Below are 255573 nucleotides of genomic sequence, written 5' to 3' on the forward strand. Positions count from 1 at the left end.
GTCCCTCCCTCGCTGTGTGTGTGTGTGTGTCCCTCCCTCGCTGTGTGTCCCTCCCTCGCCGTGTGTGTGTCCCTCCCTTGCCGTGTGTGTGTCCCTCCCTCGCTGTGTGTGTGTCCCTCCCTCGCTGTGTGTGTGTGTCCCTCCCTCGCTGTGTGTGTGTGTCCCTCCCTCGCTGTGTGTGTGTGTCCCTCCCTCGCTGTGTGTGTGTGTGTTCCTCCCTCGCTGTGTGTGTGTGTGTGTGTCCCTCCCTCGTTGTGTGTTTCCCTCCCTCGCCGTGTGTGTGTGTCCCTCCCTCGCTGTGTGTGTGTGTGTGTCCCTCCCTCGCTGTGTGTGTGTGTGTCCCTCCCTCGCTGTGTGTGTGTGTGTCCCTCCCTCGTTGTGTTTGTGTCGCTCCCTCGCTGTGTGTGTGTCTGTCCCTCCCTCGTTGTGTTTGTGTGTGTCCCTCACTCGCTGTGTGTGTGTGTGTCCCTCCCTCGCTGTGTGTGTGTGTGTCCCTCCCTCGTTGTGTGTGTGTCCCTCCCTCGCTATGTTTGTGTGTGTCCCTCCCTCGCTGTGTTTGTGTGTGTCCCTCCCTCGCTGTGTGTGTGTGTGTGTCCCTCCCTCGTTGTGTGTGTGTCCTTCCCTCGCTGTGTTTGTGTGTGTGTCCCTCCCTCGCTGTGTGTGTGTGTGTCCCTCCCTCGTTGTGTGTGTGTGAGTGCCTCCCTCGCTGTGTGTGTGTGTGTCCCTCCCTCGTTGTGTGTGTGTGAGTGCCTCCCTCGCTGTGTGTGTGTCGTCCCTCCCTCGCTGTGTGTGTGTGTGTCCCTCCCTCGTTGTGTGTGTGTGAGTGCCTCCCTCGCTGTGTGTGTGTCCCTCCCTCGCTGTGTGTGTGTGTGTCCCTCCCTCGTTTTGTGTGTGTGTCCCTCCCTCGCTGTGTGTGTGTGTGTCCCTCCCTCGTTGTGTGTGTGTGTGTGTGTCCCTCCCTCGCTGTGTGTGTGTGTGTGTGTGTGTCCCTCCCTCGCTGTGTGTGTGTGTGTGTGTCCCTCCCTCGCTGTGTGTGTGTGTGTGTGTCCCTCCCTCGCTGTGTGTGTGTGTTTCCCTCCCTCGCTGTGTGTGTGTGTCCCTCCCTCGCTGTGTGTGTGTGTCCCTCCCTCGCCGTGTGTGTGTGTCCCTCCCTCGCTGTGTGTGTGTGTGTGTCCCTCCCTCGCTGTGTGTGTGTGTGTGTGTGTCCCTCCCTCGCTGTGTGTGTGTGTGTGTGTGTCCCTCCCTCGCCGTGTGTGTGTCCCTCCCTCGCCGTGTGTGTGTCCCTCCCTCGCTGTGTGTGTGTCCCTCCCTCGCTGTGTGTGTGTGTCCCTCCCTCGCTGTGTGTGTGTCCCTCCCTCGCTGTGTGTGTGTCCCTCCCTCGCTGTGTGTGTGTGTGTGTCCCTCCCTCGCTGTGTGTGTGTGTGTGTGTCCCTCCCTCGTTGTGTGTGTCCCTCCCCCGCCGTGTGTGTGTGTCCCTCCCTCGCTTAGTGTGTGTGTGTGTGTCCCTCCCTCGCTGTGTGTGTGTGTGTCCCTCCCTCGCTGTGTGTGTGTGTGTGTGTCCCTCCCTCGTTGTGTTTGTGTCGCTCCCTCGCTGTGTGTGTGTCTGTCCCTCTCTCGTTGTGTTTGTGTGTGTCCCTCCCTCGCTGTGTGTGTGTGTGTCCCTCCCTCGCTGTGTGTGTGTGTGTCCCTCCCTCGTTGTGTGTGTGTCCCTCCCTCGCTGTGTTTGTGTGTGTCCCTCCCTCGCTGTGTTTGTGTGTGTCCCTCCCTCGCTGTGTGTGTGTGTGTGTCCCTCCCTCGCTGTGTGTGTGTGTGTCCCTCCCTCGCTGTGTGTGTGTGTCCCTCCTTCGCTGTGTGCGTGTGTCCCTCCCTCGCTGTGTGTGTGTGTGTGTGTCCCTCCCTCGCTGTGTGTGTGTGTTTCCCTCCCTCGCTGTGTGCGTGTGTCCCTCCCTCGCTGTGTGTGTGTGTCCCTCCCTCGCCGTGTGTGTGTGTCCCTCCCTCGCTGTGTGTGTGTGTGTGTCCCTCCCTCGCTGTGTGTGTGTGTGTGTGTGTCCCTCCCTCGCTGTGTGTGTGTGTGTGTCCCTCCCTCGCCGTGTGTGTGTCCCTCCCTCGCCGTGTGTGTGTCCCTCCCTCGCTGTGTGTGTGTCCCTCCCTCGCTGTGTGTGTGTGTCCCTCCCTCGCTGTGTGTGTGTGTCCCTCCCTCGCTGTGTGTGTGTCCCTCCCTCGCTGTGTGTGTGTGTGTGTCCCTCCCTCGCTGTGTGTGTGTGTGTGTCCCTCCCTCGTTGTGTGTGTCCCTCCCTCGCCGTGTGTGTGTGTCCCTCCCTCGCTGTGTGTGTGTGTGTGTGTCCCTCCCTCGCTGTGTGTGTGTGTGTCCCTCCCTCGCTGTGTGTCCCTCCCTCGTTGTGTTTGTGTCGCTCCCTCGCTGTGTGTGTGTCTGTCCCTCTCTCGTTGTGTTTGTGTGTGTCCCTCCCTCGCTGTGTGTGTGTGTCCCTCCCTCGCTGTGTGTGTGTGTGTCCCTCCCTCGTTGTGTGTGTGTCCCTCCCTCGCTGTGTTTGTGTGTGTCCCTCCCTCGCTGTGTTTGTGTGTGTCCCTCCCTCGCTGTGTGTGTGTGTGTGTGTCCCTCCCTCGTTGTGTGTGTGTCCCTCCCTCGCTGTGTGAGTGTCCCTCCCTCGCTGTGTGTGTGTGTCCCTCCCTCGCGGTGTGTGTGTGTGTCCCTCCCTCGCTGTGTGTGTGTGTCCCTCCCTCGCTGTGTGTGCGTGTCCCGCCCTGTGTGTGTGCGTGTCCCTCCCTCGTGTGTGTGTGTGTGTGTCCCTCCCTCGTTGTGTGTGTGTCCCTCGCTCGCTGTGTGTGCGTGTTCCTCCCTCGCTGTGTGTGTGTGTCCCTCCCTCGCTGTGTGTGTGTGTCCCTCCCTCGCTGTGTGTGTGTGTCCCTCCCTCGCTGTGTGTGTGTGTGTCCCTCCCTCGCTGTGTGTGTGTGTCCCTCCCTCGCTGTGTGTGTGTTTGTGTGTCCCTCCCTCGCTGTGTGTGCGTGTCCCCCCCTCGCTGTGAGTGTGCGTGTCCCTCCCTCGCTGTGTGTGCGTGTCCCTCCCTCGCTGTGTGTGTGTGTCCCTCCCTCGCTGTGTGTGCGTGTCCCTCCCTCGCTGTGTGTGCATGTCCCTCCCTCGCTGTGTGTGTGCGTGTCCCTCCCTCATTGTGTGTGTGTCCCTCCCTCGCTGTGTGTGTGTGTCCCTCCCTCGCTGTGTGTGTGTGTGCGTCCCTCCCTCGCTGTGTGTGTGTGTCCCTCCCTCGTTGTGTGTGTCCCTCCCTCGCTCTGTGTGTGCGTGTTCCTCCCTCGCTGTGTGTGTGTGTCCCTCCCTCGTTGTGTGTGTGTGTCCCTCCCTCGCTGTGTGTGTGTGTGTCCCTCCCTCGCTGTGTGTGTGTGTGTCCCTCCCTCGCTGTGTGTGTGTGTCCCTCCCTCGCTGTGTGTGTGTCCCTCCCTCGCTGTGTGTGTGTGTCCCTCCCTCGCTGTGTGTGTGTGTCCCTCCCTCGTTGTGTGTGTGTCCCTCCCTCGCTGTGTGTGTGTGTGTGTCCCTCCCTCGCTGTGTGTGTGTGTGTGTGTCCCTCCCTCGTTGTGTGTGTCCCTCCTTCGCCGTGTGTGTGTGTCCCTCCCTCGCTGTGTGTGTGTGTGTGTCCCTCCCTCGCTGTGTGTGTGTGTGTCCCTCCCTCGCTGTGTGTGTGTGTCCCTCCCTCGCTGTGTGTGTGTCCCTCCCTCGCTGTGTTTGTGTGTGTCCCTCCCTCGCTGTGTGTGTGTGTGTGTCCCTCCCTCGTTGTGTTTGTGTCCCTCCCTCGCTGTGTGTGTGTGTGTCCCTCCCTCGCTGTGTGTGTGTGTGTGTCCCTCCCTCGTTGTGTGTGTGTGTGTGTGTCCCTCCCTCGCTGTGTGTGTGTGTGTGTCCCTCCCTCGTTGTGTGTGTGTCCCTACCTCGCTGTGTTTGTGTGTGTCCCTCCCTCGCTGTGTTTGTGTGTGTCCCTCCCTCGCTGTGTGTGTGTGTGTGTGTGTCCCTCCCTCGTTGTGTGTGTGTCCCTCCCTAGCTGTGTTTGTGTGTGTCCCTCCCTCGCTGTGTTTGTGTGTGTGTCCCTCCCTCGCTGTGTGTGTGTGTGTCCCTCCCTCGTTGTGTGTGTGTGAGTGCCTCCCTCGCTGTGTGTGTGTGTGTCCCTCCCTCGTTGTGTGTGTGTGAGTGCCTCCCTCGCTGTGTGTGTGTGTGTCCCTCCCTCGCTGTGTGTGTGTGTGTGTCCCTCCCTCGTTGTGTGTGTGTGAGTGCCTCCCTCGCTGTGTGTGTGTGTCCCTCCCTCGCTGTGTGTGTGTGTGTCCCTCCCTCGTTTTGTGTGTGTGTGTCCCTCCCTCGCTGTGTGTGTGTGTCCCTCCCTCTTTGTGTGTGTGTCCCTCCCTCGCTGTGTGTGTGTGTGTGTCCCTCCCTCGCTGTGTGTGTGTGTGTCCCTCCCTCGCTGTGTGTGTGTGTGTGTGTCCCTCCCTCGCTGTGTGTGTGTGTCCCTCCCTCGTTGTGTGTGTGTGTGTTCCTCCCTCGCTGTGTGTGCATGCCCCTCCCTCGCTGTGTATGTGTGTGTGTGTGTCCTTCCTTCGCTGTGTGTGTGTGTCCCTCCCTCGTTGTGTGTGTGTGTGTCCCTCCCTCGCTGTGTGTGTGTGTGTGTGTCCCTCCCTCGCCGTGTGTGTGTCTCTCCCTCGCCGTGTGTGTGTCCCTCCCTCATTGTGTGTGTGTGTGTCCCTCCCTCGCTGTGTGTGTGTGTGTGTCCCTCCCTCGTTGTGTGTGTGTGTGTGTCCCTCCCTCGCTGTGTGTGTGTGTCCCTCCCTCGCTGTCTATGTGTGTCCCTCCTTCGCTGTGTGTGTGTCCCTCCCTCGCTGTGTGCGTGTGTTTGTCCCTCCCTCGCTGTGTGTGTGTGTGTCCCTCCCTCGCTGTGTGTGTGTGTCCCTCCATCGCTGTGTGTGTGTGTCCCTCCCTCGCTGTGTGTGTGTGTGTGTGTCCCTCCCTCGTTGTGTGTGTGTGTGTGTCCCTCCCTCGCTGTGTGTGTGTGTCCCTCCCTCGCTGTCTATGTGTGTCCCTCCTTCGCTGTGTGTGTGTCCCTCCCTCGCTGTGTGCGTGTGTTTGTCCCTCCCTCGCTGTGTGTGTGTGTGTCCCTCCCTCGCTGTGTGTGTGTGTCCCTCCATCGCTGTGTGTGTGTGTCCCTCCCTCGCTGTGTGTGTGTGTGTGTTTCCCTCCCTCGCTGTGTGTGTGTGTCCCTCCCTCGCTGTGTGTTTGTGTCCCTCCCTCGCCGTGTGTGTGTGTCCCTCCCTCATGTGTGTGTGTGTGTGTCCCTCCCTCGCTGTGTGTGTGTGTGTGTCCCTCCCTCGCTGTGTGTGTGTGTGTGTGTGTCCCTCCCTCGTTGTGTGTGTGTGTGTCCCTCCCTCGTTGTGATGTGTGTGTCCCTCCTTCGCTGTGTGTGTGTGTCCCTCCCTCGCTGTGTGTGTGTGTGTGTGTCCCTCCCTCGCTGTGTGTGTGTTTCCCTCCCTCGCTGTGTGTGTGTGTCCCTCCCTCGCTGTGTGTGTGTGTCCCTCCCTCGCCGTGTGTGTGTGTCCCTCCCTCGCTATGTGTGTGTGTGTGACCCTCCCTGGCTGTGTGTGTGTGTGTGTCCCTCCCTCGTTGTGTGTGTGTGTCCCTCCCTCGCTGTGTGTGTGTGTGTGTCCCTCCCTCGCTGTGTGTGTGTGTGTGTCCCTCCCTCGTTGTGTGTGTCCCTCCCTCGCCGTGTGTGTCCCTCCCTCGCTGTGTGTGTGTGTGTGTCCCTCCCTCGCTGTGTGTGTGTGTGTCCCTCCCTCGTTGTGTGTATGTGTGTGTCCCTCCCTCGCTGTGTGTGTGTGTGTCCCTCCCTCGCAGTGTGTGTGTCCCTCCCTCGCTGTGTGTGTGTGTCCCTCCCTCGCTGTGTGTGTGTGTCCCTCCCTCGCTGTGTGTGTGTGTCCCTCCCTCGTTGTGTGTGTGTCCCTCCCTCGCTGTGTGTGTGTGTGTGTCCCTCCCTCGCTGTGTGTGTGTGTGTGTCCCTCCCTCGCTGTGTGTGTGTGTGTCCCTCCCTCGCTGTGTGTGTGTGTCCCTCCCTCGCTGTGTGTGTGTCCCTCCCTCGCTGTGTTTGTGTGTGTCCCTCCCTCGCTGTGTTTGTGTGTGTCCCTCCCTCGCTGTGTGTGTGTGTGTGTGTGTCCCTCCCTCGTTGTGTGTGTGTCCCTCCCTAGCTGTGTTTGTGTGTGTCCCTCCCTCGCTGTGTTTGTGTGTGTGTCCCTCCCTCGCTGTGTGTGTGTGTGTCCCTCCCTCGTTGTGTGTGTGTGAGTGCCTCCCTCGCTGTGTGTGTGTGTGTCCCTCCCTCGTTGTGTGTGTGTGAGTGCCTCCCTCGCTGTGTGTGTGTGTGTGCCTCCCTCGCTGTGTGTGTGTGTGTCCCTCCCTCGTTGTGTGTGTGTGAGTGCCTCCCTCGCTGTGTGTGTGTCCCTCCCTCGCTGTGTGTGTGTGTGTCCCTCCCTCGTTTTGTGTGTGTGTGTCCCTCCCTCGCTGTGTGTGTGTGTCCCTCCCTCGTTGTGTGTGTGTCCCTCCCTCGCTGTGTGTGTGTGTGTGTGTGTGTCCCTCCCTCGCTGTGTGTGTGTGTGTCCCTCCCTCGCTGTGTGTGTGTGTCCCTCCCTCGTTGTGTGTGTGTGTGTTCCTCCCTCGCTGTGTGTGCATGCCCCTCCCTCGCTGTGTATGTGTGTGTGTGTGTCCTTCCTTCGCTGTGTGTGTGTGTCCCTCCCTCGTTGTGTGTGTGTGTCCCCCTCCCTCGCTGTGTGTGTGTCCCTCCCTCGCCGTGTGTGTGTCTCTCCCTCGCCGTGTGTGTGTCCTTCCCTCGTTGTGTGTGTGTGTGTCCCTCCCTCGCTGTGTGTGTGTGTGTGTCCCTCCCTCGTTGTGTGTGTGTGTGTGTCCCTCCCTCGCTGTGTGTGTGTGTCCCTCCCTCGCTGTCTATGTGTGTCCCTCCTTCGCTGTGTGTGTGTGTCCCTCCCTCGCTGTGTGCGTGTGTGTGTCCCTCCCTCGCTGTGTGTGTGTGTGTCCCTCCCTCGCTGTGTGTGTGTGTCCCTCCTTCGCTGTGTGTGTGTGTCCCTCCCTCGCTGTGTGTGTGTGTGTGTGTCCCTCCCTCGCTGTGTGTGTGTGTTTCCCTCCCTCGCTGTGTGTGTGTGTCCCTCCCTCGCTGTGTGTGTGTGTCCCTCCCTCGCCGTGTGTGTGTGTCCCTCCCTCGCTGTGTGTGTGTGTGTGTCCCTCCCTCGCTGTGTGTGTGTGTGTGTCCCTCCCTCGTTGTGTGTGTGTGTGTCCCTCCCTCGTTGTGATGTGTGTGTCCCTCCTTCGCTGTGTGTGTGTGTCCCTCCCTCGCTGTGTGTGTGTGTGTGTGTCCCTCCCTCGCTGTGTGTGTGTGTTTCCCTCCCTCGCTGTGTGTGTGTGTCCCTCCCTCGCTGTGTGTGTGTGTCCCTCCCTCGCCGTGTGTGTGTGTCCCTCCCTCGCTATGTGTGTGTGTGTGACCCTCCCTCGCTGTGTGTGTGTGTGTGTCCCTCCCTCGTTGTGTGTGTGTGTCCCTCCCTCGCTGTGTGTGTGTGTGTGTCCCTCCCTCGCTGTGTGTGTGTGTGTGTCCCTCCCTCGCTGTGTGTGTGTGTGTGTGTCCCTCCCTCGTTGTGTGTGTCCCTCCCTCGCCGTGTGTGTCCCTCCCTCGCTGTGTGTGTGTGTGTGTCCCTCCCTCGCTGTGTGTGTGTGTGTCCCTCCCTCGCTGTGTGTATGTGTGTGTCCCTCCCTCGCTGTGTGTGTGTGTGTCCCTCCCTCGCAGTGTGTGTGTCCCTCCCTCGCTGTGTGTGTGTGTCCCTCCCTCGCTGTGTGTGTGTGTCCCTCCCTCGCTGTGTGTGTGTGTCCCTCCCTCGTCGTGTGTGTGTCCCTCCCTCGCTGTGTGTGTGTGTGTGTCCCTCCCTCGCTGTGTGTGTGTGTGTGTCCCTCCCTCGCTGTGTGTGTGTGTCCCTCCCTCGCTGTGTGTGTGTGTCCCTCCCTCGCTGTGTGTGTGTCCCTCCCTCGCTGTGTTTGTGTGTGTCCCTCCCTCGCTGTGTTTGTGTGTGTCCCTCCCTCGCTGTGTGTGTGTGTGTGTGTGTCCCTCCCTCGTTGTGTGTGTGTCCCTCCCTAGCTGTGTTTGTGTGTGTCCCTCCCTCGCTGTGTTTGTGTGTGTGTCCCTCCCTCGCTGTGTGTGTGTGTGTCCCTCCCTCGTTGTGTGTGTGTGAGTGCCTCCCTCGCTGTGTGTGTGTGTGTCCCTCCCTCGTTGTGTGTGTGTGAGTGCCTCCCTCGCTGTGTGTGTGTGTGTCCCTCCCTCGCTGTGTGTGTGTGTGTCCCTCCCTCGTTGTGTGTGTGTGAGTGCCTCCCTCGCTGTGTGTGTGTCCCTCCCTCGCTGTGTGTGTGTGTGTCCCTCCCTCGTTTTGTGTGTGTGTGTCCCTCCCTCGCTGTGTGTGTGTGTCCCTCCCTCGTTGTGTGTGTGTCCCTCCCTCGCTGTGTGTGTGTGTGTGTGTGTGTGTCCCTCCCTCGCTGTGTGTGTGTGTGTCCCTCCCTCGCTGTGTGTGTGTGTCCCTCCCTCGTTGTGTGTGTGTGTGTTCCTCCCTCGCTGTGTGTGCATGCCCCTCCCTCGCTGTGTATGTGTGTGTGTGTGTCCTTCCTTCGCTGTGTGTGTGTGTCCCTCCCTCGTTGTGTGTGTGTGTGTCCCTCCCTCGCTGTGTGTGTGTGTGTGTGTCCCTCCCTCGTTGTGTGTGTGTGTGTGTCCCTCCCTCGCTGTGTGTGTGTGTCCCTCCCTCGCTGTCTATGTGTGTCCCTCCTTCGCTGTGTGTGTGTGTCCCTCCCTCGCTGTGTGCGTGTGTGTGTGTCCCTCCCTCGCTGTGTGTGTGTGTGTCCCTCCCTCGCTGTGTGTGTGTGTCCCTCCTTCGCTGTGTGTGTGTGTCCCTCCCTCGCTGTGTGTGTGTGTGTGTGTGTCCCTCCCTCGCTGTGTGTGTGTGTTTCCCTCCCTCGCTGTGTGTGTGTGTCCCTCCCTCGCTGTGTGTGTGTGTCCCTTCCTCGCCGTGTGTGTGTGTCCCTCCCTCGCTGTGTGTGTGTGTGTGTCCCTCCCTCGCTGTGTGTGTGTGTGTGTCCCTCCCTCGCTGTGTGTGTGTGTGTGTGTGTGTCCCTCCCTCGTTGTGTGTGTGTGTGTCCCTCCCTCGCTGTGATGTGTGTGTCCCTCCTTCGCTGTGTGTGTGTGTCCCTCCCTCGCTGTGTGTGTGTGTGTGTGTCCCTCCCTCGCTGTGTGTGTGTGTTTCCCTCCCTCGCTGTGTGTGTGTGTCCCTCCCTCGCTGTGTGTGTGTGTCCCTCCCTCGCCGTGTGTGTGTGTCCCTCCCTCGCTATGTGTGTGTGTTTGTCCCTCCCTCGCTGTGTGTGTGTGTGTGTCCCTCCCTCGTTGTGTGTGTGTGTCCCTCCCTCGCTGTGTGTGTGTGTGTGTCCCTCCCTCGCTGTGTGTGTGTGTGTGTCCCTCCCTCGCTGTGTGTGTGTGTGTGTCCCTCCCTCGTTGTGTGTGTCCCTCCCTCGCCGTGTGTGTCCCTCCCTCGCTGTGTGTGTGTGTGTGTCCCTCCCTCGCTGTGTGTGTGTGTGTCCCTCCCTCGCTGTGTGTATGTGTGTGTCCCTCCCTCGCTGTGTGTGTGTGTGTCCCTCCCTCGCTGTGTGTGTGTCCCTCCCTCGCTGTGTGTGTGTGTCCCTCCCTCGCTGTGTGTGTGTGTCCCTCCCTCGTTGTGTGTGTGTCCCTCCCTCGCTGTGTGTGTGTGTGTGTCCCTCCCTCGCTGTGTGTGTGTGTGTGTCCCTCCCTCGTTGTGTGTGTCCCTCGCTCGCCGTGTGTGTGTGTCCCTCCCTCGCTGTGTGTGTGTGTGTGTCCCTCCCTCGCTGTGTGTGTGTGTGTCCCTCCCTCGCTGTGTGTGTGTGTCCCTCCCTCGCTGTGTGTGTGTCCCTCCCTCGCTGTGTTTGTGTGTGTCCCTCCGTCGCTGTGTGTGTGTGTGTGTCCCTCCCTCGTTGTGTTTGTGTCCCTCCCTCGCTGTGTGTGTGTCTGTCCCTCCCTCGTTGTGTTTGTGTGTGTCCCTCCCTCGCTGTGTGTGTGTGTGTCCCTCCCTCGCTGTGTGTGTGTGTGTGTCCCTCCCTCGTTGTGTGTGTGTCGCTCCCTCGCTGTGTTTGTGTGTGTCCCTCCCTCGCTGTGTTTGTGTGTGTCCCTCCCTCGCTGTGTGTGTGTGTGTGTGTCCCTCCCTCGTTGTGTGTGTGTCCCTCCCTCGCTGTTTTTGTGTGTGTCCCTCCCTCGCTGTGTTTGTGTGTGTGTCCCTCCCTCGCTGTGTGTGTGTGTGTCCCTCCCTCGTTGTGTGTGTGTGAGTGCCTCCCTCGCTGTGTGTGTGTGTGTCCCTCCCTCGTTGTGTGTGTGTGAGTGCCTCCCTCGCTGTGTGTGTGTGTGTCCCTCCCTCGCTGTGTGTGTGTGTGTCCCTCCCTCGTTGTGTGTGTGTGAGTGCCTCCCTCGCTGTGTGTGTGTCCCTCCCTCGCTGTGTGTGTGTGTGTCCCTCCCTCGTTTTGTGTGTGTGTGTCCCTCCCTCGCTGTGTGTGTGTGTCCCTCCCTCGTTGTGTGTGTGTCCCTCCCTCGCTGTGTGTGTGTGTGTGTGTGTGTGTCCCTCCCTCGCTGTGTGTGTGTGTGTCCCTCCCTCGCTGTGTGTGTGTGTCCCTCCCTCGTTGTGTGTGTGTGTGTTCCTCCCTCGCTGTGTGTGCATGCCCCTCCCTCGCTGTGTATGTGTGTGTGTGTGTCCTTCCTTCGCTGTGTGTGTGTGTCCCTCCCTCGTTGTGTGTGTGTGTGTCCCTCCCTCGCTGTGTGTGTGTGTGTGTGTCCCTCCCTCGTTGTGTGTGTGTGTGTGTCCCTCCCTCGCTGTGTGTGTGTGTCCCTCCCTCGCTGTCTATGTGTGTCCCTCCTTCGCTGTGTGTGTGTGTCCCTCCCTCGCTGTGTGCGTGTGTGTGTCCCTCCCTCGCTGTGTGTGTGTGTGTCCCTCCCTCGCTGTGTGTGTGTGTCCCTCCTTCGCTGTGTGTGTGTGTCCCTCCCTCGCTGTGTGTGTATGTGTGTGTCCCTCCCTCGCTGTGTGTGTGTGTTTCCCTCCCTCGCTGTGTGTGTGTGTCCCTCCCTCGCTGTGTGTGTGTGTCCCTCCCTCGCCGTGTGTGTGTGTCCCTCCCTCGCTGTGTGTGTGTGTGTGTCCCTCCCTCGCTGTGTGTGTGTGTGTGTCCCTCCCTCGCTGTGTGTGTGTGTGTGTGTGTGTCCCTCCCTCGTTGTGTGTGTGTGTGTGTCCCTCCCTCGCTGTGATGTGTGTGTCCCTCCTTCGCTGTGTGTGTGTGTCCCTCCCTCGCTGTGTGTGTGTGTGTGTGTCCCTCCCTCGCTGTGTGTGTGTGTTTCCCTCCCTCGCTGTGTGTGTGTGTCCCTCCCTCGCTGTGTGTGTGTGTCCCTCCCTCGCCGTGTGTGTGTGTCCCTCCCTCGCTATGTGTGTGTGTTTGTCCCTCCCTCGCTGTGTGTGTGTGTGTGTCCCTCCCTCGTTGTGTGTGTGTGTCCCTCCCTCGCTGTTTGTGTGTGTGTGTCCCTCCCTCGCTGTGTGTGTGTGTGTGTCCCTCCCTCGCTGTGTGTGTGTGTGTGTCCCTCCCTCGTTGTGTGTGTCCCTCCCTCGCCGTGTGTGTCCCTCCCTCGCTGTGTGTGTGTGTGTGTCCCTCCCTCGCTGTGTGTGTGTGTGTCCCTCCCTCGCTGTGTGTATGTGTGTGTCCCTCCCTCGCTGTGTGTGTGTGTGTCCCTCCCTCGCTGTGTGTGTGTCCCTCCCTCGCTGTGTGTGTGTGTTTCCCTCCCTCGCTGTGTGTGTGTGTCCCTCCCTCGCTGTGTGTGTGTGTCCCTCCCTCGCCGTGTGTGTGTGTCCCTCCCTCGCTATGTGTGTGTGTTTGTCCCTCCCTCGCTGTGTGTGTGTGTGTGTCCCTCCCTCGTTGTGTGTGTGTGTCCCTCCCTCGCTGTTTGTGTGTGTGTGTCCCTCCCTCGCTGTGTGTGTGTGTGTGTCCCTCCCTCGCTGTGTGTGTGTGTGTGTCCCTCCCTCGTTGTGTGTGTCCCTCCCTCGCCGTGTGTGTCCCTCCCTCGCTGTGTGTGTGTGTGTGTCCCTCCCTCGCTGTGTGTGTGTGTGTCCCTCCCTCGCTGTGTGTATGTGTGTGTCCCTCCCTCGCTGTGTGTGTGTGTGTCCCTCCCTCGCTGTGTGTGTGTCCCTCCCTCGCTGTGTGTGTGTGTCCCTCCCTCGCTGTGTGTGTGTGTCCCTCCCTCGTTGTGTGTGTGTCCCTCCCTCGCTGTGTGTGTGTGTGTGTCCCTCCCTCGCTGTGTGTGTGTGTGTGTCCCTCCCTCGTTGTGTGTGTCCCTCGCTCGCCGTGTGTGTGTGTCCCTCCCTCGCTGTGTGTGTGTGTGTGTCCCTCCCTCGCTGTGTGTGTGTGTGTCCCTCCCTCGCTGTGTTTGTGTGTGTCCCTCCCTCGCTGTGTGTGTGTGTGTGTCCCTCCCTCGTTGTGTTTGTGTCCCTCCCTCGCTGTGTGTGTGTCTGTCCCTCCCTCGTTGTGTTTGTGTGTGTCCCTCCCTCGCTGTGTGTGTGTGTGTCCCTCCCTCGCTGTGTGTGTGTGTGTGTCCCTCCCTCGTTGTGTGTGTGTCGCTCCCTCGCTGTGTTTGTGTGTGTCCCTCCCTCGCTGTGTTTGTGTGTGTCCCTCCCTCGCTGTGTGTGTGTGTGTGTGTCCCTCCCTCGTTGTGTGTGTGTCCCTCCCTCGCTGTTTTTGTGTGTGTCCCTCCCTCGCTGTGTTTGTGTGTGTGTCCCTCCCTCGCTGTGTGTGTGTGTGTCCCTCCCTCGTTGTGTGTGTGTGAGTGCCTCCCTCGCTGTGTGTGTGTGTGTCCCTCCCTCGTTGTGTGTGTGTGAGTGCCTCCCTCGCTGTGTGTGTGTGTGTCCCTCCCTCGCTGTGTGTGTGTGTGTCCCTCCCTCGTTGTGTGTGTGTGAGTGCCTCCCTCGCTGTGTGTGTGTCCCTCCCTCGCTGTGTGTGTGTGTGTCCCTCCCTCGTTTTGTGTGTGTGTGTCCCTCCCTCGCTGTGTGTGTGTGTCCCTCCCTCGTTGTGTGTGTGTGTGTGTCCCTCCCTCGCTGTGTGTGTGTGTGTGTGTGTGTGTCCCTCCCTCGCTGTGTGTGTGTGTGTCCCTCCCACGCTGTGTGTGTGTGTCCCTCCCTCGTTGTGTGTGTGTGTGTTCCTCCCTCGCTGTGTGTGCATGTCGCTCCCTCGCTGTGTGTGTGTGTGTGTGTGTCCCTCCTTCGCTGTGTGTGTGTGTCCCTCCCTCGTTGTGTGTGTGTGTGTCCCTCCCTCGCTGTGTGTGTGTGTGTGCGTGTCCCTCCCTCGCTGTGTGTGTGTGTGTGTCCCTCCCTCGCTGTGTGTGTGTGTCCCTCCCTCGCTGTCTATGTGTGTCCCTCCTTCGCTGTGTGTGTGTGTCCCTCCCTCGCTGTGTGCGTGTGTGTGTCCCTCCCTCGCTGTGTGTGTGTGTGTCCCTCCCTCGCTGTGTGTGTGTGTCCCTCCTTCGCTGTGTGTGTGTGTCCCTCCCTCGCTGTGTGTGTGTGTGTGTGTCCCTCCCTCGCTGTGTGTGTGTGTTTCCCTCCCTCGCTGTGTGTGTGTGTGTCCCTCCCTCGCTGTGTGTGTGTGTCCCTCCCTCGCCGTGTGTGTGTGTCCCTCCCTCGCTGTGTGTGTGTGTGTGTCCCTCCCTCGCTGTGTGTGTGTGTGTGTCCCTCCCTCGCTGTGTGTGTGTGTGTGTGTGTCCCTCCCTCGTTGTGTGTGTGTGTGTCCCTCCCTCGCCGTGTGTGTGTCCCTCCCTCGTTGTGTGTGTGTGTGTCCCTCCCTCGCTGTGTGTGTGTGTGTGTCCCTCCCTCGTTGTGTGTGTGTGTGTGTCCCTCCCTCGCTGTGTGTGTGTGTCCCTCCCTCGCTGTGTTTGTGTGTGTCCCTCCCTCGCTGTGTTTGTGTGTGTGTCCCTCCCTCGCTGTGTGTGTGTGTGTCCCTCCCTCGTTGTGTGTGTGTGAGTGCCTCCCTCGCTGTGTGTGTGTGTGTCCCTCCCTCGTTGTGTGTGTGTGAGTGCCTCCCTCGCTGTGTGTGTGTGTGTCCCTCCCTCGCTGTGTGTGTGTGTGTCCCTCCCTCGTTGTGTGTGTGTGAGTGCCTCCCTCGCTGTGTGTGTGTCCCTCCCTCGCTGTGTGTGTGTGTGTGTCCCTCCCTCGTTTTGTGTGTGTGTGTCCCTCCCTCGCTGTGTGTGTGTGTCCCTCCCTCGTTGTGTGTGTGTCCCTCCCTCGCTGTGTGTGTGTGTGTGTGTGTGTGTGTCCCTCCCTCGCTGTGTGTGTGTGTGTCCCTCCGTCGCTGTGTGTGTGTGTCCCTCCCTCGTTGTGTGTGTGTGTGTTCCTCCCTCGCTGTGTGTGCATGCCCCTCCCTCGCTGTGTATGTGTGTGTGTGTGTCCTTCCTTCGCTGTGTGTGTGTGTCCCTCCCTCGTTGTGTGTGTGTGTGTCCCTCCCTCGCTGTGTGTGTGTGTGTGTGTCCCTCCCTCGCCGTGTGTGTGTCTCTCCCTCGCCGTGTGTGTGTCCCTCCCTCGTTGTGTGTGTGTGTGTCCCTCCCTCGCTGTGCGTGTGTGTGTGTCCCTCCCTCGTTGTGTGTGTGTGTGTGTCCCTCCCTCGCGGTGTGTGTGTGTCCCTCCCTCGCTGTCTATGTGTGTCCCTCCTTCGCTGTGTGTGTGTGTCCCTCCCTCGCTGTGTGCGTGTGTGTGTCCCTCCCTCGCTGTGTGTGTGTGTGTCCCTCCCTCGCTGTGTGTGTGTGTCCCTCCTTCGCTGTGTGTGTGTGTCCCTCCCTCGCTGTGTGTGTGTGTGTGTGTCCCTCCCTCGCTGTGTGTGTGTGTTTCCCTCCCTCGCTGTGTGTTTGTGTCCCTCCCTCGCTGTGTGTGTGTGTCCCTCCCTCGCCGTGTGTGTGTGTCCCTCCCTCGCTGTGTGTGTGTGTGTGTCCCTCCCTCGCTGTGTGTGTGTGTGTGTCCCTCCCTCGCTGTGTGTGTGTGTGTGTGTGTCCCTCCCTCGTTGTGTGTGTGTGTGTCCCTCCCTCGCTGTGATGTGTGTGTCCCTCCTTCGCTGTGTGTGTGTGTTTCCCTCCCTCGCTGTGTGTGTGTGTGTGTGTCCCTCCCTCGCTGTGTGTGTGTGTTTCCCTCCCTCGCTGTGTGTGTGTGTCCCTCACTCGCTGTGTGTGTGTGTCCCTCCCTCGCCGTGTGTGTGTGTCCCTCCCTCGCTATGTGTGTGTGTGTGTCCCTCCCTCGCTGTGTGTGTGTGTGTGTCCCTCCCTCGTTGTGTGTGTGTGTCCCTCCCTCGCTGTGTGTGTGTGTGTGTCCCTCCCTCGCTGTGTGTGTGTGTGTGTCCCTCCCTCGTTGTGTGTGTCCCTCCCTCGCCGTGTGTGTCCCTCCCTCGCTGTGTGTGTGTGTGTGTCCCTCCCTCGCTGTGTGTGTGTGTGTCCCTCCCTCGCTGTGTGTATGTGTGTGTCCCTCCCTCGCTGTGTGTGTGTGTGTCCCTCCCTCGCTGTGTGTGTGTCCCTCCCTCGCTGTGTGTGTGTGTCCCTCCCTCGCTGTGTGTGTGTGTCCCTCCCTCGTTGTGTGTGTGTCCCTCCCTCGCTGTGTGTGTGTGTGTCCCTCCCTCGCTGTGTGTGTGTGTGTGTCCCTCCCTCGTTGTGTGTGTCCCTCGCTCGCCGTGTGTGTGTGTCCCTCCCTCGCTGTGTGTGTGTGTGTGTCCCTCCCTCGCTGTGTGTGTGTGTGTCCCTCCCTCGCTGTGTGTGTGTGTCCCTCCCTCGCTGTGTGTGTGTCCCTCCCTCGCTGTGTTTGTGTGTGTCCCTCCCTCGCTGTGTGTGTGTGTGTGTCCCTCCCTCGTTGTGTTTGTGTCCCTCCCTCGCTGTGTGTGTGTCTGTCCCTCCCTCGTTGTGTTTGTGTGTGTCCCTCCCTCGCTGTGTGTGTGTGTGTCCCTCCCTCGCTGTGTGTGTGTGTGTGTCCCTCCCTCGTTGTGTGTGTGTCGCTCCCTCGCTGTGTGTGTGTGTCCCTCCCTCGTTGTGTGTGTGTCCCTCCCTCGCTGTGTGTGTGTGTGTCCCTCCCTCGCTGTGTGTGTGTGTGTGTCCCTCCCTCGTTGTGTGTGTCCCTCGCTCGCCGTGTGTGTGTTTCCCTCCCTCGCTGTGTGTGTGTGTCCCTCCCTCGCTGTGTGTGTGTGTGTCCCTCCCTCGCTGTGTGTGTGTGTCCCTCCCTCGCTGTGTGTGTGTCCCTCCCTCGCTGTGTTTGTGTGTGTCCCTCCCTCGCTGTGTGTGTGTGTGTGTCCCTCCCTCGTTGTGTTTGTGTCCCTCCCTCGCTGTGTGTGTGTCTGTCCCTCCCTCGTTGTGTTTGTGTGTGTCCCTCCCTCGCTGTTTTTGTGTGTGTCCCTCCCTCGCTGTGTTTGTGTGTGTGTCCCTCCCTCGCTGTGTGTGTGTGTGTCCCTCCCTCGTTGTGTGTGTGTGAGTGCCTCCCTCGCTGTGTGTGTGTGTGTCCCTCCCTCGTTGTGTGTGTGTGAGTGCCTCCCTCGCTGTGTGTGTGTGTGTCCCTCCCTCGCTGTGTGTGTGTGTGTCCCTCCCTCGTTGTGTGTTTGTGAGTGCCTCCCTCGCTGTGTGTGTGTCCCTCCCTCGCTGTGTGTGTGTGTGTCCCTCCCTCGTTTTGTGTGTGTGTGTCCCTCCCTCGCTGTGTGTGTGTGTCCCTCCCTCGTTGTGTGTGTGTGTGTGTCCCTCCCTCGCTGTGTGTGTGTGTGTGTGTGTGTGTGTCCCTCCCTCGTTGTGTGTGTGTGTGTCCCTCCCTCGCTGTGTGTGTGTGTCCCTCCCTCGTTGTGTGTGTGTGTGTCCCTCCCTCGCTGTGTGTGTGTGTGTGCGTGTCCCTCCCTCGCTGTGTGTGTGTGTGTGTCCCTCCCTCGCTGTGTGTGTGTGTCCCTCCCTCGCTGTCTATGTGTGTCCCTCCTTCGCTGTGTGTGTGTGTCCCTCCCTCGCTGTGTGCGTGTGTGTGTCCCTCCCTCGCTGTGTGTGTGTGTGTCCCTCCCTCGCTGCCTGTGTGTGTCCCTCCTTCGCTGTGTGTGTGTGTCCCTCCCTCGCTGTGTGTGTGTGTGTGTGTCCCTCCCTCGCTGTGTGTGTGTGTTTCCCTCCCTCGCTGTGTGTGTGTGTCCTTCCCTCGCTGTGTGTGTGTGTCCCTCCCTCGCCGTGTGTGTGTGTCCCTCCCTCGCTGTGTGTGTGTGTGTCCCTCCCTCGCTGTGTGTGTGTGTGTGTCCCTCCCTCGCTGTGTGTGTGTGTGTGTGTGTCCCTCCCTCGCCGTGTGTGTGTCCCTCCCTCGCCGTGTGTGTGTCCCTCCCTCGTTGTGTGTGTGTGTGTCCCTCCCTCGCTGTGTGTGTGTGTGTGTCCCTCCCTCGTTGTGTGTGTGTGTGTGTCCCTCCCTCGCTGTGTGTGTGTGTTCCTCCCTCGCTGTGTGTGCATGTCGCTCCCTCGCTGTGCGTGTGTGTGTGTGTGTGTCCCTCCTTCGCTGTGTGTGTGTGTCCCTCCCTCGTTGTGTGTGTGTGTGTCCCTCCCTCGCTGTGTGTGTGTGTGTGCGTGTCCCTCCCTCGCTGTGTGTGTGTGTGTGTCCCTCCCTCGCTGTGTGTGTGTGTCCCTCCCTCGCTGTCTATGTGTGTCCCTCCTTCGCTGTGTGTGTGTGTCCCTCCCTCGCTGTGTGCGTGTGTGTGTCCCTCCCTCGCTGTGTGTGTGTGTGTCCCTCCCTCGCTGTCTGTGTGTGTCCCTCCTTCGCTGTGTGTGTGTGTCCCTCCCTCGCTGTGTGTGTGTGTGTGTGTCCCTCCCTCGCTGTGTGTGCGTGTTTCCCTCCCTCGCTGTGTGTGTGTGTCCCTCCCTCGCTGTGTGTGTGTGTCCCTCCCTCGCCGTGTGTGTGTGTCCCTCCCTCGCTGTGTGTGTGTGTGTGTCCCTCCCTCGCTGTGTGTGTGTGTGTGTCCCTCCCTCGCTGTGTGTGTGTGTGTGTGTGTCCCTCCCTCGCCGTGTGTGTGTCCCTCCCTCGCCGTGTGTGTGTCCCTCCCTCGTTGTGTGTGTGTGTGTCCCTCCCTCGCTGTGTGTGTGTGTGTGTCCCTCCCTCGTTGTGTGTGTGTGTGTGTCCCTCCCTCGCTGTGTGTGTCCCTCCCTCGCTGTTTATGTGTGTCCCTCCCTCGCTGTTTATGTGTGTCCCTCCTTCGCTGTGTGTGTGTGTGTCCCTCCCTCGCTGTGTGTGTGTGTGTGTCCCTCCCTCGCTGTGTGTGTGTGTGTCCCTCCCTCGCTGTGTGTGTGTGTCCCTCCCTCGCTGTGTGTGTGTGTGTCCCTCCCTCGCTGTGTGTGTGTGTCCCTCCCTCGCTGTGTGTGTGTGTGTCCCTCCCTCGCTGTGTTTGTGTCTGTGTCCCTCCCTCGTTGTGTGTGTGTGTGTGTCCCTCCCTCGCTGTGTGTGTGTGTCCCTCCCTCGCTGTGTGTGTGTGTCCCTCCCTCGCTGTTTGTGTGTGTCCCTCCTTCGCTGTGTGTGTGTGTCCCTCCCTCGCTGTGTGTGTGTGTGTGTCCCTCCCTCGCTGTGTGTATGTGTGTCCCTCCCTCGCTGTGTGTGTGTGTCTCTCCTTCGCTTTGTGTGTGTGTCCCTCCCTCGCTGTGTGTGTGTCCGTCCCTCGCTGTGTGTGTGTGTCCCTCCCTCGCTGTGTGTGTGTGTCCCTCCCTCGCTGTGTGTGTGTGTGTCCCTCCCTCGCTGTGTGTGTGTGTCCCTCCCTCGCTGTGTGTGTGTGTCCCTCCCTCGCCGTGTGTGTGTGTCCCTCCCTCGCTGTGTGTGTGTCCCTCCCTCGCTGTGTGTGTGTGTGTCCCTCCCTCGCTGTGTGTGTGTGTGTGTCCCTCCCTCGTTGAGTGTGTGTGTGTCCCTCCCTCGCTGTGTGTGTGTGTCCCTCCCTCGTTTTGTGTGTGTGTGTCCTTCCCTCGCTGTGTGTGTGTCCCACCCTCGCTGTGTGTGTGTCCCTCCCTCGCTGTGTGTGTGTGTCCCTCCCTCGTTGAGTGTGTGTGTGTCCCTCCCTCGCTGTGTGTGTGTGTCCCTCCCTCGTTGTGTGTGTGTGTGTCCCTCCCTCGCTGTGTGTGTGTGTGTCCCTTCCTCGCTGTGTGTGTGTGTCCCTCCCTCGCTGTGTGTGTGTCCCACCCTCGCTGTGTGTGTGTCCCTCCCTCGCTGTGTGTGTGTGTCCCTCCCTCGCTGTGTGTGTGTGTCCCTCCCTCGTTGTGTGTGTGTGAGTGCCTCCCTCGCTGTGTGTGTGTCCCTCCCTCGCTGTGTGTGTGTGTGTCCCTCCCTCGTTTTGTGTGTGTGTGTCCCTCCCTCGCTGTGTGTGTGTGTCCCTCCCTCGTTGTGTGTGTGTGTGTGTCCCTCCCTCGCTGTGTGTGTGTGTGTGTGTGTGTGTGTCCCTCTCTCGCTGTGTGTGTGTGTGTCCCTCCCTCGCTGTGTGTGTGTGTCTCTCCCTCGTTGTGTGTGTGTGTGTCCCTCCCTCGCTGTGTGTGCATGTCCCTCCCTCGCTGTGTGTGTGTCCCTCCTTCGCTGTGTGTGTGTGTCCCTCCCTCGTTGTGTGTGTGTGTCCCTCCCTCGCTGTGTGTGTGTGTGTGTGTCCCTCCCTCGCTGTGTGTGTGTCTCTCGCTCGCCGTGTGTGTGTCCCTCCCTCGTTGTGTGTGTGTGTGTCCCTCCCTCGCTGTGTGTGTGTGTATCCCTCCCTCGTTGTGTGTGTGTGTGTGTCCCTCCCTCGCTGTGTGTGTGTGTCCCTCCCTCGCTGTGTGTGTGTGTGTCCCTCCTTCGCTGTGTGTGTGTGTCCCTCCCTCGCTGTGTGTGTGTGTGTGTCCCTCCCTCGCCGTGTGTGTGTGTGTGTCGCTCCCTCGCTGTGTGTGTGTGTCCCTCCCTCGCTGTGTGTGTGTGTGTCCCTCCTTCGCTGTGTGTGTGTGTCCCTCCCTCGCTGTGTGTGTGTGTGTGTGTGTGTGTCCCTCCCTCGCTGTGTGTGTGTGTTTCCCTCCCTCGCTGTGTGTGTGTGTCCCTCCCTCGCTGTGTGTGTGTGTGTCCCTCCCTCGCCGTGTGTGTGTCCCTCCCTCGCCGTGTGTGTGTCCCTCCCTCGTTGTGTGTGTGTGTCCCTCCCTCGCTGTGTGTGTGTGTGTGTCCCTCCCTCGTTGTGTGTTTGTGTGTGTGTCCCTCCCTCGCTGTGTGTGTGTGTCCCTCCCTCGCTGTGTGTGTGTGTCCCTCCCTCGCTGTTTCTGTGTGTCCCTCCCTCGCTGTTTATGTGTGTCCCTCCTTCGCTGTGTGTGTGTGTCCCTCCCTCGCTGTGTGTGTGTGTGTGTCCCTCCCTCGCTGTGTGTGTGTGTGTCCCTCCCTCGCTGTGTGTGTGTGTCCCTCCCTCGCTGTGTGTGTGTGTGTGTCCCTCCCTCGCTGTGTGTGTGTGTCCCTCCCTCGCTGTGTGTGTGTGTGTGTCCCTCCCTCGTTGTGTGTGTGTGTGTCCCTCCCTCGCTGTGTTTGTGTGTGTGTCCCTCCCTCGTTGTGTGTGTGTGTGTCCCTCCCTCGCTGTGCGTGTGTGTCTCTCCTTCGCTGTATGTGTGTGTCCCTCCCTCGCTGTGTGTGTGTGTGTCCCTCCCTCGCTGTGTGTGTGTGTGTGTCCCTCCCTCGCTGTGTGTGTGTCCCTCCCTCGCTGTGTGTGTGTGTGTCCCTCCCTCGCTGTGTGTGTGTGGCCCTCCCTCGCTGTGTGTGTGTGTCCCTCCCTCGCCGTCTGTGTGTGTCCCTCCCTCGCTGTGTGTGTCCCTCCCTCGCTGTGTGTGTGTGTGTGTCCCTCCCTCGCTGTGTGTGTGTGTGTGTCTCTCCCTCGCTGTGTGTGTGTGTGTCCCTCCCTCGCTGTGTGTGTGTGTCCCTCCCTCGTTTTGTGTGTGTGTGTCCCTCCCTCGCTGTGTGTGTGTCCCACCCTCGCTGTGTGTGTGTCCCTCCCTCGCTGTGTGTGTGTCCCTCCCTCGTTGTGTGTGTGTGTGTCCCTCCCTCGCTGTGTGTGTGTGTCCCTCCCTCGTTGTGTGTGTGTGTGTCCCTCCCTCGCTGTGTGTGTGTGTGTCCCTCCCTCGCTGTGTGTGTGTCCCTCCCTCGCTGTGTGTGTGTCCCACCCTCGCTGTGTGTGTGTCCCTCCCTCGCTGTGTGTGTGTGTCCCTCCCTCGTTGTGTGTGTGTGTGTCCCCCCCTCGCTGTGTGTGTGTGTCCCTCCCTCGCTGTGTGTGTGTGTCCCTCCCTCGTTGTGTGTGTGTGTGTCCGTCCCTCGCTGTGTGTGTGTCCCTCCCTCGCTCTGTTTGTGTATATGTCCCACCCTCGCTGTGTGTGTGTCCCTCCCTCGTTTTGTGTGTGTGTGTCCCTCCCTCGCTGTGTGTGTGTGTGTGTCCCTCCCTCGCTGTGTGTGTGTCCCTCCCTCGCTGTGTGTTTGTCCCTCCCTCGCTGTGTGTGTGTGTCCCTCCCTCGCGGTGTGTGTGTGTGTCCCTCCCTCGCTGTGTGTGTGTGTCCCTCCCTCACTGTGTGTGCGTGCGTGTCCCTCCCTCACTGTGTGTGTGTGTCCCTCCCTCGCTGTGTGTGTGTGTCCCTCCCTCGCTGTGTGTGTGTGCGTGTCCCTCCCTCACTGTGTGTGTGTCCCTCCCTCGCTGTGTGTGTGTGTGCCTCCCTCGCTGTGTGTGTGTGTGTCCCTCTATCGCTGTGTGTGTGTGTCCCTCCCACGCTGTGTGTGTGTGTCGTTCCCTCGCCATGTGTGTGTGTCCCTCCCTCGTTGTGTGTGTGTCCCTCCTTCGCTGTGAGTGTGTGTGTCCCTCCCTCGCTGTTTGTGTGTGTCCCTCCCCCGCTGTGTGTGTGTCCCTCCCTCGCTGTGTGTGTGTCCCTCCCTCGCTGTGTGTGTGTCCCTCCCTCGCTGTGTGTGTGTGTGTGTCCCTCCCTCGCTGTGTGTGTGTGTCCCTCCCTCGTTGTGTGTGTGTGTGTCCCTCCCTCGCTGTGTGTGTGTGTCCCTCCCTCGCTGTGTGTGTGTGTCCCTCCCTCGTTGTGTGTGTGTGTGTGTGTGTCCCTAGCTCGCTGTGTGTGTGTGTCCCTCCCTCGCTGTGTGTGTGTGTGTCCCTCCCTCGCTGTTTCAGTGTGTCCCTCCCTCGCTGTTTATGTGTGTCCCTCCTTCGCTGTGTGTGTGTGTCCCTCCATCGCTGTGTGTGTGTGTGTGTCCCTCCCTCGCTGTGTGTGTGTGTGTCCCTCCCTCGCTGTGTGTGTGTGTCCCTCCCTCGCTGTGTGTGTGTGTGTGTGTCCCTCCCTCGCTGTGTGTGTGTGTCCCTCCCTCGCTGTGTGTGTGTGTGTGTCCCTCCCTCGTTGTGTGTGTGTGTGTCCCTCCCTCGCTGTGTTTGTGTGTGTGTCCCTCCCTCGTTGTGTGTGTGTGTGTCCCTCCCTCGCTGTGCGTGTGTGTCTCTCCTTCGCTGTGTGTGTGTGTCCCTCCCTCGCTGTGTGTGTGTGTGTCCCTCCCTCGCTGTGTGTGTGTGTGTGTCCCTCCCTCGCTGTGTGTGTGTCCATCCCTCGCTGTGTGTGTGTGTGTCCCTCCCTCGCTGTGTGTGTGTGGCCCTCCCTCGCTGTGTGTGTGTGTCCCTCCCTCGCCGTCTGTGTGTGTCCCTCCCTCGCTGTGTGTGTCCCTCCCTCGCTGTGTGTGTGTGTGTGTCCCTCCCTCGCTGTGTGTGTGTGTGTGTCTCTCCCTCGCTGTGTGTGTGTGTGTCCCTCCCTCGCTGTGTGTGTGTGTCCCTCCCTCGTTTTGTGTGTGTGTGTCCCTCCCTCGCTGTGTGTGTGTCCCACCCTCGCTGTGTGTGTGTCCCTCCCTCGCTGTGTGTGTGTGTCCCTCCCTCGTTGTGTGTGTGTGTGTTCCTCCCTCGCTGTGTGTGCATGTCGCTCCCTCGCTGTGTGTGTGTGTGTGTGTGTGTGTCCCTCCTTCGCTGTGTGTGTGTGTCCCTCCCTCGTTGTGTGTGTGTGTGTCCCTCCCTCGCTGTGTGTGTGTGTGTGCGTGTCCCTCCCTCGCTGTGTGTGTGTGTGTGTCCCTCCCTCGCTGTGTGTGTGTGTCCCTCCCTCGCTGTCTATGTGTGTCCCTCCTTCGCTGTGTGTGTGTGTCCCTCCCTCGCTGTGTGCGTGTGTGTGTCCCTCCCTCGCTGTGTGTGTGTGTGTCCCTCCCTCGCTGTCTGTGTGTGTCCCTCCTTCGCTGTGTGTGTGTGTCCCTCCCTCGCTGTGTGTGTGTGTGTGTGTCCCTCCCTCGCTGTGTGTGTGTGTTTCCCTCCCTCGCTGTGTGTGTGTGTCCCTCCCTCGCTGTGTGTGTGTGTCCCTCCCTCGCCGTGTGTGTGTGTCCCTCCCTCGCTGTGTGTGTGTGTGTGTCCCTCCCTCGCTGTGTGTGTGTGTGTGTCCCTCCCTCGCTGTGTGTGTGTGTGTGTGTGTCCCTCCCTCGCCGTGTGTGTGTCCCTCCCTCGCCGTGTGTGTGTCCCTCCCTCGTTGTGTGTGTGTGTGTCCCTCCCTCGCTGTGTGTGTGTGTGTCCCTCCCTCGTTGTGTGTGTGTGTGTGTCCCTCCCTCGCTGTGTGTGTGTGTTCCTCCCTCGCTGTGTGTGCATGTCGCTCCCTCGCTGTGTGTGTGTGTGTGTGTGTGTCCCTCCTTCGCTGTGTGTGTGTGTCCCTCCCTCGTTGTGTGTGTGCGTGTCCCTCCCTCGCTGTGTGTGTGTGTGTGTCCCTCCCTCGCTGTGTGTGTGTCCCTCCGACGCTGTCTATGTGTGTCCCTCCTTCGCTGTGTGTGTGTGTCCCTCCCTCGCTGTGTGCGTGTGTGTGTCCCTCCCTCGCTGTGTGTGTGTGTGTCCCTCCCTCGCTGTCTGTGTGTGTCCCTCCTTCGCTGTGTGTGTGTGTCCCTCCCTCGCTGTGTGTGTGTGTGTGTGTCCCTCCCTCGCTGTGTGTGTGTGTCCCTCCCTCGCTGTGTGTGTGTGTCCCTCCCTCGCTGTGTGTGTGTGTGTGTCCCTCCCTCGCTGTGTGTGTGTGTGTGTCCCTCCCTCGCTGTGTGTGTGTGTGTGTGTGTCCCTCCCTCGCCGTGTGTGTGTCCCTCCCTCGCCGTGTGTGTGTCCCTCCCTCGTTGTGTGTGTGTGTGTCCCTCCCTCGCTGTGTGTGTGTGTGTGTGTGTGTGTGTCCCTCCTTCGCTGTGTGTGTGTGTCCCTCCCTCGTTGTGTGTGTGTGTGTCCCTCCCTCGCTGTGTGTGTGTGTGTGCGTGTCCCTCCCTCGCTGTGTGTGTGTGTGTGTCCCTCCCTCGCTGTGTGTGTGTGTCCCTCCCTCGCTGTCTATGTGTGTCCCTCCTTCGCTGTGGGTGTGTGTCCCTCCCTCGCTGTGTGCGTGTGTGTGTCCCTCCCTCGCTGTGTGTGTGTGTGTCCCTCCCTCGCTGTCTGTGTGTGTCCCTCCTTCGCTGTGTGTGTGTGTCCCTCCCTCGCTGTGTGTGTGTGTGTGTGTCCCTCCCTCGCTGTGTGTGTGTGTTTCCCTCCCTCGCTGTGTGTGTGTGTCCCTCCCTCGCTGTGTGTGTGTGTCCCTCCCTCGCCGTGTGTGTGTGTCCCTCCCTCGCTGTGTGTGTGTGTGTGTCCCTCCCTCGCTGTGTGTGTGTGTGTGTCCCTCCCTCGCTGTGTGTGTGTGTGTGTGTGTGTCCCTCCCTCGCCGTGTGTGTGTCCCTCCCTCGCCGTGTGTGTGTCCCTCCCTCGTTGTGTGTGTGTGTGTCCCTCCCTCGCTGTGTGTGTGTGTGTGTCCCTCCCTCGTTGTGTGTGTGTGTGTGTCCCTCCCTCGCTGTGTGTGTGTGTTCCTCCCTCGCTGTGTGTGCATGTCGCTCCCTCGCTGTGTGTGTGTGTGTGTGTGTGTCCCTCCTTCGCTGTGTGTGTGTGTCCCTCCCTCGTTGTGTGTGTGTGTGTCCCTCCCTCGCTGTGTGTGTGTGTGTGCGTGTCCCTCCCTCGCTGTGTGTGTGTGTGTGTCCCTCCCTCGCTGTGTGTGTGTCCCTCCCTCGCTGTCTATGTGTGTCCCTCCTTCGCTGTGTGTGTGTGTCCCTCCCTCGCTGTGTGCGTGTGTGTGTCCCTCCCTCGCTGTGTGTGTGTGTGTCCCTCCCTCGCTGTCTGTGTGTGTCCCTCCTTCGCTGTGTGTGTGTGTCCCTCCCTCGCTGTGTGTGTGTGTGTGTGTGTGTCCCTCCCTCGCTGTATGTGTGTGTTTCCCTCCCTCGCTGTGTGTGTGTGTCCCTCCCTCGCTGTGTGTGTGTGTCCCTCCCTCGCTGTGTGTGTGTGTCCCTCCCTCGCTGTGTGTGTGTGTGTGTCCCTCCCTCGCTGTGTGTGTGTGTGTGTGTGTCCCTCCCTCGCCGTGTGTGTGTCCCTCCCTCGCCGTGTGTGTGTCCCTCCCTCGTTGTGTGTGTGTGTGTCCCTCCCTCGCTGTGTGTGTGTGTGTGTCCCTCCCTCGTTGTGTGTGTGTGTGTGTCCCTCCCTCGCTGTGTGTGTGTGTCCCTCCCTCGCTGTTTATGTGTGTCCCTCCCTCGCTGTTTATGTGTGTCCCTCCTTCGCTGTGTGTGTGTGTGTCCCTCCCTCGCTGTGTGTGTGTGTGTGTCCCTCCCTCGCTGTGTGTGTGTGTGTCCCTCCCTCGCTGTGTGTGTGTGTCCCTCCCTCGCTGTGTGTGTGTGTGTCCCTCCCTCGCTGTGTGTGTGTGTCTCTCCCTCGCTGTGTGTGTGTGTGTCCCTCCCTCGCTGTGTTTGTGTCTGTGTCCCTCCCTCGTTGTGTGTGTGTGTGTGTCCCTCCCTCGCTGTGTGTGTGTGTCCCTCCCTCGCTGTGTGTGTGTGTCCCTCCCTCGCTGTTTGTGTGTGTCCCTCCTTCGCTGTGTGTGTGTGTCCCTCCCTCGCTGTGTGTGTGTGTGTGTCCCTCCCTCGCTGTGTGTATGTGTGTCCCTCCCTCGCTGTGTGTGTGTGTCTCTCCTTCGCTTTGTGTGTGTGTCCCTCCCTCGCTGTGTGTGTGTCCCTCCCTCGCTGTGTGTGTGTGTCCCTCCCTCGCTGTGTGTGTGTGTCCCTCCCTCGCTGTGTGTTTGTGTGTCCCTCCCTCGCTGTGTGTGTGTGTCCCTCCCTCGCTGTGTGTGTGTGTCCCGCCCTCGCCGTGTGTGTGTGTCCCTCCCTCGCTGTGTGTGTGTCCCTCCCTCGCTGTGTGTGTGTGTGTCCCTCCCTCGCTGTGTGTGTGTGTGTGTCCCTCCCTCGCTGTGTGTGTGTGTCCCTCCCTCGCTGTGTGTGTGTGTCCCTCCCTCGTTTTGTGTGTGTGTGTCCTTCCCTCGCTGTGTGTGTGTCCCACCCTCGCTGTGTGTGTGTCCCTCCCTCGCTGTGTGTGTGTGTCCCTCCCTCGTTGAGTGTGTGTGTGTCCCTCCCTCGCTGTGTGTGTGTGTCCCTCCCTCGTTGTGTGTGTGTGTGTCCCTCCCTCGCTGTGTGTGTGTGTGTCCCTTCCTCGCTGTGTGTGTGTGTCCCTCCCTCGCTGTGTGTGTGTCCCACCCTCGCTGTGTGTGTGTCCCTCCCTCGCTGTGTGTGTGTGTCCCTCCCTCGCTGTGTGTGTGTGTGTCCCTCCCTCGCTGTGTGTGTGTGTGTGTCCCTCCCTCGTTGTGTGTGTGTGTGTGTCCCTCCCTCGCTGTGTGTGTGTGTCCCTCCCTCGCTGTTTATGTGTGTCCCTCCCTCGCTGTTTATGTGTGTCCCTCCTTCGCTGTGTGTGTGTGTGTCCCTCCCTCGCTGTGTGTGTGTGTGTGTCCCTCCCTCGCTGTGTGTGTGTGTGTCCCTCCCTCGCTGTGTGTGTGTGTCCCTCCCTCGCTGTGTGTGTGTGTGTCCCTCCCTCGCTGTGTGTGTGTGTCTCTCCCTCGCTGTGTGTGTGTGTGTCCCTCCCTCGCTGTGTTTGTGTCTGTGTCCCTCCCTCGTTGTGTGTGTGTGTGTGTCCCTCCCTCGCTGTGTGTGTGTGTCCCTCCCTCGCTGTGTGTGTGTGTCCCTCCCTCGCTGTTTGTGTGTGTCCCTCCTTCGCTGTGTGTGTGTGTCCCTCCCTCGCTGTGTGTGTGTGTGTGTCCCTCCCTCGCTGTGTGTATGTGTGTCCCTCCCTCGCTGTGTGTGTGTGTCTCTCCTTCGCTTTGTGTGTGTGTCCCTCCCTCGCTGTGTGTGTGTCCCTCCCTCGCTGTGTGTGTGTGTCCCTCCCTCGCTGTGTGTGTGTGTCCCTCCCTCGCTGTGTGTTTGTGTGTCCCTCCCTCGCTGTGTGTGTGTGTCCCTCCCTCGCTGTGTGTGTGTGTCCCGCCCTCGCCGTGTGTGTGTGTCCCTCCCTCGCTGTGTGTGTGTCCCTCCCTCGCTGTGTGTGTGTGTGTCCCTCCCTCGCTGTGTGTGTGTGTGTGTCCTTCCCTCGCTGTGTGTGTGTGTCCCTCCCTCGCTGTGTGTGTGTGTCCCTCCCTCGTTTTGTGTGTGTGTGTCCTTCCCTCGCTGTGTGTGTGTCCCACCCTCGCTGTGTGTGTGTCCCTCCCTCGCTGTGTGTGTGTGTCCCTCCCTCGTTGAGTGTGTGTGTGTCCCTCCCTCGCTGTGTGTGTGTGTCCCTCCCTCGTTGTGTGTGTGTGTGTCCCTCCCTCGCTGTGTGTGTGTGTGTCCCTTCCTCGCTGTGTGTGTGTGTCCCTCCCTCGCTGTGTGTGTGTCCCACCCTCGCTGTGTGTGTGTCCCTCCCTCGCTGTGTGTGTGTGTCCCTCCCTCGCTGTGTGTGTGTGTCCCTCCCTCGTTGTGTGTGTGTGAGTGCCTCCCTCGCTGTGTGTGTGTCCCTCCCTCGCTGTGTGTGTGTGTGTCCCTCCCTCGTTTTGTGTGTGTGTGTCCCTCCCTCGCTGTGTGTGTGTGTGTCCCTCCCTCGTTGTGTGTGTGTGTGTGTGTCCCTCCCTCGCTGTGTGTGTGTGTGTGTGTGTGTGTCCCTCCCTCGCTGTGTGTGTGTGTGTCCCTCCCTCGCTGTGTGTGTGTGTCCCTCCCTCGTTGTGTGTGTGTGTGTCCCTCCCTCGCTCTGTGTGCATGTCCCTCCCTCGCTGTGTGTGTGTCCCTCCTTCGCTGTGTGTGTGTGTCCCTCCCTCGTTGTGTGTGTGTGTGTCCCTCCCTCGCTGTGTGTGTGTGTGTGTGTCCCTCCCTCGCTGTGTGTGTGTCTCTCGCTCGCCGTGTGTGTGTCCCTCCCTCGTTGTGTGTGTGTGTGTCCCTCCCTCGCTGTGTGTGTGTGTGTGTCCCTCCCTCGTTGTGTGTGTGTGTGTGTCCCTCCCTCGCTGTGTGTGTGTGTCCCTCCCTCGCTGTGTGTGTGTGTGTCCCTCCTTCGCTGTGTGTGTGTGTCCCTCCCTCGCTGTGTGTGTGTGTGTGTCCCTCCCTCGCCGTGTGTGTGTGTGTGTCGCTCCCTCGCTGTGTGTGTGTGTCCCTCCCTCGCTGTGTGTGTGTGTGTCCCTCCTTCGCTGTGTGTGTGTGTCCCTCCCTCGCTGTGTGTGTGTGAGTGTGTGTGTGTCCCTCCCTCGCTGTGTGTGTGTGTTCCCCTCCCTCGCTGTGTGTGTGTGTCCCTCCCTCGCTGTGTGTGTGTGTGTGTCCCTCCCTCGCCGTGTGTGTGTCCCTCCCTCGCCGTGTGTGTGTCCCTCCTTCGTTGTGTGTGTGTGTGTCCCTCCCTCGCTGTGTGTGTGTGTCCCTCCCTCGTTGTGTGTGTGTGTGTGTGTCCCTCCCTCGCTGTGTGTGTGTGTCCCTCCCTCGCTGTGTGTGTGTGTCCTTCCCTCGCTGTTTCTGTGTGTCCCTCCCTCGCTGTTTATGTGTGTCCCTCCTTCGCTGTGTGTGTGTGTCCCTCCCTCGCTGTGTGTGTGTGTGTGTCCCTCCCTCGCTGTGTGTGTGTGTGTCCCTCCCTCGCTGTGTGTGTGTGTCCCTCCCTCGCTGTGTGTGTGTGTGTGTCCCTCCCTCGCTGTGTGTGTGTGTCCCTCCCTCGCTGTGTGTGTGTGTGTGTCCCTCCCTCGTTGTGTGTGTGTGTGTCCCTCCCTCGCTGTGTTTGTGTGTGTGTCCCTCCCTCGTTGTGTGTGTGTGTGTCCCTCCCTCGCTGTGCGTGTGTGTCTCTCCTTCGCTGTATGTGTGTGTCCCTCCCTCGCTGTGTGTGTGTGTGTCCCTCCCTCGCTGTGTGTGTGTGTGTGTCCCTCCCTCGCTGTGTGTGTGTCCCTCCCTCGCTGTGTGTGTGTGTGTCCCTCCCTCGCTGTGTGTGTGTGGCCCTCCCTCGCTGTGTGTGTGTGTCCCTCCCTCGCCGTCTGTGTGTGTCCCTCCCTCGCTGTGTGTGTCCCTCCCTCGCTGTGTGTGTGTGTGTGTCCCTCCCTCGCTGTGTGTGTGTGTGTGTCTCTCCCTCGCTGTGTGTGTGTGTGTCCCTCCCTCGCTGTGTGTGTGTGTCCCTCCCTCGTTTTGTGTGTGTGTGTCCCTCCCTCGCTGTGTGTGTGTCCCACCCTCGCTGTATGTGTGTCCCTCCCTCGCTGTGTGTGTGTCCCTCCCTCGTTGTGTGTGTGTGTGTCCCTCCCTCGCTGTGTGTGTGTGTCCCTCCCTCGTTGTGTGTGTGTGTGTCCCTCCCTCGCTGTGTGTGTGTGTGTCCCTCCCTCGCTGTGTGTGTGTCCCTCCCTCGCTGTGTGTGTGTCCCACCCTCGCTGTGTGTGTGTCCCTCCCTCGCTGTGTGTGTGTGTCCCTCCCTCGTTGTGTGTGTGTGTGTCCCCCCCTCGCTGTGTGTGTGTGTCCCTCCCTCGCTGTGTGTGTGTGTCCCTCCCTCGCTGTGTGTGTGTCTCTCGCTCGCCGTGTGTGTGTCCCTCCCTCGTTGTGTGTGTGTGTGTCCCTCCCTCGCTGTGTGTGTGTGTGTGTCCCTCCCTCGTTGTGTGTGTGTGTGTGTCCCTCCCTCGCTGTGTGAGTGTGTCCCTCCCTCGCTGTGTGTGTGTGTGTCCCTCCTTCGCTGTGTGTGTGTGTCCCTCCCTCGCTGTGTGTGTGTGTGTGTCCCTCCCTCGCCGTGTGTGTGTGTGTGTCGCTCCCTCGCTGTGTGTGTGTGTCCCTCCCTCGCTGTGTGTGTGTGTGTCCCTCCTTCGCTGTGTGTGTGTGTCCCTCCCTCGCTGTGTGTGTGTGAGTGTGTGTGTGTCCCTCCCTCGCTGTGTGTGTGTGTTCCCCTCCCTCGCTGTGTGTGTGTGTCCCTCCCTCGCTGTGTGTGTGTGTGTGTCCCTCCCTCGCCGTGTGTGTGTCCCTCCCTCGCCGTGTGTGTGTCCCTCCTTCGTTGTGTGTGTGTGTGTCCCTCCCTCGCTGTGTGTGTGTGTGTGTCCCTCCCTCGTTGTGTGTGTGTGTGTGTGTCCCTCCCTCGCTGTGTGTGTGTGTCCCTCCCTCGCTGTGTGTGTGTGTCCTTCCCTCGCTGTTTCTGTGTGTCCCTCCCTCGCTGTTTATGTGTGTCCCTCCTTCGCTGTGTGTGTGTGTCCCTCCCTCGCTGTGTGTGTGTGTGTGTCCCTCCCTCGCTGTGTGTGTGTGTCCCTCCCTCGCTGTGTGTGTGTGTCCCTCCCTCGCTGTGTGTGTGTGTGTGTCCCTCCCTCGCTGTGTGTGTGTGTCCCTCCCTCGCTGTGTGTGTGTGTGTGTCCCTCCCTCGTTGTGTGTGTGTGTGTCCCTCCCTCGCTGTGTTTGTGTGTGTGTCCCTCCCTCGTTGTGTGTGTGTGTGTCCCTCCCTCGCTGTGCGTGTGTGTCTCTCCTTCGCTGTATGTGTGTGTCCCTCCCTCGCTGTGTGTGTGTGTGTCCCTCCCTCGCTGTGTGTGTGTGTGTGTCCCTCCCTCGCTGTGTGTGTGTCCCTCCCTCGCTGTGTGTGTGTGTGTCCCTCCCTCGCTGTGTGTGTGTGGCCCTCCCTCGCTGTGTGTGTGTGTCCCTCCCTCGCCGTCTGTGTGTGTCCCTCCCTCGCTGTGTGTGTCCCTCCCTCGCTGTGTGTGTGTGTGTGTCCCTCCCTCGCTGTGTGTGTGTGTCTCTCCCTCGCTGTGTGTGTGTGTGTCCCTCCCTCGCTGTGTGTGTGTGTCCCTCCCTCGTTTTGTGTGTGTGTGTCCCTCCCTCGCTGTGTGTGTGTCCCACCCTCGCTGTGTGTGTGTCCCTCCCTCGCTGTGTGTGTGTCCCTCCCTCGTTGTGTGTGTGTGTGTCCCTCCCTCGCTGTGTGTGTGTGTCCCTCCCTCGTTGTGTGTGTGTGTGTCCCTCCCTCGCTGTGTGTGTGTGTGTGTTTCCCTCCCTCGCTGTGTGTGTGTCCCTCCCTCGCTGTGTGTGTGTCCCACCCTCGCTGTGTGTGTGTCCCTCCCTCGCTGTGTGTGTCTGTCCCTCCCTCGTTGTGTGTGTGTGTGTCCCCCCCTCGCTGTGTGTGTGTGTCCCTCCCTCGCTGTGTGTGTGTGTCCCTCCCTCGTTGTGTGTGTGTGTGTCCGTCCCTCGCTGTGTGTGTGTCCCTCCCTCGCTCTGTTTGTGTATATGTCCCACCCTCGCTGTGTGTGTGTCCCTCCCTCGTTTTGTGTGTGTGTGTCCCTCCCTCGCTGTGTGTGTGTGTGTGTCCCTCCCTCGCTGTGTGTGTGTCCCTCCCTCGCTGTGTGTTTGTCCCTCCCTCGCTGTGTGTGTGTGTCCCTCCCTCGCGGTGTGTGTGTGTGTCCCTCCCTCGCTGTGTGTGTGTGTCCCTCCCTCACTGTGTGTGCGTGCGTGTCCCTCCCTCACTGTGTGTGTGTGTCCCTCCCTCGCTGTGTGTGTGTGTCCCTCCCTCGCTGTGTGTGTGTGCGTGTCCCTCCCTCACTGTGTGTGTGTCCCTCCCTCGCTGTGTGTGTGTGTGCCTCCCTCGCTGTGTGTGTGTGTGTCCCTCTATCGCTGTGTGTGTGTGTCCCTCCCACGCTGTGTGTGTGTGTCGCTCCCTCGCCATGTGTGTGTGTCCCTCCCTCGTTGTGTGTGTGTCCCTCCCTCGCTGTGAGTGTGTGTGTCCCTCCCTCGCTGTTTGTGTGTGTCCCTCCCCCGCTGTGTGTGTGTCCCTCCCTCGCTGTGTGTGTGTCCCTCCCTCGCTGTGTGTGTGTGTGTGTGTCCCTCCCTCGCTGTGTGTGTGTGTCCCTCCCTCGTTGTGTGTGTGTGTGTCCCTCCCTCGCTGTGTGTGTGTGTCCCTCCCTCGCTGTGTGTGTGTGTCCCTCCCTCGTTGTGTGTGTGTGTGTGTGTGTGTCCCTCCCTCGCTGTGTGTGTGTGTCCCTCCCTCGCTGTGTGTGTGTGTCCCTCCCTCGCTGTTTCTGTGTGTCCCTCCCTCGCTGTTTATGTGTGTCCCTCCTTCGCTGTGTGTGTGTGTCCCTCCCTCGCTGTGTGTGTGTGTGTGTCCCTCCCTCGCTGTGTGTGTGTGTGTCCCTCCCTCGCTGTGTGTGTGTGTCCCTCCCTCGCTGTGTGTGTGTGTGTGTCCCTCCCTCGCTGTGTGTGTGTGTCCCTCCCTCGCTGTGTGTGTGTGTGTGTCCCTCCCTCGTTGTGTGTGTGTGTGTCCCTCCCTCGCTGTGTTTGTGTGTGTTTCCCTCCCTCGTTGTGTGTGTGTGTGTCCCTCCCTCGCTGTGCGTGTGTGTCTCTCCTTCGCTGTGTGTGTGTGTCCCTCCCTCGCTGTGTGTGTGTGTGTCCCTCCCTCGCTGTGTGTGTGTGTGTGTCCCTCCCTCGCTGTGTGTGTGTCCATCCCTCGCTGTGTGTGTGTTGTCCCTCCCTCGCTATGTGTGTGTGGCCCTCCCTCGCTGTGTGTGTGTGTCCCTCCCTCGCCGTCTGTGTGTGTCCCTCCCTCGCTGTGTGTGTCCCTCCCTCGCTGTGTGTGTGTGTGTGTCCCTCCCTCGCTGTGTGTGTGTGTGTGTCTCTCCCTCGCTGTGTGTGTGTGTGTCCCTCCCTCGCTGTGTGTGTGTGTCCCTCCCTCGTTTTGTGTGTGTGTGTCCCTCCCTCGCTGTGTGTGTGTCCCACCCTCGCTGTGTGTGTGTCCCTCCCTCGCTGTGTGTGTGTCCCTCCCTCGTTGTGTGTGTGTGTGTCCCTCCCTCGCTGTGTGTGTGTGTCCCTCCCTCGTTGTGTGTGTGTGTGTCCCTCCCTCGCTGTGTGTGTCCCTCCCTCGCTGTGTGTGTGTCCCTCCCTCGCTGTGTGTGTGTCCCACCCTCGCTGTGTGTGTGTCCCTCCCTCGCTGTGTGTGTGTGTCCCTCCCTCGTTGTGTGTGTGTGTGTCCCTCCCTCGCTGTGTGTGTGTGTCCCTCCCTCGCTGTGTGTGTGTGTCCCTCCCTCGTTGTGTGTGTGTGTGTCCGTCCCTCGCTGTGTGTGTGTCCCTCCCTCGCTCTGTTTGTGTATATGTCCCACCCTCGCTGTGTTTGTGTCCCTCCCTCGTTTTGTGTGTGTGTGTCCCTCCCTCGCTGTGTGTGTGTGTGTGTCCCTCCCTTGCTGTGTGTGTGTCCCTCCCTCGCTGTGTGTGTGTCCCTCCCTCGCTGTGTGTGTGTGTCCCTCCCTCGCGGTGTGTGTGTGTGTCCCTCCCTCGCTGTGTGTGTGTGTCCCTCCCTCACTGTGTGTGTGTGCGTGTCCCTCCCTCACTGTGTGTGTGTGTCCCTCCCTCGCTGTGTGTGTGTGTCCCTCCCTCGCTGTGTGTGTGTGCGTGTCCCTCCCTCACTGTGTGTGTGTCCCTCCCTCGCTGTGTGTGTGTGTGCCTCCCTCGCTGTGTGTGTGTGTGTCCCTCCATCGCTGTGTGTGTGTCCCTCCCACGCTGTGTGTGTGTGTCGCTCCCTCGCCATGTGTGTGTGTCCCTCCCTCGTTGTGTGTGTGTCCCTCCCTCGCTGTGAGTGTGTGTGTCCCTCCCTCGCTGTTTGTGTGTGTCCCTCCCCCGCTGTGTGTGTGTCCCTCCCTCGCTGTGTGTTTCCCTCCCTCGCTGTGTGTGTGTGTGTGTCCCTCCCTCGCTGTGTGTGTGTGTCCCTCCCTCGTTGTGTGTGTGTGTGTCCCTCCCTCGCTGTGTGTGTGTGTCCCTCCCTCGCTGTGTGTGTGTGTCCCTCCCTCGCTGTGTGTGTGTCCCTCCCTCGCTGTGTGTGTGTGTCCCTCCCTTGCTGTGTGTGTGTGTCCCTCCCTCGCTGTGTGTGTGTCCCTCCCTCGTTGTGTGTGTGTGAGTGCCTCCCTCGCTGTGTGTGTGTGTGTCCCTCCCTCGCTGTGTGTGTGTGTGTCCCTCCCTCGTTGTGTGTGTGTGAGTGCCTCCCTCGCTGTGTGTGTGTGTGTCCCTCCCTCGCTGTTTGTGTGTGTGTGTCCCTCCCTCGTTTTGTGTGTGTGTGTCCCTCCCTCGCTGTGTGTGTGTCCCTCCCTCGTTGTGTGTGTGTTTGTGTCCCTCCCTCGCTGTGTGTGTGTGTGTGTGTCCCTCCCTCGCTGTGTGTGTGTGTGTCCCTCCCTCGCTGTGTGTGTGTGTCCCTCCCTCGTTGTGTGTGTGTGTGTCCCTCCCTCGCTGTGTGTGCATGTCCCTCCATCGCTGTGTGTGTGTCCCTCCTTCGCTGTGTGTGTGTGTCCCTCCCTCGTTGTGTGTGTGTGTGTCCCTCCCTCGCTGTGTGTGTTTGTGTTTGTCCCTCCCTCGCTGTGTGTGTGTCTCTCGCTCGCCGTGTGTGTGTCCCTCCCTCGATGTGTGTGTGTGTGTCCCTCCCTCGCTGTGTGTGTGTGTGTGTCCCTCCCTCGTTGTGTGTGTGTGTGTGTGTCCCTCCCTCGCTGTGTGTGTGTGTCCCTCCCTCGCTGTTTATGTGTGTCCCTCCTTCGCTGTGTGTGTGTGTCCCTCCCTCGCTGTGTGTGTGTGTGTCCCTCCCTCGCTGTGTGTGTGTGTGTCCCTCCCTCGCTGTGTGTGTGTGTCCCTCCTTCGCTGTGTGTGTGTGTCCCTCCCTCGCTGTGTGTGTGTGTGTGTGTGTGTCCCTCCCTCGCTGTGTGTGTGTGTTTCCCTCCCTCGCTGTGTGTGTGTGTCCCTCCCTCGCTGTGTGTGTGTGTGTGTGTCCCTCCCTCGCCGTGTGTGTGTCCCTCCCTCGCCGTGTGTGTGTCCCTCCCTCGTTGTGTGTGTGTGTGTCCCTCCCTCGCTGTGTGTGTGTGTGTGTGTGTGTCCCTCCCTCGTTGTGTGTGTGTGTGTGTGTCCCTCCCTCGCTGTGTGTGTGTGTCCCTCCCTCGCTGTGTGTGTGTGTCCCTCCCTCGCTGTTTCTGTGTGTCCGTCCCTCGCTGTTTATGTGTGTCCCTCCTTCGCTGTGTGTGTGTGTCCCTCCCTCGCTGTGTGTGCGTGTGTGTCCCTCCCTCGCTGTGTGTGTGTGTCCCTCCCTCGCTGTGTGTGTGTCCCTCCCTTGTTGTGTGTGTGTGAGTGCCTCCCTCGCTGTGTGTGTGTGTGTCCCTCCCTCGCTGTGTGTGTGTGTGTCCCTCCCTCGTTGTGTGTGTGTGAGTGCCTCCCTCGCTGTGTGTGTGTGTGTCCCTCCCTCGCTGTTTGTGTGTGTGTGTCCCTCCCTCGTTTTGTGTGTGTGTGTCCCTCCCTCGCTGTTTGTGTGTGTCCCTCCCTCGTTGTGTGTGTGTTTGTGTCCCTCCCTCGCTGTGTGTGTGTGTGTGTGTGTGTCCCTCCCTCGCTGTGTGTGTGTGTGTCCCTCCCTCGCTGTGTGTGTGTGTCCCTCCCTCGTTGTGTGTGTGTGTGTCCCTCCCTCGCTGTGTGTGCATGTCCCTCCCTCGCTGTGTGTGTGTCCCTCCTTCGCTGTGTGTGTGTGTCCCTCCCTCGTTGTGTGTGTGTGTGTCCCTCCCTCGCTGTGTGTGTGTGTGTGTCCCTCCCTCGCTGTGTGTGTGTGTGTGTCCCTCCCTCGCTGTGTGTGTGTGTCCCTCCCTCGCTGTGTGTGTGTGTCCCTCCCTCGTTTTGTGTGTGTGTGTCCCTCCCTCGCTGTGTGTGTGTCCCACCCTCGCTGTGTGTGTGTCCCTCCCTCGCTGTGTGTGTGTCCCTCCCTCGTTGTGTGTGTGTGTGTCCCTCCCTCGCTGTGTGTGTGTGTCCCTCCCTCGTTGTGTGTGTGTGTCCCTCCCTCGCTGTGTGTGTGTGTGTGTCCCTCCCTCGCTGTGTGTGTGTCCCTCCCTCGCTGTGTGTGTGTCCCACCCTCGCTGTGTGTGTGTCGCTCCCTCGCTGTGTGTGTGTGTCCCTCCCTCGTTGTGTGTGTGTGTGTCCCTCCCTCGCTGTGTGTGTGTGTCCCTCCCTCGCTGTGTGTGTGTGTCCCTCCCTCGTTGTGTGTGTATGTGTCCCTCCCTCGCTGTGTGTGTGTCCCTCCCTCGCTCTGTTTGTGTATATGTCCCTCCCTCGCTGTGTGTGTGTCCCTCCCTCGTTTTGTGTGTGTGTGTCCCTCCCTCGCTGTGTGTGTGTGTGTGTCCCTCCCTCGCTGTGTGTGTGTCCCTCCCTCGCTGTGTGTGTGTCCCTCCCTCGCTGTGTGTGTGTGTCCCTCCCTCGCGGTGTGTGTGTGTGTCCCTCCCTCGCTGTGTGTGTGTGTCCCTCCCTCACTGTGTGTGTGTGCGTGTCCCTCCCTCACTGTGTGTGTGTGTCCCTCCCTCGCTGTGTGTGTGTGTGTCCCTCCCTCGCTGTGTGTGTGTGCGTGTCCCTCCCTCACTGTGTGTGTGTCCCTCCCTCGCTGTGTGCGTGTGTGCCTCCCTCGCTGTGTGTGTGTGTGTCCCTCCATCGCTGTGTGTGTGTGTCCCTCCCACGCTGTGTGTGTGTGTCCCTCCCTCGCCATGTGTGTGTGTCCCTCCCTCGTTGTGTGTGTGTCCCTCCCTCGATGTGAGTGTGTGTGTCCCTCCCTCGCTGTCTTTGTGTGTCCCTCCCTCGCTGTGTGTGTGTCCCTCCCTCGCTGTGTGTGTGTCCCTCCCTCGCTCTGTGTGTGTGTGTGTCCCTCCCTCGCTGTGTGTGTGTGTCGCTCCCTCGCCGTGTGTGTGTGTCCCTCCCTCGTTGTGTGTGTGTGTGTGTCCCTCCCTCGTTGTGTGTGTGTGTGTCCCTCCCTCGCTGTCTGTGTGTGTCCCTCCCTCGCTGTGTGTGTGTCCCTCGCTCGCTGTGTGTGTGCGTGTCCCTCCCTCGCTGTGTGTGTGTCCCTCCCTCGCTGTGTGTGTGTCCCTCCCTCGCTGTGTGTGTGTCCCTCCCTCGCTGTGTGTGTGTGTGTCCCTCCCTCGCTGTGTGTGAGTCCCTCCCTCGCTGTGTGTGTCCCTCCCTCGCTGTGTGTGTGTGTGTCCCTCCCTCGCTGTTTGTGTGTGTGTGTCCCTCCATCGCTGTGTGTGTGTGTGTCCCTCCCTCGCTGTGTGTGTGTGTGTGTCCCTCCCTCGCTGTGTGTGCGTGTCACTCCCACGCTGTGTGTGTGTGTGTGTGTGTCCCTCCCTCGCTGTGTGTGCGTGTGCGTGTCCCTCCCTCGCTGTATGTGTGTGTCCCTCCCTCTGTGTGTGCGTGTCCCTCCCTCTTTGTGTGTTTGTGCGTCCCTCCCTCGCTGTGTGTGTGTGTGTGTCCCTCCCTCGCTGTGTGAGTGTCCCTCCCTCACTGTGTGTGTGTGTCCCTCCCTCGCGGTGTGTGTGTGTGTCCTTCCCTCGCTGTGTGTGTGTGTCCCTCCCTCGCTGTGTGTGCGTGTCCCTCCCTGTGTGTGTGCGTGTCCCTCCCTCGTTGTGTGTGTGTGTGTGTGTCCCTCCCTCGTTGTGTGTGTGTGTGTGTCCCTCCCTCGCTGTGAGTGTGTGTCCCTCCCTCGCTGTGTGTGTGTGTGTGTCCCTCCCTCGCTGTGTGTGTGTGTCCCTCCCTCGCTGTGTGTGTGTATCCCTCCCTGTGTGTGTGCGTGTCCCTCCCTCGTTGTGTGTGTGTGTGTGTGTCCCTCCCTCGTTGTGTGTGTGTGTGTGTCCCTCCCTCGCTGTGTGTGTGTGTCCCTCCCTCGTTGTGTGTGTGTGTGTGTCCCTCCCTCGCTGTGTGTGTCCCTCCCTCGCTGTGTGTGTGTATCCCTCCCTCTGTGTGTGCGTGTCCCTCGCTCGTTGTGAGTGTGTGTGTCCCTCCCTCGCTGTGTGTGTGTGTGTCCCTCCCTCGCTGTGTGTGTGTGTGTCCCTCCCTCGCTGTGTTTGTGTGTGTCCCTCCCTCGTTGTGTGTGTGTGTGTCCCTCCCTCGCTGTGTGTGTGTGTGTCCCTCCCTCGCTGTGTGTGTGTGTCCCTCCCTCGCTGTGAGTGTGTGTGTGTATCCCTCCCTCGCTGTGTGTGTGTGTGTCACTCCCTCGCTGTGTGTGTGTGTGTCCGTCCCTCGCTGTGTGTGTGTGTGTCCCTCCCTCGCTGTGTGTGTGTGTGTCCCTCCCTCGCTGTGTGTGTGTGTGTCCCTCCGTCGCTGTGTGTGTGTGTCCCTCCCTCGCTGTGCGTGCGTGTCACTCCCTCGCTGTGTGTGTGTGTGTCCCTCCCTCGCTGTGTGTGTGTGTCCCTCCCTCTGTGTGTGCGTGTCCCTCGCTCGTTGTGTGTGTGTGTGTCCCTCCCTCGCTGTGTGTGTGTGTGTGTCCCTCCCTCGCTGTGTGTGTCCCTCCCTCGCTGTGTGTGTGTGTGTCCCTCCCTCGCTGTGAGTGTGTGTGTCCCTCCCTCGCTGTGAATGTGCATGTCCCCTCTCGCTGTGAATGTGCGTGACCCTCCCTCGCTGTGTGTGTGTGTGTGTCCCTCCCTCGCTGTGTGTGCGTGTCCCCCCTCGCTGTGAGTGTGCGTGTCCCTCCCTCGCTGTGTGTGTGTGTGTCCCTCCCTCGCTGTGTGTGCGTGTCCCCCCCCTCGCTGTGAGTGTGCGTGTCCCTCCCTCGCTGTGTGTGTGTGTGTGTGTCCCTCCCTCGCTGTGTGTGCGTGTCCCCCCCTCGCTGTGAGTGTGCGTGTCCCTCCCTCGCTGTGTGTGTGTGTGTGTGTCCCTCCCTCGCTGTGTGTGTGTCCCTCCCTCGCTGTGAGTGTGTGTGTCCCTCCCTCGCTGTGTGTGCGTGTCCCTCCCTCGCTGTGTGTGTGTGTGTGTCCCCCCCTCGCTGTGAGTGTGCGTGTCCCTCCCTCGCTGTGTGTGTGTGTGTGTCCCTCCCTCGCTGTGTGTGTGTGTCCCTCCCTCGCTGTGTGTGTGTGTGTCCCTCCCTCGCTGTGTGTGTGTGTGTGTCCCTCCCTCGCTGTGTGTGTGTGTGGCCCTCCCTCGCTGTGTGTGTGTGTGTCCCTCCCTCGCTGTGTGTGCGTGTCCCTCCCTCGTTGTGTGTTTGTGTCCCTCCATCGCTGTGTGTGCATGTCCCTTTCTCGCTTTGTGTGTCCTTCCCTCGCTCTGTGTGTGTGTGTCCCTCCCTCGCTGTGTGTATGTCCCTCCCTCGCTGTGTGTATGTCCCTCCCTCGCTGTGTGTGTGTCCCTCCCTCGCTGTGTGGGTGTGTGTGTGTCCCTCCCTCGCTGTGTGTGTGTGTGTGTCCCACCCTCGCTGTGTGTGTGTGTGGCCCTCCCTCGCTGTGTGTGTGTCCCTCCCTCGCTGTGTGTGTGTGTCCCTCCCTCGCTGTGTGTGTGTGTCCCTCCCTCGTTGTGTGTGTATGTCCCTCCTTCGCTGTGTGTGTGTGTCCCTCCCTCGCTGTGTGTGTGTGTCCCTCCCTCGCGGTGTGTGTGTGTGTCCCTCCCTCGCTGTGTGTGTGTGTCCCTCCCTCGCTGTGTGTGCGTGTCCCTCCCTGTGTGTGTGCGTGTCCCTCCCTCGTTGTGTGTGTGTGTGTGTCCCTCCCTCGCTGTGTGTGTGTGTGTCCCTCCCTCGCTGTGTGTGTGTGTGTCCCTCCCTCGCTGTGTGTGTGTGTCCCTCCCTCGCTGTGTGTGTGTGTGTCCCTCCCTCGCTGTGTGTGTGTCCCTCCCTCGCTGTGTGTGTGTGTCCCTCCCTCTGTGTGTGCGTGTCCCTCGCTCGTTGTGTGTGTGTGTGTCCCTCCCTCGCTGTGTGTGTGTGTGTCCCTCCCTCGCTGTGTGTGTCCCTCCCTCGCTGTGTGTGTGTGTCCCTCCCTCGCTGTGTGTGTGTTTGTCACTCCCTCGCTGTGTGTGTGTGTGTTCGTCCCTCGCTGTGTGTGTGTGTGTCCCTCCCTCGCTGTGTGTGTGTGTGTCCCTCCCTCGCTGTGTGTGTGTGTGTCCCTCCGTCGCTGTGTGTGTGTGTCCCTCCCTCGCTGTGTGTGTGTGTCCTTCCCTCGTTTTGTGTGTGTGTGTCCCTCCCTCGCTGTGTGTGTGTCCCACCCTCGCTGTGTGTGTGTCCCTCCCTCGCTGTGTGTGTGTCCCTCCCTCGTTGTGTGTGTGTGTGTCCCTCCCTCGCTGTGTGTGTGTGTCCCTCCCTCGTTGTGTGTGTGTGTCCCTCCCTCGCTGTGTGTGTGTGTGTGTCCCTCCCTCGCTGTGTGTGTGTCCCTCCCTCGCTGTGTGTGTGTCCCACCCTCGCTGTGTGTGTGTCGCTCCCTCGCTGTGTGTGTGTGTCCCTCCCTCGTTGTGTGTGTGTGTGTCCCTCCCTCGCTGTGTGTGTGTGTCCCTCCCTCGCTGTGTGTGTGTGTCCCTCCCTCGTTGTGTGTGTGTGTGTCCCTCCCTCGCTGTGTGTGTGTCCCTCCCTCGCTCTGTTTGTGTATATGTCCCACCCTCGCTGTGTGTGTGTCCCTCCCTCGTTTTGTGTGTGTGTGTCCCTCCCTCGCTGTGTGTGTGTGTGTGTCCCTCCCTCGCTGTGTGTGTGTCCCTCCCTCGCTGTGTGTGTGTCCCTCCCTCGCTGTGTGTGTGTGTCCCTCCCTCGCGGTGTGTGTGTGTGTCCCTCCCTCGCTGTGTGTGTGAGTCCCTCCCTCACTGTGTGTGTGTGCGTGTCCCTCCCTCACTGTGTGTGTGTGTCCCTCCCTCGCTGTGTGTGTGTGTGTCCCTCCCTCGCTGTGTGTGTGTGCGTGTCCCTCCCTCACTGTGTGTGTGTCCCTCCCTCGCTGTGTGTGTGTGTGCCTCCCTCGCTGTGTGTGTGTGTGTCCCTCCATCGCTGTGTGTGTGTGTCCCTCCCACGCTGTGTGTGTGTGTCGCTCCCTCGCCATGTGTGTGTGTCCCTCCCTCGTTGTGTGTGTGTCCCTCCCTCGATGTGAGTGTGTGTGTCCCTCCCTCGCTGTCTTTGTGTGTCCCTCCCTCGCTGTGTGTGTGTCCCTCCCTCGCTGTGTGTGTGTCCATCCCTCGCTGTGTGTGTGTGTGTGTCCCTCCCTCGCTGTGTGTGTGTGTCGCTCCCTCGCCGTGTGTGTGTGTCCCTCCCTCGTTGTGTGTGTGTGTGTGTCCCTCCCTCGTTGTGTGTGTGTGTGTCCCTCCCTCGCTGTCTGTGTGTGTCCCTCCCTCGCTGTGTGTGTGTCCCTCGCTCGCTGTGTGTGTGCGTGTCCCTCCCTCGCTGTGTGTGTGTCCCTCCCTCGCTGTGTGTGTGTCCCTCCCTCGCTGTGTGTGTGTCCGTCCCTCGCTGTGTGTGTGTGTGTCCCTCCCTCGCTGTGTGTGAGTCCCTCCCTCGCTGTGTGTGTCCCTCCCTCGCTGTGTGTGTGTGTGTCCCTCCCTCGCTGTTTGTGTGTGTGTGTCCCTCCATCGCTGTGTGTGTGTGTCCCTCCCTCGCTGTGTGTGTGTGTGTCCCTCCCTCGCTGTGTGTGTGTCCCTCCCTCGCTGTGTGTGTGTGTCCCTCCCTCTGTGTGTGCGTGTCCCTCGCTCGTTGTGTGTGTGTGTGTCCCTCCCTCGCTGTGTGTGTGTGTGTCCCTCCCTCGCTGTGTGTGTCCCTCCCTCGCTGTGTGTGTGTGTCCCTCCCTCGCTGTGTGTGTGTGTGTCCCTCCCTCGCTGTGTGTGTGTCCCTCCCTCGCTGTGTGTGTGTGTCCCTCCCTCGCGGTGTGTGTGTGTGTCCCTCCCTCGCTGTGTGTGTGAGTCCCTCCCTCACTGTGTGTGTGTGCGTGTCCCTCCCTCACTGTGTGTGTGTGTCCCTCCCTCGCTGTGTGTGTGTGTGTCCCTCCCTCGCTGTGTGTGTGTGCGTGTCCCTCCCTCACTGTGTGTGTGTCCCTCCCTCGCTGTGTGTGTGTGTGCCTCCCTCGCTGTGTGTGTGTGTGTCCCTCCATCGCTGTGTGTGTGTGTCCCTCCCACGCTGTGTGTGTGTGTCGCTCCCTCGCCATGTGTGTGTGTCCCTCCCTCGTTGTGTGTGTGTCCCTCCCTCGATGTGAGTGTGTGTGTCCCTCCCTCGCTGTCTTTGTGTGTCCCTCCCTCGCTGTGTGTGTGTCCCTCCCTCGCTGTGTGTGTGTCCATCCCTCGCTGTGTGTGTGTGTGTGTCCCTCCCTCGCTGTGTGTGTGTGTCGCTCCCTCGCCGTGTGTGTGTGTCCCTCCCTCGTTGTGTGTGTGTGTGTGTCCCTCCCTCGTTGTGTGTGTGTGTGTCCCTCCCTCGCTGTCTGTGTGTGTCCCTCCCTCGCTGTGTGTGTGTCCCTCGCTCGCTGTGTGTGTGCGTGTCCCTCCCTCGCTGTGTGTGTGTCCCTCCCTCGCTGTGTGTGTGTCCCTCCCTCGCTGTGTGTGTGTCCGTCCCTCGCTGTGTGTGTGTGTGTCCCTCCCTCGCTGTGTGTGAGTCCCTCCCTCGCTGTGTGTGTCCCTCCCTCGCTGTGTGTGTGTGTGTCCCTCCCTCGCTGTTTGTGTGTGTGTGTCCCTCCATCGCTGTGTGTGTGTGTCCCTCCCTCGCTGTGTGTGTGTGTGTCCCTCCCTCGCTGTGTGTGTGTCCCTCCCTCGCTGTGTGTGTGTGTCCCTCCCTCTGTGTGTGCGTGTCCCTCGCTCGTTGTGTGTGTGTGTGTCCCTCCCTCGCTGTGTGTGTGTGTGTCCCTCCCTCGCTGTGTGTGTCCCTCCCTCGCTGTGTGTGTGTGTCCCTCCCTCGCTGTGTGTGTGTTTGTCACTCCCTCGCTGTGTGTGTGTGTGTTCGTCCCTCGCTGTGTGTGTGTGTGTCCCTCCCTCGCTGTGTGTGTGTGTGTCCCTCCCTCGCTGTGTGTGTGTGTGTCCCTCCGTCGCTGTGTGTGTGTGTCCCTCCCTCGCTGTGTGTGTGTGTCCTTCCCTCGTTTTGTGTGTGTGTGTCCCTCCCTCGCTGTGTGTGTGTCCCACCCTCGCTGTGTGTGTGTCCCTCCCTCGCTGTGTGTGTGTCCCTCCCTCGTTGTGTGTGTGTGTGTCCCTCCCTCGCTGTGTGTGTGTGTCCCTCCCTCGTTGTGTGTGTGTGTCCCTCCCTCGCTGTGTGTGTGTGTGTGTCCCTCCCTCGCTGTGTGTGTGTCCCTCCCTCGCTGTGTGTGTGTCCCACCCTCGCTGTGTGTGTGTCGCTCCCTTGCTGTGTGTGTGTGTCCCTCCCTCGTTGTGTGTGTGTGTGTCCCTCCCTCGCTGTGTGTGTGTGTCCCTCCCTCGCTGTGTGTGTGTGTCCCTCCCTCGTTGTGTGTGTGTGTGTCCCTCCCTCGCTGTGTGTGTGTCCCTCCCTCGCTCTGTTTGTGTATATGTCCCACCCTCGCTGTGTGTGTGTCCCTCCCTCGTTTTGTGTGTGTGTGTCCCTCCCTCGCTGTGTGTGTGTGTGTGTCCCTCCCTCGCTGTGTGTGTGTCCCTCCCTCGCTGTGTGTGTGTCCCTCCCTCGCTGTGTGTGTGTGTCCCTCCCTCGCGGTGTGTGTGTGTGTCCCTCCCTCGCTGTGTGTGTGAGTCCCTCCCTCACTGTGTGTGTGTGCGTGTCCCTCCCTCACTGTGTGTGTGTGTCCCTCCCTCGCTGTGTGTGTGTGTGTCCCTCCCTCGCTGTGTGTGTGTGCGTGTCCCTCCCTCACTGTGTGTGTGTCCCTCCCTCGCTGTGTGTGTGTGTGCCTCCCTCGCTGTGTGTGTGTGTGTCCCTCCATCGCTGTGTGTGTGTGTCCCTCCCACGCTGTGTGTGTGTGTCGCTCCCTCGCCATGTGTGTGTGTCCCTCCCTCGTTGTGTGTGTGTCCCTCCCTCGATGTGAGTGTGTGTGTCCCTCCCTCGCTGTCTTTGTGTGTCCCTCCCTCGCTGTGTGTGTGTCCCTCCCTCGCTGTGTGTGTGTCCATCCCTCGCTGTGTGTGTGTGTGTGTCCCTCCCTCGCTGTGTGTGTGTGTCGCTCCCTCGCCGTGTGTGTGTGTCCCTCCCTCGTTGTGTGTGTGTGTGTGTCCCTCCCTCGTTGTGTGTGTGTGTGTCCCTCCCTCGCTGTCTGTGTGTGTCCCTCCCTCGCTGTGTGTGTGTCCCTCGCTCGCTGTGTGTGTGCGTGTCCCTCCCTCGCTGTGTGTGTGTCCCTCCCTCGCTGTGTGTGTGTCCCTCCCTCGCTGTGTGTGTGTCCGTCCCTCGCTGTGTGTGTGTGTGTCCCTCCCTCGCTGTGTGTGAGTCCCTCCCTCGCTGTGTGTGTCCCTCCCTCGCTGTGTGTGTGTGTGTCCCTCCCTCGCTGTTTGTGTGTGTGTGTCCCTCCATCGCTGTGTGTGTGTGTGTCCCTCCCTCGCTGTGTGTGTGTGTGTGTCCCTCCCTCGCTGTGTGTGCGTGTCACTCCCACGCTGTGTGTGTGTGTGTCCCTCCCTCGCTGTGTGTGCGTGTGCGTGTCCCTCCCTCGCTGTATGTGTGTGTCCCTCCCTCTGTGTGTGTGTGTGTGTTCCTCCCTCGCTGTGTGAGTGTCCCTCCCTCACTGTGTGAGTGTGTCCCTCACTCGCGGTGTGTGTGTGTGTCCTTCCCTCGCTGTGTGTGTGTGTCCCTCCCTCGCTGTGTGTGCGTGTCCCTCCCTGTGTGTGTGCGTGTCCCTCCCTCGTTGTGTGTGTGTGTGTGTGTCCCTCCCTCGTTGTGTGTGTGTGTGTGTCCCTCCCTCGCTGTGAGTGTGTGTCCCTCCCTCGCTGTGTGTGTGTGTGTGTCCCTCCCTCGCTGTGTGTGTGTGTCCCTCCCTCGCTGTGTGTGTGTATCCCTCCCTGTGTGTGTGCGTGTCCCTCCCTCGTTGTGTGTGTGTGTGTGTGTGTCCCTCCCTCGTTGTGTGTGTGTGTGTGTCCCTCCCTCGCTGTGTGTGTGTGTCCCTCCCTCGCTGTGTGTGTGTATCCCTCCCTCTGTGTGTGCGTGTCCCTCGCTCGTTGTGAGTGTGTGTGTCCCTCCCTCGCTGTGTGTGTGTGTGTCCCTCCCTCGCTGTGTGTGTGTGTGTCCCTCCCTCGCTGTGTTTGTGTGTGTCCCTCCCTCGTTGTGTGTGTGTGTGTCCCTCCCTCGCTGTGTGTGTGTGTGTCCCTCCCTCGCTGTGTGTGTGTGTCCCTCCCTCGCTGTGAGTGTGTGTGTGTGTCCCTCCCTCGCTGTGTGTGTGTGTGTCACTCCCTCGCTGTGTGTGTGTGTGTCCGCCCCTCGCTGTGTGTGTGTGTCCCTCCCTCGCTGTGTGTGTGTGTGTCCCTCCGTCGCTGTGTGTGTGTTTGTGTCCCTCCCTCGCTGTGTGTGCGTGTCCCCCCTCGCTGTGAGTGTGCGTGTCACTCCCTCGCTGTGTGTGTGTGTGTCCCTCCCTCGCTGTGTGTGTGTGTCCCTCCCTCTGTGTGTGCGTGTCCCTCGCTCGTTGTGTGTGTGTGTGTCCCTCCCTCGCTGTGTGTGTGTGTGTGTCCCTCCCTCGCTGTGTGTGTCCCTCCCTCGCTGTGTGTGTGTGTGTCCCTCCCTCGCTGTGAGTGTGTGTGTCCCTCCCTCGCTGTGAATGTGCGTATCCCCTCTCGCTGTGAATGTGCGTGACCCTCCCTCGCTGTGTGTGTGTGTGTGTCCCTCCCTCGCTGTGTGTGCGTGTCCCCCCTCGCTGTGAGTGTGCGTGTCCCTCCCTCGCTGTGTGTGTGTGTGTCCCTCCCTCGCTGTGTGTGCGTGTCCCCCCCTCGCTGTGAGTGTGCGTGTCCCTCCCTCGCTGTGTGTGTGTGTGTGTGTCCCTCCCTCGCTGTGTGTGCGTGTCCCCCCCTCGCTGTGAGTGTGCGTGTCCCTCCCTCGCTGTGTGTGTGTGTGTGTGTCCCTCCCTCGCTGTGTGTGTGTCCCTCCCTCGCTGTGAGTGTGTGTGTCCCTCCCTCGCTGTGTGTGCGTGTCCCCCCCTCGCTGTGAGTGTGCGTGTCCCTCCCTCGCTGTGTGTGTGTGTGTGTGTCCCTCCCTCGCTGTGTGTGTGTCCCTCCCTCGCTATGTGTGCGTGTCCCTCCCTCGCTGTGTGTGTGTGTGTGTGTCCCCCTCGCTGTGAGTGTGCGTGTCCCTCCCTCGCTGTGTGTGTGTGTGTGTCCCTCCCTCGCTGTGTGTGTGTGTGTGCCTCCCTCGCTGTGTGTGTATGTGTGTCCCTCCCTCGCTGTGTGTGTGTGTGGCCCTCCCTCGCTGTGTGTGTGTGTGTCCCTCCCTCGCTGTGTGTGCGTGTCCCTCCCTCGTTGTGTGTTTGTGTCCCTCCATCGCTGTGTGTGCATGTCCCTTTCTCGCTTTGTGTGTCCTTCCCTCGCTGTGTGTGTGTGTGTCCCTCCCTCGCTGTGTGTATGTCCCTCCCTCGCTGTGTGTGTGTCCCTCCCTCGCTGTGTGGGTGTGTGTGTGTCCCTCCCTCGCTGTGTGTGTGTGTGTGTCCCACCCTCGCTGTGTGTGTGTGTGGCCCTCCCTCGCTGTGTGTGTGTCCCTCCCTCGCTGTGTGTGTGTGTCCCTCCCTCGCTGTGTGTGTGTGTCCCTCCCTCGTTGTGTGTGTATGTCCCTCCCTCGCTGTGTGTGTGTGTCCCTCCCTCGCTGTGTGTGTGTGTCCCTCCCTCGCGGTGTGTGTGTGTGTCCCTCCCTCGCTGTGTGTGTGTGTCCCTCCCTCGCTGTGTGTGCGTGTCCCTCCCTGTGTGTGTGCGTGTCCCTCCCTCGTTGTGTGTGTGTGTGTGTCCCTCCCTCGCTGTGTGTGTGTGTGTCCCTCCCTCGCTGTGTGTGTGTGTGTCCCTCCCTCGCTGTGTGTGTGTGTCCCTCCCTCGCTGTGTGTGTGTGTGTCCCTCCCTCGCTGTGTGTGTGTCCCTCCCTCGCTGTGTGTGTGTGTCCCTCCCTCTGTGTGTGCGTGTCCCTCGCTCGTTGTGTGTGTGTGTGTCCCTCCCTCGCTGTGTGTGTGTGTGTCCCTCCCTCGCTGTGTGTGTCCCTCCCTCGCTGTGTGTGTGTGTCCCTCCCTCGCTGTGTGTGTGTGTGTCACTCCCTCGCTGTGTGTGTGTGTGTTCGTCCCTCGCTGTGTGTGTGTGTCCCTCCCTCGCTGTGTGTGTGTGTGTCCCTCCCTCGCTGTGTGTGTGTGTGTCCCTCCGTCGCTGTGTGTGTGTGTCCCTCCCTCGCTGTGCGTGCGTGTCACTCCCTCGCTGTGTGTGTGTGTGTGTCCCTCCCTCGCTGTGTGTGTGTGTCCCTCCCTCTGTGTGTGCGTGTCCCTCGCTCGTTGTGTGTGTGTGTGTCCCTCCCTCGCTGTGTGTGTGTGTGTGTCCCTCCCTCGCTGTGTGTGTCCCTCCCTCGCTGTGTGTGTGTGTCCCTCCCTCGCTGTGTGTGTGTGTGTCCCTCCCTCGCTGTGAGTGTGTGTGTCCCTCCCTCGCTGTGAATGTGCGTGTCCCCCCCTCGCTGTGAATGTGCGTGTCCCTCCCTCGCGGTGTGTGTGTGTGTGTCCCTCCCTCGCTGTGTGTGCGTGTCCCCCCCTCGCTGTGAGTGTGCGTGTCCCTCCCTCGCTGTGTGTGTGTGTGTGTCCCTCCCTCGCTGTGTGTTCGTGTCCCCCCCTCGCTGTGAGTGTGCGTGTCCCTCCCTCGCTGTGTGTGTGTGTGTGTGTCCCTCCCTCGCTGTGTGTGCGTGTCCCCCCCTCGCTGTGAGTGTGCGTGTCCCTCCCTCGCTGTGTGTGTGTGTGTGTCCCTCCCTCGCTGTGTGTGTGTCCCTCCCTCGCTGTGAGTGTGTGTGTCCCTCCCTCGCTGTGTGTGCGTGTCCCTCCCTCGCTGTGTGTGTGTGCGTGTCCCCCACTCGCTGTGAGTGTGCGTGTCCCTCCCTCGCTGTGTGTGTGTGTGTGTGTCCCTCCCTCGCTGTGTGTGTGTGTCCCTCCCTCGCTGTGTGTGTGTGTGTCCCTCCCTCGCTGTGTGTGTGTGTGTGTCCCTCCCTCGCTGTGTGTGTGTGTGGCCCTCCCTCGCTGTGTGTGTGTGTGTCCCTCCCTCGCTGTGTGTGCGTGTCCCTCCCTCGTTGTGTGTTTGTGTCCCTCCATCGCTGTGTGTGCATGTCCCTTTCTCGCTTTGTGTGTCCTTCCCTCGCTGTGTGTGTGTGTGTCCCTCCCTCGCTGTGTGTATGTCCCTCCCTCGCTGTGTGTATGTCCCTCCCTCGCTGTGTGTGTGTCCCTCCCTCGCTGTGTGTGTGTGTGTGTGTGTCCCTCCCTCGCTGTGTGTGTGTGTGTGTCCCACCCTCGCTGTGTGTGTGTGTGTCCCTCCCTCCCTGTGTGTGTGTCCCTCCCTCGCTGTGTGTGTGTGTCCCTCCCTCGCTGTGTGTGTGTGTCCCTCCCTCGTTGTGTGTGTATGTCCCTCCCTCGCTGTGTGTGTGTGTCCCTCCCTCGCTGTGTTTGTGTCCCTCCCTCGCTGTGTGTGTGTGTGTCCCTCCCTCGCGGTGTGTGTGTGTGTCCCTCCCTCGCTGTGTGTGTGTCCCTCCCTCGCTGTGTGTGCGTGTCCCTCCCTGTGTGTGTGCGTGTCCCTCCCTCGTTGTGTGTGTGTGTGTGTCCCTCCCTCGCTGTGTGTGTGTGTGTCCCTCCCTCGCTGCGTGTGTCCCTCCCTCGCTGTGTGTGTGTGTCCCTCCCTCGCTGTGTGTGTGTGTGTCCCTCCCTCGCTGTGTGTGTGTCCCTCCCTCGCTGTGTGTGTGTGTCCCTCCCTCTGTGTGTGCGTGTCCCTCGCTCGTTGTGTGTGTGTGTGTCCCTCCCTCGCTGTGTGTGTGTGTGTCCCTCCCTCGCTGTGTGTGTCCCTCCCTCGCTGTGTGTGTGTGTGTCCCTCCCTCGCTGTGAGTGTGTGTGTCCCTCCCTCGCTGTGAATGTGCGTGTCCCCGCCTCGCTGTGAATGTGCGTGTCCCTCCCTCGCTGTGTGTGTGTGTGTGTCCCTCCCTCGCTGTGTGTGCGTGTCCCCCCTCGCTGTGAGTGTGTGTGTCCCTCCCTCGCTGTGTGTGTGTGTGTGTCCCTCCCTCGCTGTGTGTGCGTGTTCCCCCCCTCGCTGTGAGTGTGCGTGTCCCTCCCTCGCTGTGTGTGTGTGTGTGTGTGTGTCCCTCCCTCGCTGTGTGTGCGCGTCCCCCCCTCGCTGTGAGTGTGCGTGTCCCTCCCTCGCTGTGTGTGTGTGTGTGTCCCTCCCTCGCTGTGTGTGTGTCCATCCCTCGCTGTGAGTGTGTGTGTCCCTCCGTCGCTGCGTGTGCGTGTCCCTCCCTCGCTGTGTGTGTGTGTGTGTGTCCCTCCCTCGCTGTGTGTGTGTGTCCCTCTCTCGCTGTGTGTGTGTGTGTGTCCCTCCCTCGCTGTGTGTGTGTGTGTCCCTCCCTCGCTGTGTTTGTGTCCCTCCCTCGCTGTGTGTGTGTGTGGCCCTCCCTCGCTGTGTGTGCGTGTCCCTCCCTCGTTGTGTGTGCGTGTCCCTCCCTCGCTGTGTGTGTGTGCGTGTCCCCCACTCGCTGTGAGTGTGCGTGTCCCTCCCTCGCTGTGTGTGTGTGTGTGTGTCCCTCCCTCGCTGTGTGTGTGTGTCCCTCCCTCGCTGTGTGTGTGTGTGTCCCTCCCTCGCTGTGTGTGTGTGTGTGTCCCTCCCTCGCTGTGTGTGTGTGTGGCCCTCCCTCGCTGTGTGTGTGTGTGTCCCTCCCTCGCTGTGTGTGCGTGTCCCTCCCTCGTTGTGTGTTTGTGTCCCTCCATCGCTGTGTGTGCATGTCCCTTTCTCGCTTTGTGTGTCCTTCCCTCGCTGTGTGTGTGTGTGTCCCTCCCTCGCTGTGTGTATGTCCCTCCCTCGCTGTGTGTATGTCCCTCCCTCGCTGTGTGTGTGTCCCTCCCTCGCTGTGTGTGTGTGTGTGTGTGTCCCTCCCTCGCTGTGTGTGTGTGTGTGTCCCACCCTCGCTGTGTGTGTGTGTGTCCCTCCCTCGCTGTGTGTGTGTCCCTCCCTCGCTGTGTGTGTGTGTCCCTCCCTCGCTGTGTGTGTGTGTCCCTCCCTCGTTGTGTGTGTATGTCCCTCCCTCGCTGTGTGTGTGTGTCCCTCCCTCGCTGTGTTTGTGTCCCTCCCTCGCTGTGTGTGTGTGTGTCCCTCCCTCGCGGTGTGTGTGTGTGTCCCTCCCTCGCTGTGTGTGTGTCCCTCCCTCGCTGTGTGTGCGTGTCCCTCCCTGTGTGTGTGCGTGTCCCTCCCTCGTTGTGTGTGTGTGTGTGTCCCTCCCTCGCTGTGTGTGTGTGTGTCCCTCCCTCGCTGCGTGTGTCCCTCCCTCGCTGTGTGTGTGTGTCCCTCCCTCGCTGTGTGTGTGTGTGTCCCTCCCTCGCTGTGTGTGTGTCCCTCCCTCGCTGTGTGTGTGTGTCCCTCCCTCTCTGTGTGCGTGTCCCTCGCTCGTTGTGTGTGTGTGTGTCCCTCCCTCGCTGTGTGTGTGTGTGTCCCTCCCTCGCTGTGTGTGTCCCTCCCTCGCTGTGTGTGTGTGTCCCTCCCTCGCTGTGTGTGTGTGTGTCCCTCCCTCGCTGTGAGTGTGTGTGTCCCTCCCTCGCTGTGAATGTGCGTGTCCCCGCCTCGCTGTGAATGTGCGTGTCCCTCCCTCGCTGTGTGTGTGTGTGTGTCCCTCCCTCGCTGTGTGTGCGTGTCCCCCCTCGCTGTGAGTGTGTGTGTCCCTCCCTCGCTGTGTGTGTGTGTGTGTCCCTCCCTCGCTGTGTGTGCGTGTTCCCCCCCTCGCTGTGAGTGTGCGTGTCCCTCCCTCGCTGTGTGTGTGTGTGTGTGTGTGTCCCTCCCTCGCTGTGTGTGCGCGTCCCCCCCTCGCTGTGAGTGTGCGTGTCCCTCCCTCGCTGTGTGTGTGTGTGTGTCCCTCCCTCGCTGTGTGTGTGTCCATCCCTCGCTGTGAGTGTGTGTGTCCCTCCGTCGCTGCGTGTGCGTGTCCCTCCCTCGCTGTGTGTGTGTGTGTGTGTCCCTCCCTCGCTGTGTGTGTGTGTCCCTCTCTCGCTGTGTGTGTGTGTGTGTCCCTCCCTCGCTGTGTGTGTGTGTGTCCCTCCCTCGCTGTGTTTGTGTCCCTCCCTCGCTGTGTGTGTGTGTGGCCCTCCCTCGCTGTGTGTGCGTGTCCCTCCCTCGTTGTGTGTGCGTGTCCCTCCCTCGTTGTGTGTGTGTGTGTCCGTCCATCGCTGTGTGTGCGTGTCCCTCCCTCGTTGTGTGTGTGTGTGTCCCTCCATCGCTGTGTGTGCGTGTCCCTTTCTCGCTTTGTGTGTCCTTCCCTCGCTGTGTGTGTGTGTCCCTCCCTCGCTGTGTGTATGTCCCTCCCTCGCTGTGTGTATGTCCCTCCCTCGCTGTGTGTGTGTCCCTCCCTCGCTCTGTGTGTGTGTGTGTGTGTCCCTCCCTCGCTGTGTGTGTGTGTGTGTCCCACCCTCGCTGTGTGTGTGTGTGTCCCTCCCTCGCTGTGTGTGTCCCTCCCTCGCTGTGTGTGTGTGTCCCTCCCTCGCTCTGTGTGTGTGTCCCTCCCTCGCTGTGTGTGTGTGTCCCTCCCTCGCTGTGTGTGTATGTCCCTCCCTCGTTGTGTGTGTATGTCCCTCCCTCGCTGTGTGTGTGTGTCCCTCCCTCGCTGTGTTTGTGTCCCTCCCTCGCTGTGTGTGTGTGTCCCTCCCTCGCGGTGTGTGTATGTGTCCCTCCCTCGCTGTGTGTGTGTGTCCCTCCCTCGCTGTGTGTGCGTGTCCCTCCCTGTGTGTGTGCGTGTCCCTCCCTCGTTGTGTGTGTGTGTGTGTCCCTCCCTCGTTGTGTGTGTGTGTGTGTCCCTCCCTCGCTGTGAGTGTGTGTCCCTCCCTCGCTGTGTGTGCGTGTTCCTCCCTCGCTGTGTGTGTGTGTGTGTGTCCCTCCCTCGCTGTGTGTGTGTGTCCCTCCCTCGCTGTGTGTATGTCCCTCCCTCGCTGTGTGTATGTCCCTCCCTCGCTGTGTGTGTGTCCCTCCCTCGCTGTGTGTGTGTGTGTCCCTCCCTCGCTGTGTGTGTGTTCCTCCCTCGCTGTGAGTGTGTGTGTCCCTCCCTCGCTGTGTGTGCGTGTCCCTCCCTCGCTGTGTGTGTGTGTCCCTCCCTCGCTGTGTGTGTGTGTGTCCCTCCCTCGCTGTGTGTGTGTGTGTGTCCCTCCCTCGCTGTGTGTGTGTGTGGCCCTCCCTCGCTGTGTGTGTGTGTGTGTCCCTCCCTCGCTGTGTGTGCGTGTCCCTCCCTCGTTGTGTGTTTGTTTGCCTCCATCGCTGTGTGTGCGTGTCCCTCCCTCGCTGTGTGTGTGTGTCCCTCCCTCGCTGTGTGTGTGTGTGTCCCACCCTCGCTGTGTGTGTGTGTGTGTCCTTCCCTCGCTTTGTGTGTGTGTGTCCCTCCCTCGCTGTGTGTATGTCCCTCCCTCGCTGTGTGTATGTCCCTCCCTCGCTGTGTGTGTGTCCCTCCCTCGCTGTGTGTGTGTGTGTGTGTGTGTGTCCCTCCCTCGCTGTGTGTGTGTGTGTGTCCCACCCTCGCTGTGTGTGTGTGTGTCCCTCCCTCGCTGTGTGTGTGTCCCTCCCTCGCTGTGTGTGTGTGTCCCTCCCTAGCTGTGTGTGTGTGTCCCTCCCTCGCTGTGTGTGTGTGTCCCTCCCTCGTTGTGTGTGTATGTCCCTCCCTCGCTGTGTGTGTGTGTCCCTCCCTCGCTGTGTTTGTGTCCCTCCCTCGCTGTGTGTGTGTGTCCCTCCCTCGCTGTGTGTGTGTCCCTCCCTCGCTGTGTGTGCGTGTCCCTCCCTGTGTGTGTGCGTGTCCCTCCCTCGTTGTGTGTGTGTGTGTGTCCCTCCCTCCCTCGCTGTGTGTGTGTGTCCCTCCCTCGCTGTGTGTGTCCCTCCCTCGCTGTGTGTGTGTGTCCCTCCCTCGCTGTGTGTGTGTGTGTCCCTCCCTCGCTGTGTGTGTGTCCCTCCCTCGCTGTGTGTGTGTGTCCCCCCCTCTGTGTGTGCGTGTCCCTCGCTCGTTGTGTGTGTGTGTGTCCCTCCCTCGCTGTGTGTGTGTGTGTCCTTCCCTCGCTGTGTGTGTCCCTCCCTCGCTGTGTGTGTGTGTGTGTGTCCCTCCCTCGCTGTGTGTGCGTGTCCCCCCCTCGCTGTGAGTGTGCGTGTCCCTCCCTCGCTGTGTGTGTGTGTGTGTCCCTCCCTCGCTGTGTGTGCGTGTCCCCCCCTCGCTGTGAGTGTGCGTGTCCCTCCCTCGCTGTGTGTGTGTGTGTGTGTGTGTCCCTCCCTCGCTGTGTGTGCGTGTCCCCCCCTCGCTGTGAGTGTGCGTGTCCCTCCCTCGCTGTGTGTGTGTGTGTCCCTCCCTCGCTGTGTGTGTGTCCCTCCCTCGCTGTGAGTGTGTGTGTCCCTCCGTCGCTGTGTGTGCGTGCCCCTCCCTCGCTGTGTGTGTGTGTGTCCCTCCCTCGCTGTGTGTGTGTCCCTCCCTCGCTGTGAGTGTGTGTGTCCCTCCCTCGCTGTGTGTGCGTGTCCCTCCCTCGCTGTGTGTGTGTGTCCCTCCCTCGCTGTGTGTGTGTGTGTGTCCCTCCCTCGCTGTGTGTGTGTGTGTGTCCCTCCCTCGCTGTGTGTGTCCCTCCCTCGCTGTGAGTGTGCGTGTCCCTCCATATTTTGTGTGCGTGTTCCTCCCTCGCTGTGTGTGTGTGTGTGTCCCTCCCTCACAGTGTGTGTGTGTGTCCCTCCCTCGCTGTGTGTGTGTGTCCCTCTCTCGCGGTGTGTGTGAGTGTGTCCCTCCCTCGCTGTGTGTGTGTGTCCCTCCCTCGCTGTGTTTGTGTCCCTCCCTCGCTGTGTGTGTGTGTGGCCCTCCCTCGCTGTGTGTGTGTGTCCCTCCCTCGCTGTGTGTGCGTGTCCCTCCCTCGTTGTGTGTGTGTGTGTCCCTCCATCGCTGTGTGTGCGTGTCCCTTTCTCGCTTTGTGTGTCCTTCCCTCGCTGTGTGTGTGTGTCCCTCCCTCGCTGTGTGTATGTCCCTCCCTCGCTGTGTGTATGTCCCTCCCTCGCTGTGTGTGTGTCCCTCCCTCGCTATGTGTGTGTGTGTGTGTCCCTCCCTCGCTGTGTGTGTGTGTGTGTCCCTTCCTCGCTGTGAGTGTGTGTGTCCCTCCCTCGCTGTGAATGTGCGTGTCCCCCCCTCGCTGTGAATGTGCGTGTCCCTCCCTCGCTGTGTGTGTGTGTGTCCCTCCCTCGCTCTGTGTGCGTGTCCGCCCCTCGCTGTGAGTGTGCGTGTCCCTCCCTCGCTGTGTGTGTGTGTGTGTGTGTGTCCCTCCCTCGCTGTGTGTGCGTGTCCCCCCCTCGCTGTGAGTGTGCGTATCCCTCCCTCGCTGTGTGTGTGTGTGTGTCCCTCCCTCGCTGTGTGTGTGTGTCCCTCCCTCGCTGTGTGCGTGTCCCTCCCTCGCTGTGTGTGTGCGTGTCCGTCCCTCGCTGAGTGTGCGTGTCCCTCCCTCGCTGTGTGTGCATGTCCCTCTCTCGCTGTGTGTGTGCGTGTCCCTCCCTCGCTGTGTGTGCATGTCCCTCCCTCGCTGTGTGTGTGCGTGTCCCTCCCTCGTTGTGTGTGGGTGTCCCTCCCTCGCTGTGTGTGTGTGTGTGTCCCTCCCTCGCTGTGAGTGTGTGTCCCTCCCTCGCTGTGTGTGTGTGTGTCCCTCCCTCGCAGTGAGTGTGCGTGTCCCTCCTTTTTTTGTGTGCGTGTTCCTCCCTCGTTGTGTGTGTGTGTGTGTCCCTCCCTCGCTGTGTGTGCGTGTCCCTCACTCGCTGTGTGTGTGTGTGACCCTCCCTCGCTGTGTGTGTGTGTGTCCCTCCCTCGCTGTGTGTGTGCGTGTCCCTCCCTCGTTGTGTGTGTGTGTCCCTCCCTCGCTGTGTGTGTGTGTGTCCCTCCCTCGCTGTGTGTGCATGTCCCTCCCTCGCTGTGTGTGCGTATCCCTTTCTCGCTGTGTGTGTCCTTCCCTCGCTGTGTGTGTGTGTCCCTCCCTCGCTGTGTGTGCGTGTCCCTTTCTCGCTGTGTGTGTCCTTCCCTCGCTGTGTCTGTGTGTCCCTCCCTCGCTGTGTGTGTGTGTGTCCCTCCCTCGCTGTGTGTATGTCCCTCCCTCGCTGTGTGTGTGTCCCTCCCTCGCTGTGTGTGTCCCACCCTCGCTGTGTGTGTGTGTGTCCCTCCCTCGCTGTGTGTGTGTGTGTGTCCCTCCCTCGTGTGTGTGTGTGTGTCCCTCCCTCGCTGTGTGTGCGTGTGTGTCCCTCCCTCGTGTGTGTGTGTGTGTCCCTCCCTCGCTGTGTGTGCGTGTCACTCCCTCGCTGTGTGTGTGTGTCCCTCCCTCGCTGTGTGTGTGTGTGTGTGTGTGTCCCTCCCTCGTTGTGTGTGTGTGCGTGTCCCTCCCTCGCTGTGTGTGTGTGTGTCCCTCCGTCGCTGTGTGTGTGTGTCCCTCCCTCGCTGTGTGTGTGTGTTTGTGTGTCCCTCCCTCGCTGTGTGTGTGTGTACCTACCTCGCTGTGTGTGTGTGTGTGTGTGTCTCTCCCTCGCTGTTTGTGTGTGCGTGTCCCTCCCTCGCTGTGTGTGCGTGTGTCCCTCCCTCGTTGTGTGTGTGCTTGTCCCTCCCTCGTTGTGTGTGCGTGTGTCCCTCCCTCGTTGTGTGTGTGTGTGTGTCCCTCCCTCGCTGTGTGTGTGTGTGCCCCTCCCTCGCTGTGTGTGTGTGTCCCTCCCTCGCTGTGTGTGTGTGTGTCCCACCCTCGCTGTGAGTGTGTGTGTCCCTCCCTCGCTGTGTGTGTGTGCGTGTCCCTCCCTCGCTGTGTGTGCGTGTCCCCCCCTCGCTGTGAGTGTGCGTGTCCTCCCTCGCTGTGTGTGTGTGTGTGTCCCTCCCTCGCTGTGTGTGCGTGTCCCCCCCTCGCTGTGAGTGTGCGTGTCCCTCCCTCGCTGTGCGTGTGTGTGTGTCCCTCCCTCGCTGTATGTGTGTGTGTCCCTCCCTCGCTGTGTGTGTGTCGCTCCCTCGCTGTGTGTGTGTTTGTGTGTCCCTCCCTCGCTGTGTGTGTGTGTCCCTCCCTCGCTGTGTGTGTGTGTGTGTCTCGCTCCCTCGCTGTGTGTGTGTTTGTGTGTCCCTCCCTCGCTCTGTGTGTGTGTGTGTGTCCCTCCCTCGCTGTGTGTGTGTTTGTGTGTCCCTCCCTCGCTGTGTGTGTGTGTGTGTGTCCCTCCCTCGCTGTGTGTGTGTGTGTGTGTGTGTCCCTCCCTCGCTGTGTGTGTGTGTGTGTGTGTCCCTCCCTCGCTGTGTGTGTGTGTCCCTCCCTCGCTGTGTGTGTGTTTGTGTGTGTCCCTCCCTCGCTGTGTGTGTGTGTGTCCCTCCCTCGCCGTGAGTGTGTGTGTCCCTCCCTCGCTGTGTGTGTGTGTGTGTGGGTGTGTCCCTCCCTCGCTGTGTGTGTGTGTGTCCCTCCCTCGCCGTGAGTGTGTGTGTCCCTCCCTCGCTGTGTGTGCGTGTTCCTCCCTCGCTGTGTGTGTGTGTGTGTCCCTCCCTCGCTGTGTGTGTGAGTGTGTCCCTCCCTCGCTGTGTGTGTGTGTGTCCCTCCCTTGCTGTGTGTGTCCCTCCCTCGCTGTGTGTGTGTGTCCCTCCCTCGCTGTGTGTGTGTGTCCCTCCCTCGCTGTGTGTGTGTCCCTCCCTCGCTGTGTGTGTGTGTCCCTCCCTCTGTGCGTGCGTGTCCCTCGCTCGTTGTGTGTGTGTGTCCCTCCCTCGCTGTGTGTGTGTGTGTCCCTCCCTCGCTGTGTGTGTCCCTCACTCGCTGTGTGTGTGTGTCCCTCCCTCGCTGTGTGTGTCCCTCCCTCGCTGTGAATGTGCGTGTCCCCCCCTCGCTGTGAATGTGCGTGTCCCTCCCTCGCTGTGTGTGTGTCTGTGTCCCTCCCTCGCTGTGTGTGCGTGTCCCCCCCTCGCTGTGAGTGTGCGTGTCCCTCCCTCGCTGTGTGTGTGTGTGTGTGTGTGTCCCTCCCTCGCTGTGTGTGCGTGTCCCCCCCTCGCTGTGAGTGTGCGTGTCCCTCCCTCGCTGTGTGTGTGTGTGTCCCTCCCTCGCTGTGTGTGTGTCCCTCCCTCGCTGTGAGTGTGTGTGTCCCTCCGTCGCTGTGTGTGCGTGTCCCTCCCTCGCTGTGTGTGTGTGTGTGTCCCTCCCTCGCTGTGTGTGTGTCCCTCCCTCGCTGTGAGTGTGTGTGTCCCTCCCTCGCTGTGTGTGCGTGTCCCTCCCTCGCTGTGTGTGTGTGTCCCTCCCTCGCTGTGTGTGTGTGTGTGTCCCTCCCTCGCTGTGTGTGTGTGTGTGTCCCTCCCTCGCTGTGTGTGTGTGTGTCCCTCCCTCGCTGTGAGTGTGCGTGTCCCTCCTTTTTTTGTGTGCGTGTTCCTCCCTCGCTGTGTGTGTGTGTGTGTCCCTCCCTCACTGTGTGTGTCCGTCCCTCCCTCGCTGTGTGTGTGTGTCCTTCTCTCGCTGTGTGTGTGTGTGTGTCCCTCCCTCGCTGTGTGTGTGTGTGTCCCTCCCTCGCTGTGTTTGTGTCCCTCTCTCGCTGTGTGTGTGTGTGGCCCTCCCTCGCTGTGTGTGTGTGTGTCCCTCCCTCGCTGTGTGTGCGTGTCCCTCCCTCGTTGTGTGTGTGTGTGTCCCTCCATCGCTGTGTGTGCGTGTCCCTTTCTCCCTTTGTGTGTCCTTCCCTCGCTGTGTGTGTGTGTCCCTCCCTCGCTTTGTGTATGTCCCTCCCTCGCTGTGTGTGTGTCCCTCCCTCGCCGTGTGTGTGTGTGTGTGTCCCTCCCTCGCTGTGTGTGTGTGTGTGTCCCACCCTCGCTGTGTGTGTGTGTGTCCTTCCCTCGCTGTGTGTGTCCCTCCCTCGCTGTGTGTGTTTGTCCCTCCCTCGCTGTGTGTGTGTGTCCCTCCCTCGCTGTATGTGTGTGTCCCTCCCTCGCTGTGTGTGTATGTCCCTCCCTCGTTGTGTGTGTGTGTCCCTCCCTCGCTGTGTGTGTGTGTCCCTCCCTCGCTGTGTTTGTGTCCCTCCCTCGCTGTGTGTGTGTGTCCCTCCCTCGCGGTGTGTGTGTGTGTCCCTCCCTCGCTGTGTGTGCGTGTCCCTCCCTGTGTGTGTGCGTGTCCCTCCCTCGTTGTGTGTGTGTGTGTGTCCCTCCCTCGTTGTGTGTGTGTGTGTGTGTCCCTCCCTCGCTGTGAGTGTGTGTCCCTCCCTCGCTGTGTGTGCGTGTCCCTCCCTGTGTGTGTGCGTGTCCCTCCCTCGCTGTGTGTGTGTGTCCCTCCCTCGCTGTGTGTGCGTGTCCCTCCCTGTGTGTGTGCGTGTCCAACCCTCGCTGTGTGTGTGTGTGTGTCCCTCCCTCGCTGTATGTGTGTGTGTCCCTCCCTCGCTGTGTGTGTGTCGCTTCCTCGCTGTGTGTGTGTTTGTGTGTCCCTCCCTCGCTGTGTGTGTGTGTCCCTCCCTCGCTGTGTGTGTGTGTGTGTGTCTCGCTCCCTCGCTGTGTGTGTGTTTGTGTGTCCCTCCCTCGCTCTGTGTGTGTGTGTGTCCCTCCCTCGCTGTGTGTGTGTTTGTGTGTCCCTCCCTCGCTGTGTGTGTGTGTGTGTGTGTCCCTCCCTCGCTGTGTGTGTGTGTGTGTGTGTCCCTCCCTCGCTGTGTGTGTGTGTGTGTGTGTCCCTCTCTCGCTGTGTGTGTGTGTCCCTCCCTCGCTGTGTGTGTGTTTGTGTGTGTCCCTCCCTCGTTGTGTGTGTGTGTGTCCCTCCCTCGCCGTGAGTGTGTGTGTCCCTCCCTCGCTGTGTGTGTGTGTGTGTGTGTCCCTCCCTCGCTGTGTGTGTGTGTGTCCCTCCCTCGCCGTGAGTGTGTGTGTCCCTCCCTCGCTGTGTGTGCGTGTTCCTCCCTCGCTGTGTGTGTGTGTGTGTGTGTCCCTCCCTCGCTGTGTGTGTGAGTGTGTCCCTCCCTCGCTGTGTGTGTGTGTGTCCCTCCCTTGCTGTGTGTGTCCCTCCCTCGCTGTGTGTGTGTGTCCCTCCCTCGCTGTGTGTGTGTGTGTGTCCCTCCCTCGCTGTGTGTGTGTCCCTCCCTCGCTGTGTGTGTGTGTCCCTCCCTCTGTGCGTGCGTGTCCCTCGCTCGTTGTGTGTGTGTGTCCCTCCCTCGCTGTGTGTGTGTGTGTCCCTCCCTCGCTGTGTGTGTCCCTCCCTCGCTGTGTGTGTGTGTCCCTCCCTCGCTGTGTGTGTGTGTGTCCCTCCCTCGCTGTGAGTGTGTGTGTCCCTCCCTCGCTGTGAATGTGCGTGTCCCCCCCTCGCTGTGAATGTGCGTGTCCCTCCCTCGCTGTGTGTGTGTTTGTGTCCCTCCCTCGCTGTGTGTGCGTATCCCCCCCTCGCTCTGAGTGTGCGTGTCCCTCCCTCGCTGTGTGTGTGTGTGTGTGTGTGTGTCCCTCCCTCGCTGTGTGTGTTTCCCTCCCTCGCTGTGAGTGTGTGTGTCCCTCCGTCGTTGTGTGTGCGTGTCCCTCCCTCGCTGTGTGTGTGGGTGTGTCCCTCCCTCGCTGTGTGTGTGTCCCTCCTTCGCTGTGAGTGTGTGTGTCCCTCCCTCGCTGTGTGTGCGTGTCCCTCCCTCGCTGTGTGTGTGTGTCCCTCCCTCGCTGTGTGTGTGTGTGTCCCTCCCTCGCTGTGTGTGTGTGTGTGTGTCCCTCCCTCGCTGTGTGTGTGTGTGTCCCTCCCTCGCTGTGAGTGTGTGTCCTTCTCTCGCTGTGTGTGTGTGTGTGTCCCTCCCTCGCTGTGTGTGTGTGTGTCCCTCCCTCGCTGTGTTTGTGTCCCTCTCTCGCTGTGTGTGTGTGTGGCCCTCCCTCGCTGTGTGTGTGTGTGTCCCTCCCTCGCTGTGTGTGCGTGTCCCTCCCTCGTTGTGTGTGTGTGTGTCCCTCCATCGCTGTGTGTGCGTGTCCCTTTCTCCCTTTGTGTGTCCTTCCCTCGCTGTGTGTGTGTGTCCCTCCCTCGCTGTGTGTATGTCCCTCCCTCGCTGTGTGTATGTCCCTCCCTCGCTGTGTGTGTGTCCCTCCCTCGCCGTGTGTGTGTGTGTGTGTGTGTCCCTCCCTCGATGTGTGTGTGTGTGTGTGTCCCACCCTCGCTGTGTGTGTGTGTGTCCTTCCCTCGCTGTGTGTGTCCCTCCCTCGCTGTGTGTGTGTGTCCCTCCCTCGCTGTGTGTGTGTGTCCCTCCCTCGCTGTATGTGTGTGTCCCTCCCTCGCTGTGTGTGTATGTCCCTCCCTCGTTGTGTGTGTGTGTCCCTCCCTCGCTGTGTGTGTGTGTCCCTCCCTCGCTGTGTTTGTGTCCCTCCCTCGCTGTGTGTGTGTGTCCCTCCCTCGCGGTGTGTGTGTGTGTCCCTCCCTCGCTGTGTGTGCGTGTCCCTCCCTGTGTGTGTGCGTGTCCCTCCCTCGTTGTGTGTGTGTGTGTGTCCCTCCCTCGTTGTGTGTGTGTGTGTGTCCCTCCCTCGCTGTGAGTGTGTGTCCCTCCCTCGCTGTGTGTGCGTGTTCCTCCCTCGCTGTGTGTGTGTGTGTGTCCCTCCCTCGCTGTGTGTGTGTGTCCCTCCCTCGCTGTGTGTGTGTGTGTCCCTCCGTCGCTGTGTGTGTGTGTCCCTCCGTCGCTGTGTGTGTGTGTCCCTCCCTCGCTGTGTGTGTGTGTCCCTCCCTCGATGTATGTGCGTGTCACTCCCTCGCTGTGTGTGTGTGTGTGTCCCTCCCTCGCTGTGTGTGTCCCTCCCTCGCTGTGTGTGTCCCTCCCTCGCTGTGTGTGTGTGTCCCTCCCTCGCTGTATGTGCGTGTCCCTCCCTCTGTCTGTGTGTGTCCCTCCCTCGCTGTGTGTGTATGTGTCCCTCCCTCGCTGTGAGTGTGTGTGTCCCTCCCTCGCTGTAAATGTGCGTGTCCCCCCCTCGCTGTGAATGTGCGTGTCCCTCCCTCGCTGTGTGTGTGTGTGTCCCTCGCTCGCTCTATGTGCGTGTCCGCCCCTCGCTGTGAGTGTGCGTGTCCCTCCCTCGCTGTGTGTGTGTGTGTGTGTGTGTCCCTCCCTCGCTCTGTGTGCGTGTCCCCCCCTCGCTGTGAGTGTGCGTATCCCTCCCTCGCTGTGTGTGTGTGTGTGTCCCTCCCTCGCTGTGTGTGTGTCCCTCCCTCGCTGTGTGTGTGTCCCTCCCTCGCTGTGTGTGTGCGTGTCCCTCCCTCGCTCTGTGTGTGTGTGTGTCCCTCCCTCGCTGTGTGTGTGTTTGTGTGTCCCTCCCTCGCTGTGTGTGTGTGTGTGTGTCCCTCCCTCGCTGTGTGTGTGTGTGTGTGTGTCCCTCCCTCGCTGTGTGTGTGTGTGTCCCTCTCTCGCTGTGTGTGTGTGTCCCTCCCTCGCTGTGTGTGTGTTTGTGTGTGTCCCTCCCTCGCTGTGTGTGTGTGTGTCCCTCCCTCGCCGTGAGTGTGTGTGTCACTTCCCTCGCTGTGTGTGTTTGTGTGTGTGTGTGTCCCTCCCTCGCTGTGTGTGTGTGTGTCCCTCCCTCGCCGTGAGTGTGTGTGTCCCTCCCTCGCTGTGTGTGCGTGTTCCTCCCTCGCTGTGTGTGTGTGTGTGTGTGTCCCTCCCTCGCTGTGTGTGTGAGTGTGTCCCTCCCTCGCTGTGTGTGTGTGTGTCCCTCCCTTGCTGTGTGTGTCCCTCCCTCGCTGTGTGTGTGTGTCCCTCCCTCGCTGTGTGTGTGTGTGTGTCCCTCCCTCGCTGTGTGTGTGTCCCTCCCTCGCTGTGTGTGTGTGTCCCTCCCTCTGTGCGTGCGTGTCCCTCGCTCGTTGTGTGTGTGTGTCCCTCCCTCGCTGTGTGTGTGTGTGTCCCTCCCTCGCTGTGTGTGTCCCTCCCTCGCTGTGTGTGTGTGTCCCTCCCTCGCTGTGTGTGTGTGTGTCCCTCCCTCGCTGTGAGTGTGTGTGTCCCTCCCTCGCTGTGAATGTGCGTGTCCCCCCCTCGCTGTGAATGTGCGTGTCCCTCCCTCGCTGTGTGTGTGTGTGTGTCCCTCCCTCGCTGTGTGTGCGTATCCCCCCCTCGCTGTGAGTGTGCGTGTCCCTCCCTCGCTGTGTGTGTGTGTGTGTGTGTGTGTGTCCCTCCCTCGCTGTGTGTGTTTCCCTCCCTCGCTGTGAGTGTGTGTGTCCCTCCGTCGTTGTGTGTGCGTGTCCCTCCCTCGCTGTGTGTGTGTGTCCCTCCCTCGCTGTGTGTGTGTCCCTCCCTCGCTGTGAGTGAGTGTGTCCCTCCCTCGCTGTGTGTGCGTGTCCCTCCCTCGCTGTGTGTGTGTGTCCCTCCCTCGCTGTGTGTGTGTGTGTCCCTCCCTCGCTGTGTGTGTGTGTGTGTCCCTCCCTCGCTGTGTGTGTGTGTGTCCCTCCCTCGCTGTGAGTGTGTGTCCTTCTCTCGCTGTGTGTGTGTGTGTGTCCCTCCCTCGCTGTGTGTGTGTGTATCCCTCCCTCGCTGTGTTTGTGTCCCTCTCTCGCTGTGTGTGTGTGTGGCCCTCCCTCGCTGTGTGTGTGTGTGTCCCTCCCTCGCTGTGTGTGCGTGTCCCTCCCTCGTTGTGTGTGTGTGTGTCCCTCCATCGCTGTGTGTGCGTGTCCCTTTCTCCCTTTGTGTGTCCTTCCCTCGCTGTGTGTGTGTGTGCCTCCCTCGCTGTGTGTATGTCCCTCCCTCGCTGTGTGTATGTCCCTCCCTCGCTGTGTGTGTGTCCCTCCCTCGCCGTGTGTGTGTGTGTGTGTCCCTCCCTCGATGTGTGTGTGTGTGTGTCCCACCCTCGCTGTGTGTGTGTGTGTCCTTCCCTCGCTGTGTGTGTCCCTCCCTCGCTGTGTGTGTGTGTCCCTCCCTCGCTGTGTGTGTGTGTCCCTCCCTCAATGTATGTGTGTGTCCCTCCCTCGCTGTGTGTGTATGTCCCTCCCTCGCTGTGTGTGTGTGTCCCTCCCTCGCTGTGTTTGTGTCCCTCCCTCGCTGTGTGTGTGTGTCCCTCCCTCGCGGTGTGTGTGTGTCCCTCCCTCGCTGTGTGTGCGTGTCCCTCCCTGTGTGTGTGCGTGTCCCTCCCTCGTTGTGTGTGTGTGTGTGTCCCTCCCTCGTTGTGTGTGTGTGTGTGTCCCTCCCTCGCTGTGAATGTGTGTCCCTCCCTCGCTGTGTGTGCGTGTTCCTCCCTGGCTGTGTGTGTGTGTGTGTCCCTCCCTCGCTGTGTGTGTGTGTCCCTCCCTCGCTGTGTGTGTGTGTGTCCCTCCGTCGCTGTGTGTGTGTGTCCCTCCCTCGCTGTGTGTGTGTGTCCCTCCCTCGATGTATGTGCGTGTCACTCCCTCGCTGTGTGTGTGTGTGTGTCCCTCCCTCGCTGTGTGTGTCCCTCCCTCGCTGTGTGTGTCCCTCCCTCGCTGTGTGTGTGTGTCCCTCCCTCGCTGTATGTGCGTGTCCCTCACTCTGTCTGTGTGTGTCCCTCCCTCGCTGTGTGTGTATGTGTCCCTCCCTCGCTGTGAGTGTGTGTGTCCCTCCCTCGCTGTAAATGTGCGTGTCCCCCCCTCGCTGTGAATGTGCGTGTCCCTCCCTCGCTGTGTGTGTGTGTGTCCCTCCCTCGCTCTATGTGCGTGTCCGCCCCTCGCTGTGAGTGTGCGTGTCCCTCCCTCGCTGTGTGTGTGTGTGTGTGTGTGTCCCTCCCTCGCTCTGTGTGCGTGTCCCCCCCTCGCTGTGAGTGTGCGTATCCCTCCCTCGCTGTGTGTGTGTGTGTGTCCCTCCCTCGCTGTGTGTGTGTGTCCCTCCCTCGCTGTGTGTGTGTCCCTCCCCCGCTGTGTGTGTGCGTGTCCCTCCCTCGCTGTGTGTGCGTGTCCCTCCCTCGCTGTGTGTGCATGTCCCTCCCTCGCTGTGTGTGTGCGTGTCCCTCCCTCGCTGTGTGTGCATGTCCCTCCCTTGCTGTGTGTGTGCGTGTCCCTCCCTCGTTGTGTGTGTGTGTCCCTCCCTCGCTGTGTGTGTGTGTGTCCCTCCCTCGCTGTGAGTGTGTGTCCCTCCCTCGCTGTGTGTGTGTGTGTCCCTCCCTCGCTGTGAGTGTGCGTGTCCCTCCTTTTTTTGTGTGCGTGTTCCTCCCGCGATGTGTGTGTGTGTGTCCCTCCCTCACTGTGTGTGTGTGTGTCCCTTCCTCGCTGTGTGTGTGTCCCTCCCTCGCTGTGTGTGCGTGTCCCTCACTCGCTGTGTGTGTGTGTGTCCCTCCCTCGCTGTGTGTGTGTGTGTCCCTCCCTCGCTGTGTGTGTGCGTGTCCCTCCCTCGCTGTGAGTGTGCGTGTCCCTCCTTTTTTTGTGTGCGTGTTCCTCCCTCGCTGAGTGTGTGTGTGTGTCCCTCCCTCACTGTGTGTATCCGTCCCTCCCTCGCTGTGTGTGTGTGTCCCTCTCTCGCTGTGTGTGTGTGTGTGTCCCTCCCTCGTTGTGTGTGTGTGTGTGTCCCTCCCTCGCTGTGAGTGTGTGTCCCTCCCTCGCTGTGTGTGCGTGTTCCTCCCTCGCTGTGTGTGTGTGTGTGTCCCTCCCTCGCTGTGTGTGTGTGTCCCTCCCTCGCTGTGTGTGTGTGTGTCCCTCCGTCGCTGTGTGTGTGTGTCCCTCCCTCGCTGTGTGTGTGTGTCCCTCCCTCGATGTATGTGCGTGTCACTCCCTCGCTGTGTGTGTGTGTGTGTCCCTCCCTCGCTGTGTGTGTCCCTCCCTCGCTGTGTGTGTCCCTCCCTCGCTGTGTGTGTGTGTCCCTCCCTCGCTGTTTGTGCGTGTCCCTCCCTCTGTCTGTGTGTGTCCCTCCCTCCATGTGTGTGTATGTGTCCCTCCCTCGCTGTGAGTGTGTGTGTCCCTCCCTCGCTGTAAATGTGCGTGTCCCCCCCTCGCTGTGAATGTGCGTGTCCCTCCCTCGCTGTGTGTGTGTGTGTCCCTCCCTCGCTCTATGTGCGTGTCCGCCCCTCGCTGTGAGTGTGCGTGTCCCTCCCTCGCTGTGTGTGTGTGTGTGTCCCTCCCTCGCTCTGTGTGCGTGTCCCCCCCTCGCTGTGTGTGTGTGTGTCCCTCCCTCGTTGTGTGTGTGTGTCCCTCCCTCGCTGTGTGTGTGTGTGTCCCTCCCTCGCTGTGAGTGTGTGTCCCTCCCTCGCTGTGTGTGTGTGTGTCCCTCCCTCGCTGTGAGTGTGCGTGTCCCTCCTTTTTTTGTGTGCGTGTTCCTCCCTCGTTGTGTGTGTGTGTGTCCCTCCCTCACTGTGTGTGTGTGTGTCCCTTCCTCGCTGTGTGTGTGTCCCTCCCTCGCTGTGTGTGCGTGTCCCTCACTCGCTGTGTGTGTGTGTGTCCCTCCCTCGCTGTGTGTGTGTGTGTCCCTCCCTCGCTGTGTGTGTGCGTGTCCCTCCCTCGCTGTGAGTGTGCGTGTCCCTCCTTTTTTTGTGTGCGTGTTCCTCCCTCGCTGAGTGTGTGTGTGTGTCCCTCCCTCACTGTGTGTATCCGTCCCTCCCTCGCTGTGTGTCCCTCTCTCGCTGTGTGTGTGTGTGTCCCTCCCTCGCTGTGTTTCTGTCCCTCCCTCGCTGTGTGTGTGTGTGGCCCTCCCTCGCTGTGTTTGTGTCCCTCCCTCGCTGTGTGTGTGTGTGGCCCTCCCTCGCTGTGTGTGTGTGTGTCCCTCCCTCGCTGTGTGTGCGTGTCCCGCCCTCGTTGTGTGTGTGTGTGTCCCTCCATCGCTGTGTGTGCGTGTCCCTTTCTCGCTTTGTGTGTCCTTCCCTCGCTGTGTGTGTGTGTCCCTCCCTCGCTGTGTGTATGTCCCTCCCTCGCTGTGTGTATGTCCCTCCCTCGCTGTGTGTGTGTCCCTCCCTCGCTGTGTGTGTCCCTCCCTCGCTGTGTGTGTGTGTCCCTCCCTCGATGTGTGTGTGTGTCCCTCCCTCGCTGTATGTGTGTGTCCCTCCCTCGCTGTGTGTGTATGTCCCTCCCTCGTTGTGTGTGTATGTCCCTCCCTCGCTGTGTGTGTGTGTCCCTCCCTCGCGGTGTGTGTGTGTGTCCCTCCCTCGCTGTGTGTGCGTGTCCCTCCCTGTGTGTGTGCGTGTCCCTCCCTCGTTGTGTGTGTGTGTGTCCCTCCCTCGTTGTGTGTGTGTGTGTGTCCCTCCCTCGCTGTGAGTGTGTGTCCCTCCCTCGCTGTGTGTGCGTGTTCCTCCCTCGCTGTGTGTGTGTGTGTGTCCCTCCCTCGCTGTGTGTGTGTGTCCCTCCCTCGCTGTGTGTGTGTGTGTCCCTCCCTCGCTGTGTGTGTGTGTCCCTCCGTCGCTGTGTGTGTGTGTCCCTCCCTCGCTGTGTGTGTGTGTCCCTCCCTCGCTGTATGTGCGTGTCACTCCCTCGCTGTGTGTGTGTGTGTGTCCCTCCCTCGCTGTGTGTGTCCCTCCCTCGCTGTGTGTGTCCCTCCCTCGCTGTGTGTGTGTCCCTCCCTCGCTGTATGTGCGTGTCCCTCCCTCTGTCTGTGTGTGTCCCTCCCTCGCTGTGTGTGTGTGTGTACCTCCCTCGCTGTGAGTGTGTGTGTCCCTCCCTCGCTGTAAATGTGCGTGTCCCCCCCTCGCTGTGAATGTGCGTCTCCCTCCCTCGGTGTATGTGTGTGTGTCCCTCCCTCGCTCTGTGTGCGTGTCCGCCCCTCGCTGTGAGTGTGCGTGTCCCTCCCTCGCTGTGTGTGTGTGTGTGTGTGTGTGTGTCCCTCCCTCGCTGTGTGTGTTTCCCTCCCTCGCTGTGAGTGTGTGTGTCCCTCCCTCGCTGTGTGTGTGTGTGTGTCCCTCCCTCGCTGTGTGTGTGTGTCCCTCCCTCGCTGTGTGTGTGTCCCTCCCTCGCTGTGTGTGTGCGTGTCCCTCCCTCGCTGTGTGTGCGTGTCCCTCCCTCGCTGTGTGTGCATGTCCCTCCCTCGCTGTGTGTGTGCGTGTCCCTCCCACGCTGTGTGTGCATGTCCCTCCCTCGCTGTGTGTGTGCGTGTCCCTCCCTCGTTGTGTGTGTGTGTCCCTCCCTCGCTGTGTGTGTGTGTGTCCCTCCCTCGCTGTGAGTGTGTGTCCCTCCCTCGCTGTGTGTGTGTGTGTCCCTCCCTCGCTGTGTGTGTGCGTGTCCCTCCCTCGTTGTGTGTGTGTGTCCCTCCCTCGCTGTGTGTGTGTGTGTCCCTCCCACGCTGTGTGTGCGTGCCCCTCCCTCGCTGTGTGTGCGTGTCCCTTTCTCGCTGTGTGTGTCCTTCCCTCGCTGTGTGTGTGTGTCCCTCCCTCGCTGTGTGTGCGTGCCCCTTTCTCGCTGTGTGTGTCCTTCCCTCGCTGTGTCTGTGTGTCCCTCCCTCGCTGTGTGTGTGTGTGTCCCTCCCTCGCTGTGTGTATGTCCCTCCCTCGCTGTGTGTGTGTCCCTCCCTCGCTGTGTGTGTCCCACCCTCGCTTTGTGTGTGTGTGTCCCTCCCTCGCTGTGTGTGTGTGTGTGTCCCACCCTCGCTGTGTGTGTGTGTCCCTCCCTCGCTGTGTGTGTGTCCCTCCCTCGCTGTGTGTGTGTGTGTTCCTCCCTCGCTGTGTGTGTGTGTGTCCCTCCCTCGCTGTGTGTGTGTGTCCCTCCCTCGCTGTGTGTGTGTGTGTCCCTCCCTCGCTGTGTGTGTGTGTGTCCCTCCCTCGCTGTGTGTGTGTGTCCCTCCCTCGCTGTGTGTGTGTGTCCCTCCCTCGCTGTGTGTGTGTGTGTCTCCCTCGTTGTGTGTGTGTGTCCCTCCCTCGTTGTGTGTGTGTCCCTTCCTCGCCGTGTGTGTGTCCCTCCCTCGCTGTGTTTGTGTCCGTCCGTCGCTGTGTGTGTGTATCCCTCCCTCGCGGTGTGTGTGTGTGTCCCTCCCTCGCTGTGTGTGTGTGTCCCTCCCTCGCTGTGTGTGTGTGTCCCTCCCTCGCTGTGTGTGCGTGTCCCTCCCTGTGTGTGTGCGTGTCCCTCCGTCGTTGTGTGTGTGTGGGTGTCCCTCCCTCGTGTGTGTGTGTGTGTCCCTCCCTCGCTGTGTGTGCGTGTCACTCCCTCGCTGTGTGTGTGTGTCCCTCCCTCGCGGTGTGTGTGTGTGTGTGTGTGTGTCCCTCCCTCGCTGTGTGTGTGTGCGTGTCCCTCCCTCGCTGTGTGTGTGTGTGTCCCTCCGTCGCTGTGTGTGTGTGTCCCTCCCTCGCTGTGTGTGCGTTTGTGTGTCCCTCCCTCGCTGTGTTTGTGTGTACCTCCCTCGCTGTGTGTGTGTGTGTGTCTCTCCCTCGCTGTTTGTGTGTGCGTGTCCCTCCCTCGCTGTGTGTGCGTGTGTCCCTCCCTCGTTGTGTGTGTGCGTGTCCCTCTCTCGTTGTGTGTGCGTGTGTCCCTCCCTCGTTGTGTGTGTGTGTGTCCCTCCGTCGCTGTGTGTGTGTGTGTGCCCCTCCCTCGCTGTGTGTGTGTGTCCCTCCCTCGCTGTGTGTGTGTGTGTCCCACCCTCGCTGTGAGTGTGTGTGTCCCTTCCTCGCTGTGTGTGTGTGCGTGGCCCTCCCTCGCTGTGTGTGCGTGTCCCCCCCTCGCTGTGACTGTGCGTGTCCCTCCCTCGCTGTGTGTGTGTGTGTGTCCCTCCCTCGCAGTGTGTGTGTGTGTCCCTCCCTCGCTGTGTGTGTGTCGCTCCCTCGCTGTGTGTGTGTTTGTGTGTCCCTCCCTCGCTGTGTGTGTGTGTCCCTCCCTCGCTGTGTGTGTGTGTGTGTGTGTGTCGCTCCCTCGCTGTGTGTGTGTTTGTGTGTCCCTCCCTCGCTCTGTGTGTGTGTGTGTGTCCCTCCCTCGCTGTGTGTGTGTTTGTGTGTCCCTCCCTCGCTGTGTGTGTGTGTGTGTGTGTGTCCCTCCCTCGCTGTGTGTGTGTGTGTGTGTCCCTCCCTCGCTGTGTGTGTGTGTGTGTGTGTGTGTCCCTCCCTCGCTGTGTGTGTGTGTCCCTCCCTCGCTGTGTGTGTGTTTGTGTGTGTCCCTCCCTCGCTGTGTGTGTGTGTGTCCCTCCCTCGCCGTGAGTGTGTGTGTCCCTCCCTCGCTGTGTGTGTGTGTGTGTGTGTCCCTCCCTCGCTGTGTGTGTGTGTGTCCCTCCCTCGCCGTGAGTGTGTGTGTCCTCCCTCGCTGTGTGTGCGTGTTCCTCGCTCGCTGTGTGTGTGTGTGTGTGTCCCTCCCTCGCTGTGTGTGTGAGTGTCCCCCCTCGCTGTGTGTGTGTGTGTCCCTCCCTCGCTGTGTGTGCGTGTCACTCCCTCGCTGTGTGTGTGCGTGTCCCTCCCTCGCTGTGTGTGCGTGTCCCTCCCTCGCTGTGTGTGTGTGTGTCCCTCCCTCGCTGTGTGTGTGTGTGTTTGTCCCTCCCTCGCTGTGTGTGTGTGTGTGTCTCTCCCTCGCTGTTTGTGTGTGTGTGTCCCTCCCTCGCTGTGTGTGTGTGTCCCTCCCTCTGTGTGTGTGTGTCCCTCCCTCGTTGTGTGTGTGTGTCCCTCACTCGCTGTGTGTGTGTGTGTGTCTCTCCCTCGCTGTGTGTGTGTGTCCCTCCCTCGCTGTATGTGCGTGTCCCTCCCTCTGTGTGTGTGTGTCCCTCCCTCGCTGTGTGTGTGTGTCCCTCCCTCGCTGTGTGTGTGTGTGTCCCTCTCTCGCTGTGAGTGTGTGTGTCCCTCCCTCGCTGTGTGTGCGTGTCCCCCCCTCGCTGTGAATGTGCGTGTCCCCCCCTCGCTGTGAATGTGCATGTCCCTCCCTCGCTGTGTGTGTGTGTGTGTGTCCCTCCCTCGCTGTGAGCGTGCGTGTCCCTCCCTCGCTGTGTGTGTGTCCCTCCCTCGCTGTGAGTGTGCGTGTCCCTCCCTCGCTGTGTGTGTGTCCCTCCCTCGCTGAGTGTGCGTGTCCCTCCCTCGCTGTGAGTGTGCGTGTCCCTCCCTCGCTGTGTGTGTGTGCGTGTCCCTCCCTCGCTGTGTGTGTGTGTGTGTCCCTCCCTCGCTGTGTGTGTGTGTCCCTCCCTCGCTGTGAGTGTGTGTGTCCCTCCCTCGCTGTGTGTGCGTGTCCCTCCCTCGCTGTGTGTGTGTGTGTGTGTCCCTCCCTCGCTGTGTGTGCGTGTCCCTCCCTCGCTGTGTGTGCGTGTCCCTCTCTCGTTGTGTGTGTGTGTGTCCCTCCCTCGCTGTGTGTGTGTGTGGCCCCCCCTCGCTGTGTGTGTGTGTGTATCCCTCCCTCGCTGTGTGTGCGTGTCCCTCCCTCGCTGTGTGTGCGTGTCCCTCCCTCGTTGTGTGTGTGTGTCCCTCCCTCGCTGTGTGTGCGTGTCCCTTTCTCGCTGTGTGTGTGTGTGTCCCTCCCTCGCTGTGTGTGCGTGTCCCCCCCTCGCTGTGAATGTGCGTGTCCCCCCCTCGCTGTGAATGTGCATGTCCCTCCCTCGCTGTGTGTGTGTGTGTGTGTCCCTCCCTCGCTGTGAGTGTGCGTGTCCCTCCCTCGCTGTGTGTGTGTCCCTCCCTCGCTGTGAGTGTGCGTGTCCCTCCCTCGCTGTGTGTGTGTCCCTCCCTCGCTGAGTGTGCGTGTCTCTCCCTCGCTGTGAGTGTGCGTGTCCCTCCCTCGCTGTGTGTGTGTGCGTGTCCCTCCCTCGCTGTGTGTGTGTGTGTGTCCCTCCCTCGCTGTGTGTGTGTGTCCCTCCCTCGCTGTGAGCGTGTGTGTCCCTCCCTCGCTGTGGGTGCGTGTCCCTCCATCGCTGTGTGTGTGTGTGTGTGTCCCTCCCTCGCTGTGTGTGCGTGTCCCTCCCTCGCTGTGTGTGCGTGTCCCTCCCTCGTTGTGTGTGTGTGTGTCCCTCCCTCGCTGTGTGTGTGTGTGGCCCTCCCTCGCTGTGTGTATGTCCCTCCCTCGCTGTGTGTATGTCCCTCCCTCGCTGTGTGTGTGTGTGTCCCTCCCTCGCTGTGTGTATGTCCCTCCCGCGCTGTGTCTGTGTGTCCCTCCCTCGCTGTGTGTGAGTCCCTCCCTCGCTGTGTGTGTGTATGTCCTTCCCTCGCTGTGTGTATGTCCCTCCCTCGCTGTGTGTATGTCCCTCCCTCGCTGTGTGTGTGTGTGTGTGTCCCTCCCTCGCTGTGTGTGTGTGTGTGTGTGTCCCTCCCTCGCTGTGTGTGTGTGTGTGTCTCTCCCTCGCTGTTTGTGTGTTTGTGTCCCTCCCTCGCTGTGTGTGTGTGTCCCTCCCTCGCTGTGTGTGTGTGTCCCTCCCTCGCTGTGTGTGTGTGTGTCCCTCCCTCGCTGTGTGTGTGTGTGTGTCCCTCCCTCGCTGTGTGTGTGTGTCCCTCCCTCGCTGTATGTGCGTGTCCCTCCCTCTGTGTGTGTGTATGACCCTCCCTCGCTGTGAGTGTGTGTGTCCCTCCCTCGCTGTGAGTGTGTGTGTCCCTCCCTCGCTGTGTGTGTGTGTGTGTGTGTCCCTCCCTCGCTGTGTGTGCGTGTCCCCCCCTCGCTGTGAGTGTGCGTGTCCCTCCCTCGCTGTGTGAGTGTGTGTCCCTCCCTCGCTGTGTGTGTGTGTGTGTCCCTCCCTCGCTGTGTGTGTCCCTCCCTCGCTGTGAGTGTGTCTCTCCCTCGCTGTGTGTGTCTGTCCCTCCCTCGCTGTGTGTGTGTGTCCCTCCCTCGCTGTGTGTGCGTGTCCCTCCCTCGCTGTGTGTGTGTGTCCCTCTCTCGCTGTGTGTGTGTGTCCCTCCCTCGTTGTGTGTGTGTCCCTTCCTCGCTGTGTTTGTGTGTCCCTCCCTCGCTGTGTGTGTGTGTGTGTGTGTCCCTCTCTCGCTGTGTGTGTGTGTGTGTCCCTCCCTCGCTGTGTGTGTGTCCTTCCCTCGCTGTGTGTGTATCCCTCCCTCACGGTGTGTGTGTGACCCTCTCTCGCTGTGTGTGTGTGTCCCTCCCTCGCTGTGTGTGTGTGTCCCTCCCTAGCTGTGTCTGTCTGTGTGTCCCTCCCTCGCTGTGTGTGTGCGTGTCCCTCCCTCGCTGTGTGTGTGCCTGTCCCTCTCTCGCTGTGTGTGTGTGTCCCTCCCTCGCTGTGTGTGTGTCCCTCCCTCGCTGTGTGTGTGTGTCCCTCCCTCGCTGTGTGTGTGTGTCCCTCCCTCGCTGTGTGTGCGTGTCCCTCTCTCGCTGTGTGTGTGTGTCCCTCTCTCGCTGTGTGTGTGTGTGTCCCTCCCTCGCTGTGTGTGTTTGTCCCTCCCTCGCTGTGTTTGTGTCCCTCCCTCGCTGTGTGTGCGTGTCCCTCCCTCGCTGTGTGTGTGTGTGTCCCTCCCTCGGTGTGTGTGTGTGTCCCGCTCTCGCTGTGTGTGTGTGTCCCTCCCTCGTTGTGTGTGCGTGTCCCTCCCTCGCTGTGTGTGTGAGTGTCCCTCCCTCGCTGTGTGTGTGTGTGTGTATGTCCCCCTCGCTGTGTGTGTGTGTGTCCCTCCCTCGCTGTGAGTGTGTGTGTCCCTCCCTCGCTGTGTGTGCGTGTCCCTCCCTCGTTGTTTGTGCGTGTCCCTCCCTCGCTGTGAGTGTGGGTGTCCCTCCCTCGTTGTGTGTGTGTGTCCCTCCCTCGCTGTGTGTGTGTGTGTCCCTCCCTCGTTGTGTGTGTGTGTCCCCCTCCCTCGCTGTGTGTGTGTGTCCCTCCCTCGCTGTGTGTGTGTGTCCCTCCCTCGCTGTGTGTGTGTGTGTGTCCCTCTCTCGCTGTGAGTGTGCGTGTCCCTCCCTCGTTGTGTGTGTGTGTCCCTCCCTCGCTGGGTGTGTGTGTGGCCCTCCCTCGCTGTGTGTGCGTGTCCCTCCCTCGTTGTGTGTGTGTGTCCCTCCCTCGCTGTGTGTGTGTGTGTACCTCCCTCGCTGTGTGTGCGTGTCCCTCCCTCGTTGTGTGTGTGTGTCCTTCCCTCGCTGTGTGTGTCCCTCCCTCGCTGTGTGTGTGTGTCCTTCCCTCGCTGTGTGTGTGTCCCTTCCTCGCCGTGTGTGTGTCCCTCCCTCGCTGTGTTTGTGTGTCCCTCCCTCGCTGTGTGTGTGTGTGTGTCCCTCCCTCGCTGTGTGTGTGTCCTTCCCTCGCTGTGTTTGTGTCCCTCCCTCACGGTGTGTGTGTGACCCTCACTAGCTGTGTGTGTGTGTCCCTCCCTCGCTGTGTGTGTGTGTCCCTCCCTCGCTGTGTGTGTGTGTCCCTCTCTCGCTGTGTGTGTGTGTCCCTCTCTCGCTGTGTGTGTGTGTCCCTCCCTCGCTGTGTGTGTTTGTCCCTCCCTCGCTGTGTGTGTGAGTGTCCCTCCCTCGCTGTGTGTGTGTGTCCCACCCTCGCTGTGTGTGTGTCCCCCTCCCTAGCTGTGTCTGTCTGTGTGTCCCTCCCTCGCTGTGTGTGTGTGTCCCTCCCTCGCTGTATGTGTGTGTCCCTCCCTCGCTGTGTGTGTGTGTCCCTCCCTCGCTGTGTGTGCGTGTCCCTCTCTCGCTGTGTGTGTGTGTCCCTCTCTCGCTGTGTGTGTGTGTCCCTCCCTCGCTGTGTGTGTTTGTCCCTCCCTCGCTCTGTTTGTGTCCCTCCCTCGCTGTGTGTGTGTCTCCCTCCCTCGCTGTGTGTGTGTGTCCCTCCCTCGCGGTGTGTGTGTGTATCCCTCCCTCGTTGTGTGTGCGTGTCCCTCCCTCGCTGTGTGTGTGAGTGTCCCTCCCTCGCTGTGTGTGTGTGTCCCTCCCTCGCTGTGTGTGCGTGTCCCTCCCTCGCTGTGTGTGTGTGTCTCCCTCCCTCGCTGTGTGTGTGTGTCCCTCCCTCGCTGTGTGTGTCTGTCCCTCCCTCTCAGTGTGTGTGTGTGTCCCTCCCTCGCTGCGTGTGCGTGTCCCTCCCTCGCTGTTTGTGCGTGTCCCTCCCTCGTGTGTGTGTGTCCCTCCCTCGCTGTGTGTGTCCCTCCCTCGTTGTGTGTGTGTGTGTGTCCCTACCTCGCTGTGTGTGTGTGTCCCTCCCTCGCTGTGCGTGTGTGTGTGTCCCTCCCTCGCTGTGTGTGTGTGTCACTCCCTCGCTGTGTGTGTGTGTCCCTCCCTCGCTGTATGTGCGTGTCCCTCCCTCTGTGTGTGTGTGTCCCTCCCTCGCTGTGTGTGTGTGTGTGTCCCCCTCGCTGTGTGTGTGTGTCCCTCGCTCGCTGTGTGTGTGTGTCCCTCCATCGCTGTGTGTGTGTGTCCCTCCCTCGCTGTGTGTATGTGACCGTCTCTCGCTGTGTGTGTGTGTCCCTCCCTCGCTGTATGTGCGTTTCCCTCCCTCTGTGTGTGTGTGTCCCTCCCTCGCTGTGTGTGTGTGTGTCCCTCCCTCGCTGTGTGTGTGTGTCCCTCCCTCTGTGTGTGTGTGTGTGTCCCACCCTCGCTGTGTGTGTGTGTGTGTGTCCCTCTCGCTGTGTGTGTGTGTCCCTCTCTCGCTGTGTGTGTGTGTCCCACCCTCGCTGTGTGTGTGTGTGTCCCTCCCTCGCTGTATGTGCGTGTCCCTCCCTCTGTGTGTGTGTGTCCCCCCTCGCTGTGTGTGTGTGTGTCCCTCCCTCGCTGTGTGTGTGTGTTTCCCTCCCTCGCTGTGTGTGTGTGTCCCTCCCTCGCTGTGTGTGTCTGTCCCTCCCTCGCTGTGAGTGTGCGTGTCCCTCCCTCGCTGTGTGTGTGTGTCCCTCCCTCTGTGTGTGTGTGTCCCTCCCTCGCTGTATGTGCGTGTCCCTCCCTCTGTGTGTGTGTGTCCCTCCCTCGCTGTGTGTGTGTGTGTCCCTACCTCGCTGTGTGTGTGTGTGTCCCTCCCTCGCTGTGTGTGTGTGTGTCCCTCCCTCGCTGTGTGTGCGTGTCCCTCCCTCGCTGTGTGTGCGTGTCCCTTTCTCGCTGTGAGTGTCCTTCCCTCGCTGTGTGTGTGTGTGTCCCTCCCTCGCTGTGTGTATGTCCCTCCCTCGCCTTATGTGTGTCCCTCCCTCGCTGTGTGTGTGTGTGTGTCCCCCCTTCGCTGTGTGTGTGTGTGTCCCTCCCTCGCTGTGTGTGAGTGTGTGTGTCCCTCCCTCGCTGTGTGTGTGTATGTGTCCCACCCTCGCTGTGTGTGTGTGTGTGTCCCTCCCTCGCTGTGTGTGTGTGTGTCCCTCCCTCGCTGTGTGTCTGTCCCTCCCTCGCTGTGTGTGTGTGTGTCCCTCCCTCGCTGTGTGTGTGTGTGTGTCCCTCCCTCGCTGTGTGTGTGTGTGTGTCCCTCCCTCGCTGTGTGTGTGTCCCTCCCTCGCTGTGTGTGTGCGTGTGTCCCTCCCTCGCTGTGTGTGTGTGTGTCACTCTCTCGCTGTGTGTGTGTCCCTCCCTCGCTGTGAGTGTGTGTGTCCCTCCCTCGCTGTGTGTGTGTCCCTCCCTCGCTGTGTGTGTGTGTGTGTGTCCCTCCCTCGCTGTGTGTGTGTGTGTCCCTCCCTCGCTGTGTGTGTGTCCCTCCCTCGCTGTGTGTGTGCGTGTGTCCCTCCCTCGCTGTGTGTGTGTGTGTCCCTCTCTCGCTGTGTGTGTGTCCCTCCCTCGCTGTGAGTGTGTGTGTCCCTCCCTCGCTGTGTGTGTGTCCCTCCCTCGCTGTGTGTGTGTGTGTGTGTCCCTCCCTCGCTGTGTGTGTGTGTGTCCCTCCCTCGCTGTGTGTGTGTGTCCCTCCCTCGCTGTGTGTGTGTGTGTCCCTCCCTCGCTGTGTGTGTGCGTGTCCCTCCCTCGCTGTGTGTGTGTCCCTCCCTCGCTGTGTGTGTGTCCCTCCCTCGCTGTGTGTGTGTGTGTGTCCCTCCCTCGCTGTGTGTGTGTGTCCCTCCCTCGCTGTGTGTGTGTGTGTCCCCCCTCGCTGTGTGTGTGTGTGTCCCTCCCTCGTTGTGTGTGTGTCCCTCCCTCGCTGTGTGTGTGTGTGTGTCCCTCCCTCGCTGTGTGCGTGTCCCTCCCTCGCTGTGTGTGTGTGTGTCCCTCCCTCGCTGTGTGCGTGTCCCTCCTTCGCTGTGTGTGTGTGTCCCTCCCTCGCTGTGAGTGTGTGTCCCTCCCTCGCTGTGTGTGTGTGTGTCCCTCCCTCGCTGTGTGTGTGTGTGTCCCTCCCTCGCTGTGTGTGTGTCCCTCCCTCGCTGTGTGTGTCCCTCCCTCGCTGTGTGTGTGTCCCTCCCTCGCTGTGTGTGTGTGTGTCCCTCCCTCGCTGTGTATGTGTGTGTCTCCCCCGCTGTGTGTGTGTGTCCCTCCCTCGCTGTGTGTGTGTGTCCCTCCCTCGCTGTGTGTTTGTGTGTCCCTCCCTCGCTGTGTGTGTGTGTGTCCCTCCCTCGCTGTGTGTGTGTGTCCCTCTCTCGCTGTGTGTATGTGTCCCTCCCTCGCTGTGTGTGTGTGTGTCCCTCTCTCGCTGTGTGTATGTGTCCCTCCCTCGGTGTGTGTGTGTGTGTCCCTCCCTCGTTGTGTGTGTGTGTGTGTCCCTCCCTCGCTGTGTGTGCGTGTCCCTCCCTCGCTGTGTGTGTGCGTGTGTCCCTCCCTCGCTGTGTGTGTGTGTGTCCCTCTCTCGCTGTGTGTGTATGTCCCTCCCTCACTGTGTGTGTGTCCCTCCCTCGCTGTGTGTGTGCGTGTGTCCCTCCCTCGCTGTGTGTGTGTGTGTGTCCCTCTCTCGCTGTGTGTGTGTGTCCCTCCCTTACTGTGTGTGTGTCCCTCCCTCGCTGTGTGTGTGTGTGTGTCCCTCCCTCGCTGTGTGTGTGTGTGTCCCACTCTCGCTGTGTGTGTGTCCCTCCCTCGCTGTGTGCGTGTCCCTCCCTCGCTGTGTGTGTGTGTGTCCCTCCCTCGCTGTGTGCGTGTCCCTCCTTCGCTGTGTGTGTGTGTCCCTCCCTCGCTGTGAGTGTGTGTCCCTCCCTCGCTGTGTGTGTGTGTGTCCCTCCCTCGCTGTGTGTGTGTGTGTCCCTCCCTCGCTGTGTGTGTGTCCCTCCCTCGCTGTGTGTGTCCCTCCCTCGCTGTGTGTGTGTCCCTCCCTCGCTGTGTGTGTGTGTGTCCCTCCCTCGCTGTGTATGTGTGTGTCTCCCCCGCTGTGTGTGTGTGTCCCTCCCTCGCTGTGTGTGTGTGTCCCTCCCTCGCTGTGTGTTTGTGTGTCCCTCCCTCGCTGTGTGTGTGTGTGTCCCTCCCTCGCTGTGTGTGTGTGTCCCTCTCTCGCTGTGTGTATGTGTCCCTCCCTCGCTGTGTGTGTGTGTGTCCCTCTCTCGCTGTGTGTATGTGTCCCTCCCTCGCTGTGTGTGTGTATGTCCCTCCCTCGTTGTGTGTGTGTGTGTCCCTCCCTCGCTGTGTGTGCGTGTCCCTCCCTCGCTGTGTGTGTGCGTGTGTCCCTCCCTCGCTGTGTGTGTGTGTGTCCCTCTCTCGCTGTGTGTGTGTGTCCCTCCCTCACTGTGTGTGTGTGTCCCTCCCTCGCTGTGTGTGTGCGTGTGTCCCTCCCTCGCTGTGTGTGTGTGTGTGTCCCTCTCTCGCTGTGTGTGTGTGTCCCTCCCTTACTGTGTGTGTGTCCCTCCCTCGCTGTGTGTGTGTGTGTGTCCCTCCCTCGCTGTGTGTGTGTGTGTCCCACTCTCGCTGTGTGTGTGTCCCTCCCTCGCTGTGTGTGTGTGTGTCCCTCCCTCGTTGTCTGTGTGTGTGTCCCTCCCTCGCTGTGTGTGCGTGTCCCTTTCTCGCTGTGTGTGTCCCTCCCTTGCTGTGTATATGTCCCTCCCTCGCAGTATGTGTGTCCCTCCCTCGCTGTGTGTGTGTGTGTGTGTGTCCCTCCCTCGCTGTGTGTGTGTGTGTGTGTGTGTGTCCCACCCTCGCTGTGTGAGTGTGTGTCCCTCCCTCGCTGTGTGTGTGTCCCTCCCTCGCTGTGTGTGTGTCCCTCCCTCGCTGTGTGTGTGTGTGTCCGTCCCTCGCTGTGTGTGTGTGTCCCTCCCTCGCTGTGTGTGTATGTCCCTCCCTCGTTGTGTGTGTGTGTCCCTCCCTCGTTGTGTGTGCTTGTCCCTCCCTCGCTGTGTGTGTGAGTGTCCCTCCCTCGCTGTGTGTGTGTGGCCCTCCCTCGCTGTGTGTGCGTGTGTGTCCCTCCCTCGCTGTGTGTGTGAGTGTCCCTCCCTCGCTGTGTGTGTGTGTGTGTGTGTGTCCCTCCCTCGCGGTGTGTGTGTCCCTCCCTCGCTGTGTGTGTGTGTCCCTCCCTCGCTGTGTGTGCGTGTCCCTCCCTGTGTGTGTGCGTGTACCTCCCTCGTTGTGTGTGTGTGTGCATCCCTCCCTCGTTGTGTGTGTGTGTGTCCCTCCCTCGCTGTGTGTGTGTGTCACTCCCTCGCTGTGTTTGCGTGTTCCTCCCTCGCTGTGTGTGTGTGTGTCCCTCCCTCGCTGTGTGTATGTCCGTCCCTCGCTGTATGTGTGTCCCTCCCTCGCTGTGTGTGTGCGTGTCCCTCCCTCGCTGTGTGTGTGTGTGTCCCTCCCTCGCTGTGTGTGTGTGTGTCCCTCCCTCGCTTTGTGTGTATGTGTCCCTCCCTCGCTATGTGTGTGTGTGTGTCCCTCCCTCGCTGTGCGTGTGTCCCTCCCTCGCTGTGTGTGTGTCCCTCCCTCGCTGTGTGTGTGTCCCTCCCTCGCTGTGTGTGTGTGTGTCCCTCCCTCGCTGTGTGTGTGTGTCCCTCCCTCGCTGTGTGTGTGTGTGTGTCCCTCCCTCGCTGTGTGTGTGTGTGTCCCTCCCTCGCTGTGTGTGTGTCCCTCCCTCGCTGTGTGTGTCCCTCCCTCGCTGTGTGTGTGTCCCTCCCTCGCTGTGTGTGTGTGTGTCCCTCCCTCGCTGTGTGTGTGTGTGTCCCTCCCTCGCTGTGTGTGTGTGTGTCCCTCCCTCGCTGTGTGTGTGTGTTTCCCTCCCTCACTGTGTGTGTGTGTCCCTCCCTCGCTGTGTGTGTGTGTGTGTCCCTCCCTCGCTGTGTGTATGTGTCCCTCCCTCGCTGTGTGTGTGTCCCTCCCTCGCTGTGTGTGTGTGTGTCCCTCCCTCGCTGTGTGTGTGTGTGTCCCTTCCTCGCTGTGTGTGTGTCCCTCCCTCGCTGTGTGTGTCCCTCCCTCGCTGTGTGTGTGTCCCTCCCTCGCTGTGTGTGTGTGTGTGTCCCTCCCTCGCTGTGTATGTGTGTGTCTCCCCCGCTGTGTGTGTGTGTCCCTCCCTCGCTGTGTGTGTGTGTCCCTCCCTCGCTGTGTGTTTGTGTGTCCCTCCCTCGCTGTGTGTGTGTGTGTCCCTCCCTCGCTGTGTGTGTGTGTCCCTCTCTCGCTGTGTGTATGTGTCCCTCCCTCGCTGTGTGTGTGTGTGTCCCTCTCTCGCTGTGTGTGTCCCTCCCTCGCTGTGTGTGTGTGTGTCCCTCCCTCGTTGTGTGTGTGTGTGTCCCTCCCTCGCTGTGTGTGCGTGTCCCTCCGTCACTGTGTGTGTGTCCCTCCCTCGCTGTGTGTGTGCTTGTGTCCCTCCCTCGCTGTGTGTGTGTGTGTCCCTCTCTCGCTGTGTGTGTGTGTCCCTCCCTCACTGTTTGTGTGTCCCTCCCTCGCTGTGTGTGTGCGTGTGTCCCTCCCTCGCTGTGTGTGTGTGAGTGTCCCTCCCTCGCTGTGTGTGTGTGTGTGTGTGTGTCCCTCCCTCGCTGTGTGTGCGTGTCCCTCCCTCGTGGTGTGTGTGTGTGTGTCCCTCCCTCGCTGTGTGTGTGTGTCCCTCCCTCGCTGTGTGTGCGTGTCCCTCCCTGTGTGTGTGCGTGTACCTCCCTCGTTGTGTGTGTGTGTGTATCCCTCCCTCGTTGTGTGTGTCTGTGTCCCTCCCTCGCTGTGTGTGTGTGTCGCTCCCTCGCTGTGTTTGCGTGTTCCTCCCTCGCTGTGTGTGTGTGTGTCGCTCCCTCGCTGTGTGTATGTCCGTCCCTCGCTGTATGTGTGTCCCTCCCTCGCTGTGTGTGTGCGTGTCCCTCCCTCGCTGTGTGTGTGTGTGTCCCTCCCTCGCTGTGTGTGTGTGTGTCCCTCCCTCGCTTTGTGTGTATGTGTCCCTCCCTCGCTGTGTGTGTGTGTGTGTCCCTCCCTCGCTGTGCGTGTGTCCCTCCCTCGCTGTGTGTGTGTCCCTCCCTCGCTGTGTGTGTGTCCCTCCCTCGCTGTGTGTGTGTGTGTCCCTCTCTCGCTGTGTGTGTGTCCCTCCCTCGCTGTGTGTGTGTGTGTGTGTCCCGCCCTCGCTGTGTGTGTGTCCCTCCCTCGCTGTGAGTGTGTGTGTCCCTCCCTCGCTGTGTGTGTCCCTCCCTCGCTGTGTGTGTGTCCCTCCCTCGCTGTGTGTGTGTGTGTCCCTCCCTCGCTGTGTGTGTGTGTGTCCCTCCCTCGCTGTGTGTGTGTGTGTCCCTCCCTCGCTGTGTGTGTGTGTTTCCCTCCCTCACTGTGTGTGTGTGTCCCTCCCTCGCTGTGTGTGTGTGTGTGTCCCTCCCTCGCTGTGTGTATGTGTCCCTCCCTCGCTGTGTGTGTGTCCCTCCCTCGCTGTGTGTGTGTGTGTCCCTCCCTCGCTGTGTGTGTGTGTGTCCCTTCCTCGCTGTGTGTGTGTCCCTCCCTCGCTGTGTGTGTCCCTCCCTCGCTGTGTGTGTGTCCCTCCCTCGCTGTGTGTGTGTGTGTGTCCCTCCCTCGCTGTGTATGTGTGTGTCTCCCCCGCTGTGTGTGTGTGTCCCTCCCTCGCTGTGTGTGTGTGTCCCTCCCTCGCTGTGTGTTTGTGTGTCCCTCCCTCGCTGTGTGTGTGTGTGTCCCTCCCTCGCTGTGTGTGTGTGTCCCTCTCTCGCTGTGTGTATGTGTCCCTCCCTCGCTGTGTGTGTGTGTGTCCCTCTCTCGCTGTGTGTGTCCCTCCCTCGCTGTGTGTGTGTGTGTCCCTCCCTCGTTGTGTGTGTGTGTGTCCCTCCCTCGCTGTGTGTGCGTGTCCCTCCGTCACTGTGTGTGTGTCCCTCCCTCGCTGTGTGTGTGCTTGTGTCCCTCCCTCGCTGTGTGTGTGTGTGTCCCTCTCTCGCTGTGTGTGTGTGTCCCTCCCTCACTGTTTGTGTGTCCCTCCCTCGCTGTGTGTGTGCGTGTGTCCCTCCCTCGCTGTGTGTGTGTGAGTGTCCCTCCCTCGCTGTGTGTGTGTGTGTGTGTGTGTCCCTCCCTCGCTGTGTGTGCGTGTCCCTCCCTCGTGGTGTGTGTGTGTGTGTCCCTCCCTCGCTGTGTGTGTGTGTCCCTCCCTCGCTGTGTGTGCGTGTCCCTCCCTGTGTGTGTGCGTGTACCTCCCTCGTTGTGTGTGTGTGTGTATCCCTCCCTCGTTGTGTGTGTCTGTGTCCCTCCCTCGCTGTGTGTGTGTGTCGCTCCCTCGCTGTGTTTGCGTGTTCCTCCCTCGCTGTGTGTGTGTGTGTCCCTCCCTCGCTGTGTGTATGTCCGTCCCTCGCTGTATGTGTGTCCCTCCCTCGCTGTGTGTGTGCGTGTCCCTCCCTCGCTGTGTGTGTGTGTGTCCCTCCCTCGCTGTGTGTGTGTGTGTCCCTCCCTCGCTTTGTGTGTATGTGTCCCTCCCTCGCTGTGTGTGTGTGTGTGTCCCTCCCTCGCTGTGCGTGTGTCCCTCCCTCGCTGTGTGTGTGTCCCTCCCTCGCTGTGTGTGTGTCCCTCCCTCGCTGTGTGTGTGTGTGTCCCTCTCTCGCTGTGTGTGTGTCCCTCCCTCGCTGTGTGTGTGTGTGTGTGTCCCGCCCTCGCTGTGTGTGTGTCCCTCCCTCGCTGTGAGTGTGTGTGTCCCTCCCTCGCTGTGTGTGTGTCCCTCCCTCGCTGTGTGTGTGTCCCTCCCTCGCTGTGTGTGTGTGTGTCCGTTCCTCGCTGTGTGTGTGTGTCCCTCCCTCGCTGTGTGTGTGTGTCCCTCCCTCGCTGTGTGTGTGTCCCTCCCTCGCTGTGTGTGTGTGTGTCCCTCCCTCGCTGTGTGTGTGTGTCCCTCCCTCGCTGTGTGTGTGTGTGTCCCTCCCTCGCTGTGTGTGTGTGTGTCCCTCCCTCGCTGTGTGTGTGTGTGTCCCTCCCTTGCTGTGTGTGTGTGTGTCCCTCGCTCGCTGTGTGTGTGTGTCCCTCCCTCGCTGTGTGTGTCCCTCCCTCACTGTGTGTGTGTGTGTGTCCCTCCCTCGCTGTGTGTGTGTCCCTCCCTCGCTGTGTGTGTGTGTCCCTCCCACGCTGTGTGTGTCTCCCTCCCTCGCTGTGTGTGTGTGTGTCCCTCCCTCGCTGTGTGTGTGTGTGTGTCCCTCCCTCGCTGTGTGTGTGTGTGTCTCCCTCGCTGTGTGTGTGTGTCCCTCCCTCGCTGTGTGTGTGTGTGTCCCTCCCTCGCTCTGTGTGTGTGTGTCCCTCCCTCGCTGTGTGTGTGTGTGTTCCTCCCTCACTGTGTGTGTGTGTCCCTCCCTCGCTGTGTGTGTGTGTGTGTCCCTCCCTCGCTGTGTGTATGTGTCCCTCCCTCGCTGTGTGTGTGTCCCTCCCTCGCTGTGTGTGTGTGTGTCCCTCCCTCGTTGTGTGTATGTGTGTCCCTCTCTCGCTGTGTGTATGTGTCCCTCCCTCGCTCTGTGTGTGTCCCTCCCTCGCTGTGTGTGTGTGTGTCCCTCTCTCGCTGTGTGTGTGTCCCTCCCTCACTGTGTGTGTGTCCCTCCCTCGCTGTGTGTGTGTGTGTCCCTCCCTCGCAGTGTGTGTGTGTGTGTCCCTTCCTCGCTGTGTGTGTGCGTGTCCCTCCCTCGCTGCGTGTGTGTGCGTCCCTCCCTCGCTGTGAGTGCATGTCTCTCACTCTTGCAGTGTGTGCGTGTCCCCCTCACTGTGGGTGTGTGTGTGTCCCTCCCTCGCTGTGTGTGTGCGTGTCCCTCCCACGCTGTGTGTGTGTCCCCCCCCCACGCTTTAAGTGCATGTCTCTCACTCTTGCAGTGTTTGCGTGTCCCCCTCACTGTGTGTGTGTGTGTGTCCCTCACTCGCTGTGCGTGTGCGTGTCCCCCACTCGCTGTGCGTGTGCATGTCCCCCACTCGCTGTGCGTGTGCGTATCCCCCACTCGCTGTGTGTGCGCGTGTGTCCCCCACTCGCTGTGTGTGCGCGCGTGTCCCCCACTCGCTGTGTGTGCGCGTGTCTCCCCCTCCCTCACTGTGTGTGTTTGTGTTTATGTTTGTCCCTCCGTCACTGTGTGTGCATGTCCCTTCCTGGCTGTGTGTTCGTGTCCCTCCCTCGCTGTGTGTGCGTGCCCCCCTCTTGCTGTGAGTATGTGTGTCCCTGTTGTAGTGTATGTGAGTGTCCTTCCCTCGCTGTGTGTGTGTGAGTATGTGTGTCCCTTCCTCGCAGTGTGTCTGCGTGTATCCCCTTAACTGTGTGTATATGTGCGTGTCCCTCCCTCGCCTTGTGTGTGTGTGTGTGTGTGTGTGTGTGTGTGTCCCTCCCTTGCTCTTTGTGTATATCCCCATCACGGTGTGAGCTCATCTCCCCTCGCTGTGTGAGTGCATGACCCCCTTGCTGTGAGTCTGTGTGTGTCCCTTCCTTGCCGTGTCTGTGCGTGTCCCCTCTCGCTGTGTGTGTTTGTGTATGTCGCTCCCTCACTGTGTGTGCATGTCCCTCCCACGCTGTGTGTGTGCATGACCTTCCCTCGCTGTGTCTGTGTGTGTCCCTCCCTCGCTCTGTGTGTGTGTATGTTGCCTCTCCTTCGCTGTGTGTGTGTGTGTGCGGTCCCACCCTCGCTGTCTGTGTCTGTACGTGTGCCTCTCTTGCTGTTAATGTGTTTGCCCCTCCCTCGCTCTGTGTGTGTGTGTGTGTGTGTGTGTCCCTCTTGCTGTGCGTGTGTGAGTGCATGTTCCCCCTTGCTGTGTGCGCGTGTCCCTCGCAAGCTGTGTGTGCGTGTCCTTCTCTCCCTTCCTCTGTGTGTGAGTGTGTGCGCGCGTGTCCCTCCCTCGCTGTGTGTGCGTGTCCCCCTCATGCTGTGAGTATGTGTCCCTCTTGATGTGTATGTGAGTGTCATTCCCTCACTGTGTGTCTGTGTGTCCCTCCGTCGCTGTGTGTCTGCGTGTATCCCCTTAACTGTGTGTATGTGTGCATGTCCCTCCCTCGCTTTGTGTGTGTGTCCCTCTTGTGTGTGCGCATGTCCCTCCCTCGCTCTGTGTGTGTGTCCCTCCCTCACTGTGTGAGTGCATAGTCCTCCTCGCCGTTTCTGTGCGTGTCCCCTCTCCCTGTGTGTGCGTGCTTCCTGTCAATTTCTGTGCACATGCCCTGCCCCTCGCCGTGTGTGTGCTTGTCCCTCCTTCCCTGTGTGCGTGTCCCTTCCATGCTATGTGTATGCATGTCCTTCCCTTCCTCGCTCTGTGTTTGTGTGTGTGTGCGTGTTCTTCCCTTGTTGTGTGTGTGTGCCTCCCTCCCTCGCTGTGTGTGTGTCCCTTGCTTGCTGTGTGTGTGTCCCTCCCTTTTTGTGTGTGTGCGTCCCTCCTTTGCTGTGCGCGTCTCCCTCCCTTGCTGAGCGTGTGCATGTCCCTCCCTTGCTGCGTGTCTCAGCAAGTCCCTCGCTCGCTGTGTGTGTCTCGCTCGCTGTGTGTGTCCCTCCCTCGCTGTGTGTGTGCGTCCCTCTGTCGCTGTGTGTGCGTATCCCTCCCTCGCTGTGCGTGTGAGTTCCATCCCTTGCTGCGTGTCTCAGCAAGTCCCTCGCTCGCTGTGTGTGTGCGTCCCTCTGTCGCTGTGTGTGCGTATCCCTCCCTCGCTGTGCGTGTGAGTTCCATCCCTTGCTGCGTGTCTCAGCAAGTCCCTCGCTCGCTGTGTGTGTGCGTCTCTTGCTTGCTGTGTGTATATGTCTCTCCCTCGCTGTATGTGTTCCTCGCTCACTCAGTGTGTTTGTGTGTGTGTGTGTGCGCGCGCTTCTCTCGCTTGCTGTGTGTGTGTTTCCCTTCCTCTCGTGTGTACGTGTCACACTCTAACATTGTGTTTGTGTGTCCCCCCTTCGCTGCGTGTTCCTCACTTGCTGTGTGTGTGCGTGTCCCTCCCTCACTCTGTGTGTGAGAGTGTGTCTCCCTCCCTTGCTGTGAGTGTGTGTCCCCCACCTCGCTGTGTGTGTGCGTGTACCCCCTCGCTGTGTGTGTGTCTCCCTCCCTCTCTGTGAGTGTGCGTGTCTCCCTTCACTGTGTGTGTGCGCGCGCGCGGGTCCCTCCCTTGCTGTGTATGTGCGTGTCCCTCCCTCGCTGTGTATGTGTGAGTTTCCCCCCCTTGTTCTCTGTGTGTGTGTGTGTCCCTCTTGCTGTGCGTGTGTGTGCGTGGCCTTCCCTCGCAGTGTGTACGTGGCCCTCCCTCACTGTGTGTGCATGGATCCCTCTCTTGTTCTGTGTGTGTGTGTCCCTCCTTCGCTGTGTGTGTCTGTGTTTGTGTGCTTCCTCATGCATGTGTTGCTCCCACGCTGTCTGTGTGTGTGTGTGTGTCCCTCCCTCGCTCTGTGTGTGTGTGTCCCTCCCTCGCTGTGTATGTGTGAGTTTCCCCTCCTTGCTCTCTGTGTGTGTCCCTCTTGCTGTGCATGTGTGTATGTGGCCCTCCCTCGCTGTGTGTGCATGTGTCGCCCCCTTGCTATGTGTATGTGTGTGTGTCTCTCCCTCGCTCTCTCTGTGTGTGTGGTCCCACCCTCACAGTCTGTGTGTGTGCGTGTCCCTCCCTTGCCGTGTATTTGTGTGTCCCTCTCTTGCTGTGTGCCTGTGTTTGTGTGCTTGCGCATGCGCGTGTCCCTCCCTCGCTGTGTGTGCGTGTCCCCCTATTGCTGTGAGTATGTGTGTCCCTCTTGCAGTGTATGTGACTGCCCCTCCCTCGCTGTGTGTGTGTGTGTGTGTGTGTGTATGCGTGTCACTCCCTCACTGTGGGTCAGTGTGTCCCTCTCACGCTGTGTGAGTGTGTGTGTGTCCCTGTCTCTCTATGTGTCTGCGTGTATCCCCTTAACTGTGTGTATGTGAGCGTGTCCCTCGCTTGCTTTGTGTGTGTGTGTGACCCTGTTGCTGTGTGTGCACGTCACTCCCTCGCTGTGTGTGTGTGTGTGTGTGAGTCCCTCCCTTGTGTGTGTGTCCCTCCCTTGTGTGTGTGCCCGTCCCTTGTGTGTGTGTCCCTCCCTTGGTCTTTGTGTATATCCCCCTAAGTGCATGTGCGCATCTCCCCTCGGTGTGTGAGTGCGTGTCCCCTCTCACTGTGAGTGCGTGCCCCCTCTCAATTTCTGTGCACACGCCCTCCCCCTCGTCGTGTGTCTGCTTGACCCTCCTTCCCTGTGTGTGTGTGTCCCTCCTTCCCTGTGTGTGTTTGTGTATGACCCTCCCTCGCTGTGTGTGTGTGTGCATGCCTTTCCCTTGCTGTGTGTGCGTGTCCCTCCCTCACTGTGTATGTGTGCATGTCCTTCCCTCCCTCGCTGTGTGTGTGTGCCCCTCCCTCACTCTGTGTGTGTGTGTACGTTTCACTCCCTCGCTGTTTGTGTGTCTCTCGCTCGCTGTGTGTTTGTGTGTCCCTCCCTTGCTGTGTGTGTGTCCCTCCCTTGCTGTGTGTGTGTTCCTCCCTCGCTGTGTGCATGTGTCTCTCTCTCGCTGTGTGTGCGTGTCCCTCCCTCACTGTGTGTGTGTCCCTCCCTTGCTGTGTGTGTGTTCCTCCCTCGCTGTGTGCATGTGTCTCTCTCTCGCTGTGTGTGCGTGTCCCTCCCTCACTGTGTGTGTGTCCCTCCCTCGCTGTGTGTGTGTGTCCCTCCCTCGCTGTGTGTGTGTTCCTCCCTCGCTGTGTGCGTGTGTCTCTCTCTCGCTGTGTGTTCGTGTTCCTCCCTCACTGTGTGTGTGTCCCTCCCTTGCTGTGTGTGTGTTCCTCCCTCGCTGTGTCCATGTGTCTCTCTCTCGCTGTGTGTGCGTGTCCCTCCCTCACTGTGTGTGTGTCCCTCCCTCGCTGTGAGTGTGTGTGTCCCTCCCTCGCTGTGTGCGCGTGTCTCTCTCTCGCTGTGTGTGCGTGTCCCTCCCTCACTGTGTGTGCGTGTCCCTTCCTCACTGTGTGTGCGTGTCCCACCCTCACTGTGTGTGCGTGTCCCTTCCTCACTGTGTGTGCGTGTCCCACCCTCACTGTGTGTGCGCCTGTCCCTCCCTTGCTGTGCGTGTATGTTCCTCCCGCTCTGCGTGTCTCAGCAAATCCCTCCCTTGCGGTGTGTGTCCCTCGCTTGCTGTGTGTATGTGTGTGTGTGTGAATGTGTCACACCATCACAGTATGTGTTCGTGTGTGTCCCCCTTCGCTGCGTGTCCCTCACTCGCTGGTTGCGTGTGTGTCACTCCCTTGCGTTGTGTGTATGTGTCTCTCTCTTGCTCTGTGTGTGCGTCTCCCTTCCTCGCTGTGAGTGTGCGTGTGTGTGTGTGTGTGTGTCTCCATCCCTCCCTCTCTGTGTGTGTGTGTGTATGTGCGCGTCCTTCCCTTGCTGTGTGTGTGTGTGTGTGTGCATGTCCCTCCCTCACTGCGTATGTGCATGTCCCTCCCGTGCTCTGTATGTGCATGTCCTTCCCTCGCTGTGTGCGCATGTCCCTCTCTCACTGTGTGTGCACGTATCATTCCCTTACTGTGTGTGTGTGTCCCTCCCTTGGTGCGTGTGTGTGTCCCTCCCTTGCTCTTTGTGTACATCCCCCTCACTGTGTGTGCGCATCTCCCCTCGGTGTGTGAGTGCATGTCCCCCCTTGATGTGTGCGCATGTGTCCCTCCCTTGCTGTGCCTGTGCGTGTCCTCTCTCGCTGTGTGTGCGTGTGCCCCTCTCAATTTCTGTGCACATGCCCTCCCCCTCGCCGTGTGTCTGCTTGTCCCTCCTTCCCTGTGTGTGTGCTTGTCCCTCCCTCGGTGTGTGTGTGTGTATGCGTGTGTGTGTCCCTTCATCGCTGTTTGTGTGTACGTGTCACATCCTCACTGTATGCATTTGTGTGTCCCTCCCTTCACTGCGTGTCCCTCACTCGCTGTTTGAGTGCGTGTCACTCCCTCGTGTTGTGTGTATGTGTCTCTCTCTCGCTGTGTGTGTGCGTATCCCTCCCTCGCTCTGTGTGTGTGTTTACGTGTGCGTCCCTCCCTCTGTGCGTGTAATTGTGTCTCCATCCAAGGCTGTGAGTGTGCAGGTCCCCCTCGTGTGTGTGTGTGCGTATCCACCTTTGCTGTATCGGTGTGTGTCCGTGTCCGTCCCTGCCTCGCTGTGTGTGTGGGCGTGGCACTCCCTCGCTGTGTGTGTGTGCATGTCCCCCCTCACTGTATCTGTGTGTGTGTCCGTCCCTCCCTCGCTGTGCGCGCGTGTGTGTGTGTGTGTGTGTGTGCCCCTCCCTCGCTCTGTGTGTGTGTGAGTTTGTGTTTCCCTCCCTCGCTCTGTGTGTGTGTGTGTGTCCCTCCCTTGCTGTATATGTATGAGTTTCCCCTACTTGCTCTGTGTGTTTGTGTGTGTGTGTCCCTCTTGCTGTGCGTATGTGTGCGTGGCCCTCCCTCGCTGCGTGTGCACGTGTCTCTACCACGCTGTGTGTCTGCGTGTATCCCTCTATTGCTCTGTGTGTGTGTTTGTGTGTGACCCTCCCTGGCTGTGTGTGCGCGTGTCCTTTTCTCGCTGTGTGTGTTTGTCTCTCTCTCGCTGTGTGTTTCTGTTTGTGTGCTTGCGCATGCGCATGTCACTCCCTTGCTCTGTGTGTGTCTGTCCCTCTTGCTGTGAGTATGTGTGTCCCTCTTGCAGTGTATGTGTGTGTCCCACCCTCGCTTTGTGTGTGTGTGTCCCTCTGGCTGTGTTTGCGCGTGTCACTCCCTCGCTCTTTGTGTGTGTGTGTGTGTCCCTCCATTGCACTTTGTGTATATCCCCCTCACTGTGTGTGCGCTTCTGCCCTCGCTGTGTGAGTGCATGTCCCCCCTCGCCGTGTCTGTGCGTGTCCCTCCCTCGCTGTGTGCCTGTGTGTATTCCCCTCAACATAAGTGTGTGTGTTTGTCCTTCCCTCGCTGTGTGTCTGCAGGTAACCCCCTTACTGTGTGTATGCGTGTGTCCCTCCATCGCTCTCTCTGTGTGTGTGTGTGTGTGTGTGTGTCCCTCTTGCTGTGCGCGTGCGTGCGTGGCCCTTCCTCACGATGTGTGCATGTGTCTCCCCCTCGCTGTGTTTGCGAGTGTCCCTCTCTTGCTCTGTGTGTGTGTGTGTTTGTGTGTGTCCGTCCTTCGCTGTGTGTGCATGTCCCTCCCTGGCTGTGTGTGCGCGTGTCCCTCTCTCGCTGTGTGTGTTGTCTCTCTCTCGCTGTTTGTGTGCTTGCGCATGCGTGTGTCCCTCCCTTGCTCTGTGTGTGTCTATCCCTCTTGCTGTGAGTATGTGTGTCCCTCTTGCAGGGTATGTGCGTGTCCCATCCTTACGTTGTGTGTGTGTCCCCCTCTGGCTGTGTGTGCGCGTGTCACTCCCTCCCTCTTTGTGTGTGTGCGTCCCATGTGTGTGTGTCCCTCCATTGCACTTTGTGTATATACCCCTCACTGTGTGTGCGCTTCTCCCCTCGCTGTGTGAGTGCATGTCCCCCCTCGTGTGTGTGTGTGTCCCTCCCTCGCCGTGTCTGTGCGTGTCCCTCCCTCGCTGTGTGTCTGTGTGTATTCCCCTCAACATAAGTGTGTGTTTGTCCCTCCCTCGCCGTGTCTGTGCGTGTTCCCTCTCGCTGTGTGTGCGTGTCCCCCTCAATTCCTGTACACATGCCCTCCCCCTCGCTGTGTGTGTGCTTGTCCCTCCTTCCCTGTGTGTGTGTGTCTGTGTGTGCGCACGTATGTGTGTCCCTCCCTTGCTGTGTATGAGTGTGTCCCTCCCTCGCTGTGTGTGTTTGTGTATGTTCCTCCCTCGATGTATGTGCATGTCCTTCCCTCGCTTTGTTTGCGTGTCGCTCCCTTGCTCTGTGTGTTTGTATGTGTGTGTGTGCACGCGTTTGTGTGTGTGTGTGTGTGCGCATTTCCCTCCCTCGCTGTGTGTGCGCGTATCTCTCCCTCACTATGCGTGTGCGTGTCCCTCCCTCGCTGTGTGTATGTCCCTCCTCGCTGTGTATGTCCCTCCCTCGCAGTGTGTATGTGCGTGTCACCCCTCGCTGTGTCTCTGTGTGTGTCCCTTCCTTCACTGTGTGTGTCCCTCCCTCGCTGTGTGTCTGCGGGTAACCCCCTCACTGTGTGTGTTTCGTGTCGATCCCTCGCTGTGTGTATCCCACGCTCGCTGTGTGTGCATGTGTCCCTCCCTTGCTCTGTTTTTGTGTATGTGTGTATCTGTGCGTGTCCCTCCCTCGCTTTGCGTGTGTGTTTCCGTCTCTTGTGTGTGTGTGCGCAAGCCTGTGCATGTCCCTCCCTTGCTGTGTGTGTGTGTGTGTGTGTGTGTGTGTGTGTGTGTCCCTCCCTCGCTTTGCATGTGTGTTTCCATCCCTTGTGTGTGTGTGTGTGTGCGCGCGCGCGCCTGTGCATGTCCCTCTCTTGTTATGTGTGTGTGTTTGTGTATGCGTACGTGTCCCTCCTTCGCTTTGCATGTGTGTCCGTCCCTTGTGTGTGTGTGCATATCCCTTCCTTGCTCTGTGTTTCTGTGTGTGTATGTATGTGTGCGTGACCCTCCCTCGCTTTGTGTGTCCGTTCCTTGTTTGTGTGAGTGTGTGTCCCCCCTTGCTGTGTGCGCGTGTCCCACCTTGCCGTGTTTGTGTGAATCCCCTCTCGCTGTGTGTGCATGCACCCTCTCAATTTCTTGTACATGCCCTCCCCCTTGACATGTGTGTGCCCCTTCCTTCGCTGTATGTTTGTGTGTGTGTCCCTCCCTCGCTCTCTGTGTGTGTGTATGTGTGTATCCCTCCCTCGCTGTGTGTCTGCGGGTAACCCTCTCACTGTGTGTGTTTGTATGTCACTCCCTTGCTGTGTGTGCACACGTCCGTCCCTTGCTCTGTGTTTATGTGTGTGTGTGTGTGTGTGTGTATCTGTGCATGTCCCTCCCTCGCTTTGCGTGTGTGTCCTTCCGTTGTGTGCATGTGTGCGTGTGTGCATGTCCCTCCCTTGTTCTGTGTGTGTGTATGTGTGTGTGTCACTCCCTCGATTTGCGTGTGTGTCCGTCCCTTGTGTGTGTGTGTGACCAGCTTGCTGTGTGTGCGTGTCCCACCCTTGCAGTGTCTGTGTGTGTCCTCTCTCACTGTGTGTGTGGGTGTGTCCCTCCCTCACTGTGTGTGTGTTTGTCCGTCCCTCGCTGTGTGCGTGTCCATCCCTCTGTGTGTGTGTGTGTGTGTGTGTCCCTCCCTTATTGTATATGTGCGTGTCCCTCCCTTGCTTTGTATGTGTAAGTTTCCCCCCTTGCTCCGTTTGTGTCTTTGTCCCTCTTGGTGTGCGTGTGTGTACTTGGCCCTCCCTCGTTGTGTGAGCATGTGTCTCCCCCCTCGCTGTGTGTGCGTGTGTCCCTCTCTTGCTCTGTGTATGTGTGTCCCTCCCTCGCTCTGTGTGTGTGTGTCCCTCTTGCTGTGCGTGTGTGTGCGTGGCCTTTCCTCACTGTGTGTGCATGTATCGCCCCCTCGCTGCGTGTGTGTGTGTCCCTCTTGCTGCGTGTGTGTGTGCGTGGTCCTCCCTCCCTCTGTGAGCATGTGTCGCTCTCTTGCTCTGTGTGTGTGTGCATGTCCCTGGCTGTGTGTGTGCGTGCCCATCTCTCACTGTGTGTGTCTGTGTTTGTGTGCTTCCTCATGCATGTGTCGCTCCCTCGCTGTCTGTGTGCGTGTCCCTCCCTCGCTCTGTGTGTGTGTCCCTCTTGCTGTGTGTGTGTGTGCGTGGCCTTTCCTCGCTGTGTGTGCATGTGTCGCCCCCTCGCTGTATGTGTGTGTGTGTGTGTGTATGTGTGTGTGTGTGTGTGTGTGTGTGTGTGTGTTCCTCTTGCTGCGTGTGTGTGTGCGTCCATCTTGCTGCGTGTGTGTGTGCGTGGCCCTCCCTCCCTCTGTGAGCATGTGTCGCTCCCTCGCTGTGTGTGTGCGCGTGTCCCTCTCTTGCTCTGTGTGTGTGTGCGTGTCCGTCTCTCACTGTGTGTGTCTATGTTTGTGTGCTTCCTCATGCGCATGTTGCTCCCTCACTGTGTGTGCGTGTCCCTCCCTTGCTGTCGGTGTGTGTGCGTGTCCCTCCCTCGCTCTGTGTGTGTGTGTCTCTCCTTCGCTGTGTGTATGTGTGTGTGTGGTCGCACCCTCGCTGTCTGTGTGTGTGCATGTCCCTTCCTTGCTGTGTGCGTGTTCTTCCCTCGCTGTGTATGTGTGAGTTACCCCCTTGCGCTGTGTGTGTGTGTGTGTGTCCCTCTTACTGTGTGTGTGTGTGTGTGTGTGGCCCTCCGTCGCTGTGTGTGCATGTGTCTCCTCCTCGCTGTGTGTGTGCGTGCCCCTCTCTCGCTGTGTGCCTGTGTGTGTGTGTGTGTGTGTGTGTGTGTGTTTGTGTGTCCCTCTTGCTGTGCGTGTGTGTGTGTGGCCCTCCCTCGCTGTGTATGCATGTATCTCCTCCTTGCTGTGTGTGCGTGTGTCCCTCTCTTGGTGTGTGTGTGTGTGTGTTTGTGTGTGTCCATGTCCCTCACTGGCTGTGTGTGCGCGTGCCCCTCTCTCGCTGTGTGTCTGTGTTTGTGTGCTTGGGCATGTGCGTGTTCTTCCCTCGCTGTGTGTACGTGTCCCCCTCTTGCTGTTAATATGTGTGTTCCTCTTGCCCTCTTGCATTGTATGTGAGTGTCCTTCCCTCACGCTGTGTGTGTGTGTGTGTGTGTGTGTATGTGTATGCATGCGTGTCCCTCCCTTACTGTTTATGTATCAGTTTCCTGCCCTGTGTGTTTGTGTGTGTGCGTGTGTATGTGTGTTACTCTTGCTGTGCGTGTATGTGCGTGGCCCTCCCTTGCTGTGTGTGCATGTTTCTCCCCTTCGCTGTTTGTGCGCGTGTCCCTCTCTTGCTGTGTGTGTGTGTTTGTGTGTGTGTGTGTGTTTGTGTGCGCGTGTGTCCATGTCCCTCCCTGGCTATGTGTGTGCGTGTCCCTCTCACGCTGTGTGTCTGTGTTTGTGTGCTTGAGCATGCGCGTTTCCATCCCTCGCTGTATGTGCGTGTCTCCTCTTGCTGTGAGTATGTGTGTCCCTTTTACAGTGTACGTGAGTGTCCTTCCCTCACTGCGTGTGTGTGTATATATGCGTGTCACTCCCACACGGTGTGTGTGCGTGTCCCTCCCTCGCTGTATGTCTGTGTGTGTGTGTCCCTCCCTTGCTGTGTGCATGTGTGTGTGCCTCTTGCTGTGTGTGCGCGTGTCACTCCCTCGCTCTGTGAGTGTGTGTCCCTCCCTTGCTCTTTGTGCATATCCCCACCATTGTGTGTCTGCATCGCCCCTCGCTTTGTGAGTGCCTATCCCGCCTTGCTGTGTGTGCGTGTGTCCCTCCCTCGCCATGTCTGTGCGTGCCCCCTCTCAATTTCTGTGCACATGCCCTCCCCCTCGCCGTGTGTCTGCTTGTCCACCCTTCCCTGTGTGTGTGCTTGTCCCTCCCTTGCTGGTTATGTGCGTGTCCCTCTCTCGCTCTTTGTGTTTGCGTATATCCCTCCCTCGCTGCGTGTGTGCATGTCCTTCCCTCGCTGTGTGTGTGCGTGTGTGTGTGTGTGTGTGTGTTCTTCCCTCGCTGTGTGTGTGCGTGTCCTCCCTCGCTGTGTGTGTGCATGTCCTTCTGTGTGTGTGTGTGCGTGTGTGTGTCCCACTCTCACTGTGTGTCTGTGTTTGTGTGATTGTGCATGCGCGTGTCCCTCCCTCGCTGTGTGTGCGTGCTGTGAGTATGCTGTGTCCCTCTTGCAGTATATGTGAGTGTCCTTCCCTCACTGTGTGTGTGTGAGTGTATGCGTGCCACTTCCTCACTGTCCCTGTGTGTCCCTCCCACGCTGTGTGAGTGTGTGTGTGTGTCCCTCCCTTGCTGTGTGTCTGCGTGTATCCCCTTACCTGTGTGTATGTGTGCATGTCCCTCCCTGTGTGAGTCCATGTCCCCCCTTGCTGTGTGTACGTGTGTCCCTCCCTCGCCGTGTCAGTGCGCGCCCCCTCTCACTTTCTGTGCACATTTCCTCCCCCTCGCCGTGTGTGTGCTTGTCCCTCCTTCCCTGTGTGTATGTGTGTGTCCCTCCCTCGCTGTGTGTGCCTGTCCCTCCCACGCTGTGTGTGTTTGTGTATGACCCTCCATCGCTGTGTGTGCGCATGTCCTTCCCTCGCTGTGTGACTGCGTGTATCCCCCTCACTGTGTGTGTGTGCATGTCCTTTCCTCGCTGTGTGTCTGCGTGTATCCCCCTCACTGTGTGTGTTTGCGTGTTGCTCCCTTGCTGTGTGTGTGTGTGTGTGTGTGTCCAAAATTTGCACCATCAGTGAATTGGCCATCATAAATTGACTGTGGTATTCAGGAATGTGTGGTTGAAGTAAGTTAACCACGAGAAATGCAGGGTTTAATGTACAGGTAGAGGGGTGGGTCTGGGTAGGATGCTCTTCAGAGGTTTGGAATGGACTGGTTGGGCCGAATGGCCTGGTTGCACACGATGGCGATTCTGTTCAGGTTATTGTCCAGCCCTGTCAACCATCCCCGTCTCCTACACCTGGCCTTATCCCCAATATTCTCCTTAACACTGTCATCTCCTCCAGACTCTAAAACACTCCTTGACGATGTAACCTTCTCCAGTCCTTACAAAGATCGATATGTCTGTCACCTCTTCCTGCTTTTAGAACCCTCCCTATAACTATTACCATTTGGTACAGCACTCCCAATCATTGTTCTCTCTTGAAACTCCCATAAACATTTGTATCTCTGAAAACTCATCTGGAATGTCTCAACTTCCCTTTGACAGTTACGTGCTGAGACCTGCTCTATTTCAGTGAAGTAATTAAGTCTTGGCAACACTCACTGTTATAACCTCCCTCCAGCCTTACGGCACTGAGGGTCTGTAGAAGCTCTTTTCAACCCGACAGCCATCTCTGTGTCTGTAATCTCCTCCACTCCCCATACTACACTGTCTGTATCAGTGTAACCTTCACCAAAAACACAACCTTCTCTATCTATGTAAATCCCTACACTGGTCCCTATCCCTCTCAGCTCCGTCTAACAATACAACCCTCCATGTCTGTGTATTCACCTTCAGTCCCTACTCACCTCCCTATCTGTGTAATCTTCTCCATGCATTTTTGCTTCAGTCTCTTCAACTGTCCCTGTCAGTGTAACCTCTTCCAAACGTGAAAACTCTCCTCTTTTTGACTTACTCAGACCACACAACCCTCACTATCTGTCAGCTACTCCTATCTGAGAAACCTCTCTCTGCAAACTGCTCCAACTCTTCAACTCTCCACAAGCTCCTGCAGTTCTTACATCCCTCCCTATCTACCAAATCTCTTCCAGTCCCTAAACACCAACAGTCTGTGGAGACCCGACCACCATCCCTATCAGTGTAAACCTCTCAGGTCTCTGCAGTATTCCTGATCTTTCGAACTCACTCCATGCCTGTGCCTCTCCCAATCCAGTCGCTACAAAACCCACTATCTATTTAACACCCTCCTGTCACTATCACTCCCTTGTCAATGTAAGCTCCTCCTGTGTCTCCACCATCTACCCATCTTCATAACCTTGTCCAGCTCTTACACCACTATCTGTTTAAACGTCACCTTCCTCTACAACTTCCTCCTGTTTATGCTATGCTCCCTTATCTGTGAAACTGTCTCTGACCAAAATTGTTATCCCAGTCTCTGAAAAGAAATCCAGATTCCACAGCCTCCATAATCCCCAAAACAGCCTTCCTATATCTATAAACATCTTCAGTCACGATGACCCTCCATATCTCTGTTTGTTCCGCCAGATGATACAAACCTCTTTATCTCTGTAATCTGCTCAGATCCCTAAAACAGTCACTGTCTCTGTAATCCAGCCCTGTCCTACAAACATCCTTATCCCTGTAAACTTCTCTATCCCTCCCAACATTCCCAACTCCATGAACCCGTCAGCCCTACAGCTCTCCACATTTCTGTAGCCTCCTGTGGTCTATGGTCCTCCCACCCTATGAAATCACCTCCAGTCCCCACATCCCTCCCACTCTGGGTCCTCTGCTCCAGATCAGACCATTGCTGTCTCTGTAAACACCTCCACTCCTGACAACTCTTCCCATTTGTGTAACATCGTTCAGACCCCATACTCTCCAGCTTCCTGAATTCTCTTCCTGCATTGCAACTAAAACCACATGTTTATGTAATATCCACCAGTGCTTACACCCTCCCCAACTCAGTAACCTCTTACAGTCCTAACAAAGCAACTAAACTGTGAAACCTCTCATTTCCCTACAATCCTCCCTCTCTCCCTCCTCAAATGTCTTCATCACCATGAAACCTCACAATTACTGAAGCCTCCTTTTGGCATTGCAACCTTCCTAATGCCTGCAAAATCCTCCTGTTCTGATATCCCTACCTATCTCTGTAACCCCCTCCTCCCTTCAGTGCCCTTCTGGGGAACATGGCAGAGGAGGGAAGATTTGTAAAGTCCGAGCCATGTTACGGAGGTAGAATTCTGGGAATTACAGATTTGGTCTAATGTCTGTCGTGTGCAGATTATTGGCAAGGACTCGAAAGACAGGATTTATGATACTTGGAAAACGATAGTTAAATTAGTGACAGTCAGCATGGGTTTGTGAGGGGCAGATCATGCCTCACAAACCTTACTGAACTCTTTGAGGATATGACAGAATACGTTGATGGCTCATTCAGAAAAGAAGGATGATTGGGATACAGGGAAATCTGTCTGTCTGGATACAGGATTGGATGGCCCAGAGAAGACAGAGGGTGGCAGCAGATGGACAGTATTGAGCCTGGAGCTGAGTGACCAGTGGTGTTCTGTAACAATCGGCTCTGGGACTCTGCTCTTTGTGATTTTTAGAAATGGCTTGGACAAGTATGTTGGAGGGTGGGTTAGTAAGTTTGCCAATCACCTGAAGGTTGGTGGAGTGGTGGGTAATGTGGAGGGCTGTTGTAGGTTGCAATGGGACATTGACAGGACGCAGAGCTGGGCAGATGGACTCCAATCTGGAAAAGTGTGAAGTGATTCATTCTGGAAGGTCGAATTTAAATACGGAATACAGGGTGAAAGGCAGAATACTTGGCAGGAACAGTGCGGAGGAACACAGAGATCATGGGGTCCGTGTCCATAGATCCCTCAAAATTGCCACGCACGTTGGTAGGGTTGTTAAAAAGACATATATTGTGTTGGCCCCCCTTAGAAGGGGATTGATTTTAAGAGCCATGAGGTTTTACTGCATCTTTATAGCGTCCTGGTGAGACAACACTTGGATTATTGTGTTCAGTTCTGGTCCCCTGTTTACAGGAAGGATGTGCAAGTTTTAGAGAGTGCACACAGGAGATGTACCAGGATGCTGCCTGGAATGGAGGGCAGTTCTTATGGAGAACGTTTGAGGGAGCTAAGGCTTTTCTCATGGGAGTGAAGAAGGGGTGGGGCGACCTGGTAGAGGTGAACAAGGTGATGAGAGGCACAGTGTGAGTGAATAGTCAGAGACTTTTCCTCCGATGTAATAAATGGCTATTACAAAGCGGCATAATTTTAAGGTGATTGGAGGATGGTTAAGAGGATAGAGAATGGTAGGTGGTTGGAATGCACTGCCAATGGTGGTAGTAAAATTAGATACTTTTGGAACATTTAATAGACTCTTGGGTAGACACATGGATAATAGTAAAATGAAGGGTATGTAGTATACTTTGATCTTACAGTTGGATAAAAGGTTGGCATGAAATCATGGCCGAAGGGCCTGAGGCTGAACTGTTCTGCGTTCTATGTTCTGTCTGATAAACTGGGTAATAAGCTCAGATCAGTGTAAAAGGATATGGCATTCAGGAGGAGCTCGTGAACAGGATACAAAATTGGCCTGATGGTAGGAGACAGAGGGTAATGGGAGACATGTTGTTTTTTTCTGACTGGAGGCTGTTACCAGCGGTGGAGTGGGTCCCCTGTTGTTTGTCATTTGGATAAATGGTGTGGATGGGAATATTGGTTTCCTGGTAAGTAAGGTTTTTTGGTGACACTGACATTGGTGGTAAAGTGGACAGTGAAGAAGGTTATCTATGATACGACTGGATGAGCAGTACTGCTGGGATAGTGGGCTGAAGAATAGCAGATGGAGTTTAATTAGATAAAGGTGAGGTGTTCCATTTTGGTGAAACAAACCAGGGTGGGACCTGTACAGTTAATGTTCGGGCCCTGGATAGTGTTGTCAGTCAGAGATCCAGTGACCCAGGTACACAGTTCTTTGAGTGTGGTGTCACAGGTAGACAAGCTGGAGAAGCAGGCGTTTGGGATGGTTACGTTCATTGGGTAGAGCATTAAGAGTAAGAGTTGGGATGTCATGTTGTGGCTGTAAAAGACATTGGTGGGGCCACCATAAAAACATTGTTGATCAGTAGGAAGAACTCATCTAGTTCACTAACCTCCTTTAGGGAAGGACATCAAATATTCTAACCTGGTCTGGCCGACATGTGACTCCAGACCCACAGCAATATGGCTGACTCTGAGCTGTCCTCTGGGTAATTAGCAGAGGGGTCAAAGAATGTTGTTCTAGGCAGTGACACCCACATCCCATGAATGAATAAATAAAAATACACATGGCGCTCCCGACCTCTGCAAACCCCTCCAGCTGCAGCAATCCGTCCTGGCTTTGTAACACCCTGACCGCTCTCTATAACACTCTCAGCACCTCCAGCACCTTCACCTCTCCCTGTTCCTATTGTGTCAATGAACCCTGACCGTCGCTCCCCTTCCCACAGCCCTCCTCCTGCGAGCAGGCCATTGCAATCCATTAACATTTACTCCTAAAACACTCTCTCACTTCAGGATTTTAAGTACTTTTTGGTGATCTTCTCAGCCTCATAATCTAGTATGATTCCTTTTGTCCTGAGTGAGGGATCAGTGGGAATTTCTTGCTGAGGTTTTTACTGTTTCAATTGAATGTCCTTTTGTTGAGTATTTTGCATTGTCCCTTCAAAGTTTTTCCACTGTTCATTGACAGGCACATATTTCAGTCTGTTTAGCCTGTTTACCTTGGTCAGTTCTCCTCTCAAACTCATGTCATTGGCTATTTTTGTTTCTAGTTGTAGCTTGTCCTTTCTGTGATTCACTTTAAAACTTTATATTTATTTAAACTGCACTTTATCACAATTTCCCGAAGGATCTCTGCAGGTGACATTACTCATTCACTAAGTTTCATTACACGGTCGCTCTGCGATAGTTATTTCCCTTAACAGTTGCACAACGTGTTTTTCAAAGAAACACTGGAAAAAAATTAACTGAACCCCTCTTCCAATATCAATGTTGACCGTGTGATTGTCCCAGATTATACAAATATTGAAGTTTTTCAAAATTATCACAATGCCTTTGTTAAATAATTCCAATGAGTTCCATTTTAATGCAGTGATGAGCAATGGAATACTGTTCGGTGGCTAAAACGGTTCTGCTGCTTGTGTCCTTGGAAAGTAGTAGACAGAATTTACATTCAGACTGACTCTACCTCATGATCCGAGGCCATATGCTTTCTTTTTAATACCTTTGTTATCCATTTTTGTTAGCGTTGCCGATTTTGCCTGAGTTTGCACTGAATATTTTTGTTCACCCTGTATCCATGTCTCCCTGGTGTCTAAATCTCTTTTATCTCTGTGTCTCAAATCCATCGACCTTATTGCAGCAACGTTGTCGATTTAAAAAAAAACATAATATACTCTCTTCCACAATTTTCTGTCACAAATCTATTTGCTGATGTACAATTTTAGTTAAACTCTGTCCCATCCTATTCCTTTCTGCTTGTCTTCAGCCACATTCCCATGCTGTTCCATTGCTTCACCTTTTCCCTTTGGATTTGGAAAGCTCCTTTCTCCTGCATCCACTCTGTGCGTTTAATGCCTTGTCCATAAACCTACCGACATGATTGGCCAGGACACTGGTCCCTGCACAGTTCCAGGGGGACCATCCTAATAGATTTTTTAAAAAATCCGGTATGGAATGTTTGAGTCTCTGGCTGACCAGCCTTTCTTGCCCAGTCCTAGAAGCCCTTGAACTGAGTAATTTGCTCGGCCATTTCAGAGGGTAATTGACAGGCAAACACTTTGCTGTGGGTATGTCGTGCAGACCATGTGAGGATGGGCAGATGTCCTTCTCTAAAGGACAAGTGTTTGGATTTGTTGTACATCAGTAATGGTTTCATACTTATTTGTAGATTGTTAATTATTACTTTTAAAATTATTGATTTCAAATGTCTCCTTTTCAGATGGCGGGATTCAATCCTGCCTCCCCTGAACATTAGCTGAGGTTTTGGATACATTCTCTAGCAATAATACCACTAGGCCATTACTTCACCTAGCTCACTGGGTACTCATCCTTGAGCACTGATACCAGGGCATCATGAAGCTAAACCCATTCTTCCCACACAATTGTGTGATCCTGACATCTTCCAGCAATCTGGGACTATTACTTAACATCGTTCCATTTTCCAAATCTTTGTGGAACTCAGTGCTATTCTTCACGTGAAACCCTCACTGCATCTGTTTAATTTCCCATTCTGTGGTGTTTCCTCCGGCATTTATAGTGGCCTGTCCCTGCCACTTCCGGTTGTCAGTTTCAGCTGTCCGCTGTAGTGGCCGGTATATTGGATCCAGGTCGATGTGTTTGTTGATGGAGTTTGTGGATGAGTGCCATGCTTCTTGGAATTCCCTGGCTGTTCTTTGTTTGGCTTGCCCTATAATGGTAGTTTTGTCCCAGTCAAATTCATGTTGCTTGTCGTCTGCGTGGTTACTAGGGATAGCTGGTCTTGTCGTTTCGTGGCTAGTTGAAGCGCTTCACAGGAGGCTCCAAAGCACTGAGGATGTCACGTAGACAGGGGACGAAACGTTTGCAACAAAAACATCCAGCTCGGCGAACAGAACCAGAGCAACGAGCACCCGAGCTACAAATCTTCTCACAAAATTTGAATACCATCACTATCCCTGTAACTTGGTTCAGTGTCTACAAAATGCCTTATCACAGTAGTCTCCTCCTCCAATAAGGTAAAAACAAGGACTGCAGATGCTGGAAACCAGAGTCTAGATTAGAGTGGTGCTGGAAAAGCATGGCAGGTCAAGCAGCATCCAAGGAGCAGGAAAATTGATGTTTCGGGCAAAAGCCCTTCATCAGGAACAGAGGCCGGGAGCCTGCCGAGTGGGGAGATAAATGAGAGGGGGGTGGGGATGGAGAGAAAGTAGCATAGAGTACCACAGGTGAATGGGGTGGGGAAGAAGGTGATAGGTCAGAGTGGAGGATGGGGGAAGGTAGCAAAGAGTACAAATGGGGGTGGGGACGGGGATGATAGGTCAGAGAGGAGGGTGGAATGGATAGGTGGGAAGGGAGATAGGCCATTAGGACAGGTCATGAGGGTGGTGCTGAGCTGGAAGGCTGGAGGTGGGGTGAGTTGGGGGAAGGGGAAATGAGGAAACTGGTGAAGTCCACATTGATGACCTGGGGTTGAAGTGTTCCGAGGCAGAAGGTGAGGCGTTCTTCCTCCAGGCGTTGGGTGGTGAGGAAGTGGCGGTTGAGGAAGCCCAGGACCTGCATGTCCTCGGCATAGTGGGAGGGGGAGTTGAAATGTTGGGTCACAGGGCGGTGGGGTTGATTGGTGCGGGTGTACAAGAAATGTTCCCTAAAGTGCTCTGTTAGGAGGTGTCCAGTCTCCCCAATGTAGAGGAGACCGCATCAGGAGCAACGGATACAATAAATGATATTGGTGGATGTGCAGGTAAAACTTTGGATGTGGAAGGCTCCTTTGGGGCCTTGGATGGTGGTGAGGGGAGAGGTGTGGGCGCAGGTTTTGCAATTCCTGCGGTGGCAGGAGAAGGTGCCAGGAAGGGAGGGTGGGTTTTGGGGGGCGTGAAGCTGACCAGGTAGTCATGGAGAGAACGGTCTTTGCGGAAGGCGGAAAGGGGTGGGAGGGAAATATATCCCTGGTGGTGGGGTCCGTTTGGAGGTGGCGGAAATGGCGGCAGTTGATTTGGTTTATGCGAAGGTTGGTAGGGTGGAAGGTGAGCACAAGGGGCGTTCTGTCCTTGTTACGGTTGGAGGGGTGTGGCCTGAGTGCGGAGGTGCAGGTTGTGGACGAGATGCGTTGGAGGGCATCTTTTACCACGTGGGAAGGGAAATTCCAATCTCTAAAGAAGGAGGCTATCTGGTCTGTTCTGTGGTGGAACTGGCCCTCCTGGGAGCAGGTCCAGCGGAGGTGGAGGAATTGGGAATAGGGGTTGGGAATTTTGCAGGCGGTAGGGTGGGAAGATATGTAATCTATTTAGCTGTGGGAGTCAGTAGCTTTGTAAAAAAATGTCGGTGTCAAGTCGGTTGTCATTAATGGGGATGGAGAAGTCCAGGAAGGGGACGGAGGTATCAGAGATGGTCCAGGTAAATTTAGGGTCAGGATGGAATGTGTTGGTGAAGTTGACGAATTGCTCAAACTCCTCGAGGGAGCACGAGGTGGCGCCAATGCAGTCATCAATGTTGCGGAGGAAGACGTGGGGAGTGGTGCCATTGTAACTACGGAAGATGGACTGTTCTATGTAGCCAACAAAGAGACAGGCATAGCTGGGGCCCATACGGGTGCCCATAGCTACCCATTTGGTCTGGAGGAAGTGGGAGGATTTGAAGGAAAACTTGTCAAGGGTGAGGACAAGTTCAGCCAAACGAATGAGAGTATCGGTGGAAGGGTACTGTTGTGGACGTCGGGAGATGAAGAAACGGAGGGCTTGGAGGTCCTGGTTATGGTGGATGGAGGTGTAGAGGGATTGGATATCCATTGTGAAGATGAGGCGTTGGGGCCCAGGGAAACGGAAGTCTTGGAGGAGTGGAGGGTGTGAGTGGTGTCTCGAACGAATGTGGGTAGTTCCTGGACTGGGGATAGGACAATGTCGAGGTCGGCAGACATGAGTTCGGTGGGGTAGCAGCATGCTGAGACAATGGGTCGGCCAGGGTGGTCAGGCTTGTGGATCCTGGGAAGGAGGTAGATCCGGGCAGTGGGGGATCCCGGACAATGAGGTTGGAAGCTGTGGGTGGGAGATCTCCTCCTGAGGTGATGAGCTTCTGTATGCTCTGGCAGATGACGGTTTGGTGATGGGAGGTGGGTCATGGTAGAGGGGGTGGTAGGAGGAGGTGTCTTTGAGTTGGCATCATGGCTTCAGTGGTGTAGAGGTCAGTGCACCAGACTACCACAGCACCCCCTTTATCTGCTGGTTTGATGGTGAGGTCGGTATTGGAGCAGAGGAAGTGGAGAGCTGCACGTTGTGAGGGTGAGAGGTTGGAGGGGGGTAGATAGGTTGAGGCGGTAAATGTCTCGGTGGAAGTTGGAAATGAAGAAATCGAAGGCAGGTAATAGGCCAGCGCGGGGTGCCCAGGTGGATGGAGTTTATTGGAGGCCGGCAAAGGGGTCCTCAGAAAATACGCGGGAGTCTTCTTTGTAAAAGTAAGCTCGGAGGCGGAGGCGGTAGAAGAAGTGTTCGATGTCACGGCGTGTATTAAATTCATTGATGTGTGGACAGAGGGGGATAAAGGTGAGGCCTTTGCTGAGGACTGATCATTCGTCCTCAGTGAGGGGGAGGTCAGGGGGAATGGTGATAACTCGGCAGGACTGGGAGCTGGGACCAGGCGTAGATGTGGAGCTGGGGGGAGGCGACGGAGCCTGTAACTGGAGTGAGTGTGGTGTTAGGGGGAATGGGGATGGGGTCATGAGCAGGGGCGGTGTTCCCCTCAGGGTTCTGGGGGCGGGGATGGTGACAGTGGGACCTGGGGTGGGGTGTCAGCAGAATGCAGGTGAGTGACGTTGGTGGGGGCGGAAGTGGTGGCAAACACGGCAGTGGGGAGGGCGTGGAAGTCACTGAGTGTGTGACATCAGCGATGATGTGACGGGCGGAAGTGATGTCACTTGTGGTGTATGAGGAATTATGAGGGGCGGAAATGGCATTTACTTTATTTTAACCAATAATTTCCTGTCAGAAATCTGTTTGACAATGTAGTATTTTAATTAAACTCAGTCCCTTACTGTTTCTTTCTTTTGGTCTTCATTCACATCTCCATGGTGTTCCAATATTTCCACCTTTCTCTTTGGACTTGGGAATTTCCATTCACCTCAGACCTGTCCCCCTCCTCATCTGTGTCCATTTATAGCACACTGCATAATCTGGTACCAGAGGAGCCTATCCCAATAAAATAGCTCAGTCCTCCCTGAGTACTGGTAGCAGTGCTCACTGGTCAGAACCACTTCTGATAATACCATTGTGTGATCCTGATACATTCCTGCACTCTGCTGATATCACTGTCTCTCTCCATGTGATATCCCTCACTGTGTGGGTCTAATTGCTGCCTCTGTCAGTGTCTCTCGCTCTTGCAGCTGCTCCAGATACTGAGCCAACAGAATTCTCCACTCCAGAGAGATGCAGTAGCACAGGCCAGGGATGGAGACTGGGCTTTTCTAGATCTCTGTGGGACTCAGTGTCATTCTCCATGTTTAACCTTCATTGCATCAATCTAATTTCCCATTCTGTCTATTTCTCTGTCTCCTGTAGGTATTCCCGATGTCCCTGACTCAGCAGAATTCCCAATTCCTGTCTCGTCCATCACCACATTGAAGACAGTTGGTCAGCCAGAGAGAGATGGAGAGTGAGATCTGGAGCCTTCAGTAAATCCTGCAGCCTGTAAGATTACTCACAGTAAACAGCACAGGGAGGGGTTAGTGGGCTTTAATTCAGAACCTGAGGACATGAGGTCAGAACAATGCTGGGCAAGGAACATGAGAAAATGCTCAGGCTTCATTATCACCATCTTGTCTGTAAATTCATCTGTTCCACAGAACCCTCCCTATGTCTGTCAGTTTCTCCATTGTCTGTTTCACAGATACCACTTCCCCAATCTCTATCAGCCCCTACAATCCTGCTTATCCCTGTAAGCTCCTCATATCAGTAAAACTCTCCAAGTTTCTGCCTTTGCCTTTAATCCCGGGTTCTGTCACATCTCTCCTTAACTGAAGAAAAACAACTCTTCAGTTCCTTAAGCCATCCCGGCCAGTGCAGCCCTTTCCAGACCTGAAAAACCTCCCTGTCTTTGTGACTTTTTTGAACTCCTACTACCTTCATGATCTCTGTAACCTTCCCCGTCACGACAACACAAAGCTCTCTACCTTAATAACCTTCCTCCAACTGTTAGACTCCTCCTTGTCTCTGTGCACAAAGCAGAGTGACTCTGCTTCTCTCATAAATTAGTTTCTGCATTTCTAATGATGACTATGAACTCTTCCTGTCTCTAAAACGCACTCAGTCTCTGTAAACTCTGCTGGTCCCGACTGATGTAATTTCCTTCGGTAACTACAAAACTTTATACCTTTAATCTCCTCCAGACGCGACCATACAGTTTATTTCTATAACCTCCATGAGTGAGAGAGTCATAGAGATGTACAGCACGGAAACAGACCCTTCGGTCCAACCCGTCCATGCCGACCAGATATCCCAATCCAATCTAGTCCCACCTGCCAGCACCCGGCCCATATTCCTCCAAACCCTTCCCATTCATATGCCCATCCAAATGCCTCTTAAATGTTGCAATTGTACCATCCTCCACCACATCCTCTGGCAGCTCGTTCCATATACGTACCACCCTCTGCGTGAAAAAGTTGCCCCTGAGGTCTCTTTTATATCTTTCCCCTCTCAAATTAAATCTATGCCCTCTAGTTCTGGACTCCCTGACCCAGGGAAAAGACTTTGTCTATTTATCCTATCCTATCCATGCCCCTCATAATTTTGTAAACCGCTGTAAGGTCACCCCTCAGCCTCCGAAGCTCCAGGGATAACCGCCCCAGCCTGTTCAGCCTCTCCCTGTAGCTCAAATCCTCCAACCCTGGCAACATCTCTTTCTGAACCCTGTCAGGTTTCACAATATCTTTCTGATATGAAGGAGACTGGAATTGTTTAAAGCATTCCAACAGTGGCCGAACCAATGTCCTGTACAGCCGCAACATGACCTCCCAACTCCTGTACTCAGTACTCTGACCAATAAAGGAAAGCATACTGAATGTTGTCTTCACTATCCTATCTACCTGCGACTCTACTTTCAAGGAGCTGTGAACTTGCACTCCAAGGTCTCTTTGGTCAGCAACACTCCCTAGGACATTACCATCACATGTATAAGTCCTGCTAAGATTTGCTTTCCCAAAATGCAGCACATCGCATTAATCTGAATTAAACTCCATCTGCCACTTAGCCCATTGGCCCATCTGGTCCAGATCCTGTTGTAACCTTCTTCGCTATCCACTACACCTCCAATTTTGGTGTCATCTGTAAACTTACTAACTATACCTCTTTTGCTCGCATCCAAATCATTTATGTAAATGACAAAAAGTAGAGGGCCCAGCACCGATCCTTGTGGCACTGCACTTGTCACAGGCCTCCAGTCCGAAAAACAACCCTCCACCACCACCTTCTGTCTTCTACCTTTGAGCCAGTTCTGTATTCAAATGGCTAATTCTCCCTGCATTCCATGAGATCCAACCTTGCTAATCAGTCTCCCATGGGGAACCTTGTCGAACGCCTTACTGAAGTCCATATAGATCACATCTACTGCTCTGTCCTCATCAACCTTCTTTGTTACTTCTTCAAAAAAACTCAATCAAGTTTGAGACATGATTTCCCATGTACAAAGCCATGTTGACTATCCCTAATCAGTCCTTGCCTTTCCAAATACATGTACATCCTGTCCATCAGGATTCCCTCCAACAACTTGCCCACCACTGAGTTCAGGCTCACTGGTCTGTCGTTCCCTGGCTTGTTTTTACCATTCTTCTTAAATAGTGGCACCACTTTTGCCAACCTCCAGTCTTCTGGCACCTCACCTGTGACTATTGATACAAATATCTTAGCAAGAGGCCCAGGAATCACTTCTCCAGCTTCCAACAGAGTTCTCGGGTACACCTGATCAGTTCCTGGGGATTTATTCACCTCTAACCGTTTCAAGACATCCAGCACTTCCTCCTCTGTAATCTGGACGTTTTGCAAGATGTCACCATCTATTTCCCTACAGTCTACATCTTCCATATGCTTTTCCACAGTAAATACTGATGCAAAATATTAATTTAGCATCTCCCCCATTTTCTGTGGCTCCAAACAAAGGCCGCCTTGCTGATCTTTGTGGGGCCCTATTCTCTCCCTTGTTACCCTGGTTTCCTTAATATATTTGTAAAAACCCTTTGCATTATCCTTAATTCTATTTGTCAGACCTATCTCAAGTCCCCGTTTTGCCCTCCTGATTTCCCTCTTAAGTATACTCCTACATCCTTTATACTCTTCTAAGGATTCACTCGATCTATCCTGTCTATACCTGACATATGCTTCCTTCTTTTTCTGAACCAAACACTCAATTTCTTTAATCATCCAGAATTCCCTATACCTACCAGCCTTCCCTTTCACCCTGAAAGGAACATACTTTCTCTGGACTCTTGATATCTTATTTCTGAAGGCTTCCCATTTTCCAGCCGTCCCTTTAGCTGCAAACATCTGGCTCCAATCAGCTTTCAAAAGTTCTTGCCTAATACCGTCAAAATTGGCCTTTCTCCAATTTAGAACATCAACTTTTAGATCTGGTCTATCCTTTTCCATCAGTATTTCAAACAAATAGGATTATGGTCGCTGGCCCCAAACTGCTCCCCCACTGACACCTCACTCACCTGCCCTGCCTTATTTCCCAAGAGTAGGTCAAGGTTTGCACCTTCTCTAGTCGGTACATCTACATACTGAATCAGAAAATTGTCTTGTACACCCTTAAGAAATTCCTCTCCATCTAAACCTTTAACACGATGGCAGTCCCAGTCAATGTTTGGAAAGTTAAAATCCCCTACCATACCTACCCTCTTATTCTTACAGATAGCTGAGATCTCCTTACAAGTTTGTTTGGCAATTTCCCTTTGACTATTGGGGGGTCTGTAATATAATCCTAATAAGGTGATCATCCCTTTCTTATTTCTCAGTTCCACCCAAATAACTTCCCTGGATGTATTTCTGGGAATATCCTCCCTCATGCACCGCTGTTATGCTATCCCTTATCAAAAATGTCACTCCCCCTCTTCTCTTGCCTCCCTTGCTATCCTTCCTGTAGCATTTGTCTCCTGGACCATTAAGCTGCCAGTCCTGCCCATCCCTGAGCCATGTTTCTGTAATTGCTATGAGATCCCAGTCCCATGTTCTTAACCATGCCCTGAGTTCATCTGCTTTCCCTGTTAGGCCCCTTGCATTGAAATAAATACAGTTTAATTTATTAGTCCTACCTTTTCCCTGCTTGCCCTGACTGTTTGACTCACTTCTGTTCTCAGCTGTACCCGTCTCAGATCGAGATCCCAAAATCCTCCCTGTCATTGTTATCACGTCCCATCCCTGCATTCCTCCAAATCCATGTAAAGTCCTTCCATTCCTAAAACCTTCCCTGCACCTGTCACCTGTTCCAGCTTCCACAACCCTCCCTATCTCTGTAAGACACCACCCCCACCTCCACCCCGTCCCAGTTACTACAGCCCCCTGTATCACTAAATGCCAGTAGTCACTATAATATCAGAGTAAGGTGTGAAAGCAGGAATACCGTACTGGGTTAAATGATCAGTTGTGATCATATTGAATGGTGCGACTGACTCTGTGGTCAAATGGCCGATACCTGCTCTTCTTTCCTGTGCTTCTCTGTAAACTTACTATCTATATAACATCCTTCAGTCCCCACAGCCCTCCCTAACTCCATAAACTGCTTTAGTCCCCACGACTCTTCCTTTCCATGTAACCCGAATCATTCCCCACAAACTTCCCTAACTCCATAACTTCCAATAGGCCCCACGACCCTCCCTATCTCCATAATCTCATCCATACCCAACAACCCTCCCGTTCAGAGTAATCTCCTTCAATCCCCATGATCCTCCTGATCTGTGCAACCTCCTTCAGGCCCAACAGCCCTGCAGATCTCTTTGGCCTCTTTCAGGCCCCACAGCACTCCCTATCTCCATAATGTCCGTCAGTCCCCACGACCCCCCCTATTTCCAACATCTCTATTACCTGCTGTCCCTGTAAGCTACCTTTTTCAGATTGATAAACAAGAACTCCCATAACCCTTTCTGCTGCCAGTCTGAAACCAGACAGTGTTAGCCTGACAGTAAGTCGGGAGCTGGAATGTGTGAGAAAGGATATGTCAATGAACAATAACTGGACCCTTAGAAACATGTTTTTGAGCCTGTTGGATTTTATTTTTATTGGTGAGGATATAAATGGCAGTATAGATACGGGTGTCGGAGTGGCTGTACCGAGGATGCGGTTTATTTGAATTTTCAGAACCTTTACAAAAGTTTCAATAAGGGCTAAAGAGTAACTTGGTAAAGAATAGGGCACCTTAACTGTCAGGAGGTGGTTGAGATATTAGACAAAATAGTGTTGTCAGAATTTACTGTGGCGAAAGACATGGAAGCTCGGGAACTTGGGGAAATAAATAGCGATGTCTTGGAAAGAATGCTCAGCAGATGAGAAAGTGCTGTAATCTTAAAACAAATAAAGGTAGATCAATCCTCAGTAGCTCATTATGTCTATCCTTGAATATTTTGGGAAGCTTGGGAAGAGATTGCGGTGTCCCTAACAGAGATATTTATATTATCAACAGACACAATGAGTTACCGGAAGACTGGAGGGCGGCTAATGCTATTCCATCACTTAAGGGCTGCAGGGAAACACCAGGAAATTACAACCCAGTGAGCCCAGTGCTGGGTAAGTTATCGGAGGAGATTCTGAGCGAAAGGAGCTGCATATATTTCGAATGGCAAGGGCTGATTAGAGATAGTCAGCATAGCTTTGTGAGTGGAAAACAGTATTTCACAATCCGGATTAACTCTTTGAGAAGTTGGCCAAGAGATAAATGAAGGCAGAGCAGTCAACGTTATCCGCATGGACTTCAGCAAAGCATTTGACAAGGTTCCAAGGGATGTACAACACCTAGTCAAGAGGAATAAGGAAGCTAACTTAACGTTGAGGAACCAAGGATCAGAAGCAAGGCTCCAGAGAGTTACATGGGGCAGCACGGTGGCTCAGTGGTTCGTACTGCTGCCTCACAGCATCTGGGACACGATTTCGATTCCAGCCGTAGGCGACTGTCTGTGTGGAGTTTGCACATCCTCGCCATGTCTGCAGGTGATCCGGTTTCCACCCACAGCCCAAAGATGAGCAGGTTAGGTGAATCAGCCATGCATTGTTCAAGAAAGGGAATAGAGATAATCCTGGGAACTACAGACCTGTCAGTCTTCTGGCTGTGCTGTGCAGATTATTGGAGAGGACTCTGAGAGTCAGGATTTATGATTCCTTGGAAAACCATAGTTTATTACAGAGAGTCAGCATGACTTTGTAAGGGACAGGTTATGCCTCACAAATCTTATTGAATCCTTTGAGAATGTGACAAAACACATTTATGGCTCATTGAGAAAGTACAGGGCATGGGATACATGGAAACCTGCCTGTCTGGATACAGAATTCCTGGCCCATACAAGATGGAGGGTGATGACAGATGGAAATCATTCAGCCTGGAGCTCGGTGACCAGTGGTGACCAGAGGACAAAAAATCTCTGCTCTTTGTGATTTTATGAATGACATGGATGTGTGAGTGGAAGAGTGGGGAAGTAAGTTTGCCAATGACACAAGTGTTGGTGGAGTGGTGAATAGTGTGGAGGACTGTTGGAGTTTGCAACGGGGCAATGACATGATGCAGAGCTGGGCTGACAAGTGGCAGATGAAAGTCCATCTGGAAAAGTGTGAAGTGATGCATTTTGGAAGGTGAGACTTGAATGCAGAATACAGGAGTAAAGACAGAATACTGAATAGTGTGGAGGAACAGATAGATCTTGGATTTCATGACCAGAGATCCGTCAAATTTGCCACCAAGCTGATAGTGTTGTTAGGAAAGAGTATGATGTATTGGCTTTCATTAGCTGGGGGATTTAGTTTTAAAGCCACGAATTTATGCTGCAGCTCTATACAACCCTGTTTAGATGCCAATTAGAATATTGTGTTCAGTTTTGGTCCCTTCATGACAGGAAGGATGTGGAAGCTTTAGAGAAGATAAAGAGGAGCTGTGTAAAACACTCAACAAAAGGACATTCCACTGAAACAGACAAATTCTCAGCAAGAAATCCCCACCGGTCCCACACTCAAGTAAAAAGGATCATATTAGATTGTCGGGCTTAGAGGATCACCAAAAAGTACTTAAAATCCTGAAGTGAGAGAATGTTTTAGGAGTAAATTTTAAAGGGATTGCAAAGGGTCTGCTCGCAGGAGAAGGTCAGATGGAAGAGGGAATAATTGTCAAGGTTTTATGTCACAAAAGGAACAGGGAGAGGTCAAGGTGCTGGAGGTGGTGAGAGTGTTACAGAGAGTGGTCAGGGCCTGAACGGTGTTACAAAGCCAGTACGGATTGCTGCAGCTGGAGGGGTTTGCAGAGGTAGGGAGGGACATATGTACTTTTATTTATTCATTCATGGGATGCGGGGGTCACTGATTGGACCAACATTCTTTGCCCCACTACCAATTACCCAGAGTATAGCACAGTGTCAGCCATATTGCTGTGGGTCTGGTGTCACGTGCAGGCCAGACCAGGTTAGAATATCAGATGTTCTTCTCTAAAGGACCTAAGTGAACCAGATGAGGACTTCCTCCTGATCAACAATGTTTTTATGGTGGCCCCACCAATGACTTTTACAGCCACAACATGACATCCCAACTCGAACTCTCAATGCTCTGCCCAATGAAGGTAACCATCCCAAACACCTGCTTCACCAGCCTGTCTACCTGTGACACCACTTTGAAAACTCTGTGTACCTACGTCCCTGGGTCTCTGATTGATAACACTACCCAGGGTCCGAACATTATCTGTACAAGTCCCACCCTGGTTTGTTTCACCAAATTGGAACACTTCACATTTATCTGATTAAACTCCATCTGCTATTCTTCAGCCCACTATCCCAGCAGTACTGTTCATTCTGTTGTATCACAGATAACCTTCTTCACTGTCCACTTTACCACCAATTTCAGTGCCACCCCAAAAAACGTACTTACCACAAAACTAATATTCCCATCCAAACCATTGATCCAAATGACAAACAACAGGGGACCCACGACACCGCTGGTCACATGTCTCTAGTCAGAAAGGCAACATGTCTCCCATCACCCTCTGTCTCCTACCATCAAGCCCAATTTTGTATCCAGTCGACTAGCTCCTCCTGAATGCCATATCCTTTTACATTGATCTGAGCCTATTACCCAGTTTACCATACAGAACGTAGAACACAGAACAGTACAGTACAAGACCCTTTGGCCATGATGCCATGCACCATCCCCCGTATGTTTCTTTATGCTCTGGGATATAAAAATCATGTAATAACGTCCTGCAGGATACACATTACCACTGCCCTGGCGTCATTTTTTTTTTGATGGGGAATGACTCTACCCATTTTGAAAACATGTCGAGAATAACTAGGACAATTTTTTATTCCTCCTTCTGAGGCATGTGGGCAAGGTCAATTAGCAGGTGGGTGAATAGACCATCAGGAACTGGCATGTAGTCACTTTTGGCCATCAGCTTCCCTGAAGTTTTCGGTAGAAAGATGAGGCACTGTGACAGCAGAGCTTGGGCAGGTGCAGCGACTCCCGCTGCATACAAAGAATGGCTGACAGCATCTTGCCTGTGTGCCCGATTCCGTGTACCACCAGGGCCATTAAGAGCAGGTGGGCTTTCAGTTAAAAGATGCAGGGGTGGGTAAGGACCTGTGAGAACAGTGATTGTACGGCACCAATGCGGGCCCATGGCGTGGCAGGCATGATTTCTATGTTTTGCCGACATGCTTCTGTGTTTTTTATGTGGTTCTGCTGTGGGTGGGCACTTCTGGCATGGCGGCTTGCTGATCTGTTGGGACTGCATCGAGAGAGTCGGGGGACTCTGGCGGTTTCACCACCCTGGGGGTCTGCAGGGCAAAAGTGGCCGGGGTAGTGCAGATTCCCGGGTCGTTGCATCAGCTGAGGCATTTGCTTGGGTGACGGGATCGGTGGAAGAGATATTGGCGTCACATTTTATAATTGCGACAGCGGCACGTAGCAGGAGTGCTTGTTGGATGTTGGCAATGAGTGCAGCATGTTGGAGTTGTCTCCCTGCTAAGCTGATGAACACCCTCTGTTTCTATATTGTGCCCAAGTCCTGAACGACTCCAAAGACACATCTGGAGTCTGTGTAGTCATTGGCTGTGCTACCCTGTGCCAGGAGGCAGGCTCTGGTGAGACCAAAGAGCTCTGCCACCTGTGTGGACACACCATCTGATAATGCAGCTGATTCGAGAGTGGTGAAGAGGGTGCAGATGGCATGTCCTGCTAATGTCTATTGGTCTGATGGCCGGAAGGAAGAGCCACTGGTTAAAAGAATCTTGTCCGGGTTTTCTCAGACCAGTCAGGACACCTGCTGAACCATGCAAAAGTGAGGACTGCAGATGCTGGAGATTAGAGTCAAGATGAGAGTAGTGCTGAAAAGCACAGCAGTTAAGACAGCATCCAAGAAGCAGGAAAATCAACGTTTCTGGCAGGACCCCTTTGTCAGGAATGCCAAACCAGGTCCAAGCAGTTGTGGTTGTCTTCAGAATCATGTTAGGTGTGAGGAATTAGGGTGGCGGGGTTCAAAGCTAGGGCGCGGTGTAGGGAAAGGTATGCCTAGATCATAAAGCGACCTCATGACCAGTTCTCTGAGTTGTATTGCTGTTGAATTAAGCAGCAGGGAGAGTAACAGTGAAACCAAAACAATACACGGGTGATCTAGTACAATGGAGGTGGCCTTATCCACTGTTACTGTGGCTGCTTCCACCGTGCACAAACATGCGGCATTCTCGTAACTAAGCATTATAAAACGCAACAGGGCGACGGAGAGCCCCATGAAGCTGTGTTAAAATGCCAGACGTGAACCCTTCTGACTTGGTTACATAAAAATAGAAGGCCTGTGAGTAATCTGGGACTCCAGAGCAGGAGTTAAGATTTGTTGTTGCTTCAGTTAGTGAATGCCCGTTGCATTTTGGGTGTCCACTTCACTCTGGCTGGCTGTGGGAGGCAGGGGAAGCTGCCTCCCACAGAGGTGCATCAATAGTACAATGGACAGGAATCCAGGGCCTGCAGTAGTTTACCAGCCCCAGAAACACTTGCAGCTGCCTGTTTGTGACAGTCAGGGGAATCTGGGTGATGACAGCTAATTGCTCCATGGATAGTGCTCTGAGGCCATAGGAAAGATTGCACCCCAGATATTAGACATTTTGCTGACACAACTACATTTTCTTGATAGACATCCTATGCACATCCTGTGCCAGACTGCAGAGCAAGGCCACCGTAAACTGCTTGCATGCAGTAGCGGAGGTGGAAGCCAATAGCAGGCCATCCGCAAATTGGAGGAAGGTGCTGTGGCCTGGTAGGTGAAGTGTGGACAGGGTGAGGAAAACTGCAGCAGCATAAACTGTGGGGCTCTCCGAATACCCTTAGGGAAAACCGGTCTATGTATTTTGGCAGCCGCCATATGTAAAAACATAAAGGTTCAGGGGGCAACTTAACGGAGAATGAGGCTGAGCAAAGGTCGATTACAAGAATATCAGCTGGAGCAGGCGGGGATACTGGTCAGGATAGCATTTGTGTCTGGGACTACTGGGAAGCAGGGAACAACAATGGCATTGACAGCCCTAAGATCTTGCACAAAGTGCCATTTTCATGGTCTTCCAAGCTTCGAGATAGGTAGGAAGGGAGCGTTACATGGGCTGGTTGTGGGCACGAAGATTCCTTGGTGAAAAGGTGATTCAATAACTGATTAGATTCCCAATACTGCTGCGGGTGATACGGGTGTTCTGTTGATGGCAGGATTGCTCCCTGTATGAGAGTAACTGTATGTGTTTGGGAGGACAATAGCTGGCCTGCATGGTTCTATTGCTGTGCCCACAGCGATTATGGGAGATCAGCTAATAACAGTTGGCTCTCGGAGGAGGAGGCAGCGCCTGTGCCTTGTTTTGTAAAAGTTGCTTGTAGTAATGCGGGGGCACAGCGCACGCAAAACTCGCCCTGTCCTATCAGTGTAAGCTCTACTAAGGGGTCTGTGTCTTGCCCAAAGCGTGTGAAATGTATTGTTTCATTACAGCGATGAAATAACAGTCTCTCTTCGGTTCCAGTGAAAACTCAACTTGTCTGGAACAAAACAGCAGCAGTAGAGATGCTTGAGCCGACGATTTATCGTGTGGGCGGCGAACATGATCATGACAACATGGACACTGATCCCTTTGAGATAGTCTGCACTCTCCCACGCCGCAGTTAATTCTTCAAGTAGCAAACCCACCAGTTCTGGGTTTTCTTTTGTTTGCTTTGAACACGGCACTTAAACACGCTGCAGCTTTGCTGCTGACCCACAGAAATGACACTGGTGGGATTGGAAGCGACGTCCCCTTCGAGATTGGAACCTCGTTCCAGCGCCTTAGACCACTCGGCCACGGTAACACCCGAAATCGTGCCATCTATTTTCATACATTTTCAATTGTGCTCCTGCAAAACAACAGAAGAAAACTCACAGGGAAAGCATTCTGTGATCCCTGTCCTGCTCGCATCGCAGCTGGGATATGCCCGACTACAACGTCAATTTTGCAACAGATAAAGTTAGCCCATCAAACCACACAAAAACCAATGGAAAGCTGAATCTATCTTCTGAGACTCTTTTCAGCTACAAATGTATATGCAAGTGTGAGAGAAAATGTTCCGTCATGATTTGATAAAATAATCATGACATTACTGGAAAGTCGATTCTTGCTTTAGTAAATTATTTCGCCCATTGGTCGAAACAGATCAACTTTCACATTTACACAGAACAAGAAACACACCGGACTACAGGGAAAATGCACAAAGCTGAGCAGGCCGTGTTCCACATCATACCGTGCAGCATAGTTTTAGTCACTGTGACTGTTTTGCAGAATAAGCGTCACAAAGAATGTTCTCTACCTGAAAAGCCGCGGTAGCAGTACAATCCGAGAAGACAGATCACAATGTCAGCATGCTCATACCTCGGTGCCGGTACGAGTTGGCACTTTCCTTGTCTGTTACATTAACCGTGCAACTTGCTGCGGAGATGTCTCCACCTGGATATGAGCTACATGGCTGCCAACTGAGTTGGAAACCTGTGTGGGAATCGATGGGAAGCGACTCAGTAAATTTATTAGAGATTCAGTTTCTGTTCACGTCAATGCAAAAGGCAGTTTCTGAACATATTTACAGAAGTCAAAAGGAGATTCCCCCCCCCCCCCACCCCATAAGATGTCAAAGAGGTGCTAACTGCCCTTGAGTGCTTTTTGTTCTCGATGTGAAGAGCTCTCACGCCTGAGTCACCTTCACGTCTCTGGTTGCTGAGTGAATCACAAAGAAGGAATTTCACCAGAGCTGCAACTGCCTCACTTCTCCACTTGCTCTCCCCGTTTACATTTTCCTGCTCGTCAGTGATTTAAAGAAAACCAAATGGATGCGATGTCATTCTGTAGCCTCTCTGTCGATTCCTCCGTTTCAGTTCCAACGTGGCTTAGATCTCGGGGCGCACCTTAATATTAGTGACGCTATGACAGCACAAGTCCAGAGGTTCCTCTGAGATTCTAAATTCAGTTATTGCTGTTGCTGACGGAATGAGCTACTAACGTGCAAAAACATGATTCAGGACTTCTGGTGCTAATTCTCGCACGTTGAATAACGGCAGACAGCTTCCAAATGAGGCCTGTCAGAGAGTACTTGGGGGTACATTTGACAGAGGGGCTACATTAGGAATCCTTGGTGTACCGTGACACCAGCACATCAGCGTTCTCCTTGGCTTTGAAATGGGCCACCTGCGCAAGGAATGCACATGTGTTACTGTTTTTTGTGGAAGGATTAGAAGACGGGAACTACAATCTTAAACAGAATGGCATATGTTCAGAAGCAGTTGGAGAAACACTTAACAACGTTTCACCAGGGCTTTTTCTGCCCAGTTTCGAACTGGGGACCTTTCGTGGGTGAGGCGTATGTGACAACCACTACACTATAGAAAGAAGCTGAACTGGAAGCAAAATGTTGGGAAATGGCACTTGTTTAATTTTGGCGATGTGGTCAGCATGGACGAGATACACAGAAGACTCTGTTGCCATGCTGTGTACTTCAATAACGTTGTGTCGCTTACACCCCCTTTAATGGATTACTGTTAGCGGGGCTTGCCATCGCTCGCTGTGGCGCAATAGTTTAGTCTATTCGACTGTTCAACGGAAAGGTAGCATTGTGTAAAACTGCAGAACTGAAAGACTTCCTTACTTTTGTCCCGATTGACCATACTTCGTGAAATATTCCTGGATCCTCAGTTGAGGATTTTTGCTGCTGGAAATTATCTCACAAACTGTGTTATCTCGTAATGTATTGAGCGGATGGCAAAACAGTCACGATTTAACACGCAACACAAACAAAAATGACAAACCAAATGCATTTTCAGACACAGCGAAGCATGAATGCAGAATTTGAGACAGTCCGAGGGCATGAGCCATAAACTAATCTCACAACGAACAGTAGGGCAATTCCAAATTATTCTTTCAAGCATCCGGGAGCCTTAGTGCACCACCAATTCCCAGAAAGTGCTGAAAAGAGAGAAAGAAAGAGCACAATAAGAATGGGCCATAGAAAGTCAATTTCATCTATCACATTCTCGATTAGATTAGCTTTCCCTTCCACCGTCTCCAGGACAGAAAAGAAGGAAATAGAAGAAATTTAGGAGCATATGACTTCGCAATTCATTGTAATAATTTTCCCTTCCGCCAGAAAATTAAATAACGACGAGTAGAGTCACCGCAGGACTTTGTTTCACAACAGCGACGAAACAACCGTCTCTCTTCGGTTCCAGTGAAAACTCAACTTGCCTGGAACGAAACAGCAGCAGGAGAGCTGCTTGAGCCCGCGATTTATCGTGTGGAAGGCGAACACGTCATGACAGCACGGACACTGACCCCTTGGAGAAAATCTGCACTCTCCCACACTGCAGTTTACTCTCCAAGAGACAGACCCGCAGTTGTCCTTTGACCACGGCACTTTAATACATTGCAGCTGATGCGACGAAATTGCAGCAGTGGAATTCCAACCTCCACCACCTGCCAAATTGGAACCTGAATCCCGCGGCTTCGGCTGCTTGGCCGCGCTACAGAGCCCTGACCTTCTCTGAGTAATGAAGGGTGCTGTGTCTGATCCGCAGGACACCCTGCAGGATTATCAGGCAGCGCCACCCTCACTCTATGTGACATGTACGTGCTGGCTAAGATTCTGTTGTGTAGATGTGTCCCGGATTTGCCAATATCACCGTTGTTTAACTCCCTACATTCTGTTGGTCTATGATTCCACTCAGAATCACAAATGTTTCACAAAACACCTTAGCTGTGCTGGTTCTCCACAGAGATAAATGTGTTTCTCTTTTGATATCATTCTCTTGTCTTCTCCCTGTAACTCTCCACACTTTTACTTACAACATAAACATCGAATTAGTTTTTAAGTAACTCGATTGAAACTGCCCCTTTGTCAATGTCAGGCACTGGTTTACAGACCCTAACGTTTCTCCTCATGTACATTTTTCTTCTTTTACTAATGACTTTAAATATCTGCCGAATCGTTCTCAATCCTTTCGGGCGTAGGCAGCACTCTCCCTTCCATATTTCCTCTGCCTATCCCACTCATGTCTTGGAAAGGTTTCACAAGGCCAGCTTTCGGCCTTCTGCTCTCCAAGGAAAACTGTCCCAACTTTCCAAATGACCTTTATTGTTGACATTCCTCAGATACCAGACCATTCCCATCAACCTGTTCAGCGCTGTTTCTAATCCTTTCCCGTCCCCACTTCCGAAAGTTCAAACCCAGAACTGTGCAAACATCCAGATGGTGGAATTATTCAGAGTGGGATTGTGTGGGTGAACATCCTGTAACACTTGTTTCACTTTCACCACATGTGGTACTGTGCCATGCCCACTACCATGACATTTATTACCCCTGAACACTACGTTATTTCAAGGAGTGCATCTTCATAGTTTACATCTTGTTTTTATCAAACAGTTGATAGGGCGACCGGGCAAAGTGAAATCCAGCAACCAAGGCTCGATGGCGACCTGAAGTAAGAAATTCTCACATGCCAATATTAACTCAAGCTACTAAGCGAAGATCATGCCCCTAGACAAGTGACATTCTTACGTTTCGGAAAGAAATTGCTGAATACCTGCAACTGAACATGTGAAGTGTAAGAAGATCTGGTGGTGTTGAAAGGTGTAGCAGCTGGTTCTCCGTGAACTACTACAGATTGTTAATGTGCTGAGCTGTTTGTTTTAGCTTTGCATTAAATGGAAGCCAGTTAGCTCAGTCCGTTGGCTAACTAGTTTATGGTACAGAGTGAGACTAACAACGTGGGATTAATTGTCGCACTGTCTCAGGTTACCATAAGGATCATCATCTCCTCCGCTCACGTGATCTGTAATATAATAGTGATTCTAGTGAGTAGGAATGGACCTGTCGATGTCAAGCATCATTATCATTGCCATCTGTTTGCCTTCAGTCTGATGCTCCAATAATTCCTGATGAACGTCAGTAAATGAAGCTTGAGATAACAATTGGCATTACAACTGCGGCGTGTTTACATGCTGTTAAGTACCAAGCGCTGATCAGTTGCTCCACTGGACCCGTCGGCAGTAAGCCGATAAAGTGCCCTAATCGTACCTCTGGGACCTTCGACCCGCCTGTTTCTACTTTTGCTGTGGTTTTGAAATTAAAGCTAAGGCATAGGAGGAGGAGGAACTGATATGGACCTGTGACTTTTCGAGCATCTAGTTCAGGAAATGGGACATAGACAAACGTTGTGCAAAATAGACTTGATTGAAAACTGGGTTTCTGTGGGTCGCCGCGTTGTTTACAGACAATGTTATATTATCGCTGTCACAGGACTTCTCATTCGGTCGGCTTCAATTTGGCACAGAATTCGATTCAACGACACTTCACTATCTTCCTTCTGCATGTTCCGAGAGACAACAAGACATATAATGCACTCATCATCAATATTCAACATGGTTACATCCAAGGACATGTTGCAAAGGTTTCATGAATACTGAAGATATAAGAATGCTATGCAAGAGTAAATTGAATTTCAGTTTAAATTGTAAAGTGATAAAAATCCAGAGTAAGATCCAGAATGTCCGAAATTCATGATTATTACCGTGGCCAGAACTCTAGCCAGGCAAAGGGGAAATCTGTTCCTGAAACCCCAATATCCACACGGCCGTTCGCTCCATGTGTCCAGTTGGAAACCTGTGTGAAGGAGCATGCAGTCTGACAGAGCGCCTGGGAGAATCCTCCACTGTCTGATCTAAAGCTACAACAGGAGCTGTGTATTCCAGCTGTGAGAGCGGTGGGATAAAGTGGAGGACCTTGGTATTCCGTGGTGTAGGTTCACAGTGTCCTTATCATGTTATTGTTTAAAACCCTCTGTCAGAAACAGCACAGACAGAGAGGAATAGGAGGGGGCCATTTCACCGGCAAGCACTATCCCGCCATTTGATATCATTATGGCTAAGCGAACACGTCAATGTCTTTTCCCAGCCCATCCACATCAACCTGTCGCCCAAAGGCGAAAAGACACTGAATAAAGCGAAAAACTCTGTGCAACCGTGGGGTTGAAATGTGTTTAGAGACAGTGGGCTTCAGAAGTTGGTTTTGTGAATGAGCAACGTATTCTGGACTGATCCAGCCAGCAGGGTTTGCAATTTTACTAACCCACCCTTATACGCCCTCATCCAGGTCGTTTATTAAAATGAAGAGCAGCAGTGTACCCAATACCGACCCTGGCGGTACACCACTGGGAACTGGTGTCCAGGATGAACAATTCCCATCACCCACCTCCCTCTGTCTTCTTTCAGCAAGCCAATTACTGATCCAAACCGCTATATCTCCCATAATCCCATTCCTCCATATTTTGTACAACAGGCTATTCTGGGGAACCTTCTCGAACGCCTTGCTGAAAACCATTTACACTATATCAACCGGTTTACTCTCAAAGAACTGAATAAGGGTTGTGAGGCACGATGTACCCTTCACAAAAGCGTGCTGACTATCCCTAATCAAGTTAACCCTATCAACTCCTGTCTCTTATAACATTTTCCAATACTTTACAAAAAACTGAAGTAAGGCTCACTGGTCTGTAATTACTCGGGTTGTCTCTACTCCCCTTCTTGAACAGGTGAACTACATTTGCTATCCTCCAGTGTTCTGACACTCTTCCTGTGGACAATGACGATTTAAAGATCAATGTCAAAGGCTAGGCAATCTCCTCTCTGGCTCCCCAGTGGATCCTCGGATAAATCCCGTCCGGCCAAGGGGACTTACTTCCTTTCACACTCTGTAGGAATTCTAATACCTCTTCCTTGTGAACTTCATTAGTCTAACCTAGTCTAGTAGCCTGTATCTCAATATTCTCCTCGACAACATGGTCGTTTTCTAGAGAAAATACTGTTGAAAGATCTGCGTTTTGTGCTTCCGATTAGTCCTCTTCTCCACACACAACTTCCTACTATTATCATTGATTGGCGCTAATCTTACTCTTGCCATTCTTTTATTCTTTACATACCTGTAGAAAGCCTTACGGTTTACGCTTACCCTATCCACCAACAACGTCTCATGTCTCCTCCTGGCTCTTCTGAGCTCACTCTTTAGGTCTTTCCTGGTTGTCTTGTAATCCTCAAGCGGCCTAACTGAGCCTTCATATCTCATCCGAACATATGCTTTTTTCTTCCTCTTGACCAGAGATTCCACTTCTTTTGTAAACTACAGCTCCCACTCTACAGCTTACTCCATGCCTGACAGGTTCATACGGATGTTTGACACCCAGGACACTTTTCCTTGATTAAGTTCCATGTTTCTAATGTGCCCAAAACCAGCAGTTTCCTTCCCCATATAATGCTTCCTAAATCTTGCCTAATCGTATCGTAATTGCCTTTTCCCCAGCTTAGATCTTCACCATTGGTATGCATCTGTCCATTTCTATCACTAAAGTAAAAATAAGAAAACTGTGATCGCTATCACCAAAGTGCTCACCTATTTCCAAGTCTAACTCCTGGCCGGGCTCATTACACAGTACCAAGTCTAATGTGGCTTCACCCCTTGTTGGCCTGTCTACATACTGTGTCAGGATGCCCTCCTGCACACATTGGACAAAGACGGATCCATCTATAGTACTCGTACTATAATGTTTCCAGTCAATATTTGGAAAGTTGAAGTCCCCATGACAACTACCTTGTCTGTCTCATTCCTTTCTTATCGAGAATCATCTTTGCTATCCTTTCCCCAATATCTCTGGAAGTATTTGGAGGCCAATAGAAAACTCCCAACAGGGTGACCTCCCCTTTACTGTTTTTCACCGCAGACTATATTACCTCATTTGACGAGTCCCCTAACATCCTTTCTGCAACTGCAATATTGTCCTTGACCAAGAATGCTTCTTTTACCATCTTCTCTGTTCTCACTGAAACATCTAAATCCTAGGACCTGCAACAACCATTCCTGTGCCTGCTCTTTTCATGTATCCGAAATGGCCACAACATCGACGTCTCAGGTACAAACCCATGCTGCAAGTTCATCCACCTTATTCCGGATGCTCCTGGAGTTGAAGTAGGCACACTTCAAACCACCATCTTGCTTGCCGGTGCCATCTTGCGACCATGATACTTGATTTCGGATCCCCATACTCTCACCCTTTTCTATACTTGAACTACAATTTTGGGTCCCATCCCCCTGCTGGATTAGTTTAAACCCACCCACAATAGCCTTTGCGAATATCCCCCCAGGATATTGGTACCCTTCTGGTTCAGACCAAGAACATCCTCCTTGTGCAGGTCCTCCCCATCCCAGAAAGAGCCCCAATTATCCAAGAATCCAAAACCCTCCCGCATGCACCATCCCTGTAGCCACGTGTTCAACTCCAATCTCTCCCTATTCCTCACCTCACTAGCACGTGGCACGGGCAACAAAACAGAGACAACAGCTCTGTTCGTCCTAGCTCTAAGCTTCCATCCTACCTCCCTGAATTTCTGCCTTAAATCCCCATCTCTCTTCCTACCTATATTGTTGGTGCTCGATGGACCATGACCTGGGGCTGCTCCCGTTCCCCCTTAAGGATCCCAAAACACGATCGGAGAATTACAATCCGTGGCACCTGGGAGGCAACACACCAACCGTGAGTCTCTTTCGTCCCCACAGAACCTGCTATCTGTCCCCTAAGTATGGAGTCCCCAATGACTATTGCTCTGTTCCTCTCCACCCTTCCCTTCTAAGCAGCAGGGACAGACACTGTGCCATAGCCCTGTGCCCCACTGCTTTCCCCTGGTAAGCCGTCCCCCAGAATAGTATCCAAAATGGTATACTTATTGTTAAGGGGAATGGCCACAAGGGATCCTTGCTGTGCCTGCCAGTTCCCCTTCCGTCCCCTGACTGTAACCCATCTGCCTTTTTCTTGCACCTGAGGAGTGACTACCACCCTGAAACTACCCTCAATAACCCTCTCTGCCTCTCGAATGATCCGAAGTTCATAGAGTTCTCGCTCCAGTTCCCTAACGCGGTTGTCGTGGAGCTGGAGTTGGGTGCACTTCCCGCAGATGTAGTCAGCAGGGACAATAGTCATGACCCTTACCTCTCACATTCGGCAGGAGTAACATTCAAATGCCCTCACCTCCATTCCCACGATTCTAAATGCCCAAAGAGACTGTTGAAAAATCAAAGAATAAAAATAAATCTCGTTATCTAACCAATCTTACAATACCTGCACCTCAACCCACCTACCACACTCCTTGCCTCCTCCTATTTGTCTCTGTACCGCCTCGGCTCACAAGCCTCATTTCAAATGAAGAGTTCTTGCCTGAAACGTCGATTCTCCTGCTTCTCGTGTGCTGCCTGCCCTGCTGTGCCTTTCCAAGTCCACACTCTCTCTCCTCAGTGGCGAGGCAGTGGATTTGTGTTGGGAACTGAAGATAGAGGCCACTCTTTTGCACGATTCAATTGTAGGAAATGTTTGCTCCAACAGGACAGGATATCAGAGAAGTCCGGAGAGTGTTTGACCTCGAGCGAACAGGGATTTGATGGTGATCGCATCCACCTGTTGACCTGCTCCTTCTCAGAAGTGGAGGCTGTGTGTCTGAAAGATTCTGGCAAATTTCCTGTCAAATTGTTTGTGCCTAAATCCCTTAACTTCAATCCTAGCTTCAGGCACAATCCAGAGTCTGTGAGAGACTCGTTCTCATTCTATTGATTTAAAAAAATATATAACATCAATTTCACAGCATATTAGAAGGGAAAGTTTTAATAAACAACCACTCCACCATGATAAGGTGAAGTCAAGCATTTTATCCGAAATAGAACTTGTTCAGAGTTTCAACTTGGAAGGAAAAGGATCCGGTTACGGTGGGAGAGAATCGTTCACTTGTGTGTGTGGACAAGGCTTCTGCTTGCATCAGAGCTCACAAACTACAATTGTAGTCATATTTAAGTGAGACTGCAGATAAGTGATGATTCATTTCTCCATCTGAGCAGAAACCCCACGAAAGCAATGATACCAGTAACAAGCTCAATGTGTGGGAAGGGATAAACTCCTTCTCTGACCTACTGCGACACCTGCTCGATCACAATGACGAGAAATCATTTCAATGTCTGGATTGCGGAAAATGCTATAAAACGTCCAGTGATTGGATTATCCAACACCATGTTCATACTAATGAGAAAACTTTCATCTGTCCAGACTTAGGAAATGCTCCTTCAAATGTTTTCCACTGTTCATTGACAGGCACATATTTCAGTCTGTTTAGCCTATTTACCTTGGTCAGTTCTCGTCTCAAACTCATGTCATTGGTTATTTTTGTTTCTAGTTGTATCTTGTCCTTTCTGTGATTCACTTTAAAATTTTATATTTCTTTAAACTGCACTTTATCACAATTTTGCAGACGATCTCTGCAGGTGACATTACTCATTCACGAAGTTTCATCACACAACGGTCGCTCTGAGATCGTTCCGTCCCGAGCCAGTTGCACAATTTATTGTTCAAAGAAACACTGAAAACTAATTCTCTGAACTCCTCTTCCAATATCACTCTTTCCAGTGTGACTGTCCCACATTATGCGAACATTGACTTTTCCCAAAATTATCACAATGTGTTTGTTGAAAATTCAAATGAGTTCCTGTGTAATGCAGTGATGAGCAATGAAATGCTGTTCGGTTGCTAAAACTGTTCTGCTGCTTGTGTCCTCGGCAAGTAGTAGCCAGAATTTACATTCGGTCTGACTCTACTTCATGATCTGAGACCAAATGCTTTCTCTGTAATGCCTTTGTTATCCATTATTGTTAGTGTTACCCATTTTGCCTGAGTTTCCGCAAGGTTGTGATCCATTGAATATTTATGTCCACCTTTTGTTCACCCTGTAACCATATCTCTCTGGTGTCTAAACCTCTTTTATCTCAGTGTCACAAATCCATCTGCCTTATTGATAAGACTTCGTCATTCAAAAAAAAAAACATGATTTACTCTTTCCCACAATTTCCTGTCACAAACCTATTCACTGATGTACAGTTTTAGTTAATCGCTGTCCCATCCTGTTCCTTTCTGATTGCGTTGTCACATCCCTATACTGTTCCGATGCTTCACCTTTTCTCTTTGGATTTGGAAAGCTCCTTTCACCTGGACCCTGTCCCTGCATCCTCTCTGTCAGTTTAAAGCCCTGTCCTTAAACCTACTGACATGATTGGCCAGGATACTGGTCCCAGCACGGTTCCAGTGTGACCATTCTATTGGATTTTTTTATAAATCAGGTAGGGGATGTGGGTGTCTCTGGCTGACCAGCCTTTACTGCCCAGCCCTAGCTGTCCATGAGCTGTATAACTTGCTTGGCCATTTCAGAGGGCAATTGCGATGCAAACACTTTGCTGTGGGTATGTCGTGCAGACCACGTGAGGATGATCAGGTCTTGTTGTCGACAGGACAAGTTGGCAGCACGGTGGCTCAGTGATTAGCCTTCCTGCCTCACAGCACCAGGGGCCCAGGTTTGATCCCAGCCGCGGGCGACTGTGTGGAGTTTGCACATTCTCCCCGTGTCTGCGTGAATTGCCTCCAGATGCTCCGGTTTCCTCCCACAGTCCAAAGACGTGCAGGTCAGGCGAATTGGTGTATTAGGTTGAGGGAGATGGGTCTGAGTGGGTTACTCTTCGGAGGGATGGCGTGGACTGGTTGGGCCGAAAGGCCGGTTTCCACACTGTATGGAATCTAACCTAAGGGATTGTGATTTTTGTACATCAGCAATGGTTTCATATTTGTTTATGGATTGTTTATTGCTATTTTTTAAATTATTGATTTTAAATTCCATCATATCTTATAATGGGATTCAAACCTGCCTCCCCTGAACATTAGCTGAGGTTTTGGATAAATGCCCTAACAATAATGTTACTAGGCCATCACTTCATCTGCTCACTGGTTGCTCATCCCTGGGCACTGATACATGAAGCTAAACCCATTCTTCCAACATGATTATGTGATCCTGAAGTCTTCCAGCACTCTGGTGATATCACTCAGTCTCTCTCCATGTGGACTCCCTCACTGTGTGAGTCTAATTGCTGTCTCTGTCAGTGTCTCTCGCTCTTGCAGCTGCTCCAGATCCTGAGCCAACAGAATTCTCCACTCCAGAGAAACGCAACAGCACAGGCCAGGGATGGAGTTTGGGATTTTCTAGATATCTGTGGGGCTCATTTCCATTCTCCTTGTGTAACCCTCACTGTATCAGTCTAATTTCCCATTCTGTCTATCTCTCTGTCTCCTGTAGGTACTCAGGAAGTTCCTGACCTAATAGACTTCTGAACTGTTGTGTGTCTCATCCATCACTCCCTTGAAGATGCTTGGTCAGCCAGAGAGACGAAGGGCAGGGGGTTCTTGAGCCTTCAATAAATCCTGCAGCAAGGTAAGATCACTCATAGTGCACAGAGCAGAGAGCAATGAGCGGGCTCCAAGCATCGGCTAACAAGACATGATATAGATACAGTGCTGGATGGGGAGCACAGTAGAGACACACCCCAGACTCAATCACCACATCTACTTTAACCGATGTTGCACTGAGACAGCATCGGGAGTTCATAGTTATCAATCCAGGCCTGCGCTGTCTTAGTGAGCATCAGGACCGTAGAGGTTAAAGCAGGCCTCCGATGAGAGGTTGAGAATGCTGCCTGGAATCTTTCTCTTCTGCGTTCTCGCTCCAACACTGTACGAAGACTCACTACTCTGCAACACTGTATCTATGGCATGGCTTGTGCACCAGTGTCTTCAGTCATCTTTAACTCCTATAACAGTAGTTGTCCCTGTAACTTGCTCCATTCCCGATTAGTCTCTCCACATATTTGAGATGTACTGCACTCCAGATTACCATCCCTATCGCTGTAAATTGCTTCAGTGTCTACAACATGCTTTATTTCGGTACTGTAATCCTCTTTAACTGGATACAGAGTGATACAGCACGGAAACAGAACCTGTGGTCCAACTCTTCAATGCTGCCCATGTTACTTAAACTGAACGAGTCTCATTTCCCTGCGTTTGGCCCTTATCTCTTCAAACCTTCTCCTCTCTATGTACCTGCCCAAATGTCTTTTCCGTGTTGTAATTGTTCTTGTTTCTCCCATGTGCCTGAGGCAGTCCGTTCTGTCTGTGCACAATCCCCTGTGTATAATGTTCCCCCTCAGCTCCCTCTTTAAATCCTTGCTCTCTCATCTCCCGTTTATACCCTCTAGTTTTGGACTCACCTACTCTTGGTTATTCACCATTCTTAGGCCCCGCATGGTTTTGTAAAGCTTTATAAGGTCACCCCGTGGCCTCCTCTGCCCAAGGGAAATATTTAGGACAATGTTACAAATATATCTAATGTATGTAACAAAGTGCTGGCCAATGTCGCCAAATGTGCCAAATGCCGCTTTCCCCACCCTGTCCACCTGGTATGCCACTTCCAAGGAACAATGTAACTGCACCTCTTGCTCACTCTCTCTGTCTCTCTCTGTTGGACAATACTGCCCAGAGCCCTTCCATTAACTGTATTAGTCCTCCATGGTTTGTCTTAACAAAATCCAACAGCTGAATTAAACTCCAGCTTTCATTCCTTGGCCCACTGGCCCAGTTGGTCACGATCCTCTTTGATAACCGTATTTACTGCCCACGACACCATTCATTTGATCATCAACAAACATTCGCACAATCACTCCTATATTTTGAACCAAATCGTTTCTGTAGATGATGCACATCCGTGGACCCAGCCCTGATCCTTTCTTCAATAATGGAATAAAACCATATTCTTGTCATAGAGCCATGCAGCATGGAAACTGACCCTTCAGTTGATATTCACCATAATCTAAAACTAAACTCTTCCCAGCTGTCTGAAGATGGCCCAAATCACTCTAACCCTTCCCTATTCACCTGTTTATCCAAATATCTTTTAAATGTTGTAATTGTACCCACATCAACCCCTTTCTCAGGAAGTTCATTCCACACTCAAACCACCCTCTGTGTAATAAATTGCCCCATATCTTTTTTTGAACATCTCTCTCCTCTAACCTTAAAAATGTGACCCCGCCTCTTGAGACTCCCCCATCCTGGGGAAAAGGCAACTGCCATGAAATCGACCTATATATCTCATTTTTTTTCATAAATCTTTATAGCATCATGTCTCAACCTCCAGGCTCCAGTGAAAAAAGACTCAGCCGATCCAGCCATTTTTCAGAACTGAAGCTTTCCATACCCAGCAATATCCTGGTAAATCTCTTCTGAACGCCCTGCAGCTTAATAATATCCTCCCTGTTAACTGGGTGACCAGAACTGGATGGAGTATTGCAGAACAGGCCTCACAAATGTCTCTTTCCTCATTCCTGAAGAAGGGCTTATGCCCAAAACGTCGATTCTCCTGTTCCCTGGATGCTACCTGACCTGCTGCGCTGTTCCAGCAACACATTTTCAGCTCTGATCTCCAGCATCTGCAGACCTCACTTTCTCCTCACAAATGTCTGTGCAATCTCAACATGACGTCCCAAATCCTATATTCAATGGACTGAGCAATAGTCAGGCATGCCAAGCACTGTCTTATCCATCCTGTGATGCAAGCTTCAAGAATTATGTAGCTGAACCCAGAGGTCCCTCCGCTCTAAAACACTAACTGAAGCCTTAACATTAATTGTATAAGCTCTACCCTTGTTTGTTTTACAAAATGCATTACCTCGTATTTATTCAGATTGAATTCCATCTCTAGTTTTTCAGCCCATTCACTCACTTCATCAAGATCCCTTTGTAATCTCAGAAAATCTCCTTCACTGTCCATGATGCCACCCTCCAGCCTGCCAGTCCATCACACATGGCTGTCAGTAGTACACATACCTTTGCTTGAGGCTCCACACTTTCTTCCCTAACATCCCACAGTGTCCTGTGATACACTTAATCAGGTTCTGGGACTTGCCATAGCTTTGTGTTTTAAAACCTCCAGCACCACCTCTTTTATAACATGCACTCTTTTCAAGTCATAGAGATATACAGCATAGAAACAGACCCTTCGGTCCCCAACTCGTCCAGGCTTCCCAGAAGATCTAAATAAATCCATTTCCTTTTCCAGCATTTGGCCCATATACGTCTACACCATTACTATTCAGATGCCCATCCAGATACCTTTTAAATGTTGTAATTGTATCAGTCTCCATTACTTTCTCTCTCAGCTCATTCCATACACACATCACCATGTATGTGAAGAAGCTGTCCCTTCAGTCCCTCTGTAAACCATTCACCTCTAACCTTAAACTTATGCCCTCTAGTTTTGGACTCCCCAACTTCTGGGAAAAGCCTTGAATGCTTACCCTATCCATACCCCTCATGTTTATATAAACTTCTGAAAGGTCATCCCTCAGTCTCCGATTCTCCAGTGACAGTAACCCCAGCTTATTCAGCAACAACCCGGGCAACATCTTGTTAATCTTTTCTGAGCCCTTTTAAGTTTCACAACATCCTTCCTGTAGCAGAGAGACTGGATTTGCAGAGTACTCCAATTGTGGTCTAATGTATTACTCTTGTTCCCTGAGTTCCCCAGTCTTTCTCCACAGTAAGTTCTGGAATGAAAAAAATGTTTGGGATCTTAGCAAATATCCTGCAGTTCCACACATCGATGGCCTCATTGATCTTTAATGGACACTATTTTGCCCCGAGTTACTTATGCACTCTTAATATACTGATACAATCACTTTTGGATTCCCCTTTCCTTCTCTGCTGAGGCTATTTCATTTAGCCTTTCTTCATTCCTGTTTTCTACTCAGTGTATTCCTACAGCCCCTGTATATCCTCAGGGATTCCCTTTATCCAGCTGGCTATACCTGACATGTGCCCCCTTTTCCTTGACCAGACCCTCAATAGACAGCCAGTGTTTCCGAATGTTGTCAGCATTGGGCTGCACACAAACAGGAACATGCTGGTGGTGATCGATCAGTTTATCTCACTTTTAAAATATTCTCACTTGCCAGACTTCCCTTTCCCTGTAAATAATTCCCTTCCCCAATCACATTTTGAAAGTTCCTGGCAAATACGATCAAGATTGGTCAGGCCCCATTTTATAACTTGAACCTATGGACCAGGCCTGTCCTTTTCCAAAGCTATTTTCAAACTACTAGAACTGTGGTCACTTTGGCAAAATGCTTTCCCACTAACACCTCAGTCCCTTTCCCTACCTTAATTACCAAGTGGAGGTCAGGTTTTGCCCCTTTCTCTTTTCAGGCCATTTATATATTGATTGGGAGTTTTCTGGAATAAAATTACCAATTTTCTCCCTTACAAACCCTGAACACTGGCTGTCCCAGTCTAGGTTTGGAAAGTTCAAAATCCGTACCATACCAGCCCTATTATTATTGTTGATATTTAAGATGTCCTGACATATTTGTTCCTCAGTCTGCCACAGATTATTCGGGGTCAGCAGTCCGATCGTATCAAAATGATGACCCATTCTTATTTCTCAGTTCCACTAACATAGCTTCACTGGGCGATCCCACAGGAATATCCTCTCTAAGTACTGCTGTGATGATTCATGCAATCAAAACCCACCACCACACGTCCTCTCTTGCCTCCCCTTCCTGTAGCATCTCTACCTTGAAACAATGAACTGCCAGTCCTGTCCCTCCATCAGCTGTGTTTCTGTAATAACTATAATATCCCAGTCCCATGTTCTAATTCATGCCTTGAGTTCATCCTCCTTAGCTGTCTGGCCCCTTGCATTGAAATAAATGCAGTTTAATCATCAGTTTTGCCCCATTCCATGCTATGTTCTTGCCTGCCTTGTCTGCTGAAATTGCTGTCTTTAACTCGTGTATCAGCCTCAATCTTCATTCTGGCCTTACGACAGTTTAAGGTCCAACACCCTGCCAGACTAGGTTATATCCTCTCAAGCAGCTCTAGCAATTCACCCCACCAGGATGTGGGTCCCTCTCCTGCTCCCAGTTGAGGTGCTTTTCCCACCCTGTCTCCCTGTGCTGACACCTTCAGGGATCTATGGATTTGTCCACCAAGGTCCCTGTGTTCCTCAGTACTCCACAAAGACCTACCGTTTATTATGTCTGTCTTTCGCTTATCGTACCTACCACAGAGTGTTACCTCACTTCAATCAGAACTAAACTCTGCTTATATTATCATCCAATCGACATCGGACTGCAGATGGAGACCATCCCCCTCACTGTGAACAACACCCTTACCTTTCATGTCATCTGCAAACCTACTCTTGATACCTTCTGCTTTCACTTCAAAGTTATTATTTGACAGAATACCCAGCAATGGTTCCTGCACAGATCCCTGTGGTACACCTGATGGTGAAAGTATGCTATCCACCAATTTTGCATCCAATTTGCCAACTTGCCTTGGAACCCAGTCCTTTTGGACCAGCCTTCCATGTTGGATCTTGTTTCAGGACTTAGTCAAGTCCGTGTAAACCACATCATCTGCACTGCCTTCATCAATATACTTAAGCATCATTTCAAAAAAACTGAACTGAATTCCTCAGACGGTATCTTTCTCTGCCAAATCCGTGATGTCTAAGCCGAGTTGATCCTTACCTTTGCAAGTGTCGATTCATCCTCACTATTGTTTCCAATAATATCCCTCCCCCCTGCTATCAGACTATCTGCTCTGTAATTACCTGGCCTATCCCTGCTGCTCTTGAACAAAGGAACCACATTAGCGATCCTCCAGTCATTCAGCACTTCACCTGTGGCCAGCAAAGTATTATATTTATCCACCAGGGCCCCAACAATCTCTGGATAATTAGCATGGGGTCAAAGAATGCTGGTTCAGGCAGTGACACCCACATCCCATGAGTGAATAAATAAAAATACATATGTCCCTCCCTACCTCTATAAACCCCTCCAGCTGCAGCAATCCGTACTGGCTTTGTAACACCGTTCAGGCCCTGACCACTCTCTATAACACTCTCACCACCTCCAGCACCTTCACCTCTCCATGTTCATATCGTGTCAATAAACCTTGACAACGATTCCTCCTCCAACTGCCCAACTCCTGCTAACAGACCCAATGCAATCCCTTTAAAACTTACTCTAAAACACTCTCTCACTTCAGGATTTTAAGTACTTTTTGCTGATCTTCTCAGCCGCATAATCTAATATGATCCATTTTGTCCTGAGTGAGGGACCGCTGGGGATTTCTTGCTGAGTTTTTGTCTGTTTCAGTGGAATGTCCTTTTGTTGAGTATTTTACACTGTTCCTTCAAATGTTTTCCACTGTTCATTTACAGGCACATATTTCAGTCTATTTAGCCTGTTTACCTTGGTCAGTTCTCCTCTCAAACCCATGTAATTGGCTATTTTTGTTTCTAGTTGTAGCTTGTCCTTTCTGTGATTCACTTTAAAACTTTATATTTCTTTAAACTGCACTTTATCACAATTTCCCAGAGGATCTCTCCAGGTGACATTACGCATTCCCTAAGTTTTATCACACAACAGTCGCTCTGAGACAGTTACATCCCTCGCCAGTTGCACAATGTGTTATTCTAAGAAACACTGAAAAGAATTCTCTGAACTCCTCTTCCAATATCACTGTTGTCAGTGTGACTGTCCCAGACTTTGCGAATATTGACGTTTCACTAAATGTTCACCATGCCTGTATTAAAAATTCCAATGAATTCCTATTTATTGCAGTGACGAGCCATGAATTCCTGTTCGGTGCATAAAACTGTTCTGCTGCTTGTGTCCTTGGCAAGTAGTAGCCAGAATTTACATTCAGACTGACTCTACTTCATGATCTGATGCCAAATGCTTTCTCTGTAATGCCTTTCTTACCCATTATTGTTAGCGTCATCCATTTTGCCTGAATTTGCACAAGGTTGTGAACCATTGAATATTTCTGTTCCACCTTTTGTTCGCTCTGTAACCACATCTCTCGGGTGTCTAAATCCCTTTTATCTCTGTGTCACAAATCCATCTACCTTGTTGCAGAGACTTTGTCCATTAATAAAAAACATAATTTCCTATCACCCACAATTTCCTGTCACAAATGGATTTGCTGATCTACAGTTTTAGTTAAACTTTGTCCCATCCTGTTCCTTTCTGTTGTCTTCGGTCACATTCCCCGTGCTGCTCTGATGCTTCACGTTTTCTCTTTGGATTTGGAAAGCTCCTTTCACCTGAAGCCTGTCCCTGCATCCTCTCTGTCAGTTTAAAGCCCTGTCCATAAATCTACCAACGTGATTGGCCAGGACATTGTTCCACTGGGACCAATCTGAATGGATTTTTTAAAAAAAAATCAGGTATGGGATGTGGGTGTCTCTGGCTGACTAGCCTTTATTGCCCATCCCTTGTTGCCCTTGAGCTAAGCAGCTAGCTCGCCCATTTCACAGGGTAATTGAGAGGCAAACACTTTGCTGTGGGTATGTCCTGCAGACCACATGAGAGTGAACTGTTGTCTTTCTCTGAAGGTCAAGTGTTTGGATTTTTATCAATACTTATTTATGGATTGTTAATTCCAATTTTTAAAACATGTATTCATTTAAAATTCCTCATGGTTAGAAGTTAGAAAGAAGAAGGGGAGTGGTCACTTTGTTGGGACTGTATTGTAGACTGTTGTAGACCCAACAGGTGCCAGAGGACCAGATGTGTAGAGAGATTGCAGATAACTACAAGGATAATAAAGGAGTGCAGGCTGAAGATTTTAATTTTCCCTGTATTGACTGGGCCACCTAGAGTATAAAAAGACCTGGACGGAGGGCAATTTTTCAAATGTGTCCAAGGAAGGTTCCTAAATTAATATGCAGAGGGCCCTACTCTGCTCAGGCAGGTGCAACACTGGATCTCCCCTCAGAAAACAAGGTCGGGCAAGTGACTGAACTGTCATTCAGAGAGCACATTGGGTCCAGTGCCCACAACTGTCTTCATTTTAACATAGTTATGGAAAAAGATCAGCAGGTCCACAGATTGAAGAGGAAAACTGGAACAGGGCCAGGTTTGGGGCCATTCTGCAGGATCTGGCCAGTGTCAATGCCGTGAATTTAAAATTGCACAATGCCCAATTATAATCCAACTCGCTTTGGAAGCGCTGGTGATCACTGAAACAGATGAAAGGCTTAAATTAAATTTGTTTGATATTACATTCCATGACACTGCCATCCTGTTGCTATAAATTCTGTACCTTAGGATTGTGCTCCACAACCACCTGATGAAGAAGCAGTGCTCTGAAAGCTAGTGCTTTCAAATAAACCGGTTGGACTGGAACCGAGTGTCGGGTGATTTTTAACTTTGTCCACCCCCAGTCCGACACCGGCACCTTCACATTATGATTCCAATCGATTGGGTGAGTCTGTTTGAAGGAAAAGGAACAACTGGCAAATGGGAGGCTTTGCAAAGTGTGATCTCAAGAATCCAGGACCCGAATGCCCCATTGGGATAAAGGGAAAAGCTGGCAGGGTTAGGGATCCTTGGCTGATGTGGGATAATAAGGCTCTGGTCTTGAAATGAAGACTGCATGCATTGGGTTTAAGATTTCCGTATCTACATAAACTCTTCTATTCTTAAAGACACGCTCAATCTGTGGAGACCCTACAATCCTCCCAGTCCCTGTGATACTCCCAGTCTGCAGAAGTCATTCCAATGCCTGTGACTCTTCCAATCCAGTTCCTACAAGACCCTCTATCTATGTGATATCTTCCCATTGCCAGCACCCACCCTGTCAATGTAAGCTCCTCCAGTGTCTCCATCCATCTATTCATTCCCATAATCTTCTCCAGCTCTTACAAGTGTAATCATCACCCTCCCCTTCAACGCTTCCCACTTTGACCAAACTGGAGGAGGTTACAAATGCTCCCTAATCTGTGAAACTGTCTCCAACCAAAATTGCTGTCTTTATCACTTGGAAAATCTGTATGAATCCACACCCTCCATATCTAAATTACCTGCAGAACCTAAGCCTTCCTGTATCTATAAACATCTTCAGTCACGACTACCCTCCATATGTCTGTTTGTTTTTCCAATCAGTACAACCCACTTTATCTCTGTACTCAGCTCCATTCACCTGAAACATTCCTGTCTGTGTAAAACACCCCATCCTACCAACATCCTTACCAAACTGATCCATCCCTCCCAACCTCCCTAACTCCATGAAACCCCTATAGGCCTTACAGATTTCCACATTTCTGTAACCTCTTGTGACTCGATGCTCCTCCCTCCCTGTGAAACCACCTCCAGTCCCCACAACCCTCTGTCTCTGTTACCTCTTACAACCTCAGCAACGCCTCCTCTTTGTGTCTCTTCATTCAGACCCCATCCTCTTCAGCTTTCCGAAACCTCTTCCTGCCTTCACAACCCTCACTATTTAGAACATAGAATAGGACAGCCCAGTACAAGCCCTTCAGCCCTCGATATTGTGTTGACCTTTTATCCTACTCTTAAGACTAAACTAACCTACATACCCTATATTTTGCTATAATCGCTGTGCCTATGGAAGAGTTGCTTAGATGTCCGTAATGTGTCTGAATCTACTACCACGGCTGGCAGTCCATTCCACGCACCCACCACACTCTGTGTAAATAACGTACCTCTGATATATAAGCTAAATCTTCCGCCAATTACCTTAAACATAATCCCCTTGTGCTAGCCATATTGCAATGGGAAGTTGTCTCTGGTTATCCACGCGATCGATGCCTCTCATTGCCTTGTACACCTCTATCATGTCACCATTCTTCCTTCTTCACTACGATCAGAAAAACCCTAGCTTCCACAACCTAACTTCAATGGGCATGCCCTCCAGTACAGACAGCATCTTGCTAAGTATCCTCTGCACTGTCTTTAAAGCTTCAACATCCTTCCTATAATGAGGCGAACGCAACTGTTCACAGTATTCCAAGTGTGGTGTAATTGGGGCTCTACAGATCTGCAGCGAAATCCTGGATCTCTTAAACTCAATCCCCCGCTAATGAAAGCCAACGCACCATATGCCTTCTTAATACCCTCTCAACGTGGGGTGGTAACTTCAGGGACACAAGAACCCTCTATTCGTGCACACTGCTAAGTATCCTGCCTTTAACCATGTAAACTTTTTTTTTCCTTCAGAATCCTCCAATGTGAAACCATCCCTATCTTTGTAACTTCCTCCAGTCCCTGCAACACTCATAAACTGTGAAACCTCCTCAAGTCTCTATATTCCTAATGCCTGCAAAATCCTCCAGTCTCAATATCCCTCCCTAATTCTGTAAATGCCCTTCTGGGGAACACTGCAGAGGAAGGAAGAGTTGTCGAGTCCGGGCCATGTTACAGAGGTAGGAAGGGCTGCAGAACCTGGAGGATGGTACAAACATTGGAAGGGACGTGGGTCCTGTAGGAGTGTAGAGGGAGCGGGATTCATAGAGCCTGCAAGATGGAACCAAGAATGGATTACAGAAACTGAAGGATGTTATGATTTGAACCACAGATCATTTTTGATTGGACCATTCAGCCCCTCTTCTAGTCAAAGAGATGTACAGCATGGAAACAGGCCCTTCTGTCCAACCCGTCCATGCCGACCAGATATTCCAACCCAATCTAGTCCCACCTACCAGCACCTGGCCCATATTCTTGCAAACCCTTCCTATTCATATACCCATCAGATGCCTTTGTTTCAGCCTCCACCACTTCCTCTGACAGCTCATTCCATACACATAGCACCCTCTGCGGGGGAAAAATGCTCCTTAAATCTTTTTTTTTTATATCTTTCCCCTCTAAACATAAACCTATGCCCTCCAGTTCTGGACTACCACACCAAAGGATAAAGACTTTGTCTCTTTACCCTCTCCATGCCCTTCATGATTTTATAAACCACAATAAGGTCACCCCTCAGTCTTTGACACTCCAGGGAAAAACAGCACCAGCGTATTCAGCCTCTCCCTCTAGCTCAACCCCTCCAATCCTGGCAACATCCCTGTAAATATATTCTGAACCCTTTCAAGTTTCACAACATCCTTCCGATAGGAAGATCACCAAAATTGCACACAATATTCCAAAAGTGACCTAACCAATGTCCTGTACAGCCACAACATGACCTCCCAACTCCTGTACTCAACACTCTGACCAATAAAAGAAAGCATACCAAATGCAATCTTCACTATCCTACCTACCTGTGACTCTGCTTTCAAGGAGCTATGAACCTGCACTCCAATTTTTACTATATTCAGCAACACTTTGTCAGACCTGACCATTACGTGTATAAGTCCAGCAAAGATTTGCTTTTGCAAAATACAGCACCTCGCATTTATCTGAATTAATCTCCATCTGCTACTTCTCAGGCCATTGGCTCATCTGGTCCAGATCCTGTTGTAATCGGAAGTAACCTTTTTCGCTGATGACTACACCTCCAATTTTGTTGCCAACTGGACACTTACAAACTATACCTCTCATGCTCACATCCAAATCATTCATGTAAACAATACAAAGTATTGGACCCAGCACCGATCCTTGTGGCATCCACTGTTCACAGGCCTCCAGTTTGAAAACCAACCCTCCACCACCACCCTCTGTCTTCTACCTTTGAGCCTGTTTTGTACTAAGTGGCTAGTTCTCCCTGTATTCCATGAGATCTAACCTTGCTAACCAGTCTCCCATGGGGAACCTTGTTGAACGCCTGACTGAAGTCCATATACATCACATCCACCGCTCTGCCCTCATCAATCCTCTATGTTACTTCTTCAAAAATCTCAATCAAGTTTGTGAGACATGATTTCCCACTCACAAAGCAATGTTGACTGTCCTTAATCAGTCCTTGTCTTTCCAAATACATGTACATCCTGTCCCTTACGATTCCCTCCAGCAACTTGCCCACCGATGTCAGGCTCAACAGCCTATAGTTTCCCGGCTTTTTTTTACTGCCTTCCTAAAATAGTAGCAACACGATAGCCAACCTCCAGTCTTCTGGCTCTGATGCCCTTTTTCTAGAGATCTTTACCGGAATTGGTGAGCACAGCTTCAAATTGCCAGGATGGGAGATGTGAATTCAGATGTGAATCTATTTGCTCATTCTGTCTGTGTGCCTGATACTGACCTGATAGAAAGCACTGTCTGTACATTATGGTAACCTCCAGATCTACATGACTGACCACAGCTCACTTAATTAAAGCCTTCATTTAGAATGTTCTTTATTTTAATATTTTTAAATGGCAGTTATGTGAAATGCAGGAATTGAGGAGTTGTGATTTTTAAAAGAATGAAACTTTTGTCATTGACCCTGACCCATGCAATGGGGATTCGTGGATTCTGTCGTTCTCTGCAGACAATCACTCAGAGGGTTGTATCACCAGGGAATCTGAGTGCAGATAGTCTTTGCTTAGTTGAGTGTCAATTTACCATTTATGTCGGCTAGGACACAGTGTTTCTGGAGAATGTATAACTGTGTAAATACCTCACTGACAGGTTCAGGGGTGAGTACACTGGGCGCTGAGCACCAGCAGCTTGGAAACCTCATGCTGTTTGTATGTTGAAATAGTGATAATTGCAGATGCTGGAGATCATAGTCTCGATTAAGTGGTGCTGGAAAAGCACATCAGGTCAGGCAGCATCTGAAAAGCGGGAAAATCGACGTTTTGCCCAATGTCAACTTTTCCTCTCCTCAGATGGTGCCTGGCCTGCTGTGCTTTTCCAGCACCACTCTAATCTTGACTCTGTGGGGCTTGGCACAGACTGGGTGAGAGCAACTCCATAAATAAATGACAGGTATGGATCTTGGGATCCTCCTGCTGTGTTTGACCTTGTGCCATATCGTCATCTCCCTCTCATGAGTGAGCGTGTCATGTTTCCCAGTCCTGACAGTGTCCACTCCCTCGAAACCCTTCCAGCCGTTGAACATCTCCCTTCTGTCTCACTGCCTCCAGTCCCTCCAACCTGGCCTTGGTCTCGTATCTCCTGCAGTCCCAAATGACCTTGCTCTTTGTTATCGCACTGCATTCCTTTGAGCTGTGTGGGAACAAACCTGAAGGAGGTTTGGGCCATTGGAAGAAAAAGACAACTCACCCTTCTCCACCTTTGTCAAACAGAGTCTGCTTGTTTGTCTCTCTCCCATAAGGGGAAGTGGGCATCCTTTCAGCATCCACCCTGTCCATTCCCTGAGGATCTGTACATTTTAATGAGGACAACTGTCCTCCTGATGACCCGCAGTAGCACAGCACCGAAGTGACAGGTATATGTTCCTATAGTTTTTACGACCACTTCCTTTTGCTCGACCACTTCATCATTCTGAAACCTCCCCCAGTCTGGACAGTGCTCCAAACCAATCATTACTGAGAATGTTCCACCCTCCCTACCTCTTTAAACTCCTCACTCTGCTACAATCCTCCTTGTCTGCGTGAACCCCTTCTACAGTCCATCCAACTTATTCCATCTCCTACAGCCCTCACCATCTCCGTATGCTTCAGTCACTACATTTCTCCATGCCTCTGTAAACCCCTCCAGCCCCTCCAAATCTACCTATCTCTTCAAGGTCCAACATTTCCAAAAAGCATCCCTCTACCTGGAACTTCCACGAGAGACCACTAGCTTCCATATCTCTCTAATCCCCTGCACTTCTCTCTATCTCTGTTCCCAGCTTCAGTCCTGACAACCCTACTTCCATGTACAATATCATCAAGTCCATGCAATCCTCCCGAACTGTGGGACCTCCAAAAGACCTTACAATTCTATCTCGGTGTCTGACTGCCTGCAGTGATTTGAAACTTCGGCAATTAGCGTCAGAGAATTATAGAGGTGTACAGCATGGAAACAAACCCTTCGGTTCAACACGTCCATGCCAGTCCAGTTGCACCAACCAGCACCCGACCCATATCCCTCCAAACACTTCCTATTCATGTACCCTTCCAGATGCCTTTTAAATGTTGAATTGTGCTAGTCTCCACCACTTCCTCTGGCAGCTCATTCCGAACATGTACCACTCTCTGCGAAAACATTGCCCCTTAGGTCTCTTTTATATCTTTCCCCTCTCACCCTAAACCTATGCCTTCTAGTTCTGGACTCCCCAAATCCAGTGAAAAGACTTTGCTTATTTATCCTATCCATGCCCCTCATAATTTTGTAAACCTCTATAAGGTCACCCCTCAGCCTCTGAAAATCCAGGGAAAACAGCCCAGCCTGTTCAGCCTCTCCCTATAGCTCAAATCCTCCAACCCTGGCAACATCCTTGTAAATCTTTTCTGAACCCTTTCAAGTTCCATAACATCCTTCCGATAGGAAGGAGACCAGAATTACACACGGCATTCCAAAGTTGGCCTAACCAATGTCTTGGACAGCCGCAACATGACCCGAAACTTCTGTGCTCAATAGTCTGAATAATAAAGGAATGCATACCAAGTGCCGCCTTTGCTATCCTATCTACCTGTGACTCTACTTTCAAGGAGCTCTGTACTTCATTTGAAAAATTGGAGAGACAGATGGAGTGGCCTGAGGTCTTGTGGGTAAAGCTAGTTCAGTCTAAACTGTTAGGCAGAGCCAGTGAGGTATTTGCAGTGCTGTTTCATGAGTGGTCAGGAGATTATGTGCATGTCAAACAGGCTATTTTAAGTGCTTGTGGATTAGTACCAGAAGTACTATTAGTGCCATTACAAAAGAGAAAATGCTAGAAAAGCTAAAAGGTCTTAAAATTGATAAATCTCCTAGCCCTGATGGGCTATATCCTAGAGTTCTGAGGGAAGTGGCTGAGGAAATAGCGGAGGCGTTGCTTGAGATCTTTCAAAAGTCACTGGAGTCAGGGAAAGTCCCAGGTGATTGCAAGATCACTGTTGTAACCCCGTTGTTCAAGAAAGGATCAAGACAAAAGATGGAAAATTATAGGCCAGTTAGCCTAACCTCGGTTGTTGGTAAAATTCTAGAATCCATCATTAAGAATGAGGTTTTTAAATTCTTGGAAGAGCAAGGTCTGATTAGAACAAGTCAACATGGATTTAGTAAGGGGAGGTCGTGCCTGACAAACCTGTTGGAGTTCTTTGAAGAGGTGACAAGTAGGTTAGACCAGGGAAACCCAGTGGATGTGGTCTATCTAGACTTCCAAAAGGCATTTGATAAGGTGCCACACGGGAGGCTGCTGAGTAAGGTGAGGGCCTATGGTGTTCGAGGTGAGCTACTGGTATGGATTGATAGGCTGTCTTACAGAAGGCAGAGAGTTGGGATAAAAAGTTCCTTTTTGGAATGACAGCCAGTGTTGGGGCCACAGCTGTTCACATTATATATTAATGATCTGGATGAAGAGACTATGGACATTCTAGCAAAGTTTGCCGATGATACAAAGTTAGGTGGACAGGCAGGTAGTACTGAGGAAGTGGGGAGGCTGCAGAAGGATCTAGACGGTTTGGAAGAGTGGTCCAGGAAATGGCTGATGGAATTCAATGTGAGCAAATACGAGGTCTTGCACTTTGGAAAAAAGAATACAAGCATGGACTACTTTCTAAACGGTGAGAAAATTCATAAAGCCAAAGTACAAAGGGATCTGGGAGTGCTAGTCGAGGATTCTCTAAAGGTAAACATGTAGGTTGAGTCCGTGATTAAGAAAGAGAATGCAATGTTGTCATTTATCTCAAGAGGGTTGGAATATAAAAGCACCGATGTGCTACTTTATAAAGCTCTGGTTAGGCCCCATTTGGAGTACTGTGTCCAGTTTTGGTCCCCACACTTCAGGAAGGACATACTGGCACTGGAGTGTGTCCAGAGGAGATCCACACGGATGATTCCTGGAATGGTAGGTCTAACATATGAGGAACGGCTGAGGATCCTGGGATTGTATTCATTGGAGTTTAGAAGATTAAGGGGAGACCTAATAGAAACTTACAAGATAATACATGGCTTGGAAAGGGTGGACGCTAGGAAATTGTTTCCGTTAGTCAAGGAGACTAGGACCCGTGGACACAGCCTTAGAATTAGAGGGGGTAAATTCAGAACAGAAACGTGGAGACATTTATTCAGCCAGGAGTGGTGGGCCTGTGGAATTCATTGCCGCAGAGTGCAGTGGAGGCTGGGACGCTAAATGTCTTCAAGGCAGAAATTGATAAATTCTTGATGTCACAAGGAATTAAGGGCTATGGGGAGAATGCGGGCAAGTGGCGTTGAAATGCCCATCAGCCATGATTGCATTCGGAGTGGACTCGATGGGCCGAATGGCCTTACTGCCACTCCTGGGTCTTATGGTCTTATGGTCTAAGCGTATCGACAGCGGTTCAAAAACATAAAGAAGGAACCAGGACAGACTTATGTAGAGTTCTAAAGCATTAAACATAGTAATCTTTCTGCAACATCTCCAGTCTCCATGCCCCTCCCTATCATGTTGAGCTGCTCCAACCCCCACAAGCTTTCCTGCCTGTGTACACGATCAAGTTGATACAACTCTTCAGATTTCTGTCGTGTCCTGCAGACCCGTTTTTTGTGAATGCTGCCGATCACTAATACCCTCCCCATCTGTGTAAATGTTTCCAGCCATTACAATTCACTTTACTGTGCAGCCCTCACCAGACCTGAAAGCCATCACTATCTGTCAAAGCTACTTCTGGTCTATATCCTTCGAATTGTTGAAACCTGCTCTCGCCATTGCACCCCCCATTATTTCCTAACGTTGTTGTCTCTAAAGCCATCCCTATCAGGTTAATCTCCTCCACTGCATACAACACTCCCAGTCTGTGTAATCTCTTCAATTCCTTCAGTTCCTATATACCTATGTATAGGTGTGACTGCTTTGTGGCCATTGTATCCTTGTTTATATCTGCAAAAGGCTCTGCTCACTGTAACACATCCTATGTTCATAAGTGAACCTGGTCTCTCACAAGCCTCTCCATGACTCTCTCCTCCAGCCTCTACAAGCTTCCCTATCCCTGTCGTATCTTGCAGCATGCACACCACTCACTCTCTCTGACACTCCTTCCAGAATATAAAATCATCTCTCCTTCTACCTTTATCCATTCTACAACTTCCTACCTCTCCCTGCAACATTCCCCTGTGTGTATCATGGTCCATGTGGTTGCAACATTCTCCAGTCCATACCAGCCTCCCTTTCCCTGTAATATTCTCCAGTCCATACCATCCTCCCTATAACTGTGATATTCTTCAGATCCCACAACTGTTGTTAAAGGTACGACATCCTGGAATCATGCGAATGTTTCTACACCCTGATCAACATAGTCCATGTAACGATCCACAACCCTACACACGTCCCTCTCTCTGAAGTCTAATCAAAGACGCTTTATCTCTCTAAAGCTTTTCTCCTGTGAACATTCTGTAGCAACTGTAACTATGTTTAACCCTGCAACATTGTCGCGCCCCCAAACATCTCTCCCACTCTGTGACCTGTACCCATCCTTCAAAGGCCCTCTCTCGGTGACACGCGCCATGCATTTGCTACAAGGCAGATGGAATGACAGCATTAACTGAAGAGAACAGATATGATCGAACTGTTATTGTGGAGGTGTGGCTGCAGAATGATCATGACAGCAATGTGATTATTGAGGGGTTGTAGGGAGTTAGGCAGGATCAGCAAAAAACCAAACAAGGTCCCGTTTTGTTGTGAAGAAAGGACGCAGTCAGTGCATTAGTGAGACAGCCAATTTAATCTGGGAATCAAAATATAGAGTCATTTTGAATGGACAACTTCCAAATAGCAAGGGGGATCTGGAAGATCAAATCACAATCCATGCTCGTTGGTAAGTTGGATACAATATTTTCTTGGCGATAGTAGACAGAGGCATGTGGAGTGGTCAATTTCTGATTGGGCGTCTGTGGCCAATGGTGTTTCACAAGGATCAGTGCTGCGATGTCTGTGTGTAATTTATATCTGTGATTCAGATGGAAAGGTCAGCAGTTTGCTTAGTATTTTGCAGACAGTTGAAAAGGCATGTAATGATTAGGGATAGTTAGGGGAATTGTGGATAGTGAGGAAGAGTGTTAAACGTTGCAGCACTATGTAGATCAGCTGGAACGCTGGGCAGAGAAATCGCAAATCGAATTTCATCGGGACAAGTGTGAAGTGATGCATTTATGAAGTCAAATGGATGGGAGAAGTACACTAATTGACTAGTTGGAAACATTGATAAACAGAGAGACATTGGAAGCAAACTAAAAATAACAACACAACAGGATGTGGTGGTAGAGGGGGAGTATGGTATGCTTACCTTTATTGGGCACAGTATAGAGTACAGACGTTTGCATGTCATGTTGTGACTGAATGAAACTTCATTCGGCCATGTTTGGAAGGTTGCGTGTCGTTCTCATCGACACACCACACGAAGGATGTGGATGTTTTGGGGAGGTTGCACCAGAGCGTTGGCAGAATATTGTCTGGATGAGAGTGTGTTTACTGTAAGGAGGTTGGACGCAGTTGGATTGTTTTGCGTGAGTTTCGGAGACTTGAGGGGTGACCTGGTACAGTTATATAGCATTAGGAGAGGCGTGAATAGTGCGGATAGCTGGAATCCTCCTTCCTATGTAGAAATATCAAATACTAGGGCGCATCGGTTTAAGATGAGAGTGAGAAGTTTTAAGTAAGAAGGATGAGGCCAGTTGTCTTTACCAAGAGGGTGGAAGCTGCCCAGGAGGTGGGAGAGGTGGCAACGAGAGCAAACATTTGAAGGGCATTTAGACAGAAACATGAACAGGCAGAGAATAGAGGGATATCGCCCATGTGCAGGCAGATGGGATTAGTTTAGAATAGCATCATGGTCAGCACAGCCATGGTGGACCGAAGGGCCTATTACGTTGCTGTACTGTTCGATTTTCTAACTTAACGATATCTAACCTGTCAAAGCCCCTCAGAATCCTGGACGTTTCATTCAATTTCTCTCCCATTCTTCAAAATCCCAATAGGTTCAAGGTCAATCTACTCCACCTCTTCTCATTGGAAAATCCCGCCATCTCCAGGATCAGCCGAGTGAACCTTCCTCTGTACACGAATATATTTCCTTCGGGCACTCATACTGTTCATTATAATCTAGGCGTGGTCTGACTTGTACCTTGCATCGTTTTAGTAAGACCTCCCTATTTTTAGACTCCGTTCCCTTTGTAATAAATGGCAACATTTGATCTGCCTTCTCTATGACCTGTTGATCCTGTAAGCTACCTGTTTCAGATTGATTCACAAGGATTCCCAAAACCCTTTGTGCAGTCAGTCTGAAACCAAACGGTGTTAGCCTGACAGTAAGTCAGGAACGTGCTGGAATGTGCTATAAAGAATATGACAATAAATGAGGGGAATATATTTAAATCTGTTGGTTTCTATATTTTGGTGTGGCCTTAAATGGCAGACTAGATAAGTGTGGGGGAAGCTAGTTGCGGTAGAGGGATATTTGAAATTTCAGAAGCATTTTGACAAGTTTCAACAAGGGCTAAAAATTAGCTCGGGAGAGAATAGGGCCCCTGAAAGGTCAATGAGGCTGTCTGTGTGGAATCACTGCTGATGGGTGAGATACTGAAAACATATTTTGTGTTCGGATTTACTACGGAGAAAGACATGGAAGCTCGGGAACTTAGGAAAATACATAGTGATGTCTTGAAAAGAATTCACATTGGAGAACAGGAGGTGCTGGATGTCTTAAAATGATAAAGGTTAGATAAAACCTTGGGACATGATCAGATGTATCCCAGCGCCTTGTGAGAAGCGAGGGAGAAAATTGCAGGGCCCCTACCAGAGATATTTGCATCATCAACAGCCACTACAGACCAGTGAGACTGATGCAGGAGTGGTAAGTTGTTGGAGGAGATTCTGAGGGAAACGATCATCATGCCTTTGGAAAGGGAAGGACAGATTAACGATCGTCAGTATGGCTTTGTGCATGGGAAATCATGCCTCAAATGTGAGTGTGGAGGTAGACAAGTGACAGATCAAAGCAGAGCAGTACACGATGTCCACATGAACTTTATCAAGGCCTTTGACAAGGTTCTGCATGGCAGACTGGATTGTAAGTTTAGATCACACATAACCAGGGAGCGCTACACCAACTGGATACAAAACAGATTGACGGTAGGTGACAGAGCATGTTCATAGAGGGTTGCCGCTCAAACTGCAGGCCTGTGACCAACGGTGTGCCGTGCGGTTCGGCGCTGGGTCACTGTTGTGCATCATTTATATAAACAGTTTGGATGATAACACAGGAGTCATGGTTAACAAGTTTGTGAGTGAGACTGAAATTGGTGATAATGTGGACAGTGAAGAGGGTTATCGAAGAGTACAATGGAATCAACTGTACTGCTAGGCCAGTGAGGTTGGGAATAGCAGGTCAACAAATGCAAGATGTTGTATTGTGGTAAAGCAGACCAGGCTGGACTTGTACAATTAATGTTCGGGCCCTGGATACTGTTGTCAATCAGTGACCCAGGGACACAGGTACACAGTTTTTTGAAAGTAGCGTCATGGGTAGACAGGCTAGTGAAGCAGGCGCTTGGGATGGTTCCCCTTCATTGGGCAGAGCATTGAGAGTAGGAGTTGGGTGTATCTGTACAGGACATTAGTGAGGCCTCTGTATAAGCATTGTTGATTATCTGGTAAAAATCAACTTGTTCACGTATGTCCATACGAGGGACAACTGGCATTCTTACATGGTCTGGCTTACATGTGACTCCAGTCCCACAGCAATATGGCTTACTCTGAGCTGCCTCTGGGCAATTAGCAGTGGGGTAATGCATGCTGGTCCATCCGGTGACATCCTCAGGCCATGAATGAATCAATGAAAATACAGATGTCCATCCCTACCTCTGCAAACAGCTCTAGCTGCAGCAATTCGTACTGGCTTTGTAACATTGTTCAGGCCTTTGTCCCTCTCTGTAACACTCTCACAACCTCCAGCAGCTTCACCTTTCCCTGTTCCGATCATCTCATTAAACACTGGCAACGTTTCCTCTTCCTACTGCACTCCTCCTGCTCGGAGACTCCCTAGCGATCTCTTTAACCAATGCGTCCGCATTTCTAAACGTTGGCTTCTTCAGAATTGATAGTTTTTTTTTCATCTCTTAATCAACTCTGGTAAGTCCTGGACCAAGATCGTCCAAACTGGGGGAGGAGCATTGGGAAGGTGTTGAGCACCTCAAGACTTTCTGTGGGGAAAATGGGAATCCAGGAGAAAACAGCACAAGGAGTACGTGACCACACCAACGCCCCACCCACCCCATTCCCATGGTCACCTTCTGCAATAGAGTGTAACAGAATCTGTGGAAGGCCACATCGGTCTGTACAGTCAACTCCAGAACCCACCCCGCCCCCCCCCCCCCCCCACCGAGAGTGGGAGAGAGTCAGCCTCGTCTGTGACCCACCGCCAAAGAGATGATGAGATAGGAAGGTTGAATCCCCTCACAATTATCCCAGTGCCTTTGTTACAAATTCAAACAATTCCCTGTTAATGCAATGTCTAATAATGTGATATCACTCAGTATCTCTCCATGTGGTATCCCTCGCTGTGTCAGTCTATTTGCTGCCTCTGTCAGCATTTCTCCCTCTTACAGATGGTCTGAGATCCTGAGTCAACAGAATTGTCCACTCCACAGAGACGCAGCAGCACGGGCAAGGGATGGAGGCTGGGATTTTCAAGATCTCTGCTGGACTCAGTGCCACTCTGCATAAGTTATCCCCATTGCATCAGTCTAATTTCCCATTCTGTCTATTTCTGTCTCATGCAGGTAATCAGGATCTTCCTAACTCCTGTCTCATCCATCGCCTCATTGAAGCTGGTTGGTCAGCCAGAGAGAGATGGAGAGGGAGATCTGGTGCCTTCAGTAAATCCTGCAGCCGGTAAGATCGCTCACAGTAAACAGCACAGGGTGGAGGTAGTTGACTTCTATATTCTGACCTGGAAGACCGGGCATAGATACAGAGCTGGGCAAGGAACAGCAACATTCTAGGCTTCATTCCCACCATCTTGTGAGGGTCCTGCTTTCACCTCTGCTGTACTGGTCCTCAATGCGACAGCACAGGGGATCGCAGGCATCAATCCTGGCCCATGCTGTGTTAGTTATCTCTGTAATATTCTCAGTCCCGATAATCCTTCCTCTGTTTGGAATCTCCTCTAGTCCACACCATTCTCTCTGTCTTTGTCCCTGACTCTGTCAGGTTCTCCAATCCCTAACACACTAATTCCAAAACTTCTCTAGTAGATACTAAATTCCTTCATCCCTGTAAACCCTGACAGTCCTGTCTATCCCTGTTAGCTCCTCCCACCAATACCACCCTCGATGTCAATGTATTTGTCTTTAACCTTTCCATCAGTCCCTACCTATGTAATCTTCTCCAGCTCCTACAACCCTTCCTTAGTTGTGAAAAGTTAGTAATCTCCTTATCCTTCTCCAATTCTTTGATCTGTATCTTGTTTAATTCGCCCTCAGTCCCGGCACTATACCCCTCCCGACCACAGGAACCTCTTTCAGTTTGTGTAACCCTCCCCTTTTGTGTAACTGTCTCCAACCCAGTAACCTGGCATTCTCCATTGTCTTTCTATCTCTGTAGTCTCCAAAACCTAGAAACCGCCTTATATCTGTAAACGTCTTCTGTCACTACAACCTTCCATATCTCTGTTAGTATAAACAATACTCTCCTAGATTAAACAGCTCTCTGTCTGTGCCTGTCAGGCTCCCTGCCTCTCCCTACATCCATCCCTATCCCTATCTCCAGAATCTAATCCAGCTCCCTCTATCTCTGTACGTTCCTCCAATCCCCAAACCCCTTTGTCCCACTGACATTCTTGACCAGATGTAACACTGTTTTACTCTTACATCCTCGAGTCCCTGTAAGTCTTGAGTCTCTGTAACCTCTACCAATCTTTTCAACCCCTCCCCCTCCACCGCCACTACTGAGGCATGACTCCCTGTATTCGCCATAAGGCAGATGGAATGACAGTGAACAGATATGATGGAACATTCTTTCTGGAGATTTAGCTGCAGAATGACCATCGCTGGGAGGTGAATACTGAAGGGTAGTTGGGATAGAGTCATAGAGTCAGAGAAATGTACAGCATGAAACCGACCCTTCTGTCCAACCATCCATGCTGAGCAGATATCCCAACCCAATCTAGTTCCAATCGGCAGACTAGGCAAAAAGCCAACACGTTGTGAAGGAAGGATGAGGTTAATGCATTAATGAGACAGTCATGTGGATTTCAATATGAAAAGTGGAGCTGAGAATAACCAAGCAGCAGCAACTGTTAACAGGAATTCTTTTATAGGCACCAAACAGTGATGGGAATGTCAATATGGTTAAAGTCAGGACACTGAATATACTTATGGCAAGGGCAGTACAGTAACTGTGTCTGACAGTGGTCTCCGTGCCAACTGATGCAGCAACGAGACTGTTGGATTTAATTTGTTGGTGTGAATATAAATGGCAGGATTGTAAGGGTGTGGGAGGGGTATAGCAGTATAGGGGATATGGTGCATTTGAATTATCAGAAGCCTTTATGCAAGTTTTAATAAGGGCTAAAGAGTAACTTGGGAGAGAATAGGGTACCTTTAAAGATCAATAAGGTCACCCATGTGTGGAATCAGAGCAGATGGGTGAGATATTAGACAAAACAGTCTTGTCAGTATTTACTGTGGCGAAAGATATGGAAGCTTGGGAACTTGGGGAAATAAATAGTGATGTCTTGGAAAGAATCCTCACCAGAGAACAGAAATTGCTGAAATCTTAAAACAAATAAAGGTAGATCAGTCTTCAGTAGCTCATTAGGTCGATCCTAGAATATTGTGGGAAGCTCGGGAAGAGATTACAGAGTCTCTAACAGAGATATTTATATTATTAACAGACACAGTGAGATGTTGGAAGACTGGAAGTTGGCTAATGCTGTTCCATCATTTCTGGACTGCAGGGAAAAGCCAGGAAATTACAGCCCCGTGAGACCAGTGATGGGGAAGTTGTTGGAGGAGATTTTGAGATAAAGGAGCTCCTTACACTTCCAAAGGCAAGAGCTGATTCGAGATGGGCAGCAGGGCTTTGTGAGTGGAAAACCATGTTTCACAAACCGGATTGACTCTTCGAGGAGGTGGCCAAAGATAGATTAAGGCAGAGCAGTCAACGTTGTCCACATGGACTTTGGCATCTAGTCAAGAGGAAGAAGGAAGCTTACTTAAGGTTGAGGAAGCAAGGATCAGACAGGTCTCCAGAGAGTTACATTGGATGGCACGGTGCCTCAGTGGTTAGCACTGCTACCTCATAGCACCACGGACTCCATTTCGATTACAGCCACAGGCGACTGTCTGTGGGGTGTTTGCGCTTTCTCCCTGTGGATTTCTTCCAGGTGCTCCGGTTTCCCCCCCACAGCTCAAAAATGTGCCAATTTGGTGGCTCAGCCATGCTAAATTACCCATAGTGTTCAGGAATGTGTAGGTTTGGCGCATTAGTCAGGGCAAATGGAGAGTAATAGGGTGGGGGAATGGGGCTGGGTTGGATACTGTTTGGAGGGTTGATATGGAGTTGTTGGGTCAAACAGCCTGTTTCCACACAGTAGGGATTCTCTGAAGGTACCATGAAGGAACCGAGAGATATAATGAGGGCAACTGGAAGGGGGCATGAAAAAGCATTGTTGGGAAGGATTAAGGAAAACCGCGAGGCATTCTCAACTTATGCGAGGAACAAGAGCAAGGCCAGAGTGAGGATAGGGCCGGTCAGGGATAGTGGAAGGAACTTGTGTCTGGAGTCACAGGAGGGAGGGGAGGTCCTTAACGAATACTATGCCTCAGTATTCACTGCTGAGAGGGACCTTGTCGTTTGTGAGGACAGCGTGAAATAGGCTGATGTACGTGAACAGGTGGATGTTAAGAAGGAGGATGTGCTGAGAATTTTGTGAAAGATAATGATAGATAAGTCGCTGAACCAGACTGGATGCGTCCAAAGTTACTACAGGAACCAAGGGAGTGGATTGCTGCGCACCTGGTGATGACCTTTGCAGTCTCACTGTCCACTGGAGTCGGACCAGATGATTGGAGGCAGGAAAATATTATTCCCTTGTGCAGGAAAGGGAATAGGGATAATCCTGGGAATTGTACACGTGTCAGTCTTATGTCTGTGGTGTGCAGATTATTGGAGAGGACTCTGGGAGACAGGATTTATTATTCCTTGGAAAACCATAGTTTGATTGGAGATAGTCAGCATGGTTTTGTAAGGGGCAGGTCATGCCTTACAAGTCTTATTGAATCTTTTGAGAATGTGACAAAACATCTTTATGGCTCATTCAGAAAGTATGGAGGCATGGGGTACAAGGAAACCTGTCTGTCTGGATACAGGATTACTGGCCCACAGAAGACAGAGGGTGATGATTGATGGAAAGCATTCATCCTGGAGCTCAGGGACCAGTGGTTTTCTGCAGGGAGAGATTACAGGACCTCTGCTCTTTGTGAGTTTATGAATGACTTGGATGTGTGATTGAAAGAGGGGTTAGTAAGTTTCCCGATGACACCAAGGTTGGTGGAGTGGTTGATAGTATGGAGGGCTGTTGTAGATTGCAACGGAACATTGACAGGATGCAGAGTTGGGCTGAGAAATGGCAGATGGAGTTCAATCTGGAAAAAGTGTGAAGTCATTCATTTTGAAGATTGAATTTGAATGCAGAATACAGAGTTAAAGGCAGGATCTTTGGCAGTCTGGAGGAACAGAGAGGGATCTTGGGTTCCAAGTCTCTAGATCCCTCAAAGTAGCCACCCAAACTGATTGACTTGTTAAAAGCAATATATTGTGTGGGATTCCATTAGTTTGGGGATTGAGTTTTAAAGCTGTGAGGTTATGCTGCAGCTCTATAGAGCCCTCGTTCGACAATACTTGGAATATTGTGTTCAGTTTTGGTCCCTTCATTGCAGGAAGGAAGTGGAAGCTTTAGAGAGGGGAAAGAGGAGATTTACCCGTGTGCTGCCTGTACTGGAGAGTATGTGTAATGATGAACGTTTGAGGGAGCTAAGGCTTTTCTCATTGGAGTGAAGAAGGGTGAGGGGTGACTTGGCAGAAGTGAACAAGGTGATGAGAGTCTTGAAAGAGTGACTAGAGAGAGATATTTTTTACCCTCATATAAATAGTTATTTCAAGGGGGTATAAGTTTCGGGTGATTAGAGGATGGTTAAGGGGAGATTTCAGAGGTAGGTTCATTACATACAGAGTGGTGGCTGACTGGAATGCATTGCCAGCGGTGGTGGTAAAATTAGATGCATTAGGGTCATTTAATATATTTCTGGATAGGCACATGGATGATAATAAAATGAAGAGTATGGAAGTTAAAGTCATAGAGAGGTACAACATGGAAACAGACACCTCAGCCCAACCTGTCCATGCCGACCAGACATCCCAACCCAATCTAGTCCCACCTTCCAGCATCCGGCCCATATCCCTCCAAACCCCTACTATTCATATACCCATCCAAATACATCTTAAATGTTGCAATTGTACCAGTCTCCACCACATCCTCTGACAGCTCATTCCATACACGTACCACCCTCTGATGAAAACGTTGCCCCTTAGGTCTCTTTGATATCTTTCTCCTTTCATCCATAACCTATGCCCTCTAGTTCTGGACTCCCCAACCCCAGGGAAAATACTTTGTCTATTTACCCTATCCATGCCCCTCATAATTTTGTAAACCTCTATAATGTCACCCCTCAGCCTCCGATGTTCCAGGGAAAACAGCCCCAGCCTGTTCGGCCTCTCCCTTTAGCTCAAATCCTTCAGCCCTGGCAACATCCTTGTAAATCTTTTCTGAACAATTTCAAGTTTCACAACATCCTTCCGATAGGATGGAAACCAAAATTGCACGCAATATTCCAACAGTGGCCTAACTAATATGTTGAACTGTCGCAACATGACCTCCCAACTCCTGTACTCAATACTCTGACCAAAAAACGAAAGCATAACAAACGCCTTCTTCATTATCCTATCTATCTGCGACTCCACTTTCAAGGTGCTATGAACCTGCACCTCAAGGTCTCTTGGTTCACAAATACTCCCTACGACCTTACCATTAAGTGGAGAAGTCCTGGGTAATAAGCTCAGATCAGTGTAAAAGGTTATGGAGTTCAGGAGGAGCTAGTCAACTGGACAGAAAATGGGGCTTGATGGTAGGAGACAGAAGGTGGTGTGGGACATGCTGTTTTTCTGACTGGAGGCATATGACCAGCGGTGTAGTGGGTCTGCTGTTGTTTGTCATTTGGATAAATGGTTTGGATGGGAATATTGGTTTCCTGGTAAGTAAGTTTTTTAAGTGACACTGAAATTGGTGGTAAACTGGACAGTGATGACGGTTGTCTGTGATACAACAGAATGAACAGTACTGCTGGGATACTGGGCTTAAGAATAGCAGATGGAGTTTAATTAGATAAATGTGAAGTGTTCCATTTTGGAGAAACAAACCAGGGTGGGACTTGTACAGTTATTGTTTGGGCACTGGGAATGTTGTCAGTCTGTGACCCAGGGATGCAGGTACACAGTTCTTTGAAAGTGGTGTCACAGGTATACAGGCTGGTGAAGCAGGTCTTTGGTATGGTTTCCTTCATTGGGCAGAGCATTGAGAGTAGGAGTTGGGACGTCATGTATCTGTACAAGACATTGGTCAGGTCACCATAAAAGCGTTGTTGATCAGCGGGAAGAACTCATCTGGTTCACTGACCTCCTTTTGTGTAGAACATCTGACATTTTAACCTGGCCTGGCTAAAAAATGATTCCAGACCCATTGCAATATGGCTAACTCTGAGCTGTCCTCTGGGGAATTAACAGTGACACCCACATCCCATGAATTTATAAATAAAAATACATATGTCCTTCCCTATCTCTGCAAACCCCTTCAGCTGCAGCAATCCGTACTGGCGTTGTAACACAGTGCAGGCCCTGACCACTCTCTATAACACTCTTACCACCTCCGGCACTTTCACCTCTCCCTGTTCCTTTTGTGACATTGAACCCTGACACTGATTCCCCTTCCCACTGCCCAACTCCTGTTAGCAGAACCTTTGCAATCCCTTTAACACTAACTGCTAACACTCTCTCACTGCAGGATTTTAAGTCCTTTTTGATGATCTTCTAATCCTCATAATCTAATATGATACATTTTGTCCTGAGTGAGGGGCCGGTGGGAATTTCTTGCTGAGGTTTTGTCTGTTTCAGTGGAATTTTCTTTTGTTGAGTGATTTACACTGTCCTTTCAAATGGTTTCCACTGTTCTTATACAGGCACATATTTCAGTTTGTTTCGCCTCTTTACCTTGGTCAGTTCTCATCACAACCCCATGTCATTGGCTGTTTTTGTTTCTAGTTGTAGCGTGTCCTTTCTGTGATTCACTTTAAAACTTTATATTTCTTTAAACTGCACTTTATCACAATTTCCCTGAGTATCTCTCCAGGTGGCATTACTCATTCACTAAGTTTGATCGCACAACGATCGCTCTGAGATAGTTATGTCCCTAGCCAGTTGCACAATTTGTTATTCAAAGAAACAATGAAAAATGTTTCTCTGACCTACTCTTCCAATATCACTGTTGTCAGTGTGAATGTCCCAAATTATGGGAATATTGAAGTTTCCCAAAATTATCACAAAGTGTTTGTTAAAAAATTCCAAAGAGTTCCTGTTTAATGCAGTAATGAGCAATGGAATGCTGTTCGGTGTCTACAACTGTTCTGCTCCTTGTGTCCTTGGCAAATAGTAGCCAGAATTTGCATTCAGACTAACTCTACTTCATGATCTGAGGTCAAATGATTTCTCTGCACTGCCTTTGTTATCCATTATTGTTAGCGTTACCCATTTTGCCTGAGTTTCCACAAAGTTGTGATCCACTGAATATTTATGTCCACCTTTTGTTCGTCCTGTAACCATGTCTCCCTGGTGTCTAAATTTATTTGATCTCCGTGTCACAAATCAATCTACCTTATTGAAGAGAGTTAAAAATCACACAACACCAGGTTATAGTCCAAAAGGTTTTATTGGAAGCACACTAGCTTTCGGAACGATGCTCCTTCATCAGGTGATAGTGGAGGGCTCGATCGTAACACGGAATTTATCGCAAGAATTTACAGTGTGATGTTACTGACATTATACATTGAAAAATTGATTGTCTGTTAAGCCTTTCATCGATTAGAATACAGTGACAGTTTCACTTCGTTCATGTGTAAATCACAAAACATTTTTTAAGTTGCATTCTCAGGTTAGCTGTCAACAATGGTGATAGCTAGACAATATGTTGAAGGTGTTAGCCCCCTGTGTTCTCTGTCTATGCCCTGATGTTTAGATTGATTCTAATCTAAAAAGTGAGATAACAGACTTTTACATAAATTCATGCAGTTTTTGAGCTCAGGATTCTACATGAATGCATGCAGTTTTTGAGCAAAGTACAATGTAACTCTGCAATTACAAATTCACCCCACAAAATATATGTGTGTCTGTGGGTCTTTGCCTGCCTGTGTGTGTCTGTCTGGGGTGGGGTTTGTGAGTGTCAGAAAGTGTGTGTGTAGTGAGTGCAGAGTGACTTAAGTCTGTGAGGGGGTGCATGTGTGAGTGTGGGGGTGTGTGTCTATAAGGGTGTCTGTGTAAGGGTGTGGGTGTCTGTGTGCGCGTTTGTCTGTACCTGTGTATGTCAGAGTGTGTGTGAGTAGGAATATCTGTGTGTGTGGAGTGCAATGGTGATCACATGTAATGTGACATGAATCCAATGTCCCGGTTGACGCCCTCCCTATGGGTACCGAACTTAGCTATCAGCCTCTGCTCAGCCACTTTTTTCCCTGCTGCCTGTCCCGAAATCCATCTTGGAGGATGATCACCTGAAGGTCCGATGCTGAATGTACTGGACCACTGAAGTGTTCTCCAACTGGGAGGGAACCCTCCTGTCTGTTGATTGTTGTGCGGTGCCCATTCATCCGTTGTCGTAGCCTTTGCTTGGTTTCCCCAATGTACCATGCCTCCGGGCATCCTTATCTGCAACGTATAAGATAGACAACGTTGGCTGAGTCACATGAGTACTTGCCATGTACAAGGTGGGAGGTTTTCCCACGCATAATAGTGGTATCTGTATCCACAATCTGACACCTCTTGCAGCGACAACCGTGACAGCGTTGTAAGGAGGGCCATCCGCTTTATCCTCGATTACAACGTCTTCACTGTCCACTTTGCCACACTCCAGCCTTTCCAGCACATCACGCATGACTATCAATGGTAAAAATATCTTTGCTAGGGGCTCCATAATGTTCTGTGATATAATTAATCAGGTCCTGGGGCTTTCCATAGTTTTGTGTTTTAAAACCTTCTATAACATGCACTCTTTTCAAGTCATAGAGATATATAGCATGGAAATAGACCCTTCGGTCCAACTCGTCGATGCTGACCAGAAGATGTAAATAAATCCATCCCATTTACCAGCATTTGGCCCATGTACTTCTAAACCCTTATTATTCATATACCCATCCAAATATCTCTTAAATGTTGTATAGTATCAGTATCTGCTACTTTCTCTCTCAGCTCATTCCATACACATACCACCGTGTGCATAAAAAAAAAACTGTCCCTTCAGTGCCGTTTAAACATTTCCCCTTTAACCTATGGCCTCTAGTTTTGGACTCTCCAACCCCTGGGAAAATATCTTTTTGTTTACCCAATCCATATACCTCATGTTTATATAAACCTCTGTCAGGTCACCCCTCAGTCTGTGATGCTCCAGAGAATATAACCCCAGCTTATTCAGCAACAACCCTGGCAACATCTTGTCAATCTTTTCCGAACACTTTCAACTTTCACAACATCCTTCATATACCGGTGATACTGGAATTGCTGAGAACTCCAAATGTATTCTAACATATTGCTCTTGTTCCCTGAGTTCCCCAATCTTTGTCCACAGTAAGTTCTGGAGTAAAAAATGTGTTTAAGGTCTTAGCCATATCCTGTGGTTCCACACACCAATAGTCTCATTGATCTTTAAGGGACACTATTTTGTCTCGAGTTATTCTTTTACTCTTAATATATATATATATATATATATATATATATATATATATATATATATATATACAATCACTTTTGGATTCTCCTTATCATTCTCTGCTGACGCTATTTCATGTACCCTTTCTGCATTCCTGATTTCTACCCAAAGTGTATTCCTAAAGTCCCTGTGATCCTCAGGGATTCCCTTGATCCAGCTGGCTATACATGACACGTGCCCCCTTTTTCTTGACCAGACCCTCAATAGACAGCCAGTGTTTCCTAATGCTGTCAGCATTGGCCTGCACACAAACAGGAACATGCTGGTGGTGATCGCTCAATTTATCTCACTTTTAAAATATTCTCACTTGCCAGACTTCCCTTTCCCTGCAAATAGTGGTATCTGTATTCCCAATCACCTTTTGAGAGTTCCTGGCTAATATTATCAAGATTAGTCTGGCCCCATTTTATAACTTGAACCTGTGGATCCGCCCTGTCCTTTTCCATCGCTATTTTTAGACTAATAGACTTGAGTCACTTTCCCACTCACACCTCAGTCCCTTTCCCTACCTTGTTTCCCAAGGGGAGGTCAGGTTTTACCCCTTTCTCTTTTCAGGCCATTTACATATTGATTGGGAGTTTTCTGGAACACAATTACCAAATTCCTCCCTTGCAAACACTGAACACTGGCAGTTCCAGTCGAGGTTTGGAAAAGTTAAAAACCCCAACCATAACAGGCCTATTATTATGATTGATATTTGAGATCTCCTGATATGTTTGTTCCTCAGTCTGCTACTGATTATTCGGGGTCAGTAGGACAATCGTGCCAGAGTAATGACCCATTCTTATTTCTCAGTTCCACTAACATAGCTTCACTGGGTGATCCTGCAGGAATATCCTCTCTAAATACTGATGTAATGATTCATGCAATCATTACCCACCAGCACGCGTCCGCTCTTGCCTTCCCTTCGATGCTTCCTGTAGCATCTCCACCTTGAAACAATGAACTGCCAGTCTGCCCCTCCCTCAGCTTTGTTTCTGTAATAATTATAATATCCCAGTCCCATGTTCCAATCCATGCCCCGAGTTCATCTTCCTTAGCTGTCAGGCCCCTTGCATTGAAATAAATGCAGTTTAATCATCAGTTCCCCCTCTCCTATTTCCTGCTATGTTCTAGCCTGCCTTGTCTGCTGAAATTGCTGTCTTTAACTTGGGCACCAACCTTAATCTTCTTTCTGGTCTTATGACTGTTTAAGGTGCAGCACCCTGCCAGATTTGATTATATCCTCTCAAGCAGCTCTAACAATTCGCCCCATCAGGATGTGGGTCCCCCTCCTGCTCCCAGTTCAGGTGCATTCCCCACCCTGTCAACCTGTGCTGACACCTTCAGACATCCAGACACTTGCCCACCTGTGCTCCTCAGTTCTCCAGGAGGACCTACCCTTCATGATGCATATCCTTCGCTTGTGAGACTTCCCATACTGCATTACCTCACAGTGATCAGAAGTAAACTCCATCTGCCATTACTCAGAGTGTGTTCAACTCTGAGTATGACTAACTTCATCCAGTCTACCCAACCGTCCCTACCTCTAATTGTCGAGAGAATGCACAACTCTCCCTATTGAGTTAACCTCCTCCAGTCCCTCTCATGGACACCATCTATGTAAGCCTCTCCTGTTCCTGACTATATTTTCCTTCTGTTCCACTAAACCCTTGTGAATTTTGTGACCTAGTCCAATCTCTGCAGTGCTCTGTATAATCAGCCTCACTGTGCCTGGAACCTGGCTTCAATTCTAGTCTTGGCCAACTGTCTGTGTGGACTTTGCATGTTCTCCCCCTGACTGTGTGGGTTTCTTCCGGGTGCTCTGGTTTCCTGCCATAGTCCAACATTTTAACGATACGTGGATTGGCCATCATAAATTGACTGTAGTATTCAGGCAAGTGTAGTTTAGGTGAGTTCACCATGAGGAATGCAGTGTTTATTAGACAGGGAGAGGGATGGATCTGGTTAGGATGCTCTTTAGAGGGTTGGTGTGGACTTGTTGAGCCGAATGGCCTGTTTCCATACTGGAGATTCTATTCAGGTTATTGTCCAGTCCTGTCAACCATTCCTGTCTCTTGAACCTTGCCTCATCCCCAATACTCTCCATATATGTATAATCTCCAACAGTTTCTAAAACTTTCCTTGGCGATGTAAGCTTCTCCAGTCTTTACAAAGATCGATATGACTGTCACATCTTCCTGCTCTTAGAACCCTCTCTACACTATTGCCATTCGTTACAGCACTCCCATCTTGAAACCCCCCAAAACATGTATATCTATGTAAACTCATCTGGACTGTCTATACTTACTTTTGGCAATCCCGTTCTGAGACTTTCTCTATATCAAAAAATTCATTAAGTGTAGATAACCCTTATAGCTGTAACCTCCCTTCAGTCTTACAGCACTGAGGACATGTAGAACCTCTTTTCAAACAGACAGCCATCTCTGTGTCTGTAATTTCCTCCACTCCCCATGATACATTCTGTCTGAGCTCCTCTGTAGTCCATTAAACACTCTTTAAAACTCTCTGTATCAGTGTAACCTTCACCAAAAACACAACCTTCTCTATCTGTGTAAATCCCTTTGCCGGTCCGTATCCCTCTAAGCTCCGTCTAACAATACAACCCTCCATGTCTGTGTATTCACCTTCAGTCCCTACTTACCTCCCTATCTGTGTAACCTTCTCCATGCATTTTTGCTACAGTCTCTTCAACTGTCCCTGTCAGTGTAATATCTTCCAGTCCCGAAAACTCCCCTCTCTTTAACTTTCTCAGGCCTCACAAACCTCACTATCTGTGACCTACTCCTGTCGGAGAACCCTCCCTGTGTAAACTGCTCCAACTCTTCAACTCTCCATAAGCTCCTTCAGCTCTTATGGCCCTCCTTATCACCAAACCTCTTCCAGTCCCTAAAACGCCATCAGTCTGTGGAGACTGTACCACCATCCCTATCTGTGTTATCCTCTCAGGTCCCTGCAACATTCCTGATCTGTAGATCCCACTCCAATGCCTGTGTCTCTCCCGATCCTGTTCTTGCAAGACTCATTAACAATGTAACATTCTCCCGTCACTATTACCCCCCCCCCCCGTCAATGTGAGCTCCTCCTGTATCTCCAAACATTTACTCTTCTCCATAACATTCTCCAGCTCTTGCTCCCATCTGTGTGAACATCACTCTCCACTCGAACCCTCCCTACCACAGGAACTTCCTTCTGTTTGTGCTATGCTCCCTTATCTGTGAAACTGTCTCCAACCACTCTCTCAAAAAACAATCCAGATTCCACAGCCTCCATGTCTAAATAACCCCCAGAACCTAAGCCTTCCTATTATCTATAAATATCTTCACTCACGATGACCCTCCATATCTCTGTGTGTTCCGCCAGATGATACAAACCTCTTTTTCTCTGTAATCTGCTCAGCTCCCTGAAACATTCCCTGTCCTACAAACATCCTTATTCCTGTAAACTTCTCTATCCCTCACAACATTCCCAACTCCATGAACCCGTCAGCCCTACAGATCTCCACATTTCTGTAACCTCCTGTTTGTCTATGGTCCTCCCTCCCTGTGAAATCACCTCCAGTCCCCACATCCCTCCCAATCTGGGTCCTCTGCTCCAGATCAGACCATTGTTGTCTCTGTGAACACCTCCGCCTCTGACAACTCTTCCCATTTGTGTAACCTCGTTCAGACCCATACTCTCCAGCTTCCTGAATCCTCTTCCTGCCTTGCAACCAAAACCATGTTTATGTAACAACCTCCAGTGCTTAAACCTCCCCGACTCAGTAACCTCTTGCAGTCCTAACAAAGCACCTAAACTGTGAAACCTCTCATTTCCCTACAATCCTCCCTCCCTCCCTCCTCAAATTCCTTCATCACCATGAAACCTCACAATTACTGAAGCCTCCTTTTGGCATTGCAACCCTCCTAATGTCTGCAAAATCCTCCAGTCCTGATATTCCTCTCTATCTCTGTAACCCCCACCACCCTCCAGTGCCCTTCTGGCGAAACTGGCAGAGCAGAGAAGATTTGTAGCATATGGACCATATTACGGAGGTAGAATTCTGGAAATTACAGATTTGGTTTAATGTTTGTGGTGTGCAGATTATTGGCGAGGACTCGAAAGAAAGGATTTATGACTACTTGGAAAACCATAGTTAAATTAGAGACAGCATGGGTTTGTGTGGGGTCAGGTCATGCCTCACAAACCTTATTGAATTCTTTGAGGATATGACAGAATATATTGATGTTCATTCATAAAAGAAGGATGATTGGGATACAGGGAAATCTGTCTGTCTGGATACAAGATCGGATGGCCCAGAGAAGACAGAGTATATCGGCATATGGACAGTATTGAGTCTGGAGCTCAGTGACCAGTGGTGTTCAGCTCTGGGACTCTGCTCTTTGCGAGTTTTGTAAATGACTTGGATGTGGATGTTGGAGAGTGGATTAGTAAGTTTGCAAATCACACCAAGGTTGGTGGAGTCGTGGGTAATGTTGTAGGTTGCTATGAGACATTGACAGGACGCAGAGCTGGGCTGGAAGTGGCAGATGGAGTTCAATCTGGAAAAGTGTGAAGTGATTCATTCTGGAAGGTCGAACCTGAATATAGAATACAGCGTTAAAAGGCAAAATACTTGGCATTGTGGAGGAACAGCGAGATCAAGGCATCCATGTCCATCAATCCCTCAAAGTTGCCACGCACGTTGATAGGGTTGCTAAAAAGTCATATTTTGTGTTGGCTTTCCTTAGCAAGGGGATTGATTTCAAGAGCCGTGAGGTTTAACTGCATCTTTATATCGTCCTGGTGAGACCACACTTGGAATATTGTGTTCAGTTCTGGTCCCCTCTTTACAGGAAGGATGTGCAAGTTTTAGAGAGCGCACAAAGGAGATTTACCAGGATGCTGCCTGGAATGGTGGGCATTTCTTATGGAGAAAGTTTGAGGGAGCTAAGGCTTTTCTCATTGGAGTGAAGAAGGAGGTGGAGAGACTTGGTAGAGGTGAACAAGGTGATGAGAGGCACAGAAAGAGTGAATAGTGAGAGACTTTTTCTCCTATGGCATAAATGGCAATTACAAGGCGGCATAATTTTAAGCTGATAGGAAGATGGATAAGAGGATAGAGAATTGTAGGTGGTTGGATGGACTGCCAATGATGGTAGTAAAATTAGACACATTTGGGACATTTAATAGACTCTTGGATAGACACATAGATAGTAGTAAAATGAAGGGTATGTAGGCTAGTTTGATCTTACAGTCGGATAAAAGGTTGGCATAGCATCATGGCCGAAGGGTCTTGGGCTGAACTGTTCTGTGTTCTACGTTCTGTCTGGTAAACTGGGTAATAAGCTCAGATCAGTGTAAAAGGATATAGCATTCAGGAGGAGCTAGTGAACTGGATACAAAATTTGCTTGATTGTAGGAGACAGAGGGTGATGGGAGACATGTTTTTTCTGACTGGAGGTATGTGACCAGTGGGTTCCCTGTTGTTTGTCATTTGGATAAATAGTTTGGATGGGAATATTGGTTTCCAGGTAAGTAAGGTTTTTGGGTGTCACTGAAATTGGTGGTAAAGTGGACAGTGAAGAAAGTTATCTATGATACAACAGGATGAACAGTACTGCTGGGATAGTGGGCTGAAGAATAGCAGATGGAGTTTAATTAGATAAATGTGAAGTGATCTATTTTGGTGAAACAAACTAGTGTGGGACTTGTACAGTTAATGTTCGGGCATTGGGTAGTGTTATCAATCTGAGACCCAGGGGTGCAGGTACACAGTTCTTTGAATGCGGTATCACAGGTAGACAGGCTGGTGAAGCAGGCGTTTGGGATGGTTACCTTCATTGGGGAGAGCATTAAGAGTAAGAGCTGGGATGTCATGTTGTATCTGTAAAAGACATTGGTGGGGCCACCATAAAAAACATTGTTGATCAGGAGGAAGAACTCCTCTAGTCACTTACTTCCTTTAAGGAAGGGCATTAAATATACTACCATGGTCTGGCCAACTTTTGACTCCAGACCCACAGCAATATGGCTGACTCTGAGCTAGCCCCTGGGTATTTAGCAGTTGGATCAAAGAATGTTAGTCCAGGCAGTGACACCCACATCCCATGAATGAATAAATAAAAATACATTTGTCACTCCCTACCTCTGCAAGCCCTCCAGCTGCAGCAATCCATACTGGCTTTGTAACACCGTTCAGGCCCTGACCACTGTCTGTAACACACTCACCACCTCCAGTACCTTCACCTCTCCCTGTTCCTATTGTGTCAATAAACCCTGACCATGGTTCCCCTTCCCACCGCCCTCCTTATGCGAGCAGACCATTGAAATCTATTTAACATTTATTCCTAAAACGCTCTCTCACTTCAGGATTTTAAGTACTTTTTGGGGATCTTCTCAGCCTAATAATCTAGTATGATCCCTTTTGTCCTGAGTGCGGGACCAGTGGGGATTTCTTGCTGAGGTTTATACTGTTTCAATGGAATATCCTTCTGGTGAGTGTTTTACACTGTTCCTCCAAATGTTTTCTGCTGTTCATTTACAGACACATGTCTCAGTCTGTTTAGCCTGTTTACCTTGGGCATTTCTCCTCTCACACACATGTAATTGGCTATTTTTGTCTCGAGTTGTAGCTTGTCCTCTGCGAATCACTTTAAAACTTCATATTTATTTAAACTGCATTTTATCACAATTTCCCGAAGGATCTCTCCCGGTGACATGACTCATTCACTAAGTTTCATCACAAGGTCGCTCTGCGATAGTTATGTCCCTCGTCAGTTGCACAATGCGTTTTTCAAAGAAACACTGAGAAAAATTAACCGAAGTCCTATTCCAATATCAATGTTGACCGTGTGTTGTCTCAGATTATATGAATATTGAAGTTTTCCAAAATTATCACAATGCCTTTGTTAAAAAAATCCATTGAGTCCCTGTGTAATGCAACGATGAGCAATGGAATACTGTTCAGTGGCAAAAAACTGTTCTGCTGCTTGTGTCCTTGGCAAGTAGTAATTTACATTCAGGCTGACTCTACTTCATGATCTGCAGCCAAATGCTTTCTCTGTAATGCCTTTGTTATCCATTATTTTTAGTGTTACCCATTTTTCCTGAGTTTCCGCAAGAACCATTGAATATTTTTGTTCACCCTGTATCCATGTCTCCCTGGTGTCTAAATCTCTTATCTCTGTGTCACAAATCCATCTACCTTATGACAGTGACGTTGTCCATTAAAAAAAACATAACTTACTCTTTCCCACAATTTTCTGTTACAAATCTTTTCGCTGATGTACAATTTTAGTTAAACGTTTTCCCATCCTGTACCTTTCTGCTTGTCTTCAGCCACATCCCCATGCTGTTCCATTGCTTCACCTTTTCTCTTTGGATTTGGAAAGCTCCTTTCACTTGGACCCTGTCGCTGCATCCTCTCTGTCAGTTTAAAGCCCTGTCCATAAACCTACTGACATGATCGGCCAGGACACTGGACCCAGCAGGGTTCCAGTGGGACCATCCTAATGGATTATTTATTAAATCAGGTCTGGGATGTGGGTGTCTCTGGCTGAGCAGCCTTTCTTGCCCAGTCCTAGCTGCCCTTGAACTGAGTAACTTGCTTGGCCTTTGAAGAGGGTAATTGGGAGGCAAACACTTTGCTGTGGCTATGTCGTGCAGACCACGTGAGGATGGGTAGATGTCCTTCTCTGACTGACATAGCCGCCTGAGATACCTGCGGCAGTGTTTGTGCAGTGTGTCCAAGAAGCTTTTCTAACTCAGTATGTAGATTGCCCGACCAGAGGGGAGGCCATATTGGATTTGGTACTTGGTAACGAACCGGGACAAGTGATGGGCTTGTTAGTGGGTGAACATTTTGGTGATCGTGACCACAATTCTGTGACTTTCACCTTGGTTATGGAGAGAGATAGGTGCGTGCAACAGGGTAGGTTTTACAATTAGGGGAAGGGTAAATACGATGCTGTAAGACAGGATCTGAGGAGCATAGGTTGGGAGCATAGGCTGTCAAGGAAGGATGTCGTGGAAATGTGGAACTTTTTTCAGGGAACAGATACGACGTGTCCTTGATATGCATGTACCTGTCAGGCAGGGAAGAGATGGTCGTGTGAGGGAACCTTGGTTGACGAGGGAGGTTGAATGTCTTGAAAAGAGGAAGAAGGAAGCTTACATAAGGTTGAGGAAACAAGGTGCAGACAGAGTGTTGGAGGGTTACAGGTTAGCCAGAAGGGAGCTGAAGAAAGGGATTAGGAGAGCTAAGAGAGGGCATGAAAAATCTTTGGCGGGGAGGATCAAGGATAACCAAAAGGCATTTTATGCGTATGTGAGAAACATGAGAACGACGAGAACGAGGGTAGGTCCGATCAAGGACAGTAGTGGGAGACTGTGTATTGAGTCGGAAGAGATAGGAGAGGTCTTGAATGAGTACGTTTCTTCAGTATTTACAAATGAGAGGGACCATATTGTTGAAGAAGAGAGTGTGAAACGGACTGGTAAGCTAGAAGAGATACTTGTTAGGAAGGAAGATTTGTTGGGCATTTTGAAAAACTTGAGCAGACAAGTCCAACGGGCCTGACTGGATATATCCTCGGATTATGTGGGAAGCAAGAGAGGAAATTGCAGAGCCGTTGGCAATGATCTTTTCGTCTTCACTGTCAACGGGGGTGGTACCAGGGGACTGGAGAGTGGCGAATGTTGTGCCCCTGTTCAAAACAGGGAATAGGGATAACCCCGGGAATTACAGGCCAGTTGGTCGAACTTCGATAGTAGGCAAAGTAATGGAAAGGGTACTGAGGGATAGGATCTATGAGTATCTGGAAAGACACTGCTTGATTAGGGACAGCCAGCACGGATTTGTGACGGGTAGGCCTTGCCTTACAAGTCTTATTGAATTCTTTGAGGAGGTGACCAAGCATGTGGATGAGGGTAGAGCAGTGGATGTAGTGTACATGGATTTTAGAAAGACATTTGATAAGGTTCCCCATGGAAGGCTCATGCGGAAAGTCAGGAGGCATGGAATAGAGGGAAATTTGGCCAGTTGGATAGAAAACTGGCTAACCGGTTGAAGTCAGAGAGTGGTGGTAGATGTTAATTATTCAGCCTGGACTCCAGTTACAAGTAGAGTTCCGCAGGGATCAGTTCTGGGTCCTCTGCTGTTTGTAATTTTTATTAATGACTTCGAAGGGGGAGTCGATGGGTGGGTCAGTAAATTTGCAGATGATACGAAGATTGGTGGAGTTGTGGATAGTGAGGACGGCTGTTGTCTGCTGCAACGGACTTAGATATGATGCAGAGCTGGGCTGAGGAGTGGCAGATGGAGTTCAACCCTGTCAAGTGTCCATTTTGGAAGGACAAATAAGAATGCAGAATACAGGGTTAACGGTAGGGTTCTTAGTGAGGTGGAGGAACAGAGGGATCTTGGGATCTATGTTCATAGTTCTTAGAAAGTTACCACTCAGGTGGTTAGAGCTTGTAAGAAGGTCTATGGTGTATTAGCGTTCATTAGCAGAGGGATTGAATTCAAGAGTCGTGAAGTGATGTTGCAGCTGTACAGGACCTTGGTTAGGCCACATTTGGAGTACTGTGTACAGTTCTGGTCGTCTCACTTTAGGAAAAATGTGGAAGCTTTGGAGAGGGTGCAGAGAAGATTTACCAGAATGTTGCCTCGAATGGAGAACAGGTCGTCCGAGGATAGGTTGAGAGTGCTAGGCCTTTTTTCATTGGAACGGCGAAGGATGAGGGGTGAATGATAGAGGTTTATAAGATGATCAGAGGAACAGATAAAGTACACTTTCAGAAACTTTTTCCCCGGGTACAACAGAGTGTTACAAGGGGACATAAATTTAAGGTGAAGGGTGGAAGGTATGGGGGGATTTCAGGGGTAGGTTCTTTACCCGGAGAGTGGTGGGGGCATGGAATGTGCTGCCTGTGGGAGTGGCAGAGTCAGAATCAGTGGCGACCTTTAAGCGGCAATTGGACAGGTACATGGATGGGTGCTTAAGCTAGGACAAATGTTCGGCACAACATCGTAGGCCGAAGGGCCTGTTCTGCGATGTATTGATCTATGTTTTATCTATGTTCTATACATTTCATTGGGCACTGGGGAGTTCTCCACCTTTATGCCTGTGAAAACATTTAATATCTCCTCTTTATTGATCTTAATATGTTCTGGAACCTCCGCATCCCACCTGAAATCCCCGGCTACAATGCCTTTCTCCTGTGAATACAGAAGGGAAGTATTCATTGAAGACCTCACCTGCTTCCTCTGGCTCCATGCACAGATTGTCCCTTTGGTTTCTCACAGGCCTTCCTCTTTCACTGGGAATCCTCTTGCTCTCACAATGCTGATAAAATACCTGTGGCTTTTCCGCAATCGTATCTGCCAAATATATTTCATGACCATTTATTGTCCCTCATTTTCCACAATCCCTTTGCACTCTCTATACTTGTGAACGGCTCCACCTGATTTTATTGCACTGTATTTTCTTTATCAAACTCACGATGTCACTTGATCAGTATTCGCTGGACTTGCTGCCTTTACTATTCACTCTTCAAGGAGCACACTGGCCCTGCGTTCTCACTGCATCACTTTAAAATACTCCACTTTTCTGATATGCACCCAATTGCAGGGAGTTCCTCCATGTCTCTGTTTGCCAGACCCTCTCTAATGATCGCAATACTGATAGGAGACTCATTTGTGAGGGGGACAGACAGGAGACTGTGTGGCTGCAGAAGAGACCCCGGGATGATGTGCTGCCTCCCAGGTACCAGGGTCAAGGGTGTCTCTGAGCGGTTACTGAATATTCTGAAGGGGAGGGTGAACAGCCAGAGGTCATTGTGCACATCGGCCCATATGTCAGAGGTAGACAAAGGCATGGGGTCCTGTGAAATGAGTACAGGGAGTTCGGTGAGATGTTAAAAAAGCAGGATATTGACGTTAATGATCTCCAGATTACTCCCAATGCCAAGTGCCGGATGGATGTGTGTCTGAGGAGCTGGTGTAGGGGGCAGAGTTTTCAGTTCTTGGGTCATTGGGATCTCGTCTCGGGTAGAGGTGACCTGTACAAAGGGGATCGTTTGCACTTGAAGCAGAGGGGCACCAGTATCCCAGGAAGGAGATTTCCTAGCGTTACCCAGGAGGATTTAAATTAGTTTGGCAGGGAGTTGTGACTCTGAGTAAGAGAGAGTCAATCGAAAAGTCAGCAGAAATACATCAGCCATCAAGAGCAATCTACCTATTCTGGATATCCAGGGGCACAATCGAGGGAGGGAAAAGACATCTGGTTTCAATACACGAGCCCTGACTGGTAAGGCAGACGAGCTCAGACCATGGATTAGCTCTGGGGACTGGGATATTATAGCCATAACAGAAACATGTCCGAGAGAAGGGCAGGACTGGCAGCTCAGTGTGCCAGGCTACAGAAAGTACAGGCGTGACAGAAGGACAAGTAAGTGACGAGGGGGAGTTGTCCTTTTGATTAGGAAGGACATAATAACAGTGCTTCCAGTCAATACTGTTAAGCAGTCATCAAATGAGGCCATATATATAAAAGTTAGAAACAAAAAGGGGATGGTCAGTCTGCTGGGATCATGTTCTAGACCCTCAACTAGCCAGCGGATATTAGATTAGATTACTTACAGTGTGGAAACAGGCCCTTCGGCCCAACAAGTCCACACTGACCCGCCGAAGCGCAACCCACCCATACCCCTACATTTACCCCTTTAACCTAACACTACGGGCAATTTAGCGTGGCCAATTCACCTGACCCGCACATCTTTGTGACTGTGGGAGGAAACCGGAGCACCCGGAGGAAACCCACGCAGACACGGGGAGAATGTGCAAACTCCACACAATCAGTCGCCTGAGTCGGGAATTGAACCCGGGTCTCTAGCGCTGTGAGGCAGCAGTGCTAACCACTGCGCCACCGTGCCGCCCACAAGAGAAGAGAAAAATGTGTAGTGAGTTTGCAGGTACGTATAAAAATAATGGATTAGGATTGGTTGGAGATTTTAACTTCCCCTGTATTGACTGGGTCACACAGAGTGTAAAAGGCCCGTACTGAGTGGAATTTGTCAAATGTGTTCCAGAAAGTTTCCTAAATTAAGACGAAGAGGGCTCTATGCTACTCAGGCGGATGCAGCACGAAACCTCTCCTCAGAAACCGAGGTCAGGCAACTGACTGAAGTATCAGTCGGAGAGCACATTGCGTCCAGTGACCACAACTGTCTTTGGTTTAACATATGGAAAAAGATCTGCCGGGTTGACAGATTTAGGTCTTAAATTGGAACTGGGCCAAAATTGGGTCCCTTCAGCGAAGGTAAAAATCACACAACACCAGGCTATAGTCCTGATGGTTTACAGAGGAACCTCTATTATCTGAACGAGATGGGCGGGCACTATTTCGTTCGGATAATTGATTATTCGGTTAATCGATTCAATACCTTTCCTCTGGGACTCGGCGTTTTCAGTCCAGTCTGCTCCCTGTTCAGGTGATTAGGCAGCAGCAAGCTATGAGCAAGCCCCCACACCCTGACAGCCCCCCAAAACACACGCCGCTCGCCTCCAAACCCATCCAACTCTGCCCCCACCCGCCCCTCAATGTTGTCCCGCCATCTGCCGCAAACCCACCCAACAGCGACCCCCAAAACCGTCCGATGCAACCTTCCACCCGCCGCCTGCCCCCACCTCCCAAACACGTCCGACATCACCCTCAGCCCGTCCCCAAACCCGTCCAACACCGCCCCCCACCCGCCACACCCAGCGTCTAATCCATATCCATGCCCGTGCCCCCGTAAGTGTTACACATTTAAGCGGATGGTGAAGAAGGTGTTTGGTATTCTTTCCTTTATTGGTCAGAGCATTGATTATAGGAGTTTGGAGGTCATGTTGCCGCTGTACAGCACACTGGTTAGGGCACTTTTGGAATATTGCATGCAGTTCTGGTCTTTTTCCTATTGGAAGGATGTTGTGAAGTTTGAAAGTGTTTAGAAAAGTTTAAAGGATGTTGCCAGGATTGGAGGTTTTGAGTTATCAGGAGAGGCTGAAACGACTGGGACTGTTTTCCTTGGAGCGTCAGAGGCTAAGGGGTGACATTCTTGAGGTTTACAAACTCATGAGGGGCATGGATAGGATAAACAGACAAGGTCTTTTCCCTGGGGTGGTGGAGACCAGAGCTGGAAGGCATAGGTTTAGGGAGAGAGATGAAAGATTTAAAAGGGACCTAAGGGGCAACCTTTTCACGCAGAGTGTGGTTATGTAGGGAATGTACTGCCAGAGGAAGTGGTGGAGTCTGGTACAATTGCAGTATTCAAAAAGCATCTGGATTGGTACATGAATAAAAAGGGTTTATTGGGATATGGGCCAAGTGCTAGCAGACGGAACGAGATTAGGAAAGGATATCTGGACGGCGTGGACGAGTTGGACCGAAGGGTCCGTTTATGTGTTGTACGTCTCTAGGTCTCTCTGGCTGTAAATGTTTTCCACTGTTCATTTACAGACTGACATTTGAGTCTGTTTCCCCTGTTTACCTTTGTCAGTTCTCTCTCAAAGTCATGTAATTGGCTTTGTTACTGATGCTCGGGTGCTTTCTGGTCAATTTAAAATGTCATAATCTCTTTGAATTCCAGTATAATGTCTTGGAGGATCTCGATGTGAAGTTACTCATTCACTCAACTTCATCACCCAACGGTCGATCTGAGGTAGCTACATCCCTAGCCATTTGCACAATGTGTCATTCAAAGAAACACTGACAAAAGCATTCAAGGAGGATCTCGGATAATATCAGATTTGCCAATGTGTCTGTCCCAAATTATACAAAGATTTAAGTCTCCAAAAATTATCTCACCACCTTTGCTACAATTTCTAATGAATTCCTGTTTCATGCAGGGATGAGCAATGAAATACTGCAAGGCAGTATAAAAACTGTTCTCCTGCTTGTGTTTTTGACACATAGCACCCAGAATTTGCATTCAGGCTGATTCAGCTGCATAGTCTGAGGCCAAATGCTTTCTCTGTAATGCCTTTGTTATCCATTAGTGTCAGGGTTCCCATCTTGCTTTTCCATTCTGCCTGAGATCCTGTAAGGTTGTTTACTGTTGAATATTTATGTTCCACCTTCTGTTCAACTTGTAATCGCGTCTGTCTGGTGACTAAGTCTCATTTATCTCTGTGTCACAAGTCTATTACCTTATTGTAGATGCTTTGTTCATTCCGAAAAAAAGCAACATTATAATTTCCTCTTCCCCACAATGTCCTGTCACAAACCGATTCATTGATGTACAGTTTTAGTTAAACTTTGTCCCATCCTGTTCTTTTCTCCTTGTCTTCAGCCACATTCCCATGCTGTTCCGAGGCTTCACATTTTCTCTTTGGATTTGGAAAGCTGGTTTTACCTGAACCCTGTCCCTGCATCCTCTCTGTCAGTTTAAAGACCTGTCCATAAACCTACAGACAGGATTGGCCAGGACACTGCTCCCAGCAGTGTTGATTTTAAATCACTTGTGAGATATTGTTGTCTCTGGCTGGCCAGCATCGCATGCCCACCCTGACCAGCCTTAGAGCTGAGTGGCTTGACAGACCATTACAGAGGGTATTTGAGCGTCATTCCTATTGCTCTGGGTCTGGATTCATATGTAGGCCAGACTGACAGCCTATGACAGATTTCCTTACTTAAAGGGTACTAAGTAGTCAGATGGGTGTCTTTGCTACCGGCATTAAATTCTGGATGAACAGACGAGTGAGAGTAACCCGAGGCCATTGCCTGGCCCACTGATAGCTCCCTCACCCCTGAGTATTGATCCCAGTGCACCTTCTTTGTGACCGTGGTTTGATCGTGATGCCTCCCTGCATTGTGGTGATATCACTCGGTATCACTCCATGTGGTATCTGTCACTGGGAGGGTCTAATTGCTGCCAGTGACTGCACCTTTTGCAGCTACTCCAGATCCTGAGCCAACAGAATTCTCCACTCCAGGGAGACACAGCAGTACAGGCCAGGGATGGAGACTGGGATTTTCCATATCTCTATGGGACACGGCGCCATTCTTCATGTGTAATCCTCACTGCATCAGTCTGATTTCCCATTCTATTCATTTCTCAGGATGATCCAGGTAATGATTACAGACGCTTACAACAGACTTCAAAAATACAGACAAGAAATTGCGCGCCAAAAGTCGTGAATTTCAAAAACCCTGAATCAGGAATGGACCCAGACCATAGAACGGGCTGTCACCATAGGACAGAACAGGACCACACACCGCAAAAAAACGGCACTAAACGAAAAAATGGCCAAACTAACACACAACAAAGAGGACACCACAACACACACCTGGGTTAAAAACCTATCCCACAGACAGCTCACAGACACGGAAAGAACAATACTGGCCAAGGGACTCAACTACAACCACAGGGACGCCAAGACAGCAGACTTCCTAGCAGCACTAGAATGCACACTCAGGAACAGTGGACTAACAGAAGAGACACAACACATAGTGAGGCAAAGTATCGTACCTCTGATAACAAGGAAAAGACAAACACATAACCTCAACACATAGGAGAGGGAATCACTAAAATCACTAAAAAACGGTAAGAAATAATCATACTACCAGCAGACAAAATCAGAATGACGGTCATCCTGGACAAAGCAGAGTACACCCAAAAAGCACAACAACTACTTGCAGATACCAACACCTACCAAAAGAGGGAGTTTGGCCCCACCCCACAGCTCACCAATAGGATAAATAACACACTGAGGAATCTACAAAAAAAAAGACAGATAACCATGTCTGACCTACAAAGAATGAAACCTGAAAGCAAACAACACCCCCAGATTCTATGGACTACCTAAAATGCACAAACCAGACATCCCACTCAGACCCATTGTATCACTACCAGGGACACCATCACACAAACTGGCTAAAGAACTACAGCAGAAACTGAAACACTTGATCAGTGGATCCAGACAATCTATACAATCAACACAGGAATTCTTGGACATCATCAGAAATATACACATAGACAAGGAAGAAACTATGGTCTTATTCGATGTAACGGCACTGTTCACCTCTATTGACAAAACCCGAGACAGAGAAACAATTGCCAAGCTGCTGGAAATACAGAACAGACAACAGGACGTTGAACCTATCAACAAAGACGGCATACTTAAACTACTGGACTTGTGCCTCACAACACACTTCACATTCAACAACCAGATATACGAACAAATCGAACAAATCAACGGCACACCCATGGGCTCACCGATCTCTGGACTCATAGCAGAAGCAGTAATGCAAAGGTTAGAACAAACAGTCTTACCACAAATTCAACCCAAACTCTGGGTCAGATATGTTGATGACACCTTTGTAATCATTAAAAACACAGAAATAGAGAAAACACACTGGATCATCAAAGCCACACTCGCAGGAATCCGGTTCACGAGAGAAGAAAAGGATAGCCAACTCCCATTCCTAGACGTGATGGTACAGAGAACACCGAACGGAGAATTCACCACCAAGGTATACAGGAAAGCCACACACACAGACCAAGTCCTGAACTATGAAAGCAACCACCCCAACACACACAAACGAAGCTGCATCAAGACACTATTCAAAAGGGCCACAACACACTGCAGCACACCAGAACTGCAAAAAGAGGAAGAGGAACACCGATACAAGGTATTCGCCAAAAACGGATACCCGTGCAATTTCATCAACAGATGCCTAAGAGGAAGACAACGGAACGAGGACATGCCATAACCCAAAGGACTAGCCACACTACCATACATCAGGAGCATTTCAGAACTGACAGCCAGACTACTGCAACCACTAGGACTTATAACAGCACACAAACCAACAGCCACGCTCAGACAACAACTCACCAGAACGAAGGACCCGATACCCAGCATGAGCAAAACTAATGTTGTGTACAAAATACCATGCACGGACTGCACAAAACACTACATAGGACAAACAGGAATACAGCTAACAATCCTCATAAATGAACATTAACTAGCCACGAAACGACACGACCAGCTATCCTTAGTAGCCACACACGCAAGCAACAAGCAACATGAATTCGACTGGGACAACACTACTATCATAGGGCAAGCCAAACAGAGAACAGCCAGGGAATTCCTAGAGGCATGGCACTCATCCATAAACTCCATAAACAAACACATCGACCTGGACCCAACATACCGGCCACTACAGCGGACGGCTGAAACTGACAACCGGAAGCGGCAGAGACAGGCCAGTATAAATGCCGGAGCAAACACCTCAGAAGCGCTTAACAGGAGGCTCCCAAGCACTGAGGATGTCACCTAGACAGGGGACGAAACGTTTGCAACAAAAATTTCCAGCTCGGCGAACAGAACCACAACAACGAGCACCCGAGCTACAAATCCTCTCACAAACTTTATTCATTTCTCTGTCTCCTGTAGGTACACAGGATGCTCCTGACTCAGCAGAATTCCCAATTCCTGTTTCGTTCATCACCACATTGAAAACAGTTGGTCAGCCAGAGACATGGTGAGAGAAAAATCTGGAGCCTTCAGTAAATCCTGAAGTGAGGTAAGATCACTCACAGTGAACAGAGCAGAGTGTATTTAATACATCGAACTTTGGTCCAGAAGAAATGACATAGATACAGTGATGAAGCACGAACACAGAGCATGATGGTCCCAGGCTCAAACCCCACCTCTTGTTAATTTTCATCTCTGCTGTACTGAGCCTTCCTGTGTCAATACAGTAAGTTGACAGTTATCAATCCAGGCCTGTGCTGTCTTAGTGAGGATCAGTACAACAGAGGGGAAAGCAGGCCTCCCTCAAGGAGATGGTATTGAACCCTGGGATCTTTCTGTTCTATATTCCCTCCTCACGCAGTCTCTTGTCGTGTGATAGAGTCATACAGCAAGGAGACATACCTTTTGGTCTAACTTTTTTGTGCCAATGTCTTGAATGCTTGTAATTCCCAGAAAATTTCCTGTTTCTATAACCTCCACCCCTCCCATATTCCCGCTGTATATTTGAAACCTACGCCAGTGCTGACAACTCTCTCTATGTGTAAATTGCTCCAGTTTCGATAACATGCTCAATCTAAATAATCTCATCCTGCACTCAGTACAATAATTCCTATTTCTGTAGGTTTTCACAATACTTTCAGTGCACCCATCTCTGTAAAATCCTTCGGCCTGGACCAAAGTACCCACCTGTGTACCTTCCTCAATCCCAAGAAAACAAGAAAACACTGGAACCTTCTGCGGGTCCGATCACACTCCTGCCTCCGGTCTATTGAAGCACATGACCACAGTAACCTTCTCCTATCCCTACCGAGCTCCTTACACTTTTCAAACCACAACAGCACTCCACATCTCTGTTTGTTCGTCCACTCCCTTCAGCCCTCCCAGCACTTCGAAAACTCTCTCTTTGCGTAATTCTGCGATTTGGGGCAGTGGTGAGCATTGGTGCCTCACAGCGCCAGGGACCAAGGTTCGATTCCAGCGTTTGGTGACTGTCCGTGTGGAGTTTGCACATTCTCCCCGTGTCTGCGTGGGTTTGCTCCGGGTGCTCCAGTTTTCTCCCACAGTCGAAAGGTGTGCAGGTAAGGTGAATTGGCCATTCTAAATTGCCTACAGTGTTAGGTGCATTGTCGGAGAGAAGTGGCTCTGGGTGGGTTATTTTTGGAGAGTTGGTGTGGACTTGTTGGGCCGAAGTACCTGTTCCCATGCTGTAGGGAAATCTAATCTAATCTCTCCCTCTGCGTTCCATATTACTGTCCCTAAATATATCCCTCTATCCATAAACAGCCCCAAACCCTTCAAACCTCAAAGTCTCTGTGAACTCCCACAGCTCCAACATCCCTCCTTAACTGTGTAAACTTTTCCAGTCCTGAAACATTCTGAAAATGTGAACACCCTACAATCCTCCCTATCTGCATAATCCTCTCAGGTCCATGCAACGCCCCCGATCTGTGGAAACAACTCCAATGCTTGTGACTCTCCTGATCAGTTTCTACAAGACTTACTGTCTATGTGACATCCTCCCGTCGCTATCACCAGCCCTGTCAATGTAATCTCCTCCAGTCTCCCCACCAATCTAATTGTCTCCATAATCTTCTCCCGCTCTTTCACCCCTATCTGTGTAAACGTTACACTCCCCTACAATCATCCCGAAAGCAGAACCTTCCTCCAGTATCTGCAGTGCTCCCTATCTGTGTTAGTGTCTCCAGGCTCTATTGCTGTTCCTGTCTCTGTAAGCTCTGACAGATTGTCCAGCCTTCTGGTCCTTATAATTTCCAGAACCTCAGCATCGGGCATCAGCAAATGTCTTCATGAACTTTCATATCTCTGATCGTTCCTCAATTCTATACCACTCGCTTAATCTTTGTGAATAGCACCATTCCATAAAATACTCCCTGTCTGCATAACTGCCCCAATCCTACACTGAGAATCCTCACTGTTCTTTTGATCACCTGTAGTCCCTTCAGATCTCCCTGTATCTTTCCTGACTCCATTGAACACAGCTCATCTTATGTTATAACTCCTCTAACTAATATGTTACTCCACAGCTCTGTGATATTCTTCAGTTACTGCAGTTATGATTCTTTATCGTCAGCGCTTCCAATACCCCTGTTCGATGTAAGGTTATTGATTCCTTGCAGTATGTTTAACACCTGCAGCAGCCTCCAACTCCTCAACGCATCCTGTCGCTGTAACCGCCTCAAATAATACAGCTTTGTAATATTCTTTGTAATATCTTCCAGTATCTGCAACCCTGTTGATTTCTGTAACGTCCTCCAGAACAGCACTCCACATCTCTGTTTAATTGATGGGAATGCTGCAAACATGCCTTCATAGTGCACACTAGCTCTCTGAACGCCTGCACCCGACAACCCTCAGTATCTCTGGCTCGTCCAATCCCTACACTTGTCCCTGGTTGTGTGAATTGATCCAGCCCCTTCAACCCTCCCTATCTCAGTCTCTCCTGCAGCTCCAATTATTGTCCGTGTTCATGTAATTCTCAGCACCAACAATCCTATATTAACTCCTGCAGCTCCAGCTATCACCCCAATCCGTGTAATCTCCAGTCCCTCCAATCCTCCCTTTCTCCATAAACGCCTGCAGCTCCAATTTCACCCCTATCCGTGTAATCTCCAGTCCCGACAACCCTCCCTTCCTGAGCCCCTGTTGTTATCTGTGTCCCCTCCAGCAGGCTCTACAATACTCCTCACATCTGTAACTGAATATAGACAATGCAGCTCTCCCTTTTATATCTGACACCCTCCCCGACTTATAATTCTTACAGTTCCTCACATTATCTCACCTCCTCCATTCCCATCTGTGCTAGAGAGCTCTAAAATTTCTTTATTGTTGTTTAAACTTCTGATCATCTAAACTCTATCCCTTTTTAAATTTGTGACCCCTTCAGTTTCTGTTGCTCTCCATATAACTGTAATCAATGATAGCACAGGTTCCCTTCCTTAAATCTCTATAATTACAATAGTTGTATTTGTTAAATTGGCACTTTTCTTCCTCCTTATCCATCTCAGGACTTCCAATACCTACAATCCCACTATTTGGAATGCTCCAATTCTCTGCACCTCCTCATGCCCTGAGGGTCTTTGAACACCACTCTAAAGGTTTATCGAACCCCCAGATACTGCAAATCTTCTAACTCTGTAACAAACAAACAGTCTTCAATACCATACAACACCTGCTGGCTGTCAGTTTGCATTTGTTGAAGTCTACACATCTCTGTAAGCAGCTCAGAAAAAGCCCTTTAGACTCTACAAAGCTCCATCATGAACAAGCCAACATTTCTCTATTTCCTTTGCCTTCTTCAGTGTCTGCAACTCTCACTGTGTCTTCCAATAACGTTCTTTAGTAGCTGCAGGTCTGCCTAGCTCCCCAGATAACCTGTTACATCCCATACAGCTCACTCAATCACTGTAACACCCTCTGCTATATCTAAAACCTCCTCTTTTCCACTGTCTTCCAGACACAACAGCGATCCTGTAAGAGAGCAGTGTGGAATGGGATGTTATAAACCTCAACTGAGGCTTGAGGCCTACCATTACCTGGGAGTCACAAAGGGAGAGAACCTGAGAGAGAGAAGCACAGAGCGGGTGAATATAAATCTGCAGCGAGGATCGAGGCCGACTGAGACTTGGAGTTGGAGAAACAGCAGAGCAGGAGGCTCGAGATCAGCACTGAGTCACAGAGGGTGTGACCATGTGAGGGAGTATCGTGTAGCTTGAGGGTCACTCACACCTAGGAGGTGGAAGCACCAAAGTGGGAGGATATAAATCAGCACTGAGGATTGAGGCCTAGTCATACCTGGGAGTCACAGAGACGGTGGCCCTGTGAGGACGCAGAGTGGAGTGGGAGCTGAAGGATTAGACGTCCCTGAGAGATACAGAGACGGTGACCCTGTGAGGGAGCAGAGTGGAGTGGGAGCAGGAGGATTAAACGTCCTTGGGAGTCACAGTGATAACTTTCAGTTGCTGGGATCTGCCTGCACTGAATTTGAAAGAAGTGCAAGAACCATCACAGAAAACACTGTAAATTCATTGGCTGAATATAAACCGTTATTAGTGACTGTCAATTAATTGCTGTAAGTCTTCAAATTTATTTTTTTAACTTCTGAAGTAAGGATTGAAATCAGAAATAAGAGGGACAAGTGAGATTCTGAGCCAGTATAATCAATTACCCTCAGTAAGCCACAGTTAGATAAGGGACTTAACCATATTATGATGTCCCTGATGTTAACTTCATTCGAAGTAATTAAGTAAGTTACTCCAGACGTGTTGCATTTTAGGACGTGCCAAGACATATTTGTCAGATGGAAAATGCGTTCTGTTACATTAGGAAGGCATAGCCCCTGCTCGTGTCCTAGATGGACACTGGGTCTTGGAGCTCAGACAGTGACTAGAGCCTCTATGGGACATCTGTGATGCTGAGAGTTAGGTGGATAGCACACACGCAGAGCAGATCATCCTGCAGACATGACGGCCTGGAAGAAGGAAGGGTCTGGGGGATTAGGCAATCGGAGAGAATTAGTCAGGGAATACAAGAATATCATTGTGTATCCCTCCCAATTCAGATCCCCAGTCTGTGGCGCCACAAGCAGCCTGACTGTACAGGAGTGGAGGGAGAAGGAAGGAGGAGCAATAGGCACAGGGGAGTCGGGAAAGTGAAGAAGGTGTCAGCGTGTCTGTAATTCCAGGATAGTTGGGTTAAGAATGTCACCGTGTCTGCAGGACATTCGTCTGGGGGACAGTGAGCAGTCAAACGTCATGCCCATGTTTGTAGGAATGACCTGGGTAGGAAGGGTGAAATGGTCTGGGAGTCAGAATTTAGGGAGCTCGGTGAATTGTTAGCAAGCGGGACCTCAAATATAGCAATCCCTGGAATACTCCCAGTGCCGTGTCCAAGTCAGGACAGGACTCGGAGTTTTAGGTAGATGAAAGTGTGACTGAAACGATGGTGCACCAGGAACGGCTTCAGACTCCTGGGATATTGGGACTGGTTCTGGGGAAGGCAGCAACTGTACAAGCTGGTTGGGCTAACGTGACAGAGCTGGGACTGAATTTCTTACGGGGTGTTTGGGAGGGATTGAAAATAACTTGGTGTGTGCTTAGGATCCAAAAAGGAATAGTAGAGGAGAGTACCAGGATTCTCAAAATAAGGGGAGATACAGTTGGTAATAATTTGCAGCTACAAATTTAACAGTGGAAGATGGAGTAAGAAAGAAAGCCTTAATCAGAGGTACTATGCATGGACATGAATACTCGGAGTGTGGGGAGATCCAGATGCAGATTGGTGTGTGGCAATCTGATGTACTAATCACCGAGAGCTGGCTCAGGGAATGGAAGGACTGGGTGTTAAATATTGCTGGGTATAAAGGATTCCAATATGATCGAAGTAAAGGGAAAGGATGAAGGTAGAAGGATTGGCTTAGATTAGCGTTCGTTAAGGCGTCCAAGAGAAAGAGGATCCGCCAAGGACAGAATGAATTTGGCTGGAACTACAGAACATAAAGTGTACAATTAAACTGTGAGGTACAGTCTGTCGGCCAGCAACCATTGGAAAGGATGGAGAGAATAAATATGCAGGTTCATTTGAGAGCAATGATAATACAACAGATTAGTTACACTGAGAAACTTAATTTATCCAGATATTGACTGGGTTACTGGTGGTGCAGGGTTATGACAGGCCAGTATCTCTGGATTACACGGAGGAGAGCTCACTGCAGGAATATGTGTCCAGCCCAAGAGAGCATGTACTGTTGTACCTGGTCCTTGGGAAAGAGATGGGGCAAATGGATCCAGTGTCAATAGGGGAACGTTTTGTGGCGTAGCGATCATTTTATTGTAAAGTTCAGGATAATGATAGAGAATGATGTGCAATAATTGAGAATGAGAAACATTCTCATGGTGGGCGGCACGGTGGCACAGTGGTTAGCACTGCTGCCTCACAGCGCCAGAGACCCGGGTTCAATACCCGCCTCAGGCGACTGACTGTGTGGAGTTTGCACGTTCTCCCCGTGTCTGCCCGGGTTTCCTCCGGGTGCTCTGGTTTCCTCCCACAGTCCAAAGATGTGCAGGTCAGGTGAATTGGCCATGCTAAATTGCCCGTAGTGTTAGGTAAGGGGTAAATGTAGGGGTATGGGTGGGTTGCGCTTCGGCGGGGCGGTGTGGACTTGTTGGGCCGAAGGGCCTGTTTCCACACTGTAAGTAATCTAAAAATTAGTTGACTGAGAGCAGCCTTCAGTGGGCCAAGATTGAAGCTGCAAACGTTTCAACAAGGCCAGTGAAATGGTAGCTTTAAATAGTATGAACCAGGGCAGATAGAGCTGGATTATGGAGATGAGGCTGCAGTGTGACCACGACTGAGAACTGGATAATCAAAGGTTTTCCTCATTTATACAGGAACGATCACCAGGCCAACACAGTGAAGTTGCATTGTGTATAAAGGACGGGATCAGTATCATTGTGATGTTAATTAATTCACTCTGCCCTCACCCCTCATCCCTGCGTTCTATAAGATATTGATCCTATCAGATATTGGTAACTTTTGAAAACTTCAGAAAATAGCACAGTATAGAGGAGATGACTGTCCACTGTCTGCATTGGACAAGATGTATCATTGTTTTTAAAGCCCCAGTTCTATCTCTCTGGATGCTGTAGGACTTCGGGCACAGAACTTGGCACCTTTGTGAAATAGTTTGAGAGTTTCTGCCTCTACTCCGCTTCCATGTGTGCCTCCCAGATCCCGACCATACTCTGGGTGAAATAACAACTTTCCACACCACTTCACTAATATTTCAATGAATTATATTAACTATTCACCGCTGGTAACTGAGCTCTCCAACAGTAACAAGGTGTTCTCTCTCTTTCTACCCAGGCTCCTGACAATTAAATCTCTTCTCAGCATCCTCCATTCCAATCTTTCCTCATAACTGCAATTCCACTGTCACAGGGTGAAGAATCTCCTCTCTCCCCTCTCCAGTCTAATTCCAATCTTTCATGTGATGGGGTGACCAGAACTGCACACAGTCCCCAAGCTGTGACTTAGCTCATTATTTATACAGTTCCTGCATAAGCTTCCTGCTCTGAAATTCTGTATTTTATCTGATAGAGGAAATGGTCCCATTTGCTACATTAACAAAATTATTGATGTTTCCAGCTACCTTCATTTATCTGCCCACACTGACCATACTCTAATTTATTGTACATTCCTCTCTATTGTCGATATCCCCAAATGCCTTGCCTTTCACTTCTCTGGGTTGTTTGCTCCATTCGCCTGGACCTCATTGTTTCTGTTTTTAAAAGGTCTGCCATGGGCTGTCTCGTCAAATGCAAGCAAGTTACACGCAGTTACAAGTTACTGCCTCAAACCAACACAGTCAGATTAATTACACCCGACCATCCTTGAACAACTCCAGACCAACTGTGCTGGAGTCCCTGGGACTTCCTCAGTGACCGTTTGTCCACTGTCTCAGAATTCTAGCCTCGACCTATTCAGTCAGTCCCTTGCTCCACATTAAACAAAGCTGCAGTGTTCGGCATTCTTCAGTCCTCTGGCACCATTCCTGCATCCAGTGAGGATTGGAAAATGTAGGTAACTATAAGACAGGGGATTTCCCCCGGCTCCTTTTAACAGTCTGGAACATTGTATTACCCCTTTTTAAGGATTTGAATCTCCTGTATAATTCTCTTCTCCAAGTTTGTTGCTCCCAATACTTCACAGTGCATCCCTATTTTGATTCAGACAGACAGAGGCCTAAACCATCGTATGATTTGGTCAAGTCTAAGTTTAGTCGAGTTTCATGGAGGGTTTCTCTCCACAAGGTAAAGTTCATTTTCTCATGACACCATCCCCAATCTGCCTCATTACCTACCCTCCCTGACCATGTGGTTGTCTTCTCATCTGATATTAACACGATACCTGGATATCCCAGAATGAAGCGGCCTCCCTGTTACAGGGGCTATCTTTAATAAGTCATTACACTATAGGTTTGTCACTCCGAAACTACCCTGGACATGGCAGAGGGGGTAAAGCTCGGGGTTCACTTTGTGGACAAGCCCGTGAGGTTCTGGTGGATGGCATGGTGCACGAGAGGGACATTATCTTCCCCCTGGACTGGCAGGGGAGGCCATGAAACCAGATCTTGCCAGCTTGGTCCCAGGATGACCCCTGGGCCAGTGAGGTGCCAGCCTTCTGGGGAATGCCCAGCAGTGTAGGAAGGAGGTCAGTGACCTTCTCCCCTCCACCAGGGTAAGTGCCACCATCTGCACTTTGTGACCTCGGCCTCACTCTTCCTCTGTTACTGCAGCCACCTCCCACCAAGGCTCATTGTCTCCCACCCTCACCCCTATAATTGCATGGACTTTGAACTTACCCACCCTCACTGAATGCAGCACCTTCTCTCAGTCTCTCCAACCTCATCTTTGTCCCTCTATCCAACTGTTCCTGGTGTCTGTGCTGCCCATTCACTCAATCAGGACACCTTGTCACCTTTCCCCCAGCTGTGCCAGCACTAACAGCTGCACCAACCGTTTCCATTTCCCTTAATACCTCTTGCTAATTTTCACATCCCAGAAGGAACCATCCCACAATAGGAGAGAAAGAGTCAAGAGAGACGTGGGTTTGCCCAACATTCAGCTCCTCACCCCCTCACAGGGGAAGGATCTTAACCCTAACAACCACAAGAGGCTTCCTGACCGTGTCCAAGCTCCCGGACTAGGATCTGAGAGTCCCCTTGTCTCACTACTGGGCACCGTGACAATGATATCAAGCTTCCTGGGTTTGTGTCTGTGCTAAACACCAAGACAATATAGCAGGCGGCTGAGCCAGCTAGCTCTGGCTGAGGAGAAACACTGCTGAGAGCAGGGTAAGGCAAGGCAATAATTCTTTGAACATTCAAGGCATATCAAAGTGAGTGTGTACAAACACGGAGTGAGCAGCCCAGAGGGACAGGCCATGAGCTGGGGGTGTGTCCCTGAGCACAGCATCCTTTCAGCAGCATTGCAATGAGAGTTGTCAGTGCACCCTGAGCTGCAGCAATGACGCACAGAAGTGTACTGTAGCGGTTGGAGATGTGCTGGGATGGCATGGTGAGGATGGCATGTGACAGATGCCAGCATTGGTGGGTGTGGAGTACATGCAGCTTCTGTCAGTGCAGTGTTCCCCAAGACACAACTGTCCAAGATAGAAGGCCGCAGGATCGATGGGCGAGACGGAGTCACCAGTTAACAGCTCTGACTTTCATGTCAAATTCTCCATATTGAGGTTCCCTGCAGTGGGACGGAGGGTATGAAGCTGACAATTGATGAGGAGCGATCTCCATGAATGTGATTACTTATCATCAGGAATCATTCAGTGAGCATCTCGCCACTGCTGCGCTCAAATCTTGTCTTAAAGAACAGTCCAGCACAGCAACAGGCCCTTCTGCCCAGCAAGGCTGCACTGACACATGATGCCCTTCGAAAGTTATAACGAAAGTTTTTTGCTTCTGTGCATTCTGTCATTCTAGTTGCTGCTGTCTCGTCTCTGTGCCAAGATCCCTCTTAAACTTTGCTCTATTAGCTTTTACCCTCTATCAGTGCATTCCAGGCACTTGCACATTCTGTCTGGAAAAGCAAACAAACGTACCTATCATATCCACTGAACTTTTTCCATTTTAGCTAAAACTTATGGTCCCTAGTAATTGATATTTCTACTCTGGGAAAAAAAAAAAACCTCTAACTGTCCTTCTATCTATGCCTCTGACAGTTTTCCTACAAACAAATTTAGGTAAAGGGGCAGTGCAGAGAGATCTGGGTGTTCTTGTAACCAGTCAATGAAGGTAAGCATGCAGGTACAGCAGGTAATGAAGAAAGCTAATAGCATGCTGGCCTTCATAACAAGAGGAATTGAGTATAGAAGCAAAGAGGTTTTTCTGCAGATGTACAGGGCCCTGGTGAGACGACACCTGGAGAACTGTGTGCAGTTCTGGTCTCCAAATTTGAGGAAAGACATTCTGACTATTGAGGGAGTGCAGCGTAAGTTCACGAGGTCAATTCCTGGAATGGCGGGATTATCTTACACTGAAAGACTGGAGCGATTGGGCTTGTATACACTTGAGTTTAGAAGCCTGAGAGGGGATCTGATTGAGACATATAAGATTATTAAAGGATTGGACACTTTGGCAGTAGGAAACATATTCTACTGATGGGTGAGTGCCGAACCAGAGGACACAGCTTAAAAATACGGGATAGACCCTTTAGGACAGAGCTCAGGAGAAACTTCTTCACCCAGAGAGTGGTGGCTGCGTGGAATGCTCTGCCTCAGAGGGCAGTGGAGGCCCAGTCTCTGGATTCATTTAAGAAAGAGTTGGATAGAGTTCTTAGGGATAGTGGAATCAAGGGTTATGGAGATAAGGCAGGAACAGGATACTGATTAGGAATGATCAGCTATAATTATATTGAATGGCGGTGCAGGCTCGAAGGGCTGAATGGCCTACTCCTGCACCTATTGTCTATTTCTATTGTATTGTTTATTGTGTTTAAACATGTTAGTGAGATATGAGTATATTTTCAATTGCCTCTATCTGTCTCAGAGCTCAGTAATGTGGGATGTGATTGTCAGTGTCTGTGTAATGCTCGGTATGCAGACCATGCCTCTGAGAGACTGTCCAATTGTTTCAAACAGCATATTCCTTCAGCTGTTTGCAACAAATAGGTTACTGCCTGGACCCAACCAGCCAGAGCTCACAAAACCCAAAGCACAGTGTCCAGAATTGGGCAGGACTGGACAATATTTTTTATGTAAATTTATTCATGAAATATGATAAGGCCAATATTCATTGCCTGTCCCTTTTTGCCCTTGAGAAGGTGGGGATGAGCTGTCACATTGACCCGCTGCAGCCCATGTGCTGTAGGTAGACTTACAATACCATTAGGGAGGGAACTTGAAACAGTGGCACTGAAAAAACGGCAATATACTTCCCAATCAGCTCGGTAGATGGCTTGGATTGGAACACAAACATGGTGGTCCCATGTATCTGCTTCCCTTGTCCTTCTTCATGTTCGTGGTTTCAGAGTTACGTTGTAAGGAGCCTTGGTAAATTTCTGCAGAGCACCGTGTAGATGGCAGACATTGCTTCTTCTGAGTGTCAGTGGGTGAGGGGTGAAGCTGCACTCACAGGCAAATGGAGGTATTCAATCACACACACATTCAACATGAGTCTTTTTGATGGGAGACAGGCTTTCCGAAATTTTGAGGTGAGTCATTCCTGTAGGATTTCTTGCCGCTGACATATTCTTGTAGCCAATCAATTAATATGTGTCAAAGTGTGGCGCTGGAAAAGCACAACAGGTCAGACAGCATCTGAGGTACAGGAGAGTCGACGTTTTAGCATAAACCCTTCACAGGACTGGGTAATGAAATTATATGGTCTGTCCAGTTCTGGTTAACGGTAATCCCCGGGATATTGCTAGGTGGGTGTTCAATGATGGTGGTGGCATTGAGCATTAAATGATGTGGTACACTTTTCTATTGTCAGAGGTAATCGTTGTCTGGCATGTGTGTAATGGGAGTGGTACTTGTCACTGTTAAGCACACACCTGCATAGTTCCAGGACCTGTTGCATTTGGACAAGGATTGCTCCAGTATCTGAGTAAATCACGAATGGTGTTGAACATTGTCCAATCCTTGGCAAACATCCCCAGTTGTGACTTTACTTGAGTAGGGATGGTCATTTATGAAGCAGCTGAAAATTATTGGGCCTAGGGCAGAGAGAACTCTTACAGCTCACTGATGCTGTCCCTCTCTCTGAGCTAGGAATCTTGCTTCTAGTTCCACTTGCTCCAGAGGTGTCGAACAACATATCTGAACAGAATAATGTTGCAGTATCTTCCCCAAGGAGCTGAGCGAGGACTTGGTTAGCTCAGTCAGTTGGACGGCTCGTTTGTAATACAGATTAATGGCAACAGTGTGGGTTCAGTTCCAGCACTGAATGAGGTGCCTGGAAAGGGCTCTCTTACTCAACCTCTCCCTTGCTTGAGGCATGATGACTGTCCAGTTAAACTGCCGCGAGTTGCATCTATCTAACAAGGGAACAACCCTATCATCCTGTTGGTGTATGGTGCCCTGCCTTTCCATTTCTGGTCTACAGGTTTACTCGGAAACCCATCCCCTGGGGACCTGCGGCGGAGCTGAGATGGCTTCTCCCCACCAACCCCAGCCACCTTCCTTTGTACCAGGTATAACTTCAGCCAGTGCAGACGATTCCTATTTGCTCCAATTTTGCTGTTAATCCAGGATATGACACTTGGTCAAATGCAGTTATGATGATGTTAAGTGCACTCCCTGTCACCTCAACTCGAGAATTCAGCTGTGTGTTCTCTTGTTGTACATCGTTAAACCAAGGCTTCAATGTGCCCAAGGGATGAGAGCCCAAACTGACCTTCAGCGAGCAGGTTGGTGTTGAGGCAGTGCTGCTTGATCCCATTGTAGATGACATCTTACATCACTTTATCAATGTTGGGAATTAGAGCAATGTGGTAGTCATTGATTGTCTGATGTTTTGTCTGTGTGCGTACAAGACACACCCTGATAGTTTCCCACATTGTCAGGTAGGTGCCAGCGCTGTATCCCAGCAGGAAAAGCTTGAATGGAATGTTCTCAGGGCCCACAGACTTTGCATTCCCCATCCCATCAGCCGTTTGGAGTTACCACACACAGTGAATAGACTTAGCTGATGATTCCCATCTGGAGAAGACTAAAATAGATCATCCCATCGACACTTTGGTCTGAACATTTTTGTGAATGTTTCAGCCTTAGCTTTTCTATTGTTGTACTGGGCCCTTTCATCGTTGAGGAGGGTGATATTTGTGGATCCTACCCTTCCAGTGAGTTGTTTGATTGACCACACAATTCACGCTGATTGCATGCGTCAGGATTGCAAAAATTAGGTATGATTTGTTGGTTAGATCTGTCTGTCACTGGCTGTTTACGCTACTTGGTGAGTAAGTGATCCTCTTTGGTAACGTCACTTCATTGTGAGGTATACCTGGTGCTGCTCTTGACCGGTCCTCCTGTGTTCCTCATAGAACACGGGTTTAACCCCAGGCCTGATGATCACGGTAAAGTGGAGCATATGCCAGGTAGTGACAGTGAAAATTGTGCTAAAGTACAATTCTGCTGCTGTTGGTAACGACCAGAATCAACTCACACAGGCCAGTGCTGGGTTCTAGATCTCTTTGAAATCTTTACCATTTAGCATGGTGATAATATTTCTCACATGTGCGCTCATGCATGTGTGTACACACACACGCACACGCACTATTGACAATGTAAAAGTGAGACTTTCTCTGTAGAAATACGGTATGCCCTGTCACCATTCCCAATATGGTCCTCGATCAATGTGTCTGCAGCCGGTAGTTTGGTGCGGATGAGGTCAAGTATGTTTCTGCCTGTCAGTCGCTCCCTCCTGATTCGGTGCAGCCCCAGTCCAGCAGCTATGTCTTTTGGACCCGACCGTCTCGATCAGCAATGCTGCTGCTGAGCCCCTCTTGGTGGTGAGGTTTGAAATGGTCCACCCAGTATACATTCCCCAGCTCATTCACTCTGTCAGTGCGTCCTCCAAGTGTTGTTCAATGTAGAGGGACACTGACCCACCAGCTCAGGCAGTGGAGTCATCAGGAGGTTTCCATTTCAGTGTTTGATCTGACACCATGAGGTTTCGTTATGTCACATTGTTGCTTGAGGAGTCTGTTGAATGCCTTTGCCACATCTCGCCCTAGTCCCCAGACATTAGGAAGGAGGGAATTCCAGTGTCTGCAGTGCTTTTAATTTTTGTCACTATCAAGTGAAGGGCCTCTTTTGTGCTGTATGACACCCACTCTATGACTCTTGTGATTTGACAGTCCAATGTCTCCCTCCTTCAGTTCCTCCAAGTGCCTTGTCTATTCCACAGATTTCTACAATATAAGACAGTGCATAATTCAGTTTTTAAAGTATCTACGTGTATCTCTGTATCTTTCCCTGTCATCTCTTCCAGCCGCCACATCCATTGGTATCTCAGTAACCCTCCGTATCTCCACAATCTTTATCTCATACTCCAGCCCCACCTCTCACTGTAAATTCCGCTAGTCCCTGCACCCCACCCTAACTCTCTAATACCCAGCTGCTACACCTCCCCCCATACCCTGTGAATGAATTATAAAATATCTCAATAACATGTTCTTGCATGCACAGGCCACGCAATCTCGCGACCACCTTCAGCCTTGCTTTCCTACCTGTGTAACATCTCCAGCCTTGCTTTCGCATCTCTGTAACATCTCTAGACTTGCTTTCCGATCTCTGTAACATCTCTAGCCTTGCTTTCCTCTCTCTCTATAACATCTCCTGCCTTGCTTTCCTACCTCTGCAACATCTCCAGCCTTGCTTTCCTACCTCTGTAACATCTCCAGCCTTGCTTTCGCATCTCTGTAACATCTCCAGCCTTGCTTTCCTACCTCTGTAACATCTCCAGCCTTGCTTTCGCATCTCTGTAACATCTCCAGCCTTGCTTTCCTATTTTTCTGTAACATCTCCAGCCTTGCTTTCCTATTTATCTGTAACATCTCCAGCCTTGCTTTCCTACCTCTGTAACATCTCCAGCCTTGCTTTCACATCTCTGTAACATCTCCATCCTTGCTTTCCTCTCTCTGTAACATCTCCAGCTTTGCTTTCCTCTCTCTGTAACATCTCCAGCCTTGCTTTCCTCTCTCCCTGTAACATCTCCTGCCTTGCTTTCCTCTCTCTGTAGCTCCTCCTGCCTTGCTTTCCTCTCTCTGTAACACCTCCAGCCTTGCTTTCCTCTCTCTGTAACATCTCCAGCCTTGCTTTCCTATCACTGTAACATCTCCAGCCTTGCTTTCGCATCTCTGTAACATATCTAGCCTTGCTTTCCTCTCTCTGTAACATCTCCAAACTTGCTTTCCTCTCTCTCTGTAACATCTCTGGCCTTGCTATCCTCTCTCTCTGTAACATCTCCAGCCTTGTTTTCCTAAAACTGTAACATCTCCAGCCTTGCTTTCCTCTCTCTCTGTAACATCTCCAGCCTTGCTTTCCTATCGCTGTAACATCTACAGCCTTGCTTTCCTCTCTATGCAACATCTCCAGCCTTGCTTTCCTCTCTCTCTCTAACATCTCCAGCCTTGCTTTCCTATCGCTGTAACATCTACAGCCTTGCTTTCCTCTCTATGCAACATCTCCAGCCTTGCTTTCCTCTCTCTCTGTAACATCTCCAGCCTTGCTTTCCTATCGCAGTAACATCTACAGCCTTGCTTTCCTCTCTATGCAACATCTCCAGCCTTGCTTTCCTCTCTCTCTCTAACATCTCCAGCCTTGCTTTCCTATCGCTGTAACATCTACAGCCTTGCTTTCCTCTCTATGCAACATCTCCAGCCTTGCTTTCCTCTCTATCTATAACATCTCCAGCCTTGCTTTCCTATCACTGTAACATCTCCAGCCTTGCGTTCCTCTCTCTGTAACATCTCCAGCTTTGCTTTCCTCTCTCTGTAACATCTCCAGCCTTGCTTTCCTCTCTCCCTGTAACATCTCCTGCCTTGCTTTCCTCTCTCTGTAGCTCCTCCTGCCTTGCTTTCCTCTCTCTGTAACACCTCCAGCCTTGCTTTCCTCTCTCTGTAACATCTCCAGCCTTGCTTTCCTCTCTCCCTGTAACATCTCCAGTCTTGCTTTCCTCTCTCTGTAGCTCCTCCTGCCTTGCTTTCCTCTCTCTGTAACACCTCCTGCCTTGCTTTCCTCTCTCTGTAACATCTCCAACATTGTTTTCCTATCTCTCTGTAACATATCTGGCCTTGCTATCCTCTGTCTCTGTAACATCTCCAGCCTTGCGTTCCTCTCTCCGTGTAACATCTCCAGCTTTGCTTTCCTATCTCTGTAACATCTCCAGCCTGGTTTCCTTCAGACCTCAGTGAATTGGTTTTTACGCACCTCAGTGAATTGGTTTGCTCCTGAATTTTCATCTTTCTGGGGCTCTATAAAATATCCCCAGCAGCGTGCCTGTCATCGTTTGGAACCTCACCTCGACCCATAATTCCTCATTTAAAGACACATCCAAGATATTGTCTCTCCTTACTGCAGTAACTGTTCATTAATTAATAATGCAACACCACCTCCTCTTTAACACCCTCTCCTGTCCTGACTATAATTCAAGTACAACAAAATACTGAGTTGTTAGCCCTGACCTCCCTCAAACACGTCTCTGTGATGGCAAAAATATTCCATCTCCACATGTCGACACATGCCATTGTCACAACAGTCAGTCTGATAATACTCCCAGCATTAATGTTAAGCTGGAATATAACACCTGGAATACTCTGTGTATCGGAGTTCCTCAGTCATTCACTATTTGTTATCAGGCTGCCCAAACCATGAACCAAAATTGTAACTCTGGGACTGAATGAATATTTGTTGAATTGTATTTTTTTTTTAAAAAAAGAATGTATTCATCAAGTGCAACTTTCCAGAACTGAGCAGTCAGCTCCACATACAATGAGTTTCTGATGGTTAATTCCCCCCCTCAGTGTGCAAAGGGGAAAGAACACAGTAATGGAGAATGTGAGGACTGCAGTTGATGGAGATCAGAGTTGAAAAGTGTGGTATTGGAAAAGCACAGCATGTCAGGCAGCATCCGAGGAGCAGGAGAGTCGATAGTTCGGGCATGAGCTCTTTATCAGGAAAGCATTGATGCATTCCTTTCTTTTTGATTCCGTGATTTGCAGGATGTTGGGAACCATACTTGCTCAGCAAGGCAGCACTGTATATAGCACTGAAAACGAAAGCAGTCAATCAATTGGTTGGACAGGGTGTAGACAGGTTGAGGGAAAATACAGACTGATTGAAGTACAAACATAAGGATGGATAAATCCCCTGGGCCAGATGGGATATACACAAGGTTACTCCAGGAAGTGATGGAAGAGATTGGTGTGATTTTGGTAATACTTATGCGTCTTCACTGTTCACTGGAATAGTGCCAGATGTTTGGGGGGTGGCAAATGTTATCCTCTTGTTCAGGGAAGGGAATAGGGATAACCCTGGGAATGATAGAACAGTCAGTCTTATACCAGTGGAGGGCAAAGTATTGGAGAGGATTCTGAGAGACAGGATTTACAATTACTTAAAAAAAACATAGTATGATCAGAGGTAGTCAGCATGGCTTTTTGAAGAGCAGATCATGCCTCACAAACCTTATTGAATTCTGTGAAGATGTGAAAAAACATGTTGATGAAGATAGACTAGTAGATGTGGTGAAGATTAATTTTAGAAGGCGTTTGATAAGGTTCCCCGTTTTGGGCTCATTCAGAAGGTAAGAAGGCATGGGACGCAGGGAAATTTGGCTGTCTGGATACGGGCGTGGCTGGCCCATAGAAGACAGAGGGTGGTAGCAGATGGAAAGTATTCAGCCTGGAGCTCAGTGAGCAGTGGCGTTCCACAGGGATCGGTTCTGGGGCCTGTGCTCTTTGTGATTTTATAAATGACTTTGATGAGGAAGTGGAATGGTGGGTTAGAAAGTTTGCCGATGACATGAAGTTTGATGGAGTTGTGGATAGTGTGGTGGGTTGTTGTAGTTTGCAACAGGACATTGACAGGACACAGAGCTGGGCTGATAAGTGGCAGATAGAGTTTAACCGTTGAAAGTGTGAAATAATTTAATTTGGAAAGGTTGCATTTGCATACAGGATACAGGGTTAAAGGCAGAATTCTTGGCAGTGTGGAGCAACAGAGGGATCTTGGGGTTCATGCCCATAGTTTCCTCAGTGTTGCCACCGACGTTGATAAGGTTGTTAAGGAGGTGTATGGTGTGTTGGCTTTCATTATGGGGGATTGCGTTTAAGAGCGGCGAGGTTAATGCTTAGGTCAATAAAGCTATGGTTCAACCACACTAGGAGTATTGTGTTCATATCTGGTTGCCTCAGTATAGGAAACATGTGGGAGCCTCAGACAGTGTGTAGAGGAGATTTACCAAGATGCTGCCAGGACTGGAGGACACGTCTTAGGGAGAAAGTTTGAGGGAGCTGGGGCTTTTCTCCCTGGAGCGAAGAAGGATGAGAGGTGACTTGATAGGGGTATACAAGATGTTGAGAGACATAGATAGATTGGATAGCCAATGTCTTTTCCCATGGCAGAAGTGGCTATCAACAAGGGCCGTAATTTTAATGTGATTGGAGAAAGGTTTCGGGGGCTGTCAGAGATAGGTTCTTTATACAGAAAGTGGTGGGGGCGGAATGCACCGCCAGTGGTGGTAGTAGAGTCAGATACATTAGAGATATTTAAGAAGACTCTTGGATAGGCACATGGACGTTAGTACATTGAAGGTTATGTAGGTTAGTCTGATCTTAGAGTAGGATAAAAGGCTGCCAAAACATTGAGAGCTGAAGCGCCTGCACTGTGCTGTACTGTTCTATGTTCCAAGTTTCACTCAGCTTGTGGATTCTCGTCGGTTGGTGAATGTGGGAAGGAGGGAGGCGGGTGAGGGAGTGAGGTGTGTGAGGGAGTGAGGTGTGTGAGGTCAGGAATCTGGGGTGGGGCGTTAGACCAAGAGGTCCAGTTTTGATGTGCTTTGTTACATTCACCTGAATGTCAGCATATGTGAGGTTTCCAAGACCAGACAAAATCCACCAAGTTCAGATATTAAAACGATTCTTGGCTTGCCGTTTGCTCCTGGTTTCTTCAGATACATTCTGTTGGATGACCTATGAATTTGTATCTGAGCATCCACAGGCATGTACAATTTTATTTTGATCCTGGTTAATTTAGTGGATATAGTTTCAGAGGGTTCGCTGTGAGACAATAGACTGTTAGTTTTGACCATTTTCATCCAGTGTCTGGTCCAGGGGGCAGATGTATGGAATCTGGAGGTCATGCCAGATGTCATCACCATAAGTAACGTGTGCGATGTGATTATGACACTCCATGTCCATACAGCTGCTCCCTGGGCCAGGCTCTGACTGATGATGAATTTATAAGGCATGGTTCCTGGTCAGTCATTGGTATCTAATTTAGACAGCATTTGTACCTACATTGAGAGCAGTGATACACTGAGCAGTGTTGGTTAGTTTTCTCCTGCTCAAGGCGGATCCAAATGAATCTCTGTCAGAGAATGTTTGAATGACTGCCCTGACCCAGGTTGGAAAATGTCTGGTCAGATTCAGGAGCAGACCAGTGCCTCACTCAGTGCCACCGGCAGCTGCGAGGTCCAGTAGTACTGTACCCAAATTCAGGCCTTTTGGAATCCACTTTTAATGTTGGTCATGATGTAAAGTCATGAGTTTACTGATCTGAACAATGATCAGGAATTAGCCATGTTTGTGAATTGTGCAATAATAAGATATGAGCTACAATTATTCAACTGAACAATAACTGCATCATCTCTGAAAACAATTAAGTTGATTCCACATTGATGGAATTAAAATATAAACACGAAAAATCTTTTATTATACAAAAGTAAGGAATCACATTTTGTTTTGTCTCGAAAACGAACATGTCTGGCTATTTTGGTGATCACAATTACACATTGAATCTCAGTATTCAAATACATACATTGTCGCTCTATCAGTTACAAAGTGGCTGACCTCTGATTGATTGCATATTCAGATTGAACAAATGATTGAAAAATCAAATAGACTTACAACTCTTACACATTTAAATATAATCAATCGATTTAATTTCTCACCAGAAATATGTGAGCTTCAGCTATTTGCCAACAATTCTATTAGTTTTAAAATAATGATGGAAAAGGATAGACTCGATGTAAATGTTAATGTTCTAAATTGGAGAAATGCCAATTTTGATGGGATTGGGCAATAATTTTCAAAAGCTGATGGCAGCAGATGTTCGCAGGGAAAGTGATGGCTGGAAAATGGAAAGCCTTCAGAAATGAGATAACGAGAGTCCAGAGACAATATATTCCTGTTAGGATGAAAGGAAAGGCTGGTAGGTGTAGAGAGTACTGAATGGAGAAAGTGAGGACTGCAGATGCTGGCGATCAGAGCTGAAAATGTGTTGCTTGAAAAGCGCAGCAGGTCAGGCAGCATCCAGGGAACAGGAGAATCGACGTTTCGTGCACAAGCCCTTCTTCAGGAATAAGGAAAGTTTGTCCAGCAGGCTAAGATAAAAGGTCGGGAGGAGGGACTTGGGGGAGGGGCGTCAGAAATGTGATAGGTGGAAAGAGGTGAAGGTGAGGGTGATAGGTCAGACTGGGGTGGGGGCGGAGAGGTCAGGAAGAAGATTGCAGGTTAGGAAGGCGGTGCTGAATTCGATGGATTTGACTGAGACAAGGTGGGGGGAGGGGAAATGAGGAAACTGGTGAAATCCGAGTTCATCCCTTGTGGTTGGAGGGTTCCTAGGCGGAAGATGAGGCGCTCTTCCTCCAACCGTCGTGTTGTTGTGGTCTGGCGATGGAGGAGTCCAACGACCTGCATATCCCATGGCTACCCTGGGAGGGGGAGTTGAAGTGTTGAGCCACAGGGTGGTTGGGTTGGTTGGTCCGGGTGTCCCAGAGGTGTTCTCTGAAACCCTCTGCAAGTGGTGAACTCGGATTTCAGCAGTTTCCTCATTTCCCCTCCCCCCCACCTTGTCTCAGTCAAATCCATCGAATTCAGCACCGCCTTCCTAACCTGCAATCTTCTTCCTGACCTATCCACCCCCACCCCAGTCTGACCTATCACCCTCACCTTGACCTCTTTCCACCTATCACATTTCCGACGCCCCTCCCCCAAGTCCCTCCTCCCTACCTTTTATCTTAGTCTGCTGGACAAACTTTCCTCATCCTGAAGAAGGGCTTGTGCCCGAAACGTCGATTCTCCTGTTCCCTGGATGCTGCCTGACCTGCTGCGCTTTTCAAGCAACACATTTTCAGCTCTAGAGAGTACTGAATGACTAAAGAAATTGAGGGCCTGGTTAAGAAAAAAGAGAAAGCATATGACAGGTACAGGCAGGATAGGTCGAGTGAATCCTTACAAGAGTATAAAGGCAGGAGGAGTATACGAGAGAGGGAAGTCAGGAAATCAAAAATGGGACATGAGATGGTTTTGGAAAATAGATTTAGGGAGAATCCAAAATGATTTTACAAATACATTGAGGACAAAAGGGTAAATAGGGAGAGAATAGAGCTCTCAAAGTTCAGCAAGACAGCCTTTGTGTGGAGCTGCAGGAGTTAGGGGAGATACTAAATGCTATTTTGTATCAGTGTTTACTCAGGAGAAGGACATGGGCGAGGTAGATATACAGAGAAATAGATGGTGACATCTTAAAAAATGTTCATATTACAGAGGAGGAAGTGCTGATGTCTTGAAATGCATAAATGCATGAATAAATCCCCAGGACGCGATCGATCAGGTGTAGCCTAGAAATCTGTGGGAAGCTAGAGAACTGATTGCTGGGACTCTTGCAGAGATACTTGTACCATTGATAGCCACAAGTGAGGTGCCAGAAGACTGGAGGTTGGCGAACGTGGTGCCAGTGTTTATGAAAAGTGGAACGGACAAGTCAGGGAACTGTGGACCAATGAGACTGACGTCAGTGGAGGGCATGTTGTTGCAGGGAATCCTGAGGGACAGGATGAACATGTATTTGGAAAGGCAAAGACTGATTAGGGATAGTCAACATGGCTTTGTGTGTGGAAAATGATGTCTCACTAACTTGATTGAAGTTTTTGCAGAAGTAACGAAGAGGATTGATGAGAGCAGAGCGGTGGACGTGATATATATGGACTTCAGTAAGGCATTCGATATGGTTCCCCATGGGAGACTGGTTAGCAAGGTTAGATTTCATTCGAGTACAGGGAGAACTAGCCAGTTGGATACAGAACTAGCTAAAAGTAGAAGACAGAGGCTGGTGGTGGAGTGTTGTTTTTCAGATTGGAGGCATGTGACCAGTGGAATGTCAAAGAATCAGTGTTGGGTCCACTACTTTTTGTCATTTATGTAAATGATTTGCATGTGAGTATAAGAGGTATAGTTAGCAAATTTGCTGCTGACACAAAAATTGGAGGTGTAGTGGTCAGCGAAGAAGGTTACCTCAGATTACAAGAGGATCTTGATCATATGGGCCAATGGGCTGAGGAGTGGCAGATGGAGTTTAATTTAGATAAATGTGAGATGCTGCATTTTGGGAAAGCAAATCTTAGCAGGGCTAATACTCTTAATGGTGAGGTCCAATGGAATTTTGCTGAACAAAGAGACCGTGGTGTGCAGGTTCATTGTTTCTTGAATGTAGAGGAGCAGGTAGGTAGGTTAGTGAAGAAGGCATTTTGTATGTTTTCCTTAATTGGTCAGAGCATTGAGTACAGGAATTGCGAGGTCATGTTGCAGCTGTACAGGACATTGGTTAGGCGACCATTGGAATATTGCGTGCAATTCTGTTCCCCTTCATATCGGTAGGATGTTGTGAATCTTGAAAGTGTTCTAAGAAGATTTACAATGATGTTGCCAAGGTTGGGGGGTTTGAGCTATAGCTGGTGGTTGAATAGGCTATGGCTATTTTCCCTGGAACTTTGGAGACTGAGGCGTGACCTTCAAGAGGTTTATAAAATCATGAGGGCCATGAATGGGGAGAGAGACAAGGTCATTTCCCTGGTGTGGGGGAGTCCAGAACTAGAGGGCATAGAGTTAGGTTGCAAAGGAAAAATATAAATGAGATGCAAGGTGCAACTTTTTCACACAGAGGGTGGTTTGTGTATGGAATGAGCTGCTAGAGGAAGTGGTGGAGGTTAGTACAATTGCAACATTTAGATGGTGTCTGGATAGGTATATGAATAGAAAGGATTGAGAGGGAAATGGGCTGAGTGCTGGCAGGTGCGACTAGATTGGGTTGTGTTATCTGGTAGGCATGGACAGGTTGGACCGAAGGAACTGTTTCCATGCTGTACATCTCTTTGACTCTGTGACTGTAATTTAGAAATGACAATAATTTGATATGTACTGTCAAATAAATGGTTTATATCATTAAATTGTAGCATACAATAAGTTGAAAGCTTGCTATTTTTAGAATGATTGATCAAGAACAAAGAACATTCCAACACAGGAACAGACCCTTCGGCCCTCCTAGACTGTGCTGATCCAGATCCTCCTATTTTCGAAACGTGCCACCTATTTTCGAAGAGAATGTATCCCTCTGCTCCCTGCCCATTCATGTATCTGTCAGATACATCTTAGATAACGCTATTCTACCTGCCGCGATCTCCTCTGCTGGTAACACTTTCCAGGCTGTCACCACCATATGTGGAAAGAACTTCCCACATATATCTACCCTAAACCCTTCCCCTCTCACTTTGAACCCATGAGTCCTAGTAATTGAGTTCCAAAATCTGGGGAAAAAGCTTCTTGCTATCCACCCTGTCGATATCTCTCTTGATTTTGTAGACCTCAATCAGGTTCCCCTCACCCTTTGTCTTTATAATTAATATAATCCTAATCTACTCAATCTTTCTTCATAACCACCGCCCTGCATACCAGGCAACACCCTGGTGAACCTACTCTGCACTCTATTCAAAGCATCCACATCCTTTTGGTAACGTGGTGACCAGAAATATATGCAGTATTTCAAATGCGGTGAAACCAAAGTCCGATGCAACTGTAACATGACCTGCCAACGTTTGGACTCAACAGCTGATCCAATGAAGGAAAGCATGCCTTATTTTGCCTTGACCAGTTTACTGACCTGCGTTGCCACCTTCAGGAAACAACGGACCCAGGTCTCACAAAATATCAATTTTCCCCAAGACTTTCCCGTTTCCTGTATTATTGCTCTTGAACTGGATCTTCCAAAATGCATCGCCTCACATTTGCACAGTCTGAACTCCATCTGCCATTTCTGTGCCCATATCTCCAAACTATCTATATTCTGCTGCATTCTCTGACATTCCCCTTCACTATCTGCTACTCCACCAATCTTGGTGTCATCTGCAAACTTGCTAATCAGGCAACCGATACCTTCCTCCAAATCATTGACATATATCACAAACAACAGTGGTCCCAGCGCAGATCGCTGTTGCATACCAGCATTTTGAGAAATCCCCTTCCACTACTACTCTCCGTCTCCTGTTGGCCAGCCAGTTCTCTATCCATCTAGATAAAACATTCTGGACCCCATACGTCATCACCTTCTCCATCAGCCTACTCTGGAGAACCTAATAAAACACCTTACTCGAGTCCCTCAGTATCTTCTCCAGAAGCTTCCCTACCACTGATCTGAGGCTCGCCAGTCTATAAATACCTGGATAATTCCCGCTATCCTTCTTAAGCAAGGAGACAGCATTAGCAATGCTCCAGTCCTCCGAGACCTCACCCATGTACAAGGGTCCTGCAAAGATATTTGTTAAAGCCCCAGTTATTTCCTCGCTCACATCCCTCAGTAACCTGTGGTAGATCTCATCCAGACCTGGGAGTTTGTCTACATTTCTACCTTTTAGAATATCCAACACTTCCGCCCTCTTTATGTTGACTTGACCCAGAGTATGCAAAGATCTATCCCTAACCTCAACATCCATCATGTCCCTCTCCTTGGTGAATACAGATGCAAAGTATTCGCTAAGAATCTCACCCATTTTCTCTGACTCCATGCATAACTTTCTTCCTTTGTCTTGTGTGGGCCAAATAGTTCTCGAGTTACCCTCTTGTTGCTTATATATGAAACGTAGTCTTTGGGATTTTCCTCAACCCTGTTTGCTAAAGTTATCTCATGACCACTTTTAGCCCTCTTAATTCCTCAATATTAACTGTGAAATGTGGTTCATGTAAAGAAAATAAACATTTGTTCGTGCGAGTGGGAACTCAGACCTTTTCAAACTGTTTTGTGCCAAAAAATATTTGAAATCCGACTCGGTGCAAATAAAAAGCAAGAGAAGAAACATCTTGGGAAGAGGAATTTTCAGCCACTGTCCCCCCAAAGTACTTCTGAGATAGAATATTGTGAGGGCTTGTAACAGGGGCACAATTTTAACTATGGGTGTTTTGAACATGCAAATTGACTCAATTAATCAACTTGACAGTGATATCCTCGAATAAAAATTCATGGAGTGTATGAGAGATTATTTCTGAGAGCAGGATGGCATGGAACCAACCAGAGAATGGGCTAATTTAGATTTGATATTATGTAACAAGAAAGGATTGGTGGATGAGCTTTGACTTGGAAGGAGTAAACACAACATGCTGGAGTTTCACATTCAGATTGAAAGAGTGAAGACTGAGTCATACATGAGAGTTTTAGTGTTAGGCAATGGTAATTATACTAGCCTAAGGAAGGATTTGGCCTGGGTGGACTGGGGGGTGGGTGGAGGTGGGAGAAAAGAATAGTCAAAGGCAGGCAGATGAAGAAATTTGGCAAATAATTAGGGAGATACTGAAGGCCGAACAGGAGTTGCATAACAGGACAAAAAAAAATCATCCATATCTTGATAAGGAAGTCAAGGATAACATGAAGGCTAATCCTAGTGCATGTCATACTGCACACGTTAGTCACGCTATGGAGGATTGGGCAACTCAGTGGCCTCATGGTGTTATAACTGAATTCTTATGTGATAAGCCCAGATAATGTTCTGGTGACCTGGGTCCAAATCCTGCCACAGCAAGTAGGGGAGCTTGAATTCAAATCTGGAATTAAGAGACTGATAGTGGTTATGAATCGATTGCCAAGAAAAACCCACCTGGTTCACTAATGTCCTTTAGGTAAGGAAACTGCCATCTTTATTATAGATTCACCACTCTCAGGCTGAAGGCCTTTCTGACCGGACGGGCCACCTGAAAGAATAATCTTACAACGGGCAATAATAAATTTACCATGGAGTTACAAAAATGAACAATTATTAAAGCATGCTGTGAAATCGACCCCAGCTTTGACTAAAGTCTCTGTGCTAATCCACATGGTGCAGAATACAGACAGGCTGCAGATACTCACAGACGGTTTGCAAACAAACCTGAAACTACAGATCCTGTAATACTCACCTGAAGTTGGACCTGAATGGGACAATGGAATGTTGCCCTTGAGCCAACCCATGGTTGAGTCTGATTGATCAGGGTAAATGAACCTGATCATTCCATTGACAGATCCTCCTTACCTTCCAAAAAGGGTGTGAAGACTTGGAAGGATAAGAATCACCACAAATCCCCACACAGTGCAGTAACTGGAGAATAACCAGGGAAAGAGAAGACACCTCCAAGATCATCAGAAGAACAAGAAGACATCAGCAAGTCGAGCCCGGTCAACTTCTCGTGGGGTGGTTTGTGATCATCCAAAGTTAAGGTAAAGCATAAGATAATGTGTAACGTTTATCATTGCGTTATAATACGTTTTATTGTTATATATTAATTGTGATCAATAAACAACTATTGTTTGTAAGAGTTAACTCTGTTCTTTTGCTGAATATAAGATTTCAATCACACTGTGCACCAGATACAACACCTTCCTAATTGCTGACTCAACCTACAAGTTTATCTCGAGACAATCCTGAACTGGAACTCGCAACTCTCTTTGTACTTCAGCCTTCTGATTTTTCTCTCCACTTACAAAGTAGTCTATGCCTGTATTATTCCTACTAATGTGCATCATCTCGCACTTTCCCAAGTTGTACTCCATCTGCCACTTCTTTGCCCACTCTCGTAACAGTTATTCAGTTTCTCATCTATTATTTGTTCCACACGACTATCTCTCCAGCGTCATTTTCCAGTGCCCCAATATCCACTTCTGCTTCTCTTTTGTCTTTTATATGTCTAAAGAAACTCTTACAGTTGTCCTTTATATCACTGGCTAGCTTAACCTTATATTTAATCTTCTCCGTCCTTATTTCTTATTTTGTTGCCATCTGTTCATCTTTGAAGCTTCCAAATCTTCTGGTTTCGCACTGCTATTTGCTATGTTATCTACTTTCTATTTTCCTTTTACCCTAGCCATGCCTGTCCCAGTCATCCATTGTTGCCTCCATCTCGCTGTGCAATGCATCTTTTACCTCGGGATACATCTCTGCTGTGACTCCAAACTTGCTCTGAGAAACTCCCGCCATTATTGTTCCACTGTCTTTCCTGCTCGGCTCCTCTCCCAGTCAATTCTATCCAGCCCCTCCCTCGTGTCTTTGAAGGTGTCTTTAGTTAGCTGTAATATTAACTCCGATTCTACGTTCTCCCTCTAAAATTGAAGAGTAGGTTCAATCATAGTAAGATCACTGCCTCCGAAGGTTCCTACACCTTAAGCTTCCTTATCAAGTCTGCCTCACTGCACAGCTCTAAATCCAGTATTGCCTGTTCCTTTGTTGCCTGCACCATAAGCTTCTCCAAAAAGCCATCTTGTAGACATTCCACAAATTCCTTTCCTAGCAAACCACGACCACTGATTTTCCCAGTCCACCTGCATATTGAAATCCCCCCAGTCACTGTAACTTTGCCTTTTCTACATATCGTTTCTATCTCCTCGTCTGTCATGCGCCCCAGCTTCTGACTATGATTTGTCGACCTGTACATAACTCCAACTACGGGTTTTCACCTTTATGGTTCCTCAATTCTACCCAGACACATTCCGCACCATCTGACTCTATTTTAAGTAATGGAACTGAGTGATGCGACTGCAAAACACTTTAGCATTGTCTCAAATTTATAGTTTAGACATGAAGTAACAATATTTCATTGTCAATTACTTTGCAATATGGCCACAGTGTATTTCTTTGACCAAATATTCTGTCTTTATTACGGAAGAATACAAACTTCAGCGTGGGTTTCCTCCTGGTGCTCCGGTTTCCTCCCACAGTCCAAAAATGTGCAGGTTAGGTGAATTGGCCATGCTAAATTGCCCGTAGTGTTAGGTGAAGGGGTAAATGTCGGGGAATGGGTCTGGGTGAGTTGCGCTTCGGCGGGTCGGTGTGGACGTTTTGGGCCGAAGGGCCTGTCTTCACACTGTAACTGATCTAAAAAAAAACTTGAAACTGTTCGAGAAGGAAGATATGAAGAGGACATGAGTCTATAAGGAGATTAAGGTGGGTCAAGTGAACAGGCAAGTATTGGTGTATGGAACATAGTAGGACAAATGTGTCTGTGCTAAAAGATATTGGCGGGATGAATGGAAACGTAATGTCTTATTTCAGTGGAGAGAAAGGCTTTAGGCACAGAGGAACCAGGCACTTGGGTGACAAAATAAAAAATGTACGTGTACATCAAGGTTTTCGGGAGGTAAGAAAAATGTTGAAAGTTTCTGAAACATTTAAAAGTTGGGACGATTTTGTACAGATTTACAACGTAGTGGTGTAACCACATCGAGAGAGCGATGGCCACAATGATATGAAATGCAATCCAGAGAAGATTCACTCAGCTGACTCCTGGGAGGAGCGTTCATTTCAGGAGGAAATCTTGAAATGAATGGCTCTGGACCTGCTGGGGTTTAGGCGAACAACATGTGGTCTTGCTTAACCTCAAAATATTCCAAGTAGTCTTTCAAGTTGAATTCTAAAACAATATTTCAGCTTGTGTGAGAGATTTCCATGAGTGGATGGAGAGTAAAACAGAAAAATGTCTCTGTTAAGAAGATGGTGATTTGGTGTCATCCTCTCAGAGTGTTGTGTCTTTGTACAATTCTCTTCCCAGATAGCGATGGAGGATAAGGCATTGAATATTCCTCAGGCAGAGACAGGCAGATTCTTGACTAAGAATGATGCACGAACATTGTAAGGGCAAATGAGGAATGTGAGATTGAGGTCACAATCAGATCATCCACGACCTTATCACATGATGGAGTTGTTTTGATTCCTGACTCCTGATGCTAGGTTTTACATTTCCGTTGTCTTTAGATACTGAAAATAAAATAACCCAGTTCTCACAATTTCAAAGACAGCGACAAATCTTCAGATCAACAAAATGCCCTTGTTGTTTAATAATTATTAGAAAATCGGATTGTCATTTTTGTTCATTTGGGATGTTAATGGAGCCAGACCAGCATTAATTGCACTTGGGAAGTTCCAGTCCAGTTGATGTTGGTCCATCCAAGTGGCTGTTGGGAGGGAGTGCCAGCAGTGCATCTCATGTGCCGGTTTAACTGGGAGTAAATATTACTGGTGAGGAACAACTCGCAGGATAACAGACTCTTTGTCAATACGAATATGTGGGAAGGAATTTATTTGTCTTCAGAGAAATAACAACCTTACATGAGAAGTCTATGTAATAATGAAGCGAAGTCTGTTTCTATGTTATTGGTGAACTTAAAATAATGGTGTCAAACAGCTGGAATAATGTTGATGCTGTGTTGGACGATTCTTACACTGAGCATGTGAATTATCCGGGATGATTTCAGAGATGGCTGGGCTGTCCTAGGTTGAGTAAGTGTTGATACTCCATGGGATGATGCTTGTTTGTAATCTCACCACATACTGAGCACAGTTCGTTGGAACAAATCAAGTCCAATTGGTTGCTGCTTCAGAATATATCAGACATTTCATGGCTGCCACCATATGGAATCATGTAATAAAGACAAGGCCCGTCGAGTCTGCACCACCCAGTGCTGATACAAGTGTTTTATAATGTTTGTGAGGTTACCTTCCTGAACCATCCTCCCAGGCAATGCATTTTTGACACATATCATGCTCTGGATTCGAAACAGATTTCACAAATCCTCTGTTAGTATATTCTCTTTGACTTCAAACATATTTCCCATTGTTTTTGACCCTTTGACTACGGGGAATAGTTGTTGTCTGTTCACTCATCCCAAACCTCTCATGCTATAATACACCTCTGTCAGGTTGATCCGTCACCTTTCTCTGCTCCAAAAGCAAATCTAACCTATCTTCATGGTTTGTGTTCTCCCTTGTCTTGTTACATCTTCCAAAGTGCAGCATCTCACATATTTCAGTGTTATCTTTTATCAGTCATTGATCTGGCCATCTGAAAATCTGTTTGTACCCTCCTGTAACCAACACGTTCCTGCTCACTGTGACTCACCTGGATAATCATTGTGTCATCTACAACATTGTTTATCATCCTCTAACATCCCCCCCCAACTACATATACCACATTCTTATCATCACAATTTATGAATTTCAGAAACAAACCTTGGTTTTCTTCTTGTTCTACCGATGTGGTTGCAGAATTGGGAATTCCAGTCTCTTGTTTTTCCTATTTTGGTGAATTTACACCGTGAATCAGTTGAGGTATTTTGTGAGGGAGCCACAAACAGTATTTTAGACATGGAGCTGAATTCTGCTTTGATACTCCGCCCGTCTGCATGTATTATTCATAATGCTTGGGCATAATTAACCTTCGACTAGCGTTTGGCACCTTGCCCTGCAGCATTTTCATTTTACGTGGGCCTGCAGCTTATTCTTTACAACATTCGCTGCAATAGTCAGAGCTGAAAGAACTTTTTCATCTGCAGGATGGACACAGGCTCATTCATTATTTTTGTTTCAAAGAGCTAGCGCAATGATGATAAAGATTGAATTAAATTCTTTATTATAAACACACTATAGAAAATCAATTCACATTCTCATGTTTACACTGAATTGGAAGCAAATTAAAAGAACAAATACCCACCGTTCAGAATATTGTTTGAAAAGTGATGCCATGTTGAAATAATGCATTAAGGAAGACCATGCATCAATTTTCTTTTGAATATTGCAAGGACATTGTTCAAACAAACAGTGTTCTTGAATTTCGTTCCTTATTCTCCCAACTGATCTGCCCGTGTAGTTTGAGGTGAGATCAGAGTGACTTCCCTTTCAATCGAAGCAGGACTTGACTGAAGGTGGAATCAAGGACCCTGAACAAAACTGTGATTAATGGGAATTAGAGAACATTCTGCACTGGGAATGGGAACAAGAGAAAAATCAGTCTCTGAAAGATATCTTCCAAGTTGCATGTCATCCTGACTGGGGACTAATTTGCTGATCCTTCACAAGTATTTGTTAAAAATCTTGGAATGCCCCTACAAACAGCTCTGTCTGGATCTGCATCACTTTGGATTGAAGAGGTAAAACAGGGCAAGTCTGTGTCACTTATTCCAGAGCCATTGGGGATGACAAATAAACTCTACCCTTGCTAGTGCCTTCCAAAACCCTGGATGAATATGTCTTGTTAAAATACAAAGATATTTTACGTTTTCATAGGTATATGGAAACTCTTGGAAAGGTAAGATCTTGCTGGATGAGTACGATGCCAGTGACATCAGGAGCATGATAAGACATTGTTAACAATTGGGATCAGTACTTCAATCAGTTACTTTCAGAGGATTGATCATGTGATGTCATGACCACCAAGTTCAACATTTTCATAATGCATTATGACAATGGCAATAAACTATCGGTACTTGGGGAGCGGTCAGGCACATAGTTTTTCATTTTTCATTCAAAAACCATAACCAAGTTCTTGAGCGTCAACAGAAATGGCAGCTTCGCTGTTCCCTTTCAGATCAGACAAATATCCACTGTCCAGAAGAGTAATTAAGTTGAAAGCGCAGGAAAACATTTGCAGGTTCTGAACAGAGAGAAACACAATTAACTTTTTGATTCCAATATGAGTTTTTCAGAAGAGGATCGTATCAGACTCAATATGCTGCCTCTGTTTCGACCTCCAGATCCTGACTCATCTGTGGCGTTGTGTCACTGTTTACTGTTTAGAACATAGAACATAGAACAGTACAGCACAGAACAGACCCTTCAGCCCACGATGTTGTACCGACCATTGATCCTCATGTGAGGTAAACCTAATGTACGAACTCTCATATTTCTGTGACCATATGCATGTCCAGCAGTCTATTAAATATCACCAATGACCTCGCTTCCACAACTGCTGCTGGCAATGCATTCCATGCTCTCACAACTCTCTGCGTAAAGAACCCACATCTGACATCTGCTCTATACTTTCCGCCAAACAGCTTAAAACTGTGACCCCTCGTGTTAACAATTGCTGCCCTGGGAAACGGTTTCTGACTATCGACTCTATCTATGCCTCTCATTATCTTGTACACTTCAATTAGGTCCCCTCTCTTCCTTCTTTTCTCCAATGAAAAACGACCGAGCTCAGTCAACCTCTCTTCGTAAGATAAGCCCTCCAGTCCAGGCAGCATCTTGGTAAACCTCCTCTGAACCCTCTCCAAAGCATCCACATCTTCCCTATAGTAGGGCGACCAGAACTGGACACAGTATTCCAAGTGCGGTCTAACCAAAGTTTTATAGAGCTGCAACAAGATCCCACGGCTCTTAAACTCAATCCCCCTGTTAATGAAAGCCAAAACACCATATGATTTCTTAACAACCCTGTCCACCTGGGTGGAAATTTTAAGGGATCTCTGTACCTGCACACCAAGATCCCGCTGTTCCTCCATCCTGCCAAGAATCCTGCCTTTAATCCTGTACTCAACTTTCAAGTTCGATCTTGCAAAATGCATCACCTCGCATTTATCCAGTTTGAATTCCATCTACCACCTCTCAGCCCATCTCTGCATCCTGGCAATGTCATGCTGCAGCCTACAACAGTCCTGTATACTGTCAATGATACATCCAACCTTTGTGTCCTCTGCAAACTTGCTGACCCATCCTTCAATCTCCTCATCCAAGTCATTTATAAAAATTACAAAGAGTAGAGGCCCAAGAACAGAGCCCTGTGGAACACCACTCACCACTCACTTCCAGGCAGAATATTTTCCTTTCACTACCACTCGCTGTCTTCTGTCGACCAGCCAATTCTGTATCCAGACAGCTAAATTTTCCTGTATCCAATTCCTCCTGACCTTCTGAACGAGCCTACCATGGGGAACCTTATCAAATGCCTAACTGAAGTCCAGATACACAACATGAGATCGACCCTCATCAACTTGTCTAGTAACATCCTCAAAGAACTCAATAAGATTTGTGAGGCATGACCTGCCCCTCACAAAGCCGTGCTGAACTGCCTTTAATCAAGCCATGCTGTTCTAGATGGTCATAAATCCTATCCCTCAGAATCCTTTCTAACACCTTGCAGATGACAGACGTGAGACTGACTGGTCTGTAATTTCCGGGATTTACCCTATTTCCTTTCTTGAAGAGAGGAATTACATTTGTCTCCCTCCAGTCCTCTGGTACGAATCCAGTGGAGAGCGAGGATGCAAAGATCTTCGCAAGTGGTGAAGCAATCACATTTCTCGCTTCCCATAGCAGCCGAGGACAAGTCTGGTCTGGCCCTGGCGACTTGTTAATATTAATGTTTGTCAAAAATTTCAACACATCCGCGTTCTCAATCGATCTGTTGCTGCATGATTACCTGCTCCTCAATGGTTTCATTCACTACAAGGTCCTTTTCTTTCGTAAAGACAGAAGCAAAAAACTGATTTAGGGCTTCCCCTACCTCCTCAGACTCTATACACAAGTTCCCTATGCTATCCCTGATCGGCCCTACTCTTTCTTTGATCATTCTCTTATTCCTCAGATATGTGCAAAATGCCTTTAGATTCTCCCTAATCCTTCCTGCCAAGCCTTTTTCCTGCCCCCTCCTGGCTCTCCTCAGGCCATTTTTGAGCTCCTTCCTCGCCTGCCTGTAATCATCTAGAGCTGAGCAAGACCCTTGCTTCCTCCACCTTATGTAAGCTGCCTTCTTTCTTTTGACGAGAAGCTCCTCCACTCTCGTCATCCAAGGTTCCTTTATCTTCCCCCTTCTTGCCTGTCTCAAAGGAACACATTTGTGCATCACTCGCAACAACTGTTCCTTAAACCGTCTCGACATGTCTATAGTGCCCTTTCCATGGAACAATTGCTCCCAGTCCATGCTTCACAACGCAGTCTGATAGTATCATAGTTTTCTTTTCCCCAACTAAATATCCTCCCATTGTGCCTGCTTCTCTCCTTCTCCATGGCTATATAGAATATGAGGCAGTTGTGCTCACTATCACCAAATTGCTCTCCCACCGCAAGATCTGACACCTGCCTCAGCTCATTGCCGAGCACTAAATCCAAAATGTCCTTTCCCTTCGTCGGCCTATCAACGTACTGTCTCACAGTACCAGGGACCCGGTTTGTGGGGAGGGGGAGGAGGGCTGGTGTCTCAGTGGTGAGCACGGCTGTCTCACAGTACCAGGGACACTGTTTGGGGGGGAGTGGGAGGGGGGCATGGTTTCTCAGTGGTTAGCACGGCTGTCTCTCAGTACCAGGGACCCGGTTTATGGGGAGGGGGAGGGGGCTGGTGTCTCACTGCCTTTGACATCTTCCAAAACCTTTCTCCAAACACCTTAAAATTATGCTCCACTCAGTGGTTAGCACGGCTGTGTCACAGTTCCATGGGCACGGTTTGGCGGGGAGGGGGAGTGGGGGCATGGTGTCTCAGGGGTTAGCACGGCTGTGTCATAGTATCGGGGACCCGGTTTGAGTGTTGGGGGTGAGGAATTGGGACATGGCGTCTCAGTGGTTAGCACGGCGGTCTCACAGTACCAGGGACCCGGTTTGGGGGGGGCGGGGGAGGAGGCATGGTGTCTCAGTGGTTAGCATGGCTGTGTCACAGTACCAGGGACCTGGTTTGGGGGTGGGGGAGGGGGCATGGTGTCTCAGTGGTTAGCACGGCTGTCTCACAGTACCAGGGTCCCTGATTGGGGGTGGGGGAGGGGGGGGGCATTGTGTCTGAGTGGTGAGCACGGCTGTCTCTCAGTACCAGGGACCCAGTTTTGGGGGAGGTGGAGGGGCCATGATGTCTCAGTGGTTAGCACAGCTGTGTCACAGGACCAGGGACCCGGTTTTGGGGGAGGGGGAGGGGGCATGATGTCTCAGTGGTGAGCACGGCTGTCTCTCAGTACCAGGGACCCAGTTTTGCGGGAGGTGGAGGGGGCCTGGTGTCACAGTGGTTAGCACGGCTGTGTCACAGGACCAGGGACCCGGTTTGTGGGGAGGGGGAGGGGGCTGGTGTCTCACTGCCTTTTACATCTTCCAAAACCTTTCTCCAAACACCTTAAAATTATGCTCCCCTCGTGACAACCATTTCTACCCTGGGAAGAAGTCTTTGGCTATTTACTCTGTCTGTCACTCTAACCATCTTGTTCAGCTCTATCAAGTTACCTCTTATCCTTCTTTACTCCAATGAGAAAAGCCATAGCTCCCTCAACCTTTCTTCATAAGACAAGCCCTCTAGTCCAGGCAGCATTCTGCTAAATCTCCTCTACACCCGCTCTACAGCTTCATCATCTTTTCTATAATGAGGCGATCAGAACGTCACAAATGTGGTCTCACCAGGGTTTTATAGACCTCTAGCATAATCTCCCGGCTCTTAAACTGAGTCCCGCTGCTAATGAAAGCCAGCACAATATACGCCTTCTTCACAACCCTATCAAGTTTAGGTGGCAACTAAGACACAGTCAGACATGGACCCCAAGATTCGTTTGTTCCTCCACACTGCTACGAATCCTGCACTTGACCCAGTAATCTGCATTCAAATTCGACTTCCAAAATGAATCCCTTCACAAAATAGGAAATTGGAACAGAATTAGGCCATTTAACCCCTTGGATCTGCTGAGCCGTTTGATCACGGTTAAAATGTTTCTCAGCCACATTCACCTGCCTTCATCAACTGACCATTGATTCCCTTATTCATGAAAAACGTACTTATCTTAAAAAAACACTGTTTCTGTGTGCGGGCGTGTGCATGTGTTTGTGTGTAAGTGTCCATATCTGTATGTATATGTGTTGTGTGTTTAATGTGTCTATGTATGTTTGTGTGCATCTCTGTGAAATGATGGCTCTGTGGGTTTGGGGGTAATACCATTGAAATTGAGATAAACCCCTACTCCCCTTCTCCACCTCTACGTCTGTCTCTATTAAGGTTATATTCATACAATGCCACGCTCTGCTGGTCTCCCCATGTCACTGCACAAGTGTCAGTTTTTTCCTCTCTATCAGAGGACATCAAATACTGCTAATCTCTCACATTACAGGGCTGTTTGGTTTTACAAATATCGCTGGAGGCACAGAACAGTTTTGTCTGATACCGAGATATATTACCACCACCACTGGGTCGGTTTCAGGACTTTTCCATCCTTTCTCACTTACACCTTGTAGGGGTGATTTATAAAATATTTCAATTTAAAGAACATGTAATACATTCATCGCATCACCTTACAGATGGTTTGGTCAGAATTGCTTGGTTGCAGTTGCAGTGAAAATACTCTTTAAGGTGTACACTTTGTGTAACGAATAATCTTCAAAGACAAATCGCTTCCACATTGCAGAGCCAGCACAAATATTACTCCTCAGAAGCATTCGCCACTCTGAGTGTCCTCAGTACAATTATGATCCTCCCTATACCCAATTGTGTGTGTGTGTGCATGTGTGTGTGTACATGTGCAGATAGTGCTGTCAGTTTGGATGGTGCTATGATCTACCGCCCTGTCCCCACCTCCTAGACTGAATCCCTTCGGATTTTCTACCTCCACTGCCATCCATGCAGTAGAGTGTGAAGGCGATAAGAGGGGGACATTGCATCACTTTAAACACCACAGAGGCTGGCAGATCCGCACACGGCACACGGATACCCACATAGACACGCAGATACACAAAGATATGAATATAGATACACATGTACACATAGTGACTGGTGCAGAAACACAGATACTAAAGCAGACACACAGAGACAAATCCCAATACACTGATGCACGTGCACACATAGATATACAGGCTTCAGCACAGACACACCACAAACACTGACACACTGACGTTTATACAGACATAGAGAATCTGCCAGTATTTATTTTTAGCGTGGTGACTTCCTCAATATTTCATTCACTCGTGTGATATGTGTCAATATTTCTGTTGATCTGTAAGGATATCTCTGCACCCTCACTATAGCTTGTACATCTTTCCTATAACAAGGTGACCAGACTGAAACCAATGTTCCAAGTTTGCTGTTACGACACAGCAATGAACCCGTTTGTTAATTAAACCAAACACCCAGAAAAGCTCACATTGCCTTATAATCTATGAAAGCACGAGTGATAGAGAACTCGAAAATTCCACTATTTAAAGAAAAATAATATCAATTTATTTCTAAACTCTAAAAGTGAACATTGAACAATAACTATTCACAGCTCTAAGCTCCCTTTCTCTGAACTGTTTGTTATCTGCCTCCACCTCTATAATAATATACTGTTCCTTTTAAAAAATAACTAAATTAAAATTACGTCATTTAATTTCGAAACCGGACAGCGGCTGTCATCTCCAGTGTCCTCCTCCTTTCAACTATGGATCTCACTGGGTCGTCTTCTGTCTTTTACTGCAAGGGTGTTGCATGCAAAAAAAAACACAATTTTAAGAGAGAATGTTTTGCATGGCAGTCTCTGTCGATGGCAGTTTACTCTCTGTCTAAGTTTCATAACGCCTACCTCTTTATCCCCTCAACATCAAATCATCTCTGGTTAAATGTTGGAACAACAATAAATTCAAAATCTGTTAGATTTATTATCCTGAGGCATAATTTAAACAGATTCGTTAAATATGAAAAGTTGTCCAGAGAACAACCGAAACTCAAGGAGTCTGTTTAACAGCCAAATGTTATATATTTTCAATTTTCCAAGTACATTCTGAGACTGCTACCTAGTCATATGACAGTTGCTTACAAGCTCTCAATGCAGAACAGTACTCAACTTCACAGAGCTGCAGCATAACATCACAGCTACGAAACTCAGTTCCCCGGCTTGTGAAAGCCAACACACCTTGCGCCTTCTCAACAACTACATCAATTTGCGTGGCAACTTTGTGGGTCTGTGGACATGGAACCCAAGATCCATCTATTCCTCTACACTGCCAAGTATCCTGCCTTTAACCCTGTCCTCTGCATGCAAAGTTTTCCTTCCAAAGTGAATAACTTCACACTTTTTCAGGTTTAACTCGATCTGCCACTCATCAGCTCAGTTCTCTCAATGTCTTGTTGCAACGGGCAACAAAGTTCCACACTATCCACAGTTCCACCAACCTCCGTTCGCAAGCTTACTAACCCACCCTCCCAATTCCCCATTCAACTCTCTTATAAAAGTCACAAAGAGCAGAGTTCCCAGAACCAATCCCTGCATAACACATTGGTCACGGAGCTCTAGGCTGAGTACTTTCTATCTACCACTACACTCTGTCTTTTATGGACCAGCCAATTCTGTATCCAGACAGCCAGATTTCCCTGTATCCCATGCCTCCTTACTTTCTGAATGAACCTACAATTGGTAACTTTATCAAATTACTTGCTAAAATCCAAATACACCACATCCACTGTTCTACCTTCATCAATGTGTTTTCTTTCACATCCTCAAAAAGTTCAATAAGACTTATGAAGCATGACCTCCTCCTTACAAAGGCATGCTGACTGCCTCTAATCAAATTATGGTTTTCCAAGTAATTATAACTCGTGTCTCTCAAATCCTCCCCAATACTTTGTCCATCACTGGCGTAAGAATGATTAGCCTCTAATTCACAGGACAGGGTTAAAGGCAGGATACTTGCCAGTGTAGAGGAATAGATGGATCTTAGCTTCCATGTCCACAGATCCACAAAGTTGCCACGCAAATTGATGTAGTTGTTGAGAAGGCGCAAGGTGTGTTGGCTTTCACAAGCCGGGGAACTGAGTTTCGTAGCTGTGATGTTACATGAACAAGGGAATAACTTTTGCCAACCTCCTATGATCTGGCACGAATCCAGTGGATAGTGATGATACAAAGATCATCGCAAAACACACAGCAATCTCTTCTCTCGCTTCCTATAGTATCCTAGGTTTATTTCCCAGCTGGCCAAGAAGATTTGTCTATCCTTGTGATTCTCAAAATTTTCAGCACATCCTCCTGTTCTAGCATATCTGCCTGTTTCACACTGTACCCAAAAACATGAAGGTACCTCTCAGTACTGAATACTGAAGCAAGGCATTCATTCGGGAGCTCCCAGACGTCCTTAATGAATTTTGCCAGAGCGGTGAGGAGAGAAGGAGAGGGAAGCGAGGGCTGCCGGGAAGGGTGAGTTTCCCGGCATAAAAGGGACTTACCTCGGGAGTTGGGCCTCCATTTGCCGAGAGTTACGAGGGAAGAGCGAAGGACTTCTGGGAACTCATATATTTGTGTGGTTATGTTGCCTGATTGTGTGCCAGATTGGGGGGTAAGGTAAGGTAACGAGTTTTTTTTATTCCTTATTTTTTTCAACAGTCTCTTTGGGAATTTAGAATAGTGGGAATGTAAGTTAGGGCGGTTGAATGTTTCTCCTGCAGAATGTGGGAGATAAGGGTCACCACCATTGTCCCTGCTGACTACATCTGCGGGAAGTTCGCCCAACTCCAGCTGCTCGAAAACTGCGTTAGGGAACTGGAGCTTGAGTTGGATGAACTTCGGATCATTCGGGAGGCAAAGGGGGTTATTAAGAGGAGTTACAGGGAAGTAGTCATTCCTAAGGTATAAGAAAAATGCAAATGGTTTATAGTCGGGGACGGAAAGGGAACCGGCAGGCAGTGCAGGGATCCCCCTGTGGCCATTCCCCTCAACAATAAGTATACCATTTTGGATACTGGTGGGGCGGGACTTACCATGGGAAAGCAGTGGGGTAGAGGGCTCTGGCACAGAGTCTGTCCCTGCTGCTTAGAAGGGAAAGGGGAAGAGGAGCAGAGCAGTAGTCACTGGGGACTCCATAGTTAGGGGGACAGATAGGAGGTTCTGTGGGGAGGAGAGACACTCATGGTTTGTGTGTTGCCTCCCAGATACCGGGGTTCGTGATGTCTCGGATCGTGTTTTTGGGATCCTTAAGGGGGAGGTGGAGCAGCCCCAAGTCGTGGTCCACAACAGCACCAACGACATAGGTAGGAAGAGAGATGGGGATTTTAGGCAGAAATTCAGGGAGCTAGGATGGAAGCTTAGAGCTAGGACAAACAGAGTTGTTGGCTGTGGTTTGTTGCCCGTGCCACGTGCTAGTGAGGTAAGGGTTAGGGAGAGAGAGAAGGTGAACACGTGGCTACAGAATGGTGCAAGAGGGAGGGTTTTGGATTCTTGGATAATTGGGGCTCTTTCTAGGTTAGGTGGGACCTCTACAAACAGGATGGGCTTCATCTGAACTGGAGGGGTACCAATATCCTGGGGTGGGAATTCGCTAAGGCTATTGGGGTGGGCTTAAACTAATCCCGTAGGGGAATGGGAACCAAAATTGTAGTTCGAGTATAGAAAAGGTTGAGAGTAGGGAGGTCCAAAGTCAAGTATCAGGGACGCAAGACGGCACCGGCAAGCAAGAGGTTGGTGTGAAGTGTGTCCACTTAAACGCCAGGAGCACCCGGAACAAGGTGGGTGAACTTGCAGCATGGATTTGTATCTGGGACTTCAATGTTGTGGCCATTTTGGAGACATGGTTAAAGCATGGACAGGAATAGTTGTTGCAGGTTCCAGGACTTAGATGTTTCAGGAAGAACAGAGAATATGGTAAAAGAGGGGGAAGTGTGGCATTGTTGGTCAAGGACAGTATTACAGTTGCAGAAAGGATGTTTGGGGACTCGTCAACTGAGGTTGTGTGGGCTGAATTTAGAAACAGGAAAGGAGAGGTCACCCCGTTGGGAGTTTTCTATAGGCCACCGAATAGTTCCAGAGATGTAGAGGAAAGGATAGCAAAGATGATTCTCGATAGGAGTGACAGAGACAGGTTAGTTGTCATGGGGGACTTCAACTTTCGAAATATTCAACGGGAACACTATAGTATGAGTACTATAGATGGGTCAGTTTTTGTCCAGTGTGTGCAGGAGGGCTTCCTGACACATTATATAGACAGGCCAACAAGGGGCGAAGCTACATTAGATTTGATACAGGGTAATGAGCCCGGTCAGGTGTTAGACTTGGAAATAGGTGAGCACTTTTTTGATAGCGATCACAATTCTGTTATGTTTACTTTAGTGATAGAAAGGCGTAGGTGTATACCACTGGGCGAGAGTTACAGCTGGGGGAAATGCAATAACGATGCCATTAGGCAAGATTTAGGAAGCATATGATGGGGAAGGAAACTGCAGGGGATGGGCACTTTAGAAATGTGGAGCCTATTCAAAAAAAATGCTATTGCGTGTCCTAGATAAGTATGTGCCTGTCAGGCAGGGAGGAAGCTGTAGAGCGTGGGAGCCGTAGTTTACGAAAGAAGTGGAATCTCTGGTCAAGAGGAAGAAGGCGGCTTATGTTAGGATGAGATGTGAAGGCTCAGTTGGGGCACTTCAGGGTTACAAGGTAGCCAGGAAAGACATAAAGAGAGAGCTCTGAAGAGCCAGGAGGAGACATGAGAAGTTGTTGGCGGATAGGATCAGGGTAAACCCCTAAGGCTTTCTATAGGAATTTAAGGAATAAAAGAATAACGAGAGTAAGTTCAGGGCCAATCAAGCATAGTAGTGGGAAGTTGTGTGTGGAGTCAGAGGAGATAGGGGAAGAATTAAATGAATATTTTCGACAGTATTCACTCTTGAAAACGACAATGCTTTCGAGGAGATTACTGAGATAAAGGCTACTAGACTAGGTGGGATTGAGGTTTCACAAGGAAGAGGTATTAGAAACCCTGCAGCATGCGAAAATAGATATGTCCCTTGGGCCAGAATGGATTTATCCTAGGATCCTCTGGGAAGCCAGGGAGGAGTTTTCCAAGCCTTTGGCATTGATCTTTAAATCGTTATTGTCTACAGGAATACTGCCAGAAGACTGCAGGATAGCAATGTGGTTCCCCTGTTCAAGAAGGGGAGTAGAGGGAACCCTGGTAATTATAGACCAGTGAGCCTTACTCCAGTTGTTGGTAAAGTGTTGGAAAACATTATAAGAGAGAGGATTTATAATCATCTAGAAAAAAATAATTCTTTTAGGGATCGTCAGCACGGCTTTGTGAAGGGTAGTCGTGCCTCACAAAGCTTATTAAGTTCTTTGAGAAGCTGAGCAAACAGGTAGATGAGAGTAAATCATTTGATGTGGTGTATATGGATTTCAGCAAGGCGTTCGATAAGGTTCCCCACAGTAGGCTATTGTACAAAATGCGGAGGAATGGGATTGTGGAAGATATAGCAGTTTGGATCAGTAATTGACCTGCTGAAAGAAGACAGAGTGTGGTGGCTGATGGGAAATCTTCATCCCTCACTCAGACCATCATCTTGTTCCTCACACAAGTGAAAACGTCTTAAGTTTTACCTTAATCCTACTCACCAAGTCTTTTTCATGCCCGCTTCTTGCTCTCCTGAGATTATTCTTCACTTCCTTCCTGACTACCTTTTAACCCTCTAGAGCCCTGTCTGATCCTTGCCTAGTCCAGTTACCAGTGGTGTACCGCAATGGTGGGTGTTGTGTCCACTGCTGTTCGTGATTTTTGTAAATGACATGGATGAGGGCATGGAAGGTTTTTCAGATGACACTAAGGTCGGTTGAGTTGTGGATATTGATGAATGATGCTGTAGGTTACAGAGAGACATAGATAATCCGCAGAGCTGGGCTGAGAGGTCTCAAATGGAGTTTCATGCGGACTCGTGTGAGGTGATTCACTTTGGTTGGAGTAACCGGAATACAAAGTACTGAGCTAATGGTAAGATTCTTGGTAGTGTAGGTGAGCAGAGAGATCTCGGTGTCCAGGTGCACAGATCCTTGAAAGTTTCCACCCAGGTTGACAGGGTTGTTCAGAAGGCTTACAGTTTTCTAGCATTTATTAAGAGAGGGATCGAGTTCCGAAACCATGAGGTTATGCTGCAGCTGTACAAAACTCTGGTGGGGTCGCACTGGGAGTATTCTGTACAGTTCTGGTCACCACACTATAAGAATGTTGTGGAAGCTTTGGAAAGGGTTGAGAAGATTTACTAGGATGTTGCCTCGTATGGAGGGAAGGTCTTACGAGGAAAGGCTGAGGGACTTGAGGCTGTTTTCGTTGGAGAGAAGAAGGTTGAGAGGTGACTTAATAGAGACAAATAAGATAATCAGAGGGTGAGATAGGGTGGACAGGGAGAACCTTGTTCCAATTATGGTGACGGCGAGCATGAGGGGGCATAGCTTTAAATTGAGGGGTGGTGGATAAAGGACAAATGTCAGAGGTAGTTTCTTTACTCAGAGAGTAGTAAGGGTATGGAATGCTTTGCCTGCAACAGTAGTAGATTCGCCAACTTTAAGTACATTTAAGTCGTCATTGGACAAGCATATGGACGGACATGGAATAGTGTAGGTTAGATGGGCTTCAGATTGGTATGACAGGTCGACGCAACATCGAAGGCCGAAGGGCCTGTATTGCGCTGTAATGTTCTATATTCTTTGTTCCCCTATCTTCTCCGACTCCTGGCGCAAGTTCCATCCACTATCCTGATGAGCCCTACCCTCACTCAGACCATCATCTTGTTCCTCACACAAGTGTAGAACGTCTTAAGTTTTACCTTAATCTTACTCACCAAGTCTTTTTCATGCCTGCTTCTTGCTCTCCTGAGATTATTCTTCACTTCCTTCCTGACTTCCTTTTAACCCTCTAAAGCCCTGTCTGATCCTTGTCTAATTAACCTTAAGTCATCTTCCTCCTTCCTCATGAGATATCCTACATCTATTGACAAAATGGAGATATGGAACTGTAGATGATAAGAACTGCACATCCTGTCACTTCCAGCATGGGCTGCACGTTTCCCCACGCTGGGCAGTGATCTAACACAGTGTTACAGAACAATGCACTGGGCGAGCATACACTGATCTACATGCTGGGAGGGTAACTGCTCCTGGTTTACAGATCCATGCTCTGGGGTGGCGTACACTGCTCTACATGCTGGGAGGATAAAAGCTCCTGGGTTACAGATCAATGCCCTGGGGTGGTGTACACTAATTTACATGCTGGGAGGTTACCTGCTCCTGGTTTACTCAGCAATTTACTGCTGTTCAATGCATAGCTCCCAGTGCTGAGAGGTAGTTTATGGACTGATGTGGTCTGCACAGATTGCTGGGTTGTATTGAGCAGTACACTAGCCTGGTCTAAACACTGCTACATTCTGCACAGATATATCATCTGGATTATGGTGTCTGATTCTGTGACGTGGATTTCAGCTGATTTGTCAGCACATTTACTTTATATTCTTACTTTTGTTATTGGACCTCCGAAAGTACTACTTATCTAGTTAATCCCATTTGTCTGATAAGAACCACGTTTACTGAACTTGTCGATCAAGTAATCATCCAATTATAACATGAATATCCGTCCTTCTGTACCTTAACCTGGCCGTTGGTGTTCATATCTCGGGGAAATCATTATGAAGCTCAGAAACAATGTGCAAAATGTATGCCTCGTGCTTTCATGTACATCCCGTCTGTGGGTCCCATTTGGCTCCCTAGTATATTGAGAGCTGGCATTGTGAAGCTCAGAAACAATGAAATGGTATGTGTCAGGCTTCAGTTCACTTCCTGGTGTGTCCCATGTGGTACTCCATGGACACGGGTGTGTGTGTTTGGCTGCTGTTCACTTCCCGGTGTGTCTCATGTGGCGATCCATGGACAGGGGTGTGTGTGTGTGCTGGGCTGCTGTCCACTTCGCGTTGTGTCTCATGTGGTACTCCATGTTGATCAGGGGTTCCAGCAAGTTAGACATGTCTTTGAACCTAGGTCTGTGCGTGTCCACTGAATACCTGTGCTTGTCCCTCTCAGATGATTGTCTAGTTAGTAACACGAGGAAACCTCTCGAGTATTATTGTAAAAGAGAAGGCATCTTGATTAGATTAGATTACAGTGTGGAAACAGCCCCTTCAGCCCAACAAGTTTTATACCAACCCGCCGAAGTGCAACCCACCCAGACCCATTCCCAGACAGATCAATGCACTGGGGTGGGGCACACACACCTACATGTTGAGAGGCTAACTACCCCTGGGTTACAGATCAATGCACTGCGGTGGTGTACACAGTCCTCCATGCTGAGAGGCTAAATGCTCCTTGTTTACAGATCAATGCACTGGGGTGGTGTATACAGTCCTACATGCTGGGAGGTTAACTGCTCCTGGATTGCAGATCAATGCACTGGGATGGGGTACACAGTCCTACTCACTTGGAGGGTAACTGCTCCAGGTTTGCAAATTAATTCACGGGTGATCAGTGCATAGGTCGCTGTGCTGGTCAGTCATTCTGGTTGAGGTTTATAGATAATGCAATGATGTTTCAGGTTCACACATTAGTGTCCTGCTGTGATCTGCACAGCTCCCAGTGATGGACAGACATATGGTCAGGGTTTATAGGTCAATGCACTGCTGTGGTCTGCGCAGTGTTCCACTCTGGACAGATTGCTGGATTGAATTGACCAGTGCAATGGATGAATCTGGACAGATTGCTGGGTTGTACTGAGCAGTACACTGGCCGGGCATACACAGTGTTCCACGGTGAACAGGTATCTCCTCTGGGTTTATGGTGTCTGGGCTGGTTCTGTGGGGTGGATTGAGAATGTAGAATATCTAACAACTTCAGCGGATCTGGCAATGCCTTCAGTTCCCATTCCTTTGATTGGACCCTCGGTCTCTCAGGTAAAAACAATGACTGCAGATGCTGGAAACCAGATTCTGGATCAGTGGTGCTGGAAGAGCACAGCAATTCAGGCAGCATCCGAGGACAGGCAAATTCGACGTTTCGGGCAAAAGCCCTTCATCAGGAACGTTCTGTCCCTGACATTCTATAACTGACATTCCCTGGAACGTTCTGTCCACAACATTCTATAACTGACATTCCCCGGAACGTTCTGTCCCTGACATTCTATAACTGTCATTCCCCGGAACGTTCTGTCCCCAACATTCTATAACTGACATTCCCCGGAACGTTCTGTCCCTGACATTCTATAACTGACATTCCCCGGAACGTTCTATCCCTGATATTGTTTGTGAACGGCCGGACGTCAGTGAATAGAATAAACGATAAGATCCCGAGGGAAGAGATCCCGTTCCAGAGAGAAGGAGACACTGTTCCGAAGGCCCCTCCGGCAGTTAAAGGGGTGAATACGTTTTCCCTGCGTTTACATTTCTTCATGACACAGAATCGAACATAACTTAGACCGAAATACAGGAATTCCCAAACTCCGTTTGTCTTCAGGAAACTGGGAGATAATCCTTCAGGGCAGCAACGTTTCCACCCTCCTTATTAGGAACTGGGAAGGAGTGACCTGTGTCTGCTCTCGAGTGATCGAGTGTGAGAGAATGTTCTAGAAACCATCTGTCCTTATGGATGTGTGTCTGTGTGTTTGGGGACGGAGGGTTTCTTGTGGTTTATGTCACATTTTTGTCAGTAATTCTGACCTTCCCATTTGTTATTCCAGCTCAAATTATTTTAATAAATCCCTGAATACAGGGACACATTTGAAAATCTCACTGGGTCCCCAATCAAACGGGTCCCTTTGCCTCCAGGCTGATGGATAATGGGTTTGTTTTCCTTCCTCACAGTTAACGTAGTGACCATCTACGTCCTGCTTTATAAAGATTGTGGATTGTCTCCATGTGTCAGACGTTACCTGGGGGCCATGGCAGCGGCGGATCTCCTGGTCATTATCCTCGACCTGATCCTGAGACACATTCCCATTGTTTTTCGGGAACAGTTTTATTTCCCGAGGGTCTCCGTCCCCGTGTGTAATATCCACGCCGTCCTGCTTTATGCAGCCACTGACTGCTCTGTCTGGTTCACCGTCACTTTCACCTTTGATCGGTTTGTGGCCATTTGTTGCCAGAAGCTGAAAAGTAAATATTGCAGTGAGAAAACGGCGGCTGTGGTTCTGGGAGCAGTGACTGTGCTGAGCTGTTTAAAGAACATTTACTGGTATTTTATGCTCACGGGTCTGTATCGGCTGCAGAACGTCCCCTGGTTTTGTGTTGGAACAGCCGCTGTTCTATTATCCATTGTCTGGGCCGCAATCGAGCTCCTCCACTACATTCTAACCCCGGGTGTCCCATTTCTCCTGATTCTGGTGCTCAATGTTCTCACCGTCAGACACATTTTAGTGACCAGCAGAGCCCGCAGGAGATTCCGCGCTCACACCAATGGGGACGCTCAGTCTGACACAGAAATGAGAAACCGAAAAAAATCTATCATTTTACTGTTTGTGATCTCGGCCAATTTCATCCTGTTATGGTCAACGTTAATGCTGTATTCTATATGGTTACGGATGTATTGGATTGTGGATATCCCTGTGTCTCTCCATAGCATTGTGCAGCAATTGGGCTTCATGCTGCAGCTCCTCAGTTGCTGCACAAACACTGCGATTTATGCCGTGACCCAGACTAAGTTCAGGCAGCAGCTGAAGAATGTGCTGATATATCCCTTCACCCAAATCCATCCAGCCATCAAATTCCCTCACTAATCAGTCCATCCGGGATTTTCTCATTTCAGTTCAGTGTTTCAGCGATGGAGCAGCCTGTCGCTATGGTGACAGACTGAGGGTAGCGCTGATTTGTCCAACCTTATCCCCCAGAGGGGTTTCAGGGAAACATTTCAATGTTTCTCACAACTCGGGGGCCGTTGATAAAAGGCATCATCCCACTGACTGTATCCATCACTTCCATTTGTAACCAATAAAAATGTTGATTAAAGCGTGCCGAGCAGCAGAGTGACCGAAGTTGTTGTGTGTCTTTGTGTTGGAGAAGCTGAGCTGGAGAGAGACAGACTCAGCCCCAAGTCCTGGTCATCAGGGAAGGGGAGGGCACCACGCCCTGAGCTCAGGAGCTGGGTTTAACTCCCTCTGTCTCCCCACTCCAACCTGGCCTCTCCATTTCCTCTCCCCCACTTTTCCTCCTCAATTCCCCCCCCCCCTCTCTCTTTCTGCACACTATGTCTTTCTCACACCTCTCCCTTTCACTCTCCCTCTTCCCCCTCTCTCTCACACACCCCCAACCCCGGTTTCTCCACCTGCCTTCATTCCTCCCTGTCCCCTCCCCATCTCCTGCCGTCTCTGTCTCCCTCCCAGAATTCCGTCTGTACCCAATTTTCCCACCTCCCACATCCCACACCCACCCCCACCTCCCACACGCAGCCTCACCACCACCAAACCCCAAACTCTGGGTCAGAGGGAGAGGGAAGAAGCAGGGAGACATAGTGTGTCAGATAGAGAGGGAGGGCGGGAGAGAGATTCAGTCAAAGTGAAACGATGGGAGGTGGGGAGAGAGAGCGAGACAACAAGGGAGGGGGATCGAGAGTAAGAAAAGTTGGAGAGAGTGAAGGAGCACGGAGAGAGAAAGGGGCAAGAGAGAGATACTGTGAGAGGGAGAGAGAGAGAGAGAGAGAGACAGGGGAGGAGACAATGAGAGAGTGGGGCGAGAGGGGGGACCGAGAGAGGGGGAAGAAAGAGTGGGGGGAGAGAGAGTGGGGGAGAGAAAGAGGGGAAGGAGAGTGAGGGGAGAGCGTGGAGAGAGGGGGGAGGAGAGAGCAGATAGAGTGAGAGGGAAAAGATAGGGTGGGAGGGAGAGGGTAGGAGAGAGAGAGGATGGAAGAGAGAGAGGAGGGGAGATAGAGGAGGGGAGAGAGAAGAGGGAAGAGAGAGGAAGGGAGAGAGACGAGGGGAGAGAGGGGGGAGAGGAAGCAAGAGAGAGGATAGGGAGAGAGGAGGGAGGAGTGAGGTGGGGGAGAGAGGATAGGGAGAGAGGAGAGTGAGAGAGGAGGGGAGAGGAGGGCATGAGAGATGATAGGGGAAAAGGGGGTAGAGAGAGGGGTGTAGAGAGAGGGCGTTAGAGAGAGGGTGAGGAGGGAGGGGGTTAGAGAGAGGGGGTAGAGAGGGGAGAAGACAGAGGGAGGAGAGAGAGAGACAGACGGAGAGAGGGGGGGCGGGGAGAGAGGCAGTGTGAGAGATAGGGGAAGCCGAGAGAGGGGAGGGAGAGTGCGATGGAGGAAGAGTGAGAGGGGAGGGCGAGAGACAGGAGTGTGAGAGACGGGAGGGAGAGAGGGGGAGGGCGACAGAGAAGAGGGCGAGCGAGGGGATGGCGAGAGAAGGAGAGGTGGGCGAGAGAGAGGGGGGAGGACGAGAGAGAGAAGGGAGAATGAGAGGAGAAGGAGAGTGGGGGAGGGATAGTGAGAGGGGAGGGCGACAGAGTGAAGGGGAGAGAGAGAGCGAAACAGATTGGAAAGAGATGAGCGAGACAGAGCGAGAGAGGGGGGTCATAGAGAGCGCGGGAGAGAGTGAGCAAAAGTGGGGCGAGACAGGGGTGAAAGAGAGAGAAAGAGATAGAGAAAGAGGCGCAAGAGAGAGGTGCAAGAGAGAGTGAGAGAGCAAGAGAGAGAAGGGAGCAAGGGTGGGAGAGAGTGAGATGTATGTGGGAGAGAAGGTGGGGGGAGAGGGAGAGAGTGAGCGAGAGAGGTTCAACACAGAGAGAAAGGGGAGAGAGAGGAGGAGAGAAAGGGATAGAAAGTGCTTGGGGATAAAGAGAGGGATAGAGATAGCAGAAGCTAGCGAGGGAGAGTGAGCGAGAGGTAGAGAGACGGGGAAGGTGAGAGAGAGGAGGCAGAGCAAGGGATGGGGGCAACCGAGAGACAGAGGGAGGAGAGAGAGGGGTGCGAGAGAGAGAAGGTGAGAGGAGAGGACTGAGAAAGAGAGACGGAGAGAGAGAGAGCAACAGACAGACAGAGAGAGAGATAGAGCTAGAGTGAGGGAGAGAGAGACAGACAGACAGACAGACAGAGAGAGCACAAGTGAAAGAGCGAGCGAGAGACAGTGAGAGAAGAGAGAGAGGGAGGCAGAGAGAGAGAGGGAGGGAAATAGAGAGAGAGAGCATGAGAACGTGAGGAAGGGTGAGAGCATGAGAAAGAGAAACCGAGAGAAAGAGTGAGAAAGACAGGATGTGAGAGAGAGGGGGGGACAGAGAGACGGATAGCGAGAGATCGGGAGAGAGAAGAGAGAGGAGGTGAGCGAGAGACAGAGGGATGAGAGAAAGAGAGAGAGGTTCGCAAGAGAGAGACAGAGGCAGTGAGAAAGGGAGGGAGAGCTGAGAGAGAGACAGCGAGTCAAACAGTGTGAGAGACATAGAGGGGCAAGAGAGAGACAGAGGAATAAGAGAGAGAGAGTGGGCACAAGAGAGAGACAGAGGCAGCGAGAAACGGAGGGAGAGCTGAGAGAGCAAGAGAGAGAGAGAGACAGACAGACAGAGTGAGAGAGAGAGAGGGGGAATGGGGGCGCGAGAGAGGGGGATGGATGGGAGAGGGAATGGGAGAGAGGGCAAGAGAGATTGCAGAGAGAGGGCGCAGAGAGAGGGGGCAAAGAGAGGGGGAGAGAGAGGGGTGATAGAAAGGCGGAGAGAGAGAGAGGGCGCAGAGATAGAGGGGAGGCAGAGAGGGGGGAGAGAGAGAGGGGAGAGAGCGGGAGAGAGGGGGGAGAGAGAGGGGGAGAGACAGAGGGGTTGTGTGAGAGAGGGGATGTGAGAGAGAATGGGTGTTAGAGAGAAGTGGTGTGAGAGAGAGAAGGGGCATGAAAGAAGGGGTGTGAGACAGAGGGGGTGGGACAGAGAGAGAGAGACAGTTTGGTGAGAGAGAGAGTGGGGTGATATGGGAGTGAGAGAGAGGGTCTGTGAGAGAGAAGGGTTGAGAGATAAGCGTGAGAGAGAGGGGGGGGAGTAAGAGAGAGGGATGAGAAAAAGAGAGAGTGAGTGAAAAAGATCGGGGTGAGAGAGGGGTATGAGAGAGAGGGGGTTTGGGGTGAGAGAGAAAGTGGGGAGGGGGTACGAGAGAGAGTGGAGTGAGAAGGAGAGGGTGTGAGAGAGAGTGGGTGAGAGAGAGGGGGTGAGCGAGAGGGGTGAGGGGAGGGGTCAGAGAGGGAGAGTGAAGGGCAAGAGAGAAAGGGTGTGAGAGAGGGTGAGGGGTGAGAAAGGGGAGGGGGTGAGCGGTTGCGGGTGAGAGGATGTGAGAGAGAGGCGGGTGAGAGAGAGAGGGAGGGGTTGAGAGAAAGAGGATGAGAGAGTGAGAGTATGAGAGAGTGAGAGGATGAGAGAGTGAGTGGGGTTGAGAGAGGGGTTGAGAGAGGGCGATGAGAGAGTGAGGGTGTGTGAGAGAGTGAGGGGACGAGAGAGTGAGGGAGGTTAAGAGAGGGGATAGTAAGAGAGATAAGGGGGGTGAGAGAGAGAGGAAGTGAGAGAGTGAGGGGACGAGAGAGGGAGGGGGGTTGAGGGAGGGGGTTGTGAGAGGTGGGTGAGAGAGAGAGGTAGTGAGAGAGAGGGGGGTGAGAGAGAGAGGAAGTGAGAGAGAGAAGGAATGAGAGAGAGGGTGAGAGAGAGGGATAAGAGAGAGAGGTTGAGAGAGAGAGGGAGATGAGAGAGGGAGAGGGTGTGAGAGAGGGTTTGAGAGAGAGGGGTGGGGGAGAGAGAGGGGTGAGAGAGAATGGGTGAAGGGAGAGGGGAGAGGGAGAGAGAGGCGGGTGAGATAGAGAGAGCTAGGTGAGAGGGAGGTTTGAGGTAGGTGGAAGTGAGAAACAGAGAGGGGGTGCGAGAGATTGGGGAGAGAGATGAGAGAGAGGGGGAGAGAGGGGGAGTGAGAAGGAGAGGGGATGAGAAAGAGACAGCGAGATGGTGGGAGAGAGGGAGAGGGTGAGAGATCGAGGGTATGTGAGAATGTGTGTGAGAGAGAGAAGATGTGAAAGAGATTGGGGTGGGAGAGAGAGAGGGTGTGACAGAGCGAGGGGGTGAGAGAGAGATGGGTGTGAGAGAAAGAGAGGATGAGAGAGTGAGGGGCATTGAATGAGGAGGTGGCAAGAGAGAGGGGGAGTGAGAGAGAGGGAGTGAGAGAGAGAGGGTGAGAGAGAGGGTGAGAGAGAGGGGGTGAGAGAAAGGGGCAGTGAGAGACTGAGGTGTGAGAGAGAGGGGATGAGAGAGTGAGTTTTGAGAGAGGGTGTGGTGAGAGGGGTGGTGAATGAGAGAGAGAGTGAGGTGGGGGTAAGAGAGAGGAGTGAGAGAGAGAGGGAGTGAGAGAGGGGTGAGAGAGGGGTGAGAGAGAGGGGGATGAGAGAGAGAGGGGTGGGAGAGAGAGGGGGTGAGAGATAGGGTTGTTAGAGAGAGGGAGTAAAGAGAGAGGGGGATGAGAGAGGGTGAGAGAGGGAGTGAGAAAGATAGAGAGGAGATGAGAAAGGGACAGAAAAATGGTGGGAGAGAGAGAGGGTGGGACAGAGAGAAGGGGGTGAGAGAGAGGGGGAGTGAGAGAGTGAGGGGGTGAGAGAGTGAGGAGGGTTCAGAGACGGGGTGGGGAGAGTGGGGTGAGAGAGAGGGTGAGTGAGAGAGAGGGGGGTGCGAGAGAGAGGAAGTGAGAGAGAGAGGGAATGAGAGAGAGGGTGAGAGAGGAGTGAGAGAGATAGGGACAAGAGAGAGGGGTGAGAGAGCGGGGTTGAGAGGGGGAGGATGATGACAGAGGGACAGGATGTGAGAGAGGGGTGGAGAGAGAGGGGTGGGAGAGAGAGGGGGTGGGAGAGATAGAGGTGGGTATGAGAGAGAGAGCTAGGTGAGAGGGAGGTGAGAGGGAGGTGGGAGTGAGAGGCAGAAAGGGGGTGGAAGAAAGTGAGAGAGGGGGAGTGAGAAGGAGAGAGAGGGGATGAGAAAGTGACAGAGAGATCGTGGGAGAGAGGGAGAGGGTGAGAAAGCGAGGGTGTGTGAGAGAGAGGGGGCGGTGAGAGGGGGTGTGAGAGAGAGGGAGTGAGAGAGAGGGGCGAGAGAGCGGGGGTTGGAGGGGTGAGAGATGAGAGAGGGTGAGAGACACGGAGTGAGAAAGAGAGAGAGGGGATGAGAAAGAGACAGCGAGATGGTGGGAGAGAGGGAGGGGGTGAGAGAGCGAGGGTGTGTGAGAGAGAGGATGTGAAAGAGATTGGGGTGGGAGAGAGAGGGTGTGACAGAGAGAGAGGGGTGAGAGAGAGGGGGTGAGAGAGATGGGTGTGAGAGAGGGAGGGGATGAGAGAGTGATGGGTGGGAGAGAGAGGGGTGAGAGAGAGGGTTGTTAGAGAGAGGGGTAAAGAGAGAGGGGGATGAGAGATGATAGAGAGGGTGAGAGAGGGAGTGAGAAAGATAGAGAGGAGATGAGAAAGGGACAGAGAGATGGTGGGAGAGAGAAAGGGTTGGACAGAGAGAGAGGGGTGAGAGAGAGGGGGAGTGAGAGAGTGAGGGGATGAGAGAGTGAGGGGGTTTGAGAGAGGGGGTGGGGAGAGTGGGGTGAGAGAGAGGGTGCTGGAAATGTGTTGCTGGAAAAGAGCAGCAGGTCAGGCAGCATCCAGGGAACAGGAGAATCGACGTTTCGGGCATAAGCCCTTCTTCAGGAATGATTCCTGAAGAAGGGCTTATGCCCGAAACGTCGATTCTCCTGTTCCCTGGATGCTGCCTGACCTGCTGCGCTTTTCCAGCAACACATTTCCAGCTCTGATCTCCAGCATCTGCAGACCTCATTTTCTCCTGAGAGAGAGGGTGAGTGAGAGAGAGGGGGGTGCGAGAGAGAGGAAGTGAGAGAGAGAGGGAATGAGAGAGAGGGTGAGAGAGAAGAGTGAGAGAGATAAGGACAAGATAGAGGGGCAAGAGAGCGGGGTTGAGAGGGGAAGGATGATGAGAGAGGGACAGGATGTGAGAGAGGTGTGGAGAGAGAGAGGGGTGGGATAGAGAGGGGATGAGAGAGAGGTGTGAGAGAGAGGTGGTGAAGAGAGAGTGGGGTGGAAGAGAGAGTGGGGTGGGTGAGAGAGAGAGAGCTAGGTGAGAGGGATGTGAGAGGGAGGTGGGAGTGAGAGACAGAAAGGGGGTGGGAGAGAGTGAGAGAGGGGGAGTAGAAGGAGAGAGGGGGATGAGAAAGAGACAGAGAGATCGTGGGAGAGACGGAGAGGGTGAGAATGAGAGGGTGTGTGAGAGTGTGTGAGAGAGAGAGGGCGCGGTGAGAGGGAGGTGAGAGAGAGAGGGAGTGAGAGAGAGGGGTGGGAGAGAGAGAGAGGGGGTTGGAGGGGTGAGTGATGTGAGAGAGGGTGAGAGACAGGGAGTGACAAAAAGAGAGAGGGGATGAGAAAGAGACAGAGAGATGGTGGGAGAGAGGGAGGGGGTGAGAGAGCGAGGGTGTGTGAGAGTGTGTGTGAGAGAGAGGGGATGTGAAAGAGATTGGGGTGGGAGAGAGAGGGTGTGACAGAGAGAGAGAGAGGGGTGAGAGAGAGGGGGTGAGAGAGATGGTTGTGAGAGAGAGAGGGGATGAGAGAGTGATGGGGGTTGAGAGATGGGGTGGTAAGAGAGAGGGGGTGTGAGAGAGAGAGCGAGAGAGTGGGTGAGAGAGAGGGTGAGAGAGAGGAGGGTGAGAGATTGAGGGTGTGAGAGAGTGAGGTTATGAGGGAGAGGGGTTTGAGAGGGGGTGATGAGGGGTGTGGTGAGTGAGAGAGGGAGAGAGAGGGGTGTGAGAGAGAGGAAGTGAGAGAGAGGGAGTGAGAGAGAGAGGGTAAGAGAGAGAGGGGTGAGAGAGAGGGGTGAGAGAGGGGGTTTGAGAGAGGGGGTATGAGAGAGCGCGGTTGAGAGATAGAGAGTGGTGGGAGAGAGATGGGGTGAAGAGAGAAGGGGGTGGGAGAGAGAGGGGTGAGGGGTGTGAGAGATGAGAGAGAGGGTGAGAGAGAGAGGGGATGAGAAAGAGAAAGAGAGAGGGTGGGAAAGTTTGAGGGGCTGAGAGAGCGACGGTGTGTGAGAGTAGTGTGAGAGAGAGGGGATGTGAAAGAGATTGGGGTGGGAGAGAGAGAGGGCTGAGAGAGAGAGAGGTGTGGGAGAGAGAGGGGATGAGAGAGAAATAGTGGAGAAGGAGAGAGAGAGCGAGAGGATGAGAGGGTGAGAAAGAGAGAGTGTGAGGGAGGGGAGAGATGAGACAGAGCAGAGTGAGAGCGAGAGGATGCTGAGAGAGAAAGGGGGCTGAGAGAGAGGGGCTCAGAGAGTGTGGGGGTGAGAGAGAGAGGGGTGAGGGAGAGAGGGGGTGAGCAAGGGAGAGGGGCTGAGAGAGAGGTCATGAGAGAGATTGGGGAAAGAGAGGGGGAAGAGAGAGGGGGAAAGAGAGAGGGGGTGAAAGACGGTGGAGAGAGAGGGGGAGAGAGACGGTGGAGAGTGAGGGGGAGAGAGGGGGGTAGAGAGTGGGGGAAAGAGATTTAGAGAGGAGAGAGAGTTAGATTAGTGAGACAGTGAGGGGGTAAGAGAGAGGGGAGGTGAGAGAGTGGGGAGGTGAGAGAGGGGCGCGTGAGAGAGGGTGGTGTGAGACGGAGTGAGAAAGGGGATGTGAGAGAAGGGGGGAGAGAGAGGGCTGAGAGGGGGGGGCGTAAGAGAGAGAGAGGTGTGAGAGAGAGCGGGATGAGAGAGAGGGAGGTGAGAGAGAAAGGGGTCTGAAAGAGAGAGGGTCTGAGCGGGGTGAGAGAGAGAGAGGGGTAGTGCGAAAGAGAGAGGAGGTGAGACAGAGAGTGATTAGAGAGGGTGAGAGAGAGAGGGTAGAGAGAGAGTGGTGAGAGACAGAGGGGATGTGAGAGATGGGGTGTGAGAGATGGGGGTGAGAGAGGGGTGTGATAGAGTGGAGGTGAGAGAGGGAGGGGTGAGGTGGCTGAGCGAGGGGAGTGAGGGGGTTGAGAGGGGTGTGAGAGCGGGGTTGTGGGGGTGATGTGAGTGATGGGGTGAGAGAGAGGGGTTTGGGGGATGAGAGAGCGGTATGATGGGGATGAGAAAAAATGAGAGAGTGAGAGAGTGAGGAGAGAGAGAGGGGATGAGAGACAGAGCGGGGTGAGAGAGAGATGGGCTGAGAGAGCGCGGGGGTGAGACAGAAGGGGGTGGGAGAGAGGGGGCGAGAGAGAGGGTGTGAGAGACGGAGGAGATGAGAGAGAGCGGGGTGAGGTGGGTGAAAGTGAAAGGAGTCTGAAAGAGTGGGGTGACAGAGAGTGGGGTGAGAGAGGGTGGGTGTGAGGGAGAGAGTGAGGGGGTGAGAGAGAGCGAGTGTGAGGGAGAGAAAGGGTGTGTAGGAGAGGGGAGAGATAAGAGAGCGTGGGGTGAGGGGGGTGACAGAAAAAGGGGGCTGAGAGAGGGAGGGGTGACAGAGAGGGGGATGAGAGAGAGAAGGAGAGGGGAAGAGAGAGGCGAGATAGCGGGAGAGAGAGGGAAGAAAGAGTGGGGAGAGACAGAGAGTTTGTGAGAGAGAGGGGGTGTGAGAGAGAATGGCTGTTAGAGAGAAGTGGTGTGTGAGAGAGAAGGGGCATGAGAGAAGGGTGTGAGACAGAGGGGCTGGAACAGAGAGAGAGAGAGAGAGTTTGGTGAGAGAGAGTGGGGTGAGATGGGAGTCAGAGAGAGGGTCTGTGAGAGACAAGGGTTGAGAGATAAGGATGAGGCAGAGAGGGGGTGAGAGAGAGGGGAGAGAAAGAGAGAGAGTGAGTGAAAAAGAGATCAGGGAGAGAGAGAGGGGTATGGGAGAGGGGGTCGGGGGTGAGAGAGAAAGTGGGGAGGAGGTAAGAGAGAGTAGAGTGAGAAGGAGAGGGTGTGAGAGAGAGAGTGGGTGAGAGAGAGGGTGTGAGCGAGAGGGGTGAGGGGGAGGGGTTAGGGAGAGAGAGCGAGGGGCAAGTGAGAAAGGGTGTGAGAGAGGGAGAGGGAGTGAGGGGGTGAGAAAGGGAGGGGGTGAGGGGTTGCGGGAGAGGCGATGTGAGAGAGAGGGGTGAGAGAGAGAGAGGGGTTGAGAGAGTGAGGGGATGAGAGAGTGAGGGGATGAGAGACTGAGTGGGGTTGAGAGAGGGGGTGGTGAGAGAGAGTGTGGTGTGAGAGAAGGGTTGAGAGAGAGAGGGGGGTGAGAGAGTGAGGGTGTGAGAGAGTGAGGGGATGAGAGAGTGAGGGAAGTTGAGAGAGGGGATGGTCAGAGAGAGAAGGGGATGAGAGAGAGGGAGTGAGAAAGTGAGGGGGTGAGAGAAAGGGGGGTGAGAGACTGAGGGTGTGAGAGAGTGAGGGCTTTGTGAGAGGGTGTGGTGAGGGAGGTAGTGAGTGAGAGAGGGATTGAGGTGAGGATGAGCGAGAGGGAGGAGTGAGAGAGAGGGGGAGTGAGTGAGAGGGGTTGAGAGAGGGGAGAGAGAGGGGTTGAGAGAGGGGGAGATGAGAGAGGGTGTGAGAGAGAGGGGTTGAGAAAGAGAGGGGTGGGAGAGAGAGGGGGTGACAGAGAGAAGGTTAATAGGGGGTAAAGAGAGGGGATGAGAAATGAGAGAAAGGGTGAGAGAGGGAGTGAGAAAGAGAGAGAGGGGATGAGAAAGAGACAGAGAGATGCTGGGAGAGACACAGGGTATGACAGAGAGAGAGGGTGAGAGAGAGGGGGAATGAGAGAGTGAGGGGAGGAAAGAGTGAGGGGGTTGAGAGAGGGGGTGAGAGAGAGGGTGAGTGAGAGAGAAGAAGCGAGAGAGAGAGGAAATGAGAGAGAGGGGTGGGAGAGAGGGGGGTGATAGAGAGAGAGGTGAGAGAGAGTGGGGTGGGAGAGAGAGGGGTGAGAGAGAGGGGTGAGAGAGAGACGGGTGAAGAGAGTGTGGGGTGTGTGAGAGAGGTGGGTGAGAGAGAGAGAGCGCGAGGTAAGAGGGAGGTGTGAGGGAGGTGGGAGTGAGACATAGAGAGGGAGTGGGAGAGAGTGGGGGTGAGAGATGAGAGAGAGAGTGAGAGAGGGGGAATGAGAAGGAGAGAGAGGGGATGAGAAATAGACAGAAAGATGGTGGGAGAGAGTGTGAGAGAACGAGGGTGTGTGAGAGTGTGTGTGAGAAAGAGAGGGGATGTGAAAGAGATTGGGGTGGGAGAGAGTGAGGGTGTGACAGAGAGAGAGGGGTGAGAGAGAGATGGGTGTGAGAGAGGGGGGATGAGAGAGGGGGTGGCAAGAGAGAGAGGGGAGTGAGAGAGAGGGAGTGAGAGAGAGAGGGAGAGAGAGAGGGTGAGAGAGAGGGGGGTGAGAGAGTGGGTGGTGAGAGAAAGGGGAAGTGAGAGACTGAGGGTGTGTGAGAGAGAGGGGGATGAGAGAGTGAGAGTTTTGAGAGACGGTCAGTGAGGGGGTGGTGAGTGAGAGAGGGAGTGAGGTGGGGGTGAGAGAGAGGATGGTGAGAAGGAGGGAGTGAGAGAGAGGGCGTTGAGAGAGAGGGGTGAGAGAGAGGGGTTGAGAGAGGGTGTGATGAGAGAAAGAGGGGGTGAGAGAGAGGGGGTTGATAGAGAGAGGGGTAAAGAGAAAGGGGGATGAGAGATAAGAGAGAGGGAGAGAGAGGGAGTGATAAAGAGAGAGGGGATGAGAAAGAGACAGAGAGATGGTGGGAGAGAGAGGGTGTGACAGAGAGAGGGGTGAGAGAGAGGAGGAGTGAGAGAGTGACGGGGGTTGAGAAAGAGGGTGAGTGAGAGAGAGGGGGATGTGAAAGAGATTGGGGTGGGAGAGAGAGGGTGTGACAGAGAGAGAAAGCTGAGAGAGGGGGGGTGAGAGAGAGAGATGGCTGTAAGAGAGAGAGGGATTAGAGAGTGAGGGGGTTGAGAGAGGGGTTGGTAAGAGAGAGGGGGTGTGAGAGAGAGGGAGTGAGAGAGATTGGGGAAAGAGAGGGCGAAGAGAGAGGGGGTGAGAGAGCGGAGGGTGAGAGATTGAGGCTGTGAGAGAGTGAGGTTATGAGACAGAGGGGTTTGAGAGGAGAGTGGTGAGGGGGTGGTGAGTGAGAGAGGGAGTGTGAGAGAGAGGGGATGAGAGAGAGAGGAAATGAGAGAGAGGGAGTGAGAGAGAGAGAGAGGATAAGGGAGAGAGGGGTGAGAGAGAGGGATGAGAGAGGGGGTTTGAGAGAGGGGGAATGAGAGAGGTGTATGAGAGAGAGGGGTTGAGAGATAGAGAGGGGTGGGAGAGAGAAGGGATGAGAGAGAGGGGTGAGAGAGATGGGGTGAAGAGAGAAGGGGGTGGGTGACATAAGGGGTGAGGGGTGTGAGATGAGAGAGAGAGGGTGAGAGAGGGAGCGAGAACGAGAGAGAGGGGATGAGAAAGAGAAAGAGAGAGGGTGGGAGAGATGGAGGGGGTGAGAGAGCGAGGGTGTGTGAGAGTAGTGTGAGAGAGAGGGGATGTGAAAGAGATTGGGGTGGGAGGTAGAGAGGGGCGAGAGAGACGGGTGTGGGAGAGAGGTGGTGAGAGAGAAATAGGGGTGGGGGAGAGAGAGAGTGAGAGGATGAGAGGTTGAGAAAGAGATAGTGTGTTAGGGAGGGGAGAGATGAGAGAGAGCAGAGTGAGATCGAGAGGGTGCTGAGAGAGCAAGGGCGCTGAGAGAGAGGGGAGAGAGAGAGAGAAGGGGCTGAGAGAGAGAGGTTAAGAGAGAGTGTGTGAGAGAGAGAGGGATGAGAGAGAGGGGTGAGAGAAAGAGGGGTTGAAAGAGGGAGAGAGGGGTGAGAGAGAGGGGTGAGAGAAAAAGAGAGGTGTGAGAGAGAGGGGGTGAGAGAGAGAGGGGAGAGAGAGAGAGGGGTGAGGGAGAGGGTGGTGTGTGAGAGAGGAGGTGAGAGAGAGGGGGTGAGAGAGTGGGGGTGTGAGAGAGAGGGGTGAGAGAGAGAGGGGGTGAGAGAGTGGGGGTGTGAGAGAGAGGGGTGAGAGAGAGAGGGGGTGAGAGAGAGGGTGAGAGAGAGAGAGGGGATGAGAGAGAGGCGTTATCAGAGGGAGAGAGGGGCTGAGAGAGTGGGTTGAGAGAGAGGGTGAGAGAGAGGGGTTGAGAGAGAGTGGGGGTGTGAGAGAGGGGGTGAGAAAGAGGGGGTGAGAGAGAGGGGGTGAGAGACGGTGGAGAGAGAGGAGGAGAGGGGGGGTAGAGAGTGGGGAAAAGAGATTTAGAAGGGAGAGAGAGTTAGAGTAGTGAGACAGAGTGGGGGAAGAGAGAGGGGAGGTGAGAGAGTGGGGGTGAGAGAGAACTGGGGTGGGGGAGGGTGAGAGAATGTGAGAGGATGAGAGGGTGAGAAAGAGAGAGAGTGTGAGGAAGGCGAGGGATGAGAGAGAGCAGGGGGAGATCGAGAGGGTGCTGAGAGAGAAAGGGGGCTGAGAGAGAGGGGAGTGAGAGAGAAGGGGCTGAGAGAGAGGTTAAGAGAGAGTGTGTGAGAGAGGGGATGAGAGAGGGGTGAGAGAAAGAGGGGTTGAAAGAGGGAGAGAGGGGTGAGAGAGAGGGGGTGAGAGAGAAGGCTGAGAGAGAGGGGGTGTGAGAGAAAGAGAGGTGTGAGAGAAAGGGGTGAGAGAGAGGGGGGAGAGAGAGAGGGGTGAGAGATTAGGGGTGTGAGAGAGAGGGGTGAGAGAGAGAGAGGGGTGAGAGAGAGTGGGTTGAGAGAGAAGGTGAGAGAGAGAGGGGTTGAGAGAGAGAGGGGGTGTGAGAGAGAGGGGGTGAGAGAGTGTGTGAGAGAGGGGGTGAGAAAGAGGGGGTGATTGAGAGGGGGTGAGATACGGTGGAGAGAGGGGGGAGAGAGACGATGGAGAGAGAGGGAGAAAGAGGAGGGTAGAGAGTGGGGGAAAGAGATTTAGAAGGGAGAGAGAGTTAGAGTAGTGCGACAGAGTGGGGGAAGAGAGGGGGGAGGTGAGAGAGTGGGGGTGAGAGAGAAATGGGGTGGGGGAGGGTGAGAGAATGTGAGAGGATGAGAGGGTGAGAAAGAGAGAGAGTGTGAGGGAGGCGAGAGATGAGAGAGAGCAGGGTAGATCGAGAGGGTGCTGAGAGAGAAACGGGGCTGATAGAGAGGGGCTCAGAGAGACGGGGTGAGAGAGAGAGCGGGTGAGGGAGAGAGGGGGATGTGAGGGGGGTGAGAGAGAGAGATGGTTGGTGAGAGACAGAGTGGGGAGAGAGACAGAGGGGGCTGAGAGAGCGCGGGCTGAGAAAGCGCGGGCTGAGAGAGGGGAGTGAGAGAGTGTACGTGAGAGAGGTTGGGGAAAGAGAGGAGGAAGAGAGAGGGGTTAAGAGAGAGGGGGAAAGAGAGAGGTGTTGAGAGATGGTGGAGAGAGAGGAGGAGAGAGACGGTGGAGAGGGAGGGGGAGAGAGGGAGATAAAGAATGGGGAAAGAGATTTAGAGGGGAGAGAGAGTTAGAGTAGTGAGAGGCGAGGTGAGACAGTGGGTGAGAGAGAAATAGCGGTGGGGAGAACGATAGAGTGAGAGGATGAGAGGGTGAGAAAGAGAGAGAATGTGAGGGAGGGGAGAGATGAGAGAGCAGGGTATATCGAGAGGGTGTTGAGAGAGAAAGGGCGCTGAGAGAGAGGGGAGTGAGAGAGAAAGGGGGCTGAGAGAGGGGGCTGTGAGAGAAACGGGGCTGAGAGAGAGAGGGGCTCAGAGAGAGTGGGGTGAGTGAGGGGGTGTGAGAGAGAGAGACGGATGTGGGAGAGTGGGGGTCAGAGAGAGAGAGACGGTGGGTGAGAGAGAGGAGTGAGAGAGAGTGGGGAGAGAGACAGAAGGGGCTGAGAGAGAGGGAGCTGAGAGAGCGTGGGCTGAGAGAGAGGGGGTGAGAGAGAGGGCGTGAGAGAGATTGGGGAAAGAGAGGGGGAAGAGGGAGGGAGAAGAGAGAGGGGGAAAGAGAGAGGGGGTGAGAGACGGTGGAGAGAGGGGGGAGAGAGGGGGGTAGAGAGTGGGGAAAGAGATTTAGAAGGGAGAGAGAGTTAGAGCAGTGAGACAGAGAGGGGTTAAGAGAGAGGGGAGTTGAGAGAGTGGGGAGTTGAGAGAGCGTGGCGTGAGAGAGGGTGATGTGAGAGGGAGTGAGAGAATGGGATGTGAGAGAGGGGGAGAGAAAGGGCTGAAAGAGAATGAGAGTGAGAGAATGGGATGTGAGAGAGGGGGAGAGAAAGGGCTGAAAGAGAAGGGGGCTGAGAGAGAGAAAGAGGGCTGAGAGAGAGGGTAAGAGTGAGAGAGATGTGAGATAGAGCGGGATGAGAGAGAGGGAGGTGAGAGAGAAAGGGGGCTGATAGAGAGGGTCTGAGGGGGGTGAGAGAGAGAGGGTGGCGCGAGAGAGGGGGGGTGAGACAGAGAGTGATTAGAGAGGGGGATAGAGAGGGGAAGAGAGGAGTGATTGAGGGGTGAGAGAGAGAGGGGAGAGGGAGAGAGTGGTGAGAGATGGGGGTGTGAGAGATGGGGGTGAGAGAGGGGTGTGGGAGAGTGGGGGTGAGAGAGGGAGGGGTGAGGGGGGTGAGCGAGAGGCGGGAGGACGTTGAGAGGGGGTGAGAGAAGGGGTTTGGGGGGTGAGAGAGCAGTGTGAGGGGGGATGAGAGAAAATGTGAGAGTGAGAGAGTGAGGAGAGTTAGAGGGGATGAGAGATAGAGCAGGGTGAGAGAGAGGGGCTGGGAGAGAGCGGGGGTGAGACAGAGCGGGGTGTGAGTGAGGGGGGTGAGAGAGAGGGTGTGAGAGAGGGGAGAGAGAGGTGGGGTGAGGGGGTGGGTGTGAGGGAGAGAGTGAGGGGGTCAGAGAGAACGAGGGTGAGGGAGAGAGACGGTGTGTGAGAGAGGGGAGAGATGAGAGAGCGGTGTGAGGGGGGGTGAGAGGAAAAGGGGGCTGAGAGAGAGAGGGAGCTGAGAGAGAAAGGGGGCTGAGAGAGAAAGGGGCTGAGAGAGAGGGGTGTGAGAGAGGGAGGGTGAGAGAGAGGGGGAGAGATGAGAGAGAGCAGTGTGAGAGAGAGAGGGGTGAGAGAGAGGGGGTGTGAGAGAGAGGGGGTGAAAGGGAGGTGAGAGAGGGGAGTGGGGAGTGAGAGTGGGGAGTGGGGAGAGGGCGGAGAGGTGTCAGAGCGAGGGGGTGAGAGAGTTAGAGGTCAGAGAGAGAAGGTGAGAGAGTTAGAGGGATGAGGGAGAGTTCGAGGGAGGAGTGAGAGAGAGGGGAGGTGAGAGAGGGTTGAGGTGAGAGAGGGTGGAGGTGAGAGAGGGATGAGCTGAGAGAGGGTGGAGGTGAGAGAGGGTGGAGGTGAGAGAGGGATGAGCTGAGAGACACAGGGGTGAGAGAGACAGGGGTGAGAGAGAGAGGTGAGGAGGTAGACAGGCGAGAGAGAGTTGTGGAGAGAGGGTGAGAGAGTTAGAGTGATAAGATTGGGGGCGGGTATGAGAGAGGGGTAAGAGAGAGTGGGGTGAGAGAGAGGGGGGTGAGAGAGAGAGGGCTGAGAGAAAAGGGGGTGAGAGAGAGGGGGTAAGAGAAAGAGGGTCGAGAGAGAGGGTGTGAGAGATAAAGGGGTGGTGAGAGAGAGGGGTGAGACAGTGAGTGGGTAGAGAGCAGGGAGATAGAGGGGTGAGAGAGGGGTGAGAGAGGGTAGAGAGAGAGTGGTGAGAGCCAGAGTGGGGTTAGAGGGGGGGTGAGAGAGAAAGGGGGCCGAGAGAGAGAGGCTGAGAGAGAGATGGGGGTGAGAGAGAGAGGGGGGTGAGAGAGGGGGGTGAGAGAGAAAAGGGGCTGAGAGACAGGGGTTGAGAGAGAGGGGCAGAGAGAGAGTGTGAGGGAGAGGGGTTGAAAGAGAGGGAATGAGAGAGAGGGGTGAGAGAGAGGGGGGGTGAGAGAGGGGGTTGAGAATGGGAGAGGTGGTGGAGTGGGGAGAGGGCAGAGAGGAGTCAGAGAGAGAAGGGTGAGAGAAATAGAGGGATGAGAGATTTAGAGGTGTGTGAGAGAGAGGGAATGTGAGAGAGGACGGGTGAGAGAGGGAGGAGTAGAGAGAGGGAGGGGGTGAGAGAGGGAGGTGTTGAGAGAGGGGTGAGAGAGAGGGGTATGAGAGAGAGAGGGTGAGAGAGGGGTTGAAAGAGAGGGAATGAGAGAGAGAAAGGGGTGGGAGAGAGTGTGGGGTGAGAGAGGGTGTGAGAGATAAAGGGGTGGTGAGAGAGAGAGGGGTGAGAGAGAGAGGGGTGAGACAGAGAGTGGGTAGAGAGCAGGGAGAGAGAGGGGGAGAGAGGGGTGAGAGAGGGTAGAGAGAGAGAGTGGTGAGAGCCAGAGTGGGCGAGAGAGACGGGGGTGAGTGAGAAAGGGGGCTGAGAGAGGGGGGCTGAGAGAGAAAGGGGGCTGAGAGAGAGAGGCTGAGAGAGAGATGGGGGTGAGAGAGAAAAGGGGCTGAGAGACAGGGTTTGAGAGAGAGCTACAGAGAGAGAGAGGGGTGAGAGAGAGAGGGGTGAGACAGAGAGTGGGTAGAGAGCAGGGAGAGAGAGGGGGAGAGAGGGGTGAGAGAGGGTAGAGAGAGAGTGGTGAGAGCCAGAGTGGGCGAGAGAGACGGGGGTGAGAGAGAAAGGGGGCTGAGAGAGGGGGCTGAGAGAGAAAGGGGGCTGAGAGAGAGAGGCTGAGAGAGAGATGGGGGTGAGAGAGAAAAGGGGCTGAGAGACAGGGGTTGAGAGAGAGGGACAGAGAGAGAGAGGGGTGAGAGAGAGGGGGTATGAGAGAGAGAGGGTGAGAGAGAGGGGTTGAAAGAGGGAATGAGAGAGAGAGTGGGTGAAAGAGAGAGGGGGTCAGAGAGGGGGTTGAGAATGGGAGAGGTTGTGGAGTGGGGAGAGGGCAGAGAGGTGTCAGAGAGAGAGGGGTGAGAGAAATAGAGGGATGAGATAGTTAGAGATGTGAGAGAGAGAGGTGATGTGAGAGAGGACGGGTGAGAGAGGGAGGAGGTGAGAGAGGGAGGGGGTGAGAGAGGGAGGTGGTGAGAGAGGGGTGAGAGAGAAAGGGGTGAGAGAGAGAGTGGGGTGAGAGAGAGGGGGCTGAGAGAGAGGAGGTTGAGAGAGAAGGGGTGAAAGGGAGTGAGGGGGTGAGAGATAGAGTGTCAGAGAGAGAGAGAGAGGGTGTGAGAGAGCGGAGAGAGAGAGGGGTGTGAGAGAGAAAGGGCTCTAAGAGAGAGAGTGGGCTGAGAGAAAGAGAGACAGTGAGAGCGTGAGAGAGACAGAGTGTGTGAGAGATGGGAGAGAGAGAGCGAGGGAGGTGACAGAAGTGGGGGGGTGAGAGACAGGGGGTGAGAGAGGGGTGTGAGATAGAGAAAGAGAGTGAGGGTGTGCGTGTGAGAGAGAAAGAATGTGAGAGAGTGATGGCGGGTGAGAGAGAGGGAGATGAGAGACAAAGAGTGGGTTGAGAGAGAGGGGTTGAGAGAGAAAGGGGGCTGAAAGACCAAGGGGTTGAGATAGAGGGGCTGAGAGAGAGAGGGGGGCGTTTCAGAGAGACGGTGTGAGAGACAGAGACGTGAGAGAGAGAGAGAGGGGTTGAGAGAAAGGGGAGGTGAGAGAGGAGGGGTGAGAGAGGGAGGAGGTGAGAGGGGGGAGGGAGGGGATGAGAGACAGTGGGGTGAGAGAGAGGGTGTGAGAGAGAGAGAGGGAGGATGAGAGAGAGAGGGGAGGGATGAGAGACAGACAGCGGGGTGAGAGAGAGAGGGTGTGAGTGAGAAAGCAGGCTGAGAGAGAGGGGTTGAGAGAGAGGTTCTGAGAGAGAGAGGGTGAAAGAGCGGGCGTGTGAGAGAGGGGTGAGAGAGAGGAGGTGAAAGAGAGGGGATGAGAGAGACAGACGGTGAGAGAGAGGGGTGAGAGAGGAGGATGAGACAAGGGGGTGAGGGAGAGCGGGGGTAAGAGAGGGCGGTGAGATGGGGAAGGGGGAGAGAGGGGGAGTGGGGAGAGGGTGGAGAGGTGTCCGAGAGAGGGGGTGAGAGAGTTAGAGGTCAGAGAGAGGGGTGAGAGAGTTAGAGGGATGTGGTAGAATGAGAGGGGTGAGAGAGAGAGAGACGGTTGAGAGAGAGGTGAGGTGAGAGAGGAGGGGTGAGAGAGGGAGGAGGTGAGAGAGGGAGGTGGTGAGAGAAGGATGTGGTAAGAGACAGAGGGGTGAGAGAGAGATTGGTGAGAGAGAGGGGTGAGGGGGTAGAGAGTGTTGGGGAGAGAGGGAGTGAGAGAGGGGAGAGAGGTGGGGAGAGAGGGTGAGAGAGTTAGAGTGGTGAGAGAGGGAGATGGGTATGAGAGGGGGTTTGAGAGAGAAGGGGGTGAGAGAGCAATAGAGAGGGGTGAGAGAGAGAGAGCGTGGTGAGCGAGAGGGGGTGAGAGAGATGGGTGTGAGAGAGGGGTGCGTGAGGGGGGAAGGAGAGTGGGGGTGAGAGAGGGAAGGGTGTGGGGGTGAGAGAGGGGTGTGATAGGGTTGTGTGAGAGAGGGGGTGAGGGGGTTGGGGGGCCGAGAGAGGGGGTGTGAGGGGTGATGTGAGAGAGGGGGATGAGAAGGGCGGTGAGAGAGAGGGGGCATAGAGCAATAGAGAGGGGTGAGAGAGAGAGCGTGGTGAGAGAGACGGTATTGAGAGGGGGAGGGGTGTGAGAGTGTTGTGAGAGAGAGGGGTGTGAAAGAAAGGGGGTTGAGAGAGAGGGCTGAGAAAGAGGGGGTTGAGGGAGTGGGGGTTGAGAGAGAGGCGGTTTTAAGAGAGAGAGGGTGTGAGAGGGGAGAGAGAGATGAGGGTGAAAGTGTGGTGAGAGAGAGAGAGAGTGAGGGGGTGAGAGAGAAAGAGTGTGTGAGAGAGAGAGGGTGTGGGAGAGGGGAGAATGAGAGAGAGGGTGGGGTGAGGGGGATGAGAGTGAAAGGGAGCTGAGAGAGAGGGGTGACAGAGAGGGGGTGAGAGATGGAGAGAGTGAGGGGGTGAGAGAGAGTGCGAGAGAGAGTGAGGGTGTGAGAGAAGGGGAGAGAAGAGAGAGAATGCGGGGTGAGAGAGAGTGGGGTGTGAGAGAGAAAGGGGGCTTAGAATAGGGGATGAGAGAGTGAGAGTCAGTCAGAGGGTGAGAGAGAGAGGGTGTGAGAGTGAGGTGAGAGAGAGAGTGAGTGTGTGTGTGATAGAGACAGGGAGTGTGAGAGAGGGAGGGTGAGAGAGAGGGGAGAGATGTGTGAGAGAGAGGGGTGACAGAGGGGGTGTGAGAGAGAAGGTGCGAGAGAGGGGGTGAAAGAGAGAGGATGAGAGAGAAGGGGTGAGAGAGAGGGGGTGAGAGAAGGGGAGAGGTGGGGGAGTGGGTAGAGGGCAGAGAGGTGTGAGAGAGGTAGAGGGATAAGAGAGTTAGAGGGGTGAGAGAGGAGTGGTGAGAGAGGGAGGAGGTGAGAGAGGGAGGGGGTGAGAGAGGTAGGTGGTAAGAGAAAGAGGGGTGTGAGAGAGAGGGTTCAGAGAGAGTGGGGTGAGAAAGTGAGATGGAGAGAAAGGGGGCTGAGAGAGAAGGGTTTGAGAGAGAGAGAAAGGGTGTGTGTGAAAGGGAGAGAGTGTGTGAGAGAGAGGGTGGGTGAGATAGAGAGGGCAGAGATGAGAGACAGAGAGCGTGTGAAAGAGAGAGACACTGAGACTGTGAGAGAGGGGGGTGAGAGAGAGGGGGCAAGAGAGAAAGGGAGCTGAGAACAGAGGGGTTGAGAGAGGGGGCTGAGGGAGAGAGAAGGGTGACAGAGGGGGGGTGAGAGAAAGAGGGGTGAGAGAGAGGAGGGGAAAGAGAGGGGATGAGAGAGAGAAGGGGAGAGACAGGGAGTGACAGAGAGGGGAGGTGAGAGATAGAGGGGGTGATAGAAAGGGGGTTGAGAGAAAGGGGGTGAGAGAGAGGGGGGTGAGAGAGTGAGGGTGGTGTGAGAGAGATAGAGAGTGAGGGATGAGGGAGAGAGTTTCAGAGAGAGAGAGGGTGAGACCGAGAGGGGAGAGATGAGAGACAGAGCGCGCGGGGTGAGAGAGAGAGGGGTGTGAGAGAGAACGAGGGCTGAGAGAGAGGGGGGTGAGAGAGAGAGGGGAGAGATGAGAGACAGAGAGCGGGGTGAGAGAGAGGGTTTGAGAGAGAAAGGGGGCTGAGAGAGAGGGTTTGAGAGAGGCGCTGAGAGAGAAAGGGTGAATGAGGTGAGGTGAGAGAGGGAGAGGGTGAGAGAGGGAGGGGGTGAGAGACAGCGGGGTGAGAGACAGAGGGTGAAAGAGAGAGGGAGGGTGAGAGAGAGAGGGGAGAGATGAGAGACAGAGAGCGGGGTGAGAGAGAGAGGGGTTGAGAGAGAAAGGGGGCTGAGAGAGCGATGTGTTGAGAGAGGCGCTGAGAGAGACAGGGGTGAATCAGGTGGGGTGAGAGAGTGGATGAAAGAGAGGGAATGAGAGAGAGGGGTGAGAGAGGGGGTGAGAGAGAAGGGTGAGAGAAGGGAGTGAGGGAGAACGGAGAAAAGAGAGGGGGATGAGAGGGGGGTTGGGAGATGGAAGAGAGGTGTCAGAGAGAGTGAGTGAGAGAGTTAGAGGTCAGTGTGTGAGAGAGGGATAGGAGAGAGAGGGAGGGTTGATGGAGAGGGAGAGGGGTGAGAGAGAGGGGAGGTGAGAGCAAGAGGGGAGGTGAGAGAGGAGTGGTGAGAGAGGGAGGAGGTGAGGGGGGGAGGAGAGAGCGGGAGATGGTGAGAGAAGGAGGTGGTGAGAAACAGAGGGGAGAGAGAAAGGCGTGAGAAAGAGGGGTGAGGGGGGAGAGAGTGGGGCGGAGAGAGGGGGCGAGAGAGAGGTGGGGAGAGCGGGTGAGAGAGTTATAGTGTTGAGCGAGGGAGAGGGGTATGAGAGAGAGAGGGTAGAATAGTGGGGGTGAGAGAGGGAAGGGTGAGGGGGTGAGAGAGTGGGTCATATGGCATGTGAGAGAGGGGTGTGAGGGGGGACAGGGGGTCTGAGAGAAGGGGTGCGAGGGGTGATGTGAGAGATGGGGGTGAGAGAGAGGGGTTTGGGGGGTGAGAGAGAGGTGTGAGAGAAAGGGAGTGAGAGAGAGGGGTGAGAAATGGGGGAGAGAGAGAGGGGAGAGAAAGAGGGGATGAGAGATAGAGCGGGGTGAGAGAGAGAGTGTGTGTGAGAGAGGAGGGCTGAGAGAGAGAGAGAAGGTGAGAGAGAGACGGGTGAGAGAGGGAGGTGGAGAGGGGGGAGAGAGGCGTGAGTGAGGCGTGAGAGAGATTAGTGAGAGAGAGGGGGTGAGCGAGAGAGGGGGGAGAGAGAAGAGGAGAGAGGGTGGGGTGTGAGAGAGAGGGTGCGAGAGAGGAAGAGAGAGTGAGGAGTTAAGAGAGAGAGGGGGATGAGAGAGAGAAAAGTGAGAGAGAATGGGGATGAGAGTGAGCGGGGCGAGAGAGAGAGGAGGAGAGAGTGAGAGGGGAGTGACTGAAAGGAGATGTGAGAGAGTTGGGGGGTGAGAGAGGGGGTTGAGAGAGTGGGTGTTAGAAAGAGAGGGGTGAGAGAGAGAGGGGCGAGAGAGATGAGGTGAGAGAGTGGGTGAGAGAGAGGGGATGTGAGAGAGAGGGGTTAAGAGAGAGGGGTGGTAGGGGGAGAGAGTGGTGGAGATAGGGGAGAGAGAGGTGGGGAGAGGGGTATGAGACAGAGGAGGTGAGAGACAGTGGGGTGAGAAGGAGAGAGGTGTGAGAGAGAGAGACAGTCGGTGAGAGAGAAAGGGTTGAGAGAGAGGGGTGAGAGAGAAGGGGTGAGAGAGAGAGGGTGAGAGAGAAAGAGAGGGGTGAGAGCGAGAGAGAGGTGTGAGAGAGAGAGGATAAAAAAAAGGGTGAGAGAGAGGTTTGCGAGAGAGGGTTATGAGAGAGGGGGAGAGAGGGGAGAGAGAGGTGTGAGAGATGGAGAGAGGGGTGGGGGGCATAGAGAGAGGGTGGTGAGAGAGAGGGGTGAGAGAGAGAGGTGAATGAGAGAGGGGATGAGGGTGAGAGCGCGGTGAGAGAGAGGGGTTTTGAGAGAGCTGGGGGGTGAGAGAGGGGTGTGAGAGAGAGGGAGCGTTAGAGAGAGGGGTGAGAGTGAGCGTGTGGGGGGAATGAGAGACAAGGGGGTTGAGAGTGAGAGAGGGGTGAGAGAGGGAGAAGGTGAGAGAGGGAGGTGGTGAGAGAAAGGGGCGAGAGAGGGGGTGAGAAAGAGAGTGTGGTGAGAGAGAGGGTGATAGGGGGAGAGAGAAAGTGTCAGAGAGAAGGAGGGTGTGAGAGAAAGGTGAGAAATGAGAGAGAGCGCGGCGTGAAAGAGAGAGGGGTGTGAGAGAGAAAGGGGGCTGACAGGGAGAGGGGTGTGTGAGAGACAGAGAAAGTGAGAGGGTGTGAGAGAGGGGAAAGAGAGAAACAGGGAGGTTGAGAGAAAGGGGGTGAGAGATAGGGGTGAGAGAGAGGGGTGGGTGAGATAGAGAGAGAGAGTGAGGGTGTCCGTGTGAGAGAGAGTGAGAGAGAGAGAGGGAGGTGAGAGAGGGGAGAGATGACAGACAAAGAGCGGGGTTAGAGAGAGGGGGTGAGAGAGAAAGGGGGCTGAGAGAGGGGATCGTTAGAGAGGGGCTGAGAGAGAGAGGGGATGAGAGAGGGGTGAGAGTGTGAGAGGGAGTGTGTGAGAGGGGGGTGAGAAGGAGCCGGGGTGAGAGAGAGGGTGTGAGAGAGTGAGAGAGACAGTGAGAGTGTGAGAGAGAGAGGGTGTGAGAGAGGGGGGAGAGAGAGAGAGGGCTGAGAGAAAGGGGGTGAGAGAGAGGGAGGTGAGAGAGAGATGTGGGTGAGCGAGAGAGAGAGTGTGAGGGAGGCGAGGGATGAGAGAGAGCAGGGGGAGATCGAGAGGGTGCTGAGAGAGAAAGGGGGCTGAGAGAGAGGGGAGTGAGAGAGAAGGGGCTGAGAGAGAGGTTAAGAGAGAGTGTGTGAGAGAGGGGATGAGAGAGGGGTGAGAGAAAGAGGGGTTGAAAGAGGGAGAGAGGGGTGAGAGAGAGGGGGTGAGAGAGAAGGCTGAGAGAGAGGGGGTGTGAGAGAAAGAGAGGTGTGAGAGAAAGGGGTGAGAGAGAGGGGGGAGAGAGAGAGGGGGGAGAGATTAGGGGTGTGAGAGAGAGGGGTGAGAGAGAGAGAGGGGTGAGAGAGAGTGGGTTGAGAGAGAAGGTGAGAGAGAGAGGGGTTGAGAGAGAGAGGGGGTGTGAGAGAGAGGGGGTGAGAGAGTGTGTGAGAGAGGGGGTGAGAAAGAGGGGGTGATTGAGAGGGGGTGAGATACGGTGGAGAGAGAGGGGGAGAGAGACGATGGAGAGAGAGGGAGAAAGAGGAGGGTAGAGAGTGGGGGAAAGAGATTTAGAAGGGAGAGAGAGTTAGAGTAGTGCGACAGAGTGGGGGAAGAGAGGGGGGAGGTGAGAGAGTGGGGGTGAGAGAGAAATGGGGTGGGGGAGGGTGAGAGAATGTGAGAGGATGAGAGGGTGAGAAAGAGAGAGAGTGTGAGGGAGGCGAGAGATGAGAGAGAGCTGGGTAGATCGAGAGGGTGCTGAGAGAGAAACGGGGCTGATAGAGAGGGGCTCAGAGAGACGGGGTGAGAGAGAGAGCGGGTGAGGGAGAGAGGGGGATGTGAGGGGGGTGAGAGAGAGAGATGGTTGGTGAGAGACAGAGTGGGGAGAGAGACAGAGGGGGCTGAGAGAGCGCGGGCTGAGAAAGCGCGGGCTGAGAGAGGGGAGTGAGAGAGTGTACGTGAGAGAGGTTGGGGAAAGAGAGGAGGAAGAGAGAGGGGTTAAGAGAGAGGGGGAAAGAGAGAGGTGTTGAGAGATGGTGGAGAGAGAGGAGGAGAGAGACGGTGGAGAGGGAGGGGGAGAGAGGGAGATAAAGAATGGGGAAAGAGATTTAGAGGGGAGAGAGAGTTAGAGTAGTGAGAGGCGAGGTGAGACAGTGGGTGAGAGAGAAATAGCGGTGGGGAGAACGATAGAGTGAGAGGATGAGAGGGTGAGAAAGAGAGAGAATGTGAGGGAGGGGAGAGATGAGAGAGCAGGGTATATCGAGAGGGTGTTGAGAGAGAAAGGGCGCTGAGAGAGAGGGGAGTGAGAGAGAAAGGGGGCTGAGAGAGGGGGCTGTGAGAGAAACGGGGCTGAGAGAGAGAGGGGCTCAGAGAGAGTGGGGTGAGTGAGGGGGTGTGAGAGAGAGAGACGGATGTGGGAGAGTGGGGGTCAGAGAGAGAGAGACGGTGGGTGAGAGAGAGGAGTGAGAGAGAGTGGGGAGAGAGACAGAAGGGGCTGAGAGAGAGGGAGCTGAGAGAGCGTGGGCTGAGAGAGAGGGGGTGAGAGAGAGGGCGTGAGAGAGATTGGGGAAAGAGAGGGGGAAGAGGGAGGGAGAAGAGAGAGGGGGAAAGAGAGAGGGGGTGAGAGACGGTGGAGAGAGGGGGGAGAGAGGGGGGTAGAGAGTGGGGAAAGAGATTTAGAAGGGAGAGAGAGTTAGAGCAGTGAGACAGAGAGGGGTTAAGAGAGAGGGGAGTTGAGAGAGTGGGGAGTTGAGAGAGCGTGGCGTGAGAGAGGGTGATGTGAGAGGGAGTGAGAGAATGGGATGTGAGAGAGGGGGAGAGAAAGGGCTGAAAGAGAAGGGGGCTGAGAGAGAGAAAGAGGGCTGAGAGAGAGGGTAAGAGTGAGAGAGATGTGAGATAGAGCGGGATGAGAGAGAGGGAGGTGAGAGAGAAAGGGGGCTGATAGAGAGGGTCTGAGGGGGGTGAGAGAGAGAGGGTGGCGCGAGAGAGGGGGGGTGAGACAGAGAGTGATTAGAGAGGGGGATAGAGAGGGGAAGAGAGGAGTGATTGAGGGGTGAGAGAGAGAGGGGAGAGGGAGAGAGTGGTGAGAGACAAAGGGGATGTGAGAGATGGGGGTGTGAGAGATGGGGGTGAGAGAGGGGTGTGGGAGAGTGGGGGTGAGAGAGGGAGGGGTGAGGGGGGTGAGCGAGAGGCGGGAGGACGTTGAGAGGGGGTGAGAGAAGGGGTTTGGGGGGTGAGAGAGCAGTGTGAGGGGGGATGAGAGAAAATGTGAGAGTGAGAGAGTGAGGAGAGTTAGAGGGGATGAGAGATAGAGCAGGGTGAGAGAGAGGGGCTGGGAGAGAGCGGGGGTGAGACAGAGCGGGGTGTGAGTGAGGGGGGTGAGAGAGAGGGTGTGAGAGAGGGGAGAGAGAGGTGGGGTGAGGGGGTGGGTGTGAGGGAGAGAGTGAGGGGGTCAGAGAGAACGAGGGTGAGGGAGAGAGACGGTGTGTGAGAGAGGGGAGAGATGAGAGAGCGGTGTGAGGGGGGGTGAGAGGAAAAGGGGGCTGAGAGAGAGAGGGAGCTGAGAGAGAAAGGGGGCTGAGAGAGAAAGGGGCTGAGAGAGAGGGGTGTGAGAGAGGGAGGGTGAGAGAGAGGGGGAGAGATGAGAGAGAGCAGTGTGAGAGAGAGAGGGGTGAGAGAGAGGGGGTGTGAGAGAGAGGGGGTGAAAGGGAGGTGAGAGAGGGGAGTGGGGAGTGAGAGTGGGGAGTGGGGAGAGGGCGGAGAGGTGTCAGAGCGAGGGGGTGAGAGAGTTAGAGGTCAGAGAGAGAAGGTGAGAGAGTTAGAGGGATGAGGGAGAGTTCGAGGGAGGAGTGAGAGAGAGGGGAGGTGAGAGAGGGTTGAGGTGAGAGAGGGTGGAGGTGAGAGAGGGATGAGCTGAGAGAGGGTGGAGGTGAGAGAGGGTGGAGGTGAGAGAGGGATGAGCTGAGAGACACAGGGGTGAGAGAGACAGGGGTGAGAGAGAGAGGTGACGAGGTAGACAGGCGAGAGAGAGTTGTGGAGAGAGGGTGAGAGAGTTAGAGTGATAAGATTGGGGGCGGGTATGAGAGAGGGGTAAGAGAGAGTGGGGTGAGAGAGAGGGGGGTGAGAGAGAGAGGGCTGAGAGAAAAGGGGGTGAGAGAGAGGGGGTAAGAGAAAGAGGGTCGAGAGAGAGGGTGTGAGAGATAAAGGGGTGGTGAGAGAGAGGGGTGAGACAGTGAGTGGGTAGAGAGCAGGGAGATAGAGGGGTGAGAGAGGGGTGAGAGAGGGTAGAGAGAGAGTGGTGAGAGCCAGAGTGGGGTTAGAGGGGGGGTGAGAGAGAAAGGGGGCCGAGAGAGAGAGGCTGAGAGAGAGATGGGGGTGAGAGAGAGAGGGGGGTGAGAGAGGGGGGTGAGAGAGAAAAGGGGCTGAGAGACAGGGGTTGAGAGAGAGGGGCAGAGAGAGAGTGTGAGGGAGAGGGGTTGAAAGAGAGGGAATGAGAGAGAGGGGTGAGAGAGAGGGGGGGTGAGAGAGGGGGTTGAGAATGGGAGAGGTGGTGGAGTGGGGAGAGGGCAGAGAGGAGTCAGAGAGAGAAGGGTGAGAGAAATAGAGGGATGAGAGATTTAGAGGTGTGTGAGAGAGAGGGAATGTGAGAGAGGACGGGTGAGAGAGGGAGGAGTAGAGAGAGGGAGGGGGTGAGAGAGGGAGGTGTTGAGAGAGGGGTGAGAGAGAGGGGTATGAGAGAGAGAGGGTGAGAGAGGGGTTGAAAGAGAGGGAATGAGAGAGAGAAAGGGGTGGGAGAGAGTGTGGGGTGAGAGAGGGTGTGAGAGATAAAGGGGTGGTGAGAGAGAGAGGGGTGAGAGAGAGAGGGGTGAGACAGAGAGTGGGTAGAGAGCAGGGAGAGAGAGGGGGAGAGAGGGGTGAGAGAGGGTAGAGAGAGAGAGTGGTGAGAGCCAGAGTGGGCGAGAGAGACGGGGGTGAGTGAGAAAGGGGGCTGAGAGAGGGGGGCTGAGAGAGAAAGGGGGCTGAGAGAGAGAGGCTGAGAGAGAGATGGGGGTGAGAGAGAAAAGGGGCTGAGAGACAGGGTTTGAGAGAGAGCTACAGAGAGAGAGAGGGGTGAGAGAGAGAGGGGTGAGACAGAGAGTGGGTAGAGAGCAGGGAGAGAGAGGGGGAGAGAGGGGTGAGAGAGGGTAGAGAGAGAGTGGTGAGAGCCAGAGTGGGCGAGAGAGACGGGGGTGAGAGAGAAAGGGGGCTGAGAGAGGGGGGCTGAGAGAGAAAGGGGGCTGAGAGAGAGAGGCTGAGAGAGAGATGGGGGTGAGAGAGAAAAGGGGCTGAGAGACAGGGGTTGAGAGAGAGGGACAGAGAGAGAGAGGGGTGAGAGAGAGGGGGTATGAGAGAGAGAGGGTGAGAGAGAGGGGTTGAAAGAGGGAATGAGAGAGAGAGTGGGTGAAAGAGAGAGGGGGTCAGAGAGGGGGTTGAGAATGGGAGAGGTTGTGGAGTGGGGAGAGGGCAGAGAGGTGTCAGAGAGAGAGGGGTGAGAGAAATAGAGGGATGAGATAGTTAGAGATGTGAGAGAGAGAGGTGATGTGAGAGAGGACGGGTGAGAGAGGGAGGAGGTGAGAGAGGGAGGGGGTGAGAGAGGGAGGTGGTGAGAGAGGGGTGAGAGAGAAAGGGGTGAGAGAGAGAGTGGGGTGAGAGAGAGGGGGCTGAGAGAGAGGAGGTTGAGAGAGAAGGGGTGAAAGGGAGTGAGGGGGTGAGAGATAGAGTGTCAGAGAGAGAGAGAGAGGGTGTGAGAGAGCGGAGAGAGAGAGGGGTGTGAGAGAGAAAGGGCTCTAAGAGAGAGAGTGGGCTGAGAGAAAGAGAGACAGTGAGAGCGTGAGAGAGACAGAGTGTGTGAGAGATGGGAGAGAGAGAGCGAGGGAGGTGACAGAAGTGGGGGGGTGAGAGACAGGGGGTGAGAGAGGGGTGTGAGATAGAGAAAGAGAGTGAGGGTGTGCGTGTGAGAGAGAAAGAATGTGAGAGAGTGATGGCGGGTGAGAGAGAGGGAGATGAGAGACAAAGAGTGGGTTGAGAGAGAGGGGTTGAGAGAGAAAGGGGGCTGAAAGACCAAGGGGTTGAGATAGAGGGGCTGAGAGAGAGAGGGGGGCGTTTCAGAGAGACGGTGTGAGAGACAGAGACGTGAGAGAGAGAGAGAGGGGTTGAGAGAAAGGGGAGGTGAGAGAGGAGGGGTGAGAGAGGGAGGAGGTGAGAGGGGGGAGGGAGGGGATGAGAGACAGTGGGGTGAGAGAGAGGGTGTGAGAGAGAGAGAGGGAGGATGAGAGAGAGAGGGGAGGGATGAGAGACAGACAGCGGGGTGAGAGAGAGAGGGTGTGAGTGAGAAAGCAGGCTGAGAGAGAGGGGTTGAGAGAGAGGTTCTGAGAGAGAGAGGGTGAAAGAGCGGGCGTGTGAGAGAGGGGTGAGAGAGAGGAGGTGAAAGAGAGGGGATGAGAGAGACAGACGGTGAGAGAGAGGGGTGAGAGAGGAGGATGAGACAAGGGGGTGAGGGAGAGCGGGGGTAAGAGAGGGCGGTGAGATGGGGAAGGGGGAGAGAGGGGGAGTGGGGAGAGGGTGGAGAGGTGTCCGAGAGAGGGGGTGAGAGAGTTAGAGGTCAGAGAGAGGGGTGAGAGAGTTAGAGGGATGTGGTAGAATGAGAGGGGTGAGAGAGAGAGAGACGGTTGAGAGAGAGGTGAGGTGAGAGAGGAGGGGTGAGAGAGGGAGGAGGTGAGAGAGGGAGGTGGTGAGAGAAGGATGTGGTAAGAGACAGAGGGGTGAGAGAGAGATTGGTGAGAGAGAGGGGTGAGGGGGGTAGAGAGTGTTGGGGAGAGAGGGAGTGAGAGAGGGGAGAGAGGTGGGGAGAGAGGGTGAGAGAGTTAGAGTGGTGAGAGAGGGAGATGGGTATGAGAGGGGGTTTGAGAGAGAAGGGGGTGAGAGAGCAATAGAGAGGGGTGAGAGAGAGAGAGCGTGGTGAGCGAGAGGGGGTGAGAGAGATGGGTGTGAGAGAGGGGTGCGTGAGGGGGGAAGGAGAGTGGGGGTGAGAGAGGGAAGGGTGTGGGGGTGAGAGAGGGGTGTGATAGGGTTGTGTGAGAGAGGGGGTGAGGGGGTTGGGGGGCCGAGAGAGGGGGTGTGAGGGGTGATGTGAGAGAGGGGGATGAGAAGGGCGGTGAGAGAGAGGGGGCATAGAGCAATAGAGAGGGGTGAGAGAGAGAGCGTGGTGAGAGAGACGGTATTGAGAGGGGGAGGGGTGTGAGAGTGTTGTGAGAGAGAGGGGTGTGAAAGAAAGGGGGTTGAGAGAGAGGGCTGAGAAAGAGGGGGTTGAGGGAGTGGGGGTTGAGAGAGAGGCGGTTTTAAGAGAGAGAGGGTGTGAGAGGGGAGAGAGAGATGAGGGTGAAAGTGTGGTGAGAGAGAGAGAGAGTGAGGGGGTGAGAGAGAAAGAGTGTGTGAGAGAGAGAGGGTGTGAGAGAGGGGAGAATGAGAGAGAGGGTGGGGTGAGGGGGATGAGAGTGAAAGGGAGCTGAGAGAGAGGGGTGACAGAGAGGGGGTGAGAGATGGAGAGAGTGAGGGGGTGAGAGAGAGTGCGAGAGAGAGTGAGGGTGTGAGAGAAGGGGAGAGAAGAGAGAGAATGCGGGGTGAGAGAGAGTGGGGTGTGAGAGAGAAAGGGGGCTTAGAATAGGGGATGAGAGAGTGAGAGTCAGTCAGAGGGTGAGAGAGAGAGGGTGTGAGAGTGAGGTGAGAGAGAGAGTGAGTGTGTGTGTGATAGAGACAGGGAGTGTGAGAGAGGGAGGGTGAGAGAGAGGGGAGAGATGTGTGAGAGAGAGGGGTGACAGAGGGGGTGTGAGAGAGAAGGTGCGAGAGAGGGGGTGAAAGAGAGAGGATGAGAGAGAAGGGGTGAGAGAGAGGGGGTGAGAGAAGGGGAGAGGTGGGGGAGTGGGTAGAGGGCAGAGAGGTGTGAGAGAGGTAGAGGGATAAGAGAGTTAGAGGGGTGAGAGAGGAGTGGTGAGAGAGGGAGGAGGTGAGAGAGGGAGGGGGTGAGAGAGGTAGGTGGTAAGAGAAAGAGGGGTGTGAGAGAGAGGGTTCAGAGAGAGTGGGGTGAGAAAGTGAGATGGAGAGAAAGGGGGCTGAGAGAGAAGGGTTTGAGAGAGAGAGAAAGGGTGTGTGTGAAAGGGAGAGAGTGTGTGAGAGAGAGGGTGGGTGAGATAGAGAGGGCAGAGATGAGAGACAGAGAGCGTGTGAAAGAGAGAGACACTGAGACTGTGAGAGAGGGGGGTGAGAGAGAGGGGGCAAGAGAGAAAGGGAGCTGAGAACAGAGGGGTTGAGAGAGGGGGCTGAGGGAGAGAGAAGGGTGACAGAGGGGGGGTGAGAGAAAGAGGGGTGAGAGAGAGGAGCGGAAAGAGAGGGGATGAGAGAGAGAAGGGGAGAGACAGGGAGTGACAGAGAGGGGAGGTGAGAGATAGAGGGGGTGAGAGAAAGGGGGTTGAGAGAAAGGGGGTGAGAGAGAGGGGGGTGAGAGAGTGAGGGTGGTGTGAGAGAGATAGAGAGTGAGGGATGAGGGAGAGAGTTTCAGAGAGAGAGAGGGTGAGACCGAGAGGGGAGAGATGAGAGACAGAGCGCGCGGGGTGAGAGAGAGAGGGGTGTGAGAGAGAACGAGGGCTGAGAGAGAGGGGGGTGAGAGAGAGAGGGGAGAGATGAGAGACAGAGAGCGGGGTGAGAGAGAGGGTTTGAGAGAGAAAGGGGGCTGAGAGAGAGGGTTTGAGAGAGGCGCTGAGAGAGAAAGGGTGAATGAGGTGAGGTGAGAGAGGGAGAGGGTGAGAGAGGGAGGGGGTGAGAGACAGCGGGGTGAGAGACAGAGGGTGAAAGAGAGAGGGAGGGTGAGAGAGAGAGGGGAGAGATGAGAGACAGAGAGCGGGGTGAGAGAGAGAGGGGTTGAGAGAGAAAGGGGGCTGAGAGAGCGATGTGTTGAGAGAGGCGCTGAGAGAGACAGGGGTGAATCAGGTGGGGTGAGAGAGTGGATGAAAGAGAGGGAATGAGAGAGAGGGGTGAGAGAGGGGGTGAGAGAGAAGGGTGAGAGAAGGGAGTGAGGGAGAACGGAGAAAAGAGAGGGGGATGAGAGGGGGGTTGGGAGATGGAAGAGAGGTGTCAGAGAGAGTGAGTGAGAGAGTTAGAGGTCAGTGTGTGAGAGAGGGATAGGAGAGAGAGGGAGGGTTGATGGAGAGGGAGAGGGGTGAGAGAGAGGGGAGGTGAGAGCAAGAGGGGAGGTGAGAGAGGAGTGGTGAGAGAGGGAGGAGGTGAGGGGGGGAGGAGAGAGCGGGAGATGGTGAGAGAAGGAGGTGGTGAGAAACAGAGGGGAGAGAGAAAGGCGTGAGAAAGAGGGGTGAGGGGGGAGAGAGTGGGGCGGAGAGAGGGGGCGAGAGAGAGGTGGGGAGAGCGGGTGAGAGAGTTATAGTGTTGAGCGAGGGAGAGGGGTATGAGAGAGAGAGGGTAGAATAGTGGGGGTGAGAGAGGGAAGGGTGAGGGGGTGAGAGAGTGGGTCATATGGCATGTGAGAGAGGGGTGTGAGGGGGGACAGGGGGTCTGAGAGAAGGGGTGCGAGGGGTGATGTGAGAGATGGGGGTGAGAGAGAGGGGTTTGGGGGGTGAGAGAGAGGTGTGAGAGAAAGGGAGTGAGAGAGAGGGGTGAGAAATGGGGGAGAGAGAGAGGGGAGAGAAAGAGGGGATGAGAGATAGAGCGGGGTGAGAGAGAGAGTGTGTGTGAGAGAGGAGGGCTGAGAGAGAGAGAGAAGGTGAGAGAGAGACGGGTGAGAGAGGGAGGTGGAGAGGGGGGAGAGAGGCGTGAGTGAGGCGTGAGAGAGATTAGTGAGAGAGAGGGGGTGAGCGAGAGAGGGGGGAGAGAGAAGAGGAGAGAGGGTGGGGTGTGAGAGAGAGGGTGCGAGAGAGGAAGAGAGAGTGAGGAGTTAAGAGAGAGAGGGGGATGAGAGAGAGAAAAGTGAGAGAGAATGGGGATGAGAGTGAGCGGGGCGAGAGAGAGAGGAGGAGAGAGTGAGAGGGGAGTGACTGAAAGGAGATGTGAGAGAGTTGGGGGGTGAGAGAGGGGGTTGAGAGAGTGGGTGTTAGAAAGAGAGGGGTGAGAGAGAGAGGGGCGAGAGAGATGAGGTGAGAGAGTGGGTGAGAGAGAGGGGATGTGAGAGAGAGGGGTTAAGAGAGAGGGGTGGTAGGGGGAGAGAGTGGTGGAGATAGGGGAGAGAGAGGTGGGGAGAGGGGTATGAGACAGAGGAGGTGAGAGACAGTGGGGTGAGAAGGAGAGAGGTGTGAGAGAGAGAGACAGTCGGTGAGAGAGAAAGGGTTGAGAGAGAGGGGTGAGAGAGAAGGGGTGAGAGAGAGAGGGTGAGAGAGAAAGAGAGGGGTAAGAGCGAGAGAGAGGTGTGAGAGAGAGAGGATAAAAAAAAGGGTGAGAGAGAGGTTTGCGAGAGAGGGTTATGAGAGAGGGGGAGAGAGGGGAGAGAGAGGTGTGAGAGATGGAGAGAGGGGTGGGGGGCATAGAGAGAGGGTGGTGAGAGAGAGGGGTGAGAGAGAGAGGTGAATGAGAGAGGGGATGAGGGTGAGAGCGCGGTGAGAGAGAGGGGTTTTGAGAGAGCTGGGGGGTGAGAGAGGGGTGTGAGAGAGAGGGAGCGTTAGAGAGAGGGGTGAGAGTGAGCGTGTGGGGGGAATGAGAGACAAGGGGGTTGAGAGTGAGAGAGGGGTGAGAGAGGGAGAAGGTGAGAGAGGGAGGTGGTGAGAGAAAGGGGCGAGAGAGGGGGTGAGAAAGAGAGTGTGGTGAGAGAGAGGGTGATAGGGGGAGAGAGAAAGTGTCAGAGAGAAGGAGGGTGTGAGAGAAAGGTGAGAAATGAGAGAGAGCGCGGCGTGAAAGAGAGAGGGGTGTGAGAGAGAAAGGGGGCTGACAGGGAGAGGGGTGTGTGAGAGACAGAGAAAGTGAGAGGGTGTGAGAGAGGGGAAAGAGAGAAACAGGGAGGTTGAGAGAAAGGGGGTGAGAGATAGGGGTGAGAGAGAGGGGTGGGTGAGATAGAGAGAGAGAGTGAGGGTGTCCGTGTGAGAGAGAGAGTGAGAGAGAGAGAGGGAGGTGAGAGAGGGGAGAGATGACAGACAAAGAGCGGGGTTAGAGAGAGGGGGTGAGAGAGAAAGGGGGCTGAGAGAGGGGATCGTTAGAGAGGGGCTGAGAGAGAGAGGGGATGAGAGAG

At 52.4% G+C, this 255573-nt stretch overlaps 1 long non-coding RNA gene across 1 annotated transcript; it reads left to right on the forward strand.

The window, feature by feature from the left end:
• The first annotated feature begins 109689 nt into the window (after positions 1-109689).
• Positions 109690-221557, forward strand: LOC148145799 (uncharacterized). The gene is made up of 3 exons (XR_015761320.1): positions 109690-109793; positions 126947-127081; positions 221423-221557. It is a non-coding gene; the product is annotated as an uncharacterized LOC148145799 (long non-coding RNA).
• Positions 221558-255573: the final 34016 nt, after the last annotated feature.

This window comes from Chiloscyllium plagiosum, unplaced genomic scaffold (genome assembly GCF_037043375.1).
Source record: "Chiloscyllium plagiosum isolate Xiang-an unplaced genomic scaffold, Cpla_swu_hap1 HiC_scaffold_24, whole genome shotgun sequence".
NCBI lineage: Eukaryota > Metazoa > Chordata > Chondrichthyes > Orectolobiformes > Hemiscylliidae > Chiloscyllium > Chiloscyllium plagiosum.